General features: G+C 42.5%; 7 protein-coding genes and 9 pseudogenes across 16 annotated transcripts; all 16 read right to left on the bottom strand.

Annotated features, from left to right (window-relative positions):
* Positions 1-5,371: 5,371 nt before the first annotated feature.
* On the bottom strand, positions 5,372-14,934 carry LOC311140513 (sialic acid-binding Ig-like lectin 5; annotated as a pseudogene). Its single transcript, XR_014615501.1, has 9 exons — positions 14,899-14,934; positions 14,203-14,354; positions 13,629-14,021; positions 7,452-7,772; positions 7,097-7,360; positions 6,712-6,993; positions 6,408-6,534; positions 6,105-6,186; positions 5,372-5,951 (listed from the first exon to the last, which is right to left on the bottom strand). The product of XR_014615501.1 is annotated as a sialic acid-binding Ig-like lectin 5 (transcript).
* Positions 14,935-30,500: 15,566 nt separating this feature from the next.
* On the bottom strand, positions 30,501-34,533 carry LOC311140512 (sialic acid-binding Ig-like lectin 5). Its single transcript, XM_084175601.1, has 8 exons — positions 34,374-34,533; positions 33,813-34,196; positions 33,237-33,554; positions 32,731-32,988; positions 32,316-32,609; positions 32,007-32,133; positions 31,710-31,791; positions 30,501-31,556 (listed from the first exon to the last, which is right to left on the bottom strand). Exons 1-8 carry the CDS (start codon positions 34,432-34,434, stop codon positions 31,176-31,178), a joined length of 1,905 nt encoding a protein of 634 aa, XP_084031727.1. The 5' UTR covers positions 34,435-34,533; the 3' UTR covers positions 30,501-31,175.
* Positions 34,534-50,767: 16,234 nt separating this feature from the next.
* On the bottom strand, positions 50,768-211,642 carry LOC311140517 (myelin-associated glycoprotein-like; annotated as a pseudogene). Its single transcript has 11 exons — positions 211,597-211,642; positions 210,816-211,009; positions 182,024-182,199; positions 181,469-181,760; positions 180,782-181,018; positions 180,259-180,519; positions 179,793-180,096; positions 179,393-179,492; positions 178,617-178,719; positions 178,198-178,251; positions 50,768-50,935 (listed from the first exon to the last, which is right to left on the bottom strand). The product of its transcript is annotated as a myelin-associated glycoprotein-like (transcript).
* On the bottom strand, positions 51,561-87,180 carry LOC311139257 (myelin-associated glycoprotein-like; annotated as a pseudogene). Its single transcript has 7 exons — positions 87,135-87,180; positions 61,727-62,081; positions 55,446-55,735; positions 54,758-54,994; positions 54,399-54,456; positions 53,621-53,723; positions 51,561-51,707 (listed from the first exon to the last, which is right to left on the bottom strand). The product of its transcript is annotated as a myelin-associated glycoprotein-like (transcript).
* On the bottom strand, positions 90,748-94,230 carry LOC311140522 (sialic acid-binding Ig-like lectin 5; the record flags this gene model as incomplete). Its single annotated transcript, XM_084175605.1, has 8 exons — positions 94,130-94,230; positions 93,566-93,952; positions 92,987-93,307; positions 92,488-92,745; positions 92,072-92,368; positions 91,630-91,756; positions 91,333-91,414; positions 90,748-91,179 (listed from the first exon to the last, which is right to left on the bottom strand). The coding sequence occupies exons 1-8, from the start codon at positions 94,188-94,190 to the stop codon at positions 90,748-90,750; spliced, it is 1,965 nt and encodes a 654-aa protein (XP_084031731.1). The 5' UTR covers positions 94,191-94,230.
* On the bottom strand, positions 102,866-108,447 carry LOC311139256 (myelin-associated glycoprotein-like; annotated as a pseudogene). The gene is made up of 10 exons: positions 108,395-108,447; positions 107,502-107,849; positions 106,934-107,195; positions 106,246-106,482; positions 105,727-105,988; positions 105,268-105,564; positions 104,868-104,967; positions 104,090-104,192; positions 103,674-103,727; positions 102,866-102,955 (listed from the first exon to the last, which is right to left on the bottom strand). The product of its transcript is annotated as a myelin-associated glycoprotein-like (transcript).
* LOC311139255 (sialic acid-binding Ig-like lectin 12) lies at positions 114,769-116,356 on the bottom strand (the record flags this gene model as incomplete). The annotated part of the gene is made up of 4 exons (XM_084174148.1): positions 114,769-114,908; positions 115,153-115,473; positions 115,732-116,088; positions 116,296-116,356. 4 exons carry the CDS (start codon positions 116,354-116,356, stop codon positions 114,769-114,771), a joined length of 879 nt encoding a protein of 292 aa, XP_084030274.1.
* Positions 120,422-160,981, bottom strand: LOC311139252 (myelin-associated glycoprotein-like; annotated as a pseudogene). Its single transcript has 12 exons — positions 160,936-160,981; positions 160,155-160,348; positions 129,256-129,431; positions 128,647-128,938; positions 127,961-128,197; positions 127,438-127,698; positions 126,979-127,275; positions 126,579-126,678; positions 125,801-125,903; positions 125,394-125,447; positions 124,626-124,675; positions 120,422-120,512 (listed from the first exon to the last, which is right to left on the bottom strand). The product of its transcript is annotated as a myelin-associated glycoprotein-like (transcript).
* On the bottom strand, positions 138,876-140,740 carry LOC311139253 (uncharacterized protein; the record flags this gene model as incomplete). Its single annotated transcript, XM_084174146.1, has 5 exons — positions 138,876-139,271; positions 139,425-139,506; positions 139,724-139,850; positions 140,028-140,324; positions 140,455-140,740. The coding sequence occupies 5 exons, from the start codon at positions 140,738-140,740 to the stop codon at positions 138,876-138,878; spliced, it is 1,188 nt and encodes a 395-aa protein (XP_084030272.1).
* Positions 165,435-169,358, bottom strand: LOC311140515 (sialic acid-binding Ig-like lectin 5; annotated as a pseudogene). Its single transcript has 9 exons — positions 169,322-169,358; positions 168,819-168,978; positions 168,255-168,611; positions 167,676-167,996; positions 167,171-167,428; positions 166,755-167,051; positions 166,312-166,438; positions 166,015-166,096; positions 165,435-165,861 (listed from the first exon to the last, which is right to left on the bottom strand). The product of its transcript is annotated as a sialic acid-binding Ig-like lectin 5 (transcript).
* LOC311140520 (sialic acid-binding Ig-like lectin 14) lies at positions 186,595-189,225 on the bottom strand (the record flags this gene model as incomplete). The annotated part of the gene is made up of 7 exons (XM_084175604.1): positions 186,595-186,706; positions 186,919-187,027; positions 187,186-187,476; positions 187,607-187,870; positions 187,980-188,300; positions 188,606-188,965; positions 189,165-189,225. The coding sequence occupies 7 exons, from the start codon at positions 189,223-189,225 to the stop codon at positions 186,595-186,597; spliced, it is 1,518 nt and encodes a 505-aa protein (XP_084031730.1).
* LOC311139251 (myelin-associated glycoprotein-like) lies at positions 205,824-210,482 on the bottom strand (annotated as a pseudogene). Its single transcript has 9 exons — positions 210,467-210,482; positions 210,273-210,330; positions 210,057-210,178; positions 209,387-209,500; positions 207,981-208,241; positions 207,521-207,823; positions 207,121-207,220; positions 206,354-206,446; positions 205,824-205,970 (listed from the first exon to the last, which is right to left on the bottom strand). The product of its transcript is annotated as a myelin-associated glycoprotein-like (transcript).
* Positions 211,643-215,241: 3,599 nt separating the features above from the next.
* On the bottom strand, positions 215,242-232,580 carry LOC311139996 (annotated as a pseudogene). The gene is made up of 9 exons: positions 232,548-232,580; positions 219,006-219,042; positions 218,442-218,828; positions 217,863-218,183; positions 217,383-217,615; positions 216,973-217,107; positions 216,531-216,657; positions 216,234-216,315; positions 215,242-216,080 (listed from the first exon to the last, which is right to left on the bottom strand). The product of its transcript is annotated as an uncharacterized misc_RNA (transcript).
* A 1,816-nt stretch (positions 232,581-234,396) lies between these two features.
* LOC311139995 (myelin-associated glycoprotein-like) lies at positions 234,397-271,374 on the bottom strand (annotated as a pseudogene). Its single transcript has 9 exons — positions 271,329-271,374; positions 270,384-270,741; positions 241,667-241,958; positions 241,041-241,276; positions 240,704-240,877; positions 240,320-240,419; positions 239,542-239,644; positions 235,276-235,329; positions 234,397-234,557 (listed from the first exon to the last, which is right to left on the bottom strand). The product of its transcript is annotated as a myelin-associated glycoprotein-like (transcript).
* On the bottom strand, positions 249,187-252,370 carry LOC311139250 (sialic acid-binding Ig-like lectin 5; the record flags this gene model as incomplete). Its single annotated transcript, XM_084174145.1, has 8 exons — positions 249,187-249,582; positions 249,736-249,817; positions 250,035-250,161; positions 250,340-250,636; positions 250,769-251,032; positions 251,142-251,462; positions 251,768-252,127; positions 252,310-252,370. The coding sequence occupies 8 exons, from the start codon at positions 252,368-252,370 to the stop codon at positions 249,187-249,189; spliced, it is 1,908 nt and encodes a 635-aa protein (XP_084030271.1).
* Positions 271,375-276,260: 4,886 nt separating the features above from the next.
* LOC311140514 (sialic acid-binding Ig-like lectin 5) lies at positions 276,261-280,523 on the bottom strand (the record flags this gene model as incomplete). Its single annotated transcript, XM_084175602.1, has 8 exons — positions 276,261-277,508; positions 277,662-277,743; positions 277,959-278,085; positions 278,401-278,697; positions 278,817-279,074; positions 279,322-279,642; positions 279,901-280,257; positions 280,463-280,523. 8 exons carry the CDS (start codon positions 280,521-280,523, stop codon positions 277,092-277,094), a joined length of 1,920 nt encoding a protein of 639 aa, XP_084031728.1. The 3' UTR covers positions 276,261-277,091.
* Positions 280,524-288,358: the final 7,835 nt, after the last annotated feature.

Genomic DNA, 288,358 nt, shown 5'->3' with positions numbered 1-288,358 from the left:
CAGTTAAACAAAGTCTCTGTATCATCATAAAACATTCAATCTGGAATATGAGAAAACACCACATGGCTGTATAATAGAAGCCATAGTACTGTATGCTATCCCCCATTTGTTTCTAGCCAAAATTGCTGTGTCACTCTCCACCCATAATAGCCTTGACGTTGGAGTAAAGCAATGTATCCTCATCATCCTCAAAAGGCAAGGCTGCGGGGGTGGGTGGCAAGTCCCAGAGCCTGAAGTCAGGGTGCTTGGGATTGGGATAGATGGCCATCTCCTCTGGAGGAGTGGGGCAGGGGGACAGGGCAGCTCCTTCATCCTCAGGCCCCAGGCCACGGAGGGCGTTGATGAATGCAGACTTCTCAGGACACCGCTCTCCTGCCACGGCCAGGTTGATCCGGCTGATCAGGAGGTCCTCCACAGCATCCTTGACATCTGACAGCTTGTTGTTCTCAATGGACTCTTTGAGAGTCTCCAGGAGGTTCAGGCTGTGAGATACAACATCTGTTGCCATGGCTGTGAGAGAGGTGAGGTTGGTCATTAGCATAGAACAACACAAAGGAACACACACACATCTTAATAGTGGAGGATTACATTTCTTGGGCACGTAATTGATCAATTCAATTGATAATTGATTATCTGTTATGTCCACGCAGTTTAATACTGAGGTATTTATTAGTCTCTGAATAGAAGGCAAGAACAAACGCTAACACACAGTGCAGCCCTTGAGGAACTGGAAACACAATCCCTTACTGCTTAGTCAATTGGGGATAAGTGGGAACACAATAAAACCGTTTTTTAACACAATGCATCAGATTTTAGGTATTTAACAGAATAATAATGTACATAATTGGTCAAATTACAGTATTGGATAAGTGGTAAGTGTTGTGTAAACAAACACACAATCTTAGATCCAAATAACTGTCTGGTCTACAGTACTAATGTATGCTACTGTCTATGCCTTACCTTAGACCTAGATGGAAAGCCCTAAGGGCAGACGTTAAAAGGGAAATACATCCTTATCCAATGATTAATAGCAGATACTGTATATCCTCAATACAAGTGAAGTGTGCTGACTGTGTCTGCTAGATCTATTTACAGGCTCTGTACTGTGAGTGGATCATTCTAATCCTGTAATCCCACCCTTAATCCAGTGTGAGCACATACACACGACAGAGTCCATGATGCTCACACTGACAAGTGGCAGGTGATGTGGACATGTTTTTATTCATTTTCATTTTCTTCTAATCCAAACCTGAGGAATAACACAGGTGTTTGTACGTGGGTTTGTTCGGTAGCTCTTTAAGAATTCCTTGATTGCAACAGGTTAGTTTCTCTTCCTCAACACATAATTTCACAGTTTTGGTATTAAAACGAAAAAGTAGGGTGTAACTGATAATGCTTTCATTTACTCTATCGATACTTAGTCTGATGTGAGTTTCCAACCAGGGCCTCATGCCTGGATATCTGTGAAAGTAGCAGTTCTATGATACACAATAACTTCCTACAATACCAAAGAAACAACCACCACAACACAACCAGATTTCCAGTAACTCACACACACACCTCTTTGTGTTTTGTGTTTAGAGGAAACCATGCGAGAAACCTCTGCCCACATCTGAGAGTTTCAGGGTTAATTTTAAACATCTGCCTTCCAATCAGAGCCTGTTGGTCTGTCTTCACATACACTAGCAGATGGTTGAGATCACCTTAAATCAGTTTCCTTTGAGTATTGTGATAAAAGCTCAAACTGAGAATGGGTTTAGAAGTGGGTTTGTAAACATTGTGGCTTTGCAGTTATCGTGTCAAATGGAGTGTCTCCATCTAGTGGTTGTTTATAGGATATGATCTTGAACGGATACATCTTAATTAAATCAACATAGAATAAATGGTGAATGAATTGGATTAGTTCTATAGAAAACATCTACTGTTCTCTACAGTCATACCATCTGTATAGCCACTGTCCAATACAATTTGTGGAGATAATAAATAGACATCCAACTTGTGACACCATGTATTACAGAGGAGGCTGGTGGGAGGAGCTATAGGAGGACTGGCTCGTTGTAATGGCTGGATTGGAATTAATGGAACAGAGTCATACATGTGGTTTCCATATGTTTGATACCATTCCATCTATTCCATTCCAGCCATTACAATGAGCCTGTCCTCCTATAGCTTCTCCCACCAGCCTCCTCTGCTGTATTAATAAGTAGACGGGGGACTCCATAGTGTTAGCTTTAGGAAGGTCTTTACCAAGATAAAACCGTATATTGATACAGAGCATTTGGGGTACTGTAGAACATCATGCTACAAGATAGTTAAAACATTTATAAAAAAAAAAAACATAATTTACAAATTCTTTGAACAAATTTCAGATAACAAACAACTAAAATACACACAATCATCAAAAGTAAGGTAGTGCCTCAATATATAAGGTTAGGGTTAAATCAAAATGCAAAAACATGAATGGACAGAGGAGAAAAATTAGAAATGGTTTGACCTCTACTTCTCCAAACCACATCTTAGTCAGTCCTTCCCCATGGTGACACAAATACGGAATCATTTTACATAAACTTCCATTGCAAATACTTGTTATCTATGTGCAACTAGCAACAAATTGTAATAAACATTTACAACCACCAGGTAGATACCGGCTGATACAGGGCTGAAAAAGAAAGAATTACCAAAACTATTAACTACAGTAGTTTCAGTTAAACAAAGTCTCTGTATCATCATAAAACATTCAATCTGGAATATGAGAAAACACCACATGGCTGTATAATAGAAGCCATAGTACTGTATGCTATCCCCCATTTGTTTCTAGCCAAAATTGCTGTGTCACTCTCCACCCATAATAGCCTTGACGTTGGAGTAAAGCAATGTATCCTCATCATCCTCAAAAGGCAAGGCTGCGGGGGTGGGTGGCAAGTCCCAGAGCCTGAAGTCAGGGTGCTTGGGATTGGGATAGATGGCCATCTCCTCTGGAGGAGTGGGGCAGGGGGACAGGGCAGCTCCTTCATCCTCAGGCCCCAGGCCACGGAGGGCGTTGATGAATGCAGACTTCTCAGGACACCGCTCTCCTGCCACGGCCAGGTTGATCCGGCTGATCAGGAGGTCCTCCACAGCATCCTTGACATCTGACAGCTTGTTGTTCTCAATGGACTCTTTGAGAGTCTCCAGGAGGTTCAGGCTGTGAGATACAACATCTGTTGCCATGGCTGTGAGAGAGGTGAGGTTGGTCATTAGCATAGAACAACACAAAGGAACACACACACATCTTAATAGTGGAGGATTACATTTCTTGGGCACGTAATTGATCAATTCAATTGATAATTGATTATCTGTTATGTCCACGCAGTTTAATACTGAGGTATTTATTAGTCTCTGAATAGAAGGCAAGAACAAACGCTAACACACAGTGCAGCCCGTGAGGACCTTACTGCTTAATCAATTGGGGATAAGTGGGAACACAATAAAACCGTTTTTTAACACAATGCATCAGATTTTAGGTATTTAACAGAATAATAATGCACATAATTGGTCAAATTACAGTATTGGATAAGTGGTAAGTGTTGTGTAAACAAACACACAATCTTAGATCCAAATAACTGTCTGGTCTACAGTACTAATGTATGCTACTGTCTATGCCTTACCTTAGACCTAGATGGAAAGCCCTAAGGGCAGACGTTAAAAGGGAAATACATCCTTATCCAATGATTAATAGCAGATACTGTATATCCTCAATACAAGTGAAGTGTGCTGACTGTGTCTGCTAGATCTATTTACAGGCTCTGTACTGTGAGTGGATCATTCTAATCCTGTAATCCCACCCTTAATCCAGTGTGAGCACATACACACGACAGAGTCCATGATGCTCACACTGACAAGTGGCAGGTGATGTGGACATGTTTTTATTCATCTTCATTTTCTTCTAATCCAAACCTGAGGAATAACACAGGTGTTTGTACGTGGGTTTGTTCGGTAGCTCTTTAAGAATTCCTTGATTGCAACAGGTTAGTTTCTCTTCCTCAACACATAATTTCACAGTTTTGGTATTAAAACGAAAAAGTAGGGTGTAACTGATAATGCTTTCATTTACTCTATCGATACTTAGTCTGATGTGAGTTTCCAACCAGGGCCTCATGCCTGGATATCTGTGAAAGTAGCAGTTCTATGATACACAATAACATCCTACAATACCAAAGAAACAACCACCACAACACAACCAGATTTCCAGTAACTCACACACACACCTCTTTGTGTTTTGTGTTTAGAGGAAACCATGCGAGAAACCTCTGCCCACATCTGAGAGTTTCAGGGTTAATTTTAAACATCTGCCTTCCAATCAGAGCCTGTTGGTCTGTCTTCACATACACTAGCAGATGGTTGAGATCACCTTAAATCAGTTTCCTTTGAGTATTGTGATAAAAGCTCAAACTGAGAATGGGTTTAGAAGTGGGTTTGTAAACATTGTGGCTTTGCAGTTATCTTGTCAAATGGAGTGTCTCCATCTAGTGGTTGTTTATAGGATATGATCTTGAACGGATACATCTTAATTAAATCAACATAGAATAAATGGTGAATGAACTGGATTAGTTCTATAGAAAACATCTACTGTTCTCTATAGTCATACCATCTGTATAGCCACTGTCCAATACAATTTGTGGAGATAATAAATAGACATCCAACTTGTGACACCATGTATTACAGAGGAGGCTGGTTGGAGGAGCTATAGGAAGACTGGCTCGTTGTAATGGCTGGATTGGAATTAATGGAACAGAGTCATACATGTGGTTTCCATATGTTTGATACCATTCCATCTATTCCATTCCAGCCATTACAATGAGCCTGTCCTCCTATAGCTTCTCCCACCAGCCTCCTCTGCTGTATTAATAAGTAGACGGGACTCCATAGTGTTACCTTTAGGAAGGTCTTTACCAAGATAAAACCGTATATTGATACAGAGCATTTGGGGTACTGTAGAACATCATGCTACAAGATAGTTAAAACATATATTTAAAAAAACAAACATAATTTATAAATTCTTTGAACAAATTTCAGATAACAAACAACTAAAATACACACAATCATCAAAAGTAAGGTAGTGCCTCAATATATAGGGTTAGGGTTAAATCAAAATGCAAAAACATGAAAGGACAGAGGAGAAAAATGAGAAATGGTTTGACCTCTACTTCTCCAAACCACATCTTAGTCAGTCCTTCCCCATGGTGACACAAATACGGAATCATTTTACATAAACTTCCATTGCAAATACTTGTTATCTATGTGCAACTAGCAACAAATTGTAATAAACATTTACAACCACCAGGTAGATACCGGCTGACACAGGGCTGAAAAAGAAAGAATTACCAAAACTATTAACTACAGTAGTTTCAGTTAAACAAAGTCTCTGTATCATCATAAAACATTCAATCTGGAATATGATAAAACACCACATGGCTGTATAATAGAAGCCATAGTACTGTATGCTATGCCCCATTTTTTCTAGCCAAAATTGCTGTGTCACTCTCCACCCATAATAGCCTTGACGTTGGAGTAAAGCAATGTATCCTCATCTGTCTCTCCTACTGGCTTACCGTCCTCTTGCTACTCATCCTTCCCATCATCTCCTCCCCTTCCTCCCCTTCTATCTCCTCCTCCTCCTGCTCCATCACTCCACTCCCCTCTCCACCATCTTCTTGCCCCTCATTCTTCTTCTCTTGTTTGATTTCGGCGTACTCTGACTCTGTGGTGGTGTTCTTCTTCTCTGCCTCCTCAGGAGTCTTCTTCTTCAGCAGGGAGTAGTTGATACTGGCGTAATCCACTTCATCTGGTTCTTCCCTTGTGGCAGATTTTCCCGCCTCTCCACTGGTCTGGGGCCCTCCATTTTCAGCTCCCTCCCTCAGCTCCACCTGCAGAGGGGTCTGCTCGCCCCCCACAGCCTGTCCTGTATCCGTCTATGGAGTACATTACAGAAAGCACAGTGTTATGAGTCTTTTGTTAGCTTGGTGGTCCCAGATCTGTTTATGCTGTCTTATCAACTCCTATTGGCATGTCAATGCTAACTGAATGTTGGTAAAGCTGAATAAAGAAAGAAACTGGTACTGCACCTGTTGGTCTTCACATGCCACCATCTCCAGGTTCATGAAAGGGCTTTTGGAGTCTGAGTCCTTTGGGATCCTCTCTTTGCGTCTAAGGAAAATATTACAAATGAAATGTCTCAATAACTGTATTTTGGAGGGGTTAGCAAGCACTTCCATTACAATATGGTGTAAGGTATTTGGTACTTTTGAAAATAAATCTGAAGTTATTGATAATAAATATAAATACATCAGTAAGACAATCTACAATTGATTTTTAAAACAACATATTCAGTTAACACTAACTGTACTTCAGTAATAGAATGCATGTACCTTTTACATTTCCCTGTCAAACACAGGAAGATACAACAGATGGTGGCTGAGAAGGCTGCACCAATCACAAATGCAGTAATCAGTTTTAGGTCCGACAGCATAGCCAGGATGTCTTTAAATACTCCCTCTATAAAGAGAACAACACATGTATGCTTTTAGAAGTGGCTCACAGTACTTTGTATCCTCTGAAGAAAACAAACATATTTTCTCAATCAAAGCATGTAAATCCTCTATGTTGCATTCATATTGGGTGGGACTGGGAAGCTGTGGCTCTCTAACAAAGTATCTTAATTTATATCTTTACCTCCTTGCTTTTCTTGTTTTTCTTTTTGGGTGACTTGCAGCTTCTCTCTCACTCTGCCCACTTAATTTCTGCTGACACACTCCACAGTGGTGTTGGTGTGGTTTCTGACAGGCAGGCTGATGGTGCTGTTCACTAAGAACATCAACACTGATGTAGTAAAACTGTACTCATTGGTGTCAAGCCATCTTATGAGGGGTAAGGGAACTCCCTGAGTGACACACACACAGGTCATGACCTCTGCCTGGACCACACACCCAGAGCCAGCAAGAATCACAGGACGGTCTGGTGAAAGACAGAGAGGGAAGATAAATCATAGGCAATTTAAAGGTAACAACATATCACAAGCCATTTTCAATCATGTCTGTACAGTGCTGTTTGTACTCACACATCACAGTGACAACAGTGGAAGCTGTCAGAGTCCTGTTGTGGTGTTGAGCTGTACACACATACTCCCCAGCATGCTCTCTTGTCATGTTAGAGATGGTGAGAGTGGCCAGTCCAGAGCTATTCTGTTCCAAAGCGGTTGTCCCATTCTTACTCCAGGTGATGTTAGATGATGATGGTGGGTAGCTGTCAACACTGCAGGTCAGATTCAGGGTATCACCCTCTCTCACTGTGTTACAACCAGAGATCTTGGGTTCCTTCACATCTAGAAAACAAAGAACAGTGCATACAGATTATGTTCATGAAATAGAACTGTTGAAGCACAGCGTGAAGGTCAGATAACGAACAGTACTTACATGTCACATTCAATTTCAGTGTCTTCTTAGTGGTGACGCTGCCATTGAATGTCACCAGACATGTGACCTTGGTGCCGTGATGCTTAGTTGAGGGGGTAAAGGTCAAATCTGAGAAGTGGGATGTTGTGATGCTGGTCAGGTCCTCTTTCTCCTGTATGGTGCTGTTGTCTCGGAGCTCAGTGATGTTGTCCCCTGTCCCTCTCCATGTCCATGTGATGTTAGGAGGAGTTCCAGAGCAGGTCCCCGGGGCTGTGCAGGTCAGAGTGGCTGGTTCTCCCTCTGTCAGAGGAGGAGTCAACACTGAGGGCTTCTGGGTCAGAACTGGACACAGGAAATACAAAACACAGAAGTGAGTGTCTGTGTACCATACATCAGAGAAACATAATCAGACGCAGTGTGACAGCATCATGTCTATGCTACCCCTGTAAAAAGTGTCTCACTGCTACAAATAATGCCAAAAAAGGTCCACCATTGTTTAGAAAAAAGCAGACTTTGGAAAGGGAGAATTGGGAAGGGGGATCTTGGCATTTGTGAATTGGACGTACAGTGCATTTGGAAAGTATTCAGACCCCTTGACTTTTTCCACATTTTGTTACGTTACAGCCTTATTCTAAAGTGGATTAAATTGTTTTTTTTCCCCCTCTCCTCAACAATCTACACACAATGACTAAGCAAAAACAGGTTTTTGGAAATTTTTGCAAAAATAAATGAATAATAATAACGAATATCACATTTTCGTACAGTACCAGTCAAAAGTTTGGACACACCTACTCATTCAAGGGTTTTTCTTTATTTTTACTATTTTTTACATTTTAGAATAATAGTGAAGACATCACAACTATTAAATAACACATATGGAATCACGTAGTAACCAAAAAAGTGTTAAACAAATCAAAATATATTTCATATTTGAGATTCTTCAAAAAACCACCCTTTGCCTTGATGACAGCTTTGCACACTCTTGGCATTCTCTCAACCAACTTCATGAAGTAGTCACCTGGAATGCATTTCAATTAACAGGTGTACCTTGTTAAAAGTTAATTTGTGGAATTTATTTTCTTCTTAATGCGTTTGAGCCAATCAGTTGTGTTGTGACAAGGTAGGGGGGGGGGTATACCTATTTGGTAAAAGACCACGTTCATATTATGGCAAGAACAGCTCAAATAAGCAAAGTGAAACAACAGTCCATCATTACTTTAAGACATGAAGGTCAGTCAATACGGAACATTTCAAGAACTTCGAAAGTTTCTTCAAGTGCAGTCGCAAAAACATAAAGCGCAATGATGAAACTGGCGCTCATGAGGACCGCCACAGGATTGAAAGACCCAGAGTTACCTCTGCTGCAGAGGATAAGTTCATTAGAGATACCAGCCTCAGAAATTGCAGCCCTAATAAATGCTTCACAGAGTTCAAGTCACAGACACATCTCAAAATCAACTGTTCAGAGGGGACTGCGTGAATCAGGACTTCATGGTCGAACTGCTGCAAAGAAACCACTACTAAAGGACACCAATAATAAGAGACCTGCTTTCACGAGCAATGGACATTAGACCGGTGGAAATTTGTCCTTTGGTCTGGAGTCCAAATTGCAGGTGTTTGGTTCCAACCGCCGTGTCTTTGTGAGACGCAGTGTGGGTGAACAGATGATCTCCGCATGTGTAGTTCCCACCTTAAAGCATGGAGGAGGAGGTGTTATTGTGTGGGGGTGCTTTGCTGGTGACACTGTCTGTGATTAATTTAGAATTCAAGGCACACTTAACTCGCATGACTACCACAGCATTCTGCAGCGATATGCCATACCATCTGGTTTGGGCTTAGTGGGTCTATCATTTGTTTTTCAACAGGTCAATTACCCAACACACCTCCAGGCTGTGTAAGGGTTATTTGACCAAGAAGGAGAGTGATGGAGTGCTGCACAGCTATTTTCAGGTCTCTCCAGAGATGCTAGATCGGGTTCAAGTCCGGACTCTGGCTGGGCCACTCAAGGACATTTAGAGACTTGTCAAATCAAATCAAATTGTATTTGTCACATGCGCCGAATACAACAGGTGTAGACCTTACAGTGAAATGCGTACTTACAAGCCCTTAACCAACAATGTAGTTTTAAGAAAAATAAGTGTTAAGTAAAAATAGATAAAAAAATAATTAAAGAGCAGCAGTAAAATAACAGTAGCCAGGCTATATACAGGGGGTACTGGTACAGAGTAAATGTGCGGGGGCACAGATTAGTCGATGTAATTGAGGTAATATGTACATGTAGGTAGAGTTAAAGTGACTATGCATAGATAATAAACAGAGAGTAGCTGCAGCGTAAAAGAGGGGGTGGGTTGGAACAATGCAGAACAGCTGATATTCTCATGTATGCTTCAATTTAGCTCATCTGGTAGGCTTGTGTCACTGGGCAGCTCTCCCTCGCCCTCCATTTGGAAAATCTGACCATAACTCTATCCTCCTGATTCCTGCTTATAAGCAAAAACTAAAGCAGGAAGCACCAGTGACTTGGTTAATAAAAAAGTTGTCAGATGACGCAGATGCTAAGCTACAGGACTGTTTTGCTAGCACAGACTGGAATGTGTTCCGGGATTCTTCAGATAGCATTGAGGAGTACACCACATCAGTCACAGGCTTCATCAATAAGTGCATCGATGACGTCGTCCCCACAGTGAACGTACGTACATACCCCAACCAGAAGCCATGGATTAGAGGCAACATCCGCACTGAGCTAAAGGGTAGAGCTGCCGCTTTCAAGGAGCGGGACTCTAACCCAGACGCTTATAAGAAATCCCGCTATGCCCTCCGACAAACCATCAAACAGACAAAGAGTCAATACAGGACTAAGATTGAATCGGACTACACCGGCTCTGACGCTCGTTGGATGTGGCAGGGCTTGAAAACTATTACAGACTACAAAGGGTAGCACAGCCGCGAGCTGCCCAGTGACACAAGCCTACCAGATGAGCTAAATCACTTCTATGCTCGCTTCGAGGCAAGCAACACTGAGGCATGCATGAGAGCATTAGCTGTTCCGGATGACTATGTGATCACGCTCTCCGTAGCCAATGTGAGTAAGACTTTTAAGCAGGTCAACATTCACAAGGCCGCAGAGCCAGACAGATTACCAGGACGTGTACTCTGAGCATGAGCTGACCAACTGGCAAGTGTCTTCACTGACATTTTCAACATGTCCCTGACTGAGTCTGTAATACTAACATCTTTCAAGCAGACCACCATAGTCCCTGTGCCCAAGGACACTAAGATAACCTGCCTAAATGACTACCGACCCATAGCACTCATGTCTGTAGCCATGAAGTGCTTTGAAAGACTGGTCATGGCTCACATCAACACCATTATCCCAGAAACCCTAGACCCACTCCAATTTGCATACCGCCCCAACAGATCCACAGATGATGCAATCTCTATTGCACTCCACACTGCCCTTTCCCACCTGGACGAGAGGAACACCTACGTGAGAATGCTATTCATTGACTACAGCTCAGCGTTCAACACCATAGTGCCCTCAAAGCTCATTACTAAGCTAAGGATCCTGGGACTAAACACCTCCCTCAGCAACTGGATCCTGGACTTCCTGACGGGCCACCCCCAGGTGGTAAGGGTAGGTAACAACACATCTGCCACGCTGATCCTCAACATGGGGCAGCGACAGGGCTGTAGTGGAACAGGTTGTGGTCCTCTGTAGCTCAGCTGGTAGAGCATGGCGCTTGTAACGCCAAGGTAGTGGGTTCGATCCCCGGGACCACCCATACACAAAAATGTATGCATGCATGACTGTAAGTCGCTTTGGATAAAAGCGTCTGCTAAATGGCATATTATTATTGTTTATTATTAGGTTGAGAGCTTCAAGTTCCTTGGTGTCCACATCACCAACAATCTATCATGGTCCAAACACACCAAGACAGTCATGAAGAGGACACGACAAAGCCTATTCCCCCTCAGGAGACTGAAAAGATTTGGCATGGGTCCTCAGATCCTCAAAAAGTTCTACAGCTGCACCATCGAGAGCATCCTGACTGGTTGCATCACTGCCTGGTATGGAAACTGCTCGGCCTCTGACCGCAAGGCACTACAGAGGGTAGTGCATACGGCCCAGTACATCACTGGGGCCAAGCTTCCTGCCATCTAGGACCTCTATACCAGGCGGTGTCAGAGGGAGGCCCTAAAAAAAAGACTCCAGCCACCCTAGTCATAGACTGTTCTCTCTGCTACCGCGCGGCAAGCGGTACCGGAGCGCCAAGTCTAGGTCCAAAAGGCTTCTCAACAGCTTCTACCCCCAAGCCATAAGACTCCTGAACAGCTAATCATGGCTACCCAGACTATTTGCACTCCCCCCCCACCCCATCCCCCTCCTTTACGCTGCTGCTACTCTGTTGATTATTTATGCATAGTCACTTTAACTCTACCCACATATACATATTACCTAAATTACCTCGACTAGCCGGTGCCCCCGCACATTGATTCTGTACTGGTACCCCCTGTATATAGCCTCCCTACTGTTATTTTACTTTATTGCTCCCTATTTGCTTTAAAAAAAAAATTACTTAACACTTTTTTATTTTAATTTTTTCTTTGAGAAAAACTTCATTGTTGGTTAAGGGCTTGTTAGTAAGCATTTCACTGTAATGTCTACACCTGTTGTATTCGGCACATGTGGCAAATAACATTTGATTTGATTTTATTAATCCTGGAACATGCTTCAAAAGATATTAAAATTAGGGGAGTTAGTGTCCTTGCCTGTTTTAAAGAATCTGATCGACAACACTGTTTGTGATAGCTGCAGTTGTTTCTAATCTTCAATTGTATCTGTAACTTGTGACACTTTGTCTTTTGTGTGTATTTTGTATTTTACTGTAATATTTGATGTACACGCTGCTATTTCCCTGTTTTGCCTTCTTGCCAGGTCGCCCTCGCAAAATAGGTTTTTAACCTCAATGGGTCTTACCTGGTTAAATAAAGGTTAAATAAAAAATAAAGTATATATACACAGATCGCCATCCCTTGTCTTACCGGAGGAAGCTGTTCTATCTTGCCAATACAGCGTATATCCCGCCAGCTGTATGTTATCCATGTCGTCATTCAGACATGACTCGGTGAAACATAAGATATTACCGTTTTTTAATGTCCCGTTGGTAGGATATCCGTGATCGTTGTTCGTCTATTTTGTTATCCAACGATTGTAAATTGGCTGATAGGATTGATGTTAGAAGCAGATTACCCACTCACCATCAGATCCTTACAAGGCACCCCGACCTACGTCCCCGATATCTCCGTCTCTTTCTCATGCGAATGACGGGGATCTGGGCCTTGTCGGGTGTCTGAAGAAAATCCTTCGCGTCCGACTCGTTAAATATTTTTTTATGTCCAGTACGAGGTGAGTAATCGCTGTCTTGATATCCAGAAGCTCTTTTCGGTCATAAGAGACGGTGGCAGAAACATTATGTACAAAATAAGTTACAAATAATGTGAAAAAACACACAAAATAGCAAAATTGGTTAGGCGCCTGTAAAACGGCAGCCATCTCCTCCGACCCCACTCCTGTGTTGTCTTGGCTGTGTACTTAGGGTTGTTGTGTTCTTGGGGACCTTCAATGCTGCAGAAATTTTTTGGTACCCTTCCCCAGATCTGTGCCTCAACACAATCCTGTCTCGGAGCTCTACGGACAATCCTTCAACCTCATGGCTTGATTTCTCTCTGACTTGCACTGCCAACTTTAGGACCTTATATAGACAGGTGTGTGCCTTTCCAAATCATGTCCAATCAATTGAATTTACCACAGGTGGACTCCAATAAAGTTGTGGAAATATCTCAAGCATGATCAATGGAAACAGGATGCACCTGAGCTCAATTTCGAGTCTCATAGCAAATGGTCTGAATACTTATGTAAATAAGGTATTTCTGTTTTTTATTCTTAATACATTTGCAAGCATTTCTAAAAAACAGTTTTCGCTTTGTCATTATGGGGTATTGTGTGGATTGATGAGGATTTTTTATTTATTGAATCCTTTTTAGAATAAGAATGTGATGTAACAAAATGTGGAAAAAGTTAATGGGTCTGAACACTTTCCGAATGCACTGTATGTAGCTGTATGTTACAGTCAGTGTCCATATTTAACTACAGTAATTGTCATGTCAATGTAACTGACAGTAATAGTCATGCTGTACCTGTCACTGTGATTTTCATTTTCCGTGGGTATGTAAATGGTCCTTCTAACATTCTGAATTGATACATTCCAGTGTCCTTTTCTCTTATGTCGTTGATGATCACACTACAGTTCCCCTTTGTCAGGTCTGTCTCCAGAAGAGACACTCTCTGTTTATAACCCTCCTGAGCCTTAGAGGGATCTTTGGAGTGGAAAATTAGCTTTCTATGCTGAACACATTTGCCATTTGAAGGGCATTTGTACCATATTGCTGTGGTAGGCTTGACGTTAGCAGGGTGAGTGAAAGTACATGAAATAACAGCACATAGGCCAGTCTGTGCTGTTATTTTCTCTGGGCTAAAGGTGATGCTGTATGTGTTTGCAGCTGCTGGAGCTGCTGCTGGATGGGCCTTATCTAAGAGGGAAATGAATACAGTCATGAGTAATTCAGAAAGCACTTGGATACTACTTCACTTGTCCGTAACATTTAGGATGATACAGAATCAGTTTAGATTAAAATGGGTTACCACTACGACTACCACATCTATACAACTACAAATGATTTCAATATACTTTAATTATAAAAGGGACCCTACTTTGACATGTTGCTCTCTCTGTGAGAGAGAATAGTAGAGCTGTGCAGATAAGGACCCACATCCTGCCTCCACTGCCTCGATGAATCAACCACAACACCAGGGTCTGTCCTCTTTCACCTCTCTCTCTGGTCACCTTGTCTGTGTCCACAGGTCTGGAGCACAGAGAGAGTATATAATAACATAATAAATAGTGTTAAACAAGCAGTGAACATTTGAAATTCACTCTCACCTTTGATGCGCATGAAACAAGTTTTCTGGACATTTTGATAAAGAGGGAGGGGGGGGGGGGGGCTTTAGCACGGACCTATACAGGAAGCCGACGGACAGGAATTCCCTGTTACGCGGAGACAGCTTCCACCCTACACCCCTAAAAAATAGCCTCCCCATCAGCAAATAGAGTCGCATACGCAGGATATATAGTACACAGAGTGACTATAACAAACAAGCCGACTGTCTGGATGAGCGTTTCAGACAGCGGGATTACCCAGAGGAATGGCTGCATGACGCAAGGGATTGTTATAAAAATATGACTCAGGATGACAGCCTCACGCCCAAACCACCCCGCCCTCCTGACCAACACATCCAATGCTTCCCTCAGTACTCCCCACTTGGTAAACAGTTCGACCATATCATAAAAAAACACTGGCACATCTTGAGCACTGATCCACAACTGGAAAAGACGTTTAAAGAACTTACGCGGGTAGTCTTCAGACGCGCCCCCAACATCAGTCAAATGGTGGTAAGGTCTGATCTTCCACCACGTAGCACCTACCTAAACAATGTGCCGGACGGTAATTACAGATGTGGTCGATGTACCAAGTGTAACTTTACGAACAAATGCACAATGTTCAATTACTCTATCACGGGCAAGGGGATCATTACATGTTCCACAAAAAATGTGATATACCTGATTGAAATGTATTTGTGGCCTATGCTATGTAGGAAAAACGAAACGAGCTCTGAAAACAAGAATAGCAGAACACAGGAGTTATATCAGGAACCTTGACCAGAGAAACCCTGTGGCTGCGCATTTCATGGAGGCTCCTCACAATATTAGCTCTGAGATACATTGGTATCGAACATGTTAAGACTCATAAGAGGGGGGAGGGATACTGATAATATATTATTGAGAAGAGAATTGTATTGGATTCACCGTTTGTGCACCATGTCTCCTAAAGGTCTGAACCAAGAGTTTGTCACTTTGATTTGTCTTGCCTTCCAGGTCTCATATTTGGTCATTTTGTACATATATATTAGATTCTGTAACTACTACATGTGCCCATCTCATTGACATCAAATTATTAGAGCTTGTTTTTGAAATAGGTCACTGGAATTATACCTAAGGCCACCTCACCTCCTGCGTGTAATGGTCAGACGGGCGGGTATTCGAACGGTTTCCAACAATCAATTTTTTCTGTTGCCTAGGTTTTAACTTGAACCCATTTGAATGTTGTGGGAAATTATTCTCTTATATTTTAGATGTGCTGTTAGCTTAGAAAGAATACATTAATGATTAAACATAATAGGTTTGTGCTGTACTGATATAGACTGTTTAATATGACAAGCTGTGATTAATGTGGGGAACTGTTAGGGGGTAGGATGAGATAAGACTTGTGTCTCACATACACACACACTGCCTCTTTGTTAAACCGCTCAAGGACAGACTATGTCTGAGGTTGCTGACTCGAGACAAGTTGTGGAGATAACAACTAATGCCTGGCAACAGTGAAGCACCAAGGGGCTGGGACCAGCCTGTGCGCCAACGATAGGCTGAGTAAGTCTAAAACCACGCTCAGTCTCTACTCTGATAGGCCTGCTTGGAGCAGGAACTATCTCTGTCAGAGTATTTAAAGAAGAACTTATAACAATGGCTCAGTTCTCTGACTGCCCTGCGTGGTGTTTCAGTGGACCCGTATATACGAACATCATATTTACCATTGAAGTGTTTTGCATTAATTAAAATACTGGTCTATTTTAGAAGACGTGTATTGACCTCTTTTTGTTCCTATACCAGATTTGAATTGACGCAACTTAACAATGTATATAATCCTTTATGACCATATGCACCTCTGTGATTAATTATGATTGATTGTGCACAAAAGTGAATTGAATTGTTTCCACGCCCACAATGAGTCATGTGCGTATTGGTCATATGAGATGAAATGTGTATATTTTGGGAAGTGAGCAGTCAGTTTGTTTGACCTGACAAAGATCCGTTTCCGCTCGAAACGTTGTCAATAAAGTAGGCATTCATAACATCTGACATGAACGTTTCATGACACGTTTATGATTGTTACAACCTTCTTAGCACATTTTTTCAACTAATTTAATACATCAGAGAAGATGTCAAACTTCTAGTAATGCTTTATTTTACCCTAATTGTCTGGAATGTATTTAGAAACCACATGGTAGCAGAGTAATTAGATACCATTTTACCTAAGTTGTCATGGAGAGTCATTGTAACAAACAAACTACCAATTGTTTCTACCAAGGAGTTACTAGTTTTGTTAAACAATTTCAAGTAATGTCCAGAGTTGCACATTTTCTCCAAGTCCTTTAACAGTTGTTGTTTTTTGCCATGCAGAGAATAAGACTGAATCAGCACATTACCTCTCTCTATGTATGCTCTCCCTGTTGATTGTGAGTCCTGTGTGAGACTGATGGGTGTGAACTGTCACTTCATGTCCCCAGTCTGTTACTCCTCCCTCTAACCTGGTGCTGCGATCCAGGAAGTCCCTCTGTACAGTATACCGTCCAGCCATACTATACTGTACATAGACCATAATCAACCAAACCATCAAACCAACCCATCAAACCAACCCATCAAACTCCATCAATCCATACCCATCAACCAACACTGGAATCCCCATAGCTTTTATATTCAGATAGTTTATTTCTAATTTGTACCTTATTCAAAACCAGTAATAGTGTCATGTTGTGTAGTTGTAATGTTCATGTAGTCATAAATCAACATAATTGACCACTATACAGAGATCTAACTGCAATTTCTCTAAAACAATATTACTGTAAAATCCATTATGCCTTCTTGGTCTTCAGCTCAGTTTCCCATGATGTGTTTTACTTTAACCAGATCTGATAGTTAGCCTTACAGCTTCCACTCTACACCCCTAAAAAAGAGCCTCCCCATCATCCAATACAGTCGCATACGCAGGATATATAGTACACAGAGTGGGATGTAGGGTGGAAGCTGACTCTCAATATTGATATAGGTGGGGTTTGACTTCTCCTAAATACTTACATTTGAACTGTACTCCCTAAAATACAGTATGTGTTGCTGTTATTAGAAAAAAGTATGTTCAGATCAGAACAGGCCTCATGCCTCAACATGGACATTATCGTGATATATTTTCTGGTGACTAATCCTTTAAACGTCTTTCAACCAGTGGCAGCCACTGATTTGCTGAATACTCAAGGCTATCCATCTACAGAAAAGCCATCTTTCTTTGATTCCAAGCTAAAATAAATGAAGAAAACAACAGGAAATGTGGCAAGTTTGAAATCTGTATTCTTAGCACATCTCCTAAACAGTAAGGTAGAAATACCCCCCCAATTACAGTTCTCCATTACTTTATTAACAGTTATCCTCATGCCACTTCTACATCACACAAATATATGTTTAACCATTTACAGTGCCTTGCAAAAGTATTCATCCCCCTTGGTGTTTTTCCTATTTTGTTGCATTACAACCTGTAATTTAAATTGATTTTTATTTGGATTTCATGTAATGGACATACACAAAATAGTCAAAATTGGTGAAGTGAAATGAAAAAAATAACTTGTTTCAAAAAATTATAAAAAATTAATAACGGAAAAGTGGTGTGTGCATATGTATTCACCCCCTTTGCTATGAAGCCCCTAAATAAGATCTGGTGCAACCAATTACCTTCAGAAGTCACATAATTAGTTAAATAAAGTCCACCTGTGTGCAATCTAAGTGTCACATGATCTGTCACATGATCTCAGTGTATATACACCTGTTCTGAAAGAACCCAGAGTCTGCAACACCACTAAGCAATGTGCACCACCAAGCAAGCAGCACCATGAAGACCAAGGAGTTCTCCAAACAGGTCAGGGACAAAGTTGTGGAGAAGTACAGATCAGGGTTGGGTTATAAAAAAAATATCAGAAACTTTGAACATCCCACGGAGCACCATTAAATCCATTATTAAAAAATAGAAAGAATATGGCACCACAACAAACCTGCCAAGAGAGGGCCGCCCACCAAAACTCACGGACCAGGCAAGGAGGGCATTAATCAGAGAGGCAACAAAGAGACCAAAAATAACCCTGAAGCGCTGCAAAGCTCCACAGCGGAGTTTGGAGTATCTGTCCATAGGACCACTTTAAGCCGTACACTCCACAGAGCTGGGCTTTACGGAAGAGTGGCCAGAAAAAAGCCATTGCTTAAAGAAAAAAATAAGCAAACACGTTTGGTGTTCGCCAAAAGGCATGTGGGACACTCCCCAAACATATGGAAGAAGGTACTCTGGTCAGTTGAGACTAAAATTGAGCTTTTTGGCCATCAAGGAAAACGCTATGTCTGGCGCAAACCCAACACCTCTCATCACCCCGAGAACACCATCCATGTTTTTTTGTCTTATTTCTTGTTTTTTTCACACAAAAAAAATATTTTGCATCTTCAAAGTGGTAGGCATGTTGTTTAAATCAAATGATACAAACCCCCCAAAAATCCATTTTAATTCCAGGTTGTAAGGCAACAAAATAGGAAAAATACCAATGGGGGTGAATACTTTCGCAAGCCACTGTAACCTGCCAATAATTGCAACTGCAGTATCAGAATCAGGCCAGGATTCAATCCGAGCTACAATGCTGCTTTGAATGGTTTTGGTAAATGCTTTATTTTACAGCTCTGTGTCAGATGGTACTGTATGTGCCTGGTGGTTGTACATTTTCAATACAAATATTTGCTAGTTGTACAAAGAAGCAAGTTTTGGTAATGTTTTTGTAATGTTTTTAAGGAAGTGTAATTTTACTTTTGGAATGTTTCTGTTTTGTCACCATGGGGTAGAGATGTCAAACCATTTCCTGTTTTTCTCCTCTGTTCCTTTAATTTTGCATTTCTACTGGGGGGGGGGGGGGGGGGGGGGGGTGGCATTGCAGGGGGGAAGCAAAACTTGCAAAACTTTCAAGTGGGCAAAACCATTCATCTTGAGATGACGGGGGAGGGGGTGTAGTCAACATTACTAATAATTGAAAATAACAAAATTCCCAATGGATCATGATACTTTCTGGTTTTAAAAAAAAGTAGGGGTGCATTTGCAGCTGCTGCGTTTGCTACGTTGCTCAGGGCAGCCACTGTTTTGGTTCAGTGCATTTAAAGGCTTTGCATGGTCAATCTGGCATCTATTGCGATATGGCCTCTGCAGAAGTCAGGGCATTTACTGTATACTTCTTGTAGAGCTGTTGTGAAGGAAGTTGTCAAGGAAGTGAGTTTGTGTTTATACTGGACCTCCCGTCCACCAATCATGTCAATGCAGAGGTATATGGAGACCTCCGGCATTGTTACACAATTGTGGCGGTGCATGGCGATGAGGTATGGAGCTCACTTTGGCCTCTGCATGCCTCCGGAGACTCCGCAATTGCTTCACACCATCCATATGGCGCCATATTTCCAGATCAAGCTAAAATAGGCTTTTAAAGGCGCTTCATGGTCAATCTGTTGTCTGCATAGGCTGTGCAGCATTTACAGTGATACAGCCTCTGCAGAAGTCAGGGCATTCATCCTTATTGCTCTTCTTTGAGCAGTGCAGAGCTGTTGTCAAGGAAGTGAGTTTGTGTTTATAAAGGACCTCCCATCCCCAACTACCATCAATCAATCATGTCAATGCGGAGCTATATGGCACCCTCTGCATTGTTTGGGAGGCACACAGCAATGCGGTATGGAGCTCGATTTGGCCTCTGCATGCCCCCGGGTTCCACAATTGCGTCACACCCTCCATATGAAGCCTCCGACCACATTTTCAGATCAAGCATAAGTTGGCTTTTAGAAAGCACTAGTTGCTCCACTGGTGTTTAAAATGGAAAGGCACGTGCAAAGAAAATTGCTTGTCTATTTTGTTGTACAACTATCTGGTGGAATGTGCTTTGAAAATAAAAAAAATGTTTGTCTTGAAGGCAAAGTTAATTTGCTTTGACTCTCATGTTCATAGGCCTACATGTGCATTTGCGGGGCACAACACAACATTAACCAAGCCAATAACACAGTTCTTCTCCCTTAATTCCCTTTTCGCTCTGTGTCACTCACTCAAATGCGTTCTGACCGCTCCCTCTACACACGCGTCCTGAGTGCTTGCACAAGCTCACATTAGGCCTACAGAAATAAATGCCTATAAAACGTATCTAAGCTAAATTCCTTGCAAAACGACGACAGTTTTATCACAAATTCTAAATGGACTGGTTGATTGAAGTAGGGAAATATGTGTTCCAACAATGGGTTGCAGTTTTGGAATAATTGTGTCTTGTCTATTTTCCGTTTAGGCTACTTTGCAAACTGCTAGATTAGAGTTGGTTAGGATATAACCCCCCTAAACATAGACATGTTCCACACTGATAACATGCAAAAACATTAGTTTAATAAAGACAAAGAGCATATTTTCATCAGAATCATTAAGCCTACGTACCAAACAGATGTTGTGGCCGTAATTCATCACCATACAGTGATCGATGTGGAATTGTCCATTTAGAAAATTCCAAAGAACAGGCAGAATGCTCTAAATCAATCATCTATTTATTGAAAAGAAGATAGATTTTGGTTTGTAACGCTGAAAAGATAGTCTTTCAACTCGCTATATTGAGCCCTGTTTCAAATGATCACTCTTTGAGAAGAACTGTTCCAGACTGGAGATGAGCATCACTTCCCACTGCCAACCTTTTTCATTTTCAGAAAATATTTGGTTATATTTTATTCTGTTATAGTACATCATGTTTTTTTACTATAAAATAGGTGTGTCTTGACTGTGATAAGGGCTTGGGAAATAAGAGTGCCTTGTCTGCTAAATCAACAGAACAAGGCTATATACCATTGCACAGCCATAGGCTTCTAAACTCAGCAAAAAAAGAAACGTCCCTTTTTCAGGACCCTGTCTTTCAAAGATAATTAGTACAAATCCAAATAACTTCACAGATCTTCATTGCAAAGGGTTTAAACACTGTTTCCCATGCTTGTTCAATGAACCATAAACAATTAATGAACATGCACCTGTGGAACGGTCGTTAAGACACTAACAGCTTAGAGATGGTAGGCAATTAAGGTCACAGTTATGAAAACTTAGGACACTAAAGAGGCCTTTCTACTGACTCTGAAAAACACCAAAAGAAAGATGCCCATCTGCGTGAACGTGCCTTAGGCATGCTGCAAGGAGGCATGAGGACTGCAGATGTGGCCAGGGCGATAAATTGCAATGTCCGTACTGTGAGATGCCTAAGACAGCGCTACAGGGAGACAGGATGGACAGCTGATCATCCTTGCAGTGGCAGACCACGTGTAACAACACCTGCACAGGATCGGTACATCCGAACATCACACCTGTGGGACAGGTACAGGATGGCAACAACAACTGCCCGAGTTACACCAGGAACGCACAATCCCTCCATCAGTGCTCAGACTGTCCGCAATAGGGTGAGAGAGGCTGGACTGAGGGCTTGTAGGCCTGTTGTAAGGCAGGTCCTCACCAGACATCACCGGCAACAACGTCGCCTATGTGCACAAACCCACCGTCGCTGGACCAGACAGGACTGGCAAAAAGTGCTCTTCACTGACGAGTCGCGGTTTTGTCTCACCAGGGGTGATGGTCGGATTCGCGTTTATCGTCAAAGGAATGAGCATTACACCGAGACCTGTACTCTGGAGCGGGATCGATTTGGAGGTGGAGGGTCCGTCATGGTCTGGGGCGGTGTGTTACAGCATCATCGGACTGAGCTGGTTGTCATTGCAGGCAATCTCAACGCTGTGCATTACAGGGAAGACATCATCCTCCCTCATGTGGTACCCTTCCTGCAGGCTCATCCTGACATGACCCTCCAGCATGACAATGCCACCAGCCATACTGCTCGTTCTGTGCGTGATTTCCTGCAAGACAGGAATGTCAGTGTTCTGCCATGGCCAGCAAAGAGCCCGGATCTCAATCCCATTGAGCACGTCTGGGACCTGTTGGATCGGAGGGTGACGGCTAGGGCCATTCCCCCCTAGAAATGTCAGGGAACTTGCAGGTGCCTTGGTGGAAGAGTGGGGTAACATCTCACAGCAAGAACTGGCAAATCTGGTGTAGTCCATGAGGAGGAGATGCACTGCAGTACTTAATGCAGCTGGTGGCCACACCAGATTCTGACCGTTACTTTAGATTTTGACCCCCTCTTTATTCAGGGACACATTATTCAATTTCTGTTAGTCACATGTCTGTTATACTTGTTCAGTTTACATCTCAGTTGTTGAATCTTGTTATGTTCATACAAATATTTACACATGTTAAGTTTGCTGAAAATAAACACAGTTGACAGTGAGAGGACATTTCTTTTAATGCTGAGTTTACAAGCAAGTGCCACTGCTGACGTTACTTACATTTTGAAGATTGTGCTCCAGGATATAATATAACCAGTTGATATTACGGTTTCAATAAATCAATCTTAAATGGCACTTTTTTTTGTGACTTAAAACACACTGAGTATACAAAACATTAAAGGACACCTTCCTAATATTGAGATGCACCCCCCCTTTTGCCCTCAGAACAGCCTCAATTCGTCGGGGCATGGACTGCACAAGGTGTCGAAAGCGTTCCACAGGGATGCTGGCCCATGTTGACTCCAATGCTTCCCACAGTTGTGTCAAGTTGGCTGGATGTCCTTTGGGTGGTGGACCATTCTTGATACACAAGGGAAACTGTTGAGCGTGAAAAACCCAGCCGCGTTGCAGCTCTTGACACAAACCGGTGCACCTTGCACATAGTACAATACCTCGTTCAAAGGCACTTAAATCTTTTGTCTTGCCCATTTACCCTCTGAATGGCACACATACACCATTTATTGTCTCAAGGCTTAAAAATCCTTCTTTAACCTGTCTCCTCCCCTTCAGCTACACTGATTGAAGTGGATTTAACAAGTGACATCAATAAGGGATCATAGCTTTCACCTGGATTCACCTGGTCAGCCTATGTCATGAAAAAAGCAGGTGTTCTTAATGTTTTGTGCACTCAGTGTATATGGAGCAATATAGCAATTAGGATGTGTTATATGTAATGGTTATGATAAATTAGGCATTGTTGCGCAATGTTGGCGTTTAGATAAATGTGCACATTTTTCTCTGCCCTTGTGTTAAAAAAAATATACTTTCTTCATTCAAGTACTCTAGTTCAATATAATGAATAAGAACCTAAGAAAAATTGTTGTGCTCTGTTCATAAATATTGATTCCCCCTGTGAAGAAACAGCATAAAATTGCAGGAAATTGTTTTTAAAATGCTTTAATTCTATTAATTTATTTGACACCTCCACTTTCAGACAAAGTGTTGGGGGTATGGGGTAGGGGTAGGATGTGTCATTGAAATCATTATACTTCTGAACATAGAATACTCATATAGTGCAGAATAATGCTGCAATATGCAATAAATACATCTAATTATGCTTTTAAAAGTTGTGTGTGCTATGAGAATATTTTGCTATTTATGTATGAATCTGTACTGTTTTGTTATTGACACACTACCTCACTTTGGAAGGTTTTGTGTATTTTCATTTGTATGTTCTCTAAAATCTGTTCAAATAATGTGTAAATGGTGTATTTATTAAATTATTTTCAACCTACCGTCTCCAGATTTGTTTTTCCAACAGTATTTATCCCGATGATATTAATGTTAAGCACAATTTACACAAAAATAAAAAACAAACAAAAAAACAACTTTTATACAACTATTTCAGTTAATTTACCATTTATTCTATGTTGACATTGGAACATGCATCGCCCTCAAATTCAAATCTGGACCTCAAAGCCAGTTCCTCTACTTTGGGACACCAGTGGGTGCAATAAATCAGGCAAAACAGAAAACCAACAGTAGTCCGAACCTCGTAGGGTAAGAGTTGAATACCCCTGATGTATATGGTTTCCTCTGAACACAAATCCAACAGAGGGTGTGTGATTTGGGTTACAGTAGCAGAAAATGGAGACAATCCAACTGCCTTTCACACAGAAAATCTGATTGTGTGATGGTGGATATTTCTTTGGTACTGTAGGAATCTGCTGAGTATCATCAAATCAAATCAAATCAAATTGTATTTGTCACATGCGCCAAATACAACAGGACCTTACCGTGAAATGCTTAGTTACAAGCCCTTAACCAACAATGCAGTTCAAGAAAGACTTAAGAAAATATTTAGCAAATAAACACAATAAAATAACAATAACGAGGCTATATACTACTGCTACGTTCATGGATATCCAGGCATGAGGCCCTGGTTGAAAACTCACATCAGACTAAGTATTGTTAGAGTAAATTAAGGCATTATCATAGAAGTGAAACAGACATTCTAATACAGAGTTATACCCTACTTCTTTGTTTTAGTACTGTGAAAATAAAATGTATTTCCTTTGTTGAGTGTCACAGGTTGAAGAAGAGAAACTAACCTGTCACAATCAAGGAATTCTCAAAGACCTACTGGACAAACTCACTATAAATACATATATTATTCCTTAGGTTTGGACTAGAAGAAAATTAAGATGAAAACTTGTCCCTTTGCCATTGTTTCCACTCAAACAAACTGTCAGTATGAACATCATGTACTCTGTCATGTGTGTGAGTATGTGCTCATACTGGATTAAGGGTGAGACTACAGGATTAGAATGTTCCACTCACAGTATAGAGCCTGTAAATAGAGCTAGTAGACAGTCAGCACACTTCGCTTGTATTGAGGATATATCCAGTGGCGATTTTAGCATGTTGATTTTTTTTAATGCATGCCACTACACAACACAACACTAAACAATACATGAATTACACTCTAACGGTGCCCACAAACTGTTAGGGCCTACATACAGCTGTCCAAACAGCAGAGTCCCAACAGCAGTCCCAACACCTTCCCACTGCTACACTTGGCTATCAGCGGAGCCTTGTCTGGCAGCGAAACAGTTCATTCAGCCTCATTTACATAGCTGATATGGCTGACTTGCTTAAACAAATGTGGTTTCTACTGACAATTGAGATTTACAAACTATGGCATATGGGGATGATGAGCGGACAAGAGGCAATCCGTAATTTTGATTAAGACATTCATGATCGAGTTAGGACGGATGTAGTCAATATAACTATTTGTTCAGCACTTTTGAAATGTACAGTGACAGAACATGGGCCATTCTAATAGTATTCTCACTGTACAACAAGTCAGAACCGTAAGATAAATAAAGGGGGCATACAGTGGGGGAAAAAAGTATTTAGTCAGCCACCAATTGTGCAAGTTCTCCCATTTAAAAAGATGAGAGAGGCCTGTAATTTTCATCATAGGTACACGTCAACTATGACAGACAAAATGAGAAAACAAATCCAGAAAATCACATTGTAGGATTCTTAATGAATTTATTTGCAAATTATGGTGGAAAATAAGTATTTGGTCAATAACAAAAGTTTCTCAATACTTTGTTATATACCCTTTGTTGGCAATGACACAGGTCAAACGTTTTCTGTAAGTCTTCACAAGGTTTTCACACACTGTTGCTGGTATTTTGGCCCATTCCTCCATGCAGATCTCCTCTAGAGCAGTGATGTTTTAGGGCTGTCGCTGGACAACACAGACTTTCAACTCCCTCCAAAGATTTTCTATGGGGTTGAGATCTGGAGACTGGCTAGGCCACTCCAGGACCTTGAAATGCTTCTTACGAAGCCACTCCTTCGTTGCCCGGGCGGTGTGTTTGGGATCATTGTCATGCTGAAAGACCCAGCCACGTTTCATCTTCAATGCCCTTGCTGATGGAAGGAGGTTTTCACTCAAAATCTCACGATACATGGCCCCATTCATTCTTTCATTTACACTGATCAGTCGTCCTGGTCCCTTTGCAGAAAAACAGCCCCAAAGCATGATGTTTCCACCCCCATGCTTCACAGTAGGTATGGTGTTCTTTGGATGCAACTCAGCATTCTTTGTCCTCCAAACACGACGAGTTGAGTTTTTACCAAAAAGTTATATTTTGGTTTCATCTGACCATATGACATTCTCCCAATCCTCTTCTGGATCATCCAAATGCACTCTAGCAAACTTCAGACGGGCCTGGACATGTACTGGCTTAAGCAGGGGGACACGTCTGGCACTGCAGGATTTGAGTCCCTGGTGGCGTAGTGTGTTACTGATGGTAGGCTTTGTTACTTTGGTCCCAGCTCTCTGCAGGTCATTCACTAGGTCCCCCCATGTGGTTCTGGGATTTTTGCTCACCGTTCTTGTGATCATTTTGACCCCACGGGGTGAGATCTTGCGTGGAGCCCCAGATCGAGGGAGATTAGCAGTGGTCTTGTATGTCTTCCATTTCCTAATAATTGCTCCCACAGTTGATTTCTTCAAACCAAGCCGCTTACCTTGTCTCCCGAGTGGCGCAGTGGTCTAAGGCACTGCATCACAGTGCTAGCTGTGCCACTAGAGATCCTGGTTCGAATGCAGGCTCTGTCGTAGCCGGCCGTGACCGGGAGACCCATGGGGTGGCGCACAATTGGCCCAGGGTAGGGGAGGGAATGGCCGGCAGGGATGTAGCTCAGTTGGTAGAGCATGGCGTTTGCAACGCCAGGGTTGTGGGTTTGATTCCCACGGGGGGCCAGTATAAAAAAAAATATAAAAATAATGTATGCACTCACTAACTGTAAGTCGCTCTGGATAAGAGCGTCTGCTAAAATGTAAATGTACCAATTGCAGATTCAGTCTTCCCAGCCTGTTGCAGGTCTACAATTTTGTTTCTGGTGTCCTTTGACAGGTCTTTGGTCTTGGTCTCCGTAATGGAGTTTGGAATGTGACTGTTTGAGGTTGTGGACAGGTGTCTTTTATACTGATAACAAGTTCAAACAGGTGCCATTAATACAGGTAACGAGTGGAGGACAGAGGAGCCTCTTAAAGAAGAAGTTACAGGTCTGTGAGAGCCAGAAATCTTGCTTGTTTGTAGGTGACCAAATACTTATTTTCCACCGTAATTTGCAAATAAATTCATTAAAAATCCTACAATGTGATTTTCTGGAGAAAGAAATGTATCAATTTGTCTGTCATAGTTGACGTGTACCTATGATGAAAATTACAGGCCTCTCTCATCTTTTTAAGTGGGAGAACTTGCACAATTGGTGGCTGACTAAATACTTTTTTTCCCCACTGTATAAGCAGACAATGAAAGCTCTTACAATATTCAATGATTACATTTATCTAAAACAGGCTATAGGCTACATGTGCACTTTCAAGTCAGAACAGTAGGCAAAATTAAGAGGGGTAAAGGGACTAAATTATTAGGGTGAAGCACATGGGCCACTAACAGCTTACTACACAACATACACTTAGTATTACTTTCTTAGCTACAGTATATCTCCCTGGTATATTACATAATTTATGCAGCAGCATACAATACATTTTTGGACTCAGCTTGTTGTGCTGTGCACACTTGAACAGGAAGGTGGCGCAGCGGTCCTTTGTGGGCAAATTCTGTCATCAAAGTCTGGCATTCTCTGGATTTGTGGTGCTTTCATGACAACTGGGAACTTGGAAAAAAAACAATGTTGAATCATGATGATGTCAGTGATCTTCAGGTTGGAGCTCTAGAAAGAAGCCCGAGTTCCCGACTTACAATTCCGAGTTGGATGACCGTTCAAAACGTATTTTCCCAGTCAGAGTGACAGAACACTGAGCCAATCACGGCGCAACTAGAGAACATAACCAACCCCTATGCTCCATATTTTCCACTGGCTGCCCCATCACCATAGAAAGCATTGAGCTAGGCTGAAACACCTGCATTTTGGAGCTGCCTTACTCAAGAAAGCAAAAAAGAGACCAAGTTTGTATGCAGCTTTATTAACTCAATGATTATTTTAGTTTTTTTACAAACCGATATGTGACACGTATTAATGCCAAAATAACATGCAAAACAGACAACCCAAAACCTTTTAAACGTTTTTAAGCTAAAAAGGTGGGGCTAAAAACAGGTGGGGTTCTGCTCTGAATGACGCGTTGCCACTGGATATATCTGCTATTGATAATTGGGAATAGGGATTGCTTTCCCTATTAAGGTCTGCCCTTAGGGCTTTTCATCTAGGTGTAAGTTAAGGCAGGTAGACTAGCGGTTAAGAGCGTTGGGCCAATAACCAAAAGGTTGCTATTTTGAAACCTGAGCCGGCAAGGTGGAAAAATCTGCCGTTAACCCCCAACAACTGAACGCTGATGGCATAGACGTTGATTAAGACACCCCCCTGCACATTTCTGATTCAGAAGGGTTGGGTTAAATGCGGAAGACACATTTTGGTTGAATGCATTCAGTTGTGCAACTGACTAGGTAAAACAGTTAGTTGGATCTAAGCTTGTGTGTTTGTTTACACAATACTTTAATTTGACCAATTATGTAGTATACATTGTTATTCTGTTTAATTTTATGAATTTTGTTTTATCCCCAAATGATTAAGCAGAAAGGTCCACGTTTACCGGGCCACATGGGCTGTGAATGTCAGATTTTGCCCTTGACTTCTAATCAGAGACTGATAAATACCTCGGTATTAAGCCGTGTGGAACTAACAGCCAGTCAATGACATTAACTGATATGCCAATTTAATTGATCAATTACGTGCCAAAGAAATGTGATCCTCCACTATTAAGGTGTGTGTCTGTTCCTATGTGCTGTCGTATGCTAATGTCCATCCTCCCCTTTCTCACAGCCAAGGCTGCCTTCCTTAACGCCCTCCGTGGTGTGGGCCCTGAGGATGAAGGGGCCGCCCTCCCCCTCTCCCCCACCCCTCCAGAGGATCTGGCCATCTACCCCACCCCAAACACCCAGACTTCTGCCTGTGTGACCTGCCACCCGTCCCCACAGCCTTGCCCTTTGACCCCGCAGCCTTGCTGGCCTTCGAGATGGACACGGAGAAAAGCCTGGAAGAGAGGAGGGAGGCCAGCCTGGAGGCGCGGAAGGCCAAGGGGGTGGCCCTGCCTACGGTTTTCCGTAGGGTGTGGGCGGTCGCCTCGCTCTTTGACGGGATGTCAGCCATCCATGTGCCCCTGGTGGCCTTGTATGGTGGACACCAGCGTGGGTGTGAGGATTCTCACCAAGACCAGGGCCCTGCTCATTATTCTCTCCGCCCTATGGCAAAATTAGTAAAATTGCATTAAATCAGTTATAAAATTGCAAAATCTTCTCTGAACCCCATGGCAAAATGTGTAAATTTGCAGCAAACTTGCTTTAAAACTGCAACATTTCTCTAAGTCCCAAAGCAAATTGTGTAGAATTGCAGGAAATTAACTAAAAAATTAATAAAATAATTATCTGCAGTTTATGGGGGCCCTAAAATGTTGTGCTCGCAAGGTGGGGGAAACAACATTTAGCTTAGAGCCCTCAAAAGGCTAGGACCGGCTCTGGCTACATGTGTGAGTATGGATGTGGGTAGGCAGACCCGCGAGCCACTGCTGCCTCCCATGATGAGTTCAGATTTTTTGTGGCCCCCACCCCCATCAAAGTTGCCCATCCCTGATTTATACCATCAGTAGCCTATAATTACTGTTGAATGAAATTTGTGGAGATGGTAGGTTGGAAATAGCTAAAAAAAAGACACCATTCATACATGCTTTGAACAGATTTCAGAGAACAAACCAATGAAAATACACAAAACCATTAAAAGTGAGGTAGTGCTTCAATATAAAACAATGTTGAAATAATGCACACTTATAAATAGAAAAATATTCTCATAGATGGGTTAGCTGACAATGTCATGAAAACGATACACACGCTTCAATGGGGCAGAAGGCTGTGTGTTATCGTGAATCTGGATGGCCAGATAGCTACAGTAACAACAATGACACAAAGCTGCCATGTGGGGAATCGTAGGTGGCTCGTTTCAGCTAGTTTTATCTTGTTCTTGATACCATGTCTTATTTTGACTGATGTCGTGTCTATGCTAATATGTCAAATAATCATTAGCTAGCTAACCAACAACTGTAATAATGTATTTGAGAGACAACAAATGCTCATTGTGCAAATGTATTTTTATTTTCAATAAACATTGGAGACAAAATATAGTTTACATTTGGTCAACAATGTAAGCCAACCTGTCTGTTTTGCCCCATAGCTGTGCACACATCTGTTTTGTTGCTAGACAACCAACCCGTCTATAGCACACAACTTTTAAAAGCGTAATGCATTTTTTTTCTTGATTCATTTCATTTGAGCTCTCTGGCTAGCCCAAAATGAGAATTCTGTATAACATTTTGACACCATTTTCTGCAGTAAATCAGTATTCTATGTACAGAAATATATTGGTTACAACCACACATACTACCTAATATTCCAACCCCACTTGTCAATTCGAAATGCAAAAATGAAAGGAAAGAGGAGAAAAACAAGAAATGGTTTGACCTCTCTACTTCTCCAAACCACATCTTTGTCAGTCCTTCCTCATGGTGACAAAACAGAATAATTACTAAACTAAAATTGTACAACCACCAGGCACGTACAGTACCATCTGACACAGGGCTGTAAAATAAAGCATTTACCAAAACTTTTAACTACAGTAGTTTCAGTTATTAAACAAAGTCTCTGTATTATCAGAAAACATTCAAACTGGATTCAGCACATGAGGAAACAACACCAAAACTATTAACTACCATAGTTTCAGTTGAACAAAAGTCCCAGTATCATCTTAAAACTTTCAATCTGGATTCAGAAAATTATATAAGAACCCATGGCTGTATAACACTGTATGCTATCCCCCACTTTTTTTTGCGAAAATTGCTGTGTCACTCACCACCCATAATATGTTTGACATTGGAGTAAAGCGCTGTATCCTCATCTGTCTCTGCTGCTGGCTTACCATTCTCTTTCTCCTCCTCCATCACACCCCTCCCCTCTCCTTCATCTTCTTCCCCATCTTTCTTCTTCTCTCGTTTGATTTCGGCATACTCTGACTCTGTGGTGGTGGTCTTCTTCTCTGCCTCCTCAGGAGTCTTCTTCTTCAGCAGGGAGTAGTCAATACTGGCGTAGTCCACTTCTTTGGGTTCTTCCCTTGTGGCAGATTTTCCCGTGGCTCCACTGGTCAGGGGCCCTCCATTTTCAGCTCCCTCCCTCAGCACCCCCTGCAGAGGTGTCTGTTCGCCCCCCACAGCTTGTCCTGCATCTGTCTATGGAGTATATTACAGAAAGCACTGTGTTAGAAGTATTTTGTTAGCTTGGTGGTCCCAGATCTGTTTATGCTGTCTTATCAACTCCTATTGGCATGTCAATGCTAACTGAATGTTGGTAAAGCTGAATAAAGAAAGAAACTGGTACTGCACCTGTTGGTCTTCACATGCCACCATCTCCAGGTTCATGAAAGGGCTTTTGGAGTCTGAGTCCTTTGGGATCCTCTCTTTTTGTCTAAGGAAAATATAATAAATGAAATTTCTCAATAACTGTACTTTGGAGGGGTTAGTAAGCACGTCCATTACAATATGGTATAAGGCATTGGCACTTTTGACAATATATCTGATTCTCTTGGTAGTAAATATGAATTTCTAAAGACAATCTGCAATTGATTTTAAAAACAACACTCAGTTAACACTAAATGTACTTCAGTAATATAATGCATGTACCTTTTACATTTCCCTGTCAAACACATGAAGATACAACAGATGGTGGCTGAGAGGGCTGCACCAATCACAAACGCAATAATCAGTTTTTGGTCCGACAGAATAGCTATAATACTGTCCCGTTCCTTCTCTAAAAAGACAACAACAACTCTGCATTAGAATTGGGTCACATTACTTCATATCCTCTGGAAGAAAAAATTGTAATTTTCAGACTCTAATTCTACATGTATAGAACATCTTCAATATTGCATACATTGGGTGGGATTGGGAAGCTGTGGCTCTCTAACCAAGTAACTTGATTTATATATTTACCTCTTTGATTTTCTTGGCTCTTATTTTGGATGACCTGCAACTTCGCTCTCACTACACCCACCACATTTCCGCTGACACACTCCACAGTGGTGTTGTTGTGGTTTCTAACAGGCAGGCAGATGGTGCTGTTCACTGAGGACCCGAAAGATGATGTAGTGAGGCTGTACTTCTCTGTGTTGAGCACCAACAGTGGCCACTCTATGAGGGGTAAGGGAACCCCCTGACTGACACACACACAGGTCATGACCTCTGCCTGATCCACACACCCAGAGCCAGGAAGAATCACAGGATGGTCTGGAAAAAGACAGTGAAGAGAGAGGTATCAGTGATAGATTGATGTTAAAAACATGCCAGAGTAATTCCAGATCTTAAAATATAAAATTAGTTTGTATATTTCAATCAAGTTTGTACTTACACATCACAGTGACAACAGTGGAAGCTGTCATAGTCCTGTTGAGGTGTTGCGCTGTACACACATACTCCCCAGCATGTTCTCTTGTCACATTGGAGATGGTGAGAGTGGCATTTTCAGTGTAATTCTGAAGTGGGGCACTTGTCCTGTTCTTACTCCAAGTGATGTCAGATGGTGGGTAACTGTCAACACTGCAGGTCAGACCCAGGGTACCATCCTCCTTCACTGTTTTATTTCCAGTTATTTGGGGGTCTTTCACATCTTTGAGTGCATAGAGTTTCTAATTTTACACATGTATTGTTACACATACACTAAATTCAAACTATATCAGTTGAGGGACTAATTACAATGGATCATGATTAAAAAGCAAGGGAAAAGGTCAAAGCCATGACATAACTGCGTATAGCCTGAATATTGTATAATTTGCTTATTATCAAGGTTATTCCTAGGTTTAAAAGATTTTCTGGAATAAGGTGTTTAATGTAAAATGTAGGTGACATGTTACTCACATGTTACATTCAAAGTTACTGTCTCTTCAATTTGAAGTTTTTTCTGAGTTACTTGACAGGTAACCATCATGTTGTGGTGCTCAGCTGAGGGTGTAAAGGTCAAAGTTGAGAAGTGTGATGTTGTGACGCTGGTCAGGTCCTCTCTCTTCTGTATGGTGGTATTGTCTCTGAGCTCAGTGATGTTGTCTCCTGTCCCTCTACATGTCCATGTGATGTTAGGAGGAGTTCCAGAGCAGATCCCCGGGGCGGTGCAGGTCAGTGTAGCTGGTTCTCCCTCTGTCAGAGGAGGAGTCAACACTGAGGGCTTCTGGGTCAGAGCTGGAGACAGGAAATACAAACACAGAAGTGAGTTTTACATATGTGTACTAAACAGCAGTGACACATAATCAGCCTTAGGAGAGCAGCATTGATGTGCTAAGTCTGAATAGGAGTCTTCCCAGTAATGACATCTTGTCCTCTTATGAGAGGACTTTATAATAAGGGAGACTTGAGAGGGAACTTGGCAAGTGTGTACTGTATACAATGAACTACAGTAATAGTCTGTCACTGTAACTGATAATAATAGTCATGAAATACCTCTCACTGTGATTTTCACTTTCTTGGAGTATGTATATGCACTTAGCAGTCTGAACTGATACTCTCCGGCATCATTCTTTCTGATGTTGTTGATGATTACACTACAGTTCTTCTTTGTCAGATCAGTCTCCAGTAGAGACACTCTCTTTCTGTAACCCTCCTGAGCTTTAGAGGGAGTTTCAGAGTGGATAATTATGTTTTCATCCTGATCACATTTGCCATTTTCAGGGCATTTAAACCATATTGCTGCAGTAGGAATGAAGTTCTCTGCATGACTGAAGGTACATGAAATAACAGCACATAGTCCCTTCTCTGCTGTTATCTCTGCTGGACTGAAGGTGATGGTCCAGGGTGATGCTATTGGTGGTGGTGGTGGTGGCTGTTCTGATGGAGGGAAATTAATACAGTTATGAGTAATGCAGAAAGCACTTGGATACTACTTCACTTGTTCGTAACATTTTTATGATATAGTATCTATTGAGATTTTTGCCATACCACTACCACTACCACATCTACTAATGATTATTATAGTAACAATAGTAGTGATAAAAGGGACCTTACTGTTGCATGTGGTTCTCTCTGTCAGAGAGAGAAGTAGAGCTGCCCAGATGAGGACCCACATCCTGCCTCTACTGCCTCGATTAATCAACCACAGCACTAGGGTCTCTCTCCTCTTTCTCCACTTTCTGTATGGTCACTATCTCTGTCTGTGTCTACTGATCTGGAGCACAAGACAAGTGTGAAATAGAATAGGAAATGGTGTTGTGATAATAACAACATGTAGCAATACACATCTGATAATGATGCTTCATTACAACTTTATGAGTGCTACAATGTAATTCATAACAACCTTCTTAGCACTTTTATTCAAATATTTTGCTGTAATGCCTAGAGAGTATGTCAAAGAAACATTTATGGTCACATTTCATATGAATGCCTTCTTCATAATGCATTACAAGCACATGCATAACTCCTTATGAGTGACTCCTTATAATACACTATAATGCACAACATAGGCGCTAATAACTGCTCATAAATATTTTATGCCTAGGCTATATGAAGCCTTATGAAGCAATGTGTTGTAATGCCCTAAATGCATAATATAACATTACCATTACATTACATAGTCATAATCAAGTTTTAAAAGTCATTCAGTGTAACAAGACAAAAATATATAATGGTTCAATAGCTTGTCTTTCGATCCATGCAGAAAATTAGACTGAATCAGCACATTACCTCTCTCCTCCTGTTGATCAGGAGCCCTGTGTGAACTGTCACTTCATGCCCCCAGTCTATTACTTCTCCCTCTAACTTGGTGCTGCAATCCAGGAAGTCCCTCTATACTGTATAACACCCAGCCACACTGAATATAGACCATAATCAACCAACCTATCAAACCACATTGGTTAACATTTACATTTTAGTCATTTAGCAGACGCTCTTATCCAGAGCGACTTACAATAGTGAGTCAATTCATTTTTGTACTTTTTGCTGTACTTGTCCCCCGTGGGAATCATACCCACAACCCTGGCGTTGCAAGCACCATGCTCTACCAACTGTGCCACACACTGCAATCCCAACACACACTGCAATCCCCATGCATTTTATATTTAGATGCAGTTTTATTTCACTATAAGAACGATTTCTAAAAGACAATGTGTACATATTTCAAGATTGACTGTTTGTAACATGTACATATGAATAATATGGCAAATGCCTTGCATTGGATAGAGGTAAACTGGCAATATTCTCACTGTTTTTGAAGCCCTCTGTGGTCTGATAAATGAAGTCATTTCCCTAATATGTAAGATCTGCTGCAAAAAGGGAACTGCCTGTGGGAGTTAAAAACACATTTGCTGCCATATTCTAAAGTAACTCACAAGCGTGCTGAATGCGCTTATTGTGAGCGACAGGTAGCCTACAGGTTACTGGTTTGAATACCCGAGCAGTCTATACACATCTCAACATCAACTGTTTAGAGGGGACTGTGTGAATCAGGCCTTCATGGTCGAATTGCTGCAAAGAAACCACTACTAAAGGACACCAATAAGATGAAGAGACCTGCTTGGGCCAAGAAACACGAGCAATGGACATTAGGCCGGTGGAAATTTGTCCTTTGGTCTGGAGTCCAAATTTGAGATTTTTGGTTCCAACCGACGTGTCTTTGAGACGCGGTGTGGGTGAACGGATGATCTCTGCATGTGTAGTTCCCACCGTAAAGCATGGAGGAGGAGGTGTTATGGTGTGGGGGTGCTTTACTGGCGACACTGTCAGTGATTTATTTAGAATTCAAGGCACACTAAACCAGCATGGGTACCACAGCAGTCTGCAGCAATATGCCATCCCATCTGGTTTGGGCTTAGTGGGACTATCATTTGTTTTTCAACAGGACAATGACCCAACCCACCTCCAGGCTGTGTAAAGGCTATTTGACCAAGAAGGAGAGTGATGGAGTGCTGCATCAGATGACCTGGCCTCCACAATCACCCAACCTCAACCAATTTTAGATGGTTTGGGATGAGTCGGACCACAGATTGACTTGGGACTTGCTTCCATATAGCCACAAGACCCTTAGTGAGGTCGGGCACTGATGTTGGGCGATTAGGCCTGGCTTCCAGCCGGCGTTCCAATTCATCCCAAAGGTGTTTGATGGGGATCAGGTCAGGGCTCTGTGCAGGCCAGTCAAGTTCTTCCACACCGATCTCGACAAACCATTTCTGTACGGACCTCGCTTTGTGCACGGGGGCATTGTCATGCTGAAACAGGAGAGGGTCTTCCCCAAACTGTTGCCACAAAGTTAGAAGCACAGAATCGTCTAGAATGTAATTGTATGCTGTAGCATTAAGATCTCCCGTCAATGGAACTATTGGGCCTAGCCCGAACCATGAAAATAGCCCCAGACCACTATTCCTCCTCCACCAAACTTTACAGTTGGCACTATGCATTGGGGCAGGTAGCGTTCTCCTGGCACCTGCCAAACCCAGATTTTTACGTCGGACTGCCAGATGGTGAAGCGTGATTCATCACTCCAAAGAACGTGTTTCCACTGCTCCAGAGTCCAATGGCGGCGAGCTTTACACCATTCCAGCCAACATTCTGCTGCCAATGTTTGTCTATGGAGATTGCATGGTTGTGTGCTCAATTCTATACACCTGCCAGCAACAGGTGTGGCTAAAATAGCTGAAACCACTAGTTTGAAAGGGTTTCCACATACTTTTGAATCAATAGTGCACTTTGTGATGATTTGATAACTTATTCAAAATCAGCAACAATTAGATTTTTTTTCTTCCACAATCATTCACTTACAGTGCATTCGGAAAGTATTCAGACCACTTGACTTTTTCCACATTTTTTTTACGTTACAGCCTTATTCTACAATTGATCAAATAGTTTTTTCCCCTCATCAATCTACACACAATACCCCATAATGACAAAGCAAAAACAGGTTTTTAGAAATGTTTGCAAATGTATTACAAATAAAAAACTGAAATATTACATTTGCATAAGTATTCAGACCCTATAAACAGTACTTTGTTTAAGAACCTTTGGCAGCGATTACAGCCTCAAGTCTTCTTCGGTATGACGCTACAAACTTGACACAACTGTATTTGGGGAGTTTCTCAAATTCTTCTCTGCAGATCCTCTCTAGCTCTGTCAGGTTGGATGGGGAGCATCGCTGCACAGCTATTTTCAGGTTTCTCCAGAGATGTTCGATCGGGTTCAAGTCCGGGCTCTGGATTGCCCCTCAAGGACATTCAGAGACTTGTCCCGAAGCCACTCCTGCATTGTCTTGGCTGTGTACTTAGGGTCGTTGTCCTGTTGGAAGATGAACCTTTACCCCAGTCTGAGGTCCTGAGCACGCTGGAGCAGGTTTTCATCAAGGATCTCTCTGTACTTTGCTCCGTTCATCTTTCCCTTGATCCTGACTAGTCTCCCAGTCCCTGCCGCTGAAAAACATCCCCACAGCATGATGCTGCCACCACCATGTTTCACCAAAGGCATGGTGCCAGGTTTCCTCTAGACGTGACGCTTGGCATTCAGGCCAAAGACTTCAATCTTGGTTTCATCAGACCAGAGAATCTTGTTTCTCATGGTCTGAGAGTCTTTAGGTGTCTTTTGGCAAACTCCAAGCAGGCTGTCATGTGCCTTTTACTGAGGAGTGGCTTCCGTCTGGCCACTCTACCATGAAGGCCTGATTGGTGGAGTGCTGCAGCGGGAATGATCGATGCTTGACTGCCTGTTATGACGAGTTTCTCTGGTATCGAGTACTTCAGGATGTAAGAGAATATGGAACACCTTGTCATTCGAATGACTTCCATAGAAAATCTCTCAGTTTATATAATGCTCTCCGAGCTACTTCTATCCCACAGTTGCCAACCATTATTGAGTGTCACTCATCTACTACAATAGGATCCCCATACATGGTATCGTGTGGCACCCTAGCCAGGCCATTCCATCACGTACCCCTCCTAGATTAGCACCAGTGGCCGCAACCTATCTTGGCACACCGACCCTCTGTCACTCACCCGTGACATCAATAACACATTTACATTTACATTTAAGTCATTTAGCAGACGCTCTTATCAAGAGCGACGTGCATTCAACTTAGGATAGCCAGTGGGACAATAACCCTTTTTCCCCCTATTTTTTTCTAATGGGTGGGGGGGGAGATTAGAATGATTACTGTTATACTATTCCAGGTATTCCTTAAAGAGGTAGGGTTTCAAGTGTCTCCGGAAGGTGGTCAATGACTCCGCTGTCCTGGCATCGTGGGGGAGCTTGTTCCACCATTGGGGTGCCAGAGCAGCAAATAGCTTTGACTGGGCTGAGCGGGAACTGTGCTTCAGTAGAGGTAGGGGGGCTAGCAGGCCAGAGGTGGATGAATGTAGTGCCCTTGTTTGGGTGTAGGGTCTGATCAGAGCCTGAAGGTAAGGACATGGCGTGTCATTGTCCTCTGTTACTCACATACAGTGAGGGAAAAAAGTATTTGATCCCCTGATGCTTTTGTACGTTTGCCCACTGACAAAGACATGATCAGTCTATACTTTTAATGGTAGGTTTATTTGAACAGTGAGAGACAGAATAACAACAAACAAAACCAGAAAAATGTTTATAAATTGATTTGCATTTTAATGAGAGAAACAAGTATTTGACCCCTCTGCAAAACATGAATTAGTACTTGGTGCCAATACCCTTGTTGGCAATCACAGAGGTCAGACGTTTCTGGTAGTTGGCCACCAGGTTTGCACTCTCAGGAGGGATTTTGTCCCACTCCTCTTTGCAGATCTTCTCCAAGTCATTAAGGTTTCGAGGCTGATGTTTGGCAACTCGAACCTTCAGCTCCCTCCACAGATTTTCTATGGGATTAAGATCTGGAGACTGGCTAGGCCACTCCAGGACCTTAATGTGCTTCTTCTTGAGCCACTCCTTTGTTGCCTTGACCATGTGTTTTGGGTCATTGTCATGCTGGAATACCCATCCACGACCCATTTTCAATGCACTGGCTGAGGGAAGGAGGTTCTCACCCAAGATTTGACGGTACATGGCCCTGTCCATCATCCCTTTGATGCAGTGAAGTTGTCCTGTCCCCTTAGCAGAAAGACACCCCCAAAGCATAATATTTCCACCTCCATGTTTGACGGTGGGGATGGTGTTCTTGGGGTCATAGGCAGCATTCCTCCTCCTCCAAACACGGCGAGTTGAGTTGATGCAAAAGAGCTCGATTTTGGTCTCATCTGACCACAACACTTTCACCCAGTTCACCTCTGAATCATTCAGATGTTCATTGGCAAATTTCAGACGGGCCTGTATATGTGCTTTCTTGAGCAGGGGGACCTTGCGGGCGCTGCAGGATTTCAGTCCTTCATGGCGTAGTGTGTTACCAATTGTTTTCTTGTTGACTATGGTCCCAGCTGCCTTGAGATCATTGACAAGATCCTCCCGTGTAGTTCTGGGCTGATTCCTCACTGTTCTCATGATCATTGCAACTCCACGAGGTGAGATCTTGCATGGAGCCCCAGGCCGAGGGAGATTGACAGTTATTTTGTGTTTCTTCCATTTGCGAATAATCGCACCAACTGTTGTCACCTTCTCACCAAGCTGCTTGGCGATGGTCTTGTAGCCCATTCCAGCCTTGTGTAGGTCTACAATCTTGTCCCTGACATCCTTGGAGAGCTATTTGGTCTTGGTCATGGTAGAACGTTTGGAATCTGATTGATTGATTGCTTCTGTGGACAGGTGTCTTTTATACAGGTAACAAGCTAAGATTAGGAGCATTCCCTTTAAGAGTGTGCTCCTAATCTCAGCTCGTTGCCTGTATAAAAGACACCTGGGAGCCAGATATCTTTCTGATTGAGAGGGGGTCAAATACTTATTTCCCTGATTAAAATGAAAATCAATTCATAACATTTTTGACATGCGTTTGTTTGGATTTTTTTGTTGTTATTCTGTCTCTCACTGTTCGAATAAACCTACCATTAAAATTATAAACTGATCATTTCTTTGTCAGTGGGCAAACGTACAAAATCAGCAGGGGATCAAATACTTTTCTCCCTCACTGTACATCTTATGAGTTTACAGACATTAACAAATCCTGTATCAAAAGTCGTTATATCACTGCCATTTGACAAATACAAATATTCTCACTCTTATCCATAATAATCTCATCATGTAGACTAGCCTACCAGCACAGCCTACCCGCACTGTATCTGCGAGCTTTTAGCTAAAGTGCATGTGCTAAGATCAGAGTAGGCACATTTGCTATTTAACGCAACAGTTTTTGTGACAAAACTATTAGTAGAATTATTAGGTACATGACAACTTAAGTGAAAAAGTACATTTTGTGTGCACTACGCCATCAAGCACTGATTAAATCTGCAACAAGTTAGTTTGGTGGAAACCTGCACATTTCATTCCGCATGAAAATCTGTCGCAAATTGGATGTCTGTCACGGTTTTCTAAGCCAGAACCCAGAAGCAGACCAGGACAAGGTGAGTTGAACGAAGGTGAGTATTTATTAACAGATTCAAAAAAGATGCAGAATTATCCAGGAGACAGAGTGGGCGGCGGAGATGAGTTGGTGGAGGTGATGTGGCAGATCCAATGATGGCTCGGCAGCCGCCGACAACCAGGCAGGGGTTGGGTGAAGGTTCCGGGAGAATGACTGTAGATAGAAACAAACGGAGGTAAGTACACGGCAAGCCAACAAGGTGCAAAACAACAAAACTAACGCTAGTAACTCAGAGGCTGATATGCTGACAAACATACTGTTCATGGCTAACGATCCGGCAGGGAATGGATGTCAGGTCAGGGCTTATGAAGGGGTGATGATCAGGACCAGGTGTGCCGAAGCTGATGAGAAGCAGGTGCGGGTAATCGAGAAATCACCCGCCTAGCAACGTCGCCCGGCAACCGGACAGGGTGCGTTCAGGAACCTTCAGGAAACAGGAGATTCAGAGCAGAAAAAACGGCAACACAGGCAGGAACAGATTCAGGACGCAGGGTTCATGACAGTACCCCCCCTCCGATGAACGCCACCGGGCGGACTACCTGGAGCGCCAGGATGGAGGCGGTAGAAGTCTCGAAGGAGGTCAGCATCAAGGATCTGACGCCGAGGAATCCAACTCCTCTCCTCAGGACCATACCCTTCCCAGTCCACGAGATACTGGAAACCCCGGCCCCGCCGTCTGGAATCCATGATGCGGCGCACCGTGTAGACCGGACCTCTTCCGATCATCCGAGGAGGAGAAGGAGGGGGCGGAGGGGGCAACAGAGGGCTGAGGAGAACAGGCTTGAGGCAGGAGACATGGAAGGTGGGATGGACTCTGAGCGTACTCGGCAACTTGAGTCGAACCACTACAGGATTAATCACTCTCTCCACCACAAACGGACCAATGAACCTCGGCGACAGTTTCCTTGACTCAGTCCGCAGAGGAAGGTCCCGTGTATCCAACCAGACCCTATCTCCGATGGCATAAGCGGGGGCTGGACTACGGCGACGATTCGCCTGGAGCGGATACCGGTTAGAAACGCTAAGGAGGGCCTTTCTGGCCCGATGCCAGGTCCGGTGGCAACGACGAATGTGGGCCTGGACAGAGGGAACAGAGAGAGATCCTTCTCCTGAGAAGGAAACAAGGGGGGTTGGTAGCCGTATAGGCACTGGAAGGGAGACATCCCAGTGGCAGAAGTAGGGAGAGTATTGTGGGCATACTCAACCCAAGGCAACTGAGAGACCCAAGAGGTGGGGTTGGAGGAAACAAGGCAGCGCAGCGTGGATTCCATCTTCTGGTTGGCTCTCTCCGCATGTCCATTAGATTGGGGGTGAAATCCAGATGTGAGACTGACTGTAGCTCCAATGGCCAAACAGAAGGATTTCCAGACAGCAGAGGTGAACTGAGGGCCACGGTCGGAAACTATGTCACTGGGCAATCCGTGGACCCTGAAAACCTCCCTAACCAGGATCTTGGACGTCTCAGAGGCAGAGGGAAGCTTGGAGATTGGGCACAAAGTGGGCGAACTTGCTGAATCTGTCCACAATAGTCAGAATGACCGTGTTCCCCTCAGAAGAGGGCAACCCAGTGACAAAGTCCAGGGCCAGATGTGACCATGGTCGCCGGGGGATAGGTAGGGGGTGAAGAAGTCCAGAGCTGGGCCGATTGGCACTCTTGTTCTGCGCACAAACTGGACAGGCAGCAACAAACCTCCGAGTATCCTCTCCCATGGCAGGCCACCAAAATCGTCTGCGTAGAAGCGCCATCGTCCGAGCAACGCCAGGGTGACAAGCCATCTTGCTGGCGTGGGACCATTGGAGGACAGACGAATGGACCGACTCGGGCACAAACAACCGACCGGGTGGACCGTTACCGGGGCCGGGCTGCGTCCGAAGGGCCGCCATAACCTCCTCCTCAATCCTCCACATAACGGCTCCCACGACAAGGTTCCGGGGAAGAATCGTCTCAGTCTTGGCCCCACTCTCCTCCGTCTTGGAGAACATCCGGGACAAGGTGTCCGCCTTGCCGTTCTTAGACCCCGGACGGAACGTCAAGGAAAAATTAAAGCGTCCAAAAAACAACGACCACCTGGCCTGACGGGAGTTGAGACGTTTAGCCGATTGCACGTAAGCAAGATTATTGTGGTCAGTCCAGACAACAAATGGTTGCTCCGCCCCCTCCAACCAGTAGCGCCACTCCTCCAAGGCAAGTTTCACCGCGAGAAGCTCCCGGTTACCCACATCGTAGTTCCTCTCCGTAGACGAAAGACGACGAGAGTAGTAGGCGCAGGGATGGAGTTTACCGTCAGTGGAGCATCGCTGGGACAAGATGGCGCCAACCCCCACATCAGACGCATCCACTTCAACGACAAACTGACGGGCAGTGTCAGGTTGAGAGAGAATCGGAGCGTTTGTGAATCGCCTCTTCAAGTCCAGAAATGCTCGGTCCGCCTCAGGATTCCAACTGAAGGTTCTGGTACTAGAAGTCAGGGCAGTTAAAGGAGCGGCCACACGGCTGTAATCACGGATAAATCTCCGATAGAAATTCGCAAACCCCAGAAACCTCTGGAGCTGCAATCTCGTACCGGGCTGGGCCCAATCCAGAACCGCCCTAACCTTCTCTTGGTCCATCCTAATCTCTCCCCTGGAGATGATGTACCCGAGGAAGGATGTAGTGTGGGCGTGAAATTCACACTTCTTGGCCTTCACAAACAGGCGATTCTCCAGCAATCGCTGCAGAACCTGCTTGACATGCTGGACGTGGCTGGAAGGCTCCTTAGAGAAGATAAGAATGTCATCCAGGTAAACGAACACAAAAAGACCGATCATATCTCTCAGGACGTCATTCACCATACTCTGGAACACTGCTGGAGCATTGGTCAGTCCAAACGGCATCACCTGATACTCGAAATGACCCATCGGTGTATTGAAACCAGTCAACCACTCGTCCCCCTCTCTGATCCGGACCAGATGATACGCATTGCATAGGTCCAGCTTGGTGAACACAGTAGCACCCTGTAAGGAGTCGAAAGCAGAGCTCATCAAGGGCAGGGGATACTTGTTCTTGACCGTGATATCATTCAACCCCTGATAATCAATACAAGGTCGAAGAGAGCCATCCTTCTTACTCACAAAGAAGAATCCTGCCCCCAGGGGTGATGACGAGGGACGAATGAGACCAGCAGCTAGGGACTCCTTTATGTAGGTCTCCAAAGCTTCACGTTCAGGTCGGGAGATGCTGTATAACCGTCCCTTGGGATAGGCAGCTCCAGGGAACAGGTTTATGGCACAATCATATGGTCGGTGGGGAGGGAGTGACAGAGCCCTCTGCTTACTGAACACTTCCCCCAACTCGTGATATGTTTCGGGAACCAGAGACAAATCTGGGGGGTTAGCCTCAATGACCTGACTGGGAACAGAATGGGAACAGGCAGTCTTGAGGCAGTTAGCATGACAATCAATGCTCCAACTAGTTACCTTGCCAGTCACCCAATCGAACAAGGGATTGTGTTCCCTCAGCCAGGGGTATCCAAGGACCAGAGGAACATGGGGAGAAGGCAGAATGAAGAATGAGAACCTCAGAATGAATCCCTGACAACAGCATCCTAACCGGTTCAGTCCTCATCGTGATACGTGCCAGACTACTGCCGTTCAGAGTGGTAGCTTCAATGGCTTCCGGTAATCGCTCCTTGGAAAGCCCCAGCACGTCGGCATCAATAAAGCTGCCATCGGCACCTGAATCGACGAAAGCGTTAATCGCTAAACTCTGATTCCTGTTCATGAGGGTAGCCGGGAAACGGGGTCTGACAGGGGTATTGAGAGGTTGAAACTGGCTCGCTAAAAGTCCTCCCAAACTTAGCGAGCCGGGCAGTTTGACGGCCGCTGGGAACCAGTGGAGATGTAATGTCCCGAACTACCACAGTAGAGGCAGCGGTTGGTCTCACGTCTATGTTGGCGCTCCTCCTTGGTTAACCCGTGCCGCCCCACTTGCATGGGTTCAGAATCTGGAGGCAGGACCTCTCCACTAATCCCGTGTGATGGACAATGATCGACGCGTTCTGGTCCACCTCCTGACCCGACTGGGAACCGAGAAGCTGATTGATTGGACGGGCCCCATTGCTTCTCCCTCCTTCTCTCTCGAACTCTGTTATCCACCCGAATAGACAAAGCTACCAAACTGTCCAGGTCACTAGGCTCCGGATAGGAGATCAGCTAATCCTTGAGTTGCTCCAACAACCCCTGATAAAAGGCTGCTTGCAGTGACTCTTCATTCCACCCACTCTCCACAGCCAATGTCCTGAATTCGATTACGAAGTCGGCAACGCTGCGAGCTCCTTGGCGAAGAGAAAACAGGCGCTTAGCTGCGTCCTTACCTCGGACTGGATGGTCAAACAGCTTCCTCATCTCTGCCGTGAACTCCTGGTATGACGCCATGCAGGTGTCCTGTCGTTTCCATACGGCTGAAGCCCACTCCAGGGCTCTACCACGCAGCAATTCAATAACAAAGGCTATCCTAGCCTTGTCTGTGGCGTACGAGTGGGGCTGTAGATCGAACACTAATCCACACTGCATAAGAAAGGAACGGCATCTTCCCAAATCCCCTTCATACTTATCAGGCGTTGGAACCTTGGGCTCACGGAAGGGCACAGCTCCAGAAGCGGCAGGCGAAAGGGGTGAAACCGGTGGTGGATTCTCCACCGGCAAACTGAGCTGAGCCTGGATCTTCGTCAGACTGGTCGAAAAGTTCAGAACCGACAACACTATCTCCTGTAGCGCCGTGCTGTGTTGTTCCAACATCCTTTCCTGATGGGTGATGGCATGGCGAACAGAGTCCAGGTCCGCTGGGTTCATTTCTGGCCGGATCGTTCTGTCACGGTTTTCTAAGCCAGAACCCAGAAGCAGACCAGGACAAGGTGAGTTGAACGAAGGTGAGTATTTATTAACAGATTCAAAAAAGATGCAGAATAATCCAGGAGACGGAGTGGGCGGCGGAGATGAGTTGGTGGAGGTGAAGTGGCAGATCCAATGATGGCTCGGCAGCCGCCGACAACCAGGCAGGGGTTGGGTGAAGGTTCCGGGAGAATGACTGTAGACAGAAAAAAACGGAGGTCAGTACACGGCAAGCCAACAAGGTGCAAAACAACAAAACTAACGCTAGTAACTCAGAGGCTGATATGCTGACAAACATACTGTTCATGGCTAACGATCCGGCAGGGAATGGATGTCAGGTCAGGGCTTATGAAGGGGTGATGATCAGGACCAGGTGTGCCGAAGCTGATGAGAAGCAGGTGCGGGTAATCAAGAAATCACCCGCCTAGCAACGTCGCCCGGCAACCAGACAGGGTGCGTTCAGGAACCTTCAGGAAACAGGAGATTCAGAGCAGAAAAAACGGCAACACAGGCAGGAACAGACTCAGGACGCAGGGTTCATGACAATGGAAGCTAGTGGGGTAAAGAGTAGAACTAAAGTAGAATAGTGTTGGATAAATTAAACAAAGTGTTTTCGTACCAATTAATTTGTATCACTTCCCATAGATATCCTTGGGTCAGAGAAGAGGGATGTTGCAGTCTTTCCCTGGATAATCGTTGGTCTGTCCCTCAGCCTTAACGTGGCCCTCCTTATATATCTGACCAGTCCTTGTAAATTGTAAGACAACAATGACAACCCCACAGTTGAACACATGGGGACATTTGGCATAAGGTCAGGAGGCATAAAATTCTTAGCATTGTTATATTTAGCTTTTTTTTATGAATACGTTATGCAAGGTAGGACTGTCTGAGAGAGGTAAATTATAATCAAGGAAAACTTTTTAGCTCCGTTTGGCTAACTGATGGTTGAAACCAGAGAACGTAGCCTAGTGGTTAGAGAGGTGAGCCAGCAACCGGATGGTTGCCAGTTCGAATTCCAGGTCCGATGGGAAATGTCTGGTGGGAAGTGAGCTGGCAACCGGAGGGTTACTGGTATCAAATCCTTGATGCCATTGCCTGCCATTGTGCCCTTGAGCAACCCCCCACAGCAACAGCTCCCCTGGCACCCAGTGGCAGGTTAGTTTCTTTTGTCATTAATTTTGTTCTGGAAGCAGCTCTGCAGAGTGGTCACTAACCCTAACCTTAAGCACACAACTAATCCTAATGCCTAACCCCAACCTTAAAATTAAGACCAAAAATCTTTGCAGCTGACCCATCTAGAGGAATTCGCTCTGTTCTGCTTCCAGGGCAAGATTCATGACAATGAACGTCAACCTGCCGCACAGTTTGGCAGCCCCCCCACACCTCTCCTGAATGTTTATGCATGTGTATGTATGTGTGTCTTTCGGAGGGGTTGGGTTAAAAGCGGAAGTCAAATTTCAGTTGGACCAGTTGGACCTGCAATTGACCAATAAAATAATCTTAATCTTAAAAAACGGGTTGCAACTTACTGTACAGTAGATGCTTCCTTTATGTTACTATTTTCAGAACTGCACAAATTGGCTCTAAAATTATCTCAGATAACAATGATTTTTTGACTTAAATAGCAAAAAGGGTGAAAAGAAGAGCTAAAGAAGAAGATAGTACCTACATCTCATTAATAAAGTAATACTAATACATGGAGATATAGAAAGTATTCAGGGTGTGTAATGATGTCATGTCATAGTATTGTGTGGACAGAGGTAGAGTTACTAGGTAATTAGTTTGGGGCCATGAAGTCTACATTCCATTGTGTCAAAGTAGATTACTGATGTTTAGGGTAGTGTGATTGATGGACAGGATGTAGTGACCTGGGGGCAAAGGGTAATAATAACAGAGACAGGGAGGCCTATGATGGTTACCAGATGTATGTGAAAGGAATGAGAACCAAAAGGGTATATAAGGTAGAGTTTCTTCTTTGTTAGTTAGTTCAACTGACGAAGGGCAAAGCCATGTCCATTTGTTAGATGAACCCACGAGCTCGTGATTCAATAAATACTTGGTATGAAATCTCCACAGAATGTCTAAGTATATCCTTGCATCCTTGATTCTTTGATACCCGAGAAACTCATCATAACAGGGTGTATTTTCCTTACTGTTTTGGGTATGAGAGTACAGATACAAACTATATAGATAAACTGAGCTGGTCACATTCTCTGTTGTTTACTTCATTTATTTTTTGTTTGGAACCTGTAGTGTCTGAACATTCTAGAACTTTGCTCTGCTTTGCTGAAACATCTGGAAAGTGTTACTCTAGGGGCCCCCCTAAAACAGAGGAGAGTCTCTTATGTGAAGGTCAGGAATTGGTCTATCAAAAAACCACCCATCTTATGGAACATAGGATATATACCAGGTTTTGAACAAAGGGACAGGGAATAATCATATTAGAAATTGGGTTAGTTGTTCTCCGGATTTCTGCAGAAGTCTGTAAATTGATGCTGTAACCTTTGATATAATAAACCTTTATAATCAAGTACAGTGTCAGCGGATTCCTTGTCCACGCAGCATGTCAGCATGGTTGTCTCGACACCACAAACCAAAGAAAGATGGCTTTGCTTGAGGCGGGATAGACTTGTAAAATAAAAGAGAGTGATCAAACATCATCATAGAGCTCTTATTGTCATTAAGTAATAACAGTGCTAATTTGCAGAAAGATTGCAGAATTCTGATCGGAATTATTGTTTCAAAGATATCAAAAAAATCACAATAATAATAATAATGAATACCACAAAGTAAAGAAAGTACAAATCTGCTTTACAACCCACTATGTGACAAACAAATTAGATAAGACATGAACAACGCTTCTCCATTTTGTTTCCAGGTTTAGAAATAAATAAACCCCCCATGAGGCGTTCAAGAGAACCGATGACAGTAAGTGTTACTAACCGGATGTCCATATTGGCAAATCTCAATGTTGGGTAACACATCTTGAACGTTCTGGCATTGGGTCTAGTGACTTACCCATGTCAGAACAACTACATAAAATATGTTATTAACAGTCATAACAGCTTACATAAGCTTGACAGCTGACTTGACACTGTCATGGCACAAATCTTTGCTTAAGTCAGCTAATTGGCTTAGCATACAGATAGCCAACTAATTTACATAAATATCCTTTTGTGTCATGACAGTGTAAAGGGTCATTATTTTGACATCAGTTTTCATGACCGAAAATGACATGTGTTATGTCATGACAGCGTTATGTCACCCTTATGACAGAGAAGTAAATTAAAGTGTTACCGAACCTGTATAAAACTTGCCTGTGTAAACCATTGTTGTAATACTGAGCATGTACATACCGTAGTGTATTTACACATATGGCTGACAGCATAATAGTCATGCAGGATGTTTATTTACATAATGTATACTGGTATCCTTTTACCCATCCATATACAGCTTATTAATATTGTATTAACAGTCATTGTTATCTAGTTATGCCATTAGTGAGCTTGTAGATTACATTACATGAGTTGATCAAGTATGTTTGAATAGCACAACCAACTGGTATATCAGCTTTACTTTTGTGCCACTCAAACACCTCATCTGATACAACCCTACAGGATTAGGCATCGATTTCACAATTCACAACCATTGAAGAATACATTTTGTGAGAAGCGGTCTCAGGTAAAGTGATCCTTTGAAACAGCCACAGTGATCAGTGTTCACTGATCTTTCAGCACTGTTTACATACACACACACACACACACACTTTGTCTCAATGAGATACATTTTGGCCTGATGTGTGAGTGCTACAGTGGAGTGATGTATGCCAGATTGATCAAAAAATTGGTTCCCATTTAAGGATAAGTTAACACTTAGCCTTGGCAAAACAGAGAAGTCGTCCAAAAAATACTAGTAATTAAATCATGGGCAACGGCATAAATAGAACATCTGTGTTACCCCGGCACATTTCCCCAAGAGCAAACCACAACCAAATCGGTGCTTGTAATGCATAAGAACAAAAGAAATCAGGCCACCTCTTGCACAAACAGAACCTTGTGTTCAAGGCTTGACAAACCTCTAAGAGTATCCATCTTCTCTCTCCATACAAAATCAAATAAAGTATTAATTTCTCATCATCATCAAAAGCTACTGAGTTACAGCACACATCACTATTGAACTATATGTGGGAACAGAATATGTAAGATGAAGATTACTGGCTTCAACTGGATATGTACCAGGTCTGATGGTTGATGAACACTGGTCAGTTTTGACAACCACTGGATCAGGAAGAGAGAGGATATTCCTAATTTCCTCCAGATCCAGGGTCAGAAATAGAGATAAGAAAGGAAAAAGCAGAAAAAACACCCCTTTCCCTGACACTTCGACTGGCAGCGGACACAGTGGAGAAGGACTATAATGGACAGATTTAGAACAGGAGCAGGAACAAGCTAGCCTGGTATCCAAACTGATTGCACTGCGTTTCACAGGAAAACAGTTGTAAGCGCAGCGTTCAATCTGGTTTAACCAGGCTAGCTATGAGTATGATATAGGGTGACATACAGAAGGGGAGCCCCAGAAAATGTGTTACTGTGTCCCAAGCTTGATAGCAATGCCAAACAATTAATGGTGTAGAGCTGGAAATAGCAACATTGAATGTAGATGATACAGTACAGTACAGTAGCTAACACATTCCACCTGTTGTGAGTGAATTGTGTGGCTATGAACAATAGAGTAAGAGCTGGGAGACCGACAGCTGCTGATAATACAAAGAGCTTTTTACATTGTCCACTGGGCCGTGTTCCGACCCTGCAAGTAGCTACCAGCAGTCCTGGGTGGCGAGATGTGACTGGGGCTCCCCATGGAGGCCGGGGCGTTGACTAACGGGGACGTCAATTCAGATGAGTCAGGGATGGGGGGATACGATGGGGGATCTTGGTGTGATGGTGAAGTGTGGTGATGGTATCCACATGGGAGGGGGGAAGACGTTTGAAGAGGGGGCGAATGACGTGAGGAGGGGGGTGACAACATGGCTGCCACTGTGTCCCGCGGTGACGAGGGGTCAGGGAAGGATCGCAAATCATTTGGCTTTGATCTCGGTGTAGTCGCTGCCGTCACCCCCCCCCCCCCCCCCTATGGCCCCCCCATCCCTGGAGCGCCCCCCCAGAAACTCCAGGGCGGCGTAGTTCAGCTGTTGCCTCTCCAGGGCTGCCATAGAGCCCACAGGTTGATCATCTCCGTCTTCTCCCTGTTGAAGGTACGGAAAGAGAGAAGGCCCATTCAGAATCACAGATTATACCAGCACAGTGCCACCAATGCCATTGACACCTCAGAACATAGACCGTATAAAGTGATAACATGACAGGCATTGAGAGAGGAGAAAGGAGGGTTAGTTGTTATTGGTGAGCAGAGGTGTAAGACAAGGAGATTGAGTAGGTTTAGCATATCCTGTTGGTATCGAGGCAGCCATACAACAGCAGTCATGGAAATCAAAGGCAATACAGCACATGGAAGCGGATCTCAGACAGCAGACGACTGTGAGCCAGATCTGGTTGTTTGGTGACACATACAGTATGGCTCAGTTCTGGCACCACAATGCGTCATATGGCCCAGATCTGGTCCGAATGTAGGAGATGCGGACTGGGAGAGGGTTGGCACTTTGCTGATGGGCCATCTCTGGCTTGAGTTGTGTGGCCGTAACAACTTTTCCTAGTTACTGGGCTACTTTAGGTCTGAATGTGGGCCACATCCACCTTGACAGGCAAGATCTGGGCATTTCATGCTATAGTTCCACTTCAGGACCGTAACACTAAGTGGTTAACTGGGCCATATGGTAAGTCGTAATACTGTAGATAAGGGCCGAATTTGGGCCATCATATAATTTTGCTGTCTGGGATGTGTGAGGGATGCTGTCTACCACTGAGACCTGGAGTTGGGATTGGGGTGGGGTTGTTTAGGTACCTTACCGTACTCTCCTCTAGAATGGAGGTAAACTTTGAGCCCAGAAGCTCTGTCTTAAGCTGTGCAAGAGTTAGGGAAGAGAAAAAGAGACAGAAGAACGCAGAGAAGCGATGAAGCAGAAAACAGTGGTTTGGAAAGGCTATGGTCGCAGCTACTCCAGAGGTACTGTGATAGATAGCTATAGTGGTACTGGGACTCTCAGGCTAGGTCAGTAGTTGGCTGGGGAAGTTTACATTTTCTCTTTAACATAAGAGGTCATATACAGTCGTGGTCAAAAGTTTTGAGTATTGGTCTTCACAAAGTTCGCTGCTTCAGTGTTATGAGATATTTTTGTCAGATGTTACTATGGTATACTGAAGTATAATTACAAGCATTCCATAAGTGTCAAAGGCTTTTATTGACAATTACATTACGTTTATGCAAAGAGTCAATATTTGCAGTGTTCTTTTTTAAGACAACTGCAATCCGGCCTGGCACGCTGTCAATTAACTTCTGGGCCACATCCTGACTGATGGCAGCCCATTCTTGCATAATCAATGCTTGGAGTTGGTCAGAATTTGTGTGTTTTTGTTTGTCCACCCGCCTCTTGAGGATCGACCACAAGTTCCCAATGGGATTAAGGTCTGTGGAGTTTCCTGGCCATGGACCCAAAATGTTGATGTTTTGTTCCCCAAGCCACTTAGTTATCACTTTTGCCTTATGGCAAGGTGCTCCATCATGCTGGAAAAGGCATTGGTCGTCACCAAACTGTTCTTGGATGGTTGGGAGAAGTTGCTCTCTGAGAATGTGTTGGTACCATTCTTTATTCATAGCTGTGTTCTTAGGCAAAATTGTGAGTGAGCCCACTCCCTTGGCTGAGAAGCAACCCCACACATGAATGGTCTCAGGATGCTTTACTGTTGGCATGACACAGGACTGATGGTAGCGCTCACCTTGTCTTCTCCGGATGCCCTAAACAATCGGAAAGGGGATTCATCAGAGAAAATGACTTTACCCCAGTCCTCAGCAGTCCAATCCCTGTACCTTTTGCAGAATATCAGTCTGTCCCTGATGTTTTTCCTGGAGAGAAGTGGCTTCTTTGCTGCCCTTCTTGACACCAGGCCATCCTCCAAAAGTCTTCACCTCACTGTGCGTGCAGATGCACTCACACCTGCCTGCTGCCATTCCTGAGCAAGCTCTGCACTGGTGGTGCCCCGATCCCGCAGCAGAATCAACTTTAGGAGACGGTCCTGGCGCTTGCTGTACTTTCTTGGGCGCCCTGACGCCTTCTTCACAACAATTGAACCTCTCTCCTTGAAGTTCTTGATTATCCGATAAATGGTTGATTTAGGTGCAATCTTACTAGTAGCAATATCCTTGCCTGTGAAGCCCTTTTTGTGCAAAGCAATGATGACGGCACGTGTTTCCTTGCAGGTAACCATGGTTAACAGAGGAAGAACAATGATTTCAAGTACCACCCTCCTTTTAAAGCTTCCAGCCTGTTATTCTAACTCAATCAGCATGACAGAGTGATCTCCAGCCTTGTCCTCGTCAACACTCTCACCTTTGTTAACGAGAGAATCACTGACAATATGGCAGCTGATACTTTTGTGGCAGGGCTGAAATGCAGTGGAAATGTTTTTTGGGATTAAGTTCATTTTCATGGCAAAGAGGGACTATGCAATTAATTGCAATTCATCTGATCACTCTTCATGACATTCTGGAGTATATGCAAATTGCCATCATCAAAACTGAGGCAGCAGATTTTGTGAAAATTAGTATTTGTGTCATTCTCAAAACTGTTGACCACGACTGTAGGTTTTTGATAATTAATGAGTATCTCCACGGAATGTAGATCAAAAAAGGGACATGAATTGAACGGGTATAGTATAGTATCAGCACTAGCAACGGGTCAGCTATCATTCTCCCGTCTAAGACAGATCTGAGAATAGTCATTCTCATCCTCATAGTCATCATCATCAACATGTCTCACCACTTTCTTCCTCAAACATTGTTTGTCCTTCTTGACTGTGCTGTAGTACATCACTGGTTTCTCCAGTTTAGAGAACAGGTCCTGCCCAGGGTTGCCATTCTCTCTGGGGGATGGAGTCACAAGATCAGACTCGGTCTCATGGCCACTAACTAACTAACTCAGGGCGACACTCCAAGCCTGAGCATCCATTTTAAAACAAGGGCCTGTTTCCCAACGTAGTTAATAGTCTCCAGGCATATGGTTCATGGTTATGGTCGACGTTCATGGTTGTGGTTATTGTTTCATGGGTTTAGTTGCGGTTGAGCTGACACCGTCTCTTGGAGCGACTATCTGTAAAAGCTTTTGTCAGAATGTGATGTATTGCTATAATGCTGAAGCACCTTAGTTAAGTAGGCTACCATGGCTGTATTTTTAGCTAAGCAAGTCAAGGGTCCAAAGCAGTATCAAAGCAGGGAAAAGAGCCTGCAAACTATAGGCTACGGTTAGTCTGGCTTGCTAACACCACTCCACCAGGCAGCCATTTTGGATCTCCATCTCAGAGGATTTCAGAAAGGGGACTAGTGATGGCAAATTAAATGAACTCGCTCTTGCAATAGCATAACTTATGAAGATGATTCTCAGGTCCGTCCATCGATCAATCATTCACTCACGAATACACAGGGGTGTTTTAGAATGGATGGCTAGGCTGAAGTGTTTCCTTATCGTCAATTCAAACAGGAAATGACTACCTGTAACTCGCATCGACCCCTGTCACAGTTAGTGAAGGGTGGATACTCACTTCTTGTTGTTATGGCCCACATATCTCACTGCTGCGATGATGAAGGCGATGACAGCCACTCATGTTGCTGATGCTGCAGTGCACATTGACGGCATTGACGGCATGCAGCAAGGACATAGAAGGGATGAAATGTAGAGCGATATGAGGAGAATGAAAGGAGTTGAACAAAGGAGCAAGTTAAAGAGGATAGAACGTACTGTGTATAAACAAGAGCAAGAAGCTATGGGCCTGGTTTATCACATAACTAAAAAGTCATTATATATGTCGCGCGTCACTACTTATAAGAAATATGTCACAGCAAGTCACATAAACTAAAATGTCAGCTTGGTTGACATATAACTACAATGGTTAAATGTAACTATTTTTCATGACGCCGTTGCCGTTATGCCCCTCGCAGGTGTAGATGCCATCCTGAGCGGGGGTTAAGTCTTCCAGGGAGAGCGAGGCATTGGAGGCCGTGTCCCACAGCAGCTCCTGATCCCCAAACAGCCAGGAGATCCTGGGAGGAGGGTTACTGTCCACCTCACAGTGCAGGGTCACGGAGCTGCCCTCCATCACCTCCACGGACACGTTCACCCACACCGAGCGAGGGGCATCTGGGGTGAGAGGAAGGGGAAGGTGGGGTTAGACTTGTAAAAGTGACAAGTGTATAACCTGGTTAAACCAGACCCAATGCTGCACTCATCATTTTCTCAAAGAAAAACAAAGGTGACACGTAGAAAAACAGGTTTGGATGACAGGCTAACATACCCTATGCATGTCATAATCATGCAATATATTGCTAAATCAAGCTGCTATCCTTCTACTGTAGATGGAGAATAATGGATGACTGTAGATATTGACAATGGTTCTAAAATGTGTGCGTCATAAATATATGTAACACTGCTACTATTACATTTGGTGTAGTAGTCAGGATTAGTTATTCTATATTTATATAATCCCCCACATTACATAATGTGTCCCCTGTTGTGTCCAAATGACACGCTTCTCACAGAATTTTAGGATTCAACCTACAGGTTCGGTGACAACGTTCAGTTGGTCACTTACACTTGACGTCCAGAGAGATGAGTCTCTCGTAGACCAGGGTGGTGTTGGGGTAGTAGACCCTGCAGCCCAGCAGCTGGCCGTTGTGCCTGGGCCTGGGGGTGAAGGTGAGCGGGCTGGACAGTACGGCTGTGTTGCTCTCTTCCACGTAGTCTGAGGTATACTCGGGTTCAGGCAGGTAGTCTGTGTACATCCATTGGATCTCTGGGCTATTCTCTGGACAGTTGTGTATTATAGCACGTCCAGATTCTCGTCAGCGACTATCTCCTCAGGGATGTCAATGTTGGGCTGGTCTGGGGGACAGAGAGGACATAAGTGAACAATTTAAAATTCACCAATTCACAATATTTACCTATTCTCATTAAAACTATAATAATTATAATCACAGCTAGGTCATTCCTAGCCTGGTGCCAGATCTATTTGTGCTTGCCAACTCCTATTGTCATAGTCAGGCCATGTAATGCCAAACAGTGTCCACAGATAGTTGGCAAGACATCACAACAGATATGGTACCAGGCAATGGCAATCCAGCCCACAAATGTGACACCTACAGTGATTTGACGAGATTTGACGTGACTTCCGTCTCGCTTCCGCATTGTCTCCGTACTGCTGTGCTGTTTGTTGCTACTTGGCTACCTGCCAAACTATTCACGTTTTACTTTTAATAAACGTTTAATCAATCTTTGTGTTCAACAAATTTACCAACTTTTTAGTTTTGTCCTCACTCATCTTTTTTCGTTAAACTTTTTCACCCCGGACGTTTATCCCGAGACAGAAGAGTCATTTTCCTGTGCGTTTTAGCTGCCAACTTTACGTTATTTTCCTTTTTTCCATCGCAACTTTTTTCCCTTATTCAACTTTTTCACTCCGGACGCTTTATCTGGACATGGTTCATCAACATCTTCAACAGCCGAAGCTAAGTAGTAACATTAACATGATGTCTTCTAATTGCAGTCGCTGTACTCATAATATACAGGAGAACGATCGCCTTACGGCGAAAATAGCTGTGCTACAAGCCCAGCTTCAGACGCAATCGTTAGGCAAGGGTAATCTCAGTGTAGGAAAGGAAGAAACAGCGTCTGTGCCACCAGTAAGTACAGACAGTAACGTTAGTATAAATCCCCCCGCACAGTCCCCGCAGCCGGACAACTTTCTCATGGCTTCTGGAGGGAAATACTGTTGGAATGCTCAACCGGTGTCGCTCATTCAGCCGACAGAAACCTTCAACCGGTTTTCCCCATTATGTAGCGAGTCGGAGTCTGAGTCTGAGTCTTCTCTAGTCTCTACTCCTCCCGTTACGGGGTCTGAGACGCCGAAGGCTCCCACCATTAGCTCTGACAAATTGAAAACCCTAGTCATTGGCGACTCCATTACCCGCAGTATTAGACTTAAAACGAATCACCCAGCGATCATACACTGTTTACCAGGGGGCAGGGCTACCGACGTTAAGGCTAATCTAAAGATGGTGCTGGCTAAAGCTAAAACTGGCGAGTGTAGAGAGTATAGAGATATTGTTATCCACGTCGGCACCAACGATGTTAGGATGAAACAGTCAGAGGTCACCAAGTGCAACATAGCTTCAGCGTGTAAATCAGCTAGAAAGATGTGTCGGCATCGAGTAATTGTCTCTGGCCCCCTCCCAGTTAGGGGAAGTGACGAGCTCTACAGCAGAGTCTCAGCACTTAATCGCTGGTTGAAAACTGTTTTCTGCCCCTCCCAAAAGATAACATTTGTGGATAATTGGCCCTCTTTCTGGGACTCACCCACAAACAGGACCAAGCCTGACCTGCTGAGGAGTGACGGACTCCATCCTAGCTGGAGGGGTGCTCTCCTCTTATCTACCAACATAGATAGGGCTCTAACTCCTCTAGCCCCACAGTGAAATAGGGTGCAGGCCAGGCAGCAGGCTGTTAGCCAACCTGCCAGCTTAGTGGAGTCTGCCAATAGCACAGTCAGTGTAGTCAGCTCAGCCATACCCATTGAGACTGTGTCTGTGCCTCGACCTAGGTTGGGCAAAACTAAACATGGCGGTGTTCACCCTAGCAATCTTATTAGGATAAAGACCTCCTCCATTCCTGCCATTATTGAAAGAGATCGTGATACCTCACATCTCAAAATAGGGTTACTTAATGTTAGATCCCTCACTTCAAAGGCAGTCATAGTCAATGAACTAATCACTGATCATAATCTTGATGTGATTGGCCTGACTGAAACATGGCTTAAGCCTGATGAATTTGCTGTGTTAAATGAGGCCTCACCTCCTGGTTACACTAGTGACCATATTCCCCGTGCATCCCGCAAAGGCGGAGGTGTTGCTAACATTTACGATAGCAAATTTCAATTTACAAAAAAAATAATGGCGTTTTCATCTTTTGAGCTTCTAGTCATGAAATCTATGCAGCCTACTCAATCACTTTTTATAGCTACTGTTTACAGGCCTCCTGGGCCATATACAGCGTTCCTCTCTGAGTTTCCTGAATTCCTATCAGACCTTGTAGTCATAGCAGATCATATTCTAATTTTTGGTGATTTTAATATTCACATGGAGAAGTCCACAGACCCACTCCAAAAGTCTTTCGGAGCCATTATCGACTCAGTGGGTTTTGTCCAACATGTCTCTGGACCTACTCACTGCCACAGTCATACTCTGGACCTAGTTTTGTCCCATGGAATAAATGTTGTAGATCTTAATGTTTTTCCACAAAATCCTGGACTATCGGACCACCATTTTATTACATTTGCAATCGCAACAAATAATCTGCTCAGACCCCAACCAAGGAGCATCAAAAGTCGTGCTATAAATTCTCAAACAACACAAAAATTCATTGATGCCCTTCCAGACTCCTTCTGCCTACCCAAGGACGTCAGAGGACAAAAATCAGTTAACCACTTAACTGAGGAACTCAATTTAACCTTGCGCAATACCCTAGATGCAGTTGCACCCCTAAAAACGAAAAACATTTGTCATAAGAAACTAGCTCCCTGGTATACAGAAAATACCCGAGCTTTGAAGCAAGCTTCCAGGAAATTGGAACGGAAATGGCGCCACACCAAACTGGAAGTCTTCCGACTAGCTTGGAAAGACAGTACCGTGCAGTACCGAAGAGCCCTCACTGCTGCTCGATCATCCTACTTTTCCAACTTAATTGAGGAAAATAAGAACAATCCAAAATTTCTTTTTGATACTGTTGCAAAGCTAACTAAAAAGCAGCATTCCCCAAGAGAGGATGGCTTTCACTTCAGCAGTGATAAATTCATGAACTTCTTTGAGGAAAAGATCATGACCATTAGAAAGCAAATTACGGACTCCTCTTTGAATCTGCGTATTCCTCCAGGGCTTAGCTGTCCTGGATCTGCACAGCTCTGCGAGGGCCTGGGATCGGGAGAGACACTTAAGTGTTTTAGTACTATATCTCTTGACACAATGATGAAAATAATCATGGCCTCTAAACCTTCAAGCTGCATACTGGATCCTATTCCTACTAAACTGCTGAAGGAGCTGCTTCCTGTGCTTGGCCCTCCTATGTTGAACATAATAAACAGCTCTCTATCCACCGGATGTGTACCAAACTCACTAAAAGTGGCAGTGATAAAGCCTCTCTTGAAAAAGCCAAACCTTGACCCGGAAAATATAAAAAACTATCGGCCTATATCGAATCTTCCATTCCTCTCAAAAATTTTAGAAAAAGCTGTTGCGCAGCAACTCACTGCCTTTCTGAAGACAAACAATGTATACGAAATGCTTCAGTCTGGTTTTAGACCCCATCATAGCACTGAGACTGCACTTGTGAAGGTGGTAAATGACCTTTTAATGGCGTCAGACCGAGGCTCTGCATCTGTCCTCGTGCTACTAGACCTTAGTGCTGCCTTTGACACCATCGATCACCACATTCTTTTGGAGAGACTGGAAACCCAAATTGGTCTACACGGACAAGTTCTGGCCTGGTTTAGATCCTACCTGTCGGAAAGATATCAGTTTGTCTCTGTGAATGGTCTGTCCTCCGACAAATCAACTGTACATTTCGGTGTTCCTCAAGGTTCCGTTTTAGGACCACTATTGTTTTCACTATATATTTTACCTCTTGGGGATGTTATTCGAAAACATAATGTTAACTTTCACTGCTATGCGGATGACACACAGCTGTACATTTCAATGAAACATGGTGAAGCCCCAAAATTGCCCTCGCTAGAAGCCTGTGTTTCAGACATAAGGAAGTGGATGGCTGAAAACTTTTTACTTTTAAACTCGGACAAAACAGAGATGCTTGTTCTAGGTCCCAAGAAACAAAGAGATCTTCTGTTAAATCTGACAATTCATCTAGATGGTTGTAAAGTCGTCTCAAATAAAACTGTGAAGGACCTCGGTGTTACTCTTGACCCTGATCTCTCTTTTGACGAACATATCAAGACTGTTTCAAGGACAGCTTTTTTCCATCTACGTAACATTGCAAAAATCAGAAATTTTCTGTCCAAAAATGATGCAGAAAAATTAATCCATGCATTTGTTACTTCTAGGTTAGACTACTGCAATGCTCTATTTTCCGGCTACCCGGATAAAGCACTAAATAAACTTCAGTTAGTGCTAAATACGGCTGCTAGAATCCTGACTAGAACCAAGAAATTTGATCATATTACTCCAGTGCTAGCTTCCCTACACTGGCTTCCTGTTAAGGCAAGGGCTGATTTCAAGGTTTTACTGTTAACCTATAAAGCGTTACATGGGCTTGCTCCTACCTATCTTTCCGAGTTGGTCCTGCCGTACATACCAATACGTATGCTACGGTCACAAGACGCAGGCCTCCTAATTGTCCCTAGAATTTCTAAGCAAACAGCGGGAGGCAGGGCTTTCTCCTATAGATCTCCATTTTTATGGAACAGTCTGCCTACCCATGTGAGAGACGCAGACTCGGTCTCAACCTTTAAGTCTTTACTGAAGACTTATCTCTTCAGTAGGTCATATGATTGAGTGTAGTCTGGCCCAGGAGTGTGAAGGTGAACGGAAAGGCTGGAGCAACGAACAGCCCTTGCTGTCTCTGCCGGGCCGGTTCCCCTCTCCACTGGGGTTCTCTGCCTCTAACCCTGTTGCAGGGGCTGAGTCACTGGCTTGCTGGTGCTCTTTCATGCCGTCCCTGGGAGGGGTGCGTCACTTGAGTGGGTTGAGTTACTGACGTGATCTTCCTGTCTGGGTTGGCGCCCCCCCCTTGGTTTGTGCTGTGGTGGAGACCTCTGTGGGCTATACTCGGCCTTGTCTCAGGATTGTAAGTTGGTGGTTGGGGATATCCCTCTAGTGGTGCGGGGGCTGTGCTTTGGCGGAGTGGGTGGGGTTATATCCTTCCTGTTTGGCCCTGTCCGGGGGTTTCTTCGGATGGGGCCACAGTGTCTCCAGACCGCTCCTGTCTCAGCCTCCAGTATTTATGCTGCAGTAGTTTATGTGTCGGGGGGCTGGGGTTAGTTGGTTATACCTGGAGTACTTCTCCTGTCTTATCCAGTGTCCTGTGTGAATTTAAGTATGCTCTCTCTAATTCTCTCGTTCTCTCTTTCTCTCTGAGAACCTGAGCCCTAGGACCATACGTCAGGACTACCGGGCATGATGACACCTTGCTGTCCCCAGTCCGCCTGGCCTTGCTGCTATTCCAGTTTCAACTGTTCTGCCTGCGGCTACGAAACCCCTACCTGTCCCAGACCTGCTGTTTTCAACTCTTTAATGATCGGCTATGAAAAGCCAACTGAGAGACCTGAGCCCTAGGACCATACGTCGGGACTACCGGCCGTGGTGACTCCTTGCTGTCCCCAGTCCGCCTGGCCTTGCTGCTATTCCAGTTTCAACTGTTCTGCCTGCGGTTATGGAACCCCTACCTGTCCCAGACCTGCTGTTTTCAACTCTTAATGATCGGCTATGAAAAGCCAACTGAGATTTATTCCTGATTATTATTTGACCATGCTTGTCACTTATGAACATTTTTGAACATCTTGGCATGGTTCTGTTATAATCTCCACCCGGCACAGCCAGAAGAGGACTGGCCACCCCTCATAGCCTGGTTCCTCTCTAGGTTTCTTCCTAGGCTTTCGCCTTTCTAGGGAGTTTTTCCTAGCCACTGTGCTTCTACACCTGCATTACTAGCTGTTTGGGGTTTTAGGCTGGGTTTCTGTACAGCACTTCGAGATATTAGCTGATGTAAGAAGGGCTATATAAAATAAAATTGATTGATGATTGATTGACCTACGATTGAAAAAAATCATAGTAAAAAAAAAAAAAGCCTCTCAGGTTCTCTCAGAAGGCTTACCCAGCACCTTGAGCTCAGAGAAGTCTGGGTAGGTGTAGATGTTGGCACCTGTCCAGGTCAGCACGGAAGTAGTACCTCCCAGAGTGCTCTGTACCTATATTACTGATGAGCAGGGTGCAGTTCCTCTGGTGCAGGTCCCCAATGAGCTTGGTACGCCCTTTGTAACTTTCATGCACAATGTCTTGAAGACCACCACTGGGAAGAGCACCACAGGTGGGTATGGCTGGCCAAAGTACCAGATGCTGTGGATGCCACAGTATTGCCAGATACATGAATCTGAAGGGGATGACCACGCAGGACTTGGTCATGGCCGAGACGTCCCTTGGTACCCATACATTCCACTTTCTACTGACATCTGAGAGAGGGAATGAGGGAGAGGGAGGGGAGATTGGAAATGGGAATATTGAGCGCTAAACTGTATATCAATGAACAATCAATCTACACTACATATACAGTTTCAAATGGAATCACTGAGAAAAGATGAACAGAGAGAGACAAAGCGAGAGAGAGAACATAGGATGATATCATGAGGTTCTCCCTGGGTGAGCTGGTAAGAGCAGAGACCCTATGTGGAGGAAGCATATGTCTCACTCTTACCACTGGCACCACTGTTTAAGTGAGAGGGACAAGGTTGAGCCAAGATGGACGCCAGCCAGCCATCCAACAGCACTGGAACAGTAGGCTGATTCCCTGCTGCCATGTGTGTCAGTTGGACCCTGTGTCTACAGTGTACTCTGTTGCTTTAGTGTTGTTTGCTGTAAGTTTGACACACTCTAAAAGTCAACTGTGTCAATGCAGGAAAACCACCAAATCAGTTTTACATTGCAATTGCATATCTAGATTACTGCATTTCTAGTATTACATCTGTAGTCTTCAAGGGAATTTCCACAGTCTGAATTATTGTGATATAATTGAGAAGATATTCACACTGACAAGAGGGAATGAGAAACATAGGAGTTGTACCTTTGATGATCAGCAACATCGGCCAAAGCAGCACCAAACACCACATGGTGTCTATTTAACCCTGAACCAGAGACCTCTGCAACAGATATCAGACATCAATTACACATCAACTACTTCACACTTTACCATTCTGTTCTGGACCAATGGAGCCCCATGCTATGTGATATATATTGAATATGCCATTTTAGTGACATATGTACAATATCACCTGTTGTGACATATAACTAATGTCAGTAGTGGTGACATTGTAAGAATATTCAAAGATAAATATACACAACGCAGAGTACTAGTGGTCAAGAGGACTAATGGTCAAGAGGACTAGTGGTCAATAGAGGACTAGAGGTCAAGAGGGAATTAACGATCAATGGAAATAGTCGTTTTTCAGTTCAACATCTGTTTAGAATCTTTGTAGTGGTTCCAACCAGGGATTCATAGCTACATGGGCAAGTTTTCATTGGTCCAAATGGTCTATACTTTGAGCCTGCAACAGGATACTTGGGGGTTTGGCCAGTAGCCAAATTCTATTGCAAGGAATTCTAATTGGTCAGCCACATACTAGGCTTGAGGCTATAAATTACATCCTGTCTATTTGTTCTGTGGAGAAACATTGAGAACAGGGAAGAATGAATATCTACCATCTACTTCCCAGCATAACTACTATTCTCTTTGAATAAATATATTTTTCTCCCCCTGATTTGCTTTGGGGTCTGTGTTATTGAAAAATAACATCAACCGCTAACAACATATAACCGCAATGGTTTTAAACATATTCTAATGAACCTATGTTGCTTTTATTTCAGGCAACAATGACATATGTCAAGAAGATTGTGTGTAAAAAGATGTTAGAAATTACTGAGTATCACCTTGAATTGCAAAATGAGGGAAAAGTAGCCAAGACAGAAAATGTCTGATTCTTCAGCTTGGCGGTCGTAATAGTAGTAATGTTCACTAGAGGGAGCCCAATCAATCCCAGACAGCTCGACAGCCCTCTGCCTCAACTTGTCTGTTAAAAAATATAATTGTAGTGAAAAATGATGTCTTTACCTTTATCACATTTGCCATTTGTATGGCATTTGAACCATATTGACGTGATCAGGGTGAGTGAAAGTACATGAAATAACAGCACATAGGCCAGTCTGTGCTGTTATTTTCTCTGGGCTAAAGGTGATGCTCTATGTGTTTGCAGCTGCAGGAGCTGCTGCTGGAGGGGCCTTAGCTCAGCTGGTAGAGCACGGCGCTTGTAACGCCAAGGTAGTGGGTTCGATCCCCGGGACCACCCATACACAAGAAAATGTATGCACGCATGACTGTAAGTCGCTTTGGATACCAGCGTCTGCTAAATGGCATATTACTTATTAAATTAATAGAGTCATGAGTAATGCAGGAAGCATTTGGATATTACTTCACTCGTCCGTAGCATTTTTGATGATACAGTATCTGTTTAGATGAAAATGGGTTTTAATTGCCATACCTCTATGAATACCACATCTTTACAACTACTAATGATTTCAATATTAACAATACTTTAATGATGAAAGGGACCCTACTTTGACATGTTGCTCTCTCTGTCAGAGAGAAGAGTAGAGCTGTGCAGATGAGGACCCACGTCCTGCCTCCACTGCCTCGATGAATCAACCACAACACCAGGGTCTGTCTCCTTTCACCTCTTTCTCTGGTCACCTTGTCTGTGTTCACAGGTCTGGAGCACAGAGAGAGTATCGAATAATATGATAAATAGTGTTATAATAATAACTACACATCCCATTACCAGCTGTGTAAGGGGAATACATAGGCATTCATAACATCTGACATGACCGTTTCATGACACGTTTATGATTGTTACAACCTTCTTAGCACATTTTTTCAACTGTAATTTAATACATGGAGAGAAGATGTCAAAGTCCTAGTAATGCTTTATTTTACGCTAGTTGTCTGGAATTTATTTAGAAACTACATGGTAACAGACTAATTACATACTTTTTTACCTAAGTCCTCATAGAGATTCATTGTAAAAAAAACAAAAAAGTACCAATTGTTTCTACCAATGACAAAGGAGTTACTAGCTTTGTTAAATAATTGCAAGTGATGTCCAGAGAGTTGCCAATTTTTCCCAAGTACTTTAACAGTTTTTTGAGCCATGCAGAGAATAAGACTGAATCAGCACATCACACCCATCAGAGACACATACAGGGTTCACAGTCAACAGGGGGAGAGAGCACACTGAGAGAGAGGTAAACTGTCACTTCCTGTCCCCAGTCTGTAACTCCTCCCTCTAACCTGGTGCTGATGAATTTACATTTTACATTTTACATTTTAGTCATTTAGCAGACGCTTTTATACAGAGCGACTTACAGTTAGTGAGTGCATACATTTTTCATACTGGCCCCCCGTGGGAATGTCAGTGTCATTTTGTGTAGTTAGTTGTAATGGAAGTGCATGTAGTCATAGATCAACATAATTTACCACTACTGTACATACAGAGAACAATCTTTAATTTATCTAAAAACAATATTACTGTAAAAGCCATTATGCCTTCTTGGTCTTCAGCTCAGTTTCCCATGACGTTTTTTACTTTAACAAGATAGCCATACTGAGTTTGACCACAGCTTTTACAACACTGTGGACCGCAGTTAAGTTCCTCTTCATACATAAGACTGTGTTTAAGTGCCCCCACCCTTACTATATTTGTATAGGTGGGTTTTTACTTCTAAATACTTACATTTGAACTATAATCCCTAAAATATGTGTTGCTGCTGTTAGAAAATGTTCCGATCAGAACAGGCCTCATGCCTCCACATGGACATTATAGTTGTATATTTTCTTTACAATATTCATTACTATTATTAAGGTCTCTGGATACGTCTTCTCTTTGGATGTTCTAAATGTCTGATGGCCTGGTGACTAATCCTTTCAAAATACAACTTTCTTAGATTCCAAGCAACAATAAATGAAGAATACAACAATGTGTATTGTGTAATGTAAATGTGGCAAGTTTGTAATCTGTATTCTCAACACATCTCCAAAATTGTAAGGAAGAAATAGCAACATATATATATATATATATATATATATATATATATATATATATATATATATATATATATATATATATATATATTATTTTATACAGTTTCTCCATTACTTAATTAACAGTTAATCTTAAGCTACCTCTCCATTGTTTACAGTAACTACATCACACATCTTTTTTTCACCACAATATGGAATGGAAATATATACATTGAAGTCAGAGAATGCCCCAGTGGCAGAGTGCAAATTGGCAGGTGAAGGAATCTACAGGAATCTACAGCAATGTACAGAGTGCAATGAGCAAATGTACAGTTTCAGGACGGTAGTGCGGAGTGCATAGAATCATAATATCTCCATATTTTATTCACATAGTTTATCTAAAGTAAAAATAGAAAAACGTATGGACTTTTTCATTCACTTATCATACAGTACTTGTGCGCTTTTCCATGAAATTCAAAATAATTTTTATGATTAAAAATTATGCCTCTTAACTTTTTCATTTAATGCATACAAATCTGAAACTTTACTAAGAAGAAAAGTGTGAATTATTTCACATGAAAATGATCTCAGCATAAGCTTAGGAGTGGGGGGGGGGAGAACAGGTACGCAATCATCTTGGACGCCTGGCAATGACCTCATACTCTTCCTGAGTCATGTCTTTTTTATCCAATGAGATGTAGGTGCTCTCCTCTTCTTTTGGCTTCCCATTCATACCTTGCATCCTTTGAGAACCACAAGAAAATAACAAGTGGAAGGGTTAAGTTAATTCTAGCACTCAGAAAAAGTAAATCTAGGCCTATAGCAAGCATCTTATCAGACAGTGTCTGGGCTTACAACAGATACTTTGAGAAATAAAGTTTCCTTTTCATGTAAAAATACTTCTATATTCTACATAATTTTGTCTCTATTGTGCAATAAGTGAAAAGGATCCTACCGTATGTAAGCATTTGAAGACAGGTAGATGAGGATGGCAACAGTCACACTGAGCGACACACCAGCTATGGTCCAGGGGAGAACTGCATTCCCACATCCTTCAGAAAGATCTACAATTGATGAAGAGAGAAACAGTGTCATTAGAGCAATCTTAGACCTCATGTAATAACCACACCACAACCTTGACACAATAGAATTGCAATCTGTGCCAAGTTAATACTGTCTACGGGAAAAAATATCTGCATGTTTTTTCTTTAAATTATAGCACCTCTCTGTTTCCTTCCTTCTTGCGTTTCCTGCAACTTCCCTCTCACTACACCCACAGATTTTTTTTGGGTTCATTATGTGGTTTTCCAACTGAAATCCAAAACATTGCACATATTGGGTACAATTGGGAAAATGGGGCTCTCTAACAAAGTTACTTAACTTATATCTTTACCTCCTTGCTTTTCTTGGTTCTCTTTTTGCGTTTCCTGCAACTTCCCTCTCACTACACCCACAGTATTTCTGCTGACACACTCCACAGTGGTGTTGTGGGTGTGGTTTCTAACAGGCAGGCTGATGGTGCTATTCACTGAGGACCCGAACCCTGATGTAGTGAGGCTGTACTTCTCTGTGTTGAGCTCCAGCAGTGACCACTCTATGAGTGGTAAGGGAACCCCCAGACTGACACACACACAGGTCATGACCTCTGCTTGGACCACACACCCAGAGCCATTGAGCATCACAGGACGGTCTGGAAAAAGACAGCGAAGAGAGAGAGATCAGTGATAGATTGATGTTAACATCATGCGAGATAAGAATGATTGCGTCTCATATCAACTTAAATGTTTCAATCAGGTTTGTACAGTGCTGTTTGTACTCACACATCACAGTTACAACAGCGGAAGCTGTCAGAGTCCTGTTGGGGTGTTGAGCTGTACACACATACTCCCCAGCATGCTCTCTTGTCACGTTAGAGATGGTGAGAGTGGCCAGTCCAGAGTTATTCTGATCCAAAGCGGTTGTCCTATTCTTACTCCAGGTGATGTTAGATGATGATGGTGGGTAGCTGTCAACACTGCAGGTCAGATTCAGGGTATCACCCTCTCTCACTGTGTTACAACCAGAGATCTTGGGTTCCTTCACATCTAGAAAACAAAGTGCATACACAGTTAATCATGTTCATTAAATATAACTGTTGAAGCACAGCACTTGAACCATATTGCAGTGGTAGGCTTGACGTTATCAGGGTGAGTGAAAGTACATGAAATAACAGCACATAGTCCCTTCTCTGCTGTTATCTCTGCTGGACTGAAGGTGATGGCTGTGGCTGTTCTGATAAAGGGAAATTAATACAGTCATGTGTAATGCAGAAAGCACTTTGTTACTAATATTTTTGATGATACAGAATCAGTTGAGATTAAAATGTGTTACCACATCTATACAACTAGGCCTACTAATGATTTCAATATTAACAATACTTTTACGTTGACATGTTGCTCTCTCTGTCAGAGAGAAGAGTAGAGCTGCCCACATGAGGACCCACATCCTGCCTCCACTGCCTCGATGAATCAACCACAACACCAGGGTCTGTCCTCTTTCACCTCTCTCTCTGGTCACCTTGTCTGTGTCCACAGGATTGAGCACAGAAAGAGTATAGAATAGCATGATAAATAGTGTTATGAGAATAACTACACATCCCATTCCCAGCTGTGTAAGGAGAATACATAGGCATTCAGAAAATCTGACTTTAAGATTTCATGACACGTTTATGATTGTTTCAACCTTCTTAGCACATTTTTTCAACTTTAATTGAATGCACAGAGAGAAGATGTCAAAGTCCTAGTAATGCTTTACTTAAGTGATAATGCCCTCGAAGCCGGTGTTTGGAGGATATATTGGCATGGGTGTTGTTCGTCGAGGGTCGCCAAACCGTGCCAAAATATCCTCCAAACACTGGCTTCGAGGGCATTATCACTTTTATACAACGGGTTAACAACATATTAAAATAATGATTTACATATTTTCATTAACAACGTAATTTTGATTAATTTATAAATCGTTTTTCATCCTTCCACAAGATATAGTCCGACACTAATCTAGGGTTGCTACCCAAGCCGGCTGATGCTGATTCATGATTTCGACTGGCTGAGAAAAGTTGCCTTCCTTTCTGTCTCATCCTGACTCCCGACTCCCAACTCCCGAAACGTTGATTACTATGGGACAGCTGGAGATCAAATTTGGATATTGAAACAATGTTGCAAATGTTGGAGAGACAGACAGTAAGGTTTATACAAATCTCCGCTGTTGAAAACGAAATGTTAGTCTAAAAGAAATGTGATATAATGTCTAGATGCTTTTTGAAGTGGAGATCAAGTCTATAAATTACCTGGCTGGGCTGATGAGACAGTGGATTGCGCAGTCAGATGGAACAGAGTAAATAGGCATTTCAACGTCATAGATTTAGCCTGTCCAATTACATAAATATTAGACATGGATATTCATTGTAACAAAGTACCATTATTTTCTACCGAGGACCAAGGAGTTACTCGTTTTGTTAAATAATTTCAAGTAATGTCCAGAGAGTTTTCTTTCTTCTCCCATTTACTTTAAAAGTTGTTTTAGCCATGCAGAGAATAAGACTTAATCAGCACATTACCTCTCTCTCTCTCTCTCTCTCTCTCTCTCTCTCTCTCTCTCTCAGTGTGCTCTCTCCTTCTGTTGATCAGGAGTCCTGTGTGAGTCTCTGGTGGGTGTGAAGTGTCACTTAATGTCCCCAGTCTGTTACTCCTCCCTCTAACCCGGTGCTGCAATCCAGGAAGTCCCTCTGTACAGTATACCGTCCAGCCAATGTTCCTTCACATTTTTTGGGGCGCAGAGAAAATTTAAAGTCTTGTGAGCGGAAATTTGAATGTTGTGAGAATTTTGTGCAACTTCCGGTGCACGTTTACAGTGAACACTGAGGCTGTACTCTTACCAGTGCCGATTTTGGAATGTAAATCTTTGTGAGGCAAACTCAAAACATGTGGGGGTTGCATGCCAGCAAAGCCACTACACAACACAACACTAAACAATACATTAATTGCACTATAACAGTGACAAACGGTGCCCACAAACTGTTAGGGCCTACATAAAGCTGTCCCAACAGCAGAGTCCCAACAGCAGTCCCAACGCCTTAATACTGGTACACCTGGCTATCAGCGGAGCCTTGTCTGGCAGCTAAATAGTTCATTCAGCCTCATTTACTGCCTTTTAAAAAAACATAGCTGATATGGCTGACTTGCTTAAACAAATGTGGTTTCTACTGACAATTGAGATATACAAACTATGGCATAAGGGGACGACGAACGGATAAGAGGCAATCTGTAATTTTGATTAATGAGTGAGCTAGGACAGACGTAGTCAATATAACTATTTGTTCAGCACTTTTGAAATCTACAGCAACAGAATTCAAAACAGTATTCTCCCTGTACACCAAGTCAGAACTGTAGGATAAATAAATGGGGAATAAAAGCAGACAATGAAAGCTCTTACAGTATCCAATGATGACATTTCTCTAAAACAGGCTATTGGCATACAAACATGGTCTCTTTTTTGCTTTCTTGAGTAAGGCAGCTAAAAAATGCAGGCGTTTCAGCCTTGCTCAGTGCTTTCTGTGGTGGTGGGGCAGCCAGCGGAAAATGCGGAGCGTAGGGGTTGGTAATGTTCTCTAGTTGCGCCGTGATTGGCTCAGTGTTCTGTCACTCATGGGGACACTACGTCACTGCAAAATCTATGGGGACAGCTCGAACATTCAAGCCCCTTGGGTAGTGCCATAGAGTTACATTAGATGTGCCCATCCAAAAAGGCTCAAGGTCATTGGCCACAGATAAAATGAAGTCAAATCACATTATATCTACTGTAGCTTTAATTGGACTGATCATGTCAACATCATACTTTCAAACTCTTAGCTAGCAAGCTAGCAGTCATCATCATGAATCAAGTCGACAATCTACTGGCAAATCCTTTTCAATCCTTTTTATATGAAGAGTAATAATGAAGAGAAATTATAGATATAATGTATCGGTGCTCATTGGCCATTGGACATAAACATTACACAACAAGTTGGAAATCGCAAATTCAACAATGAGTGGTTTGGAAGGAATCAGTGGCTAATTGCAAGCATTGCAAAGCAATTACTAGCCTGTTATTCAGTGGAGTGGGTGTGTGGTCCAAGTCTGGCTTAAAGGGTCTCTTTTCCAAGCTTAAAATTACAAACATTCAACATTGGGTATGCTGTCAATCCAGCATGACTTCTGCCACGTTTGAAACAACTGGAAACTCGGAACTGGGAAATCTCAGACTGGGAAAATACACTTTGAAAGGTCATCCAACTCGGAATTCCAAGGCGGTAACTCGGGCCTCTTTCTAGAGCTCCGACCTGAAGACCACTGACGTCATGATTCAACCTCGTTTTTTTCAGAGTTCCCAGTTGTATTGAAAGCACCATAAATCCAGAGAATGCCAGACTTTGATTTTTTTAACCAGGCAAGTCAGTTAAGAACAAATTCTTATTTACAATGACGGCCTACACCGGCCAAACCCGGACAACGCTGGGCCAATTGTGCGCCACCCTATGGGACTCCCAATCACGGCCTGTTGTGATACAGCCTGGAATCGAACCAGGGGGTCTGTGGTGACGCCTCAAGCACTGCGATGCAGTGCCATAGACCGCTGCGCCACTCGGGAGCCCACATGATGACAACGTTTGATGAAAGAATTAGCCCACGAAGGACACCGCGCCACCTTCCTGTTCAAGTGAGCACAGCACATCAAGGTGAGTCCAAAAATGTATTGTATGCTGCTGCATAAATTATGTAATATGCCAGGGAGATATGTATACTGCACAAAGGGGAACTGTCAGTGGGTGTTTAAAAACATTTGCTGTCATATTCTGACAAACGGACAAACATGCTAAATGCAACCAGGGCCGTAACAAGTTTGAGTTTTAGTGAGGTCCGTAGGGGGACATTTTTGGAAAGTTGAAGCGTTTTACTACATTTCTATACAATATATTTTTTTATGCTTTTTGGAGAACAGCAAAAACAAGCAAAAATGACCACAGCCATTATCACCTTGGCAGCTGTAGGTCATTCACCTCAGTCGATCTACAAACACATAGCTTATTAGCTATTCAATTGTAATGTTATACCCCTGAAAGGGGGGAAATATGAGAAATGATTCACACTGACACCTAACATCAGCGACTGTTCAGTCAGTTGTAATGATGAATTGCATAAAATCATCAACTCTTTTCAAAGATACACTACATTACCAAAAGTATGTGGACACCTGCTCATCGAACATCTCATTCCAAAATCATGGACATTAATATGGAGTTGGTCCACCCTTTGCTGCTATAACAGCCTCCACTCTTCTGGGAAGGCTTTCCACTAGATGCTGTGGGGAATCGCTTCCAATAAGCCACAAGAGCATTAGTGAGGTCAGGCACTGATGTTGGGCGATTAGGCCTGGCTCGCAGTCAGTGTTCCAATTCATGTTCTGTGCAGGCCAGTCAAGTTTTTCCACACCGATCTCAACAAACCATTTCTGTATGGACCTCGTTTTGTGCATGGGGGCATTGTCATGCAGAAACAGGAAAGGGCCTTCCCCAAACTGTTGCCACAAAGTTGGAAGTACAGAATCGTCTAGAATGTCATTGTATGCTGTAGTGTTAAGATTTCCCTTCACTGGAACTAAGGGGTCTAGCCTGAAGTATGAAATACAGCCACAGACCATTATTCCTCCTCCACCAAACTTTACAATTGGCACTATGCATTCGAGCAGGTAGCGATCTCCTGGCATCTGCCAAACCCAGATTCGTCCGCTGGACTGCCAGATGGTGATGCGTGATTCATCATACCAGAGAACGCGTTTCCACTGCTCCAGACTCCATTGGCGGCGAGCTTTGCACCATTCCAGCCGACGCTTAGCATTGTGCATGGTGATCTTAGGCTTGTATGCGGCTGCTCGGCAATGGAAACCCATTTCATGAAGCTCGCGACGAACAGTTATTGTGCTGACGTTGCTTCCAGAGGCAATTTGGAACTCAGTAGTGAGTGTTGCAACCGAGGACAGACGATTTTTACGCGCTACGCGCTTCAGCACTTGGCAGGTGGCATCCTATGATGGTGCCATGTTAAAAGTCACTGAGCTCTTCAGTAAGGCCATTCTACTGCCAGTGTTTGTCTATGGAGATTGCATGGCTGTGTGCTCGATGTTATACACCTGTCAGCAACGGGTGTGGTTGAAATAGCTACTAATTTGAATTGATGTCCACATACTTTTGTATATATAGCGTATCACTTTTCTCAAATTATAGTGTTCACATTTGTATTCCTAGGCATTACTAATCAAGCTCCGCACAAGCAGACATCAATGGCGCACACAGATGATCATATTATTACATTCACATGATGTATTAGAATATTACTTATGATTCTGTATTAATACCAGTGATGTAGTGGTAAAAAAAAGGCGGATAATGGGTGAACTATAAACTCCAGTGGGCAATCAAGATAAGACGAACAACCACTGATATAAACGAAAACGTATTACATTTTTAGAACTGCATTGTTTGCCTTTGGTTGTCTCTGGTTGCTTCCTCTCTCTCTCTCTGTCTCCTCTGCTTCCTCCTGCATGCATTTCAGCCTGCCTCAACCTCACCACTGAGCGCCACATCACTGTCTGTCTCAATAGCCTACTCTCTGTAAAGCAAAGTTATTGTGAAAACTTAGCCTATTTTTTGCTCCTGCTGAGGTAGGCTCTGTTTGACGTTAGATTCTTACTTCATCCATCTAGCCGGCTAAGCAATACTAGCCAGAGAGCCATTCAACATTATTGCAATAGAAGTCCCTGCCGGCAGCTTGCCACCTGACTGACTGTAGGCCTATAAGCGACTATTTACCAGTTCTCCGAGAGTTGGTTTTTGTTTGTTTGGGGATGTCTGTAGACACGGCAGGAGATGCGGGATGGTTTTAAAATGGCCTTTTGTCCGGCATCTCCCAAACACACTGTCAGTAGCTTCTCTAGTTGCATGCTTGAGCTGGGGTAGCTCGTTTCACATCTCAGGCCCTCGGCCTGTGCTGCGAGAGGGCAGAGTTAGCCATTTGAGAGAGTGGTGAATGTGCTCCTAAAAAGGCAAACCTGGGAGGCAAATCCGAGGAACACAAGCAAACACAAAGAACAAACCACTGCTCATGATTCCACTCATTCGCAAAGAGGCAGGCGCAATTAGAACTCAGTCAGATATAGAATATTATACAACGGGTGGTTCTAATCCTGGATGCTGATTGGTTAAAACCGCATTCCAGCCGGTGTCTATTCCACAAGTTACCACCGGCTAAATCTATAATGTTAAAATGCCTATTTACTCTGTTCCATCTGACTGTGCAATCCACTGTCATCAGCCCAGCCAGGCAATTTATAAACTTGATCTCCACTATAAAAAGCATCTAGACACTATCTCACATTTCTTTTAGACCAACATTTAGTTTTCAACAGCGGAGATTGGTATATACCTTTAGGCTGGGTTTCTGTATAGCACTTTGTGACATCTGTTGATGTAAAAAGGGCTATAGAAGTAAATGTGATTGATTGACTGACAGACTCGCAGGCAGCGTTGCTCAGCCAGTCGAAATCATGAATCACCTGGCGTCATTTTTATGGATATATACAAAGAAATGTAAATTGATAAAAGGTCAAACGAAACGAACTGCAGCTAGTTTGCAGTCTTCCCAGCTTTAGTTTGAAGTGATTGTGTTAGCTGTGTTGTTGGCTAGCTAATCTGAAGAACAGTCTCCTGACGAGAGAGCGCATTTTCAATGCCAGGCAAAATCGCGCCTCATTAGCTCATTGATATTGATGTATCCAAATAAATGTCACTAGAAAACAGCTTAAACAAATGCAAATTAAGCTATTGTTGTTATTCTGTCTGCACTGTTTGACGTGACTAAGTTAGCCGTAGTTGGCTAGCTAGCAAGCAAAGGATAAGAACGTTGCCAGCCATTATGGCAATGGAACATTTTGAACAAATGACTGGGTCACGTCCATAGAAACAGAACAAAAAGTCTGAATCCTGGGTCACGTCTCTGGCAACCGAACCGATAGAACGAATGACCAGCCGGCTTGGGCACTAACCCTAGATTTGTGTCGGGACTATATCTTGTGGAAGGATTAAATAGCATGAATAAATTCATCAAAATTACATTATTAATGGAAATATGTCAATCATTATTTGAATATTTTGGAAACCCGTTGTATAAAAGTGATAATGCCCTCAAAGACGGTGTTTAGAGGATAAATTGGCATGTGCCAATATATCCTCCAAACACCGGCTTCTCTGGCATTATCACTTAATTATACCATAGCATTGTTGAATACAGCAATATTTCTTATTGGCTAGATGGGCATTCTAGAATGGACATTAAAACCATATTTCGAGACAGTTGGAAAATATATTGGGACACCTTGCAATCATGACGCAATATGCGCCTACACATGCAGACAGTACTTGCTACAAAGTTACAGAAAGCTAACGGAACAAGCACACAATCAGAAATTGGTTACATTGTAAACGCTGGTCCAACGAGGAAAAACAATATTTTTTTTTTTGCAGATACATTTTTTTGAACATCTGATGATCTAAAGTGGTGAGTGATGAACATACATTTCCCAGGTCCCTATGTTGCAGTCATGAGGGAAATGGCGCTATGCTGTCAAATCCTCCCACATGTCCAAACCTAGGTGTCCTTATACAGTGCATTCGGAAAGTATTCAGAGCCCTTGACATGTTCCACATTTTGTTAGGTTACAGCCTTATTCTAAAATTGATGAAATCGTTTTTCTTCTTCATCAATCTACACACAATACCCCATAATGACAAGCAAAAACAGGTTTTTAGAAAATGTTGCTAATTGATAAAAAAAAAAAAAAACATCAATATCTTATTTACATAAGTATTCAGACCCTTTACTCAGTACTTTGTTGAATAACCTTTGGCAGCGATTACAGCCTCAAGTCTTCATGGGTATGATGCTACAAGCTTGGCACACCTGTATTTGAGGAGTTTCTCCCATTCTTCTCTGCAGATCCTATTATCAATGTCAGAGCTTACTGGACTGTATTGAGTGTATTTAATGATTAATTAGTACCTTATTCAAAACCAGTAACATATTTTCCTTCAATCCACAATCTTTCACTCACTATTCAGACATATCAGACCCACTTTTGAAGAGTGATGATTACTCTTTCACTATTACATTACTCTGATTTGATAAAGAGAAGTCATGACAATAACGCTACTGATCACAGCCTGAAGAGGAAGAAATTGGTTGCAACAATGCCTGATAAAGTATCAGTAGTGTGTAGTAATTGTGTCAAATGAATTTCAGTGTCATGTTGTGTAGTTGTAAAGTAAATGTGCATGTAGTCATAGATCAACATAATTGACAACTACTGTACATACTAAGATCTAACTGCAATTCCTCTAAAAACAATATTACTGTAAAAGCCATCATGCCTTCTTGGTCTTCAGCGCAGTTTCCATGACGTGTGTTAGTTATTTTACCCAGATCTGTTAGTTAGACTTGCAGAGTTTGACAACAGCTCACAGCACTGTGGGCCTCAGTTAACTTCCTCTTCACACTTCGAAAATGTGTTAAAGTACCCCCACCATAAGGCCTTTATATATTTGTTTGTTGAGATCTTTATTTTAGGCAGCTTTCTACAGCAGGAAAATAATCCTGCAGCAACAGAAAATGTGAATTAAGATTTTTCGTAAGGGAAAATCAAGTGTGAAATTTGAAAGTGGAAATTACAAACTTCAGAAGCTTTTTTAAACCTCAAATACACTACAAGTTTTACATTCCCGGGAAAATTCTACTGCAACAGGGTGATGATCAAATTAATATCCTACATCTGTACTTACATTTAAACTCTACCCCATGTTCCCTTTAATATATGTGTTGCTGCTGAAAAGTGGTGTTAGTTTCAGGTCTCAAAAGTAGGCCCTGTGCTGCAGCAAGGACAGTATAGTGAGCTATTTTTACAATACCCGTTATTATAAGGGTCTCTGGATATGCCTTCCTTTTGGCTGAATTTCTGGTGGCCTAAGCCACAACCTCGTGGCTACTCCTGCAAATGCCTTCCAAAGTCCCTCAACAGTATGCACCAAACTACAGCTACTCACACAGTTGGTACCTAAACGAAAAGCCTTGTAGAGTTATTCTAGCCATTTTAAGTCATAGTCAAACTGAATGGAATTGAACTGAAATTGAGGGTAAACCTAAGTGGGTAAACAACATACTCAACTGATATATATATATATATATATATATATATATATATATATATATATATATATACAATGCATTTGGCACAACCATTGTAATGGCACAAATATAAACCCAGTGCTGTGAAAAAGTGTTTGCCCCCTTTCTAAATTTTCTCTATCTTTGCATATCTTTTATACTGACTGTTATCAGATCTTCAACCAAAACCTAATATTAGATGAAAAGGGAACCTGAGTGAACAAATAACACAACAATTACATACTTAATTCATTTGTTTCATAAACAAAGTTATGCAACACCCAATGACCCTGTGTGAAAAAGTAATTGCCCCCTTACACTAAATAACTGGTTGTGCCACCTTTAGCTGCAATGACTCCAGCCAAACGCTTCATGTAGTTGTTGATCAGTCTCTCACGTCGCTGTGGAGGAATTTTGGCCCACTCTTCCATGCAGAACTGCTTTAACTCATCAACATTTGTGGGTTTTCAAGCTTGTTTCAAGTCCTGCCACAACATCTCAATTGGGATTATGTCTGGACTTTGACTAGGCCATTCCAAAACTTCAAATTTGTTGCTTTTTAGCCATTTTCATGTAGACTAGATTGTGTGTTTTGGATCATTGTCTTGCACAATGACCCAGCTGCGTTTCAGCTTCAGCTCACAGACAGATGGCCTGACATTCTCCTGTAGAATTCTCTGACACAGAGCAGAATTCATGGTTCCTTCTATTAAGGCAAGTCGTCCAGGTCCTGAGGCAACAAAGCATCCCCAAACCATCACACTACCACCACCGTGCTTGACCATTGGTATAAGGTTCTTACTGTGGAATGCAGTATTTGGTTTTCACCAGGCTTAATGGGACCCTTGTCGACAAAATCAAGTGTACATGAAAATGTTTAAATAGCAACACATTTGTCATTTTGGAATGGCCTAGTCAAAGTCCAGACCTAATCCCAATTGAGATGTTGTGGCAGGACTGGAAACGAGCAGTTCATGCTTGAAACCCCACAAATGTTGCTGAGTTAAAGCAGTTCTGCACGCAAGAGTGTGCCTACATTCCTCCACAGCGATGTAAGAGACTGAAAAATAACTACAGGAAGCATTTGGTTGCAGTCATTGCAGCTAAAGGTGGCACAACCAGTTATTGAGTGTAAGAGGGCAATTACTTTTTCACACAGGGGAATTGGGTGTTGCAGAACTTTGTTAATTAAATAAATACAATAAGTATCACTTTTTTTTGGTTATTTGTAAACTCAGGTTCCCTTTATCTAATATTAGGTTTTTGGTTGAAGATCTGATAACATTCAGTGATAAAAATATGCAAAAATCAGAAAGGGGGCACTGTACATAAGCATTGTGGAAGCCTGCACATTGGATGGTTAATAAACTCTTTATTGTATCACAAAAAAACAGCTGTATCACAACCATGGTGTCAAATGTGTTGGACCATATATCTTGAGCCATATTTTTGTGAACTATTAATGAATATCAACCAGCAGCATCAAATATTGAAGTTGTGTATGTTCTACCAATTACTTTTGGTTTGCTTTTTGTTGTTATTGTAATGCATTGAGATGCATTAAAAACTGAGGCGTTATCCCGGGATAAAATAACTGACCAATGTGAACCATATGCACAATTATTTTAATCTGAAATATGAACTGCTTTCATGCATTAGTGCAAAGACTGAAAAAACAATTATACCAAGGGCCTGAATGTCAATGCAATATTTTATGTTACTTTATGCTGACTTTAGAAACATCTACAACTGTGCCTAATTGTGCTGACAGTAACACAGTGTTGTACTGTGCTACAGTTTACATTGTCTCACCACAAAAGTAGGCTGTGAAATGGGGCAACTAAAGACAGATACTGACTCTTAACTCTGGCCTCTACAGATGTTTTTACATTTCCTGCAGCCAGTAATGACAGACAATATTTTGATATATCTGTAAATGTGCTCACAATTATCAGAGAAGAAGATCGCCACCGAACAGAGAGACCTGAGTGAGACAGGCAGAGGGCTGGTACACAGTAGAGAGAGGTAAGTTGATTTATAACAATATAATCAAGAGTCATTTAGCAGCATATTATGAAGTGATTAATCGTTTGTGCATTTGGTTAGCTGTTTACGGAAACAAATTGTATATTCTCTATTACAGCATAGATTTGTGTCTCATAAATATTGATTCCTTAAGTCCTGTTATAACAGAAGATAATGGTTGAGATCTGCACCGTGGCTATCTGCTGGTTCATAACAGCAACCTGTAGTCAGTGCATATGTATAGTCTAATGCTGTATGACTTGACAGAAGAGTCAAGTAACATGTTTTGGATTAAGATTATTGTCTTTGTAAGCTTTGGCTGGTCAAATGTAAATGTGTTACTATAAAAAAAAGATACATAGAGCCTCGAGAGAAAGGTACAGAGTTCTCCATCTCAGTGACCCAGGACGTTACAGTAGAGGCTGGACAGTGTAAATTCACGTACCCAGGCAACATTACTGATTACGTACGCAGAGTCTGGTTCATAGGAGATCCACTTACACCTGTATTTGAAACAGATGCAGAGCTGTGCAGTGTTGATTGGCAGTTCCAGAGAGGTCCTAAAAGGTCTTGCAGCTTTTTACTCGAAGACCTGCAAGAAGGAGAAAGCGAGTATAGATTCAAGATAACATTGGGAGATGATCAAATGTATGTTTTTCCTGAGAGGGTGCGAGTCTCAGTGTCTGGTATGTAAGTAACTATGTCACCAAATATACTACTTTCACTGTCTTAAATCACGCAGCAGATTATAATGAGTATTACAGTATTTTTAAACAGGTCTTTGCTTGAGGAAAATGTCACCTTATGTGTCCAAGTCAGAATCAATGTAGCCTACACACTCTGAATTCTAATAATGTTGAATTGCAGCATATTTTGTCGCTGTTGCAGAACTACCAAACGATATTAATCATGTTCTTCACATCAAAGTATAATCTGCATGAAAATTTTTGAAAAATGAATTGTCAAAGTGTTCTAAATTCACCTATTCTACTTAGCTCTAACTCAGAAGAAGCCTACTGTGGAGACACCCTCTCTCACAGAGGGAGAGTGGGCCACACTGACCTGCAAAGTATATGCACTCAAACTAAATGACCTGTAAAGATAAGAAGAAGATTTTGTTGGCATAGACTGGAGAGGGACAGAGAACCTAGGCATGTATTCGAGGATAATCCATCAACAGCAGAGAATGGGCTTCTACAGGAAGGTCAACATTACAGTGGAGAAAAAGTGACTTTAACTGTAAAATTTTAGAACATTCACCTTTCAGAGCATTCCCTCATTATCAAAATATAGTACAGTGCTCATTCTTCAAGAGTCTCTGTTACGTAAAAAAGCCATATCTCATGATGTTGAATGTAAAAAGTACTTATTTGTATTCCTTAGACCGTCCAAAGTTCCTGAATGGCTCTGTGTGTGTGGTCCAAGTAGAGGTCCTGAGCTGTGTATGTGTCAGTCAGGGGGTTCCCTTACCAGTGATTGCTTGGCCAATGTTAGGGGTCTATATTAGCTACAGTGTCTCCAGGAGTGCCCAAACCGTGAACAGCACCATCACCATGTCTGCCTCAGAATACAAGAACAGCAGTGTGGAGTGTGTCAGCAGAAATGTAGTTGGCCAGATAGAGATGGAGGTCCCCATACTACACCAAGCTGAAGGGAGCCTGACACGTAAGTACTTCAATGTACTGTGACGTGCTGTGTACGTATAGGACTAGTGTTACATTTTACAATTTGAGTGAAGAAGAATCACCAATTAATTTCTGCTCAAATTCAGCTCAAATCACACAGACATAGAGGATGATATTTTCATAGTACAAAAGTTGTGTCAAGTGCAAAATTCACCATTAATCTCATTACAATCTGGCAGTGTGATTTAATTGTAAACTTTTCTTCAACAATGTGTGTTCTAAAGAGGCGACTGCTTATTATATGTTGTTTATTCTCAGTTTATGTAGAGTTGAATAAACTGTAGTTTCATAATCACCTCTTTATAAAGCACACTGTTTCATGGTTCGGGCTAGGCCCCTTAGTTCCTGTGAAGGGAAACCTTAACGCTACAGCATACATTGACATTCTAGACGATTCTGTGCTTCCAACTTTGTGGCAACAGTTTGGGGAAGGCCCATTCCTGTTTCAGCATGACAATGCCCCTGTGCACAAAGTTCCATACCGAAATGATTTGTTGAGATCGCTGTGGAATAACTTGACTGGCCTGCACAGAGCCCTGACCTCAACCCCATCGAACACCTTTGGGATGAATTGGAATGCCGACTGCCAACCAGGCCTAATCGCCCAACATCAGTGCCTGACCTCACTAATGCTCTTGTGGCTGATTGGAAGCGATCCCTGCAGCAATGTTCCAACATCTAGTGGAAAGCCTTCCCAGAAGTGGAGGCTGTTTTGGAGGCTGTTATAGCAAAGGGGGGACCAACTCCATATTAATGCCAATGATTTTGGAATGAGACGTTCGACGAGCAGGTGTCCACTTACTTTTGGTCATGTAGTGTATGTCAGTTACCACATTTGCATCCACAATTTTTATGCTAGTAAAGTCATACCGTATAAAAAAAATTATGACATCTATGATGGAAACAGGAAGTTTCGATACAATTTTATAAATGCAGGCAGATCATTTGTTCGTTCGATATGGTGAGATATTTTTGTGTCTGTAACATTCATTATGCGAGAAATGGCAGTGGAAACGCCTTCATGCGCAAATATTTAAATAATATCGAAGTTTAAACATGGGAGTCAAGCAATGATATGGTGTGTGGTCCTCCACTACAATTCTGGAAACCATACAGTTTATTAGGCAACAAATTAAATAAATTATGAACCTCACAGGGTGGTGAAAGTGTACGGTTATCTTGATGCTACTTTCCAATAAATATCGAGGGTCTTATTCTGGTGACATGATCGATGCTTGGCTGCCGTTTGACAAATACAAATATTCTCGCTCTTATCCATAATAATCTCATCATGTAGACTAGCCTACCAGCACAGCCTACCACACGGTATCTGGGTGCTGTTAGCTAAAGTGCATGTGCTAAGATCAGAGTAGGCACATTTGTTATTTAACGCAACAGTTTGTGACAAAACTATTAGTAGAATTATTAGGTACATGACAACTTAAGTGAAAAAGTACATTTTGTGTGCACTATGTCATCAAGCACCGATTATATCTGCAACAAGTCGGTCTGTATCACGTTTCAGGAGAAGACACAGATGCAGACAGCAGCGAAGTAACAAAAGTTTATTACAAAAACAGGGGGCAGGGAAAAGACAGTTAAAGGGCAGGCAGAGGTCAGTAATCCAGATCAGTGTCCAAAAGGTACATAATGGCAGGCAGGCAGGGTCAGGGTCAGGGCAGGCAGAATGGTAAAAAACTAGAAAACTAGAAAACAGGAACTTGAGCAAGACAGGCGCAAGGGGAAACCGCTGGTAGGCTTGACGAAACAAAAGGAACTGGCAACAGACAAACAAAGAACACAGGTATAAATACACTGGGGATAATGGGGAAGATGGGCGACACCTGCAGGGGGGTGGAGACAATCACAAAGAAACAGATCAGGGTATGACAGTTTGGTGGAAACGTGCACATTTCATTCCGCATGAAAATCTGTCGCCAATTGGATAGAAACTTGTCTAGTGGGGTAAAGAGTAGAACTAAAGTAGAATAGTGTTGGATAAGTTAAACAAAGTGTTTTCGTACCAATTAATTTGTATCACTTCCCATAGATATCCCTGGGTCAGAGAAAAGGGATGTTGCAGTCTTTTTCTGGATAATCGTTGGTCTGTCCCTCAGCCTTAATGGGGCCCTCCTTGTCTATCTGACCAGTCCTTGTAAATGGTAAGACAACATTACAACCCCACAGTTTCACACAAGGGGACATTTGGCATAAGGTTAGGAGACATAAAATTATTATTGTTATATTTAGCTTTTTATTTTATCAATACGTTATGCAAGGCAGGACTGTCTGAGAGAGGTAAATTATAATCAAGGAAAACTTTTTAGCTCTGTTTGGCAAACTAAAAGTTGAAACCAAAGAACGTAGCCTAGCGGTTAGAGAGACGAGCCAGCAACCGCAGGGTTGCCAGTTCGAATTCCAGGTCCGATGGGAAAAGTCTGGTGGGAAGTGAGCTGGTAACCGGAGGGTTGCTGGTATCAAATCCTTGATGCAATTGTCTGCCGTTTTGCCCTTGAGCAACCCCCCACGGCACCCAGTGGCAGGTTAGTTTCTTTCGTCATTAATTTTGTTCTGGAAGCAGCTCTGCAGAGTGGTCACTAGCTGACATAAACCGAATTAACCCCAACCTTAACCACATAGCTAATCCTATTGCCTAACCCCAACCTTAAAATTAAGACCAAAAATCTTTGCAGCTGACCCATCTAGCGGAATTCGCTCCGTTCTGCTTCCAGGGCAAGATTCATGACAATAAACATCAACCTGCCGCACAGTGTGGCAGCCCTCCCACACCTCTCCCGAATGTTTATGTATGTGTGTCTTTCGGAGGGGTTGGGTTAAAAGCGGAAGTCAAATTTCAGTTGGACCTTGTGTGCAATTGACCAATAAAGTGATCTTAATGTTAAAAAACGGGTTACAACTTACTGTACAGTAGATGCTTCCTTTTTGTTACTATTTTCAGAACTGCACAAATAGGCTCTAAAATCATCTCAGATAACAATGTTTTTGTGACTTAAATAGCAAAAAGGGTGAAAAGAAGAGAGCTAAAGAAGAAGATAGTAACTACATCTAATTGGACAAGGCAGACGTGTCTCCCGAATATGACATCATCTCTCCGAATCCCCAATGATCCTCTGCTTGTGATAAACTTCTATTTTATTTTAGCCTTTCGTTCAGAGGCTTGATTTTGCTATTTTATTTCAATGTAAATTATTTTCTATTACTTTAAGTTTTTTTTTGTGTGTGTGAGCGCTGAAAGCATTTTTATGTGAATGAATTCAAACTTTTTCCGGAGGAATTTCTCAGGATTTTATGCAAAAAAAAAAGCTACATTATAACCGAACAATGTTGTATTTTATGTAAAAGCACTTAAGGAAGCTACAAGTTTTTGATATCTTCCTCATGTTCAACTATTTTAATCAAAATGTTATATAGATAATCAAGGCACCACAGTTGCAAATATTGTTAAGTGAAATGGTTTTTAAAAAAGCTTTGTGGGATGTATCTACTGCAAACAATGAGGGGTGGTGTGGGAGGAATAATTGTCACATACTGTATCAATAAAGTAATACTAATAAATGGAGATATAGAACGTATTCAGGGTGTATTTTCCTTAATGTTTTGGGTATAAGAGTACAGATAACAAACTATATAGATAAACTGAGCTGGTCACATTCTCTGTTGTTTACATTATTTTTCATTTGTTTGGAACCAAAGAAAGATGGCTTTGCTTGAGGCGGGATAGACTTGTAAAATAAAAGAGAGTGATCAAACATCATCATAGAGCTCTTATTGTCATTAAGTAATAACAGTGCTAATTTGCAGAAAGATTGCAGAATTCTGATCGGAATTATTATGTCAAAGATCACAAAACTAATAAGGAATACCACCAAATAAAGAAAGTACAAATCTGCTTTACAACACAGTATGTGACAAACAAATTAGATAAGACATGAACAACGCTTCTCCATTTTGTTTCCAGGTTTAGAAATAAATAAACCCCCCATGAGGCGTTCAAGAGAACCGATGACAGTAAGAGTTACTAACCGGATATCCATATTGGCATGTCTCAATGTTGGGTAACACATCTTGAATGCTCTGCCATTAGGTCTAGTGACTTAACCATGTCAGAACAATTACATAAACTGGGCCAAATGGTAAATCGTAATATTGTAGATTAGGGCCGAATTTGGGCGATCATATAATTTTGCTGTCTGGGATGAGTGAGGGATGCTGTCTACCACTGAGACCTGGAGTTGGGATTGGGTGGGGTTGTTTAGGAACCTATCCGTGCTCTCCTCTAGAATGGAGGTAAACTTTGAGCCCAGAAGCTCTGTCTTAAGCTGTGCAAGAGTTAGGGAAGAGAAAAAGAGACAGAAGAACGCAGAGAAGCGATGAAGCAGAAAACAGTGGTTTGGAAAGGCTATGGTCGCAGCTACTCCAGTGGTACTGTGATAGATAGCTACAGTCGTACTGGGACTCTCAGGCTAGGTCAGTAGTTGGCTGGGGAAGTTTACGTTTTCTCTTTAACATAAGATGTCATATAGGTTTTGATAATTTATGAGTATTACACGGATTGAACCTTACTGTACATCAAAAAAGGGACATTAATTGAACGGGTATAGTATAGTATCAGCATCAACAACGGGTCAGATATCATTCTCGTGTCTGGGACAGATCTGAGATCATTATCATCATTATAGTCATCATCATCAACATGTCTCACCACTTTCTTCCTCAAACATTGTTTGTCCTTCTTGACTGTGCTGTAGTACAACACTGGGTTCTCCAGTTTAGACACTAGGTCATGCCCAGGGTTGCCATTCTCTCTGGGGGGTGGAGTCACAAGATCAGACTCGGTCTCATGCCACTAACTAACTAACTCAGGGCGACACTCCACGCCTGGGCATCCATTTTAAAACAAGGGCCTGTTTCCCAACATAGTTAACAATCTACAGCCCTATAGTTCATGGTTTTGGTTGACGTTCATGGTTGTGGTTATCGTTTCATGATTTTAGTTGCGGTTGAGCTGACACCGTCTCTTGGAGCGACTATCTGTAAAAGCTTTTGTCAGAATGTGATGTATTGCTATAATGCTGAAGCACCTTAGTTAAGTAGGCTACCGTGGCTGTATTTTTAGCTAAGCAAGTCAAGGGTCCAAAGCAGTATCAAAGCAGGGAATAGAGCCTGCAAACTATAGGCTACGGTTAGTCCGGCTTGCTAACCCCACTCCAATTCACAATATTTACCTATTCTCATTACAGCTATACTAATTATAATCACAGCTAGGTCAATCCTATCCTGGTGCCAGATCTATTTGTGCTTGCCAACTCCTATTGCCATTGTCAGGCCATGTCATGCCAAACAGTGTCCACAGTAGTTGGCAAGACAGCCCAACATATATGGTACCAGGCTAGGGAAATCCAGACCATAAATGTAACACCTACGATTGTAAACATAGTTTTTAAAAAATTGCCTCTCAGTGTCTCTCAGCAGGCTTACCCAGCACCTTGAGGTTAGAGAAGTCTGGGTAGGTGTAGATGTTGGCACCGCCCAGGTCGGCACGGAAGTAGTACCTCCCTGAGTGCTCTGTACCTATATTACTGATGAGCAGGGTGCAGTTCCTCTGGTGCAGGTCCCCAATGAGCTTGGTAACTTTTATGCACGATGTCTGTGCGCGTCTTGAACACCACAGGTGGGAAGAGCTGAGGGTAGGGCTGGCCAAAGTACCAGATGCCGTGGATGCCGCGGTACGGCTGTATACCGGACGGGTACATGAATGTGCAGGTGATGACCACGCAGGAGTTGGTCATGGCCGAGATGTACCTGGGTACCCACATGTTCCAATGGCCACTGACATCTGAGAGAGGGAAGGAGTGAGATGGAGGGAAGAGTGGAAATGGGAATATTAAGCGTGAAACTGTAGACCAATGAACAATCAATCTACAATACATATAAAGTTTCAAATTGAATCACTGAGAAAAGATGAACAGAGAGACAAAGAGAGAGAGAGAACAGAGGATGAAATCATGAGGTTCTCCCTGGGTGAGATGGTAAGAGCAGAGACCCTATGTGGAGGAAGCATATGTCTCACTCTCACCACTGGCACGCTGTTTGAGTGAGAGGGACAAGGTTGAGTCAAGATGGACGCCAGCCATCCAACAGCACTGGAACAGTAGGCTGATTCCCTGCTGCCATGTGTGCCAGTTGGACCCTGTGTCTACTCTGTACCCTTTTGTTTGCTGTAAGTTTGACACACTCTAAAATTAAACTGGGTCAATACAGTAAAACCACCAAATCAGTTTTACATTGCAATTGTATATCTAGATTACTGCATGTCTAGTATATCTGTAGTCTTCAAGGGAATTTCCACAGTCTGAGTTATTGTGGTGTAATTGATTAGTTATTCACACTGACAAGCGGGAATGAGAAACATAAGAGTTTTACCTCTAATGATTAGCAACAGCGGCAGAAGCAGCTCCAAACACCACATGGTGTCTATTTAACCCTGAACCAGAGACCTCTGCAACAGACATCTGACATCAATTACACATCAACTACTTCAAACTTTACCATTCTGTTCTGGACCAATGGAGCCCCATGCTATGTGATATATATTGAATATATATGGTGACATATAACTGCAATGGTTAAATTACACTATTATTTTTTACAAATGTTCACTAGAGGGCGCCCAACCAAACCCAGACAGCTCGACAGCCCTATGCCTTTACCCTTATCACATTTGCCATTTGTAGGGAATTTGAACCATATTGCTGTTCTAAGCTTTAGTTATCAGGGTGAGTGAAAGTACATGAAATAACAGCACATAGGCCAGTCTGTGCTGTTATTTTTTCTGGACTGAATGTGATGCTCTATGTGTTTGCAGCTGCTGGAGCTGCTGCCGGAGGTGCCTGTCCTGATGGAGAGAAATTAATACAGTCATGAGTAATTCAGAAAGCACTTCACTTGTCCGTAACATTTTTGATAATACAGAATCAGTTGAGATTACAATGTGTTACGACATCTATACAACTACTAATGATTTCAATATTAAAAATACTTTAATGATAAAAGGGACCCTACTTTGACATGTTACTCTCTGTCAGAGAGAATAGTCGAGCTGCCCCGATGAGGACCCACATCCTGCCTCCACTGCCTCGATGAATCAACCACAACACCAGGGTCTGTCCTCTTTCTGGGTCAAGTTTCTCCAGACAGGAGGGCCTCACTAGGACAACTTTAGGCTTGGCCACCCCCTGGGCCTTCAGCACCTCCAGGTTGGCCTTACGCCTCTCTTCCAGGCTCTTCTCCGTGTCCTTCTCGAAGGCTAGCAGGGGAAAGAATGCTGTTAATCTGGCTGATCAGGAGTTCTCCCACAGCATCGTTGACATCCGACAGCTTGTTGTTCTCAATGGACTCTTTGAGTGTCTCCAGGAGGTTCAGGCTGTGAGATACAACATCTGCTGCCATGGCTCTAGGAGAGGGGAGGTTGGTTATTAGCATAGGGCATACAGCAAACACCACAAAGCTGCTTAAATCCTGGATGATTTCATTAAATGTTCCTAGGCACTTAATTGATTTAATTCAACGCATCATTGATTGGCAATTCAATTAATGTCCAAACACCAGAATACAGACATATTTATCTGTCTCTGAAAGAAAATAAATAACAAACACTGACATGCACTCAGTCGTGTCATTGCACTGCAGCCCTTGAGGCCCGGGAAACATTATCCCTAATGGCTTCATTTGGGGATAAGTAGTAACATCTCAGCCTGCTAATAAAACATTGTATCAAAATGTACGAGGTTCATTGTATGAATATAAATATGTTTAATTGGCAAAACTAAAAGTATTCTAAGTGTTAGGTAAACAAACACACAATCTTAGCTCCAACTAACTGTCTGGTCTACAGTACTAATGTATGCTACTACCTATGCCTTACCTTTGACCTGGATGAAAAAACCTAAAAGCATTTTTTCATTTAGGAGAAGAAACAAATATTCTGATTAACATTTATACCAGGGATGGGCAATTGGTGGCGGCCCTCCTTTTGTAGGCACACATATCAATTTCCAAAGACCAAAAAATATATTATAATAATATTTTTTGGGGGAGGGGAACTCAGTCGGGGTCTCAACTTGCTGTTGAGAGTTAGAATAGTAGAATAGCAGTTTTTCTCTTGTTATGCCAGTCACTGACAGTCACTCAATTAGCCCATGTCAGCAAAACAATTTTGCGATTGGTAAATTAGTCTACCGGCCAGCTATCTAAACTTGTAGTAATCATGGTCGAATTACCGACCGAGGGGTCCCCATTGATTTTGTAAGTCACTCTTACTCAGATATCATCTTAAAAACTGCAAACATTTTTCTCCACCTTATGGCAAAATGTGTAGAATTACAGGAAACTAGCTATAAAACTGCACATGTCTCACTCCGCCCCATGGCAAAATGTGTAGATTTGCAGCAAAATTGCTTTAAAACTGCAACATTTTCTCTACGCCACATGGCAAAATGTGTAGAATTGCAGGAAATTAACTCTAAAACCTAAAAAAAATTATTTCCGCTGTCAAGAGGGGAGCCCTAAAATGTTGTGCTCACAAGGTGGGGGAAACAAAGGATAGGGCCGGCTCTGACTACATGTGTGCGTATGGATGTGGGTATCCAGACCCGTGAGCCACTGCGGCAACCTGTGATGAGTTCATATTTTTTGTGGACTCCACCCCCATCAAGGTTGCCCATCCCTGATTTATACAATTGGTAGCCTATAATTACTGTTAAACGAAATTTGTGGAGATGGTAGGTTGGAAATAGCAAAAATAAATCACAAGTTCTACCTTCTTTTAACAGATTTTGGAGAACAAACAACTGAAAATACATAAAACCATTAAGTGAGGTAGTGCCTCAATATAAAACAATACTGCAACAATGCACACATATAAATAGAAAAATATTCTCATAGATGGGTTAGCTGACAATGTCATAAAAACAATACGCACGCATCAATGGAGCAGAAGGCCGTTTGTTGTGGTGATTTTGGATGGCCAGATATCTAGCAACAATGACACGAAGCTGCCATGTGGGGAATCGTAGTTGGCTCGTTTCAGCAAGTTGTATGTTGTTCTTGATACTATGTATTTTATTGTGGTGTTTTTTGCTAATATGGCAAAAAATTGCTAGCTAGCTAACCAACAACTGTAATAATGTATTTGAGAGACAACAAGTACTCATTGTGCAAATGTATTTTCAAAAACATTGGAGATGAAATATAGTTTACATGTGGTCAACAATCTAAGCCAACCCGTCTGTTTTACCCCAAAGTTGCGCACGCGTCTATTTGGTTGCTAAACAACCAACCTGTCTATAGCACACAACTTTTAAAAGCATAATGTACTTTTTTTCTTGATTCATTTCATTTGAGCTCTCTGGCTAGCCCAAAATGAGAATTACTTATCACATTTTGCAAAACAATATATCAGTATATCAGTATTCTATGTACACAAAAGTACTGGTTACAACCACACATACTACCTAATATTCCCACCCACTTGTCAATTCGAAATGCAAAAATGAAAGGAAAGAGGAGAAAAACAAGAAATGGTTTGATCTCTCTACTTTTCCAAACCACATCTTTGTCAGTCCTTACTCATGATGACAAAACCGAATCGTTACAAAAGTAGAATTACACTTTACAAAAACATTACCAAAATGTGCTTCTACAGTATGTACAATTAGAAATTATTCTTAATGAAATTGTACAACCACCAGGCACGTACAGTACCATCTGATACAGGGCTGTAAAATAAAGCATTTCTAAAACTACTAACTACAGTAGTTTCAGTTATTAAACAATGTCTCTGTATTAACATAAAACATTCAAACTGGATTCAGCACATGAGGAAACAACACTAAAACTATTAACCACCGTAGTTTCAGTTGAACAAAAGTCCCAGTATCAACATGAAACATTCAATCTGGATTCAGAAAATGATATAAGGACCCATGGCATATAATAATGTATGCTATCCCCCACTTTTTCTCGCAAAATTGCTGTGTCACTCACCACCCATAATAGCCTTGACGTTGGAGTAAAGCACTGTATCCTCATCTGTCTCTGCTGCTGGCTTACCGTTCTCTTTCTCCTCATTCTTCCCCAACATCTCCTTCCCCTCCTCCTCTTCCTCCTCCTCCTCCTCCTCCTCCTCCTCCTCCTCCTCTCCTCCATCTTCTTCTCCCCCTTTCTTCTTCTCTCGTTTGATTTCGGCGTACTCTGACTTTATGGTGGTGGTCTTCTTCTCTGCCTCCTCAGGAGTCTTTTTCTTCAGTTGGGAGTAGTTGATAGTTGCGTAGTCCACATCTTTTGGTTCTTCCCCTTTGGCAGAGTTTTCTGCGGCTCCACTGGTCAGGGGCCCTCCGTTTTCAGCTCCCTCCCTCAGCTCCAACTGCAGAGGGGTCTGTTCGCCCCCCACAGTCTGTCCTGCATCTGTCTATAGAGTACATTATAGAAAGCACTGTGTTACAAGTATTTTGTTAGCTTGGTGGTCCCAGATCTGTTCATGCTGTCTTATCAACTCGTATTGGCATGTCAATGCTAACTGAATGTTGGTAAAGCTGAATAAAGAAAGAAACTGGTACTGCACCTGTTGGTCTTCACATGCCACCATCTCCAGGTTCATGAAAGGGCTTTTGGAGTCTGAGTCCTTTGGGATCCTCTCTTTTTGTCTAAGAAAAATATTACAAATGAAATATCTCAGTAACTATATTTTGGAGGGGTTAGCAAGCACGTCCATTACAATATGTTGCAAGGCATTGGCACTTTTGACAATATATCTGATTCTCTTGATAGTAAATATGAATCTCTAAAGACAATCTGCAATTGATTTTAAAAACAACACTCAGTTAACACTAACTGTACTTCAGTAACAGAATGCATGTACCTTTTACATTTCCCTGTCAAACACAGGAAGATACAACAGATGGTGGCTGAGAAGGCTGCACCAATCACAAATGCAGTAATCAGTTTTAGGTCCGACAGCATAGCCAAGATGTCTTTAGATACTTCCTCTATAAACAGAACAACACATGTATGCTTTTAGAAGTGGCTCCAAATACTTTGTATCCTCTTATTTTCTTTTTAAATTAAATAATAACATAATGTTAATGTTATAATAATTATATAATGCTATAATGCCTTCCCGTTCCTTCTCTAAAAAGAGAACAATAACTCTGTATGGGAAGTGGCTCACATTACTTAATATCCTCTGGAAGAAAAAATATAAATTTTCCGACTCTACATGTACAGAACGTTCCTCAATATTGCAATGAGTGGGATTGGGAAGCTGTTGCTCTCTAACCAAGTAACTTGACTTATATATTTACCCCTTTGCTTTTCTTGGCTCTTATTTTGGGTGACCTGCAACTTCTCTCTCACTACACCCACCACATTTCTGCTGACACACTCCACAGTGTTGTTGTTGGTGTGGTTTATAACAGGCAGGCTGATGGTGCTGTTCACTGAGGACCTGAAAGATGATGTAGTGGGGCTGTACTTCTCTGTGTTGAGCTCCAGCAGTGGCCACTCTATGAGGGGTAAGGGAACCCCCTGACTGACACACAAACAGGTCATGACCTCTGCCTGATCCACACACCCAGAGCCAGGAAGAATCACAGGATGGTCTGGAAAAGACAGTGAAGAGAGATATATCAGTGATAGATTGATGCTAAAAACAATTCCAGATCTTAAAATATGAAATGAGTTTGTATATTTCAATCAAGTTTGTACTGTTTGTACTTACACATCACAGTGACAACAGTGGAAGCTGTCATAGTCCTGTTGAGGTGTTGCGCTGTACACACATACTCCCCAGCATGTTCTCTTGTCACATTGGAGATGGTGAGAGTGGCATTTTCAGTGTAATTCTGAAGTGGGGCACTTGTCCTGTTCTTACTCCAAGTGATGTCAGATGGTGGGTAACTGTCAACACTGCAGGTCAGATCCAGGGTACCATCCTCCTTCACTGTTTTATTTCCAGTTATTTGGGGGTCTTTCACATCTTTAGTGCAGAGAGTTTCTAATTTTGTATTGTTACACATACACTAAATTCAAACTACATTGGTTGAGGGACTAATTACAATGGATCATGATTAAAAAGCAAGGGAAAAGGTCAAAGCCATGACATAACTGCGTATAGCCTGCATATTGTATAATCTGCTTGTTATCAAGGTTATTCCTAGGTTTCAAAGATTTTCTGGAATAAGGTGTTTAATGGAAAATGTAGGTGACATGGTACTCACATGTCACATTCAAAGTTACTGTCTCTTCAATTTGACGTCTTTTCTGAAAGGTTACTTGACACGTAACCTTCATGTTGTGGTGCTCAGCTGAGGGGGTAAAGGTCAAAGTTGAGAAGTGGGATGTTGTGACGCTGGTCAGGTCCTCTCTCTTCTGTATGGTGGTATTGTCTCTGAGCTCAGTGATGTTGTCTCCTGTCCCTCTCCATGTCCATGTGATGTTAGGAGGAGTTCCAGAGCAGAACCCCGGGGCAGTGCAGGTCAGAGTAGCTGGTTCTCCCTCTGTCAGAGGAGGAGTCAACACTGAGGGCTTCTGGGTCAGAGCTGGAGACAGGAAATACAAACACAGAAGTGAGTTTTACATATGTGTACTAAACAGCAGTGACACATAATCAGCCTTAGGAGAGCAGCATTGATGTGCTAAGTCTGAATAGGAGTCTTCCCAGTAATGACATCTTGTCCTCTTATGAGAGGACTTTATAATAAGGGAGACTTGAGAGGGAACTTGGCAAGTGTGTACTGTGTACAATGACCTACAGTAATAGTCTGTCACTGTAACTGATAATAATAGTCATGAAATACCTCTCACTGTGATGTTCACTTTCTTGGAGTATGTATATGCACTTAGCAGTCTGAACTGATACTCTCCAGAGTCATTCTTTCTGATGTTGTTGATGATTACACTACAGTTCTTCTTTGTCAGATCAGTCTCCAGTAGAGACACTCTCTGTTTATAACCCTCCTGAGCTTTAGAGGGAGTTTCAGAGTGGATAATTATGTTTTTATCCTGATCACATTTGCCATTTTTAGAGCATTTAGACCATATTGCTGCAGTACGATTGAAGTTCTCTGCATGACTGAAGGTACATGAAATAACAGCACATAGTCCCTTCTCTGCTGTTATCTCTGCTGGACTGAAGGTGATGGTCCAGGGTGATGCTGTTGTTGGTGGTGGTGTTTGTGGCTGTTCTGATGGAGGGAAATTAATACAGCCATGAGTAATGCAGAAAGCACTTGGATACTACTTCACTTGTTCGTAACATTTGTATGATATAGTATCTATTGAGATATTTGCCATACCACTACTACTACCACATCTACTAATGATTATTACATTACCAATAGTAGTGATAAAAGGGACCTTACTGTTGCATGTGGTTCTCTCTGTCAGAGAGAGAAGTAGAGCTGCCCAGATGAGGACCCACATCCTGCCTCTACTGCCTTGATGAATCAACCACAGCACTGGGGTCTCTCTCCTCTTTCTCCTCTTTCTGTATGGTCAATATCTCTGTCTGTGTCTACTGGTCTGGAGCACAAGATAAGTGTGAACTAAAATATTAAATGGTGTTGTGATAATAACAACACATAGCAATACACATCTGATATTAATGTTTCATTACAACTTTATGAGTGCTACAGTGTAATTCATAACAAACATCTTAGCACATTTATTAAACTAAGATGTATTTTGCTATTATTCCTAGAGAGTATGTCAAAGAAAAAGTTATGGTAACAGTTTATATGAATGCCCTCTTCATAACACAATACAAGCGCATGTATAAATAACTCCTTATGAGTGACTCCATTTAATGTATTATAATGCCCGACATAGGCGTTAATATCTGCTCATAAATATCTTTAACCACATTCATAAATAATTATGCCTAGGCTATATAAAGCCTTATGAAGCAATGGGTTGCAATGCCCTAAATGATTAATAGAACATTACCATTACATTACGTAGTCATAATCAAGTTTTAAGTCATTCAATGTAACGAGACAAAAATATATAATGGTTAAATAGCTTGTCTTTCGATCCATGCAGAAAATTTGACTTAATCAGCACATTACCTCTCTCTCAGTGTGCTTTCTCCTCCTCTTGATCAGGAGCCCTGTGTGAGACTCTAATGGGTGTGAACTGTCACTTCATGTCCCCAGTCTCTTCCTCCTCTCTCTTTCCTGGTGCTACAATCCAGGAAGTCCCTCTGTACTGTTTACCGTCCAGCCATACTGTACTGTATATAGACCATAATCAACCAACCCAGTAAACCACCATGGTTAACATTTACATTTTAGTCATTTAGGAGATGCTCTTATCCAGAGTGACTTCCAGTAGTGAGTCAATAAATGTTTTCTGTACTGGTCCCCCGTGGGAATCAAACCCACAACCCTGGCATTGCAAGCACCATGCTCTACCAACTGAGACACACACTGCAATCCCAACATACACTGCATTCCCAACACAGACTGCAATCCCAACACACACTGCAATCCCAACACACGCTGCATTCCCATTACACACTGCATTCCCAACACACACTGCAATCCCAACAAATACTGCAATCCCAACACACACTGCATTCCCAACACACACTGCAATCCCAGCACACACTGCAATCCCAACACACACCGCAATCCCCATGCCTTTTATATTTAGATGCAGTTTTATTATAAGAAAGATTTCTATAAGATGTCTATAAGAAAATGCGTACATATTTCAAGATTGGCTGTTTGTAACATGTACATGTGTATAATATGGAGAATGCCTAGCATTGGATAGAGGTAAACTGGCAATATTCTCAATTGTTTAGAAGCCCTCTGTGGTCTTAGAAATTAAGTCATTTCCCCAATATGTAAGATCTGCTGCAAAAGGTGTACTGCCCATGTGAGTTAAAAACACATTTGCTGCCATAGTCTACAGTAAGTCACAAGTGTGCTAAATGCACTTATTATGAGTGGCTGGTAGCCTAGAGGTAAAAAGCATTGGGCCAGTAACCGGAAAGTCGCTGGTTTGAATCCCTGAGCAGCCAAAGTGGAAAAATGTGCGAGGGATGGTTAAATGCGGGAGACAAATTTTGGTTGAATGCATTCAGTTATGCAACTGACTATGTATTCCATTTATTATCAACGTTAGAAGCTATTGGGTTGTATTCAATATTGACCAAAAGTATGTGGACACCTGCTTCTCGAACATCTCATTTCAAAATCATGGTCATTAATATGGAGTTTGTCCCCCCTTTGCTGCTATAACAGCCTCCACTCTTCTGGGAAGGCTTTCCACTAGATGTTGGAACTTTGCTTCGGAGACTTGCTTCCATTCAGCTACAAGTCCATTAGTGAGGTCAGGCACTGATGTTGGGCGATTAGGCCTGACTCGCAGTCGGCATTCCAATTCATCCCAAAGGTGTTCGATAGGGTTGAGGTCAGGGCTCTGTACTGGCCAGTCAAGTTCTTCCACAGCGATCTCGACAAACCATTTCTGTACGGACTTCGCTTTATGCACGAGGGCATTGTCATGCTGAAGAAGGAAACGGCCTTCCCCAAACTGTTGCCACAAAGTTGGAAGCACAGAATCGTCTAGAATGCCATTGTGTGCTGTAGGGTTAAGATTCCCATTCACTGGAACTAAGGGGCCTAGCCCGAAACATGAAAAACACCCCCAGACCATTATTCATCCTCCACCAAACTTTACAGTTGGCATTATGCATTGGGGCAGGTAGCGTTCTCCTGGCATCCGCCAAACCCAGATTTGTCCATCGGACTGCCAGATGGTGAAGCGTGATTCTTCACTCCAGAGAACGCGTTTCCACTGCTTCAGAGTCCAATGGCGGCAAGCTTTACACCACTCCAGCCGACACTTGGCATTGCGCGTGGTGATCTTAGGCTTGTGTGCGGCTGCTCGGCCATTGAAACCCATTTAATGAAGCTCCCGACGAACAGTTCTTGTGCTGGCGTTGCTTCCAGAGGCAGTTTGGAACTCGGTAGTTAGTGTTGCAACCAAGGACAGACAATTTTTTTCCGTCCACAATCTTTCACTTATTCAGACATATCAGACCCACTTTTGAAGAGTGATGATTCCTCTTTCACTGTTACATTATTTTGACTTGATAACAAGAAGCAATGATAATAATGCAACTGGTCACAGCCTGAAGTGGAAGAAATTGGTTGCAACAATGCCTGATAAAGTATCAGTAATGTGTAAACTGTCAGATGAATTTCAGTGTCATTTTGTGCAGTTAGTTGTAATGGAAGTGCATGTAGTCATAGATAAACATAATTTACCACTACTGTACATACAGAGAACTATCTGTAATTTATCTAAAAACAATATTACTGTAAAAGCCATTATGCCTTCTTAGTATTCAACTCAGTTTCCCATCACATTTGTATTGTATTTTAACCAGACCTGTTAGTGCATCTTCACAGAGTTTGACTAAAGCTCACAACACTCTGTGGGCTGTAGTTTAGTTCCTCTTCCCACTTTGAAACTGTGTTGAAGTGCTAAGGCCTTGCTATATTTGGTATGTCGGGTTTTACATCTCCTAAATACTTACATTTAAACTCTACACCATGTTCCTTGAAATATATGTGTTGCTGCTGTAGAAAAAGTGGTGTTAAGTACAAGTCTCCTGAACAGGCCTCATGCTGCAGCAGGGACAGTAGAGCAAACTATCTTTACAGTACCTGTTATCAGTATTTTTATAAGGGATTCTGGATATGGCTTCATTTCTGGTGGCATGAGGCTCAACCTGGTGGATACTCCTGCAAATTCCTTCCAAAGTCTCTCTTCAGCATGCCCCAAACTAGAGATACTCACACAGTTGGTACCTAAAAGCCTTGTAGAGTTATTCTAGCCATTGTAAGTCATAGCTCCATCGAACACCTTTGGGATGAATTGGACCGCCGACTGCGAACCAGGCCTAATCGCCCAACATCAGTGCCCGACCTCACAAAATGCTCTTGTGGCTGAATGACAGCAAGTGCCTGCAGCAATGTTCCAACATCTAGTGGAAAGCTTTCCCAGAAGTGGAGGCTGTTGTGGAGGCTTTTATAGCAGCAAAGGGGGGACCAACTCCATATTAATGCCCATGATTATGGAATGAGATGTTCGACGAGCAGGTGTCCACTTACTTTTGGTAATGCAGTGTATGTCAGTTACCACATTTCCATCCACAATTTTTATTTTAGTAAAGTGATGGAAACAGGAAGTTTCGATACCATTTTTTAAATGCAGACAGATCATTTGTTGGGGAAATGCCTTTATTGCAAATATTTAAAAAACCACCATCATATCGAAGTATAAACTTGGAGTCAAGCAATAATATGGTGTGTGGTCCTCCACTATAACTCGGGAAACCATGCAGTTCATTAGGCTTCAAACTAAATAAATTATTAACTTCACAGGGTGGTGAAAGTGCATGGTTATTTTGATGCTACTTTGAAATAAATATTGAGGGTCTGATTCTGGTGACATGATCGATGCTTGACAAATAAAAACATTCTCACTCTTATCCGAAATAATCTCATCATGTAGACTAGCCTACCAGCACAGCTTACCCGCATGGTATCTGCGAGGTGTTGGCTAGAGCGCACGTGCCAAGACCAGAGTAGGCATGTTTTGCTATTTAATGCAACAGTTTTTGTGACAAAACTATCGCTAGAGTTATTAGGTACATGACAACTTAAGTGAAAAAGTACATTTTGAGTGCACTACGCTCTCAAGCAATGATTATATCTGCAACAAGTCAGTTTGGTGGAAACCTGCACATTTCATTCCGCATGAAAATCTGTCGCCAATTGGATGGAAACCTAGCTAGTGGGGTAAAGAGTAGAGCTAAAGTAGAATAGTGTTGGATAAATTAAACAAAGTGTTTTCGTACCAATTAATTAGTATCACTTCCCATAGATATCCCTGGGTCAGAGAAGAGGGATGTTGCAGTCTTTCTCTGGATAATCGTTGGCCTGTCCCTCAGCCTTAATGTGGCCCTTCTTGTCTATCTGACCAGTCCTTGTAAATGGTAAGACAACATGACAACCCCACAGTTGAACACATCTGGACATTTGGCATAAGGTCAGGAGGCATAACATTCTTATCATTGTTATATTTAGCTTTTTTTTATCAATACGTTATGCAAGGTAGGACTGTCTGAGAGAGGTAAATCATAATCAAGAAAACTTTTTAGCTCTGTTTGGCAAACTTAAGGTTGAAACCAAAGACCGTAGCCTAGCGGTTAGAGAGGCGAGCCAGCAACCGGATGGTTGCCAGTTCGAATTCCAGGTCCGATGGGAAATGTCTGGTGGTAAGTGAGCTGGCAACCGGAGGGTTGCTGATATCAAATCCTTGATGCCATTGACTGCCATTGTGCCCTTGAGCAACCCCCACAACAACAGCTCCAGTGGCAGGTTAGTTTCTTTCGTCATTCATTTTGTTCTGGAAGCAGCTCTGCAGAGTGGTCACTAGCTGACATAGCCAAAAGACATAACATCTGATTGTAAACCGAATTAACCCTAACCTTGCCTAACCCCAACCTTAAAATTAAGACCAAAAATCTTTGCAGCTGACCCATCTAGCGGAATTCGCTCCGTTCTGCTTCCAGGGCAAGATTCATGACAATGAACGTCAACCTGCCGCACAGTTTGGCAGCCCCCCCACACCTCTCCCGAATGTTTATGCATGTGTATGTATGTGTGTCTTTCGGAGGGGTTGGGTTAAAAGCGGAAGTCAAATTTCAGTTGGACCTTGTGTGCAATTGACCAATAAAGTGATCTTAATGTTAAAAAACGGGTTGCAACATATTGTACAGTAGATGCTTCCTTTATGTTACTATTTTCAGAACTGCACAAATTGGCTCTAAAATCATCTCAGATAACAATGTTTTTGTGACTTAAATAGCAAAAAGGGTGAAAAGAAGAGAGCTACAGAAGAGGATAGTACCTACATCTCATTGGACAAGGCAGACATGTCTCCCGAATATGACATCATCTCCCCGAATCCCCAATGATCCTCTGCATGTGATAAACTTCTATTTTATTTTAGCCTTTCGTTCAGAGGCTTGATTTTGCTCTTTTATTTCAATGTAAATTATTTCCTATTACTATACGTTTTGTTTTAGTGTGAGCGATGAAAGCATTTTTATATGAATGAATGTAAACCTTTTTTGGGATGACTTTCTCAGGCTTTTATGCAACAACAAAAAAGCTACATTATAACCGAATGATGTTGTATTTTATGTAAAGGCACTTAAGGAAGCTACGAGTTTTTGTTATCTTCCTCATGTTCAACTATGTTAATCAAAATGTCATGTATATAATCAAGGTATCACATTTGCAAATTTTATCAAGTGAAATGGTTTTAAAAAAAGCTGTATCTACTGCAAACAATGAGGGGTGGTGTGGGAGGAATAACTATTACATACTGTATCAATAAATTAATACTAATACATGGAGATATTCAATGTATTCAGGGTGTATTTTCCTTACTGTTTTGGGTATGAGAGTACAGATAAAATATATAGATAACAAACTGAGCTGGTCAAATTCTCTGTTGTTTACTTTATTAATTTTTGTTTGGAACCAAAGAAAGATGGCTTTGCTTGAGGCGGATAGACTTGTAAAATAAAAGAGAGTGATCATACATCATCATAGAGCTCTTATTATCATTAAGTAATAACAGTGCTAATTTGCAGAAAGATTGCAGAATTCTGATTGGAATTATTGTGTCCAAGATCACAATACTAATATTGAATACCACAAAGTAAAGAAAGTACAAATCTGCTTTACAACACAGTATGTGACAAACAAATTAGATAAACATGAACAACGCTTCTCCATTTTGTTTCCAGGTTTAGAAATAAATAACCCCCCATGAGGCGTTCAAGAGAACTGATTACAGTAAGTGTTACTAACCGGATGTCCATATTGGCATATCTCAATGTTAGTTAACACATCTTGAACGCTCTGCCATTAGGTCTAGTGACTTAACCATGTCAGAACAATTACATAAAATATGTTATTAACAGTCATGACAGTTGACATAAGCTTGACAGCTGACTTGACACTGTCATGGCACAAATCTTTGCTTAAGTCAGCTTATTGGCTTAGCATACAGGAAGCCAACTAATTTACATAAATAACAATTTGTGTCATGACAGTGTAAAGTGTTGTCAGTATTTTGACATCAGTTTTCATGACCAAAAATGACATGTGTTATGTTATGACAGCGTTGTGTCACACTTATGACAGAGAAGTCAAGTGTTACCGAACCTGTATCCGACTTGCCTGTGTAAATCATTTTTGTAATACTGAGCATGTACATACCGTAGTGTATTTACACATATGGCTGACAGCATAATAGTCATGCGGGATATTTATTTACATAATGTATATGATATGACGACTTTTGATACAAGATTATTAATGTTTGTAAACTCCTGAGCTGCATGTGGGAGAGAGGACAAGGACACGCCATGTGTTATAGAGGTCACTGGTGAGTGACAGAAGGTCTGCGTGCCAAGATAGATTGGGGGCCACTTGTGATGATCTTAGAAGGAGTACGTGATGGAATGGCCTGGCTAGGGTGCCACACGATGCCATGTATGGGGATACTATTGTAGGAGATGAGTGACACTCAATGATGGTTGGCAGATGATGGACAGAAGTAGCTTGGAGAGCATTATATAAACTGAGAGATTTTCTATGGAATTCATTCGGATGACAAGGGGGCTACGCCCATACCGCCTGTCACATGAATCCAGTACTGTAACCATTAAATAATGACTGAAAAAACTCTCCATCTGAATGGTCGAATACTTTCTTGCATCCTGAACTTCTCGATACCAGAAACTCATCGTAACAGTATACTAGTATCCTTTTACGCATCCATATGCAGCTTATTAATATTGTATTAACAGTCATTGTTATCTAGTTATGCCATTAGTGAGCTTTGAGCTCTTTCAGCACTGTTTACATACACGCACACACACACATTGTCTCAACGAGATACCTTTTGGCCTGCTGTGCGAGTGCTACAGTGGAGTCATATACAGTATGGATTCTAACCCATTGGTTCCCATTTAAGGATAAGTTAACACTTACCCTTAGCAAAACAGAGAAATCGTCCAAAAATAATAGTAATTAAATAATCGGCAACGGCATAAAAAGAACATTCTGTGTTACCCCGGCACATTTCCCCAAGAGCAAACGACAACGTAATCAGTGCTTGTAATGCATAAGAACAAAAGAAATCAAGCCACCTCTTGCACGAACAGAACCTTGTGTTTAATGCTCAACAAACCTCTAAGAGTATCCATCTTCTCTCTATATATAAAATCAAATAAATTATTCATTTCTCATCATCATCAAAAGCTACTGAGTTACAGCACACATCACTATTGAACTATATGTGGGAACAGAATATGTGAGATGATGACTGGCTTCAACTGGATATGTACAAGGCGTAACGTTTGTTGGACACTGGTCAGTGTTGACAACCACTGAATCAGGAAGAGAGAGGAGATCCCTCGTTTCCTCCAGATCCAGGGTCAGAAATAGAGATAAGAAAAGAAAAAGCACAAAACACCCCCTTTCCCTGACACTTCGACTGGCAGCGGACACAGTGGACAAGGACTATAATGGACAGATCTAGAACAGGAGCAGGAACAAGCTAGCCTGGTATCCAAACTGATTGTGCTGCGTTTCACAGGAAAAAACTAGTATGCACAGCGTTCAATCTCGTTTAACGAGGCTAGCTAAGAGTATGATATAGGGTGACATACAGTACGGGAGCCCCAGAAAATGTGTTACTGTGTCCCATGCTTGATAGCAATGCCAACAATTAATGGTGTAGAGATGGAAATAGCAACATTGAATGTAGATGATACAGTACAGTACAGTAGCTAACACATTGTACCTGTTGTGAGTGAATTACGAGGCTATAAACAGTAGAGTAAGAGCTGGAAGACCGACAGCTGCTGATAATACCAAGAGCTTTTTACATTGTCCACTGGGCCGTGTTCCGACCCTGCAAGTAGCTACCAGCTGTCCTAGGTGGCGAGATGTGATTGGGGCTCCCCCTGGAGGCCGGGGCGTTGACTAACGGGGACGTCAATTCAGATGAGTCAGGGGGAGACGATGGGGAATCTTGGTGTGATGGTCTGCCATAGAGCACACAAGTTGATAATGCCCGTCTTCTCCCTGTTGAAGGTACGGAAAGAGAGAAGGCCCATTCAGAATCAGAGGTTATACCAGCACAGTGCCACCAATGCCTGTGACACCTCAGAACATAGACCGTATAAAGTGATAACATGACAGACATTGAGAGAGGAGAAAGGAGGGTTAGTTGTTATTGGTGAGCAGAGGTGTAAGACAAGGAGATTGAGGCAGTTTAACATATCCTGTTAGTATCGAGGCAGCCATGCAACAGCAGTTGTGGAAATCAAAGGCAATACAACACATAGAAGCGGATCTCAGACAGCAGATGACTGTGGGCCAGATCTGGTTGTTTGGTGACACATAGAGTATCGCTCAGTTCTGGCTCCACAATGCATTGTATGGCCCAGATCTGGTCCGAATGTGGGAGATTCGAACTGGGGGAGGGTTGGTACTTTGCTAATGGCCCATCTCTGTCTTGAGTTATGTGGCACTAACAACTTCCCATAGTTACTGGGCAACTTTAGGTCTGAATGTGGACCACATCAACCTTGCCAGACAAGGTCTGGACATTTCATGTTAAGGATCCAGTTCAGGACCGTAACACCAAGTGGTTAACTGGGCCAAATGGTAAGTCTTAATATTGTAGATTAGGGCAGAATTTGGGCCATCATATCATTTTGCTATCTGGGATGAGTGAGGGATGCTGTCTACCACTGAGAACTGGAGTTGGGATTGGGGTGGGGTTGTTTAGGAACCTTACCATACTCTCCTCTAGAATGGAGGTAAACTTTGAGCCCAGAAGCTCTGTCTTAAGCTGTGCAAGAGTTAGGGAAGAGAAACAGAGACAGAAGAACGCAGAGAAGCGATGAAGTAGAAAACAGTGGTTTGGAAAGGCTATGGTCGCAGCTACTCCAGTGGTACTGTGATAGATAGCTATAGTGGTACTGGGACTCTCAGGCTAGGTCAGTAGTTGGCTGGGGAAGTTTACATTTTCTCTTTAACATAAGAGGACATATAGGTTTTTGATCATTTATCAAAAAACTGACATGAATTGAACGGGTATAGTATAGTATCAGCATCAGCAACGGGTCAGCTATCATTCTCCCATCTAAGACAGATCTGAGAATGGTAATTATCATCATTATCAACATTATCATCATTATCAACATGTCTCACCACTTTCTTCCTCAAACATTGTTTGTCCTTCTTGACTGTGCTAAAGTACAACGCTGGGTTCTCCAGTTTAGACACCAGGACCTGCCCAGTGTTGCCATTCGCTCTGGGGGGTGGAGTCACAAGATCAGACTCGGTCTCATGGCCACTAACTAACTAACTCAGGACGACACTCCATGCCTGGGCATCCATTTTAAAACAAGGGCCTGTTTCTCAACGTAGTTAATAATCTCCAGGCCTGTGGTTCACGGTTGTGGGTGACATTCATGGTTGTGGTTATTGTTTCATGGGTTTAGTTGCGGTTGAGCTGACACCGTCTCTTGGAGCAACATTCTGTAAAAGCTTTTGTCAGAATGTGATGTATTGCTATAATGCTGAAGCACCTTAGTTATGTAGGCTACCGTGGCTGTATTGTTAGTATAGCATGTCAAGGATACAAAGCAGTATCAAAGCAGGGAAAAGAGCCTGCAAACTATAGGCTACGGTTAGTCTGGCTTGCTAACCCCACTCCAACAGGCAGCCATTTTGGATCTCCGTCTCAGAGGATTTCAGAAAGGGGACTAATGACGGCAAATTACTTGAACTCGCTCTGGCGTTAGCATAACTTATGACCATGATTCTCACATCCGTCCATCGATTAATCATTCACTCATGAATACACAGAGGTGTATTAGAATGGATGGCTAGGCTGAAGTCTTTCCTTATCGTCAATTCAAACAGGAAATTACTACCTGTAACTCGCATCGACCCCTGTCACAGTTAGTGAAGGGTGGATACTCACTTCTTGTTGTTATGACCCACATATCTCACTGCTGCGATGATCAAGGCAATAACAGCCACTCCACCGATGGTGCCAATGAACACTGCCATCAGGTACTTCTCTAACATCGGACAAAAACATTATATTAAAGATAGTGAAGAAACAGAAAATACTGTTTCGCTAGGTCATGGTACTAAAATATAACTTATTTACATTCAAGATAATGCCATTACCATATCAAGCCAATGGGGTATCCAGTTTGTGGTCTTACTTATACAGTCAATCTAGATATCATATAAAGGTACTACACATCTCATTTCAGTTCAGTCTCTCATGTATGCTCGGCTATACAATGTTTAGCATTTTAATGGTATGCTATTTGTTTCTTTGTTTAACCATAAACCTGAACTTGTGTACTTACTCTCCTGATGCAACTCCAGATGAAAGCTCTCCGACCCGTACATGTTGCTGCAGTACACATTGACGGCACCGTTGCCCAGACGCTCACCCTTCACCCGTAGCTTGATCATGCCCATGGACGTGTGGCCGTCCGTGTGCGTGTAGTAGATGTAGTGGCCTTCCGTGTCGTTGATGGTGATGTTCTGGTCGGGGAGGTAGAACTCGATGGTGGGCTCAGCGTTGCCTGTAGCCATGTAAACACACTGGACTCCCTCCCTCACCACTGTGCACTTGGAGTCTTCCAGAAAGACAGGGGCGTCTGAAGAGAGGGTGGAAGGAGGGGTATGACTGATATGTAGAGTGGGATAGGATGGTGTAGTGTGGTGTAGCGCAGTGTGGTACAATACGATATGATATGATACCATCCCATATGATATGATACGATATGATACAACATTACATGATTTGAAGACCCACTCACAATCCACAGTGATGTTGGGGTGAGCTGCAGTCTCGTCCATGTTCGTTCTCTGCCAGGCAGCGGTACTGTCCGTCTCCCTGAGGGGTAAGCTCCAGAAGCTCCAGCACAGACACCTCCTCAGCCGTGATGGTGCCCACCAGCTCCCCGTCCTTCAGCCAGGTGAGGGTGGGCACGGGATTGCCTTGGGTGCTACATTGCAGGGAGATGGAGGAACCTTCCAAAATGGTCAGGGAGACGTTTATCACTGGCTCACTGGGAGGGTCTGCAGGGAGGACATAGAAGGGATGAAATGTAGAGCGATATGAGGAGAATGAAAGGAGTTGAACAAAGGAGCAAGTTAAAGAGGATAGAACGTACTGTGTATAAACAAGAGCAAGAAGCTATGGGCCTGGTTTATCACATAACTAAAAAGTCATTATATATGTCGCTCGTCACTACTTATAAGAAATATGTCACCGCAAGTCACAGAAATTAAAATGTCAGCTTGGTTGACATATAACTACAATGGTTAAATGTAACTATTTTTCATGACGCCGTTGCCGTTATGCCCCACGCAGGTGTAGATGCCATCCTGAGCGGGGATTAAGTCTTCCAGGGAGAGCGAAGCATTGGAGGCCGTGTCCCACAGCAGCTCCTGGTCCCCAAACAGCCAGGAGATCCTGGGAGGAGGGTTACTGTCCACCTCACATTGCAGCGTCACGGAGCTGCCCTCCATCACCTCCGTGGATACGTTCACCCTCACCGAGCGAGGGGCATCTGGGGTGAGAGGAAGGGGAAGGTGGGGTTAGACTTGTAAAAGTGACAAGTGTATAACCTGGTTAAACCAGACCCAATGCTGCACTCATCATTTTCTCAAAGAAAAACAAAGGTGAAACGTAGAAAAACAGGTTTGGATGACAGGCTAACATACCCTATGCATGTCATAATCATGCAATATATTGCTAAATCAAGCTGCTATCCTTCTACTGTAGATGGAGAATAATGGATGACTGTAGATATTGACAATGGTTCTAAAATGTGTGCATCATAAATATATGTAACACTGCTACTATTACATTTGGTGTAGTAGTCAGGATTAGTTATTCTATATTTATATTATCCCCCACATTACATAATGTGTCCCATGTTGTGTCCAAATTACACACTTCTCACAGAATTTTAGGATTCAACCTACAGGTTCGTTGAAAACGGTCAGTTGGTCATTTACACTTGACGTCCAGAAAGATGAGTCTCTCGTAGACCAGGGTGGTGTTGGGGTAGTAGACCCCCTGGGGGTGAAGGTGAGCGGGCTGGTCAGTTTCGGTTGTGTTGCTCTCTTCCACGAAGTCTGAGGTATCCTCGGGTTCAGGCAGGTAGTCTGTGTACATCCATTGGATCTCTGGGCTATTCTCTGGACAGTTGTGTGTATTATAGCACGTCCAGATTCTCGTCAGCGACTATCTCCTCAGGGATGTCAATGTTGGGCTGGTCTGGGGGACAGAGAGGACATAAGTGAACGAGTTAAAATTCACCAATTCACAATATTTACCTATTCTCATTAAAACTATAATAATTATAATCACAGCTAGGTCAATCCTAGCCTGGTCCCAGATCTATTTGTGCTTGCCAACTCCTATTGTCATTGTCAGGCCATGTAATGCCAATCAGTGTCCACAGCAGTTGGCAAGACATCACAACAGATATGGTACCAGGCTATGGCTATCCAGCCCATAAATGTGACACCTACGATTGTAAACTATCGGAAACATTTTTTATTTTTTTTTAAACAGGCTTACCCAGCACCTTGAGCTCAGAGAAGTCTGGGTAGGTGTAGATGTTGGCACCTGTCCAGGTCAGCACGGAAGTAGTACCTCCCTGAGTGCTCTGTACCTATATTACTGATGAGCAGGGTGCAGTTCCTCTGGTGCAGGTCCCCTATGAGCTTGGTACGCCCTTTGTAACTTTCATGCACAATGTCTTGAACACCACAGGTGGGAAGAGCACCACAGGTGGGTATGGCTGGCCAAAGTACCAGATGCCGTGGATGCCACAGTATTGCCGGACACATGAATCTGAAGGGGATGACCACGCAGGACTTGGTCATGGCCGAGATGTCCCTTGGTACCCATACATTTCACTGGCCACTGACATGTGAGAGAGGGAATGAGGGAGAGGGAGGGGAGATTGGAAATGGGGATATTGAGAGCTAAACTGTATATCAATGAACAATCAATCTACACTACATATACAGTTTCAAATGGAATCACTGAGAAAAGATGAACAGAGAGAGACAAAGCGAGAGAGAGAACATAGGATGATATCATGAGGTTCTCCCTGGGTGAGCTGGTAAGAGCAGAGACCCTATGTGGAGGAAGCATATGTCTCACTCTCACCACTGGCACCACTGTTTAAGTGAGAGGGACAAGGTTGAGCCATGTGTGCCAGTTGGACCCTGTGTCTACTCTGTACCCTTTTGCTTTAGTATTGTTTGCTGTAAGTTTGACACACTCTAAAATCAATTGGGTCAATGCAGTAAAACCACCAAATCAGTTTTACAATGCAATTGCATATCTAGATTACTGCATTTCTAGTATTACATCTGTAGTCTTCAAGGGAATTTCCACAGTCTGAGTTATTGTGATATAATTGAGTAGATATTCACACTGACAAGAGGGAATGAGAAACATACGTTTTACCTTTGATGATTAGCAACAGCGGCAGAAGCAGCTCCAAACACCACATGGTGTCTATTTAACCCAGAACCAGAGACCTCTGCAACAGACATCAGACATCAATTACACATCAACTACTTCACACTTTACCATTCTGTTCTGGACCAATGGAGCCCCATGCTATGTGATATATATTGAATATGCCATTATAGTGACATAAGTAAAATATCACCTGTTGTGACATATAACTAATGTCAGTAGTGGTGACATTGTAAGAATATTCAAAGCTAAATATACACAACGCAGAGTACAAGTGGTCAAGAGGACTAGTGGTCGATAATATAATATGCCATTTAGCAGACGCTTTAATCCAAAGCGATTTACAGTCATGCGTGCATACATCTTTTTTTTGTTTGTGTATGGGTGGTCCCGGGGACTGAACCCACTACCTTGGCGTTACAAGCGGCATGCTCTACCAGCTGAGCTACAGAGGACCCCTGGTCAAGAGGACTAGTGGTCAATAGAGGACTAGAGGTCAAGAGGGAATTAACGATCAATGGAAATAGTCGTTTTTCAGTTCAACATCTGTTTAGAATCTTTGTAGGGGTTCCAACCAGGGATTCATAGCTACATGGGCAAGTTTTCATTGGTCCAAATGGTCTATACTTTGAGCCTGCAACAGGATACTTGGGGGTTTGTTCAGTAGCCAAATTCTATTGCAAGGAATTCTAATTGGTCAGCCACATACTAGGCTTCAGGCTATAAATTACATCCTGTCTATTTGTTCTGTGGAGAAACATTGAGAACAGGGAAGAATGAACATCTACCATCTACTTCCCAGCATAACTACTATTCTCTTTGAATAAATATATTTTTCTCCCCCTGATTTGCTTTGGGGTCTGTGTTATTGAAAAATAACATAAACCGCTAACAACATATAACCGCAATGGTTAAATGTCACTATTATTATTTTTTACATATTCTAATGAGCCTACAGTGAGGGAAAAAAGTATTTGATCCCCTGCTGATTTTGTACGTTTGCCCACTGACAAAGAAATGATCAGTCTATAATTTTAATGGTAGGTTTATTTGAACATTGAGAGACAGAATAACAACAAAATAATCCAGAAAAACGCATGTCAAAAATGTTATAAATTGATTTTTGCATTTTAATGAGGGAAATAAGTATTTGACCCCCTCTCAATCAGAAAGATTTCTGGCTCCCAAGTGTCTTTTATACAGGTAACGAGCTGAGTTAGGAGCACACTTTTAAAGGGAGTGCTCCTAATCTCAGTTTGTTACCTGTATAAAAGACACCTGTCCACAGAAGCAATCAATCAATCAGATTCCAAATTCTCCACCATGGACAAGACCAAAGAGCTCTCCAAGGATGTCAGGGACAAGATTGTAGAGCTACACAAGGCTGGAATGGGCTACAAGACCATCGCCAAGCAGCTTGGTGAGAAGGTGACAACAGTTGGTGCGATTATTCACAAATGGAAGAAATACAAAAGAACTGTCAATCTCCCTCTGCCTGGGGCTCCATGCAAGATCTCACCTCGTGGAGTTGCAATGATCATGAGAACGGTGAGGAATCAGCCCAGAACTACACGGGAGGATCTTGTCAATGACCTCATGGCAGCTGGGACCATAGTCACCAAGAAAACAATTGGTAACACACTACGCCGTGAAGGACTGAAATCCTGCAGTGCCCGTAAGTTCCCCCTGCTCAAGAAAGCACATATACAGGGCCGTCTGAAGATTGCCAATGAACATCTGAATGAATCAGAGTATAACTGGGTGAAAATATTGTGGTCAGTTGAGACCAAAATCGAGCTCTTTGGCATCAACTCAACTCGCCGTGTTTGGAAGAGGGGGAATGCTGCCTATGACCCCAAGAACACCATCCCCACCATCAAACATGGAGGTGGAAACATTATGCTTTAGGGGTGTTTTTCTGCTAAGGTGACAGGACAACTTCACCGCTTCAAAGGGACGATGGATGGGGCCATGTACCGTCAAATCTTGGGTGAGAACCTCCTTCCCTCAGCCAGGGCATTGAAAATGGGTTGTGGATGGGTATTCCAGCATGACAATGACCCAAAACACATGGCCAAGGCAACAAAGGAGTGGCTCAAGAAGAAGCACATTAAGGTCCTGGAGTGGCCTAGCCAGCCAGACCTTAATCCTATTGAAAATCTGTGGAGGGAGCTGAAGGTTCGAGTTGCCAAACGTCAGCCTCGAAACCTTAATGACTTGGAGAAGATCTGCAAAGAGGAGTGGAACAAAAACCCTCCTGAGATGTATGCAAACCTGGTGGCCAACTACAAGAAACGTCTGACCTCTGTGATTGCCAACAAGGGTTTTGCCACGAAGTACTAAGTCATGTTTTGCAGAGGGGTCAAATACTTCTTTCCCTCATTAAAATGCAAATCAATTTATAACATTTTTGACATGCGTTTCTCTGGATTTTTTTGTTGTTATTCTGTCTCTCACTGTTCAAATAAACCTACCATTAAAATTATAGACTGATGTCTTTGTCAGTGGGCAAACGTACAAAATCAGCAGGGGATCAAATACTTTTTTCCCTCACTGTATGTTGCTTTTATTTTAGGCAACAATGACATATGTCAAGAAGATTGTGTGTAAAAGGATATTAGAAATGACTGAGTATCACCTTGAATTGCAAAATGAGGGAAAAGTAGCCAAGACAGAAAACTTCAGCTTGGTGGTCGTAGTAGTAGTAATGTTCATTAAAGGGAGCCCAAGCAATCCCAGACAGCTCGACAGCCCTCTGCCTCAACTTGTCTGAAAAAAAAAAAATAATAAGATGTCTTTACCTTCATCACATTTGCCATTTGTATGGCATTTGAACCATATTGCTGTTCTAAGCTTGACGTGATCAGGGTGAGTGAAAGTACATGAAATAACAGCACATAGGCCAGTCTGTGCTGTTATTTTCTCTGGGCTAAAGGTGATGCTCTATGTGTTTGCAGCTGCTGGAGCTGCTGCTGGAGGGGCCTTATGTTATAGAGGGAAATTAATAGAGTCATGAGTAATACAGGAAGCACTTGGATATTACTTCACTCGTCCGTAGCATTTTTGATGATACAGTATCAGTTTAGATGAAAATGGGGTTTAATTGCCATACCACTACGAATACCACATCTTTACAACTACTAATGATTTCAATATTAACAATACTTTAATGATGAAAGGGACCCTACATTGACATGCTGCTCTCTCTCTGTGAGAGAGAAGAGTAGAGCTGTGCAGATGAGGACCCACGTCCTGCCTCCACTGCCTCGATGAATCAACCACAACACCAGGGTCTGTCCTCTTTCACCTCTCTCTCTGGTCCCCTTGTCTGGGTCCACAGGTCTGGAGCACAGAGAGAGTATCGAATAATATGATAAATAGTGTTATAATAGTAACTACACATCCCATTGCCAGCTGTGTAAGGGGAATACATAAGCATTCATAACATCTGACATGAACGTTTTTATGATTGTTACAACCTTCTTAGCACATTTTTTCAACTGTAATTTAATACATGGAGAGAAGATGTCAAAGTCCTAGTAAAGCTTTATTTTACGCTAGTTGATTTAGAAACCACATGGTAACAGACTAATTACATACTTTTTACCTAAGTCCTCATGGAGATTCATTGTAACAAACAAAGTACCAATTGTTTCTACCAAGGACCAAGGAGTTGCTAGTTTTGTTAAATAATTTCAAGTGACGTCCAGAGAGTTGCCCATTTTTCCCAAGTACTTTAACAGTTTTTTGAGCCATGTAGAGAATAAGACTGAATCAGCACATCACTCCCATCAGAGACACATACAGGGTTCACAGTCAATAGGGGGAGAGAGCACACTGAGAGAGAGGTAAACTGTCACTTCCTGTCCCCAGTCTGTAACTCCTCCCTCTAACCTGGTGCTGATGAATTTACATTTTACATTTTACATTTTAGTCATTTAGCAGACACTTTTATCCAGAGCGACTTACAGTTAGTGAGTGCATAAATTATTCATACTGGCCCCCCGTGGGAATGTCAGTGTCATTTTGTGTAGTTACTTGTAATGGAAGTGCATGTAGTCATAGATCAACATTATATAATTTACCACTACTGTACATACAGAGAACTAACTGTAATTTATCTAAAAACAATATTACTGTAAAAGCCATTATGCCTTCTTGGTCTTCAGCTCAGTTTCCCATGACGTGTTTTACTTTAACCAGATCTGATAGTTAGCCATACTGAGTTTGACCACAGCTTTTACAACACTGTGGACCGCAGTTAAGTTCCTCTTCATACATAAGACTGTGTTTAAGTGCCCCCAACCTTACTATATTTGTATAGGTTGGTTTTTACTTCTAAATACTTACATTTGAACTATAATCCCTAAAATATGTGTTGCTGCTATTAGAAAAATAGTATGTTCTGATCAGAACAGGCCTCATGCCTCAACATGGACATTATAGTTGTATATTTTCTTTACAATATTCATGACTATTATTAAGGTCTCTGGATATGTCTTCTCTTTGGATGTTCTAAATGTATTATGGCCTGGTGACTAAACCTTTGAGAGTCTTCCAACCAGTGGCTGATTGGCTGAATACCCAAGTTTATCCAGTCTGAAGAAAATACTACTTAGATTCCAAGAAAAAATAAATGAAGAATACAACAGTAAATGAGGCAAGCTTGTAATCTGTGTTCTCAACACATCTCCAAAATTGTAAGGAAGAAATAGCAACATATATATATTATTTTATACAGTTTCTCCATTACTTAATTAACAGTTAATCTCAAGCCACCTCTCCATTGTTTACAGTAACGACATCACACATCTTTTTTTTCACCACAGTATGGAATTTAAATATATACATTGAAGTCAGAGAATGCCCAGTGGCAGAGTGCAAATTGGCAGGTGAAGGAATCTACAGGAATCTACAGCAATGTACAGAGTGCAATGAGCAAATGTACAGTTTCAGGATGGTTGCGCAGCGTGCATTAAATCATAATATCTCCATATTTTAATCACATAGTTTATCTAAAGTAAAAATAGAAAAAAGTATGTGATTTTTCATTTTCTTATAATACTTCTGTGCTTTTCCATGAAATCCAAAATATTTTTTATAATTAAAAATAGTGCCTCTTAACTTTTTCCTTTTATGCATACAAATCTGAAACTTTACTAAGAAGAAAAGTATGAATTATTTCACATTAAATGATGATCTCAGCATAAGCTTAGAAATGGGGGGAAGTACAGGTGCTTAATCATCTTGGACGCCTGGCAATGACCTCATACTCTTCCTGAGACATGTCTTTTTTATCCAATGAGATGTAGGTGCTCTCCTCTTCTTTTGGCTTCCCATTCATACCTTGCATCCTTTGAGAACCACAAGAAAAAAGCAAGTGGTAGGGTGAAGTTACTTCTAACACTCAGAGAAAGTACATTTAGGCCTATACTAAGCATCTTATCAGACAGTGTCTGGGCTTACAACAGATACTTTGAGAAATAAAGTTTCCTTTTAATGTAAAAATACTTATATTTTCTACATCTATGAACTAGATGTGAAATACATGTCACGGATTCTGCCGAGGCTGCCCCTCCTCCTTGCTCGGGCAGGTTTCGTCGTTCGTCATCACCGGAGGACTAGCTGCTGCCGATCTATGTTATATGTTTCTATGTTCTACCTGTTGTGTCAGATTGTTTCACACCTGTTGCCCATCTTGTAATTACTCCGCCCCTATTTAACCCTGTGGCTCCCATTGTGTTCTGTGCGTGTTTGTTGTTTGTTCGCTGATGTCGTTGGTGAGCGGGTTTATTCCTCCCTGCGTGGAGGCTTCTTGTTTCTTTACGTGTGTTAGTAAAGATACGTTTTTTCATTGAGTTCTGTGTCCTGCGCCTGACTCCAGTCAACCGCATACACTGACATCGTGACAATACATTAGCAGAATATAAGTAATATAATTATCCTCATTTTGTTTCTATTGTGCAATAAGTGAAAAGGATCCTACCGTATGTAAGCATTTGTAGACAGGTAGATGAGGATGGCAACAGTCACACTGAGAGACACACCAGCTATGGTCCAGGGGAGAACTGCATTCCCACATCCTTCAGAAAGATCTACAATTGATGAAGAGAGAAACAGTGTCATTAGAGCAATCTTAGACCTCATGCAATAACCACACCACAACCTTGACACAACACAATTGCAATCTATGCCAAGTTAATACTGTCTACAGGAAAAAATATCTGCATGTTTTTTCTTTAAATTATAGCACCTCTCTGTTTCCTTCCTTTTTGGGTGACCTGCAACTTCTCTCTCACTACACCCACAGTATTTCTGCTGACACACTCCACAGTGGTGTTGTTGGTGTGGTTTATAACGGGCAGGTAATTCTGAAGTGGGGCACATGTCCCGTGATGTCAGATGGTGGGTAACTGTCAGCACTGCAGGTCAGACCCAGGGTACCATCCTCCTTCACTGTTTTATTTCCAGTTATTTGGGGGTCTTTCACATCTTTGAGTGCATAGAGTTTCTAATTTTATGTATTGTTACACATACACTAAATTCAAACTATATTGGTTGAGGGACTAATTACAATGGATCATGATTAAAGAGCAAGGGAAAAGGTCAAAGCCATGACATAACTGCGTATAGCCTGCATATTGTATCATTTGCTTATTATCAAGGTTATTCCTAGGTTTCAAAGATTCTCTGGAATAAGGTGTTTAATGTAAAATGTAGGTGACATGTTACTCACATGTCACATTCAAAGTTACTGTCTCTTCAATTTGATGTTTTTTCTGAAAGGTTACTTGACACATAACCATCATGTTCTGGTGCTCAGCTGAGGGGGTAAAGGTCAAAGTTGAGAAGTGGGATGTTGTGACGCTGGTCAAGTCCTCTCTCTTCTGTATGATGATATTGTCTCTGAGCTCAATGATGTTGTCTCCTGTCCCTCTCCATGTCCATGTGATGTTAGGAGGAGTTCCAGAGCAGATCCCCGGGGCGGTGCAGGTCAGAGTGGCTGGTTCTCCCTCTCTCAGAGGAGGAGTCAACACTGAGGGCTTCTGAGTCAGATCTGGAGACACGAAATACAAACACAGAAGTGAGTTTTACATATGTGTACTAAACAGCAGTGACACATAATCAGCCTTAGGAGAGCAGCATTGATGTGCTAAGTCTGAATAGGAGTCTTCCCACTAATGACATCTTGTCCTCTTATGAGAGGACTTTATAATAAGGGAGACTTGAGAGGGAACTTGGCAAGTGTGTAGTGTGTACAATGAACTACAGTAATAGTCTGTCACTGTAACTGATAATAATAGTCATGAAATACCTCTCACTGTGATTTTCACTTTCTTGGAGTATGTATATGCACTTAGCAGTCTGAACTGATACTCTCCAGAGTCATTCTTTCTGATGTTGTTGATGATCATACTACAGTTATTCTTTGTCAGATCAGTCTCCAGTAGACACCCTCTCTGTTTATAACCCTCCTGAGCTTTAGAGGGAGTTTCAGAGTGGATAATTACGTTTTCATCCTGATCACATTTGCCATTTTCAGGGCATTTAAACCATATTGCTGCAGTAGGATTGAAGTTCTCTGCATGACTGAAGGTACCTGAAATAACAGCACTTAGTCCCTTCTCTGCTGTTATCTCTGCTGGACTGAAGGTGATGGTCCAGGGTGATGCTGTTGTTGGTGGTGGTGTTTGTGGCTGTTCTGATGGAGGGAAATTAATACAGCCATGAGTAATGCAGAAAGCACTTGGATACTACTTCACTTGTTCGTAACATTTGTATGATATAGTATCTATTGAGATATTTGCCATACCACTACTACTACCACATCTACTAATGATTATTACATTACCAATAGTAGTGATAAAAGGGACCTTACTGTTACATGTGGTTCTCTCTGTCAGAGAGAGAAGTAGAGCTGCCCAGATGAGGATCCACATCCTGGCTCTACTGCCTCAATGAATCAACCACAGCACTGGGGTCTCTCTCCTCTTTCTCCTCTTTCTGTATGGTCACTATCTCTGTCTGTGTCTACTGGTCTGGAGCACAAGACAAGTGTGAACTAAAATATTAAATGGTGTTGTGATAATAACAACTCCTTATGAGTGACTCCATATAATGTATTATAATGCCCGACATAGGCGTTAATATCTGCTCATAAATATCTTTAACCACATTCATAAATAATTATGCCTAGGCTATATAAAGCCTTACGAAGCAATGGGTTGCAATGCCCTAAATGATTAATAGAACATTACCATTACATTACGTAGTCATAATCAAGTTTTAACAGTCATTCAATGTAAAGAGACAAAAATATATAATGGTTAAATAGCTTGTCTTTCGATCCATGCAGAAAATTAGACTTAATCAGCACATTACCTCTCTGTGTGCTTTCAGCTCCTGTTGATCAGGAGCCCTGTGTGAGACTCTAATGGGTGTGAACTTTCACTTCATGTCCCCAGTCTCTTCCTCCTCTCTCTTTCCTGGTGCTACAATCCAGGAAGTCCCTCTGTACTGTTTACCGTCCAGCCATACTGTACTGTATATAGACCATAATCAACCAACCCAGTAAACCACCATGGTTAACATTTACATTTTAGTCATTTAGGAGATGCTCTTATCCAGAGCGACTTCAAGTAGTGAGTCAATAAATGTTTTCTGTACTGGTCCCCCGTGGGAATCAAACCCACAACCCTGGCATTGCAAGCACCATGCTCTACCAACTGAGACACACACTGCATTCCCAACACACACTGCAATCGCATGCCTTTTATATTTAGATGCAGTTTTATTATAAGAAAGATTTCTATAAGATGTCTATAAGAATGCGTACATATTTCAAGATTGGCTGTTTGTAACATGTACATGTGAATAATATGGCAAATGCCTTGCATTGGATAGAGGTAAACTGGCAATATTCTCAATTTTTTAGAAGCCCTCTGTGGTCTTAGAAATTAAGTCATTTCCCCAATATGTAAGATCTGCTGCAAAAAGTGTACTGCCCATGGGAGTTAAAAACACACTTGCTGCCATATTCTACAGTAAGTCACAAGTGTGCTAAATGCACTTATTATGAGTGGCTGGTAGCCAAGAGGTAAAAAGCATTGGGCCAGTAACCGGAAAGTCGCTGGTTTGAATCCCTGAGCAGCCAAAGTGGAAAAATGTGCGAGGGATGGTTAAATGCGGGAGACAAATTTTGGTTGAATGCATTCAGTTATGCAACTGACTATGTATTCCGTTTATTATCAACGTTAGAAGCTATTGGGTTGTATTCAATATTGACCAAAAGTATGTGGACACCTGCTTCTCGAACATCTCATTTCAAAATCATGGTCATTAATATGGAGTTTGTCCCCCCTTTGCTGCTATAACAGCCTCCACTCTTCTGGGAAGGCTTTCCACTAGATGTTGGAACTTTGCTTCGGAGACTTGCTTCCATTCAGCTACAAGTCCATTAGTGAGGTCAGGCACTGATGTTGGGCGATTAGGCCTGACTCGCAGTCGGCGTTCCAATTCATCCCAAAGGTGTTCGATAGGGTTGAGGTCAGGGCTCTGTACTGGCCAGTCAAGTTCTTCCACAGCGATCTCGACAAACCATTTCTGTACGGACTTCGCTTTATGCACGAGGGCATTGTCATGCTGAAGAAGGAAACGGCCTTCCCCAAACTGTTGCCACAAAGTTGGAAGCACAGAATCGTCTAGAATGGCAGTGTGTGCTGTAGGGTTAAGATTCCCATTCCCTGGAAGTAAGGGGCCTAGCCCGAAACATGAAAAACACCCCCAGACCATTATTCATCCTCCACCAAACTTTACAGTTGGCATTATGCATTGGGGCAGGTAGCGTTCTCCTGGCAACCGCCAAACCCAGATTTGTCCATCGGACTGCCAGATGGTGAAGCGTGATTCTTCACTCCAGAGAACGCGTTTCCACTGCTCCAGAGTCCAATGGCGGCAAGCTTTACACCACTCCAGCCGACACTTGGCATTGCGCGTGGTGATCTTAGGCTTGTGTGCGGCTGCTCGGCCATTGAAACCCATTTAATGAAGCTCCCGACGAACAGTTCTTGTGCTGGCGTTGCTTCCAGAGGCAGTTTGGAACTCGGTAGTTAGTGTTGCAACCAAGGACAGACAAATTTTTTCCGTCCACAATCTTTCACTTATTCAGACATATCAGACCCACTTTTGAAGAGTGAAGATTCCTCTTTCACTGTTACATTATTTTGACTTGATAACAAGAAGCAATGATAATAATGCAACTGGTCACAGCCTGAAGTGGAAGAAATTGGTTGCAACAATGCCTGATAAAGTATCAGTAATGTGTAAACTGTCAGATGAATTTCAGTGTCATTTTGTGCAGTTAGTTGTAATGGAAGTGCATGTAGTCATAGATAAACATAATTTACCACTACTGTACATACAGAGAACTATCTGTAATTTATCTAAAAACAATATTACTGTAAAAGCCATTATGCCTTCTTAGTATTCAACTCAGTTTCCCATTACATTTGTATTGTATTTTAACCAGACCTGTTAGTGCATCTTCACAGAGTTTGACTAAAGCTCACAACACTCTGTGGGCTGTAGTTTAGTTCCTCTTCCCACTTTGAAACTGTGTTGAAGTGCTAAGGCCTTGCTATATTTGGTATGTCGGGTTTTACATCTCCTAAATACTTACATTTAAACTCTACACCATGTTCCTTGAAATATATGTGTTGCTGCTGTAGAAAAAGTGGTGTTAAGTACAAGTCTCCTGAACAGGCCTCATGCTGCAGCAGGGACAGTAGAGCAAACTATCTTTACAGTACCTGTTATCAGTATTTTTATAAGGGATTCTGGATATGGCTTCATTTCTGGTGGCATGAGGCTCAACCTGGTGGATACTCCTGCAAATTCCTTCCAAAGTCTCTCTTCAGCATGCCCCAAACTAGAGATACTCACACAGTTGGTACCTAAAAGCCTTGTAGAGTTATTCTAGCCATTGTAAGTCATAGCTCCATCGAACACCTTTGGGATGAATTGGACCGCCGACTGCGAACCAGGCCTAATCGCCCAACATCAGTGCCCGACCTCACAAAATGCTCTTGTGGCTGAATGACAGCAAGTGCCTGCAGCAATGTTCCAACATCTAGTGGAAAGCTTTCCCAGAAGTGGAGGCTGTTGTGGAGGCTTTTATAGCAGCAAAGGGGGGACCAACTCCATATTAATGCCCATGATTATGGAATGAGATGTTCGACGAGCAGGTGTCCACTTACTTTTGGTAATGCAGTGTATGTCAGTTACCACATTTCCATCCACAATTTTTATTTTAGTAAAGTGATGGAAACAGGAAGTTTCGATACCATTTTTTAAATGCAGACAGATCATTTGTTGGGGAAATGCCTTTATTGCAAATATTTAAAAAACCACCATCATATCGAAGTATAAACTTGGAGTTAAGCAATGATATGGTGTGTGGTCCTCCACTATAACTCGGGAAACCATGCAGTTTATTAGGCTTCAAACTAAATAAATTATTAACTTCACAGGGTGGTGAAAGTGCATGGTTATTTTGATGCTACTTTGAAATAAATATTGAGTGTCTGATTCTGGTGACATGATCGATGCTTGACAAATAAAAACATTCTCACTCTTATCCATAATAATCTCATCATGTAGACTAGCCTACCAGCACAGCTTACCCGCACGGTATCTACGAGGTGTTGGCTAGAGCGCACGTGCCAAGACCAGAGTAGGCATGTTTTGCTATTTAATGCAACAGTTTTTGTGACAAAGCTATCGCTAGAGTTATTAGGTACATGACAACTTAAGTGAAAAAGTACATTTTGTGTGCACTACGCCATCAAAACCTGCACATTTCATTCCGCATGAAAATCTGTCGCCAATTGGATGGAAACTTAGCTAGTGGGGTAAAGAGTAGAACTAAAGTAGAATAGTGTTGGATAAATTAAACAAAGTGTTTTCGTACCAATTAATTAGTATCACTTCCCATAGATATCCCTGGGTCAGAGAAGAGGGATGATGCAGTCTTTCTCTGGATAATCGTTGGCCTGTCCCTCAGCCTTAATGTGGCCCTCCTTGTCTATCTGACCAGTCCTTGTAAATGGTAAGACAACATGACAACCCCACAGTTGAACACATCTGGACATTTGGCATAAGGTCAGGAGGCATAACATTCTTAACATTGTTATATTTAGCTTTTTTTTATCAATACGTTATGCAAGGTAGGACTGTCTGAGAGAGGTAAATCATAATCAAGAAAACTTTTTAGCTCTGTTTGGCAAACTTAAGGTTGAAACCAAAGACCGTAACCTAGCGGTTAGAGAGGCGAGCCAGCAACCGGATGGTTGCCAGTTCGAATTCCAGGTCCGATGGGAAATGTCTGGTGGGAAGTATAATAATAATATGCCATTTAGCAGACGCTTTTATCCAAAGCGACTTACAGTCATGCGTGCATACATTTTTTGTGTATGGGTGGTCCCGGGGATCGAACCCACTACCTTGGCGTTACAAGCGCCGTGCTCTACCAGTTGAGCTACAGGGTTGCTGATATCAAATCCTTGATGCCATTGACTGCCATTGTGCCCTTGAGCAACCCCCCACAACAACAGCTCCAGTGGCAGGTTAGTTTCTTTCGTCATTCATTTTGTTCTGGAAGCAGCTCTGCAGAGTGGTCCCTAGCTGACATAGCCAAAATACATAACATCTGATTTTAAACCGAATTAACCCTAACCTTGCCTAACCCCAACCTTAAAATTAAGACCAAAAATCTTTGCAGCTGACCAATCTAGCGGAATTCGCTCCGTTCTGCTTCCAGGGCAAGATTCATGACAATGAACGTCAACCTGCCGCACAGTTTGGCAGCCCCCCCACACCTCTCCCGAATGTTTATGCATGTGTATGTATGTGTGTCTTTCGGAGGGGTTGGGTTAAAAGCGGAAGTCAAATTTCAGTTTGACCTTGTGTTCAATTGACCAATAAAGTGATCTTAATCTTAAACGGGTTACAATTTACTGTACAGTAGATGCTTCCTTTATGTTACTATTTTCAGAACTGCACAAATTGGCTCTAAAATCATCTCAGATAACAATGTTTTTGTGACTTAAATAGCAAAAAGGGTGAAAAGAAGAGAGCTACAGAAGAGGATAGTACCTACATCTCATTGGACAAGGCAGACGTGTCTCCCGAATATGACATAATCTCCCCGAATCCCCAATGATCCTCTGCATGTGATAAACTTCTATTTTATTTTAGCCTTTCGTTCAGAGGCTTGATTTTGCTATTTTATTTCAATGTAAATTATTTTCTATTACTATACGTTTTGTTTTAGTGTGAGCGCTGAAAGCATTTTTATATGAATTAATGTAAACCTTTTTTGGGATGAATTTCTTAGGCTTTATGCAACAACAAAAAAGCTACATTATAACCGAATAATGTTGTATTTTATGTAAAGGCACTTAAGGAAGCCACGAGTTTTTGTTATCTTCCTCATGTTCTACTATGTTAATCAAAATGTCATGTATATAATCAAGGTATCACATTTGCAAATTTTATCAAGTGAAATGGTTTAAAAAAAGCTTTGTGTGATGTATCTACTGCAAACAATGAGGGGTGGTGTGGGAGGAATAACTATTACATACTGTATCAATAAAGTAATACTAATACATGGAGATATTCAATGTATTCAGGGTGTATTTTCCTTACTGTTTTGGGTATGAGAGTACAGATAAAATATATAGATAACAAACTGAGCTGGTCAAATTCTCTGTTGTTTACTTTATTAATTTTTGTTTGGAACCAAAGAAAGATGGCTTTGCTTGAGGCTGGATAGACTTGTAAAATATAAGAGAGTGATCAAACATCATCATAGAGCTCTTATTATCATTAAGTGATAACAGTGCTAATTTGCAGAAAGATTGCAGAATTCTGATCGGAATTATTGTGTCAAAGATCACAATACTAATAATGAATACCACAAAGTAAAGAAAGTACAAATCTGCTTTACAACACAGTATGTGACAAACAAATTAGATAAACATGAACAACGCTTCTCCATTTTGTTTCCAGGTTTAGAAATAAATAACCCCCCATGAGGTGTTACTAACCGGATGTCCATATTGGCATATCTCAATGTTAGTTAACACATCTTGAACGCTCTGCCATTAGGTCTAGTGACTTAACCATGTCAGAACAATTACATAAAATATGTTATTAACAGTCATGACAGTTGACATAAGCTTGACAGCTGACTTGACACTGTCATGGCACAAATCTTTGCTTAAGTCAGCTTATTGGCTTAGCATACAGGAAGCCAACTAATTTACATAAATAACCGTTTGTGTCATGACAGTGTAAAGTGTTGTCAGTATTTTGACATCAGTTTTCATGACCAAAAATGACATGTGTTATGTTATGACAGCGTTGTGTCACCCTTATGACAGAGAAGTCAAGTGTTACCGAACCTGTATAAAACTTGCCTGTGTAAACCATTTTTGTAATACTGAGCATGTACATACCGTAGTGTATTTACACATATGGCTGACAGCATAATAGTCATGCAGGATATTTATTTACATAATGTATATGATATGACAACTTTTGATACAAGATTATTAATGTTTGTAAACTCCTGAGCTGCATGTGGGAGAGAGGACAAGGACACACCATGTGTTATAGAGGTCACTGGTGAGTGACAGAAGGTCTGCGTGCCAAGATAGATTGGGGGCCACTTGTGATAATCTTAGAAGGAGTACGTGATGGAATGGCCTAGCTAGGGTGCCACACGATACCATGTATGGGGATACTATTGTAGGAGATGAGTGACACTCAATGATGGTTGGCAGATGATGGACAGAAGAACTGAGAGATTTTCTAATGGAATTCATTCGGATGACAAGGGGGCTACGCCCGTACCGCCTGTCACATGAATCCAGTACTGTAACCATTAAATAATGACTGAAAAAACTCTCCATCTGAATGGTCGAATACTTTCTTGCATCCTGAACTTCTCGATACCAGAAACTCATCGTAACAGTATACTAGTATCCTTTTACGCATCCATATGCAGCTTATTAATATTGTATTAACAGTCATTGTTATCTAGTTATGCCATTAGTGAGCTTTGAGCTCTTTCAGCACTGTTTACATACACATTTTGGCCTGCTGTGCGAGTGCTACAGAGGAGTCATGTATGCCAGATTGATCCAAAAATGGATTCTAACCCATTGGTTCCCATTTAAGGATAAGTTAACACTTACCCTTAGCAAAACAGAGAAATCGTCCAAAAATACTAGTAATGAAATAATTGGCAACGGCATTAATAGAACATTCTGTGTTACCCCGGCACATTTCCCCAAGAGCAAACGACAACGTAATCAGTGCTTGTAATGCATAAGAACAAAAGAAATCAGGCCACCTCTTGCACGAACAGAACCTTGTGTTTAATGCTCAACAAACCTCTAAGAGTATCCATCTTCTCTCTATATATAAAATCAAATAAATTATTCATTTCTCATCATCATCAAAAGCTACTAAGTCACAGCACACATCACTATTGAACTATATGTGGGAACAGAATATGTAAGATGATGACTGGCTTCAACTGGATATGTACAAGGCGTAACGTTTGTTGGACACTGGTCAGTGTTGACAACCACTGAATCAGGAAGAGAGAGGAGATCCCTCGTTTCCTCCAGATCCAGGGTCAGAAATAGAGATAAGAAAAGAAAAAGCACAAAACACCCCCTTTCCCTGACACTTCGACTGGCAGCGGACACAGTGGACAAGGACTATAATGGACAGATCTAGAACAAGAGCAGGAACAAGCTAGCCTGGTATCCAAACTGATTGTGCTGCGTTTCACAGGAAAAAACTAGTATGCACAGCGTTCAATCTGGTTTAACGAGGCTAGCTATGAGTATGATATAGGGTGACATACAGTACGGGAGCCCCAGAAAATGTGTTACTGTGTCCCAAGCTTGATAGCAATGCCAACAATTAATGGTGTAGAGATGGAAATAGCAACATTGAATGTAGATGATACAGTACAGTAAAGTAGCTAACACATTGTACCTGTTGTGAGTGAATTACGAGGCTATAAACAGTAGAGTAAGAGCTGGAAGACCGACAGCTGCTGATAATACAAAGAGCTTTTTACATTGTCCACTGGGACGTGTTCCGACCCTGCAAGTAGCTACAATCAGATCTTGCCTCTCAAGGTCTGCCATAGAGCACACAAGTTGATAATGCCCGTCTTCTCCCTGTTGAAGGTACGGAAAGAGAGAAGGCCCATTCAGAATCAGAGGTTATACCAGCACAGTGCCACCAATGCCATTGACATCTCAGAACATAGATCGTATAAAGGGATAACATGACAGACATTGAGAGAGGAGATAGGAGGGTTAGTTGTTATTGGTGAGCAGAGGTGTAAGACAAGGAGATTGAGGTGGTTTAACATATCCTGTTAGTATTGAGGCAGCCATGCAACAGCAGTCATAGAAATCAAAGGCAATACAGCACATGGAAGCGGATCTCAGACAGCAGACTACTGTGGGCCAGATCTGGTTGTTTGGTGACACATACAGTATGGCTCAGTTCTGGCACCACAATGCGTCGTATGGCCCAGATCTGGTCCGAATGTAGGAGATTCGAACTGGGGGAGGGTTGGTACTTTGCTTATGGCCCATCTCTGTCTTGAGTTATGTGGCACTAACAACTTCCCATAGTTACTGGGCAACTTTAGGTCTGAATGTGGACCACATCAACCTTGCCAGACAAGGTCTGGACATTTCATGTTAAGGATCCAGTTCAGGACCGTAACACCAAGTGGTTAACTGGGCCAAATGGTAAGTCTTAATATTGTAGATTAGGGCAGAATTTGGGCCATCATATAATTTTGCTATCTGGGATGAGTGAAGGATGCTGTCTACCACTGAGAACTGGAGTTGGGATTGGGGTGGGGTTGTTTAGGAACCTTACCGTACTCTCCTCTAGAATGGAGGTAAACTTTGAGCCCAGAAGCTCTGTCTTAAGCTGTGCAAGAGTTAGGGAAGAGAAACAGAGACAGAAGAACGCAGAGAAGCGATGAAGTAGAAAACAGTGGTTTGGAAAGGCTATGGTCGCAGCTACTCCAGTGGTACTGTGATAGATAGCTATAGTGGTACTGGGACTCTCAGGCTAGGTCAGTAGTTGGCTGAGGAAGTTTACATTTTCTCTTTAACAGAAGAGGACATATAGGTTTTTGATCATTTATCAAAAAACTGACATGAATTGAACGGGTATAGTATAGTATCAGCATCAGCAACGGGTCAGCTATCATTCTCCCGTCTAAGACAGATCTGAGAATGGTCATTATCATCATTATCATCATCATCAACATGTCTCACCACTTTCTTCCTCAAACATTGTTTGTCCTTCTTGACTGTGCTGTAGTACAACACTGGGTTCTCCAGTTTAGACACCAGGACCTGCCCAGTGTTGCCATTCGCTCTGGGGGGTGGAGTCACAAGATCAGACTCGGTCTCATGGCCACTAACTAACTAACTCAGGACGACACTCCAAGCCTGGGAATCCATTTTAAAACAAGGGCCTGTTTCTCAACGTAGTTAATAATCTCCAGGCCTGTGGTTCACGGTTGTGGGTGACATTCATGGTTGTGGTTATTGTTTCATGGGTTTAGTTGCGGTTGAGCTGACACCGTCTCTTGGAGCAACATTCTGTAAAAGCTTTTGTCAGAATGTGATGTATTGCTATAATGCTGAAGCACCTTAGTTAAGTAGGCTACCGTGGCTGTATTGTTAGTATAGCATGTCAAGGATACAAAGCAGTATCAAAGCAGGGAAAAGAGCCTGAAAACTATAGGCTACGGTTAGTCTGGCTTGCTAACACCACTCCACCAGGCAGCCATTTTGGATCTCCGTCTCAGAGGATTTCAGAAAGGGGACTAATGACGGCAAATTAATTGAACTCGCTCTGGCATTAGCATAACTTATGACCATGATTCTCACATCCGTCCATCGATCAATCATTCACTCATGAATACACAGAGGTGTTTTAGAATGGATGGCTAGGCTGAAGTCTTTCCTTATCGTCAATTCAAACAGGAAATGACTACCTGTAACTCGCATCGACCCGTGTCACAGTTAGTGAAGGGTGGATACTCACTTCTTGTTGTTATGGCCCACATATCTCACTGCTGCGATGATCAAGGCGATGACAGCCACTCCACCAATGGTGCCAATGAACACTGCCATCAGGTACTTCTCTAACATCGGACAAAATCATTATATTGAAGATAGTGAAGAAACAGAAAATACTGTTTCGCTAGGTCATGGTACTAAAATATAACTTATTTACATTCAAGATAATGCCATTACCATATCAAGCCAATGGGCTATCCAGTTTGTGGTCTTACTTATACAGTCAATCTAGATATCATATAAAGGTACTACCCTTCTCATTTCAGTTCAGTCTCTCATGTATGCTCGGCTATACAATGTTTAGCATTTTAATGGTATGCTATTTGTTTCTTTGTTTAACCATAAACCTGAACTTGTGTACTTACTCTCCTGATGCAACTCCAGATGAAAGCTCTCCGACCCGTACATGTTGCTGCAGTGCACATTGACGGCGCTGTTGCCCAGGCGCTCACCCTTCTCCCGTAGCTTGATCATGCCCGTGGACGTGTGGCCGTCCGTGTGCGTGTGGTAGATGTAGTGGCCTTCCGTGTCGTTGATGGTGATGTTCTTGTCGGGGAGGTAGAACTCGATGGTGGGCTCAGCGTTGCCTGTAGCCATGTAAACACACTGGACTCCCTCCCTCACCACTGTGCACTTGGACTCTTCCAGAAAGACAGGGGCGTCTGAAGAGAGGGTGGAGGTAGGGGTATGACTGATATGTAGAGTGGGATAGGATGGTGTAGTGTGGTGTAGCGTAGTGTGGTACAATACGATATGATATGATACCATCCCATATGATATGATACGATATGATACAACATTACATGATTTGAAGACCCACTCACAATCCACAGTGATGTTGGGGTGAGCTGCTGTCTCGTCCATGTTCGTTCTCTGCCAGGCAGCGGTACTGTCCGTCTCCCTGAGGGGTAAGCTCCAGAAGCTCCAGCACAGACACCTCCTCAGCCGTGATGGTGCCCACCAGCTCCCGTCCTTCAGCCATGTGAGGGTGGGCGCGGGATTGCCTTGGGTGCTACATTGCAGGGAGATGGAGGAACCTTCCAAAATGGTCAGGGAGCCGTTTATCACTGGCTCACTGGGAGGGTCTGCAGGGAGGACATAGAAGGGATGAAAGATAGAGCGATATGAGGAGAATGAAAGGAGTTGAACAATGGAGTACGTTAAAGAGGATAAAACGTACTGTGTATAAACAAGAGCAAGAAGCTATGGGCCTGGTTTATCACATTACTAATACGTCATTATACAGTATATATAGCGTGTCACTACTTATAAGAAATATGTCACCGCAAGTCACATAAACTAAAATGTCAGCTTGGTTGACATATAACTACAATGGTTAAATGAAACTATTTTTCATGACGCTGTTGCCGTTATGCCCCACGCAGGTGTAGATGCCATCCTGAGCAGGGGTTAAGTCTTCCAGGGAGAGCGAGGCATTGGAGGCCGTGTCCCACAGCAGCTCCTGGTCCCCAAACAGCCAGGAGATCCTGGGAGGAGGGTTACTGTCCACCTCACATTGCAGCGTCACAGAGCTGCCCTCCATCACCTCCGTGGATACGTTCACCCACACCGAGCGAGGGGCATCTGGGGTGAGAGGAAGGGGAAGGTGGGGTTAGACTTGTAAAAGTGACAAGTGTATAACCTGGTTAAACCAGACCCAATGCTGCACTCATCATTTCTCAAAGAAAAACAAAGGTGAAACGTAGAAAAACAGGTTTGGATGCCAGGCTAACATACCCTATGCATGTCATAATCATGCAATTTATTGCTAAATCAAGCTGCTATCCTTCTACTATAGATGGAGAATAATGGATGACTGTAGATATGACAATGTTTCTAAAATGTGTGCGTCATAAATATATGTAACACTGCTACTATTATATTTGGTGTAGTAGTCAGGATTAGTTATTCTATATTTATATAATCCCCCACATTACATAATGTGTCCCCTGTTGTGTCCAAATGACACGCTTCTCACAGAATTTTAGGATTCAACCTACAGGTTCGGTGACAACGGTCAGTTGGTCACTTACACTTGACGTCCAGAGAGATGAGTCTCTCGTAGACCAGGGTGGTGTTGGGGTAGTAGACCCTGCAGCCCAGCAGCTGGCCGTTGTGCATGGGCCTGGGGGTGAAGGTGAGCGTGCTGGACAGTACGGTTGTGTTGCTCTCTTCCACGTAGTCTGAGGTATACTCGGGTTCAGGCAGGTAGTCTGTGTACATCCATTGGATCTCTGGGCTATTCTCTGGTCAGTTGTGTGTATTATAGCACGTCCAGATTCTCGTCAGTGACTATCTCCTCAGGGATGTCAATGTTGGGCTGGTCTGGGGGACAGAGAGGACATAAGTGAACGATTTAAAATTCACCAATTCACAATATTTACCTATTCTCATTAAAACTATAATAATTATAATCACAGCTAGGTCATTCCTAGCCTGGTGCCAGATCTATTTGTGCTTGCCAACTCCTATTGTCATAGTCAGGCCATGTAATGCCAAACAGTGTCCACAGATAGTTAGCAAGACATCACAACAGATATGGTACCAGGCTATGGCAATCCAGCCCACAAATGTGACACCTACGGTTGAAAAAAATCATAGTTAAAAAAAAATTGCCTCTCAGGTTCTCTCAGCAGGCTTACCCAGCACCTTGAGCTCAGAGAAGTCTGGGTAGGTGTAGATGTTGGCACCTGTCCAGGTCAGCACGGAAGTAGTACCTCCCTGAGTGCTCTGTACCTATATTACTGATGAGCGGGGTGCAGTTCCTCTGGTGCAGGTCCCCAATGAGCTTGGTACGCCCTTTGTAACTTTCATGCACAATGTCTTGAAGACCACAGCTGGGAAGAGCACCAGATGTGGGTATGGCTGGCCAAAGTACCAGATGCCGTGGATGCCACAGTATTGCCAGATACATGAATCTGAAGGGGATGACCACGCAGGACTTGGTCATGGCCGAGACGTCCCTTGGTACCCATACATTCCACTGGCTACTGACATCTGAGAGAGGGAATGAGGGAGAGGGAGGGGAGATTGGAAATGGGAATATTGAGAGCGAAACTGTATATCAATGAACAATCAATCTACACTACATATACAGTTTCAAATGGAATCACTGAGAAAAGATGAACAGAGAGAGACAAAGAGAGAGAGAGAACATATAATGATATCATGAGGTTCTCCCTGGGTGAGCTGGTAAGAGCAGAGACCCTATGTGGAGGAAGCATATGTCTCACTCTTACCACTGGCACCACTGTTTAAGTGAGAGGGACAAGGTTGAGCCAAGATGGACGCCAGCTATCCAACAGCACTGGAACAGTAGGCTGATTCCCTGCTGCCATGTGTGTCAGTTGGACCCTGTGTCTACTCTGTACTCTGTTGCTTTAGTGTTGTTTGCTGTAAGTTTGACACACTCTAAAAGTCAACTGGGTCAATGCAGTAAAACCACCAAATCAGTTTTACATTGCAATTGCATATCTAGATAGGAGTTGTACCTTTGATGATCAGCAACATCGGCCAAAGCAGCACCAAACACCACATGGTGTCTATTTAACCCTGAACCAGAGACCTCTGCAACAGATATCAGACATCAATTACAAATCTACTTCACACTTTACCATTCTGTTCTGGACCAATGGAGCCCCATGCTATGTGATATATATTGAATATGCCATTATAGTGACATATGTACAATATCACCTGTTGTGACATATAACTAATGTCAGTAGTGGTGACATTGTAAGAATATTCAAAGATAAATATACACAACGCAGAGTACTAGTGGTCAAGAGGACTAATGGTCAAGAGGACTAGTGGTCAATAGAGGACTAGAGGTCAAGAGGGAATTAACGATCAATGGAAATAGTCGTTTTTCAGTTCAACATCTGTTTAGAATCTTTGTAGTGGTTCCAACCAGGGATTCATAGCTACATGGGCAAGTTTTCTTTGGTCCAAATGGTCTATACTTTGAGCCTGCAACAGGATACTTGGGGGTTTGGCCAGTAGCCAAATTCTATTGCAAGGAATTCTAATTGGTCAGCCACATACTAGGCTTGAGGCTATAAATTACATCCTGTCTCTTTGTTCTGTGGAGAAACATTGAGAACAGGGAAGAATGAACATCTACCATCTACTTCCCAGCATAACTACTATTCTCTTTGAATAAATATATTTTTCTCCCCCTGATTTGCTTTGGGGTCTGTGTTATTGAAAAATAACATCAACCACTACAACATATAACCGCAATGGTTTTAAACATATTCTAATGAACCTATGTTGCTTTTATTTCAGGCAACAATGACATATGTCAAGAAGATTGTGTGTAAAAAGATGTTAGAAATTACTGAGTATCGCCTTGAATTGCAAAATGAGGGAAAAGTAGCCAAGACAGAAAATGTCTGATTCTTCAGCTTGGCGGTCGTAATAGTAGTAATGTTCACTAGAGGGAGCCCAATCAATCCCAGACAGCTCGACAGCCCTCTGCCTCAACTTGTCTCAAAATAAAAAAAGAATTGTAGTGAAAAATGATGTCTTTACCTTTATCACATTTGCCATTTGTATGGCATTTGAACCATATTGACGTGATCAGGGTGAGTGAAAGTACATGAAATAACAGCACATAGGCCAGTCTGTGCTGTTATTTTCTCTGGGCTAAAGGTGATGCTCTATGTGTTTGCAGCTGCTGGAGCTGCTGCTGGAGGGGCCTTAGCTCAGCTGGTAGAGCACGGCGCTTGTAACGCCAAGGTAGTGGGTTCGATCCCTGGGACCACCCATACACAAAAAAATGTATGCATGCATGACTGTAAGTCGCTTTGGATAACAGCGTCTGCTAAATGGCATATTACTTATTATTATTAAATTAATAGAGTCATGAGTAATGCAGGAAGCATTTGGATATTACTTCACTCGTCCGTAGCATTTTTGATGATACAGTATCTGTTTAGATGAAAATGGGTTTTAATTGCCATACCACTACGAATACCACATCTTTACAACTACTAATGATTTCAATATTAACAATACTTTAATGATGAAAGGGACCCTACTTTGACATGTTACTCTCTGTCAGAGAGAATAGTCGAGCTGTGCAGATGAGGACCCACGTCCTGCCTCCACTGCCTCGATGAATCAACCACAACACCAGGGTCTGTCTCCTTTCACCTCTTTCTCTGGTCACATTGTCTGTGTCCACAGGTCAGGAGCACAGAGAGAGTATCGAATAACATGATAAATAGTGTTATAATAATAACTACACATCCCATTACCAGCTGTGTAAGGGGAATACATAGGCATTCATAACATCTGACATAACCGTTTCATGACACGTTTATGATTGTTACAACCTTCTAAGCACATTTTTTCAACTGTAATTTAATACATGGAGAGAAGATGTCAAAGTCCTAGTAATGCTTTATTTTACGCTAGTTGTCTGGAATTTATTTAGAAACCACATGGTAACAGACTAATTACATACTTTTTTACCTAAGTCCTCATAGAGATTCATTGTAAAAAACAAAAAAGTACCAATTGTTTCTACCAATGACAAAGGAGTTACTAGCTTTGTTAAATAATTGCAAGTGATGTCCAGAGAGTTGCCAATTTTTCCCAAGTACTTTAACAGTTTTTTGAGCCATGCAGAGAATAAGACTGAATCAGCACATCACACCCATCAGAGACACATACAGGGTTCACAGTCAACAGGGGGAGAGAGCACACTGAGAGAGAGGTAAACTGTCACTTCCTGTCCCCAGTCTGTAACTCCTCCCTCTAACCTGGTGCTGATGAATTTACATTTTACATTTTACATTTTAGTCATTTGGCAGACGCTTTTATACAGAGCGACAAACCTGATTAAATCCTGGATGATTTAATTAAATGTTCCTAGGCACATGATTTATTTAGTTCAATTCATCATTGATTGGCAAGTCAATGAATGTCCAAACACCAGAATACAGACCTATTTATCTGTCTCTGATTAGAAAGAAATAACAAACACTGACATGCACTGCAGCCCTTCAGGCCTGGGAAACACTGTCCCTAACTGCTTCATTTGGGGATAAGTAGTAACATCTCAGCCTGCTAATAAAACATTGTATCAAAATGTAGGAGGTTCAATGTATGAATGTATGAATATAAATATGCTTAATTGGCAAAACTAAAAGTATTCTAAGTGTTAGGTAAACAAACACACAATCTTAGCTCCAACTAACTGTCTGGTCTACAGTACTAATGTATGCTACTACCTATGCCTTACCTTTGACCTGGATTGTCACACCCTGGCTCGGGGACTCTATATGTTGAGCCAGGGTGTGTGCATTCTATGTGTTCGTTTTCTATGTTGGGTATTCTAGTTGTTCTGTTTCTATGTTTGCCTGTATGACTCCCAATCAGAGGCAACGAGTGTCAGCTGTCGGCTGGTTGTCTCTGATTGGGAGCCATATTTAATCTGTATGTTTTCCTTTGGGTGTTGTGGGTTTTTGTTCCGTTTCGGTATGTTTAACCGTTGGACTTCACGAGTTGTGTTTTGTTTTGTTCGTTACTTTAATTAAAATAAAGTCATGTTTGTATCACACGCTGCGCCTTGGTCCGCTTCCTGTAACAACGATCGTGACAGAAAAACCCACCGTAAAAGGACCAAGCAGCGTGTCCAGGAGCAGGCAGACTGGACATGGGAGGAAGCGCCAGGAAAGGAGATAGAGAGGCTGGCGATGGCCCAGGTGGGCAAAGTGTGGTCCTGGGAGGACATGCTCGGGGGCAAGGGACCTTGGGGTAGGATCAAGGCCCTGGCGAGAGAGGAGCAGCGGCGTCAGCAGTGCCATCGTCGGACGGACGAGAGGCACCCCCAATAATTTTTTAGGGGGGGGCACACGGCATGGGCGACTGGGCAGCAGGAGGCTGCCACAGGGCGTATTGGGCGATTTGGAGAGGAGGCCACCGGGTTTGGGGGGCCAGAAGGCAGGTTCGCGGAGCCTGGATGGAGAGCGGAACCAACTTCCCGTGCTCAGGCATGGCAGCATGGGACGGGGCAGGTTCCGCGGTATGCGGAGCGGCGTACTGTGCCACGAGTGGTCCGGCATAGTCCTGTACGTTCTGTGCGAGCACCCCGCACGTGTCGTGCGAAGGTGGGTATGCAGCCAGGACGGAGTGTGCCGGCTCAACGCTCGTGGTCTCCAATGCCTCTCCGCGGTCCCGGATTTCCTGCTCCAGTGTCACGTGCTGTTATGCCAGTACGGGTACACAGCCCTGTACGTCCTGTGCGGATGCCACACACAGTGCGTGTGAGGGTAGGCATTCAGCCAGGACGGGTGGTGGCCGCTCTTCACTCCAGGTCTCCTATCCGTCTCCACAGCCCAGCCCGGCCTGTCCCTGCTCCACGCACCAAACCTACGGTGTGCGTCGCCAGCCCTGCCCGGCCTGTTCCTGCTCCTCGCACTAAGCCTACGGTGTGCGTCGCCAGCCCAGCCCGGCCTGTTCCTGCTCCACGCACCAAGCCTACGGGGTGCGTCGCCAGCCCAGCCCGGCCTATTCCTGCTCCACGCACCAAACCTACGGTGTGCGTCGCCAGCCCGGCCCGGTCTGTTCCTGCCACTCGCACCAAGCCAGGGGTGCGAGTCGCCAGCCTGGTCCAGCCTGTTCCTGCCACTCGCACCAAGCCAGGGGTGCGAGTCGTCAGCCTGGTTCAGCCCGTTCCTGCTACTCGCACCAAGCCCGGGGTGCGAGTCGTCAGCCTGGTCCAGCCCATTCCTGCTACTCGCACCAAGCCAGGGGTGCGAGTCGTCAGCCTGGTTCAGCCCGTTCCTGCTACTCGCACCAAGTCCGGGGTGCGAGTCGTCAGCCTGGTCCAGCCCGTTCCTGCTACTCGCACCAAGCCAGGGGTGCGAGTCGCCAGCCTGGTCCAGCCTGTTCCTGCCACTCGCACCAAGCCAGGGGTGCGAGTCATCAGCCTGGTTCAGCCCGTTCCTGCTACTCGCACCAAGCCCGGGGTGCGAGTCGTCAGCCTGGTCCAGCCCGTTCCTGCTACTCGCACCAAGCCAGGGGTGCGAGTCGTCAGCCTGGTTCAGCCCGTTCCTGCTACTCGCACCAAGTCCGGGGTGCGAGTCGTCAGCCTGGTTCAGCCCGTTCCTGCTACTCGCACCAAGCCCGGGGTGCGAGTCGTCAGCCTGGTCCAGCCCGTTCCTGCTACTCGCACCAAGCCAGGGGTGCGAGTCGTCAGCCTGGTTCAGCCCGTTCCTGCTACTCGCACCAAGTCCGGGGTGCGAGTCGTCAGCCTGGTCCAGCCCGTTCCTGCTACTCGCACCAAGCCAGGGGTGCGAGTCGTCAGCCTGGTTCAGCCCGTTCCTGCTACTCGCACCAAGCCAGGGGTGCGAGTCGTCAGCCTGGTTCAGCCCGTTCCTGCTACTCGCACCAAGCCCGGGGTGCGAGTCGTCAGCCTGGTAAGACCGGTCAGCTGCTCCACAACGGAGCGTAAGCAATCCGCTCCGTCAATGACCAGTCCAGATCCAGCCAGCGGGGTCAGACCGGACCAGGGGCGCTACGGGGGTATTATGGAGGGGTGGTGGTCAAGGCCGGAGCCGGAGCCGCCTCCGAGGAGGAATGCCCACCCAGCCCTCCCCTGTTTGGGGTGTTTAGACGCGGTCGCAGTCCGCGCCTTTAGGGGGGGGGTACTGTCACACCCTGGCTCGGGGACTCTATATGTTGAGCCAGGGTGTGTGCATTCTATGTGTTCGTTTTCTATGTTGGGTATTCTAGTTGTTCTGTTTCTATGTTTGCCTGTATGACTCCCAATCAGAGGCAACGAGTGTCAGCTGTCGGCTGGTTGTCTCTGATTGGGAGCCATATTTAATCTGTATGTTTTCCTTTGGGTGTTGTGGGTTTTTGTTCCGTTTCGGTATGTTTAACCGTTGGACTTCACGAGTCGTTTTTTGTTTTGTTCGTTACTTTAATTAAAATAAAGTCATGTTTGTATCACACGCTGCGCCTTGGTCCGCTTCCTGTAACGACGATCGTGACATGGATGAAAAAACCTAAGGGCAGACCTTAGTAGGGAAATACATCCCAATGATTAATAGCAGATACTGTATATCCTCAATACAAGTGAAGTGTGCTGACTGTGTCTGCTAGATCTATTTACAGGCTCTGTACTGTGAGTGGATCATTCTAATCCTGTAATCCCATCCTTAATCCAGTATGAGTTTGAGAACATACACACAACAGAGTCCATGATGCTCACACTGACAAGTGGCAGGTGATGTAATCTGTAAATTAACCGTTTGTCTTTTCTTTTAGTGCACACAAAACCGTACAAATGTGTGGAATAGGCGGCAGTGTAATAACCATTGATCTCAGCGCCACCCATTGAAATGTAATGACGACAACGATGGTATCAATTCAAACAAGTTAAAACATGAACAGAGCTTTCATTGTCTGTGAGTCAATAGTACAACCATTGAGCATTAGGTAAAAACACATTATTTAAAAAAATTAAGTCTATAAAGACAAATTCCCTCTCTGGACATAAATATTTGATTCTTGAGCAAGAAGGATAAATACGTGTAGGCAACGTTATTTCCTCTGAAACAATCTTCAAAGTGTGTAATTCCTTTCCCAGTTTGTTTGAATGGAAACAGTGACAAAGGTACATGTTTTACATCTTCATGTTCTTCTAGTCCAAACCTGAGGAATAATATATGTGTTTATAGTGAGTTTGTCCGGTAGCTCTTTAAGAATACCTTGATTGTGACAGGATAGTTTCTCTTCTTCAACCTGTTACACTCAACAAAGGAAAAACACTGCATTCTCGCAGTTTGGTATTGAAAAAAAGAAGTAGGGTGTATTTATGTATTAGCATTTCTGTTTCACTTCCAAGATAAAGCTTTCATTTACTCTATCGAAACATTACAAAATAAAATAATAATAATTGTGATTAACATTTATACCAGGGATGGTTAGATGGCGGCGGTCACCCTTTTGTAGGCCCGCGGATCAATTTCCAAAGAGAAAAATATAATAATAGAAAAACAATGGGGGGGGGGACTCAATCAGGTTTTAACTTACTGTTGAGAGTTAGAATAGTAGAATACACAAGGTGCAATTTCGAAATTTGATGTGCATCAGCAGTTGTTCTCTTGTTATGTCAGTCACTTAAGGTCACACAATTAGACCGTGTCAGCAAAAATGTTTTAGATTGGTAAATTAGTCTACCGGCTAGCTATCTAAACTTCTAGTAATCATGATGAGTTCAGATTTTAGTTTGGCCTATAAAAACATACACAATTTCTACATGCTTTGGACAGATTTCAGAAAACAAACAAATGGAAATACACAAAACCATTAAAAGTGAGGTAGTGTCTGAATATAAACAATACTGCAATAATGCACACTTATTAATAGAAAAATAGCTGACAATGCCACGAAAACGATATGCACGCTTCAATGAGTCAGAAGGCTGTGTGTTGTCGTGATTCTGGATGGCCAGATAGCTAGCAACAATGACACAAAGCTGCCATGTGGTGAATTGTAGGTGGCTGGTTTCAGCTAGTTTTATCTTGTTCTTGATACCATGTCATGTTTTGAGGTATTTTGACTGATGTCACATCTATGCTAATATGCAAAAATTAGCTAGCTAGCTAACCAACAACTGTAACAATGTATTTGAGAGACAAGAAGTTCTCATTGTGCAAATGTATTTATATTTTTAATAAACATTAGAGACTAAATATAGTTTACATGTTGTCAACAATCTAAGCCTACCCGTCTGTTTTGCCCCATAGTTGTGCACACGTCTATTTTGTTGCTAGACAACAAACCTGTCTATAGCACACAACTTTTAAAAGCATAATGTACTTTTTTTCTTGATTCATTTCATTTGACCTCTCTGGCTAGCCCAAAATGACAATTCTTTATTACATTTTGCCAACATTTTCTGCAGTATATCAGCATTCTATGTACAGAAATATAATGGTTACAAACACACATACTATACTGAACAAAAGTATAAAAGCAACATGCAACAATTTCAACGGTTTTACTGAGTTACAGTTCACATAAGGAAATCAGTCAACTGAAATAAATTCATTAGGCCCTAATCTATGGATTTCACATGACTGGGCAGCGGCGCAGCAATGGGTTGGCCTGGGAGGGCATAGGCCCACCAACTTGGGAGCCAGGCCCATCCACTGGGGAGCCAGGCCCAGCCAATCAGAATGAGTTTTTCCCCATAAAAGGGCTTTATTACAGTTTCATCAGCTGTCCGAGTGGCTGGTCTCAGATGATCCCGTAGGTGAAGAAGCCAGATGTGGAGGTCCTGGGCTGGCGTGGTTACACGTGGTCTGCGGTTGTGAAGCCATTTGGACGTACTGCCAAATGATCTAAAACGACATTGGAGGCATATGGAAGGGAAATGAACATTCAATTCTCTGGCAACAGCTCTGGTGGACATTCCTACTGTCAGCATGTCAATTGCACGCTCCCGCAAAACTTGAGACATCTGTCGCATTGTGTTGTGTGACAAAACTGCACATTCAGCCTTTTATTGTCCCCAGCACAAGTTGCGCCTGTGTAAGGATTATGCTGTTTAATCAGCTTCTTGATATGCCACACCTGTCAGGTGGATGGATTATCTTGGCAAAGGAGAAATGCTTACTAACAGGGACGTAAACAAATTTGTGCACAACATTTTAGATAAATAAGCTTTTTGTGCGTATGGAACATTTCTAGGATCTTTTATTTCAACTATTGAAACATGGGACCAACACTTTACATGTTGCATTTATATTTTTGTTCAGTATACCTAATATCCCCCACCCCCTTGTCAAATCGAAATGCAAAAATTAAAGGAAAGAGGAGAAAAACAAGAAAAAGTTTGACCACTCTACTTTTCCAAACCACATCTTTGTCAGTCCTTCTCTATGTTGACAAAACACAATCATTACAAAAGAAAAATTACACTTCCTTGAAAAACATCACAAAAACATTACTAGAAAATATTATTATTTAAAATGTACAAGCACCAGGCACGTACAGTACCATCTGACACAGGGCTGTAAAATAAAGCATTTTCCAAAACTACTAACGACAGTAGTTTCAGTTATTAAACAATGTCTCTGTATTAACATAAAACATTCCAACTGGATTCAGCACATGAGGAAACAACACCAAAACTACTAACTACAGTAGTTTCAGTTATTAAACAAAGTCTCTGTATTATCATAAATCATTCAAACTGGAATATGAGAGAACACCACATGGCTGTATAATAGAAGCCATACTACTGTATGCTATTCCAACCACCCATAATAGCCTTGACGTTGGAGTAAAGCGCTGTATCCTCATCTGTCTCTGCTGCTGGCTTACTGTTCTCTTTCTCCTCCTCCTCCATCACACCACTCCCCTCTCCTTCATCTTCTTCCCCATCTTTCTTCTTCTCTCGTTTGATTTTGGCGTACTCTGACTCTGTGGTGGTGGTCTTCTTCTCTGCCTCCTCAGGAGTCTTCTTCTTCAGTAGGGAGTAGTCAATACTGGCATAGTCCACTTCTTTGGGTTCTTCCCCTGTGGCAGATTTTCCCGCGGCTCCACTGGTATGGGGCCCTCCATTTTCAGCTCCCTCCCTCAGCTCCACCTGCAGAGGGGTCTGCTCGCCCCCCACAGCCTGTCCTGTATCAGTCTATGGAGTACATTACAGAAAGCACAGTGTTATGAGTATTTTGTTAGCTTGGTGGTCCCAGATCTGTTTATGCTGTCTTATCAACTCCTATTGGCATGTCAATGCTAACTGAATGTTGGTAAAGCTGAATAAAGAAAGAAACTGGTACTGCACCTGTTGGTCTTCACATGCCACCATCTCCAGGTTCATGAAAGGGCTTTTGGAGTCTGAGTCCTTTGGGATCCTCTCTTTTTGTCTAAGGATAATATTACAAATGAAATATCTCAATAACTGTATTTTGGAGTGGTAAGCAAGCACTTCCATTACAATGTGGTGAAAGGCATTGGCACTTTGGACAGTATATCTGATGCTCGTGATAGCAAATATGAATTTCCAAAGACAATCTGTAATTGATTTTTAAAACAACATGCTCAGTGAATACTAGCTGTACTACAGTAACATAATACATGTACCTTTGAAATTTCCCTTTCAAACATAGGACGATGCAAGCAATGATAGCTGAAAATGATGCACCAATCACAAATGCAGTAATCCGTTTTGGGTTTGACAGCATTGCCAGTATACCTTCCAATACTTCATCTTAAAAAGAAAACAACAACTACATATTAGAAGTGGCTCACATAAGTTCATATCCTCTGTAAGATTTTTTTTGGGTTCATTATGTGGTTTTCCAACTGAAATCCAAAACATTGCACATATTGGGTACAATTGGGAAAATGGGGCTCTCTAACAAAGTTACTTAACTTATATCTTTACCTCCTTGCTTTTCTTGGTTCTCTTTTTGCGTTTCCTGCAACTTCCCTCTCACTACACCCACAGTATTTCTGCTGACACACTCCACAGTGGTGTTGTGGGTGTGGTTTCTAACAGGCAGGCTGATGGTGCTATTCACTGAGGACCCGAACCCTGATGTAGTGAGGCTGTACTTCTCTGTGTTGAGCTCCAGCAGTGACCACTCTATGAGTGGTAAGGGAACCCCCAGACTGACACACACACAGGTCATGACCTCTGCTTGGACCACACACCCAGAGCCATTGAGCATCACAGGACGGTCTGGAAAAAGACAGCGAAGAGAGAGAGATCAGTGATAGATTGATGTTAACATCATGCGAGATAAGAATGATTGCGTCTCATATCAACTTAAATGTTTCAATCAGGTTTGTACAGTGCTGTTTGTACTCACACATCACAGTTACAACAGCGGAAGCTGTCAGAGTCCTGTTGGGGTGTTGAGCTGTACACACATACTCCCCAGCATGCTCTCTTGTCACGTTAGAGATGGTGAGAGTGGCCAGTCCAGAGTTATTCTGATCCAAAGCGGTTGTCCCATTCTTACTCCAGGTGATGTTAGATGATGATGGTGGGTAGCTGTCAACACTGCAGGTCAGATTCAGGGTATCACCCTCTCTCACTGTGTTACAACCAGAGATCTTGGGTTCCTTCACATCTAGAAAACAAAGTGCATACATCAAAGTGATATCCCTCTAGTGGTGCGGGGGCTGTGCTTTGGCAGAGTGGGTGGGGTTATATCCTTCCTGTTTGGCCCTGTCCGGGGGTTTCTTCGGATGGGGCCACAGTGTCTCCGGACCGCTCCTGTCTCAGCCTCCAGTATTTATGCTGCAGTAGTTTATGTGTCGGGGGGCTGGGGTTAGTTGGTTATACCTGGAGTACTTCTCCTGTCTTATCCAGTGTCCTGTGTGAATTTAAGTATGCTCTCTCTAATTCTCTCGTTCTCTCTTTCTCTCTGAGAACCTGAGCCCTAGGACCATACGTCAGGACTACCGGGCATGATGACACCTTGCTGTCCCCAGTCCGCCTGGCCTTGCTGCTATTCCAGTTTCAACTGTTCTGCCTGCGGTTACGAAACCCCTACCTGTCCCAGACCTGCTGTTTTCAACTCTTAATGATCGGCTATGAAAAGCCAACTGAGAGACCTGAGCCCTAGGACCATACGTCGGGACTACCGGCCGTGGTGACTCCTTGCTGTCCCCAGTCCGCCTGGCCTTGCTGCTATTCCAGTTTCAACTGTTCTGCCTGCGGTTATGGAACCCCTACCTGTCCCAGACCTGCTGTTTTCAACTCTTAATGATCGGCTATGAAAAGCCAACTGAGATTTATTCCTGATTATTATTTGACCATGCTTGTCACTTATGAACATTTTTGAACATCTTGGCATGGTTCTGTTATAATCTTCACCCGGCACAGCCAGAAGAGGACTGGCCACCCCTCATAGCCTGGTTCCTCTCTAGGTTTCTTCCTAGGTTTTCGCCTTTCTAGGGAGTTTTTCCTAGCCACCGTGCTTCTACACCTGCATTACTAGCTGTTTGGGGTTTTAGGCTGGGTTTCTGTACAGCACTTCGAGATATTAGCTGATGTAAGAAGGGCTATATAAAATAAAATTGATTGATACACAGTTAATCATGTTCATTAAATATAACTGTTGAAGCACAGCACTTGAACCATATTGCAGTGGTAGGCTTGACGTTATCAGGGTGAGTGAAAGTACATGAAATAACAGCACATAGTCCCTTCTCTGCTGTTATCTCTGCTGGACTGAAGGTGATGGTCCAGGGTGATGCTGTTGTGTGTGGTGGTGGCTGTGGCTGTTCTGATAGAGGGAAATTAATACAGTCATGTGTAATGCAGAAAGCACTTTGTTACTAATATTTTTGATGATACAGAATCAGTTGAGATTAAAATGTGTTACCACATCTATACAACTAGGCCTACTAATGATTTCAATATTAACAATACTTTTACGTTGACATGTTGCTCTCTCTGTCAGAGAGAAGAGTAGAGCTGCCCACATGAGGACCCACATCCTGCCTCCACTGCCTCGATGAATCAACCACAACACCAGGGTCTGTCCTCTTTCACCTCTCTCTCTGGTCACCTTGTCTGTGTCCACAGGATTGAGCACAGAAAGAGTATAGAATAGCATGATAAATAGTGTTATGAGAATAACTACACATCCCATTCCCAGCTGTGTAAGGAGAATACATAGGCATTCAGAAAATCTGACTTGAAGATTTCATGACACGTTTATGATTGTTTCAACCTTCTTAGCACATTTTTTCAACTTTAATTGAATGCACAGAAAGAAGATGTCAAAGTCCTAGTAATGCTTTACTTAAGTGATAATGCCCTCGAAGCCGGTGTTTGGAGGATATATTGGCATGGGTGTTGTTCGTCGAGGGTCGCCAAACCGTGCCAAAATATCCTCCAAACACTGGCTTCGAGGGCATTATCACTTTTATACAACGGGTTAACAACATATTAAAATAATGATTTACATATTTTCATTAACAACGTAATTTTGATTAATTTATACATCGTTTTTCATCCTTCCACAAGATATAGTCCGACACTAATCTAGGGTTGCTACCCAAGCCGGCTGATGCTGATTCATGATTTCGACTGGCTGAGAAAAGTTGCCTTCCTTTCTGTCTCATCCTGACTCCCGACTCCCAACTCCCGAAACGTTGATTACTATGGGACAGCTGGAGATCGAATTTGGATATTGAAACAATGTTGCAAATGTTGGAGAGACAGACAGTAAGGTTTATACAAATCTCCGCTGTTGAAAACGAAATGTTAGTCTAAAAGAAATGTGATATAATGTCTAGATGCTTTTTGAAGTGGAGATCAAGTCTATAAATTACCTGGCTGGGCTGATGAGACAGTGGATTGCGCAGTCAGATGGAACAGAGTAAATAGGCATTTCAACGTCATAGATTTAGCCTGTCCAATTACATAAATATTAGACATGGATATTCATTGTAACAAAGTACCATTATTTTCTACCGAGGACCAAGGAGTTACTCGTTTTGTTAAATAATTTCAAGTAATGTCCAGAGAGTTTTCTTTCTTCTCCCATTTACTTTAAAAGTTGTTTTAGCCATGCAGAGAATAAGACTTAATCAGCACATTACCTCTCTCTCTCTCTCTCTCTCTCTCTCTCTCTCTCTCTCTCTCTCTCTCTCTCTCTCTCTCTCTCAGTGTGCTCTCTCCTTCTGTTGATCAGGAGTCCTGTGTGAGTCTCTGGTGGGTGTGAAGTGTCACTTAATGTCCCCAGTCTGTTACTCCTCCCTCTAACCCGGTGCTGCAATCCAGGAAGTCCCTCTGTACAGTATACCGTCCAGCCAATGTTCCTTCACATTTTTTGGGGCGCAGAGAAAATTTAAAGTCTTGTGAGCGGAAATTTGAATGTTGTGAGAATTTTGTGCAACTTCCGGTGCACGTTTACAGTGAACACTGAGGCTGTACTCTTACCAGTGCCGATTTTGGAATGTAAATCTTTGTGAGGCAAACTCAAAACATGTGGGGGTTGCATGCCAGCAAAGCCACTACACAACACAACACTAAACAATACATTAATTGCACTATAACAGTGACAAACGGTGCCCACAAACTGTTAGGGCCTACATAAAGCTGTCCCAACAGCAGAGTCCCAACAGCAGTCCCAACGCCTTAATACTGGTACACCTGGCTATCAGCGGAGCCTTGTCTGGCAGCTAAATAGTTCATTCAGCCTCATTTACTGCCTTTTAAAAAAACATAGCTGATATGGCTGACTTGCTTAAACAAATGTGGTTTCTACTGACAATTGAGATATACAAACTATGGCATAAGGGGACGACGAACGGATAAGAGGCAATCTGTAATTTTGATTAATGAGTGAGCTAGGACAGACGTAGTCAATATAACTATTTGTTCAGCACTTTTGAAATCTACAGCAACAGAATTCAAAACAGTATTCTCCCTGTACACCAAGTCAGAACTGTAGGATAAATAAATGGGGAATAAAAGCAGACAATGAAAGCTCTTACAGTATCCAATGATGACATTTCTCTAAAACAGGCTATTGGCATACAAACATGGTCTCTTTTTTGCTTTCTTGAGTAAGGCAGCTAAAAAATGCAGGCGTTTCAGCCTTGCTCAGTGCTTTCTGTGGTGGTGGGGCAGCCAGCGGAAAATGCGGAGCGTAGGGGTTGGTAATGTTCTCTAGTTGCGCCGTGATTGGCTCAGTGTTCTGTCACTCATGGGGACACTACGTCACTGCAAAATCTATGGGGACAGCTCGAACATTCAAGCCCCTTGGGTAGTGCCATAGAGTTACATTAGATGTGCCCATCCAAAAAGGCTCAAGGTCATTGGCCACAGATAAAATGAAGTCAAATCACATTATATCTACTGTAGCTTTAATTGGACTGATCATGTCAACATCATACTTTCAAACTCTTAGCTAGCAAGCTAGCAGTCATCATCATGAATCAAGTCGACAATCTACTGGCAAATCCTTTTCAATCCTTTTTATATGAAGAGTAATAATGAAGAGAAATTATAGATATAATGTATCGGTGCTCATTGGCCATTGGACATAAACATTACACAACAAGTTGGAAATCGCAAATTCAACAATGAGTGGTTTGGAAGGAATCAGTGGCTAATTGCAAGCATTGCAAAGCAATTACTAGCCTGTTATTCAGTGGAGTGGGTGTGTGGTCCAAGTCTGGCTTAAAGGGTCTCTTTTCCAAGCTTAAAATTAAAAACATTCAACATTGGGTATGCTGTCAATCCAGCATGACTTCTGCCACGTTTGAAACAACTGGAAACTCGGAACTGGGAAATCTCAGACTGGGAAAATACACTTTGAAAGGTCATCCAACTCGGAATTCCAAGGCGGTAACTCGGGCCTCTTTCTAGAGCTCCGACCTGAAGACCACTGACGTCATGATTCAACCTCGTTTTTTTCAGAGTTCCCAGTTGTATTGAAAGCACCATAAATCCAGAGAATGCCAGACTTTGATTTTTTTAACCAGGCAAGTCAGTTAAGAACAAATTCTTATTTACAATGACGACCTACACCGGCCAAACCCGGACAACGCTGGGCCAATTGTGCGCCGCCCTATGGGACTCCCAATCACGGCCTGTTGTGATACAGCCTGGAATCGAACCAGGGGGTCTGTGGTGACGCCTCAAGCACTGCGATGCAGTGCCATAGACCGCTGCGCCACTCGGGAGCCCACATGATGACAACGTTTGATTAAAGAATTAGCCCACGAAGGACACCGCGCCACCTTCCTGTTCAAGTGAGCACAGCACATCAAGGTGAGTCCAAAAATGTATTGTATGCTGCTGCATAAATTATGTAATATGCCAGGGAGATATGTATACTGCACAAAGGGGAACTGTCAGTGGGTGTTTAAAAACATTTGCTGTCATATTCTGACAAACGGACAAACATGCTAAATGCAACCAGGGCCGTAACAAGTTTGAGTTTTAGTGAGGTCCGTAGGGGGACATTTTTGGAAAGTTGAAGCGTTTTACTACATTTCTATACAATATATTTTTTTATGCTTTTTGGAGAACAGCAAAAACAAGCAAAAATGACCACAGCCATTATCACCTTGGCAGCTGTAGGTCATTCACCTCAGTCGATCTACAAACACATAGCTTATTAGCTATTCAATTGTAATGTTATACCCCTGAAAGGGGGGAAATATGAGAAATGATTCACACTGACACCTAACATCAGCGACTGTTCAGTCAGTTGTAATGATGAATTGCATAAAATCATCAACTCTTTTCAAAGATACACTACATTACCAAAAGTATGTGGACACCTGCTCATCGAACATCTCATTCCAAAATCATGGACATTAATATGGAGTTGGTCCACCCTTTGCTGCTATAACAGCCTCCGCTCTTCTGGGAAGGCTTTCCACTAGATGCTGTGGGGAATCGCTTCCAATAAGCCACAAGAGCATTAGTGAGGTCAGGCACTGATGTTGGGCGATTAGGCCTGGCTCGCAGTCAGTGTTCCAATTCATGTTCTGTGCAGGCCAGTCAAGTTTTTCCACACCGATCTCAACAAACCATTTCTGTATGGACCTCGTTTTGTGCATGGGGGCATTGTCATGCAGAAACAGGAAAGGGCCTTCCCCAAACTGTTGCCACAAAGTTGGAAGTACAGAATCGTCTAGAATGTCATTGTATGCTGTAGTGTTAAGATTTCCCTTCACTGGAACTAAGGGGTCTAGCCTGAAGTATGAAATACAGCCACAGACCATTATTCCTCCTCCACCAAACTTTACAATTGGCACTATGCATTCGAGCAGGTAGCGATCTCCTGGCATCTGCCAAACCCAGATTCGTCCGCTGGACTGCCAGATGGTGATGCGTGATTCATCATACCAGAGAACGCGTTTCCACTGCTCCAGACTCCATTGGCGGCGAGCTTTGCACCATTCCAGCCGACGCTTAGCATTGTGCATGGTGATCTTAGGCTTGTATGCGGCTGCTCGGCAATGGAAACCCATTTCATGAAGCTCGCGACGAACAGTTATTGTGCTGACGTTGCTTCCAGAGGCAATTTGGAACTCAGTAGTGAGTGTTGCAACCGAGGACAGACGATTTTTACGCGCTACGCGCTTCAGCACTTGGCAGGTGGCATCCTATGATGGTGCCATGTTAAAAGTCACTGAGCTCTTCAGTAAGGCCATTCTACTGCCAGTGTTTGTCTATGGAGATTGCATGGCTGTGTGCTCGATGTTATACACCTGTCAGCAACGGGTGTGGTTGAAATAGCTACTAATTTGAATTGATGTCCACATACTTTTGTATATATAGCGTATCACTTTTCTCAAATTATAGTGTTCACATTTGTATTCCTAGGCATTACTAATCAAGCTCCGCACAAGCAGACATCAATGGCGCACACAGATGATCATATTATTACATTCACATGATGTATTAGAATATTACTTATGATTCTGTATTAATACCAGTGATGTAGTGGTAAAAAAAAGGCGGATAATGGGTGAACTATAAACTCCAGTGGGCAATCAAGATAAGACGAACAACCACTGATATAAACGAAAACGTATTACATTTTTAGAACTGCATTGTTTGCCTTTGGTTGTCTCTGGTTGCTTCCTCTCTCTCTCTCTGTCTCCTCTGCTTCCTCCTGCATGCATTTCAGCCTGCCTCAACCTCACCACTGAGCGCCACATCACTGTCTGTCTCAATAGCCTACTCTCTGTAAAGCAAAGTTATTGTGAAAACTTAGCCTATTTTTTGCTCCTGCTGAGGTAGGCTCTGTTTGACGTTAGATTCTTACTTCATCCATCTAGCCGGCTAAGCAATACTAGCCAGAGAGCCATTCAACATTATTGCAATAGAAGTCCCTGCCGGCAGCTTGCCACCTGACTGACTGTAGGCCTATAAGCGACTATTTACCAGTTCTCCGAGAGTTGGTTTTTGTTTGTTTGGGGATGTCTGTAGACACGGCAGGAGATGCGGGATGGTTTTAAAATGGCCTTTTGTCCGGCATCTCCCAAACACACTGTCAGTAGCTTCTCTAGTTGCATACTTGAGCTGGGGTAGCTCGTTTCACATCTCAGGCCCTCGGCCTGTGCTGCGAGAGGGCAGAGTTAGCCATTTGAGAGAGTGGTGAATGTGCTCCTAAAAAGGCAAACCTGGGAGGCAAATCCGAGGAACACAAGCAAACACAAAGAACAAACCACTGCTCATGATTCCACTCATTCGCAAAGAGGCAGGCGCAATTAGAACTCAGTCAGATATAGAATATTATACAACGGGTGGTTCTAATCCTGGATGCTGATTGGTTAAAACCGCATTCCAGCCGGTGTCTATTCCACAAGTTACCACCGGCTAAATCTATAATGTTAAAATGCCTATTTACTCTGTTCCATCTGACTGTGCAATCCACTGTCATCAGCCCAGCCAGGCAATTTATAAACTTGATCTCCACTATAAAAAGCATCTAGACACTATCTCACATTTCTTTTAGACCAACATTTAGTTTTCAACAGCGGAGATTGGTATATACCTTTAGGCTGGGTTTCTGTATAGCACTTTGTGACATCTGTTGATGTAAAAAGGGCTATAGAAGTAAATGTGATTGATTGACTGACAGACTCGCAGGCAGCGTTGCTCAGCCAGTCGAAATCATGAATCACCTGGCGTCATTTTTATGGATATATACAAAGAAATGTAAATTGATAAAAGGTCAAACGAAACGAACTGCAGCTAGTTTGCAGTCTTCCCAGCTTTAGTTTGAAGTGATTGTGTTAGCTGTGTTGTTGGCTAGCTAATCTGAAGAACAGTCTCCTGACGAGAGAGCGCATTTTCAATGCCAGGCAAAATCGCGCCTCATTAGCTCATTGATATTGATGTATCCAAATAAATGTCACTAGAAAACAGCTTAAACAAATGCAAATTAAGCTATTGTTGTTATTCTGTCTGCACTGTTTGACGTGACTAAGTTAGCCGTAGTTGGCTAGCTAGCAAGCAAAGGATAAGAACGTTGCCAGCCATTATGGCAATGGAACATTTTGAACAAATGACTGGGTCACGTCCATAGAAACAGAACAAAAAGTCTGAATCCTGGGTCACGTCTCTGGCAACCGAACCGATAGAACGAATGACCAGCCGGCTTGGGCACTAACCCTAGATTTGTGTCGGGACTATATCTTGTGGAAGGATTAAATAGCATGAATAAATTCATCAAAATTACATTATTAATGGAAATATGTCAATCATTATTTGAATATTTTGGAAACCCGTTGTATAAAAGTGATAATGCCCTCAAAGACGGTGTTTAGAGGATAAATTGGCATGTGCCAATATATCCTCCAAACACCGGCTTCTCTGGCATTATCACTTAATTATACCATAGCATTGTTGAATACAGCAATATTTCTTATTGGCTAGATGGGCATTCTAGAATGGACATTAAAACCATGTTTCGAGACAGTTGGAAAATATATTGGGACACCTTGCAATCATGACGCAATATGCGCCTACACATGCAGACAGTACTTGCTACAAAGTTACAGAAAGCTAACGGAACAAGCACACAATCAGAAATTGGTTACATTGTAAACGCTGGTCCAACGAGGAAAAACGATAGTTTTTTTTTTGCAGATACATTTTTTTGAACATCTGATGATCTAAAGTGGTGAGTGATGAACATACATTTCCCAGGTCCCTATGTTGCAGTCATGAGGGAAATGGCGCTATGCTGTCAAATCCTCCCACATGTCCAAACCTAGGTGTCCTTATACAGTGCATTCGGAAAGTATTCAGAGCCCTTGACATGTTCCACATTTTGTTAGGTTACAGCCTTATTCTAAAATTGATGAAATCGTTTTTCTTCTTCATCAATCTACACACAATACCCCATAATGACAAGCAAAAACAGGTTTTTAGAAAATGTTGCTAATTGATAAAAAATAAAAAAAAACATCAATATCTTATTTACATAAGTATTCAGACCCTTTACTCAGTACTTTGTTGAATAACCTTTGGCAGCGATTACAGCCTCAAGTCTTCATGGGTATGATGCTACAAGCTTGGCACACCTGTATTTGAGGAGTTTCTCCCATTCTTCTCTGCAGATCCTATTATCAATGTCAGAGCTTACTGGACTGTATTGAGTGTATTTAATGATTAATTAGTACCTTATTCAAAACCAGTAACATATTTTCCTTCAATCCACAATCTTTCACTCACTATTCAGACATATCAGACCCACTTTTGAAGAGTGATGATTACTCTTTCACTATTACATTACTCTGATTTGATAAAGAGAAGTCATGACAATAACGCTACTGATCACAGCCTGAAGAGGAAGAAATTGGTTGCAACAATGCCTGATAAAGTATCAGTAGTGTGTAGTAATTGTGTCAAATGAATTTCAGTGTCATGTTGTGTAGTTGTAAAGTAAATGTGCATGTAGTCATAGATCAACATAATTGACAACTACTGTACATACTAAGATCTAACTGCAATTCCTCTAAAAACAATATTACTGTAAAAGCCATCATGCCTTCTTGGCAGTTTCCATGACGTGTGTTAGTTATTTTACCCAGATCTGTTAGTTAGACTTGCAGAGTTTGACAACAGCTCACAGCACTGTGGGCCTCAGTTAACTTCCTCTTCACACTTCGAAAATGTGTTAAAGTACCCCCACCATAAGGCCTTTATATATTTGTTTGTTGAGATCTTAATTTTAGGCAGCTTTCTACAGCAGGAAAATAATCCTGCAGCAACAGGAAATGTGAATTAAGATTTTTCGTAAGGGAAAATCAAGTGTGAAATTTGAAAGTGGAAATTACAAACTTCAGAAGCTTTTTTAAACCTCAAATACACTACAAGTTTATATTCCCGGGAAAATTCTACTGCAACAGGGTGATGATCAAATTAATATCCTACATCTGTACTTACATTTAAACTCTACCCCATGTTCCCTTTAATATATGTGTTGCTGCTGAAAAGTGGTGTTAGTTTCAGGTCTCAAAAGTAGGCCCTGTGCTGCAGCAAGGACAGTATAGTGAGCTATTTTTACAATACCCGTTATTATAAGGGTCTCTGGATATGCCTTCCTTTTGGCTGAATTTCTGGTGGCCTAAGCCACAACCTCGTGGCTACTCCTGCAAATGCCTTCCAAAGTCCCTCAACAGTATGCACCAAACTACAGCTACTCACACAGTTGGTACCTAAACGAAAAGCCTTGTAGAGTTATTCTAGCCATTTTAAGTCATAGTCAAACTGAATGGAATTGAACTGAAATTGAGGGTAAACCTAAGTGGGTAAACAACATACTCAACTGATATATATATATATATATATATATATATATATATATATATATATATATATATATATATATATATATATACAATGCATTTGGCACAACCATTGTAATGGCACAAATATAAACCCAGTGCTGTGAAAAAGTGTTTGCCCCCTTTCTAAATTTTCTCTATCTTTGCATATCTTTTATACTGACTGTTATCAGATCTTCAACCAAAACCTAATATTAGATGAAAAGGGAACCTGAGTGAACAAATAACACAACAATTACATACTTAATTAATTTGTTTCATAAACAAAGTTATGCAACACCCAATGACCCTGTGTGAAAAAGTAATTGCCCCCTTACACTAAATAACTGGTTGTGCCACCTTTAGCTGCAATGACTCCAGCCAAACGCTTCATGTAGTTGTTGATCAGTCTCTCACGTCGCTGTGGAGGAATTTTGGCCCACTCTTCCATGCAGAACTGCTTTAACTCATCAACATTTGTGGGTTTTCAAGCTTGTTTCAAGTCCTGCCACAACATCTCAATTGGGATTATGTCTGGACTTTGACTAGGCCATTCCAAAACTTCAAATTTGTTGCTTTTTAGCCATTTTCATGTAGACTAGATTGTGTGTTTTGGATCATTGTCTTGCACAATGACCCAGCTGCGTTTCAGCTTCAGCTCACAGACAGATGGCCTGACATTCTCCTGTAGAATTCTCTGACACAGAGCAGAATTCATGGTTCCTTCTATTAAGGCAAGTCGTCCAGGTCCTGAGGCAACAAAGCATCCCCAAACCATCACACTACCACCACCGTGCTTGACCATTGGTATAAGGTTCTTACTGTGGAATGCAGTATTTGGTTTTCACCAGGCTTAATGGGACCCTTGTCGACAAAATCAAGTGTACATGAAAATGTTTAAAAAGCAACACATTTGTCATTTTGGAATGGCCTAGTCAAAGTCCAGACCTAATCCCAATTGAGATGTTTTGGCAGGACTGGAAACGAGCAGTTCATGCTTGAAACCCCACAAATGTTGCTGAGTTAAAGCAGTTCTGCACGCAAGAGTGTGCCTACATTCCTCCACAGCGATGTAAGAGACTGAAAAATAACTACAGGAAGCATTTGGTTGCAGTCATTGCAGCTAAAGGTGGCACAACCAGTTATTGAGTGTAAGAGGGCAATTACTTTTTCACACAGGGGAATTGGGTGTTGCAGAACTTTGTTAATTAAATAAATACAATAAGTATCACTTTTTTTTGGTTATTTGTAAACTCAGGTTCCCTTTATCTAATATTAGGTTTTTGGTTGAAGATCTGATAACATTCAGTGATAAAAATATGCAAAAATCAGAAAGGGGGCACTGTACATAAGCATTGTGGAAGCCTGCACATTGGATGGTTAATAAACTCTTTATTGTATCACAAAAAAACAGCTGTATCACAACCATGGTGTCAAATGTGTTGGACCATATATCTTGAGCCATATTTTTGTGAACTATTAATGAATATCAACCAGCAGCATCAAATATTGAAGTTGTGTATGTTCTACCAATTACTTTTGGTTTGCTTTTTGTTGTTATTGTAATACATTGAGATGCATTAAAAACTGAGGCGTTATCCCGGGATAAAATAACTGACCAATGTGAACCATATGCACAATTATTTTTATCTGAAATATGAACTGCTTTCATGCATTAGTGCAAAGACTGAAAAAACAATTATACCAAGGGCCTGAATGTCAATGCAATATTTTATGTTACTTTATGCTGACTTTAGAAACATCTACAACTGTGCCTAATTGTGCTGACAGTAACACAGTGTTGTACTGTGCTACAGTTTACATTGTCTCACCACAAAAGTAGGCTGTGAAATGGGGCAACTAAAGACAGATACTGACTCTTAACTCTGGCCTCTACAGATGTTTTTACATTTCCTGCAGCCAGTAATGACAGACAATATTTTGATATATCTGTAAATGTGCTCACAAGTATCAGAGAAGAAGATCGCCACCGAACAGAGAGACCTGAGTGAGACAGGCAGAGGGCTGGTACACAGTAGAGAGAGGTAAGTTGATTTATAACAATATAATCAAGAGTCATTTAGCAGCATATTATGAAGTGATTAATCGTTTGTGCATTTGGTTAGCTGTTTACGGAAACAAATTGTATATTCTCTATTACAGCATAGATTTGTGTCTCATAAATATTGATTCCTTAAGTCCTGTTATAACAGAAGATAATGGTTGAGATCTGCACCGTGGCTATCTGCTGGTTCATAACAGCAACCTGTAGTCAGTGCATATGTATAGTTTAATGCTATATGACTTGACAGAAGAGTCAAGTAACATGTTTTGGATTAAGATTATTGTCTTTGTAAGCTTTGGCTGGTCAAATGTAAATGTGTTACTATAAAAAAAGATATATAGAGCCTCGAGAGAAAGGTACAGAGTTCTCGTGCAGTGTTGATTGGCAGTTCCAGAGAGGTCCTAAAAGGTCTTGCAGCTTTTTACTCGAAGACCTGCAAGAAGGAGAAAGCGAGTATAGATTCAAGATAACATTGGGAGATGATCAAATGTATGTTTTTCCTGAGAGGGTGCGAGTCTCAGTGTCTGGTATGTAAGTAACTATGTCACCAAATATACTACTTTCACTGTCTTAAATCACGCAGCAGATTATAATGAGTATTACAGTATTTTTAAACAGGTCTTTGCTTGAGGAAAATGTCACCTTATGTGTCCAAGTCAGAATCAATGTAGCCTACACACTCTGAATTCTAATAATGTTGAATTGCAGCATATTTTGTCGCTGTTGCAGAACTACCAAACGATATTAATCATGTTCTTCACATCAAAGTATAATCTGCATGAAAATTTTTGAAAAATGAATTGTCAAAGTGTTCTAAATTCACCTATTCTACTTAGCTCTAACTCAGAAGAAGCCTACTGTGGAGACACCCTCTCTCACAGAGGGAGAGTGGGCCACACTGACCTGCAAAGTATATGCACTCAAACTAAATGACCTGTAAAGATAAGAAGAAGATTTTGTTGGCATAGACTGGAGAGGGACAGAGAACCTAGGCATGTATTCGAGGATAATCCATCAACAGCAGAGAATGGGCTTCTACAGGAAGGTCAACATTACAGTGGAGAAAAAGTGACTTTAACTGTAAAATTTTAGAACATTCACCTTTCAGAGCATTCCCTCATTATCAAAATATAGTACAGTGCTCATTCTTCAAGAGTCTCTGTTACGTAAAAAAGCCATATCTCATGATGTTGAATGTAAAAAGTACTTATTTGTATTCCTTAGACCGTCCAAAGTTCCTGAATGGCTCTGTGTGTGTGGTCCAAGTAGAGGTCCTGAGCTGTGTATGTGTCAGTCAGGGGGTTCCCTTACCAGTGATTGCTTGGCCAATGTTAGGGGTCTATATTAGCTACAGTGTCTCCAGGAGTGCCCAAACCGTGAACAGCACCATCACCATGTCTGCCTCAGAATACAAGAACAGCAGTGTGGAGTGTGTCAGCAGAAATGTAGTTGGCCAGATAGAGATGGAGGTCCCCATACTACACCAAGCTGAAGGGAGCCTGACACGTAAGTACTTCAATGTACTGTGACGTGCTGTGTACGTATAGGACTAGTGTTACATTTTACAATTTGAGTGAAGAAGAATCACCAATTAATTTCTGCTCAAATTCAGCTCAAATCACACAGACATAGAGGATGATATTTTCATAGTACAAAAGTTGTGTCAAGTGCAAAATTCACCATTAATCTCATTACAATCTGGCAGTGTGATTTAATTGTAAACTTTTCTTCAACAATGTGTGTTCTAAAGAGGCGACTGCTTATTATATGTTGTTTATTCTCAGTTTATGTAGAGTTGAATAAACTGTAGTTTCATAATCACCTCTTTATAAAGCACACTGTTTCATGGTTCGGGCTAGGCCCCTTAGTTCCTGTGAAGGGAAACCTTAACGCTACAGCATACATTGACATTCTAGACGATTCTGTGCTTCCAACTTTGTGGCAACAGTTTGGGGAAGGCCCATTCCTGTTTCAGCATGACAATGCCCCTGTGCACAAAGTTCCATACCGAAATGATTTGTTGAGATCGCTGTGGAATAACTTGACTGGCCTGCACAGAGCCCTGACCTCAACCCCATCGAACACCTTTGGGATGAATTGGAATGCCGACTGCCAACCAGGCCTAATCGCCCAACATCAGTGCCTGACCTCACTAATGCTCTTGTGGCTGATTGGAAGCGATCCCTGCAGCAATGTTCCAACATCTAGTGGAAAGCCTTCCCAGAAGTGGAGGCTGTTTTGGAGGCTGTTATAGCAAAGGGGGGACCAACTCCATATTAATGCCAATGATTTTGGAATGAGACGTTCGACGAGCAGGTGTCCACTTACTTTTGGTCATGTAGTGTATGTCAGTTACCACATTTGCATCCACAATTTTTATGCTAGTAAAGTCATACCGTATAAAAAAAATTATGACATCTATGATGGAAACAGGAAGTTTCGATACAATTTTATAAATGCAGGCAGATCATTTGTTCGTTCGATATGGTGAGATATTTTTGTGTCTGTAACATTCATTATGCGAGAAATGGCAGTGGAAACGCCTTCATGCGCAAATATTTAAATAATATCGAAGTTTAAACATGGGAGTCAAGCAATGATATGGTGTGTGGTCCTCCACTACAATTCTGGAAACCATACAGTTTATTAGGCTACAAATTAAATAAATTATGAACCTCACAGGGTGGTGAAAGTGTACGGTTATCTTGATGCTACTTTCCAATAAATATCGAGGGTCTTATTCTGGTGACATGATCAATGCTTGGCTGCCGTTTGACAAATAAAAATACTCTCGCTCTTATCCATAATAATCTCATCATGTAGACTAGCCTACCAGCACAGCCTACCACACGGTATCTGGGTGCTGTTAGCTAAAGTGCATGTGCTAAGATCAGAGTAGGCACATTTGCTATTTAAAGCAACAGTTTGTGACAAAACTATTAGTAGAATTATTAGGTACATGACAACTTAAGTGAAAAAGTACATTTTGTGTGCACTATGTCATCAAGCACCGATTATATCTGCAACAAGTCGGTCTGTATCACGTTTCAGGAGAAGACACAGATGCAGACAGCAGCGAAGTAACAAAAGTTTATTACAAAAACAGGGGGCAGGGAAAAGACAGTTAAAGGGCAGGCAGAGGTCAGTAATCCAGATCAGTGTCCAAAAGGTACACAATGGCAGGCAGGCAGGGTCAGGGTCAGGGCAGGCAGAATGGTAAAAAACTAGAAAACTAGAAAACAGGAACTTGAGCAAGACAGGCGCAAGGGGAAACCGCTGGTAGGCTTGACGAAACAAAAGGAACTGGCAACAGACAAACAAAGAACACAGGTATAAATACACTGGGGATAATGGGGAAGATGGGCGACACCTGCAGGGGGGTGGAGACAATCACAAAGAAACAGATCAGGGTATGACAGTTTGGTGGAAACGTGCACATTTCATTCCGCATGAAAATCTGTCGCCAATTGGATGGAAACTTATCTAGTGGGGTAAAGAGTAGAACTAAAGTAGAATAGTGTTGGATAAGTTAAACAAAGTGTTTTCGTACCAATTAATTTGTATCACTTCCCATAGATATCCCTGGGTAAGAAAGAAAAGGGATGTTGCAGTCTTTTTCTGGATAATCGTTGGTCTGTCCCTCAGCCTTAACATGGCCCTCCTTGTCTATCTGACCAGTCCTTGTAAATGGTAAGACAACATTACAACCCCACAGTTTCACACAAGGGGACATTTGGCATAAGGTCAGGAGACATAAAATTCTTATTGTTATATTTAGCTTTTTATTTTATCAATACGTTATGCAAGGCAGGACTGTCTGAGAGAGGTAAATTATAATCAAGGAAAACGTTTTAGCTCTGTTTTGGCAAACTAAAAGTTGAAACCAAAGAACGTAGCCTAGCGGTTAGAGAGACGAGCCAGCAACCGCATGGTTGCCAGTTCGAATTCCAGGTCCGATGGGAAAAGTCTGGTGGGAAGTGAGCTGGTAACCGGAGGGTTGCTGGTATCAAATCCTTGATGCAATTGTCTGCCGTTGTGCCCTTGAGCAACCCCCCACGGCACCCAGTGGCAGGTTAGTTTCTTTCGTCATTAATTTTGTTCTGGAAGCAGCTCTGCAGAGTGGTCACTAGCTGACATAAACCGAATTCACCCTAACCTTAACCACATAGCTAATCCTATTGCCTAACCCCAACCTTAAAATTAAGACCAAAAATCTTTGCAGCTGACCAATCTAGCGGAATTCGCTCCGTTCTGCTTCCAGGGCAAGATTCATGACAATAAACATCAACCTGCCGCACAGTGTGGCAGCCCTCCCACACCTCTCCCGAATGTTTATGTATGTGTGTCTTTCGGAGGGGTTGGGTTAAAAGCGGAAGTCAAATTTCAGTTGGACCTTGTGTGCAATTGACCAATAAAGTGATCTTAATGTTAAAAAACGGGTTACAACTTACTGTACAGTAGATGCTTCCTTTATGTTACTATTTTCAGAACTGCACAAATTGGCTCTAAAATCATCTCAGATAACAATGTTTTTGTGACTTAAATAGCAAAAAGGGTGAAAAGAAGAGAGCTAAAGAAGAAGATAGTACCTACATCTAATTGGACAAGGCAGACGTGTCTCCCGAATATGACATCATCTCTCCGAATCCCCAATGATCCTCTGCTTGTGATAAACTTCTATTTTATTTTAGCCTTTCGTTCAGAGGCTTGATTTTGCTATTTTATTTCAATGTAAATTATATTCTATTACTTTAAGTTTTTTTTTGTGTGTGTGAGCGCTGAAAGCATTTTTATGTGATTGAATTCAAACTTTTTCCGGAGGAATTTCTCAGGATTTTATGCAAAAAAAAAAGCTACATTATAACCGAACAATGTTGTATTTTATGTAAAAGCACTTAAGGAAGCTACAAGTTTTTGATATCTTCCTCATGTTCAACTATTTTAATCAAAATGTTATATAGATAATCAAGGCACCACAGTTGCAAATATTGTTAAGTGAAATGGTTTTTAAAAAAGCTTTGTGGGATGTAGCTACTGCAAACAATGAGGGGTGGTGTGGGAGGAATAATTGTCACATACTGTATCAATAAAGTAATACTAATAAATGGAGATATAGAATGTATTCAGGGTGTATTTTCCTTAATGTTTTGGGTATAAGAGTACAGATAACAAACTATATAGATAAACTGAGCTGGTCACATTCTCTGTTGTTTACATTATTTTTCATTTGTTTGGAACCAAAGAAAGATGGCTTTGCTTGAGGCGGGATAGACTTGTAAAATAAAAGAGAGTGATCAAACATCATCATAGAGCTCTTATTGTCATTAAGTAATAACAGTGCTAATTTGCAGAAAGATTGCAGAATTCTGATCGGAATTATTATGTCAAAGATCACAAAACTAATAAGGAATACCACCAAATAAAGAAAGTACAAATCTGCTTTACAACACAGTATGTGACAAACAAATTAGATAAGACATGAACAACGCTTCTCCATTTCGTTTCCAGGTTTAGAAATAAATAAACCCCCCATGAGGCGTTCAAGAGAACCGATGACAGTAAGAGTTACTAACCGGATATCCATATTGGCATGTCTCAATGTTGGGTAACACATCTTGAATGCTCTGCCATTAGGTCTAGTGACTTAACCATGTCAGAACAATTACATAAACTGGGCCAAATGGTAAATCGTAATATTGTAGATTAGGGCCGAATTTGGGCGATCATATAATTTTGCTGTCTGGGATGAGTGAGGGATGCTGTCTACCACTGAGACCTGGAGTTGGGATTGGGTGGGGTTGTTTAGGAACCTATCCGTGCTCTCCTCTAGAATGGAGGTAAACTTTGAGCCCAGAAGCTCTGTCTTAAGCTGTGCAAGAGTTAGGGAAGAGAAAAAGAGACAGAAGAACGCAGAGAAGCGATGAAGCAGAAAACAGTGGTTTGGAAAGGCTATGGTCGCAGCTACTCCAGTGGTACTGTGATAGATAGCTATAGTGGTACTGGGACTCTCAGGCTAGGTCAGTAGTTGGCTGGGGAAGTTTACGTTTTCTCTTTAACATAAGATGTCATATAGGTTTTGATAATTTATGAGTATTACACGGATTGAACCTTACTGTACATCAAAAAAGGGACATTAATTGAAAGGGTATAGTATAGTATCAGCATCAACAACGGGTCAGATATCATTCTCGTGTCTGGGACAGATCTGAGATCATTATCATCATTATAGTCATCATCATCAACATGTCTCACCACTTTCTTCCTCAAACATTGTTTGTCCTTCTTGACTGTGCTGTAGTACAACACTGGGTTCTCCAGTTTAGACACTAGGTCATGCCCAGGGTTGCCATTCTCTCTGGGGGGTGGAGTCACAAGATCAGACTCGGTCTCATGCCACTAACTAACTAACTAAGGGCGACACTCCACGCCTGGGCATCCATTTTAAATCAAGGGCCTGTTTCCCAACATAGTTAACAATCTACAGCCCTATAGTTCATGGTTTTGGTTGACGTTCATGGTTGTGGTTATCGTTTCATGATTTTAGTTGCGGTTGAGCTGACACCGTCTCTTGGAGCGACTATCTGTAAAACCATTTATCGGAGTGTGATGTATTGCTATAATGCTGAAGCACCTTAGTTAAGTAGGCTACCATGGCTGTATTTTTAGCTAAGCAAGTCAAGGGTCCAAAGCAGTATCAAAGCAGGGAAAAGAGCCTGCAAACTATAGGCTACGGTTAGTCTGGCTTGCTAACCCCACACCTATTCTCATTACAGCTATACTAATTATAATCACAGCTAGGTCAATCCTAGCCTGGTGCCAGATCTATTTGTGCTTGCCAACTCCTATTGCCATTGTCAGGCCATGTCATGCCAAACAGTGTCCACAGTAGTTGGCAAGACAGCCCAACATATATGGTACCAGGCTAGGGAAATCCAGACCATAAATGTAACACCTACGATTGTAAACAATTGTAAACATAGTTTTAAAAAAATTGCGTCTCAGTGTCTCTCAGCAGGCTTACCCAGCACCTTGAGGTTAGAGAAGTCTGGGTAGGTGTAGATGTTGGCACCGCCCAGGTCGGCACGGAAGTAGTACCTCCCTGAGTGCTCTGTACCTATATTACTGATGAGCAGGGTGCAGTTCCTCTGGTGCAGGTCCCCAATGAGCTTGGTAACTTTTATGCACGATGTCTGTGCGCGTCTTGAACACCACAGGTGGGAAGAGCTGAGGGTAGGGCTGGCCAAAGTACCAGATGCCGTGGATGCCGCGGTACGGCTGTATACCGGACGGGTACATGAATGTGAAGGTGATGACCACGCAGGAGTTGGTCATGGCCGAGATGTACCTGGGTACCCACATGTTCCAATGGCCACTGACATCTGAGAGAGGGAAGGAGTGAGATGGAGGGAAGAGTGGAAATGGGAATATTAAGCGTGAAACTGTAGACCAATGAACAATCAATCTACAATACATATAAAGTTTCAAATTGAATCACTGAGAAAAGATGAACAGAGAGACAAAGAGAGAGAGAGAACAGAGGATGAAATCATGAGGTTCTCCCTGGGTGAGATGGTAAGAGCAGAGACCCTATGTGGAGGAAGCATATGTCTCACTCTCACCACTGGCACGCTGTTTGAGTGAGAGGGACAAGGTTGAGTCAAGATGGACGCCAGCCATCCAACAGCACTGGAACAGTAGGCTGATTCCCTGCTGCCATGTGTGCCAGTTGGACCCTGTGTCTACTCTGTACCCTTTTGTTTGCTGTAAGTTTGACACACTCTAAAATTAAACTGGGTCAATACAGTAAAACCACCAAATCAGTTTTACATTGCAATTGTATATCTAGATTACTGCATGTCTAGTATATCTGTAGTCTTCAAGGGAATTTCCACAGTCTGAGTTATTGTGGTGTAATTGATTAGTTATTCACACTGACAAGCGGGAATGAGAAACATAAGAGTTTTACCTCTAATGATTAGCAACAGCGGCAGAAGCAGCTCCAAACACCACATGGTGTCTATTTAACCCTGAACCAGAGACCTCTGCAACAGACATCTGACATCAATTACACATCAACTACTTCAAACTTTACCATTCTGTTCTGGACCAATGGAGCCCCATGCTATGTGATATATATTGAATATATATGGTGACATATAACTGCAATGGTTAAATTACACTATTATTTTTTACAAATGTTCACTAGAGGGCGCCCAACCAAACCCAGACAGCTCGACAGCCCTATGCCTTTACCCTTATCACATTTGCCATTTGTAGGGAATTTGAACCATATTGCTGTTCTAAGCTTTAGTTATCAGGGTGAGTGAAAGTACATGAAATAACAGCACATAGGCCAGTCAGGCCATTTTCTCTGGACTGAAGGTGATGCTGTATGTGTTTGCAGCTGCTGGAGCTGCTGCTGGAGGTGACTGTCCTGATGGAGAGAAATTAATACAGTCATGAGTAATTCAGAAAGCACTTCACATGTCCGTAACATTTTTGATAATACAGAATCAGTTGAGATTACAATGTGTTACCACATCTATACAACTACTAATGATTTCAATATTAAAAATACTTTAATGATAAAAGGGACCCTACTTTGACATGTTACTCTCTGTCAGAGAGAATAGTCGAGCTGCCCCGATGAGGACCCACATCCTGCCTCTACTGCCTCGATGAATCAACCACAACACCAGGGTCTGTCCTCTTTCACCTCTCTCTCTGGTCCCCTTGGCTGTGTCCACAGGTCTGGAGCACAGAGAGAGTATAGAATAGCATGATAAATAGTGTTATGATAATATATACACATACAATTGCCAGCTGTGTAAGGGGAATACATAGGCATTCATAACATCCGACATGAACGTTTTTATGATTGTTACAACCTTCTTAGCACATTTTTTCAACTGTAATTTAATGCATGGAGAGAAGATGTCAAAGTTCTAGTAATATTTTATTTTACCCTAATTGTCTGGAATTTATTTAGAAACCACATGGTAGCAGAGTAATTATATACAATTTTACCTAAGTTGTCATGGAGATTCATTTTAACAAACAAGAAACTACCAATTGTTTCTACCAAGAGGCAGGGCCAGGAGGAGGGCATGGGCCCGGATCTCTGGGAGGTCCCTCTCCATCTCCTCCAGGAGGCCTGGGAAGTCAAGTTTCTCCAGACAGGAGGGCCTCACTAGGACAACTTTAGGCTTGGCCACCCCCTGGGCCTTCAGCACCTCCAGGTTGGCCTTACGCCTCTCTTCCAGGCTCTTCTCCGTGTCCTTCTCGAAGGCTAGCAGGGGAAAGAATGCTGTTAATCTGGCTGATCAGGAGTTCTCCCACAGCATCGTTGACATCCGACAGCTTGTTGTTCTCAATGGACTCTTTGAGTGTCTCCAGGAGGTTCAGGCTGTGATATACAACATCTGCTGCCATGGCTCTAGGAGAGGGGAGGTTGGTTATTAGCATAGGGCATACAGCAAACACCACAAAGCTGCTTAAATCCTGGATGATTTCATTAAATGTTCCTAGGCACTTAATTGATTTAATTCAACGCATCATTGATTGGCAATTCAATTAATGTCCAAACACCAGAATACAGACATATTTATCTGTCTCTGAAAGAAAAGAAATAACAAACACTGACATGCACTCAGTCGTGTCATTGCACTGCAGCCCTTGAGGCCCGGGAAACATTATCCCTAACGGCTTCATTTGGGGATAAGTAGTAACATCTCAGCCTGCTAATAAAACATTGTATCAAAATGTACGAGGTTCATTGTATGAATATAAATATGTTTAATTGGCAAAACTAAAAGTATTCTAAGTCTTAGGTAAACAAACACACAATCTTAGCTCCAACTAACTGTCTGGTCTACAGTACTAATGTCTGCTACTACCTATGCCTTACCTTTGACCTGGATGAAAAAACCTAAAAGCATTTTTTCATTTAGGAGAAGAAACAAATATTCTGATTAACATTTATACCAGGGATGGGCAATTGGTGGCGGCCCTCCTTTTGTAGGCACACATATCAATTTCCAAAGACCAAAAAATATATAATAATAATATTTTTTGGGGGAGGGGAACTCAGTCGGGGTCTCAACTTGCTGTTGAGAGTTAGAATAGTAGAATAGCAGTTTTTCTCTTGTTATGCCAGTCACTGACAGTCACTCAATTAGCCCATGTCAGCAAATTTTTTTTGCAATTGGTAAGTTAGTCTACCGGCCAGCAATCTAAACTTGTAGTAATCATGGTCGAATTACCGACCGAGGGGTCCCCATTGATTTTGTAAGTCACTCTTACTCAGATATCATCTTAAAAACTGCAAACATTTTTCTCCACCTTATGGCAAAATGTGTAGAATTACAGGAAACTAGCTATAAAACTGCACATTTCTCACTCCGCCCCATGGCAAAATGTGTAGATTTGCAGCAAAATTGCTTTAAAACTGCAACTATTTCTCTACGCCACATGGCAAAATGTGTAGAATTGCAGGAAATTAACTCTAAAATCTAAAAAATTTTATTTCCGCTGTCAAGAGGGGAGCCCTAAAATGTTGTGCTCACAAGGTGGGGGAAACAAAGGATAGGGCCGGCTCTGACTACATGTGTGCGTATGGATGTGGGTATCCAGACCCGTGAGCCACTGCGGCACCCTGTGATGAGTTCATATTTTTTGTGGACTCCACCCCCATCAAGGTTGCCCATCCCTGATTTATACAATTGGTAGCCTATAATTACTGTTAAACGAAATTTGTGGAGATGGTAGGTTGGAAATAGCAAAAAGAAATCACAAGTTCTACCTTATTTTAACAGATTTTGGAGAACAAACAACTGAAAATACATAAAATCATTAAGTGAGGTAGTGCCTCAATATAAAACAATACTGCAACAATGCACACATATAAATAGAAAAATATTCTCATAGATGGGTTAGCTGACAATGTCATAAAAACAATACTCACGCTTCAATGGAGCAGAAGGCCGTTTGTTGTGGTGATTTTGGATGGCCAGATATCTAGCAACAATGACACGAAGCTGCCATGTGGGGAATCGTAGTTGGCTCGTTTCAGCAAGTTTTATGTTGTTCTTGATACTATGTATTTTATTATGGTGTTTTTTGCTAATATGGCAAAAAATTGCTAGCTAGCTAACCAACAACTGTAATAATGTATTTGAGAGACAACAAGTACTCATTGTGCAAATGTATTTCTATTTTCAAAAAACATTGGAGATGAAATATAGTTTACATGTGGTCAACAATCTAAGCCAACCCGTCTGTTTTACCCCAAAGTTGCGCACGCGTCTATTTGGTTGCTAAACAACCAACCTGTCTATAGCACACAACTTTTAAAAGCATAATGTACTTTTTTTCTTGATTCATTTCATTTGAGCTCTCTGGCTAGCCCAAAATGAGAATTACTTATCACATTTTGCAAAACAGTATATCAGTATATCAGTATTCTATGTACACAAAAGTACTGGTTACAACCACACATACTACCTAATATTCCCACCCACTTGTCAATTCGAAATGCAAAAATGAAAGGAAAGAGGAGAAAAACAAGAAATGGTTTGACCTCTCTACTTTTCCAAACCACATCTTTGTCAGTCCTTACTCATGATGACAAAACCGAATCGTTACAAAAGTAGAATTACACTTTACAAAAACATTACCAAAATGTGCTTCTACAGTATGTACAACTAGAAATTATTCTTAATGATATTGTACAACCACCAGGCACGTACAGTACCATCTGATACAGAGCTGTAAAATAAAGCATTTCTAAAACTACTAACTACATGTCAGAACGGCTGATGTGGATGTGGTGTAGGAGTCAAACGCAGGACACAGAAGCTTCGTCCAACAGACTTTACTAAACGAAAAAATAATAACACTGGGCCTCAACTAATCAGGAGGCGAACGATTACGCAGCAGTGCGTAAAACACCTAAATACTAAAGCGCACAAAATACAGTGCGACTGTCCTGAACATACAAAATGCAAAAACAAGCAGCACCAAAAGACAGGCAGAACAATTACACACAACACACAACTAACAAAACGAGAAACTTATAGGAGACATAATTAACACTAAAAGGAAACAGGTGTACAAAGAAGACAAAACCAAACAAACATCGATAACATACAACGGTGGCAGCTAGTACTCCGGGGACGACGACCGCCGAAGCCTGCCCGAGCAAGGAGGAGGAGCAGCCTCGGCCGAAACCGTGACACTACAGAAGTTTCAGTTATTAAACAATGTCTCTGTATTAACATAAAACATTCCAACTGGATTCAGCACATGAGGAAACAACACCAAAACTATTAACCACCGTAGTTTCAGTTGAACAAAAGTCCCAGTATCAACATGAAACATTCAATCTGGATTCAGAAAATGATATAAGGACCCATGGATGTATAATACTGTATGCTATCCCCCACTTTTTCTCGCAAAATTGCTGTGTCACTCACCACCACCCATAATAGCCTTGATGTTGGAGTAAAGCGCTGTATCCTCATCTGTCTCTGCTGCTGGCTTACCATTCTCTTTCTCCTCATTCTTCCCCATCATCTCCTTCCCCTCCTCCTCTTCCTCCTCCTCCTCCTCCTCCTCCTCCTCCTCCTCCATCTTCTTCTCCCCCTTTCTTCTTCTCTCGTTTGATTTCGGCGTACTCTGACTCTATGGTGGTGGTCTTCTTCTCTGCCTCCTCAGGAGTCTTTTTCTTCAGCAGGGAGTAGTTGATAGTTGCGTAGTCCACATCTTTTGGTTCTTCCCCTTTGGCAGAGTTTTCTGCGGCTCCACTGGTCAGCGGCCCTCCGTTTTCAGCTCCCTCCCTCAGCTCCAACTGCAGAGGGGTCTGTTCGCCCCCCACAGCCTGTCCTGCATCTGTCTATAGAGTACATTATAGAAAGCATTGTGTTACAAGTATTTTGTTAGCTTGGTGGTCCCAGATCTGTTCATGCTGTCTTATCAACTCGTATTGGCATGTCAATGCTAACTGAATGTTGGTAAAGCTGAATAAAGAAAGAAACTGGTACTGCACCTGTTGGTCTTCACATGCCATCATCTCCAGGTTCATGAAAGGGCTTTTGGAGTCTGAGTCCTTTGGGATCCTCTCTTTTTGTCTAAGAAAAATATTACAAATGAAATATCTCAGTAACTATATTTTGGAGGGGTTAGCAAGCACGTCCATTACAATATGTTGCAAGGCATTGGCACTTTTGACAATATATCTGATTCTCTTGATAGTAAATATGAATTTCTAAAGACAATCTGCAATTGATTTTAAAAACAACACTCAGTTAACACTAACTGTACTTCAGTAACAGAATGCATGTACCTTTTACATTTCCCTGTCAAACACAGGAATATACAACAGATGGTGGCTGAGAAGGCTGCACCAATCACAAATGCAGTAATCAGTTTTAGGTCCGACAGCATAGCCAAGATGTCTTTAGATACTTCCTCTATAAACAGAACAACACATGTATGCTTTTAGAAGTGGCTCCAAATACTTTGTATCCTCTTATTTTCTTTTTAAATTAAATAATAACATAATGGTAATGTTATAATAATTATATAATGCTATAATGCCTTCCCGTTCCTTCTCTAAAAAGAGAACAATAACTCTGTATGGGAAGTGGCTCACATTACTTAATATCCTCTGGAAGAAAAAATATAAATGTACAGTACAGTACATGTACAGAACGTTCCTCAATATTGCAATGAGTGGGATTGGGAAGCTGTTGCTCTCTAACCAAGTAACTTGACTTATATATTTACCCCTTTGCTTTTCTTGGCTCTTATTTTGGGTGACATGCAACTTCTCTCTCACTACACCCACCACATTTCTGCTGACACACTCCACAGTGTTGTTGTTGCTGTGGTTTATAACAGGCAGGCTGATGGTGCTGTTCACTGAGGACCCGAACACTGATGTAGTGAGGCTGTACTTCTCTGTGTTGAGCTCCAGCAGTGGCCACTCTATGAGGGGTAAGGGAACCCCCTGACTGACACACACACAGGTCATGACCTCTGCCTGATCCACACACCCAGAGCCAGGAAGAATCACAGGATGGTCTGGAAAAGACAGTGAAGAGAGAGATATCAGTGATAGATCGAAGCTAAAAACAATTCCAGATCTTAAAATATGAAATGAGTTTGTATATTTCAATCAAGTTTGTACTGTTTGTACTTACACATCACAGTGACAACAGTGGAAGCTGTCATAGTCCTGTTGAGGTGTTGCGCTGTACACACATACTCCCCAGCATGCTCTCTTGTCACATTGGAGATGGTGAGAGTGGCCTTTTCAGTGTAATTCTGAAGTGGGGCACTTGTCCTGCTCTTACTCCAAGTGATGTCAGATGGTGGGTAACTGTCAACACTGCAGGTCAGACCCAGGGTACCATCCTCCTTCACTGTTTTATTTCCAGTTATTTGGGGGTCTTTCACATCTTTAGTGCATAGAGTTTCTAATTTTACACATGTATTGTTACACATACACTAAATTCAAACTATATTGGTTGAGGGACTAATTACAATGGATCATGATTAAAAAGCAAGGGAAAAGGTCAAAGCCATGACATAACTGCGTATAGCCTGCATATTGTATCATCTGCTTGTTATCAAGGTTATTCCTAGGTTTCAAAGATTTTCTGGAATAAGGTGTTTAATGTAAAATGTAGGTGACATGGTACTCACATGTCACATTCAAAGTTACTGTCTCTTCAATTTGACGTCTTTTCTGAAAGGTTACTTGACACGTAACCTTCATGTTGTGGTGCTCAGCTGAGGGGGTAAAGGTCAAAGTTGAGAAGTGGGATGTTGTGACGCTGGTCAGGTCCTCTCTCTTCTGTATGGTGGTATTGTCTCTGAGCTCAGTGATGTTGTCTCCTGTCCCTCTCCATGTCCATGTGATGTTAGGAGGAGTTCCAGAGCAGATCCCCGGGGCAGTGCAGGTCAGAGTAGCTAGTTCTCCCTCTGTCAGAGGAGGAGTCAACACTGAGGGCTTCTGGGTCAGAGCTGGAGACAGGAAATACAAACACAGAAGTGAGTTTTACATATGTGTACTAAACAGCAGTGACACATAATCAGCCTTAGGAGAGCAGCATTGATGTGCTAAGTCCGAATACGAGTCGTCCCAGTAATGACATCTTGTCCTCTTATGAGAGGACTTTATAATAAGGGAGACTTGAGAGGGAACTTGGCAAGTGTGTACTGTGTACAATGAACTACAGTAATAGTCTGTCACTGTAACTGATAATAATAGTCATGAAATACCTCTCACTGTGATTTTCACTTTCTTGGAGTATGTATATGCACTTAGCAGTCCGAACTGATACTCTCCAGCATCATTCTTTCTGATGTTGTTGATGATTACACTACAGTTCTTCTTTGTCAGATCAGTCTCCAGTAGAGACACTCTCGGTTTATAACCCTCCTGAGCTTTAGAGGGAGTTTCAGAGTGGATAATTACGTTTTCATCCTGATCACATTTGCCATTTTCAGGGCATTTAAACCATATTGCTGCAGTAGGGTTGAAGTTCTCTGCATGACTGAAGGTACATGAAATAACAGCACATAGTCCCTTCTCTGCTGTTATCTCTGCTGGACTGAAGGTGATGGTCCAGGGTGATGCTGTTGTTGGTGGTGGTGTTTGTGGCTGTTCTGATGGAGGGAAATTAATACAGCCATGAGTAATGCAGAAAGCACTTGGATACTACTTAACTTGTTCGTAACATTTGTATGATATAGTATCTATTGAGATATTTGCCATACCACTACTACTACCACATCTACTAATAATTATTACATTACCAATAGTAGTGATAAAAGGGACCTTACTGTTGCATGTGGTTCTCTCTGTCAGAGAGAGAAGTAGAGCTGCCCAGATGAGGACCCACATCCTGCCTCTACTGCCTCGATGAATCAACCACAGCACTGGGGTCTCTCTCCTCTTTCTCCTCTTTCTGTATGGTCACTATCTATGTCTGTGTCTACTGGTCTGGAGCACAAGATAAGTGTGAACTAAAATATTAAATGGTGTTGTGATAATAACAACTCCTTATGAGTGACTCCATATAATGTATTATAATGCCCGACATAGGCGTTAATATCTGCTCATAAATATCTTTAACCACATTCATAAATAATTATGCCTAGGCTATATAAAGCCTTATGAAGCAATGGGTTGCAATGCCCTAAATGATTAATAGAACATTACCATTACATTACGTAGTCATAATCAAGTTTTAACAGTCATTCAATGTAACGAGACAAAAATATATAATGGTTAAATAGCTTGTCTTTCGATCCATGCAGAAAATTAGACTTAATCAGCACATTACCTCTCTCTCAGTGTGCTCTCTCCTCCTCTTGATCAGGAGCCCTGTGTGAGACTCTAATGGGTGTGAACTTTCACTTCATGTCCCCAGTCTCTTCCTCCTCTCTCTTTCCTGGTGCTACAATCCAGGAAGTCCCTCTGTACTGTTTACCGTCCAGCCATACTGTACTGTATATAGACCATAATCAACCAACCCAGTAAACCACCTTGGTTAACATTTACATTTTAGTCATTTAGGAGATGCTCTTATCCAGAGCGACTTCCAGTAGTGAGTCAATAAATGTTTTCTGTACTGGTCCCCCATGGGAATCAAACCCACAACCCTGGCATTGCAAGCACCATGCTCTACCAACTGAGACACACACTGCAATCCCAACATACACTGCATTCCCAACACAGACTGCAATCCCAACACACACTGCAATCCCAACACATACTGCAATCCCAACACACACTACAATCCCAACACACGCTGCATTCCCATTACACACTGCATTCCCAACACACACTGCAATCCCAACACATACTGCAATCCCAACACACACTGCATTCCCAACACACACTGCAATCCCAACACACACTGCAATCCCAACACACACCGCAATCCCCATGCCTTTTATATTTAGATGCAGTTTTATTATAAGAAAGATTTCTATAAGATGTCTATAAGAAAATGCGTACATATTTCAAGATTGGCTGTTTGTAACATGTACATGTGTATAATATGGAGAATGCCTAGCATTGGATAGAGGTAAACTGGCAATATTCTAAATTTTTTAGAAGCCCTCTGTGGTCTTAGAAATTAAGTCATTTCCCCAATATGTAAGATCTGCTGCAAAAAGTGTACTGCCCATGTGAGTTAAAAACACATTTGCTGCCATAGTCTACAGTAAGTCACAAGTGTGCTAAATGCACTTATTATGAGTGGCTGGTAGCCTAGAGGTAAAAAGCATTGGGCCAGTAACCGGAAAGTCGCTGGTTTGAATCCCTGAGCAGCCAAAGTGGAAAAATGTGCGAGGGATGGTTAAATGCGGGAGACAAATTTTGGTTGAATGCATTCAGTTATGCAACTGACTATGTATTCCGTTTATTATCAACGTTAGAAGCTATTGGGTTGTATTCAATATTGACCAAAAGTATGTGTACACCTGCTTCTCGAACATCTCATTTCAAAATCATGGTCATTAATATGGAGTTTGTCCCCCCTTTGCTGCTATAACAGCCTCCACTCTTCTGGGAAGGCTTTCCACTAGATGTTGGAACTTTGCTTCTGAGACTTGCTTCCATTCAGCTACAAGTCCATTAGTGAGGTCAGGCACTGATATTGGGCGATTAGGCCTGACTCGCAGTCGGCGTTCCAATTCATCCCAAAGGTGTTCGATAGGGTTGAGGTCAGGGCTCTGTACTGGCCAGTCAAGTTCTTCCACAGCGATCTCGACAAACCATTTCTGTACGGACTTCGCTTTATGCACGAGGGCATTGTCATGCTGAAGAAGGAAACGGCCTTCCCCAAACTGTTGCCACAAAGTTGGAAGCACAGAATCGTCTAGAATGCCATTGTATGCTGTAGGGTTAAGATTCCCATTCACTGGAACTAAGGGGCCTAGCCCGAAACATGAAAAACACCCCCAGACCATTATTCATCCTCCACCAAACTTTACAGTTGGCATTATGCATTGGGGCAGGTAGCGTTCTCCTGGCATCCGCCAAACCCAGATTTGTCCATCGGACTGCCAGATGGTGAAGAGTGATTCTTCACTCCAGAGAACGCGTTTCCACTGCTCCAGAGTCCAATGGCGGCAAGCTTTACACCACTCCAGCCGACACTTGGCATTGCGCGTGGTGATCTTAGGCTTGCATGCGGCTGGTCGGCCATTGAAACCCATTTAATGAAGCTCCCGACGAACAGTTCTTGTGCTGGCGTTGCTTCCAGAGGCAGTTTGGAACTCGGTAGTTAGTGTTGCAACCAAGGACAGACGATTTTTTTCCGTCCACAATCTTTCACTTATTCAGACATATCAGACCCACTTTTGAAGAGTGATGATTCCTCTTTCACTGTTACATTATTTTGACTTGATAACAAGAAGCAATGATAACAATGCAACTGGTCACAGCCTGAAGTAGAAGAAATTGGTTGCAACAATGCCTGATAAAGTATCAGTAATGTGTAAACTGTCAGATGAATTTCAGTGTCATTTTGTGCAGTTAGTTGTAATGGAAGTGCATGTAGTCATAGATAAACATAATTTACCACTACTGTACATACAGAGAACTATCTGTAATTTATCTAAAAACAATATTACTGTAAAAGCCGTTATGCCTTCTTAGTATTCAACTCAGTTTCCCATTACATTTGGATTGTATTTTAACCAGACCTGTTAGTGCGTCTTCACAGAGTTTGACTAAAGCTCACAACACTCTGTGGGCTGTAGTTTAGTTCCTCTTCCCACTTTGAGACTGTGTTAAAGTGCTAAGGCCTTGCTATATTTGTTAGGTGGGGTTTTACTTCTCCTAAATATTTATATTTAAACTCTACACCATGTTCCTTGAAATATATGTGTTGCTGCTGTAGAAAAAGTGGTGTTAAGTACAAGTCTCCTGAACAGGCCTCATGCTGCAGCAGGGACAGTAGAGCAAACTATCTTTACAGTACCTGTTATCAGTATTTTTATAAGGGATTCTGGATATGGCTTCATTTCTGGTGGCATGAGGCTCAACCTGGTGGATACTCCTGCAAATTCCTTCCAAAGTCTCTCTTCAGCATGCCCCAAACTAGAGATACTCACACAGTTGGTACCTAAAAGCCTTGTAGAGTTATTCTAGCCATTGTAAGTCATAGCTCCATCGAACACCTTTGGGATGAATTGGACCGCCGACTGCGAACCAGGCCTAATCGCCCAACATCAGTGCCCGACCTCACAAAATGCTCTTGTGGCTGAATGACAGCAAGTGCCTGCAGCAATGTTCCAACATCTAGTGGAAAGCTTTCCCAGAAGTGGAGGCTGTTGTGGAGGCTGTTATAACAGCAAAGGGGGGACCAACTCCATATTAATGCCCATGATTATGGAATGAGATGTTCGACGAGCAGGTGTCCACTTACTTTTGGTAATGCAGTGTATGTCAGTTACCACATTTCCATGCACAATTTTTATTTTAGTAAAGTGATGGAAACAGGAAGTTTCGATACCATTTTTTAAATGCAGACAGATCATTTGTTGGGGAAATGCCTTTATTGCAAATATTTAAAAAACCACCATCATATCGAAGTATAAACTTGGAGTCAAGCAATAATATGGTGTGTGGTCCTCCACTATAACTCGGGAAACCATGCAGTTCATTAGGCTTCAAACTAAATAAATTATTAACTTCACAGGGTGGTGAAAGTGCATGGTTATTTTGATGCTACTTTGAAATAAATATTGAGGGTCTGATTCTGGTGACATGATCGATGCTTGACAAATAAAAACATTCTCACTCTTATCCGAAATAATCTCATCATGTAGACTAGCCTACCAGCACAGCTTACCCGCACGGTATCTGCGAGGTGTTGGCTAGAGCGCACGTGCCAAGACCAGAGTAGGCATGTTTTGCTATTTAATGCAACAGTTTTTGTGACAAAACTATCGCTAGAGTTATTAGGTACATGACAACTTAAGTGAAAAAGTACATTTTGTGTGCACTACGCTCTCAAGCAATGATTATATCTGCAACAAGTCAGTTTGGTGGAAACCTGCACATTTCATTCCGCATGAAAATCTGTCGCCAATTGGATGGAAACCTAGCTAGTGGGGTAAAGAGTAGAGCTAAAGTAGAATAGTGTTGGATAAATTAAACAAAGTGTTTTCGTACCAATTAATTAGTATCACTTCCCATAGATATCCCTGGGTCAGAGAAGAGGGATGTTGCAGTCTTTCTCTGGATAATCGTTGGCCTGTCCCTCAGCCTTAATGTGGCCCTTCTTGTCTATCTGACCAGTCCTTGTAAATGGTAAGACAACATGACAACCCCACAGTTGAACACATCTGGACATTTGGCATAAGGTCAGGAGGCATAACATTCTTATCATTGTTATATTTAGCTTTTTTTTATCAATACGTTATGCAAGGTAGGACTGTCTGAGAGAGGTAAATCATAATCAAGAAAACTTTTTAGCTCTGTTTGGCAAACTTAAGGTTGAAACCAAAGACCGTAGCCTAGCGGTTAGAGAGGCGAGCCAGCAACCGGATGGTTGCCAGTTCGAATTCCAGGTCCGATGGGAAATGTCTGGTGGTAAGTGAGCTGGCAACCGGAGGGTTGCTGATATCAAATCCTTGATGCCATTGACTGCCATTGTGCCCTTGAGCAACCCCCCACAACAACAGCTCCAGTGGCAGGTTAGTTTCTTTCGTCATTCATTTTGTTCTGGAAGCAGCTCTGCAGAGTGGTCACTAGCTGACATAACCAAAAGACATAACATCTGATTGTAAACCGAATTAACCCTAACCTTGCCTAACCCCAACCTTAAAATTAAGACCAAAAATCTTTGCAGCTGACCCATCTAGCGGAATTCGCTCCGTTCTGCTTCCAGGGCAAGATTCATGACAATGAACGTCAACCTGCCGCACAGTTTGGCAGCCCCCCCACACCTCTCCCGAATGTTTATGCATGTGTATGTATGTGTGTCTTTCGGAGGGGTTGGGTTAAAAGCGGAAGTCAAATTTCAGTTGGACCTTGTGTGCAATTGACCAATAAAGTGATCTTAATGTTAAAAAACGGGTTGCAACATATTGTACAGTAGATGCTTCCTTTATGTTACTATTTTCAGAACTGCACAAATTGGCTCTAAAATCATCTCAGATAACAATGTTTTTGTGACTTAAATAGCAAAAAGGGTGAAAAGAAGAGAGCTACAGAAGAGGATAGTACCTACATCTCATTGGACAAGGCAGACATGTCTCCCGAATATGACATCATCTCCCCGAATCCCCAATGATCCTCTGCATGTGATAAACTTCTATTTTATTTTAGCCTTTCGTTCAGAGGCTTGATTTTGCTCTTTTATTTCAATGTAAATTATTTCCTATTACTATACGTTTTGTTTTAGTGTGAGCGATGAAAGCATTTTTATATGAATGAATGTAAACCTTTTTTGGGATGAATTTCTCAGGCTTTTATGCAACAACAAAAAAGCTACATTATAACCGAATGATGTTGTATTTTATGTAAAGGCACTTAAGGAAGCTACGAGTTTTTGTTATCTTCCTCATGTTCAACTATGTTAATCAAAATGTCATGTATATAATCAAGGTATCACATTTGCAAATTTTATCAAGTGAAATGGTTTAAAAATAAGCTGTATCTACTGCAAACAATGAGGGGTGGTGTGGGAGGAATAACTATTACATACTGTATCAATAAATTAATACTAATACATGGAGATATTCAATGTATTCAGGGTGTATTTTCCTTACTGTTTTGGGTATGAGAGTACAGATAAAATATATAGATAACAAACTGAGCTGGTCAAATTCTCTGTTGTTTACTTTATTAATTTTTGTTTGGAACCAAAGAAAGATGGCTTTGCTTGAGGCGGATAGACTTGTAAAATAAAAGAGAGTGATCATACATCATCATAGAGCTCTTATTATCATTAAGTAATAACAGTGCTAATTTGCAGAAAGATTGCAGAATTCTGATTGGAATTATTGTGTCAAAGATCACAATACTAATATTGAATACCACAAAGTAAAGAAAGTACAAATCTGCTTTACAACACAGTATGTGACAAACAAATTAGATAAACATGAACAACGCTTCTCCATTTTGTTTCCAGGTTTAGAAATAAATAACCCCCCATGAGGCGTTCAAGAGAACTGATTACAGTAAGTGTTACTAACCGGATGTCCATATTGGCATATCTCAATGTTAGTTAACACATCTTGAACGCTCTGCCATTAGGTCTAGTGACTTAACCATGTCAGAACAATTACATAAAATATGTTATTAACAGTCATGACAGTTGACATAAGCTTGACAGCTGACTTGACACTGTCATGGCACAAATCTTTGCTTAAGTCAGCTTATTGGCTTAGCATACAGGAAGCCAACTAATTTACATAAATAACAATTTGTGTCATGACAGTGTAAAGTGTTGTCAGTATTTTGACATCAGTTTTCATGACCAAAAATGACATGTGTTATGTTATGACAGCGTTGTGTCACACTTATGACAGAGAAGTCAAGTGTTACCGAACCTGTATCCGACTTGCCTGTGTAAATCATTTTTGTAATACTGAGCATGTACATACCGTAGTGTATTTACACATATGGCTGACAGCATAATAGTCATGCGGGATATTTATTTACATAATGTATATGATATGACGACTTTTGATACAAGATTATTAATGTTTGTAAACTCCTGAGCTGCATGTGGGAGAGAGGACAAGGACACGCCATGTGTTATAGAGGTCACTGGTGAGTGACAGAAGGTCTGCGTGCCAAGATAGATTGGGGGCCACTTGTGATGATCTTAGAAGGAGTACGTGATGGAATGGCCTGGCTAGGGTGCCACACGATGCCATGTATGGGGATACTATTGTAGGAGATGAGTGACACTCAATGATGGTTGGCAGATGATGGACAGAAGTAGCTCGGAGAGCATTATATAAACTGAGAGATTTTCTATGGAATTCATTCGGATGACAAGGGGGCTACGCCCATACCGCCTGTCACATGAATCCAGTACTGTAACCATTAAATAATGACTGAAAAAACTCTCCATCTGAATGGTCGAATACTTTCTTGCATCCTGAACTTCTCGATACCAGAAACTCATCGTAACAGTATACTAGTATCCTTTTACGCATCCATATGCAGCTTATTAATATTGTATTAACAGTCATTGTTATCTAGTTATGCCATTAGTGAGCTTTGAGCTCTTTCAGCACTGTTTACATACACGCACACACACACATTGTCTCAACGAGATACCTTTTGGCCTGCTGTGCGAGTGCTACAGTGGAGTCATATACAGTATGGATTCTAACCCATTGGTTCCCATTTAAGGATAAGTTAACACTTACCCTTAGCAAAACAGAGAAATCGTCCAAAAATACTAGTAATTAAATAATCGGCAACGGCATAAAAAGAACATTCTGTGTTACCCCGGCACATTTCCCCAAGAGCAAACGACAACGTAATCAGTGCTTGTAATGCATAAGAACAAAAGAAATCAAGCCACCTCTTGCACGAACAGAACCTTGTGTTTAATGCTCAACAAACCTCTAAGAGTATCCATCTTCTCTCTATATATAAAATCAAATAAATTATTCATTTCTCATCATCATCAAAAGCTACTGAGTTACAGCACACATCACTATTGAACTATATGTGGGAACAGAATATGTGAGATGATGACTGGCTTCAACTGGATATGTACAAGGCGTAACGTTTGTTGGACACTGGTCAGTGTTGACAACCACTGAATCAGGAAGAGAGAGGAGATCCCTCGTTTCCTCCAGATCCAGGGTCAGAAATAGAGATAAGAAAAGAAAAAGCACAAAACACCCCCTTTCCCTGACACTTCGACTGGCAGCGGACACAGTGGACAAGGACTATAATGGACAGATCTAGAACAGGAGCAGGAACAAGCTAGCCTGGTATCCAAACTGATTGTGCTGCGTTTCACAGGAAAAAACTAGTATGCACAGCGTTCAATCTCGTTTAACGAGGCTAGCTAAGAGTATGATATAGGGTGACATACAGTACGGGAGCCCCAGAAAATGTGTTACTGTGTCCCATGCTTGATAGCAATGCCAACAATTAATGGTGTAGAGATGGAAATAGCAACATTGAATGTAGATGATACAGTACAGTACAGTAGCTAACACATTGTACCTGTTGTGAGTGAATTACGAGGCTATAAACAGTAGAGTAAGAGCTGGAAGACCGACAGCTGCTGATAATACAAAGAGCTTTTTACATTGTCCACTGGGCCGTGTTCCGACCCTGCAAGTAGCTACCAGCTGTCCTGGGTGGCGAGATGTGATTGGGGCTCCCCCTGGAGGCCGGGGCGTTGACTAACGGGGACGTCAATTCAGATGAGTCAGGGGGAGACGATGGGGAATCTTGGTGTGATGGTCTGCCATAGAGCCCACAGGTTGATAATCCCCGTCTTCTCCCTGTTGAAGGTACAGAGAGAGAGAAGTCCCATTCAGAATCAGAGGTTATACCAGCACAGTCCCACCAATGCCTGTGACATCTCAGAACATAGATCGTATAAAGGTATAGCATAACAGACATTGAGAGAGGAGAAAGGAGGGTTAGTTGTTATTGGTGAGCAGAGGTGTAAGACAAGGAGATTGAGGCGGTTTAACATATCCTGTTAGTATTGAGGCAGCCATGCAACAGCAGTTGTGGAAATCAGAGGCAATACAGCACATGGAAGCGGATCTCAGACAGCAGACGACTGTGGGCCAGATCTGGTTGTTTGGTGACACATACAGTATGGCTCAGTTCTGGCACCACAATGCGTCATATGGCCCACATCTGGTCCGAATGTAGGAGATTCGAACTGGGGGAGGGTTGGTACTTTGCTTATGGGCCATCTCTGGCTTGAGTTATGTGGCACTAACAACTTCCCATAGTTACTGGGCAACTTTAGGTCTGAATGTGGGCCACATCAACCTTGCCAGACAAGGTCTGGATATTTCATGTTAAGGATCCAGTTCAGGACAGTAACACCAAGTGGTTAACTGGGCCAAATGGTAAATCGTAATATTGTAGATTAGGGCCGAATTTGGGCCATCATATAATTTTGCTGTCTGGGATGAGTGAGGGATGCTGTCTACCACTGAGACCTGGAGTTGGGATTGGGGTGGGGTTGTTTAGGAACCTTACCGTGCTCTCCTCTAGAATGGAGTTAAACTTTGAGCCCAGAAGCTCTGTCTTAAGCTGTGCAAGAGTTAGGGAAGAGAAAAAGAGACAGAAGAACGCAGAGAAGCGATGAAGCAGAAAACAGTGGTTTGGAAAGGCTATGGTCGCAGCTACTCCAGTGGTACTGTGATAGATAGCTATAGTGGTACTGGGACTCTCAGGCTAGGTCAGTAGTTGGCTGGGGAAGTTTACATTTTCTCTTTAACATAAGATGTCATATTTATGAGTATCTCCACAGAATGTATATCAAAAAAGGGACATTAATTGAACGGGTATAGTATAGTATCAGCATCAGCAACGGGTCAGCTATCATTCTCCCGTCTAAGACAGATCTGAGAATGGTCATTATCATTATTATAGTCATCATCATCAACATGTCTCACCACTTTCTTCCTCAAACATTGTTTGTCCTTCTTGACTGTGCTGTAGTACAATGCTGGGTTCTCCAGTTTAGAGACCAGGTCCTGCCCAGTGTTGCCATTCTCTCTGGGGGGTGGAGTCACAAGATCAGACTCGGTCTCATGGCCACTAACTAACTAACTCTGGGTGACACTCCAAGCCTGGGCATTCATTTTAAAACAAGGGCCTGTTTCTCTACGTGATTAATAATCTCCAGGCCTGTGGTTCACGGTTGTGGTCGACATTCATGGTTGTGGTTATTGTTTCATGGGTTTAGTTGCGGTTGAGCTGACACCGTCTCTTGTAACGACATTCTGTAAAAGCTTTTGTCAGAATGTGATGTATTGCTATAATGCTGAAGCACCTTAGTTAAGTAGGCTACCGTGGCTGTATTTTTAGTATAGTAGGTAAAGGATACAAAGCAGTATCAAAGCAGGGAATAGAGCCTGCAAACTATAGGCTACGGTTAGTCTGGCTTGCTAACCCCACTCCACCAGGCAGCCATTTTGGATCTCCATCTCAGAGGATTTCAGAAAGGGGACTAGTGACGGCAAATTCATTGAACTCGCTCTGGCATTAGCATAACGTATGACCATGATTCTCACATCCGTCCATCGATCAATCATGCACTCATGAATACACAGAGGTGTTTTAGAATGGATGGCTAGGCTGAAGTCTTTCCTTATCGTCAATTCAAACAGGAAATGACTACCTGTAACTCGCATCGACCGCTGTCAGTTATTGAAGGGTGGATACTCACTTCTTGTTGTTATGGCTCACATATCTCACTGCTGCGATGATCAAGGCGATGACAGCCACTCCACCAATGGTGCCAACGATCACTGCCATCAGGTACTTCTCTAACATCGGACAAAAATATCATATTGAAGATAGTGTAGAAACTGAAAATACTATTTCGCTAGGTCATGGTACTAAAATGTAACTTGTTTACATTCAAGATAATGCCATTGCCATATCAAGCCAATGGAGTAGCCAGTTTGTGGTCTTACTTATACAGTCAATCTAGATATCATATAAAGGTACTACACTTCTCTTTTCAGTTCAGTCTCTCATGTATGCTCTGCTATACAATGTTTTGCATTTTAATGGTATGCTATTTGTTTCTGTGTTTAATCATAAACCTGAACTTGTGTACTTACTCTCCTTATGCAACTCCAGATGAAAGCTCTTCCGACCCGTACATGTTGCTGTTGCTGCAATGCACATTGACAGCGCTGTTGCCCAGGCACTCACCCTTCACCCGTAGCTTGATCATGCCCGTGGACGTGTGGCTGTCCGTGTGCGTGTAGTAGTTGTAGCGGCCGTCCGTGTCGTTGATGGTGATGTTCTTGTCGGGGAGGTAGAACTCAATGGTGAGCTCAGCGTTGCCTGTAGCCATGTAAACACACTGGACTCCCTGCCTCACCACTGTGCACTTGGACTCTTCCAGAAAGACAGGGGCGTCTGAAGAGAGGGTGGAGGTAGGGGTATGACTGATATGTAGAGTGGGATAGGATGGTGTAGTGTGGTGTAGCGTAGTGTGGTACAATACGATATGATATGATACCATCCCATATGATATGATACGATATGATACAACATTACATGATTTGAAGACCCACTCACATTCCACAGTTATGTTGAAGGAGCTACTGGCTCGTCCGTGTTCGTTCTCTGCCAGGCAGCGGTACTGTCCGTCTCCCTGAGGGGTAAGCTCCAGAAGCTCCAGCACAGACACCTCCTCAGCCGTGATGGTGCCCACCAGCTCCCCGTCCTTCAGCCAGGTGAGGGTGGGCGCGGGATTGCCTTGGGTGCTACATTGCAGGGAGATGGAGGAACCTTACAAAATGTTCAAGGAGCCGTTTACCACTGGCTCACTGGGAGGGTCTGCAGGGAGGACATAGAAGGGATGAAATGTAGAGCGATATGAGGAGAATGAAAGGAGTTGAACAATGGAGTACGTTAAAGAGGATAAATCGTACTGTGTATAAAGAAGAGCAAGAAGCTATGGGCCTGGTTTATCACATAACTAATACGTCATTATACAGTATATATAGCGTGTCACTACTTATAAGAAATATGTCACCGCAAGTCACATAAACTAAAATGTCAGCTTGGTTGACATATAACTACAATGGTTAAATGAAACTATTTTTCATGACGCTGTTGCCGTTATGCCCCACGCAGGTGTAGATGCCACCCTGAGCGGGGGTTAAGTCTTCCAGGGAGAGCGAGGCATTGGAGGACGTGTCCCACAGCAGCTCCTGGTCCCCAAACAGCCAGGAGATCCTGGGAGGAGGGTTACTGTCCACCTCACATTGCAGCGTCACGGAGCTGCCCTCCATCACCTCCGTGGATACGTTCACCCTCACCGAGCGAGGGGCATCTGGGGTGAGAGGAAGGGGAAGGTGGGGTTAAACTTGTAAAAGTGACAAGTGTATAACCTGGTTAAACCAGACCCAATGCTGCACTCATCATTTCTCAAAGAAAAACAAAGGTGAAACGTAGAAAAACAGGTTTGGATGCCAGGCTAACATACCCTATGCATGTCATAATCATGCAATGTATTGCTAAATCAAGCTGCTATCCTTCTACTTTAGATGGAGAATAATGGATGACTGTAGATATTGACAATGGTTCTACAATGAGTGCGTCAGAAATATATGTAACACTGCTACTATTACATTTGGTGTAGTAGTCAGGATTAGTTATTCTATATTTATATAATCCCCCACATTACATAATGTGTCCCTTGTTGTGTCCAAATGACACTCTTCTCACAGAATTTTAGGATTCAACCTACAGGTTCGGTGACAACGGTCAGTTGGTCACTTACACTTGACGTCCAGAGAGATGAGTCTCTCGTAGACCAGGGTGGTGTTGGGGTAGTAGACCCTGCAGCCCAGCAGCTGGCCGTTGTGCATGGGCCTGGGGGTGAAGGTGAGCGTGCTGGACAGTACGGCTGTATTGCTTTCTTCCACGTAGTCTGAGGTATACTCGGGTTCAGGCAGGTATTCTGTTTACATCCATTGGCTCTCTGGGCTATTCTCTGGACAGTTGTGTGTATTATAGCACGTCCAGATTCTCGTCAGCGACTATCTCCTCAGGGATGTCAATGTTGGGCTGGTCTGGGGGACAGAGAGGACATAAGTGAACGATTAAAAATTCACCAATTCACAATATTTACCTATTCTCATTAAAACTATAATAATTATAATCACAGCTAGGTCATTCCTAGCCTGGTGCCAGATCTATTTGTGCTTGCCAACTCCTATTGTCATAGTCAGGCCATGTAATGCCAAACAGTGTCCACAGATAGTTGGCAAGACATCACAACAGATATGGTACCAGGCTATGGCAATCCTGTTGCAAGGATTGCCAACAGGCTTACCCAGCACCTTGAGCTCAGAGAAGTCTGGGTAGGTGTAGATGTTGGCACCTGTCCAGGTCAGCACGGAAGTAGTACCTCCCTGAGTGCTCTGTACCTATATTACTGATGAGCGGGGTGCAGTTCCTCTGGTGCAGGTCCCCAATGAGCTTGGTACGCCCTTTGTAACTTTCATGCACAATGTCTTGAAGACCACAGCTGGGAAGAGCACCACAGGTGGGTATGGCTGGCCAAAGTACCAGATGCCGTGGATGCCACAGTATTGCCAGATACATGAATCTGAAGGGGATGACCACGCAGGACTTGGTCATGGCCGAGACGTCCCTTGGTACCCATACATTTCACTGGCCACTGACATCTGAGAGAGGGAATGAGGGAGAGGGAGGGGAGATTGGAAATGGGAATATTGAGAGCGAAACTGTATATCAATGAACAATCAATCTACACTACATGTACAGTTTCAAATGGAATCACTGAGAAAAGATGAACATAGAGAGACAAAGCGAGAGAGAGAACATAGGATGATATCATGAGGTTCTCCCTGGGTGAGCTGGTAAGAGCAGAGACCCTATGTGGAGGAAGCATATGTCTCACTCTTACCACTGGCACCACTGTTTAAGTGAGAGGGACAAGGTGGAGCCAAGATGGACGCCAGCCAGCCATCCAACAGCACTGGAACAGTAGGCTGATTCCCTGCTGCCATGTGTGTCAGTTGGACCCTGTGTCTACTCTGTACTCTGTTGCTTTAGTGTTGTTTGCTATACGTTTGACACACTCTAAAAGTCAACTGGGTCAATGCAGTAAAACCACCAAATCAGTTTTACATTGCAATTGCATATCTAGATTACTGCATTTCTAGTATTACATCTGTAGTCTTCAAGGGAATTTCCACAGTCTGAGTTATTGTGATATAATTGAGAAGATATTCACACTGACAAGAGGGAATGAGAAACATAGGAGTTGTACCTTTGATGATCAGCAACATCGGCCAAAGCAGCACCAAACACCACATGGTGTCTATTTAACCCTGAACCAGAGACCTCTGCAACAGACATCAGACATCAATTACACATCAACTACTTCACACTTTACCATTCTGTTCTGGACAAATGGAGCCCCATGCTATGTGATATATATTGAATATGCCATTATAGTGACATATGTAAAATATCACCTGTTGTGACATATAACTAATGTCAGTAGTGGTGACATTGTAAGGATATTCAAAGATAAATATACACAACGCAGAGTACAAGTGGTCAAGAGGACTAGTGGTCAAGAGGACTAGTGGTCAATAGAGGACTAGAGGTCAAGAGGGAATTAACGATCAATGGAAATAGTCGTTTTTCAGTTCAACATCTGTTTAGAATCTTTGTAGTGGTTCCAACCAGGGATTCATAGCTACATGGGCAAGTTTTCACTGGTCCAAATGCTCTATACTTTGAGCCTGCAACAGGATACTTGGGGGTTTGGCCAGTAGCCAAATTTTATTGCAAGGAATTCTAATTGGTCAGCCACATACTAGGCTTGAGGCTATAAATTACATCCTGTCTCTTTCTTCTGTGGAGAAACATTGAGAACAGGGAAGAATGAACATCTACCATCTACTTCCCAGCATAACTACTATTCTCTTTGAATAAATATATTTTTCTCCCCCTGATTTGCTTTGGGGTCTGTGTTATTGAAAAATAACATCAACCGCTAACAACATATAACCGCAATGGTTTTAAACATATTCTAATGAACCTATGTTGCTTTTATTTCAGGCAACAATGACATATGTCAAGAGGATTGTGTGTAAAAGGATGTTAGAAATTACTGAGTATCACCTTGAATTGCAAAATGAGGGAAAAGTAGCCAAGACAGAAAATGTCAGATTCTTCAGCTTGGTGGTCGTAATAGTAGTAATGTTCACTAGAGGGAGCCCAAGCAATCTCAGTCAGCTCGACAGCCCTCTGCCTCAACTTGTCTGAAAAGAAAAAAAGAATTGTAGTGAAAAATGATGTCTTTACCTTTATCACATTTGCCATTTGTATGGCATTTGAACCATATTGAAGTGATCAGGGTGAGTGAAAGTACATGAAATAACAGCACATAGGCCAGTCTGTGCTGTTATTTTCTCTGGGCTAAAGGTGATGCTGTATGTGTTTGCAGCTGCTGGAGCTGCTGCTGGAGGGGCCTTAGCTCAGCTGGTAGAGCACGGCGCTTGTAACGCCAAGGTAGTGGGTTCGATCCCCGGGACCACCCATACACAAAAAAATGTATGCACGCATGACTGTAAGTCGCTTTGGATAACAGCGTCTGCTAAATGGCATATTACTTATTATTATTAAATTAATAGAGTCATGAGTAATGCAGGAAGCATTTGGATATTACTTCACTCGTCCGTAGCATTTTTGATGATACAGTATCTGTTTAGATGAAAATGGGTTTTAATTGCCATACCTCTACGAATACCACATCTTTACAACTACTAATGATTTCAATATTAACAATACTTTAATGATGAAAGGGACCCTACTTTGACATGTTGCTCTCTCTGTCAGAGAGAAGAGTAGAGCTGTGCAGATGAGGACCCACGTCCTGCCTCCACTGCCTCGATGAATCAACCACAACACCAGGGTCTGTCTCCTTTCACCTCTTTCTCTGGTCACCTTGTCTGTGTTCACAGGTCTGGAGCACAGAGAGAGTATCGAATAATATGATAAATAGTGTTATAATAATAACTACACATCCCATTACCAGCTGTGTAAGGGGAATACATAGGCATTCATAACATCTGACATGAACGTTTCATGACACGTTTATGATTGTTACAACCTTCTTAGCACATTTATTCAACTGTAATTTAATAAATGGAGAGAAGATGTCAAAGTCCTAGTAATGCTTTATTTTACGCTAGTTGTCTGGAATTTATTTAGAAACTACATGGTAACAGACTAATTACATACCTTTTTACCTAAGTCCTCATAGAGATTCATTGTAAAAAACAAAAAAGTACCAATTGTTTCTACCAATGACAAAGGAGTTACTAGCTTTGTTAAATAATTGCAAGTGATGTCCAGAGAGTTGCCAATTTTTCCCAAGTACTTTAACAGTTTTTTGAGCCATGCAGAGAATAAGACTGAATCAGCACATCCCACCCATCAGAGACACATACAGGGTTCACAGTCAACAGGGGGAGAGAGCACACTGAGAGAGAGGTAAACTGTCACTTCCTGTCCCCAGTCTGTTACTCCTCCCTCTAACCTGGTGCTGATGAATTTACATTTTACATTTTACATTTTAGTCATTTAGCAGACACTTTTATCCAGAGCGACTTACAGTTAGTGAGTGCATACATTTTTCATACTGCCCCCCCCCCGTGGGAATGTCAGTGTCATTTTGTGTAGTTAGTTGTAATGGAAGTGCATGTAGTCATAGATCAACATAATTTACCACTACTGTACACACAGAGAACTATCTGTAATTTATCTAAAAACAACATTACTGTAAAAGCCATTATGCCTTCAGCTCAGTTTCCCATGACGTTTTTTACTTTAACAAGATCTGATAGCCATACGGAGTTTGACTACAGCTTTTACAACACTGTGGACCGCAGTTAAGTTCCTCTTCATACATAAGACTGTGTTTAAGTGCCCCCACCCTTAATATATTTGTATAGGTGGGTTTTTACTTCTAAATACTTACATTTGAACTATAATCCCTAAAATATGTGTTGCTGCTGTTAGAAAATGTTCCGATCAGAACAGGCCTCATGCCTCCACATGGACATTATAGTTGTATATTTTCTTTACAATATTCATTACTATTATTAAGGTCTCTGGATACGTCTTCTCTTTGGATGTTCTAAATGTCTGATGGCCTGGTGATTAATCCTTTCAAAATACAACTTTCTTAGATTCCAAGCAACAATAAATGAAGAATACAACAGTAAATGTGGCAAGTTTGTAATCTGTATTCTCAACACATCTCCAAAATTGTAAGGAAGAAATAGCAACATATATATATATATATATATATATATATATATATATATATATATATATATATATATTATTTTATACAGTTTCTCCATTACTTAATTAACAGTTAATGTTAAGCTACCTCTCCATTGTTTACAGTAACTACATCACACATCTTTTTTTCACCACAATATGGAATGGAAATATATACATTGAAGTCAGAGAATGCCCCAGTGGCAGAGTGCAAATTGGCAGGTGAAGGAATCTACAGGAATCTACAGCAATGTACAGAGTGCAATGAGCAAATGTACAGTTTCAGGACGGTAGTGCGGAGTGCATAGAATCATAATATCTCCATATTTTATTCACATAGTTTATCTAAAGTAAAAATAGAAAAACGTATGGACTTTTTCATTCACTTATCATACAGTACTTGTGCGCTTTTCCATGAAATTCAAAATAATTTTTATGATAAAAAATTATGCCTCTTAACTTTTTCATTTAATGCATACAAATCTGAAACTTTACTAAGAAGAAAAGTGTGAATTATTTCACGTGAAAATTATCTCAGCATAAGCTTAGGAGTGGGGGGGAAGAACAGGTGCTCAATCATCTTGGACGCCTGGCAATGACCTCATACTCTTCCTGAGACATGTCTTTTTTATCCAATGAGATGTAGGTGCTCTCCTCTTCTTTTGGCTTCCCATTCATACCTTGCATCCTTTGAGAACCACAAGAAAAAAACAAGTGGAAGGGTTAAGTTACTTCTAGCACTCAGAAAAAGTAAATCTAGGCCTATAGCAAGCATCTTATCAGACAGTGTCTGGGCTTACAACAGATACTTTGAGAAATAAAATTTCCTTTTCATGTAAAAATACTTCTATATTCTACATAATTTTGTCTCTATTGTGCAATAAGTGAAAAGGATCCTACCGTATGTAAGCATTTGAAGACAGGTAGATGAGGATGGCAACAGTCACACTGAGAGACACACCAGCTATGGTCCAGGGGAGAACTGCATTCCCACATCCTTCAGAAAGATCTACAATTGATGAAGAGAGAAACAGTGTCATTAGAGCAATCTTAGACCTCATGTAATAACCACACCACAACCTTGACACAATACAATTGCAATCTGTGCCAAGTTAATACTGTCTACGGGAAAAAATATCTGCATGTTTTTTCTTTAAATTATAGCACCTCTCTGTTTCCTTCCTTCTTGCGTTTCCTGCAACTTCCCTCTCACTACACCCACAGTATTTCTGCTGACACACTCCACACTGGTGTTGTTGGTGTGGTTTCTAACAGGCAGGCTGATGGTGCTGTTCACTGAGGACCCGAACACTGATGTAGTGAGGCTGTACTTCTCTGTGTTGAGCTCCAGCAGTGGCCACTCTATGAGGGGTAAGGGAACCCCCAGACTGACACACACACAGGTCATGACCTCTGCTTGGACCACACACCCAGAGCCATTGAGCATCACAGGACGGTCTGGAAAAAGACAGCGAAGAGAGAGAGATCAGTGATAGATTGATGTTAACATCATGCGAGATAAGAATGATTGCGTCTCATATCAACTTAAATGTTTCAATCAGGTTTGTACAGTGCTGTTTGTACTCACACATCACAGTTACAACAGCGGAAGCTGTCAGAGTCCTGTTGGGGTGTTGAGCTGTACACACATACTCCCCAGCATGTTCTCTTGTCATGTTAGAGATGGTGAGAGTGGCCAGTCCAGAGTTATTCTGATCCAAAGCTGTTTTCCCCTTCTTACTCCAGGTGATGTTAGATGATGATGGTGGGTAGCTGTCAACACTGCAGGTCAGATTCAGGGTATCACCCTCTCTCACTGTGTTACAACCAGAGATCTTAGGTTCCTTCACATCTACAAAACAAAGTGCATACACAGTTAATCATGTTCATGAAATATAACTGTTGAAGCACAACGGAAGCATGTGTTGTGAAATGAAGGTCAGATAATGTACAGTACTTACGTGTCACATTCAATTTCAGTGTCTTCTTAGTGGTGACAATGCCATTGAAGGTCACCAGACATGTGACATTGGTGCTGTGATCCTTAGCTGAGGGGGTAAATGTCAAATTTGAGAAATGGGTTGTTGTGACGCTGGCCAGATCCTCTCTCTCCTGTATGGCGGTGTTTTCTTGGAGCTCAGTTATGTTGTCTCCTGTTCCTCTCCATGCCCATGTAATGTGAGGAGGGGTTCCAGAGCACATCCCCGGGGCAGTGCAGGTCAGAGTAGCTGGTTCTCCCTCTGTCAGAGTAGGAGTCAACACTGAGGGCTTCTGGGTCAGAGCTGAACATAGGAAATACAAACTCAGAAGTGAGTTTTTCATCTATGTACCTGACCATCTGAGAAATATAATCAGACGCAGTGTGACAGCATCATGCCTATGCTACCCCTGTAAAAACTGCTCCAAATAAAGCCAAAAACATTCCACCATTGTTTAGAAAAAATAAGACTTTGGAAAGGGAGACTTGGGGAGGGGAATCTTGGCATTTATGAATTGGAGATATGTACCTGTATGTTACAGTCAGCGTTCATATTTAAGTACAGTAATTGTCATGTCAATATAACTTACAGTAATAGTCATGCTGTACCTGTCACAGTGATTTTCATTTTCTGTGGGTATGTAAATCGTCTTCCTATCATTCTGAATTGATACGCTCCAGTGTCATTCTCTCTGATGTCGTTGATGATCACACTACAGTTCTTCTTTGTCAGGTCTGTCTCCAGAAGAGACACTCTCTGTTTATAACCCTCCTGAGCCTTAGAGGGATCTTTGGAGTGGAAAATTATATTTGTATCCTTATCACATTTGCCATTTGTAGAGCACTTGAACCATATTGCAGTGGTAGGCTTGGCATTATCAGGGTGAGTGAAAGTACATGAAATAACAGCACATAGTCCCTTCTCTGCTGTTATCTCTGCTGGACTGAAGGTGATGGTCCAGGGTGATGCTGTTGTGTGTGGTGGTGGCTGTGGCTGTTCTGATAGAGGGAAATTAATACAGTCATGTGTAATGCAGAAAGCACTTTGTTACTAATATTTTTGATGATACAGAATCAGTTGAGATTAAAATGTGTTACCACATCTATACAACTAGGCCTACTAATGATTTCAATATTAACAATACTTTAATGACCAAAGGGACCCTACGTTGACATGTTGCTCTCTCTGTCAGAGAGAAGAGTAGAGCTGCCCACATGAGGACCCACATCCTGCCTCCACTGCCTCGATGAATCAACCACAACACCAGGGTCTGTCCTCTTTCACCTCTCTCTCTGGTCACCTTGTCTGTGTCCACAGGATTGAGCACAGAAAGAGTATAGAATAGCATGATAAATAGTGTTATGAGAATAACTACACATCCCATTCCCAGCTGTGTAAGGAGAATACATAGGCATTCAGAAAATCTGACTTGAAGATTTCATGACACGTTTATGATTGTTTCAACCTTCTTAGCACATTTTTTCAACTTTAATTGAATGCACAGAGAGAAGATGTCAAAGTCCTAGTAATGCTTTACTTAAGTGATAATGCCCTCGAAGCCGGTGTTTGGAGGATATATTGGCATGGGTGTTGTTCGTCGAGGGTCGCCAAACCGTGCCAAAATATCCTCCAAACACTGGCTTCGAGGACATTTTCACTTTTACACAACGGGTTAACAACATATTAAAATAATGATTTACATATTTTCATTAACAACGTAATTTTGATTAATTTATAAATCGTTTTTCATCCTTCCACAAGATATAGTCCGACGCTAATCTAGGGTTGCTACCCAAGCCGGCTGATGCTGATTCATGATTTCGACTGGCTGAGAAAAGTTTCCTTCCTTTCTGTCTCATCCTGACTCCCGACTCCCAACTCCCGAAACGTTGATTACTATGGGACAGCTGGAGATCGAATTTGGATATTGAAACAATGTTGCAAATGTTGGAGAGACAGACAGTAAGGTTTATACAAATCTCCGCTGTTGAAAACGAAATGTTAGTCTAAAAGAAATGTGATATAATGTCTAGATGCTTTTTGAAGTGGAGATCAAGTCTATAAATTGCCTGGCTGGGCTGATGAGACAGTGGATTGCGCAGTCAGATGGAACAGAGTAAATAGGCATTTCAACGTCATAGATTTAGCCTGTGCAATTACATAAATATTAGACATGGATATTCATTGTAACAAAGTACCATTATTTTCTACCGAGGACCAAGGAGTTACTCGTTTTGTTAAATAATTTCAAGTAATGTCCAGAGAGTTTTCTTTCTTCTCCCATTTACTTTAAAAGTTGTTTTAGCCATGCAGAGAATAAGACTGAATCAGCACATTACCTCTCTCTCTCTCTCTCTCTCTCTCTCTCTCTCTCTCTCTCTCTCTCTCTCTCTCTCTCTCTCAGTGTGCTCTCTCCTTCTGTTGATCAGGAGCCCTGTGTGAGTCTCTGGTGGGTGTGAGGTGTCACTTCATGTCCCCAGTCTGTTACTCCTCCCTCTAACCCGGTGCTGCAATCCAGGAAGTCCCTCTGTATTGTATACCGCCCAGCCAATGTTCCTTCAAATTTTTTGGGGCGCAGAGAAAATGTAAAGTCTTGTGAGCGGAAATTTGAATGTTGTGAGAATTTTGTGCAACTTCCGGTGCACGTTTACAGTGAACACTGAGGCTGTACTCTTACCAGTGCCGATTTTGGAATGTAAATCTTTGTGAGGCAAACTCAAAACATGTGGGGGTTGCATGCCAGCAAAGCCACTACACAACACAACACTAAACAATACATCAATTGCACTATAACAGTGACAAACGGTGCCCACAAACTGTTAGGGCCTACATAAAGCTGTCCCAACAGCAGAGTCCCAACAGCAGTCCCAACGCCTTAATACTGGTACACCTGGCTATCAGCGGAGCCTTGTCTGGCAGCTAAATAGTTCATTCAGCCTCATTTACTGCCTTTTAAAAAAACATAGCTGATATGGCTGACTTGCTTAAACAAATGTGGTTTCTACTGACAATTGAGATATACAAACTATGGCATAAGGGGACGACGAACGGATAAGAGGCAATCTGTAATTTTGATTAATGAGTGAGCTAGGACAGACGTAGTCAATATAACTATTTGTTCAGCACTTTTGAAATCTACAGCAACAGAATTCAAAACAGTATTCTCCCTGTACACCAAGTCAGAACTGTAGGATAAATAAATGGGGAATAAAAGCAGACAATGAAAGCTCTTACAGTATCCAATGATGACATTTCTCTAAAACAGGCTATTGGCATACAAACATGGTCTCTTTTTTGCTTTCTTGAGTAAGGCAGCTAAAAAATGCAGGCGTTTCAGCCTTGCTCAGTGCTTTCTGTGGTGTTGGGGCAGCCAGCGGAAAATGCGGAGCGTAGGGGTTGGTAATGTTCTCTAGTTGCGCCGTGATTGGCTCAGTGTTCTGTCACTCATGGGGACACTACGTCACTGCAAAATCTATGGTGACAGCTCGAACATTCAAGCCCCTTGGGTAGTGCCATAGAGTTACATTAGATGTGCCCATCCAAAAAGGCTCAAGGTCATTGGCCACAGATAAAATGAAGTCAAATCACATTATATCTACTGTAGCTTTAATTGGACTGATCATGTCAACATCATACTTTCAAAATCGTAGCTAGCAAGCTAGCAGTCATCATCATGAATCAAGTCGACAATCTACTGGCAAATCCTTTTCAATCCTTTTTATATGAAGAGTAATAATGAAGAGAAATTATAGATATAACGTATCGGTGCTCAATGGCCATTGGACATAAACATTACACAACAAGTTGGAAATCGCAAATTCAACAATGAGTGGTTTGGAAGGAATCAGTGGCTAATTGCAAGCATTGCAAAGCAATTACTAGCCTGTTATTCAGTGGAGTGGGTGTCTGGTCCAAGTCTGGCTTAAATGGTCTCTTTTCCAAGCTTAAAATTAAAAACATTCAACATTGGGTATGCTGTCAATCCAGCATGACTTCTGCCACGTTTGAAACAACTGGAAACTCGGAACTGGGAAATCTCAGACTGGGAAAATACGCTTTGAAAGGTCATCCAACTCGGAATTCCAAGGCGGTAACTCGGGCCTCTTTCTAGAGCTCCGACCTGAAGACCACTGACGTCATGATTCAACCTCGTTTTTTTCAGAGTTCCCAGTTGTATTGAAAGCACCATAAATCCAGAGAATGCCAGACTTTGATTTTTTTAACCAGGCAAGTCAGTTAAGAACAAATTCTTATTTACAATGACGGCCTACACCGGCCAAACCCGGACAACGCTGGGCCAATTGTGCTCCGCCCTATGGGACTCCCAATCACGGCCTATGTGATACAGCCTGGAATCGAACCAGGGAGTCTGTAGTGACGCCTCAAGCACTGCGATGCAGTGCCATAGACCGCTGCGCCACTCGGGAGCCCACGATGACAACGTTTGATGAAAGAATTAGCCCACGAAGGACACCGCGCCACCTTCCTGTTCAAGTGAGCACAGCACATCAAGGTGAGTCCAAAAATGTATTGTATGCTGCTGCATAAATTATGTAATATGCCAGGGAGATATGTATACTGCACAAAGGGGAACTGTCAGTGGGTGTTTAAAAACATTTGCTGTCATATTCTGAAGTTGACAAACGGACAAACATGCTAAATGCAACCAGGGCCATAACAAGTTTGAGTTTTAGTGAGGTCCGTAGGGGGAATTTTTTTGAAAGTTGAAGCGTTTTACTACATTTCTATACAATATATTTTTTTATGCTTTTTGGAGAACAGCAAAAACAAGCAAAAATGACCACAGCCATTATCACATTGGCAGCTGTAGGTCATTCACCTCAGTCGATCTACAAACACATAGCTTATTAGCTATTCAATTGTAATGTTATACCCCTGAAAGGGGGGAAATATGAGAAATGATTCACACTGACACCTAACATCAGCGACTGTTCAGTCAGTTGTAATGATGAATTGCATAAAATCATCAACTCTTTTCAAAGATACACTACATTACCAAAAGTATGTGGACACCTGCTCATCGAACATCTCATTCCAAAATCATGGACATTAATATGGAGTTGGTCCACCCTTTGCTGCTATAACAGCCTCCACTCTTCTGGGAAGGCTTTCCACTAGATGCTGTGGGGAATCGCTTCCAATAAGCCACAAGAGCATTAGTGAGGTCAGGCACTGATGTTGGGCGATTAGGCCTGGCTCGCAGTCAGTGTTCCAATTCATGTTCTGTGCAGGCCAGTCAAGTTTTTCCACACCGATCTCAACAAACCATTTCTGTATGGACCTCGTTTTGTGCATGGGGGCATTGTCATGCAGAAACAGGAAAGGGCCTTCCCCAAACTGTTGCCACAAAGTTGGAAGTACAGAATCGTCTAGAATGTCATTGTATGCTGTAGTGTTAAGATTTCCCTTCACTGGAACTAAAGGGTCTAGCCTGAAGTATGAAATACAGCCACAGACCATTATTCCTCCTCCACCAAACTTTACAATTGGCACTATGCATTCGAGCAGGTAGCGATCTCCTGGCATCTGCCAAACCCAGATTCGTCCGCTGGACTGCCAGATGGTGATGCGTGATTCATCATACCAGAGAACGCGTTTCCACTGCTCCAGACTCCATTGGCGGCGAGCTTTGCACCATTCCAGCCGACGCTTAGTATTGTGCAGGGTGATCTTAGGCTTTTATGCGGCTGCTCGGCAATGGAAACCCATTTCATGAAGCTCGCGACGAACAGTTATTGTGCTGACGTTGCTTCCAGAGGCAATTTGGAACTCAGTAGTGAGTGTTGCAACCGAGGACAGACGATTTTTACGCACTACGCGCTTCAGCACTTGGCAGGTGGCATCCTATGATGGTGCCATGTTAAAAGTCACTGAGCTCTTCAGTAAGGCCATTCTACTGCCAGTGTTTGTCTATGGAGATTGCATGGCTGTGTGCTCGATGTTATACACCTGTCAGCAACGGGTGTGGTTGAAATAGCTACTAATTTGAATTGATGTCCACATACTTTTGTATATATAGCGTATCACTTTTCTCAAATTATAGTGTTCACATTTGTATTCCTAGGCATTACTAATCAAGCTCCTCACAAGCAGACATCAATGGCGCACACAGATGATCATATTATTACATTCACATGATGTATTAGAATATTACTTATGATTCTGTATTAATACCAGTGATGTAGTGGTAAAAAAAAGGCGGATAATGGGTAAACTATAAACTCCAGTGGGCAATCAAGATAAGACGAACAACCACTGATATAAACGAAAACGTATTACATTTTTAGAACTGCATTGTTTGCCTTTGGTTGTCTCTGGTTGCTTCCTCTCTCTCTCTCTGTCTCCTCTGCTTCCTCCTGCATGCATTTCAGCCTGCCTCAACCTCACCACTGAGCGCCACATCACTGTCTGTCTCAATAGCCTACTCTCTGTAAAGCAAAGTTATTGTGAAAACTTAGCCTATTTTTTGCTCCTGCTGAGGTAGGCTCTGTTTAACGTTAGATTCTTACTTCATCCATCTAGCCGGCTAAGCAATACTAGCCAGAGAGCCATTCAACATTATTGCAATAGAAGTCCCTGCCGGCAGCTTGCCACCTGACTGACTGTAGGCCTATAAGCGACTATTTACCAGTTCTCCGAGAGTTGGTTTTTGTTTGTTTGGGGATGTCTGTAGACACGGCAGGAGATGCGGGATGGTTTTAAAATTGCCTTTTTTCCGGCATCTCCCAAACACACTGTCAGTAGCTTCTCTAGTTGCATACTTGAGCTGGGGTAGCTCGTTTCACATCTCAGGCCCTCGGCCTGTGCTGCGAGAGGGCAGAGTTAGCCATTTGAGAGAGTGGTGAATGTGCTCCTAAAAAGGCAAACCTGGGAGGCAAATCCGGGGAACACAAGCAAACACAAAGAACAAACCACTGCTCATGATTCCACTCATTCGCAAAGAGGCAGGCGCAATTAGAACTCAGTCAGTTATAGAATATTATACAACGGGTGGTTCTAATCCTGGATGCTGATTGGTTAAAACCGCATTCCAGCCGGTGTCTCTTCCACAAGTTACCACCGGCTAAATCTATAATGTTAAAATGACTATTTACCCTGTTCCATCTGACTGTGCAATCCATTGTCATCAGCCCAGCCAGGCAATTTATAAACTTGATCTCCACTATAAAAAGCATCTAGACACTATCTCACATTTCTTTTAGACCAACATTTAGTTTTCAACAGCGGAGATTGGTATATACCTTTAGGCTGGGTTTCTGTATAGCACTTTGTGACATCTGTTGATGTAAAAAGGGCTATAGAAGTAAATGTGATTGATTGACTGACAGACTCGCAGGCAGCGTTGCTCAGCCAGTCGAAATCATGAATCACCTGGCGTCATTTTTATGGATATATACAAAGAAATGTAAATTGATAAAAGGTCAAACGAAACGAACTGCAGCTAGTTTGCAGTCTTCCCAGCTTTAGTTTGAAGTGATTGTGTTAGCTGTGTTGTTGGCTAGCTAATCTGAAGAACAGTCTCCTGACGAGAGAGCGCATTTTCAATGCCAGGCAAAATCGCGCCTCATTAGCTCATTGATATTGATGTATCCAAATAAATGTCACTAGAAAACAGCTTAAACAAATGCAAATTAAGCTATTGTTGTTATTCTGTCTGCACTGTTTGACGTGACTAAGTTAGCCGTAGTTGGCTAGCTAGCAAGCAAAGGATAAGAACGTTGCCAGCCATTATGGCAATGGAACATTTTGAACAAATGACTGGGTCACGTCCATAGAAACAGAACAAAAAGTCTGAATCCTGGGTCACGTCTCTGGCAACCGAACCGATAGAACGAATGACCAGCCGGCTTGGGCACTAACCCTAGATTTGTGTCGGGACTATATCTTGTGGAAGGATTAAATAGTATGAATACATTCATCAAAATTACATTATTAATGGAAATATGTCAATCATTATTTGAATATTTTGGAAACCCGTTGTATAAAAGTGATAATGCCCTCAAAGACGGTGTTTAGAGGATAAAATGGCATGTGCCAATATATCCTCCAAACACCGGCTTCTCTGGCATTATCACTTAATTATACCATAGCATTGTTGAATACAGCAATATTTCTTATTGGTTAAATGGGCATTCTAGAATGGACATTAAAACCATATTTCGAGACAGTTGGAAAATATATTGGGACACCTTGCAATCATGACGCAATATGCGCCTACACATGCAGACAGTACTTGCTACAAAGTTACAGAAAGCTAACGGAACAAGCACACAATCAGAAATTGGTTACATTGTAAACGCTGGTCCAACGAGGAAAAACGATAGTTTTTTTTTTGCAGATACATTTTTTTGAACATCTGATGATCTAAAGTGGTGAGTGATGAACATACATTTCCCCGGTCCCTATGTTGCAGTCATGAGGGAAATGGCGCTATGCTGTCAAATCCTCCCACATGTCCAAACCTAGGTGTCCTTATACAGTGCATTCGGAAAGTATTCAGAGCCCTTGACATGTTCCACATTTTGTTAGGTTACAGCCTTATTCTAAAATTGATGAAATCGTTTTTCTTCTTCATCAATCTACACACAATACCCCATAATGACAAGCAAAAACAGGTTTTTAGAAAATGTTGCTAATTGATAAAAAATAAAAAACGTCAATATCTTATTTACATAAGTATTCAGACCCTTTACTCAGTACTTTGTTGAAGAACCTTTGGCAGCGATTACAGCCTCAAGTCTTCATGGGTATGATGCTACAAGCTTGGCACACCTGTATTTGAGGAGTTTCTCCCATTCTTCTCTGCAGATCCTATTATCAATGTCAGAGCTTACTGGACTGTATTGAGTGTATTTAATGATTAATTAGTACCTTATTCAAAACCAGTAACATATTTTCCTTCAATCCACAATCTTTCACTCACTATTCAGACATATCAGACCCACTTTTGAAGAGTGATGATTACTCTTTCACTATTACATTACTCTGATTTGATAAAGAGAAGTCATGACAATAATGCTACTGATCACAGCCTGAAGAGGAAGAAATTGGTTGCAACAATGCCTGATAAAGTATCAGTAGTGTGTAGTAATTGTGTCAAATGAATTTCAGTGTCATGTTGTGTAGTTGTAAAGTAAATGTGCATGTAGTCATAGATCAACATAATTGACAACTACTGTACATACTAAGATCTAACTGCAATTCCTCTAAAAACAATATTACTGTAAAAGCCATCATGCCTTCTTGGTCTTCAGCGCAGTTTCCATGACGTGTGTTAGTTATTTTACCCAGATCTGTTTGTTAGACTTGCAGAGTTTGACAACAGCTCACAGCACTCTGTGGGCCTCAGTTAACTTCCTCTTCACACTCTGAAAATGTGTTAAAGTACCCCCACCATAAGACCTTTATATATTTGTTTGTTGAGATCTTAATTTTAGGCAGCTTTCTACAGCAGGAAAATAATCCTGCAGCAACAGGAAATGTGAATTAAGATTTTTCGTAAGGGAAAATCAAGTGTGAAATTTGAAAGTGGAAATTACAAACTTCAGAAGCTTTTTTAAACCTCAAATACACTACAAGTTTTACATTCCCGGGAAAATTCTACTGCAACAGGGTGATGATCAAATTAATATCCTACATCTGTACTTACATTTAAACTCTACCCCATGTTCCCTTTAATATATGTGTTGCTGCTGAAAAGTGGTGTTAGTTTCAGGTCTCAAAAGTAGGCCCTGTGCTGCAGTAAGGACAGTATAGTGAGCTATTTTTACAATACCCGTTATTATAAGGGTCTCTGGATATGCCTTCCTTTTGGCTGAATTTCTGGTGGCCTAAGCCACAACCTCGTGGCTACTCCTGCAAATGCCTTCCAAAGTCCCTCAACAGTATGCACCAAACTACAGCTACTCACACAGTTGGTACCTAAATGAAAAGCCTTGTAGAGTTATTCTAGCCATTTTAAGTCATAGTCAAACTGAATGGAATTGAACTGAAATTGAGGGTAAACCTAAGTGGGTAAACAACATACTCAACTGATATATATATATATATATATATATATATATATATATATACAATGCATTTGGCACAACCATTGTAATGGCACAAATATAAACCCAGTGCTGTGAAAAGTGTTTGCCCCCTTTCTAAATTTTCTCTATCTTTGCATATCTTTTATACTGACTGTTATCAGATCTTCAACCAAAACCTAATATTAGATGAAAAGGGAACCTGAGTGAACAAATAACACAACAATTACATACTTAATTCATTTGTTTCATAAACAAAGTTATGCAACACCCAATGCCCCTGTGTGAAAAAGTAATTGCCCCCTTACACTAAATAACTGGTTGTGCCACCTTTAGCTGCAATGACTCCAGCCAAACGCTTCATGTAGTTGTTGATCAGTCTCTCACGTCGCTGTGGAGGAATTTTGGTCCACTCCTCCATGCAGAACTGCTTTAACTCATCAACATTTGTGGGTTTTCAAGCATGAACTGCACGTTTCAAGTCCTGCCACAACATCTCAATTGGGATTTTGTCTGGACTTTGACTAGGCCATTCCAAAACTTCAAATTTGTTGCTTTTTAGCCATTTTCATGTAGACTAGATTGTGTGTTTTGGATCATTGTCTTGCACAATGACCCAGCTGCGTTTCAGCTTCAGCTCACAGACAGATGGCCTGACATTCTCCTGTAGAATTCTCTGACACAGAGCAGAATTCATGGTTCCTTCTATTAAGGCAAGTCGTCCAGGTCCTGAGGCAACAAAGCATCCCCAAACCATCACACTACCACCACCGTGCTTGACCATTGGTATAAGGTTCTTACTGTGGAATGCAGTATTTGGTTTTCACCAGGCATAATGGGACCCTTGTCGACAAAATCAAGTGTACATGAAAATGTTTAAAAAGCAACACATTTGTCATTTTGGAATGGCCTAGTCAAAGTCCAGACCTAATCCCAATTGAGATGTTGTGGCAGGACTGGAAACGAGCAGTTCATGCTTGAAACCCCACAAATGTCGCTGAGTTAAAGCAGTTCTGCACACAAGAGTGTGCCAACATTCCTCCACAGCGATGTAAGAGACTGAAAAAGAACTACAGGAAGCATTTGGTTGCAGTCATTGCAGCTAAAGGTAGCACAACCAGTTATTGAGTGTAAGAGGGCAATTACTTTTTCACACAGGGGAATTGGGTGTTGCAGAACTTTGTTAATTAAATAAATACAATAAGTATCACTTTTTTTTGGTTATTTGTAAACTCAGGTTCCCTTTATCTAATATTAGGTTTTGGTTGAAGATCTGATAACATTCAGTGATAAAAATATGCAAAAATCAGAAAGGGGGCAGTGTACATAAGCATTGTGGAAGCCTGCACATTGGATGGTTAATAAACTCTTTATTGTATCACAAAAAAACAGCTGTATCACAACCATGGTGTCAAATGTGTTGGACCATATATCTTGAGCCATATTTTTGTGAACTATTAATGAATATCAACCAGCAGCATCAAATATTGAAGTTGTGTATGTTCTACCAATTACTTTTGGTTTGCTTTTTGTTGTTATTGTAATACGTTGAGATGCATTAAAAACTGAGGCGTTATCCCGGGATAAAATAACTGACCAATGTGAACCATATGCACAATTATTTTAATCTGAAATATGAACTGCTTTCATGCATTAGTGCAAAGACTGAAAAAAACAATTATACCAAGGGCCTGAATGTCAATGCAATATTTTATGTTACTTTATGCTGACTTTAAAAATATCTACAACTGTGCCTAATTGTGCTGACAGTAACACAGTGTTGTACTGTGCTACAGTTTACATTGTCTCACCACAAAAGTAGGCTGTGAAATGGGGCAACTAAAGACAGATACTGACTCTTAACTCTGGCCTCTACAGATGTTTTTACATTTCCTGCAGCCAGTAATGACAGACAATATTTTGATATATCTGTAAATGTGCTCACAAGTATCAGAGAAGAAGATCGCCACCGAACAGAGAGACCTGAGTGAGACAGGCAGAGGGCTGGTACACAGTAGAGAGAGGTAAGTTGATTTATAACAATATAATCAAGAGTCATTTAGCAGCATATTATGAAGTGATTAATCGTTTGTGCATTTGGTTAGCTGTTTACGGAAACAAATTGTATATTCTCTATTACAGCATAGATTTGTGTCTCATAAATATTGATTCCTTAAGTCCTGTTATAACAGAAGATAATGGTTGAGATCTGCACCGTGGCTATCTGCTGGTTCATAACAGCAACCTGTAGTCAGTGCATATGTATAGTATAATGCTGTATGACTTGACAGAAGAGTCAAGTAACATGTTTTGGATTAAGATTATTGTCTTTGTAAGCTTTGGCTGGTCAAATGTAAATGTGTTACTATAAAAAAAGATATATAGAGCCTCGTGAGAAAGGTACAGAGTTCTCCATCTCAGTGACCCAGGACGTTACAGTAGAGGCTGGACAGTGTAAATTCACGTACCCAGGCAACATTACTGATTACGTACGCAGAGTCTTGTTCATAGGAGATCCACTTACACCTGTATTTGAAACAGATGCAGAGCTGTGCAGTGTTGATTGGCAGTTCCAGAGAGGTCCTAAAAGGTCTTGCAGCTTTTTACTCGAAGACCTGCAAGAAGGAGAAAGCGAGTATAGATTCAAGATAACATTGGGAGATGATCAAATGTATGTTTTTCCTGAGAGGGTGCGAGTCTCAGTGTCTGGTATGTAAGTAACTATGTCACCAAATATACTACTTTCACTGTCTTAAATCACGCAGCAGATTATAATGAGTATTACAGTATTTTTATACAGGTCTTTGCTTGAGGAAAATGTCACCTTATGTGTCCAAGTCAGAATCAATGTAGCCTACACACTCTGAATTCTAATAATGTTGAATTGCAGCATATTTTGTCGCTGTTGCAGAACTACCAAACGATATTAATCATGTTCTTCACATCAAAGTATAATCTGCATGAAAATGTTTGAAAAATGAATTGTCAAAGTGTTCAAAATTCACCTATTCTGCTTAGCTCTAAATCAGAAGAAGCCTACTGTGGAGACACCCTCTCTCACAGAGGGAGAGTGGGCCACACTGACCTGCAAAGTATATGCACTCAAACTAAATGACCTGCAAAGATAAGAAGAAGATTTTGTTGGCATAGACTGGAGAGGGACAGAGAACCTAGGCATGTATTCGAGGATAATCCATCAACAGCAGAGAATGGGCTTCTACAGGAAGGTCAACATTACAGTGGAGAAAAAGTGACTTTAACTGTAAAATTTAAGAACATTCACCTTTCAGAGCATTCCCTCATTATCAAAATATAGTACAGTGCTCATTCTTCAAGAGTCTCTGTTACGTAAAAAAGCCATATCTCATGATGTTGAATGTAAAAAGTACTTATTTGTATTCCTTAGACCGTCCAAAGTTCCTGAATGGCTCTGTGTGTGTGGTCCAAGTAGAGGTCCTGAGCTGTGTATGTGTCAGTCAGGGGGTTCCCTTACCAGTGATTGCTTGGCCAATGTTAGGGGTCTATATTAGCTACAGTGTCTCCAGGAGTGCCCAAACCGTGAACAGCACCTTCACCATGTCTGCCTCAGAATACAAGAACAGCAGTGTGGAGTGTGTCAGCAGAAATGTAGTTGGCCAGATAGAGATGGAGGTCCCCATACTACACCAAGCTGAAGGGAGCCTGACACATAAGCACTTCAATATACTGTGACGTGCTGTGTACGTATAGGACTAGTGTTACATTTTACAATTTGAGTGAAGAAGAATCACCAATTAATTTCTGCTCAAATTCAGCTCAAATCACACAGACATAGAGGATGATATTTTCATAGTACAAAAGTTGTGTCAAGTGCAAAATTCACCATTAATCTCATTACAATCTGGCAGTGTGATTTAATTGTAAACTTTTCTTCAACAATGTGTGTTCTAAAGAGGCGACTGCTTATTATATGTTGTTTATTCTCAGTTTATGTAGAGTTGAATAAACTGTAGTTTCATAATCACCTCTTTATAAAGCACACTGTTTCATGGTTCGGGCTAGGCCCTTTAGTTCCTGTGAAGGGAAACCTTAACGGTACAGCATACAATGACATTCTAGACGGTTCTGTGCTTCCAACTTTGTGGCAACAGTTTGGGGAAGGCCCATTCCTGTTTCAGCATGACAATGCCCCCATGCACAAAGTTCCATATCGAAATGATTTGTTGAGATCGCTGTGGAATAACTTGACTGGCCTGCACAGAGCCCTGACCTCAACCCCATCGAACACCTTTGGGATGAATTGGAATGCTGACTGCCAACCAGGCCTAATCGCCCAACATCAGTGCCTGACCTCACTAATGCTCTTGTGGCTGATTGGAAGCAATCCCTGCAGCAATGTTCCAACATCTAGTGGAAAGCCTTCCCAGAAGTGGAGGCTGTTGTGGAGGCTGTTATAGCAAAGGGGGGACCAACTCCATATTAATGCCAATGATTTTGGAATGAGACGTTCGACGAGCAGGTGTCCACTTACTTTTGGTCATGTAGTGTATGACAGTTACCACATTTGCATCCACAATTTTTATGCTAGTAAAGTTATACCGTATAAAAAAAATTATGACATCTATGATGGAAACAGGACGTTTCGATACAATTTTATAAATGCAGGCAGATCATTTGTTCGTTTGATATGGTGAGATATTTTTGTGTCTGTAACATTCATTATGCGAGAAATGGCAGTGGAAACGCCTTCATGCGCAAATATTGAAATAATATCGAAGTTTAAACATGGGAGTCAAGCAATGATATGGTGTGTGGTCCTCCACTACAATTCTGGAAACCATACAGTTTATTAGGCTACAAATTAAATAAATTATGAACCTCACAGGGTGGTGAAAGTGTAAGGTTATCTTGATGCTACTTTCCAATAAATATCGAGGGTCTTATTCTGGTGACATGATCGATGCTTGGCTGCCGTTTGACAAATAAAAATACTCTTGCTCTTATCCATAATAATCTCATCATGTAGACTAGCCTACCAGCACAGCCTACCACACGGTATCTGGGTGCTGTTAGCTAAAGTGCATGTGCTAAGATCAGAGTAGGCACATTTGCTATTTAACGCAACAGTTTGTGACAAAACTATTAGTAGAATTATTAGGTACATGACAACTTAAGTGAAAAAGTACATTTTGTGTGCACTATGTCATCAAGCACCGATTATATCTGCAACAAGTCGGTCTGTATCACGTTTCAGGAGAAGACACAGATGCAGACAGCAGCGAAGTAACAAAAGTTTATTACAAAAACAGGGGGCAGGGAAAAGACAGTTAAAGGGCAGGCAGAGGTCAGTAATCCAGATCAGTGTCCAAAAGGTACATAATGGCAGACAGGCTCAGGGACAGGGCAGGCAGAATGGTAAAAAACTAGAAAACTAGAAAGCAGGAACTTGAGCAAGACAGGCGCAAGGGGAAACCGCTGGTAGGCTTGACGAAACAAAAGGAACTGGCAACAGACAAACAAAGAACACAGGTATAAATACACTGGGGATAATGGGGAAGAAGGGCGACACCTGGAGGGGGGTGGAGACAATCACAAAGAAACAGATCAGGGTATGACAGTTTGGTGGAAACGTGCACATTTCATTCCGCATGAAAATCTGTCGCCAATTGGATGGAAACTTAGCTAGTGGGGTAAAGAGTAGAACTAAAGTAGAATAGTGTTGGATAAGTTAAACAAAGTGTTTTCGTACCAATTAATTTATATCACTTCCCATAGATATCCCTGGGTCAGAGAAGAGGGATGTTGCAGTCTTTCTCTGGATAATCGTTGGCCTGTCCCTCAGCCTTAATGTGGCCCTCCTTGTCTATCTGATCAGTCCTTGTAAATGGTAAGACAACATGACAACCCCACAGTTTCACACAAGGGGACATTTGGTTAGCTTTTTTTTTTATCAATACGTTATGCAAGGCAGGACAGTCTGAGAGAGGTAAATTATAATCAAGGAAAACTTTTTAGCTCTGTTTGGCAAACTGAAAGTTGAAACCAAAGACTGTAGCCTAGCGGTTAGAGAGGCGAGCCAGCAACCGCAGGGTTGCCAGTTCGAATTCCAGGTCCGATGGGAAAAGTCTGGTGGGAAGTGAGCTGGTAACCGGAGGGTTGCTGGTATCAAATCCTTGATGCCATTGCCTGCCGTTGTGCCCTTGAGCAACTCCCCACAACAACAGCTCCCCGGGCACCCAGTGGCAGGTTAGTTTCTTTCGTCATTAATTTTGTTCTGGAAGCAGCTCTGCAGAGTGGTCACTAGCTGACATAAACCGAATTAACCCTAACCTTAACCACATAGCTAATCCTATTGCCTAACCCCAACCTTAAAATTAAGACCAAAACTCTTTGCAGCTGACCCATCTAGCGGAATTCGCTCCGTTCTGCTTCCAGGGCAAGATTCATGACAATAAACATCAACCTGCCGCACAGTGTGGCAGCCCCCCCACACCTCTCCCGAATGTTTATGTATGTGTGTCTTTCGGAGGGGTTGGGTTAAAAGCGGAAGTCAAATTTCAGTTGGACCTTGTGTGCAATTGACCAATAAAGTGATCTTAATGTTAAAAAACGGGTTACAACTTACTGTACAGTAGATGCTTCCTTTTTGTTACTATTTTCAGAACTGCACAAATTGGCTCTAAAATCATCTCAGATAACAATGTTTTTGTGACTTAAATAGCAAAAAGGGTGAAAAGAAGAGAGCTAAAGAAGAAGATAGTACCTACATCTAATTGGACAAGGCAGACGTGTCTCCCGAATATGACATCATCTCTCCGAATCCCCAATGATCCTCTGCTTGTGATAAACTTCTATTTTATTTTAGCCTTTCGTTCAGAGGCTTGATTTTGCTATTTTATTTCAATGTAAATTATTTTCTATTACTATACGTTTTTTTTGTGTGTGTGAGCGCTGAAAGCATTTTTATTTGAATGAATTCAAACTTTTTCCGGAGGAATTTCTCAGGATTTTATGGAAAAAAAAAAGCTACATTATAACCGAACAATGTTGTATTTTATGTAAAAGCACTTAAGGAAGCTACAAGTTTTTGATATCTTCCTCATGTTCAACTATTTTAATCAAAATGTTATATAGATAATCAAGGCACCACAGTTGCAAATATTGTTAAGTGAAATGGTTTAAAAAAAAGCTTTGTGGGATGTATCTACTGCAAACAATGAGGGGTGGTGTGGGAGGAATAACTGTCACATACTGTATCAATAAAGTAATACTAATAAATGGAGATATAGAATGTATTCAGGGTGTATTTTCCTTAATGTTTTGGGTATGAGAGTACAGATAACAAACTATATAGATAAACTGAGCTGGTCACATTGTCTGTTGTTTACATTATTTTTCTTTTGTTTGGAACCAAAGAAAGATGGCTTTGCTTGAGGCGGGATAGACTTGTAAAATAAAAGAGAGTGATCAAACATCATCATAGAGCTCTTATTGTCATTAAGTAATAACAGTGCTAATTTGCAGAAAGATTGCAGAAAACAAATTAGATAAGACATGAACAACGCTTCTCCATTTTGTTTCCAGGTTTAGAAATAAATAACCCCCCATGAGGCGTTCAAGAGAACCGATGACAGTAAGTGTTACTAACCGGATATCCATATTGGCATGTCTCAATGTTGGGTAACACATCTTGAATGCTCTGCCATTAGGTCTAGTGACTTAACCATGTCAGAACAATTACATAAACTGGGCCAAATGGTAAATCGTAATATTGTAGATTAGGGCCGAATTTGGGCGATCATATAATTTTGCTGTCTGGGATGAGTGAGAGATGCTGTCTACCACTGAGACCTGGAGTTGGGATTGGGGTGGGGTTGTTTAGGAACCTATCCGTGCTCTCCTCTAGAATGGAGGTAAACTTTGAGCACAGAAGCTCTGTCTTAAGCTGTGCAAGAGTTAGGGAAGAGAAAAAGAGACAGAAGAACGCAGAGAAGCGATGAAGCAGAAAACAGTGGTTTGGAAAGGCTATGGTCGCAGCTACTCCAGTGGTACTGTGATAGATAGCTATAGTGGTACTGGGACTCTCAGGCTAGGTCAGTAGTTGGCTGGGGAAGTTTACATTTTCTCTTTAACATAAGATGTCATATAGGTTTTGATAATTTATGAGTATTACACGGATTGAACCTTACTGTACATCAAAAAAGGGACATTAATTGAACGGGTATAGTATAGTATCAGCATCAACAACGGGTCAGATATCATTCTCGTGTCTGGGACAGATCTGAGATCATTATCATCATTATAGTCATCATCATCAACATGTCTCACCACTTTCTTCCTCAAACATTGTTTGTCCTTCTTGACTGTGCTGTAGTACAACGCTGGGTTCTCCAGTTTAGACACTAGGTCATGCCATTCTCTCTGGGGGGTGGAGTCACAAGATCAGACTCGGTCTCATGCCACTAACTAACTAACTCAGGGCGACACTCCACGCCTGGGCATCCATTTTAAAACAAGGGCCTGTTTCCCAACATAGTTAACAATCTACAGCCGTATAGTTCATGGTTTTGGTTGACGTTCATGGTTGTGGTTATCGTTTCATGGGTTTAGTTGTGGTTGAGCTGACACCGTCTCTTGGAGCGACTATCTGTAAAAGCTTTTGTCAGAATGTGATGTATTGCTATAATGCTGAAGCACCTTAGTTAAGTAGGCTACCGTAGCTGTATTTTTAGCTAAGCAAGTCAAGGGTCCAAAGCAGTATCAAAGCAGGGAATAGAGCCTGCAAACTATAGGCTACGGTTAGTCCGGCTTGCTAACCCCACTCCACCAGGCAGCCATTTTGGATCTCCATCTAAGAGGATTTCAGAAAGGGGACTAGTGATAGAAAATTAATTGAACTCGCTCTGGCGTTAGCAGAACTTATGACCATGATTCTCACATCCGTCCATGGATCAATCATTCACTCATGAATACACAGAGGTGTTTTAGAATGGATAGCTAGGCTGAAGTGTTTCCTTATCGTCAATTCAAACAGGAAATGACTACCTGTAACTCACATCGACCACTGTCACAGTTAGTGAAGGGTGGATACTCACTTCTTGTTGTTATGGCCCACATATCTCACTGCTGCGATGATGAAGGCGATGACAGCCACTCCACCGATTGTGCCAACAATCACTGCCATCATGTACTTCTCTAACATCGGACAAGAACATCATATTGAAGATAGTGAAGAAACAGAAAATACTGTTTCGCCAGGTCATGGTACTAAAATATAACTTATTTCCATTCAAGATAATGCCATTACCATATCAAGCCAATGGGGTGTCCAGTTTGTGGTCTTACTTATACAGTCAATCTAGATATCAAAGAAAGGTACTACACTTCTAATTTCAGTTCAATCTCTCATGTATGCTCGGCTATACAATGTTTTGCATTTTAATGGTATGCTATTTGTTTCTGTGTTTAACCATAAACCTGAACTTGTGTACTTACTCTCCTGCTGCAACTCCAGATGAAAGCTCTCCGACCCGTACATGTTGCTGTTGCTGCAGTGCACATTGACGGCGCTGTTGCCCAGGCGCTCACCCTTCTCCCGTAGCTTGATCATGCCCGTGGACGTGTGGCCGTCCGTGTGCGTGTAGTAGTTGTAGCGGCCGTCCGTGTCGTTGATGGTGATGTTCTTGTCGGGGAGGTAGAACTCGATGGTGGGCTCAGGGTTGCCTGTAGCCATGCAAACACACTGGACACCCTCACTTACTACCGTGCACTTGGACTCTTCCAGAAGGACAAGGGCATCTGAAGAGAGGGTGGAGGTAGAGGTGTGACTGATATGTAGAGTGAGATGGGATGGTGTAGTGTTGTGTAGCGTAGTGTGGTACAATACAATATGATACTATACCATATGATATGATACGATATGATACAACATTACATGATTTGATGACCCACTCACATTCCACAGTGATGTTGAGGGAGCTGCTGGCTCGTCCGTGTTCGTTCTCTGCCAGGCAGCGGTACTGTCCGTCTCCCTGAGGGGTAAGCTCCAGAAGCTCCAGCACAGACACCTCCTCAGCCGTGATGGTGCCCACCAGCTCCCCGTCCTTCAGCCAGGTGAGGGTGGGCGCGGGATTGCCTTGGGTGCTACATTGCAGGGAGATGGAGGAACCTTCCAAAATGTTCAAGGAGCCGTTTACCACTGGCTCACTGGGAGGGTCTGCAGGGAGGACAGAGAAGGGATGAAAGGTAGAGTGATGTGAGGAGAAAGAAAGGAGTTGAACAATGGAGTACGTTAAAGAGGATAAATCGTACTGTGTATAAACAAGAGAAAGAAGTTATGGGCCAGGTTTATCACATAACTAATACGTCAATATACTGACATATAATAAATATGTGTCTCGTTTCAGGAAACTAGGCATTTGTCACGCGTCACTACTTCACAGGAGAGGCATTTGAGCGTAAAACATTTTATTTTAACACAATCTGTTTTTTGGCAGAATTGCCTTCTGGAACATGTGAACTTTCATGTGCCATAAAAACAAACGTGTAGGCCTTCTGTAAATATGAATACAATTGATAAAAAAACTAGCCTAGTTGGTTTAGCCACGGAAAAAGACAGGAACCTTCCCACTAGCCATGATTGGCTGAGATAATGGATGGGCTGGGCATGCGGAGAGATGAGTTCGGATTGGTCTGCCATGTAGCATGCTTCTGTGTATAATGAGCTGCTCAGTATGTTTAGGTAATCCTTTCTAACGCAGATTTGTTTAAAAGACAGCTCTCCACTTTCTGGAGGACAGAGTTTTGAAATCATTGGAATGCCCAGTGGAAGCAGAGTATGATCGCTAAGGAGATGGAGAAAATTCTGGCATTTGATTGCAAATGCGGAGGGATTCGAAAAGAGAACACAGAAGTCCGTTGCATAAAACACCTGTCTCCAGATTACAGCTTCAAAACTAAGGGCAACCATGGCATCCATGACAGAGAGGGAGAAGCTTTCATCCATGTACTGTATATGGGTAAGAGAGTATATCTAGCTACATTTTCAGATATTATACATTTTTAATTTTGACAGAAAGTCATTTTCATTGCAAGTTAAAGCGTACTGTTAGCTAGCTAGCTAACATTAGCTGTCTGGCTGGCTGGCTCGCTAGCTAACGTTACGTGTATGATCTGTGTAGTAATATTATTAATAGTAGTTATAGCCTACTTTTAAGTAGCTAGCTAACATTTAACCTTGTTGGTCAGCATTTAGCTACCTGTAGATTCATGCAGGGCACTAACATTGTGAGTTGGGATTATGGTTAATTGTCTAAACAAATGGTTACACTGTGCAAGTAACCATTTCACTGTACCATTTACACTGTTTGTATCCTGTGCATCTGACAAATAAACTGTCCACCTCGCAGTGCAGCGTCACCGAGCTGCCCTCCATCACCTCCGTAGACACGTTCACCCACACCGAGCGAGGGGCATCTGGGGTGAGAGGAAGGGGAAGGTGGGGTTAGACTTGTAAAAGTGACAAGTGTATAACCTGGTTAAACCAGACCCAACACTGCACTCATCATTGTTTCAAAGAAAAACAAAGGTGAAATGTCGAAAAACTGGTTTGAATGCCAGGCTAACATACAATATTAGTACCATGTCATAATCATGCAATATATTGCTAAATCAAGCTGCTATCCTTCTACTGTAGATGGAGAATAATGGATGACTGTAGATATTGACAATGGTTCTACAATGTGTGCGTCAGAAATATATATTGTAAAGTGGTTGTCCCACTGGCTATCACAAGGTGAATGCACCAATTTGTAAGTCGCTCTGGATAAGTAAGAGCGAAATGTAAATGTAAATGTAAATATGTGTAACACTGCTACGATTACATTTGGCGTAGTCAGCAGAATGAGTTATTCTATACTATAATCCCCCACATTACATAATGTGTCCCCTGTTGTGTCCAAATGACACACTTCTCACAGAATTTGAGGATTCAAAGTACAGGTTCGGTGACAACGGTCAGTTGGTCACTTACACTTGACGTCCAGAGAGATTAGTCTCTCGTAGACCAGGGTGGTGTTGGGGTAGTAGACCAGCAGCTGGCCGTTGTGCATGGGCCTGGGGGTGAGCGTGCTGTAATGCTCTCTTCCAAGTAGTCTGAGGAATACTCGGGTTCAGGCAGGTAGTCTGTGTACATCCATTGGAACTCTGGGCTATTCTCTGGACGGTTGTCTGGAGCATACTGTAGCACGTCAACTCCAGATTCTCGTCTGCGACTATCTCCTCAGGGATGTCAATGCTGGGCTGGTCTGGGGGACAGAGAGGACATTGTGAATGAGTTAAAATTCACCAATTCACAATATTTACCTATTCTCATTAAAGCTATACTAATTATAATCACAGCTAGGTCAATCCTAGCCTGGTGCCAGATCTATTTGTGCTTGCCAACTCCTATTGCCATTGTCAGGCCATGTCATGCCAAACAGTGTCCACAGTAGTTGGCAAGACAGCCCAACAGATATGGTATCAGGCTAGGGAAATCCAGACCATAAATGTAACACCTACAATTGTAAACAATTGTAAACATAGTTTTTAAAAAATTGCCTCTCAGTGTCTCTCAGCAGGCTTACCCAGCACCTTGAGGTTAGAGAAGTCTGGGTAGGTGTAGATGTTGGCACCGCCCAGGTCGGCACGGAAGTAGTACCTCCCTGAGTGCTCTGTACCTATATTACTGATGAGCAGGGTGCAGTTCCTCTGGTGCAGGTCCTCAATGAGCTTGGTAACTTTTATGCACGATGTCTGTGCGCGTCTTGAACACCACAGGTGGGAAGAGCTGAGGGTAGGGCTGGCCAAAGTACCAGATGCCGTGGATGCCGCGGTACGGCTGTATACCGGACGGGTACATGAATGTGCAGGTGATGACCACGCAGGAGTTGGTCATGGCCGAGATGTACCTGGGTACCCACATGTTCCAATGGCCACTGACATCTGAGAGAGGGAAGGAGTGAGATGGAGGGAAGAGTTGAAATGGGAATATTAAGCGTGAAACTGTAGACCAATGAACAATCAATCTACAATACATATAAAGTTTCAAATTGAATCACTGAGAAAAGATGAACAGAGAGACAAAGAGAGAGAGAGAACAGAGGATGAAATCATGAGGTTCTCCCTCGGTGAGATGGTAAGAGCAGAGACCCTATGTGGAGGAAGCATATGACTCACTCTCACCACTGGCACGCTGTTTGAGTGAGAGGGACAAGGTTGAGTCAAGATGGACGCCAGCCATCCAACAGCACTGGAACAGTAGGCTGATTCCCTGCTGCCATGTGTGCCAGTTGGACCCTGTGTCTACTCTGTACCCTTTTGTTTGCTGTAAGTTTAACACACTCAAAAATTAAACTGGGTCAATACAGTAAAACCACCAAATCAGTTTTACATTGCAATTGTATATCTAGATTACTGCATGTCTAGTATATCTGTAGTCTTCAAGGGAATTTCCACAGTCTGAGTTATTGTGGTGTAATTGATTAGTTATTCACACTGACAAGAGAGAATGAGAAACATAAGAGTTTTACCTCTAATGATTAGCAACAGCGGCAGAAGCAGCTCCAAACACCACATGGTGTCTATTTAACCCTGAACCAGAGACCCCTGCAACAGACATCTGACATCAATTACACATCAACTACTTCAAACTTTACCATTCTGTTCTGGACCAATGGACCCCATGCTATGTGATATATATTGAATATATATGGTGACATATAACTGCAATGGTTAAATCACACTATTATTTTTTACAAATGTTCACTAGAGGGCGCCCAACCAAATCCAGACAGCTCGACAGCCCTCTGCCTTTACCCTTATCACATTTGTAGGGAATTTGAACCATATTGCTGTTCTAAGCTATAGTTATCAGGGTGAGTGAAAGTACATGAAATAACAGCACATAGGCCAGTCTGTGCTGTTATTTTTTCTGGACTGAAGGTGATGCTCTATGTGTTTGCAGCTGCTGGAGCTGCTGCTGGAGGTGCCTGTCCTGATGGAGAGAAATTAATACAGTCATGAGTAATTCAGAAAGCACTTCACTTGTCCGTAACATCTTTGATAATACAGAATCAGTTGAGATTACAATTTGTTACCACATCTATACAACTACTAATGATTTCAATATTAAAAATACTTTAATGATAAAAGGGACCCTACTTTGACATGTTACTCTCTGTCAGAGAGAATAGTCGAGCTGCCCAGATGAGGACCCACATCCTGCCTCCACTGCCTCGATGAATCAACCACAACACCAGGGTCTGTCCTCTTTCACCTCTCTCTCTGGTCCCCTTGTCTGTGTCCACAGGTCTGGAGCACAGAGAGAGTATAGAATAGCATGATAAATAGTGTTATGATAATATCTACACATACAATTGCCAGCTGTGTAAGGGGAATACATAGGCATTCATAACATCCGACATGAACGTTTTTATGATTGTTACAACCTTCTTAGCACATTTTTTCAACTGTAATTTAATGCATGGAGAGAAGATGTCAAAGTTCTAGTAATGTTTTATTTTACCCTAATTGTCTGGAATTTATTTAGAAACCACATGGTAGCAGAGTAATTATATACAATTTTACCTAAGTTGTCATGGAGATTCATTTTAACAAACAAGAAACTACCAATTGTTTCTACCAAGAGGCAGGGCCAGGAGGAGGGCATGGGCCCGGATCTCTGGGAGGTCCATCTCCATCTCCTCCAGGAGGCCTGGGAAGTCAAGTTTCTCCAGACAGGAGGGCCTCACTAGGACAACTTTAGGCTTGGCCACCCCCTGGGCCTTCAGCACCTCCAGGTTGGCCTTACGCCTCTCTTCCAGGCTCTTCTCCGTGTCCTTCTCGAAGGCTAGCAGGGGAAAGAATGCTGTTAATCTGGCTGATCAGGAGTTCTCCCACAGCATCGTTGACATCCGACAGCTTGTTGTTCTCAATGGACTCTTTGAGTGTCTCCAGGAGGTTCAGGCTGTGAGATACAACATCTGCTGCCATGGCTGTAGGAGAGGGGAGGTTGGGTATTAGCATAGGGCATACAGCAAACACCACAAAGCTGCTTCAATCCTGGATGATTTCATTAAATGTTCCTAGGCACTTAATTGATTTAATTCAACGCATCATTGATTGGCAATTCAATTAATGTCCAAACACCAGAATACAGACATATTTATCTGTCTCTGAAAGAAAAGAAATAACAAACACTGACATGCACTCAGTCGTGTCATTGCACTGCAGCCCTTGAGGCCCGGGAAACATTATCCCTAACGGCTTCATTTGGGGATAAGTAGTAACATCTCAGCCTGCTAATAAAACATTGTATCAAAATGTACGAGGTTCATTGTATGAATATAAATATGTTTAATTGGCAAAACTAAAAGTATTCTAAGTCTTAGGTAAACAAACACACAATCTTAGCTCCAACTAACTGTCTGGTCTACAGTACTAATGTCTGCTACTACCTATGCCTTACCTTTGACCTGGATGAAAAAACCTAAAAGCATTTTTTCATTTAGGAGAAGAAACAAATATTCTGATTAACATTTATACCAGGGATGGGCAATTGGTGGCGGCCCTCCTTTTGTAGGCACACATATCAATTTCCAAAGACCAAAAAATATATGATAATAATATTTTTGGGGGGAGGGGAACTCAGTCGGGGTCTCAACTTGCTGTTGAGAGTTAGAATAGTAGAATGGCAGTTTTTCTCTTGTTATGCCAGTCACTGACAGTCACTCAATTAGCCCATGTCAGCAAAACAATTTTGCAATTGGTAAGTTAGTCTACCGGCCAGCAATCTAAACTTGTAGTAATCATGGTTGAATTACCGACCGAGGGGTCCCCATTGATTTTGTAAGTCACTCTTACTCAGATATCATCTTAAAAACTGCAAACATTTTTCTCCACCTTATGGCAAAATGTGTAGAATTACAGGAAACTAGCTATAAAACTGCACATTTCTCACTCCGCCCCATGGCAAAATGTGTAGATTTGCAGCAAAATTGCTTTAAAACTGCAACATTTTCTCTACGCCACATGGCAAAATGTGTAGAATTGCAGGAAATTAACTCTAAAATCTAAAAAAATGTATTTCCGCTGTCAAGAGGGGAGCCCTAAAATGTTGTGCTCACAAGGTGGGGGAAACAAAGGATAGGGCCGGCTCTGACTACATGTGTGCGTATGGATGTGGGTATCCAGACCCGTGAGCCACTGCGGCACCCTGTGATGAGTTCATATTTTTTGTGGACTCCACCCCCATCAAGGTTGCCCATCCCTGATTTATACAATTGGTAGCCTATAATTACTGTTAAACGAAATTTGTGGAGATGGTAGGTTGGAAATAGCAAAAAGAAATCACAAGTTCTACCTTCTTTTAACAGATTTTGGAGAACAAACAACTGAAAATACATAAAACCATTAAGTGAGGTAGTGCCTCAATATAAAACAATACTGCAACAATGCACACATATAAATAGAAAAATATTCTCATAGATGGGTTAGCTGACAATGTCATAAAAACAATACTCACGCATCAATGGAGCAGAAGGCCGTTTGTTGTGGTGATTTTGGATGGCCAGATATCTAGCAACAATGACACGAAGCTGCCATGTGGGGAATCGGAGTTGGCTCGTTTCAGCAAGTTGTATGTTGTTCTTGATACTATGTATTTTATTGTGGTGTTTTTTGCTAATATGGCAAAAAAATTGCTAGCTAGCTAACCAACAACTGTAATAATGTATTTGAGAGACAACAAGTACTCATTGTGCAAATGTATTTATATTTTCAAAAAACATTGGAGATGAAATATAGTTTACATGTGGTCAACAATCTAAGCCAACCCGTCTGTTTTACCCCAAAGTTGCGCATGCGTCTATTTGGTTGCTAAACAACCAACCTGTCTATAGCACACAACTTTTAAAAGCATAATGTACTTTTTTTCTTGATTCATTTCATTTGAGCTCTCTGGCTAGCCCAAAATGAGAATTACTTATCACATTTTGCAAAACAGTATATCAGTATATCAGTATTCTATGTACACAAAAGTACTGGTTACAACCACACATACTACCTAATATTCCCACCCACTTGTCAATTCGAAATGCAAAAATGAAAGGAAAGAGGAGAAAAACAAGAAAATGTTTGACCTCTCTACTTTTCCAAACCACATCTTTGTCAGTCCTTGCTCATGATGACAAAACCGAATCGTTACAAAAGTAGAATTACACTTTACAAAAACATTACCAAAATGTGCTTCTACAGTATGTACAATTAGAAATTATTCTTAATGAAATTGTACAACCACCAGGCACGTACAGTACCATCTGATACAGGGCTGTAAAATAAAGCATTTCTAAAACTACTAACTACAGTAGTTTCAGTTATTAAACAATGTCTCTGTATTAACATAAAACATTCAAACTGGATTCAGCACATGACGAAACAACACTAAAACTATTAACCACCGTAGTTTCAGTTGAACAAAAGTCCCAGTATCAACATGAAACATTCAATCTGGATTCAGAAAATGATATAAGGACCCATGGCTGTATAATACTGTATGCTATCCCCCACTTTTTCTCGCAAAATTGCTGTGTCACTCACCACCCATAATAGCCTTGACGTTGGAGTAAAGCGCTGTATCCTCATCTGTCTCTGCTGCTGGCTTACCGTTCTCTTTCTCCTCATTCTTCCCCAACATCTCCTTCCCCTCCTCCTCTTCCTCCTCCTCCTCCTCCTCCTCCTCCTCCTCTCCTCCATCTTCTTCTCCCCCTTTCTTCTTCTCTCGTTTGATTTCGGCGTACTCTGACTCTATGGTGGTGGTCTTCTTCTCTGCCTCCTCAGGAGTCTTTTTCTTCAGTTGGGAGTAGTTGATAGTTGCGTAGTCCACATCTTTTGGTTCTTCCCCTTTGGCAGAGTTTTCTGCGGCTCCACTGGTCAGGGGCCCTCCGTTTTCAGCTCCCTCCCTCAGCTCCAACTGCAGAGGGGTCTGTTCGCCCCCCACAGCCTGTCCTGCATCTGTCTATAGAGTACATTATAGAAAGCACTGTGTTACAAGTATTTTGTTAGCTTGGTGGTCCCAGATCTGTTCATGCTGTCTTATCAACTCGTATTGGCATGTCAATGCTAACTGAATGTTGGTAAAGCTGAATAAAGAAAGAAACTGGTACTGGACCTGTTGGTCTTCACATGCCACCATCTCCAGGTTCATGAAAGGGCTTTTGGAGTCTGAGTCCTTTGGGATCCTCTCTTTTTGTCTAAGAAAAATATTACAAATGAAATATCTCAGTAACTATATTTTGGAGGGGTTAGCAAGCACGTCCATTACAATATGTTGCAAGGCATTGGCACTTTTGACAATATATCTGATTCTCTTGATAGTAAATATGAATTTCTAAAGACAATCTGCAATTGATTTTAAAAACAACACTCAGTTAACACTAACTGTACTTCAGTAAAAGAATGCATATACCTTTTACATTTCCCTGTCAAACACAGGAAGATACAACAGATGGTGGCTGAGAAGGCTGCACCAATCACAAATGCAGTAATCAGTTTTAGGTCCGACAGCATAGCCAAGATGTCTTTAGATACTTCCTCTATAAACAGAACAACACATGTATGCTTTTAGAAGTGGCTCCAAATACTTTGTATCCTCTTATTTTCTATTTAAATTAAATAATAACATAATATTAATGTTATAATAATTATATAATGCTATAATGCCTTCCCGTTCCTTCTCTAAAAAGAGAACAATAACTCTGTATGGGAAGTGGCACACATTACTTAATATCCTCTGGAAGAAAAAATATAAATTTTCCGACTCTACATGTACAGAACGTTCCTCAATATTGCAATGAGTGGGATTGGGAAGCTGTTGCTCTCTAACCAAGTAACTTGACTTATATATTTACCCCTTTGCTTTTCTTGGCTCTTATTTTGGGTGACCTGCAACTTCTCTCTCACTACACCCACCACATTTCTGCTGACACACTCCACAGTGTTGTTGTTGGTGTGGTTTATAACAGGCAGGCTGATGGTGCTGTTCACTGAGGACCCGAAAGATGATGTAGTGGGGCTGTACTTCTCTGTGTTGAGCTCCAGCAGTGGCCACTCTATGAGGGGTAAGGGAACCCCCTGACTGACACAGGTCATGACCTCTGCCTGATCCACACACCCAGAGCCAGGAAGAATCACAGGATGGTCTGGAAAAGACAGTGAAGAGAGAGATATCAGTGATAGATTGATGCTAAAAACAATTCCAGATCTTAAAATATGAAATGAGTTTGTATATTTCAATCAAGTTTGTACTGTTTGTACTTACACATCACAGTGACAACAGTGGAAGCTGTCATAGTCCTGTTGAGGTGTTGCGCTGTACACACATACTCCCCAGCATGTTCTCTTGTCACATTGGAGATGGTGAGAGTGGGGCACTTGTCCTGTTCTTACTCCAAGTGATGTCAGATGGTGGGTAACTGTCAACACTGCAGGTCAGACCCAGGGTACCATCCTCCTTCACTGTTTTATTTCCAGTTATTTGGGGGTCTTTCACATCTTTAGTGCAGAGAGTTTCTAATTTTACACATGTATTGTTACAAATACACTAAATTCTAACTATATTGGTTGAGGGACTAATTACAATGGATCATGATTAAAAAGCAAGGGAAAAGGTCAAAGCCATGACATAACTGCGTATAGCCTGCATATTGTATAATCTGCTTGTTATCAAGGTTATTCCTAGGTTTCAAAGATTTTCTGGAATAAGGTGTTTAATGGAAAATGTAGGTGACATGGTACTCACATGTCACATTCAAAGTTACTGTCTCTTCAATTTGACGTCTTTTCTGAAAGGTTACTTGACACGTAACCTTCATGTTGTGGTGCTCAGCTGAGGGGGTAAAGGTCAAAGTTGAGAAGTGGGATGTTGTGACGCTGGTCAGGTCCTCTCTCTTCTGTATGGTGGTATTGTCTCTGAGCTCAGTGATGTTGTCTCCTGTCCCTCTCCATGTCCATGTGATGTTAGGAGGAGTTCCAGAGCAGATCCCCGGGGCAGTGCAGGTCAGAGTAGCTGGTTCTCCCTCTGTCAGAGGAGGAGTCAACACTGAGGGCTTCTGGGTCAGATCTGGAGACAGGAAATACAAACACAGAAGTGAGTTTTACATATGTGTACTAAACAGCAGTGACACATAATCAGCCTTAGGAGAGCAGCATTGATGTGCTAAGTCTGAATAGGAGTCTTCCCAGTAATGACATCTTGTCCTCTTATGAGAGGACTTTATAATAAGGGAGACTTGAGAGGGAACTTGGCAAGTGTGTACTGTATACAATGAACTACAGTAATAGTCTGTCACTCTAACTGATAATAATAGTCATGAAATACCTCTCACTGTGATTTTCACTTTCTTGGAGTATGTAAATGCACTTAGCAGTCTGAACTGATACTCTCCAGAGTCATTCTTTCTGATGTTGTTGATGATTACACTACAGTTCTTCTTTGTCAGATCAGCCTCCAGTAGAGACACTCTCTTTCTGTAACCCTCTTGAGCTTTAGAGGGAGTTTCAGAGTGGATAATTACGTTTTCATCCTGATCACATTTGCCATTTTCAGGGCATTTAAACCATATTGCTGCAGTAGGGTTGAAGTTCTCTGCATGACTGAAGGTACATGAAATAACAGCACAAAGTCCCTTCTCTGCTGTTATCTCTGCTGGACTGAAGGTGATGGTCCAGGGTGATGCTGTTGTTGGTGGTGGTGTTTGTGGCTGTTCTGATGGAGGGAAATTAATACAGTTATGAGTAATGCAGAAAGCACTTGGATACTACTTCACTTGTTCGTAACATTTTTATGATATAGTATCTATTGAGATATTTGCCATACCACTACCACTACCACATCTACTAATGATTATTATAGTAACAATAGTAGTGATAAAAGGGACCTTACTGTTGCATGTGGTTCTCTCTGTCAGAGAGGGAACTGCCTGTGGGAGTTAAAAACACATTTGCTGCCATATTCTAAAGTAACTCACAAGCGTGCTGAATGCGCTTATTGTGAGCGACAGGTAGCCTACAGGTTACTGGTTTGAATACCCGAGCAGTCTATACACATCTCAACATCAACTGTTTAGAGGGGACTGTGTGAATCAGGCCTTCATGGTCGAATTGCTGCAAAGAAACCACTACTAAAGGACACCAATAAGATGAAGAGACCTGCTTGGGCCAAGAAACACGAGCAGTGGACATTAGGCCGGTGGAAATTTGTCCTTTGGTCTGGAGTCCAAATTTGAGATTTTTGGTTCCAACCGACGTGTCTTTGAGACGCGGTGTGGGTGAACGGATGATCTCTGCATGTGTAGTTCCCACCGTAAAGCATGGAGGAGGAGGTGTTATGGTGTGGGGGTGCTTTACTGGCGACACTGTCAGTGATTTATTTAGAATTCAAGGCACACTAAACCAGCATGGGTACCACAGCAGTCTGCAGCAATATGCCATCCCATCTGGTTTGGGCTTAGTGGGACTATCATTTGTTTTTCAACAGGACAATGACCCAACCCACCTCCAGGCTGTGTAAGGGCTATTTGACCAAGAAGGAGAGTGATGGAGTGCTGCATCAGATGACCTGGCCTCCACAATCACCCAACCTCAACCCAATTGAGATGGTTTGGGATGAGTCGGACCACAGATTGACTTGGGACTTGCTTCCATATAGCCACAAGACCCTTAGTGAGGTCGGGCACTGATGTTGGGCGATTAGGCCTGGCTCGCAGCCGGCGTTCCAATTCATCCCAAAGGTGTTCGAAGGGGATCAGGTCAGGGCTCTGTGCAGGCCAGTCAAGTTCTTCCACACCGATCTCGACAAACCATTTCTGTACGGACCTCGCTTTGTGCACGGGGGCATTGTCATGCTGAAACAGGAGAGGGTCTTCCCCAAACTGTTGCCACAAAGTTAGAAGCACAGAATCGTCTAGAATGTAATTGTATGCTGTAGCATTAAGATCTCCCGTCAATGGAACTATTGGGCCTAGCCCGAACCATGAAAATAGCCCCAGACCATTATTCCTCCTCCACCAAACTTTACAGTTGGCACTATGCATTGGGGCAGGTAGCGTTCTCCTGGCACCTGCCAAACCCAGATTTTTACGTCGGACTGCCAGATGGTGAAGCGTGATTCATCACTCCAAAGAACGTGTTTCCACTGCTCCAGAGTCCAATGGCGGCGAGCTTTACACCATTCCAGCCGACATTCTGCTGCCAATGTTTGTCTATGGAGATTGCATGGCTGTGTGCTCAATTCTATACACCTGCCAGCAACAGGTGTGGCTAAAATAGCTGAATCCACTAGTTTGAAAGGGTTTCCACATACTTTTGAATCAATAGTGCACTTTGTGATGATTTGATAACTTATTCAAAATCAGCAACAATTAGATTTTTTTTCTTCCACAATCATTCACTTACAGTGCATTCGGAAAGTATTCAGACCACTTGACTTTTTCCACATTTTTTTTACATTACAGCCTTATTCTACAATTGATCAAATAGTTTTTTCCCCTCATCAATCTACACACAATACCCCATAATGACAAAGCAAAAACAGGTTTTTAGAAATGTTAGCAAATGTATTACAAATAAAAAACTGAAATATTACATTTGCATAAGTATTCAGACCCTATAAACAGTACTTTGTTTAAGAACCTTTGGCAGCGATTACAGCCTCAAGTCTTCTTCGGTATGACGCTACAAACTTGACACAACTGTATTTGGGGAGTTTCTCCCATTCTTCTCTGCAGATCCTCTCTAGCTCTGTCAGGTTGGATGGGGAGCATCGCTGCACAGCTATTTTCAGGTTTCTCCAGAGATGTTCAATCGGGTTCAAGTCCGGGCTCTGGATTGCCCCTCAAGGACATTCAGAGACTTGTCCCGAAGCCACTCCTGCACTGTCTTGGCTGTGTACTTAGGGTCGTTGTCCTGTTGGAAGATGAACCTTTACCCCAGTCTGAGGTCCTGAGCACGCTGGAGCAGGTTTTCATCAAGGATCTCTCTGTACTTTGCTCCGTTCATCTTTCCCTTGATCCTGACTAGTCTCCCAGTCCCTGCCGCTGAAAAACATCCCCACAGCATGATGCTGCCACCACCATGTTTCACCAAAGGCATGGTGCCAGGTTTCCTCTAGACGTGACGCTTGGCATTCAGGCCAAAGACTTCAATCTTGGTTTCATCAGACCAGAGAATCTTGTTTCTCATGGTCTGAGAGTCATTAGGTGCCTTTTGGAAAACTCCAAGCGGGCTGTCATGTGCCTTTTACTGATGAGTGGCTTCCGTCTGGCCACTCTACCATAAAGGCCTGATTGGTGGAGTGCTGCAGCGATGGTTGTCCTTCTGGAGGTTCTCCCATCTTCACAGAGGAACCATCGGGTTCTTGGTCACCTCCCTGACCAAGGCCCTTCTCCCCCGATTGCTCAGTTTGGCTGGGCGGCCAGCTCTAGGAAGAGTCTTGGTGCTTCAAACTTCTTCCATTTAAGAATGATGGAGGCCACTGTGTTCTTGGGGACCTTCAATGCTGCAGACATTTTTTGGTACCCTTCCCCAGAAGGTCTGTGCCTCGACACAATCCTAGATAGTTTGTGTGTATGTATTGATATGTAGGCTACGTGTGCCTTTAAAAAAAAAATATGTAGTTCTGTTCTTGAGCTGTTCATGTCTATTAATGTTCTGTATTATGTCATGTTTCATGTTTTGTGTGGACCCAAGGAAGAGTAGCTGCTGTTTTTTTATTTTTATTTTTTCTATTGTTTTTATATATATATATATATATATATATATATATATATATATATATATATATATATATATATATATATATATTATTATTATTTATTTTTTTATTTTTTTGGGGGGGGGATGGATCAGCTTAATATTGCAGATATATTGTATCTTCTATCAATGTAATTGTCTGCATCACTTCCAATCCCCCATGTTTTATATATATATACTCCCCTTTCTTACTTTTCAACCCCGCCATCCTTTCCCTACTTGGAGTAAATTAGTGAACAACAATGCCCAGGCCTCTACTTCCGGTCTATACTTACTATCTACACCTTATGGACAGAGTTATTTTTACAATAATTCTATTATATATATATATATATTTTTTTTTTTTTTTTTTTTTTTTTGCTCCTGAACTTCTTCTACTCTCAACCTCTCCGATCATTTTCATGATGTCCATCAGGTTTGCTTCTATATGCCATATCTTTCTAACTGTGCTCTTTACCAAAAGCTCCCAACATACAACCTATATACTTATTATGGACACAGTATGCTTACATTATTAGCTATCTTTGTTATTATTTGTTGTTATTTGTTATTAGTCCCATCCTTCAACTCTATTCAATACCTCCCATCTATGTCTTAACACCATCCATATAGGATTTCTATTTGCCATATATATTTCAACCGTACTGTGATGTTTTACAGAAGTTCTGAACCTTTCTATTCTCATTGCTTCTACAGATTGTGAATTAAAAATAAACATTTTTGCTAAAAGTATTGTTATATTATTGATTGATTGACTATTGGTCTCCAATCAAGTAGAAACATCTCAAGGATGATCAATGGAAACAGGATGCACCTGAGCTCAATTTCGAGTGTCATAGCAAAGGGTCTGAATACTTATGTAAATAAGGTTTTTCCATTTTTAATTTGTAATACATTTGCAAAAAACATGTTTTCACTTTGTCATTATGTTGTATTGTGTGTAGCTTGATGAGGCAAAAAATATGTTTTATCAATTTTAGAATAAGGCTGTAAAGTAACAAAATGTGGAAAAAGTCAAGGGGTCTGAATACTTTCCAAATGCCCTGTATACAGACATATCAGACCCACTTTTGAAGAGTAATGATTCCTTTTTCACTGTTACATTATTGTGACTTGATATCAAGTAGTAATTATAATAATGCAACAGCCGGAAGTGGAAGAAATTGGTTGCAACAATGCCTGATAAAGAATCAGTAATGTGTAAACTGTCACATGAATTTCAGTGTCAACTTGTGTAGTTGTAATGGAAACGCATGTAGTCATAGATCAATATCATATTTTACCATTACTGCAATTCCTCTAAAAACAATATTACTGTAAAAGCCATTATGCCGTATTTGTCTTCAACTCAGTTTCCCATTACATTTGTATTGTATTTTAACCAGACCTGTTAGTGCATCTTCACAGAGTTTGACTAAAGCTCGCAACACTCTGTGGGCCCTAGTTTAGTTCCTCTTCCCACTTTGAGACTGTGTTAAAGTGCTAAGGCCTTGCTATATTTGTTAGGTCGGGTTTTATTTCTCTTAAATATTTACATTTAAACTCTACACCATGTTCCTTGAAATATATGTGTTGCTGCTGTAGAAAAAGTGGTGTTAAGTACAGGTCTCCTAAGCAGGCCTTATTCTGCAGAAGGGACAGTAGAACAAACTGTTTTTTACAATACATGTTATCGTGACTTTTATAAGGGATTCTTCATTTGGCTTCATTTTGGTTGAATTTCTGGTGGCATGAGCCTCAACCTGGTGGCTAATCCTACAAATGCCTTCCAAAGTTGCTCTTCAGCATGCACCGAACTAGAGATACTCAAACAGTTGGTACCTAAAAGCCTTGTGGAGTTATTCTAGCCATTGTAAGTCAAAGTCAAACTGAATGGAATTGAACTGAAAGTTAGGGTAAACCTAAGTGGGTAAACAACTAAGTAAAACATTCTCAACTGATGCGTTTTGCACAACCGTTGTGATAAAACAGGGTTTTTCTGCACGAATATAATTACGTAAGCATTGTGGAAGCCTGTACATTGGTTGTTTAAACTCTTTATTGTATCGCATAAATGTCAGCTATCACAGCCATGGCGTCAAATGTGTTGTACATCAGTTGTACAAACTAAGTGTGTACGGGGCCAAAGATATCTATTGATTCAGATATTAGTGAACTATTAGTAGAGATCAACCAGCAGCATAAAATATTGAAGTTGTGTATGCTCTACCAATGACTTCTGGTTTGCTTTTTGTTGTTTTTGAAATACGTTGAGATGCATTAAAAACTTAAGTGTTATCCTGGGATAAAATAACTGACCAATGTGAACCATATGCACAATTATTTGAATCTGAAATATGAACTGCCCTCATGCATTAGTGTAAAGACTGAAAAAACAGTCATTTATCAGCATATTATGAAGTGATTAATCGATTGTGCATTTGGTTAGCTGTTTAAGGAAACATATTGTATATTCTCTATTACAGCATAGATTTGTGTCTAATAAATATTGATTCCTTATGTCCTGTGATAACAGAAGATGCTGGTTGAGATCTGCACTGTGGCTATCTGCTGGGTCATAACAGCAAGCTGTAGTCAGTGCATAGGTACAGTATAATGCTGTATGACTTGACAAAAGAGTCAAGTAACATGTTTTGGAATAAGATTACTCTCTTTGTAAGCTTTGGCTGGTCAAATGTAAATGTATTTTAATTTTTATTTGACCTGCAAAGTATTTGCACTCAAACTAAATGACCTCTGCCCGCGAAGACTAGAAGAAGATTGTGTTGGCATAGACTGGAGAGGGACTGTGACACTCTGGCTCCAGGACTTTTGTATTTGAGCCAGGGTGTATTGTGTTTTGTTGGGTTTTGGGTGATTTTCTATGTTTGCATTTCTGTCACGTTTATTTCTAGGTTTGGTCATTGACTCCCAATCGGAGGTAACGAGTGTCAGCTGTCGGCTCGTTATCTCTGATTGGGAGCCATATTTATACTGTGTGTTTTCTCTTGGGTGTTGTGGGTTTTTGTTCCAGGTTCAGTCTTAGTCACTGTAGGACTTCACTATCGTCATTTGTTTGTTGTTTTCGTGGTTGCTTTTATTTAATAAAGTCATCATGTTCACTCCACGCGCTGCGTATTGGTCCGTTTCCTCAGACGATCGTGACAGAAAAACCCACCATAGAAGGACCAAGCAGCGTGTCCAGGAGCAAGACAGCTGGACATGGGAGGAAGCGCCTGGTAAGGAGATCGAGAGGCTGGCGATGGCCCAGGTGGGCAAATCGTGGTCCTGGGAGGACATGCTCGGGGGCAAGGGACCTTGGGGGAAGATCAAGGCCCTGGCGAGAGAGGAGCAACGGCGTCAGCAGGGCCATCATCGTTGGAAGGACGAGAGGCAACCCCAAAAAGTTTTTGGGGGGGGGCACATGGCTTGGACGACGGGGCTAACGGAGGCAGAGAAGGGGCGAATTCAAGAGGCCACCAGGTTACGGGGGCTACTGGTTAAAGGAGGGAAAGGAGATGTAGAGGCACGGCGTGAGAGACTGAGGTGTGTATCCAGTCCGGTCCGGCCCGTTCCAGTTCCCGGGGTAGAGCCAGTGGTGTGTGTCCCCAGTACGGTCCGGCCTGGTACGGCCCCTCGCACCAAAGGGACGGTGCGCGTCTCCAGCCCGGTCCGACCTGTTCCTGCCTCTCGCACAAGGCCTACGGTGTGCGTTGCCAGCCCAGCCCGGCCTGTTCCTGCTCCACGCACAGAACCTACGGTGTGCGTCGCCAGCCCAGCCCGGCCTGTTCCTGCCACTCGCACCAAACCTACGGTGCGCGTCGCCAGCCCGGTCCGGCCTGTTCCTGCCACCCGCACCAAGTCTACGGTGTGCGTCGCCAGCCCGGTCCGGCCTGTTCCTGCCACCCGCACCAAGTCTACGGTGTGCGTCGCCAGCCCAGCCCGGCCTGTTCCTGCCACCTGCACCAAGCCTACGGTGCGCGTCGCCAGCCCGACCCGGCCTGTTCCTGCCACTCGCACCAAACCTACGGTGCGCGTCGCCAGCCCGGTCCGGCCTGTTGCTGCTCCCCGCACTAGCCCTGAGATGCGTGTCCTCAGCCCGGGACCACCAGTTCCGGCACCACGCACTAGGCCTTATGTGCGTCCCCAGGGTCCAGCATGCCCTGTTGCTTCTCCCCGCACTAGCCCTGAGATGCGTGTCCTCAGCCCGGTACCTCCAGTTCCGGCACCACGCACCAGGCCTACGGTGCGCCTCAGACGGCCAGAGTCTGCCGTCTGCCCAACGGGGCCTGAACTGCCCGTCTGCCCAAAGGCGCTTAAGCCGCCCGTCTGCCATGAGCCGTCAGAGCCGTCCGCCAGACCGGAGCCGCTAGAGCCTTCCGCCAGACAGGATCAGCCAGAGCCTTCTGCCAGACAGGATCAGCCAGAGCCTTCTGCCAGACAGGATCAGCCAGAGCCTTCCGCCAGACAGGATCAGCCAGAGCCTTCCGCCAGACAGGATCAGCCAGAGCCTTCTGCCAGACAGGATCAGCCAGAGCCTTCCGCCAGACAGGATCAGCCAGAGCCTTCTGCCAGACAGGATCAGCCAGAGCCTTCTGCCAGACAGGATCAGCCAGAGCCTTCCGCCAGACAGGATCAGCCAGAGCCTTCCGCCAGCCATGAGCAGCCAGATCCGTCGGCCAGCCATGAGCAGCCAGATCCGTCGGCCAGCCATGAGCAGCCAGATCCGTCAGCCAGCCATGAGCAGCCAGATCCGTCAGCCAGCCATGAGCAGCCAGATCCTTCAGCCAGCCATGAGCCGTCCAGCCAGGATCCGCCAGAGCCGTCCAGCCAGGATCCGCCAGAGCCAGCCAGCCAGGATCCGCCATTGAGTCCAGTGCTGTCCCTTAGCCCGGTGCTGCCCCTTATCCTGGTGCTGCCCCTTAGTCCGGTACTGCCCCTTAGTCCGGTGCTGCCCCTTAGTCCGGTGCTGCCCTTTAGTCCGGTGCCGCCCCTTAATCCAGTGGGGTTTAGTTGGGGGGTGGTCATGTGGAGGAGGCTACGGAGGCGGGTAGTGACTAAGGTGGGGTGGGGACCACGACCAGGGCCAGAACCGCCACCGTGGACAGACGCCCACCCAGACCCTCCCCTAGACTGTATGCTGGTGCGCCCGGAGTTCGCACCTTTAGGGGGGGGTACTGTGACACTCTGGCTCCAGGACTTTTGTATTTGAGCCAGGGTGTATTGTGTTTTGTTGGGTTTTGGGTGATTTTCTATGTTTGCATTTCTGTCACGTTTATTTCTAGGTTTGGTCATTGACTCCCAATCGGAGGTAACGAGTGTCAGCTGTCGGCTCGTTATCTCTGATTGGGAGCCATATTTATACTGTGTGTTTTCTCTTGGGTGTTGTGGGTTTTTGTTCCAGGTTCAGTCTTAGTCACTGTAGGACTTCACTATCGTCATTTGTTTGTTGTTTTCGTGGTTGCTTTTATTTAATAAAGTCATCATGTTCACTCCACGCGCTGCGTATTGGTCCGTTTCCTCAGACGATCGTGACAGGGACAGAGAACCTAGGCATGTATTCAAGGATAATCCATCAGCAGCAGAGAATGGATTCAGTGAGGCTACATTGTCTTTCACTCCTAAATCCAAACATCACAACATCAACCTCACATGTGTGGGCTTCTACAGGATGGTCAACATTACATTGGCGAAAACAGTGATTTCAACTGTAAAATGTAAGAACATTCACTTTTCAGAGCATTCCCTCATTATCAAAATACAGTACAGTACTTATTATTCAAGAGTCTCAGGTAAAAAAAGCCATATCTCATGATGTTGAATGTAAAAAGTATTCATTTGTCTTGCCTAGACCTTCCCAAGTTCCTGAATGGCTCTGTGTGTGTGGTCCAAGTAGAGGTCCTGAGCTGTGTATGTGTCAGTCAGGGGGTTCCCTTACCAGTGATTGCTTGGCCAATGTTAGGGGTCTATATTAGCTACAGTGTCTCCAGGAGTGCCCAAACCGTGAACAGCACCATCACCATGTCTGCCTCAGAATACAAGAACAGCAGTGTGGAGTGTGTCAGCAGAAATGTAGTTGGCCAGACAGAGATGGAGGTCCCCATACTACACCAAGTTGAAGGGAGCCTGACACATAAGCACTTCAATGTAACATGCTGTGTACGTATAGGACTAGTGTTACATTTTACAATTTGAGTAAAGAAGAATCACCAATTAATTTCTGCTCAAATTCAGCTCAAATCACACAGACATAGAGGATGACATTTTCATTATGCAAAAGTTGTGTCAAGTGCAAAATTCACCACTAATCTCATTATAATCTGGCAGTGTGATTTAATTGTAAACTTTTCTTCAACAATGTGTGTTATAAAGTGACGACTAATTTGTATATGTTGTTTATACTCAGTTTATGCAGAGTTTAATAAACTATAGTTTCATAATCACCTCTTTATAAAGCACATTGTTTCATGGTCCGGGCTAGGCCCCTTAGTTCCAGTGAAGGGAAATCTTAACGCTTCAGCAAACAATGACATTCTAGATGATTCTGTGCTTCCAACTTTGTGGCAACAGTTTGGGGAAGGCCCTTTCCTGTTTCAGCATGAGAATGACCCCGTGCACAAAGCGAGTTCCATACAGAAATTATTTGTCGAGATTGGTGTGGAAGAACTTGACTGGCCTGCACAGAGCACTGACCTCAACCCCATCGAACACCTTTGGGATGAATTGGAACGCCGACTGCCTACCAGGCTTAATTGCCCAACATCAGTGCCTGACCTCACTAATGCTCTTGTGGATGAATGGAAGCAAGTCCCTGCAGCAATGTTCCAACATCTAGTGGAAAGCCTTCCCATAAGTGGAGGCTGTTGTGGAGGCTGTTATAGCAGCAATGGGGGGACCAACTCCATATTAATTCCAATGATATGGGAATAAGATGTTTGACGAGCAGGTGTCCACTTACTTTTGGTCATGTAGTGTATGTAAGTTACCACATTTCCATCCACAATTTTTATGCTAGTAAAATCATACCGTATAAAAAAAATATATAATGACATCTGTGATGGAAACAGGAAGTTTCCATACAATTTTATAAATGCAGACAGATCATTTGTTCGTTCGATATGGTGGGATATTTTTGTGTCGGTAAAATGAATTATGCGAGAAATGGCAGTGTAAATGCCTTCATGCGCAAATATTGAAATAACCACCATCATATCGAAGTTTAAACGTGGGAGTCAAGCAATGATATGTTGTGTGGTCCTCCACTACGATTCGGGAAACCATGCAGTTTATTAGGCTACGAATTAAAGAAATTATTAACTTCACAGGGTGGTGAAAGTGCACTGTTATCTTGATGCTACTTTCCAATAAATATCAAGGGTCTTATTCTGGTGACATGATCGATGCTTGACTGCCTGTTATGACGAGTTTCTCTGGTATCGAGTACTTCAGGATGTAAGAGAATATGGAACACTTAGATGGAGAGTTGATTCATTGTTATTTAATGGTTACAGTACTGGATTCAATGACAAGCGGTACAGGCGTAGCCCCCTTGTCATTCGAATGACTTCCATAGAAAATCTCTCAGTTTATATAATGCTCTCCGAGCTACTTCTATCCCACAGTTGCCAACCATTATTGAGTGTCACTCATCTACTACAATAGGATACCAATACATGGTATCGTGTGGCACCCTAGCCAGGCCATTCCATCACGTACCCCTCCTAGATTAGCACCAGTGGCCCCAACCTATCTTGGCACACCGACCCTCTGTCACTCACCCGTGACATCAATAACACATTTACATTTACATTTAAGTCATTTAGCAGACGCTCTTATCAAGAGCGACGTGCATTCAACTTAGGATAGTCAGTGGGACAATAACCCTTTTTTCCCCTTTTTTTTCTAATGGGGGGGGGGGGGGGATTAGAAGGATTACTGTTATACTATTCCAGGTATTCCTTAAAGAGGTAGGGTTTCAAGTGTCTCCGGAAGGTGGTCAATGACTCCGCTGTCCTGGCATCGTGGGGGAGCTTGTTCCACCATTGGGGTGCCAGAGCAGCGAATAGCTTTGACTGGGCTGAGCGGGAACTGTGCTTCCGTAGAGGTAGGGGGGCTAGCAGGCCAGAGGTGGATGAATGTAGTGCCCTCGTTTGGGTGTAGGGTCTGATCAGAGCCTGAAGGTAAGGACATGGCGTGTCCTTGTCCTCTGTTACTCACATACAGTGAGGGAAAAAAGTATTTGATCCCCTGCTGCTTTTCTACGTTTGCCCACTGACAAAGACAAAGATCAGTATATAATTTTAATGGTAGGTTTATTTGAACAGTGAGAGACAGAATAACAACAAAAAAATCCAGAAAAATGTTTATAAATTGATTTGCATTTTAATGAGAGAAACAAGTATTTGACCCCTCTGCAAAACATGACTTAGTACTTGGTGGCAATACCCTTGTTGGCAATCACAGAGGTCAGACGTTTCATGTAGTTGGCCACCAGGTTTGCACACATCTCAGGAGGGATTTTGTCCCACTCCTCTTTGCAGATCTTCTCCAAGTCATTAAGGTTTCGAGGCTGACGTTTGGCAACTCGAACCTTCAGCTCCCTCCACAGATTTTCTATGGGATTAAGGTCTGGAGACTGGCTAGGCCACTCCAGGACCTTAATGTGCTTCTTCTTGAGCCACTCCTTTGTTGCCTTGGCCGTGTGTTTTTGGTCATTGTCATGCTGGAATACCCATCCACGACCCATTTTCAATGCACTGGCTGAGGGAAGGAGGTTCTCACCCAAGATTTGACGGTACATGGCCCTGTCCATCATCCCTTTGATGCGGTGAAGTTGTCCTGTCCCCTTAGCAGAAAAACACCCCCAAAGCATAATGTTTCCACCTCCATGTTTGACGGTGGGGATGGTGTTCTAGGGGTCATAGGCAGCATTCCTCCTCCTCCAAACACGGCGAGTTGAGTTGATGCCAAAGAGCTCGATTTTGGTCTCATCTGACCACAACACTTTCACCCAGTTCTCCTCTGAATCATTCAGATGTTCATTGGCAAACTTCAGACGGGCCTGTATATGTGCTTTCTTGAGCAGGGGGACCTTGCGGGCGCTGCAGGATTTCAGTCCTTCATGGCGTAGTGTGTTACCAATTGTTTTCTTGTTGACTATGGTCCCAGCTGCCTTGAGATCATTGACAAGATCCTCCCGTGTAGTTCTGGGCTGATCCTCACCGTTCTCATGATCATTGCAACTCCACGAGGTGAGATCTTGCATGGAGCCCCAGGCCGAGGGAGATTGACAGTTATTTTGTGTTTCTTCCATTTGCGAATAATCGCACCAACTGTTGTCACCTTCTCACCAAGCTGCTTGGCGATGGTCTTGTAGCCCATTCCAGCCTTGTGTAGGTCTACAATCTTGTCCCTGACATCCTTGGAGAGCTCTTTGGTCTTGGCCATGGTGGAGAGTTTGGAATCTGATTGATTGATTGCTTCTGTGGACAGGTGTCTTTTATACAGGTAACAAGCTAAGATTAGGAGCATTCCCTTTAAGAGTGTGCTCCTAATCTCAACTCGTTACCTGTATAAATGACACCTGGAAGCCAGAAATCTTTCTGATTGAGAGGGGGTCAAATACAAATTTCCCTCATTAAAATGCAAATCAATTCATAACATTTTTGACATGCGTTTTACTGGATTTTTTTGTTGTTATTCTGTCTCTCACTGTTCGAATAAACCTACCATCAAAATTATAGACTGATCATTTCTTTGTCAGTGGGCAAACGTACAAAATCAGCAGGGTATCAAATACTTTTTTCCCTCACTGTACATCTTATGAGTTTACAGACATTAACAAATCCTGTATCAAAAGTCGTTATATCACTGCCATTTGACAAATAAATAATCATCATGTAGACTAGCCTACCAGCACAGCCTACCACACAGTATCTGGGTGCTGTTAGCTAAAGTGCATGTGCTAAGATCAGAGTAGGTACATTTGCTATTTAACGCAACAGTTTGTGACAAAACTATCACTAGAGTTATTAGGTACATGACAACTTAAGTGAAAAAGTACATTTTGTGTGCACTACGCCATCAAGCACTGATTATATCTGCAACAAGTCAGTTTGGTGGAAACCTGCACATTTCATTCCGCATGAAAATCTGTCGCAAATGAGATGGAAGCCTAGCTAGTGGGGTAAAGAGTAGAACGAAAGTAGAATAGTGTTGGATAAATTAAACAAAGTGTTTTCGTACCAATTAATGTGTATCACTTCCCATAGATATCCCTGGGTCAGAGAAGTGGGATGTTGCAGTCTTTCCCTGGATAATCGTTGGTCTGTCCCTCAGCCTTAACGTGGCCCTCCTTATCTATCTGACCAGTCCTTGTAAATTGTAAGACAACATGACAACCCCACAGTTGAACACATGGGGACATTTGGCATAAGGTCAGGAGGCATACAATTCTTAGCATTGTTATATTTAGCTTTTTTTTATCAATACGTTATGCAAGGTAGGACTGTCTGAGAGAGGTACATTATAATCAAGGAAAACTTTTTAGCTCTGTTTGGCTAACTGATGGTTGAAACCAGAGAATGTAGCCTAGTGGTTATAGAGGCGAGCCAGCATCCCGGAGGGTTGCCAGTTCGATTTTCCAGGTCCGATGGGAAATGTCTGGTGGGAAGTGAGCTGGCAACCGGAGGGTTACTGGTATCAAATCCTTGATGCCATTGCCTGCCATTGTGCCCTTGAGCAACCCCCCACAGCAACAGCTCCCCTGGCACCCAGTGGCAGGTTAGTTTCTTTTGTCATTAATTTTGTTCTGGAAGCAGCTCTGCAGAGTGGTCACTAACCCTAACCTTAAGCACACAAGTAATCCTAATGCCTAACCCCAACCTTAAAATTAAGACCAACAATCTTTGCAGCTGACCCATCTAGAGGAATTCGCTCCGTTCTGCTTCCAGGGCAAGATTCATGACAATGAACGTCAACCTACCGCACAGTTTGGCAGCCCCCCCACACCTCTCCCGAATGTTTATGCATGTGTATGTATGTGTGTCTTTCGGAGGGGTTGGGTTAAAAGCGGAAGTCAAATTTCGGTTGGACCTTGTGTGCAATTGACCAATAAAGTGATCTTAATCTTAAAAAACGGTTTGCAACTTACTGTACAGTAGATGCTTCCTTTATGTTACTATTTTCAGAACTGCACAAATTGGCTCTAAAATCATCTCAGATAACAATGATTTTTTGACTTAAATAGCAAAAAGGGTGAAAAGAAGAGCTAAAGAAGAAGATAGTACCTACATCTCATTAATAAAGTAATACTAATACATGGAGATATAGAAAGTATTCAGGGTGTGTAATGATGTCATGTCATAGTATTGTGTGGACAGAGGTAGAGTTACTAGGTAATTAGTTTGGTGCCATGAAGTCTACATTCCATTGTGTCAAAGTAGATTACTGATGTTTAGGATAGTGTGATTGATGGATAGGATGTAGTGACCTGGGGGCAAAGGGTAATAATAACAGAGACAGGGAGGCCTATGATGGTTACCAGATGTATGTGAAAGGAATGAGAACCAAAAGGGTATATAAGGGAGAGTTTCTTCTTTGTTAGTTAGTTCAACTGACGAAGGGCAAAGCCATGTCCATTTGTTAGATGAACCCACGAGCTCGTGATTCAATAAATACTTGGTATGAAATCTCCACAGAATGTCTAAGGTTGATGAACACTGGTCAGTTTTGACAACCACTGGATCAGGAAGAGAGAGGAGATCCCTAATTTCCTCCAGATCCAGGGTCAGAAATAGGGATAAGAAAGGAAAAAGCAGAAAAAAACACCCCTTTCCCTGACACTTCGACTGGCAGCGGACACAGTGGAGAAGGACTATAATGGACAGATTTAGAACAGGAGCAGGAACAAGCTAGCCTGGTATCCAAACTGATTCCACTGCGTTTCACAGGAAAACAGTGGTAAGCGCAGCGTTCAATCTGGTTTAACCAGGCTAGCTATGAGTATGATATAGGGTGACATACAGAAGGGGAGCCCCAGAAAATGTGTTACTGTGTCCCAAGCTTGATAGCAATGCCAAACAATTAATGGTGTAGGGCTGGAAATAGCAACATTGAATGTAGATGATACAGTCAGTACAGTACAGTAGCTAACACATTCCACCTGTTGTGAGTGAATTGTGTGGCTATGAACAATAGAGTAAGAGCTGGGAGACTGACAGCTGCTGATAATACAAAGAGCTTTTTACATTGTCAACTGGGCCGTGTTCCGACCCTGCAAGTAGCTACCAGCAGTCCTGGGTGGCGAGATGTGACTGGGGCTCCCCCTGGAGGCCGGGGCGTTGACTAACGGGGACGTCAATTCAGATGAGTCAGGGATGGGGGGATACGATGGGGGATCTTGGTGTGATGGTGAAGTGTGGTGATGGTATCCACAGGGGAGGGGGTAAGACGTTTGAAGAGGGGGCGAATGACGTGAGGAGGGGGGCGACAACATGGCTGCCACTGTGTCCCGCGGTGACGAGGGGTCAGGGAAGGATCGCGATTCATTTGGCTTTGATCTCGGTGTAGTCACTGCCGCCATCCCCCCTCCCTGAGCCCCCCCATCCCTGGAGCGCCCCCCCAGAAACTCCAGGGCGGCGTAGTTCAGCTGTTGCCTCCCCAGGGCTGCCATAGAGCCCACAGGTTGATAATCTCCGTCTTCTCCCTGTTGAAGGTACGGAAAGAGAGAAGGCCCATTCAGAATCAGAGGTTATACCAGCACAGTGCCACCAATGCCATTGACATCTCAGAACATAGACCGTATAAAGTGATAACATGACAGACATTGAGCGAGGAGAAAGGAGGGTTAGTTGTTATTGGTGAGCAGAGGTGTAAGACAAGGAGATTGAGTAGGTTTAGCATATCCTGTTGGTATCGAGGCAGCCATACAACAGCAGTCATGGAAATCAAAGGCAATACAGCACATGGAAGCGGATCTCAGACAGCAGACGACTGTGAGCCAGATCTGGTTGTTTGGTGACACATACAGTATGGCTCAGTTCTGGCACCACAATGCGTCATATGGCCCAGATCTGGTCCGAATGTAGGAGATGCGGACTGGGAGAGGGTTGGCACTTTGCTGATGGGCCATCTCTGGCTTGAGTTGTGTGGCCCTAACAACTTTCCCTAGTTACTGGGCTACTTTAGGTTTGAATGTGGGCCACATCCACCTTGACAGGCAAGATCTGGGCATTTCATGCTATAGTTCCACTTCAGGACCGTAACACTAAGTGGTTAACTGGGCCATATGGTAAGTCGTAATACTGTAGATAAGGGCCGAATTTGGGCCATCATATAATTTTGCTGTCTGGGATGTGTGAGGGATGCTGTCTACCACTGAGACCTGGAGTTGGGATTGGGGTGGGGTTGTTTAGGTACCTTACCGTACTCTCCTCTAGAATGGAGGTAAACTTTGAGCCCAGAAGCTCTGTCTTAAGCTGTGCAAGAGTTAGGGAAGAGAAAAAGAGACAGAAGAACGCAGAGAAGCGATGAAGCAGAAAACAGTGGTTTGGAAAGGCTATGGTCGCAGCTACTCCAGAGGTACTGTGATAGATAGCTATAGTGGTACTGGGACTCTCAGGCTAGGTCAGTAGTTGGCTGGGGAAGTTTACATTTTCTCTTTAACATAAGAGGTCATATACAGTCGTGGTCAAAAGTTTTGAGTATTGGTCTTCACAATGTTCGCTGCTTCAGTGTTATGAGATATTTTTGTCAGATGTTACTATGGTATACTGAAGTATAATTACAAGCATTCCATAAGTGTCAAAGGCTTTTATTGACAATTACATTACGTTTATGCAAAGAGTCAATATTTGCAGTGTTCTTTTTTAAGACCACTGCAATCCGGCCTGGCACGCTGTCAATTAACTTCTGGGCCACATCCTGACTGATGGCAGCCCATTCTTGCATAATCAATGCTTGGAGTTGGTCAGAATTTGTGTGTTTTTGTTTGTCCACCCGCCTCTTGAGGATCGACCACAAGTTCCCAATGGGATTAAGGTCTGTGGAGTTTCCTGGCCATGGACCCAAAATGTTGATGTTTTGTTCCCCAAGCCACTTAGTTATCACTTTTGCCTTATGGCAAGGTGCTCCATCATGCTGGAAAAGGCATTGGTCGTCACCAAACTGTTCTTGGATGGTTGGGAGAAGTTGCTCTCTGAGAATGTGTTGGTACCATTCTTTATTCATAGCTGTGTTCTTAGGGAAAATTGTGAGTGAGCCCACTCCCTTGGCTGAGAAGCAACCCCACACATGAATGGTCTCAGGATGCTTTACTGTTGGCATGACACAGGACTGATGGTAGCGCTCACCTTGTCTTCTCCGGATGCCCTAAACAATCGGAAAGGGGATTCATCAGAGAAAATGACTTTACCCCAGTCCTCAGCAGTCCAATCCCTGTACCTTTTGCAGGATATCAGTCTGTCCCTGATGTTTTTCCTGGAGAGAAGTGGCTTCTTTGCTGCCCTTCTTGACACCAGGCCATCCTCCAAAAGTCTTCACCTCACTGTGCGTGCAGATGCACTCACACCTGCCTGCTGCCATTCCTGAGCAAGCTCTGCACTGGTGGTGCCCCGATCCCGCAGCAGAATCAACTTTAGGAGACGGTCCTGGCGCTTGCTGTACTTTCTTGGGCGCCCTGACGCCTTCTTCACAACAATTGAACCTCTCTCCTTGAAGTTCTTGATTATCCGATAAATGGTTGATTTAGGTGCAATCTTACTAGTAGCAATATCCTTGCCTGTGAAGCCCTTTTTGTGCAAAGCAATGATGACGGCACGTGTTTCCTTGCAGGTAACCATGGTTAACAGAGGAAGAACAATGATTTCAAGCACCACCCTCCCTTTAAAGCTTCCAGCCTGTTATTCTAAATCAATCAGCATGACAGAGTGATCTCCAGCCTTGTCCTCGTCAACACTCTCACCTGTGTTAACGAGAGAATCACTGACATGATGGCAGCTGATACTTTTGTGGCAGGGCTGAAATGCAGTGGAAATGTTTTTTGGGATTAAGTTCATTTTCATGGCAAAGAGGGACTTTGCAATTAATTGCAATTCATCTGATCACTCTTCATGACATTCTGGAGTATATGCAAATTGCCATCATCAAAACTGAGGCAGCAGATTTTGTGAAAATTAGTATTTGTGTCATTCTCAAAACTGTTGACCACGACTGTGTCACGATCGGTAGACGGAGTAGACCAAGGCGCAGCGTTGAAAGCAAACATACTCTTTATTGTGATCTCACGAACAAAACAACAAACGATAACGTGACGTCTACGGTTTAACACAATCACACTGGAACAAACCAAACGGAACAAGATCCCACAACTATTGTAGGAAAACAGCCTCTAAAAATATGGCTCCCAATCAGAGACAACCAGCAACAGCTGACACTCGTTGCCTCTGATTGGGAACCACTCTGGCCAACACAGAAATACAACACATAGAATATACACACCCTGGCTCAACATAAAGAGTCCCCAGAGCCAGGGTGTGACAGTACCCCCCCCTAAAGGCGCGGACTGCGACCGCACCTAAACATAAACAAACCAGGGGAGGGCTGGGTGGGCATTCCTCCTCGGAGGCGGTTCCGGCTCCGGGCTCGCCCACCACCCTCCAATAATCCCCCCGTAGCGCCCCTGGTCCGGTCTGGCCCCGCTGGCTGGAGCTGGACTGGACATCGTAGGAGCGGATTGCTTAAGCTCCGGTGTGGAGCAGCTGACCGGTACCTGACCAGGCACCGGTGACCCAGGCACGGGTTGTGCCGGACTGACGACGCGCACCCCTGGCTTGGTGTGTGGAGCAGGAACGGGCCGGACCGGGCTGATGATGCGCACCCCTGGCTTGGTGCATGGAGCAGCAACGGGCCGGACCGGGCTGACGATGCGCACCCCTGGCTTGGTGCGTGGAGCAGGAACGGACCGGATCGGGCTGACAATGCGCACCCCTGGCTTGGTGCGTGGAGCAGGAACGGGCCGGACCGGGCTGATGACTCGCACCCCTGGCTTGGTGCGTGGAGCAGGAACGGACCGGATCGGGCTGACAATGCGCACCCCTGGCTTGGTGCGTGGAGCAGGAACGGGCCGGACCGGGCTGATGACTCGCACCCCTGGCTTGGTGCGTGGAGCAGGAACGGGCCGGACCGGGCTGACGATACGCAACCCTGGCTTGGTGCGTGGAGCAGGAACGGGCCGGACCGGGCTGGCGACGCACACCGTAGGCCTGGTGCGAGTGGCAGGAACAGGCCGGGCCGGGCTGGCGACGCACACCGTAGGCTTGGTGCGAAGGGCAGGAACAGGCCGGGCCGGGCTGGCGACGCGCACCGTAGGCTTGGTGCGAGGAGCAGGAACAGGCCGGGCCGGGCTGGCGACGCGCACCGTAGGCTTGGTGCGAGGAGCAGGAACAGGCCGGGCCGGGCTGGCGACGCGCACCGTAGGCTTGGTGCGAGGAGCAGGAACAGGCCGGGCCGGGCTGGCGACGCGCACCGTAGGCTTGGTGCGAGGAGCAGGAACAGGCCGGGCCGGGCTGGCGACGCGCACCGTAGGCTTGGTGCGAGGAGCAGGAACAGGCCGGGCCGGGCTGGCGACGCGCACCGTAGGCTTGGTGCGAGGAGCAGGAACAGGCCGGGCCGGGCTGACGATGCCCACCGTAGGCTTGGTGTGAGGGGCAGGAACAGGCCGGACCGTACTGGGAACACACACCACTGGCCTTAAACAGGGATCAGGAATGGGCCGGACCGGACCGGCAATACACCTCAGTACCTCTCGCCGTGCCTCTACAACTTCCTTCCCTCCTCTCACCAATGGCTCCCGTAACCCGGTGGCCTTCTCTCCTCGTCTCCCATTTCGCCCTGTGGCAGCCTCCTGCTGCCCAGTCGCCCATGCCGTGTGCCCCCCCCTAAAAAAATTCTGGGGTTGCCTCTCGTCCGTCCGACGACGACACTGTTGACGCCGTTGCTCCTCTCTCGCCAGGGCCTTAATCTTAGCCCATGGCCCCTTGCCCCCGAGCATGTCCTCCCAGGACCACGATTTGCCCACCTGGGCCATCGTCAACCTTTCCAGCTCCTTTCCCGGCGCTACCTCCCATGTCCAGGCCGCCTGCTCCTGGACACGCTGCTTGGTCCTGGTATGGTGGGATCTTCTGTCACGATCGTTAGACGGAGTAGACCAAGGCGCAGCGTTGAAAGCAAACATACTCTTTATTGTGATCTCACGAACAAAACAACAAACGATAACGTGACGTCTACGGTTTAACACAATCACACTGGAACAAACCAAACGGAACAAGATCCCACAACTATTGTGGGAAAACAGCCTCTATAAATATGGCTCCCAATCAGAGACAACCAGCAACAGCTGACACTCGTTGCCTCTGATTGGGAACCACTCTGGCCAACACAGAAATACAACACATAGAATATACACACCCTGGCTCAACATAAAGAGTCCCCAGAGCCAGGGTGTGACAGACTGTAGGTTTTTGATAATTAATGAGTATCTCCACGGAATGTAGATCAAAAAAGGGACATGAATTGAACGGGTATAGTATAGTATCAGCATTAGCAACGGGTCAGCTATCATTCTCCCGTCTAAGACAGATCTGAGAATAGTCATTCTCATCCTCATAGTCATCATCATCAACATGTCTCACCACTTTCTTCCTCAAACATTGTTTGTCCTTCTTGACTGTGCTGTAGTACATCACTGGGTTCTCCAGTTTAGAGAACAGGTCCTGCCCAGGGTTGCCATTCTCTCTGGGGGATGGAGTCACAAGATCAGACTCGGTCTCATGGCCACTAACTAACTAACTCAGGGCGACACTCCAAGCCTGAGCATCCATTTTAAAACAAGGGCCTGTTTCCCAACGTAGTTAATAGTCTCCAGGCATATGGTTCATGGTTATGGTCGACGTTCATGGTTGTGGTTATTGTTTCATGGGTTTAGTTGCGGTTGAGCTGACACCGTCTCTTGGAGCGACATTCTGTAAAAGCTTTTGTCAGAATGTGATGTATTGCTATAATGCTGAAGCACCTTAGTTAAGTAGGCTACCATGGCTGTATTTTTAGCTAAGCAAGTCAAGGGTACAAAGCAGTATCAAAGCAGGGAAAAGAGCCTTCAAACTATAGGCTACGGTTAGTCTGGCTTGCTAACACCACTCCACCAGGCAGCCATTTTGGATCTCCATCTCAGAGGATTTCAGAAAGGGGACTAGTGATGGCAAATTAAATGAACTCGCTCTTGCATTAGCATAACTTATGAAGATGATTCTCAGGTCCGTCCATCGATCAATCATTCACTCACGAATACACAGAGGTGTTTTAGAATGGATGGCTAGGCTGAAGTGTTTCCTTATCGTCAATTCAAACAGGAAATGACTACCTGTAACTCACATCGACCCCTGTCACAGTTAGTGAAGGGTGGATACTCACTTCTTGTTGTTATGGCCCACATATCTCACTGCTGCGATGATGAAGGCGATGACAGCCACTCCACCGATGGCGCCAACAATCACTGCCATCTTAAACTTCTCTAAAATTGGACAAGAACATCATATTGATGATAGTGTAGAAACAGAAGGTGGGTCATGGTACTATAACTTTTTTACATTCAAGATAATGCCATTACCATATCAAGCCAATGGGGTAGCCAGTTTGTGGTCTTACTTATAAAGTCAATCTAGAAATCATATAAAGGTACTACACTTCTCATTTCAGTTCAATCTCTCATGTATTTTCGGCTATACAATTAATTGCATTTTAATTGTTTGCAGTTTTTTTCTGTATTTAACCATAAACCTGAACTTGTGTACTCACTCTCCTGCTGCAACTCCAGAAGAACACTCTCCGACCCGTTAATGTTGCTGATGCTGCAGTGCACATTGACGGCATTGACGGCATGCAGGGAGGACATAGAAGGGATGAAAGGTAGTGATAGGAGGAGAATGAAAGGAGTTGAACAAAGGAGCAAGTTAAAGAGGATAGAACGTACTGTGTATAAACAAGAGCAAGAAGCTATGGGCCTGGTTTATCACATAACTAATACGTCATTATATATGTCGCGCGTCACTACTTATAAGAAATATGTCACAGCAAGTCACATAAACTAAAATGTCAGCTTGGTTGACATATAACTACAATGGTTAAATGTAACTATTTTTCATGACGCCGTTGCCGTTATGCCCCACGCAGGTGTAGATGCAATCCTGAGCGGGGTTAAGTCTTCCAGGGAGAGCGAGGCATTGGAGGACGTGTCCCACAGCAGCTCCTGGTCCCCAAACAGCCAGGAGATCCTGGGAGGAGGGTTACTGTCCACCTCACAGTGCAGGGTCACGGAGCTGCCCTCCATCACCTCCGTGGACACGTTCACCCACACCGAGCTAGGGGCATCTGGGGTGAGAGGAAGGGGAAGGTGGGGTTAGACTTGTAAAAGTGACAAGTGTATAACCTGGTTAAACCAGACCCAATGCTGCACTCATCATTTTCTCAAAGAAAAACAAAGGTGACACGTAGAAAAACAGGTTTGGATGCCAGGCTAACATACCCTATGCATGTCATAATCATGCAATGTATTGCTAAATCAAGCTGCTATACTTCTACTGTAGATGGAGAATAATGGATGACTGTAGATATTGACAATGGTTCTACAATGTGTGCGTCAGAAATATATGTAACACTGCTACTATTACATTTGGTGTAGTAGTCAGGATTAGTTATTCTATATTTATATAATCCCCCACATTACATAATGTGTCCCCTGTTGGTCAGTTGGTCACTTACACTTGACGTCCAGAGAGATGAGTCTCTCGTAGACCAGGGTGGTGTTGGGGTAGTAGACCCTGCAGCCCAGCAGCTGGCCGTTGTTCATGGGCCTGGGGGTGAAGGTGAGCGTGCTGGACAGTACGGCTGTATTGCTTTCTTCCACGTAGTCTGAGGTATACTCGGGTTCAGGCAGGTAGTCTGTGTACATCCATTGGCTCTCTGGTCTATTCTCTGGACAGTTGTGTGTATTATAGCACGTCCAGATTCTCGTCAGCGACTATCTCCTCAGGGATGTCAATGTTGGGCTGGTCTGGGGGACAGAGAGGACATAAGTGAACGATTTAAAATTCACCAATTCACAATATTTACCTATTCTCATTAAAACTATAATAATTATAATCACAGCTAGGTCATTCCTAGCCTGGTGCCAGATCTATTTGTGCTTGCCAACTCCTATTGTCATAGTCAGGCCATGTAATGCCAAACAGTGTCCACAGATAGTTGGCAAGACATCACAACAGATATGGTACCAGGCTATGGCAATCCAGCCCACAAATGTGACACCTACGATTGAAAAAAATCATAGTAAAAAAAAAAAAATAGCCTCTCAGGTTCTCTCAGCAGGCTTACCCAGCACCTTGAGCTCAGAGAAGTCTGGGTAGGTGTAGATGTTGGCACGTGTCCAGGTCGGCACGGAAGTAGTACCTCCCTGAGTGCTCTGTACCTATATTACTGATGAGCAGGGTGCAGTTCCTCTGGTGCAGGTCCCCAATGAGCTTGGTACGCCGTTTGTAACTTTCATGCACAATGTCTTGAAGACCACAGCTGGGAAGAGCACCACAGGTGGGTATGGCTGGCCAAAGTACCAGATGCCGTGGATGCCACAGTATTGCCAGATACATGAATCTGAAGGGGATGACCACGCAGGACTTGGTCATGGCCGAGATGTCCCTTGGTACCCATACATTTCACTGGCCACTGACATCTGAGAGAGGGAATGAGGGAGAGGGAGGGGAAATTGGAAATGGGAATATTGAGAGCGAAACTGTATATCAATGAACAATCAATCTACACTACATATACAGTTTCAAATGGAATCACTGAGAAAAGATGAACAGAGAGAGACAAAGCGAGAGAGATAACATAGGATGATATCATGAGGTTCTCCCTGGGTGAGCTGGTAAGAGCAGAGACCCTATGTGGAGGAAGCATATGTCTCACTCTTACCACTGGCACCACTGTTTAAGTGAGAGGGACAAGGTGGAGCCAAGATGGACGCCAGCCAGCCATCCAACAGCACTGGAACAGTAGGCTGATTCCCTGCTGTCATGTGTGTCAGTTGGACCCTGTGTCTACTCTGTACTCTGTTGCTTTAGTGTTGTTTGCTATAAGTTTGACACACTCTAAAAGTCAACTGGGTCAATGCAGTAAAACCACCAAATCAGTTTTACATTGCAATTGCATATCTAGATAGGAGTTGTACCGTTGATGATCAGCAACATCGGCCAAAGCAGCACCAAACACCACGTGGTGTCTATTTAACCCTGAACCAGAGACCTCTGCAACAGATATCAGACATCAATTACACATCAAATACTTCACACTTTACCATTCTGTTCTGGACCAATGGAGCCCCATGCTATGTGATATATATTGAATATGCCATTATAGTGACATATGTACAATATCACCTGTTGTGACATATAACTAATGTCAGTAGTGGTGACATTGTAAGAATATTCAAAGATAAATATACACAACGCAGAGTACTAGTGGTCAAGAGGACTAATGGTCAAGAGGACTAGTGGTCAATAGAGGACTAGAGGTCAAGAGGGAATTAACGATCAATGGAAATAGTCGTTTTTCAGTTCAACATCTGTTTAGAATCTTTGTAGTGGTTCCAACCAGGGATTCATAGCTACATGGGCAAGTTTTCATTGGTCCAAATGCTCTATACTTTGAGCCTGCAACAGGATACTTGGGGGTTTGGCCAGTAGCCAAATTCTATTGCAAGGAATTCTAATTGGTCAGCCACATACTAGGCTTGAGGCTATAAATTACATCCTGTCTCTTTGTTCTGTGGAGAAACATTGAGAACAGGGGAGAATGAACATCTACCATCTACTTCCCAGCATAACTACTATTCTCTTTGAATAAATATATTTTTCTCCCCCTGATTTGCTTTGGGGTCTGTGTTATTGAAAAATAACATCAACCGCTAACAACACATAACCGCAATGGTTAAATGTCACTTTTTAAAAAACGTATTCTAATGAACCTATGTTGCTTTTATTTCAGGCAACAATGATATATGTCAAGAAGATTGTGTGTAAAAAGATGTTAGAAATTACTGAGTATCACCTTGAATTGCAAAATGAGGGAAAAGTAGCCAAGACAGAAAATGTCTGATTCTTCAGCTTGGTGGTCGTAGTAGTAGTAATGTTCACTAGAGGGAGCCCAATCAATCCCAGACAGCTCGACAGCCCTCTGCCTCAACTTGTCAAAAATAAATAAATAATAAGATGTCTTTACCTTTATCACATTTGCCATTTGTATGGCATTTGAACCATATTGACGTGATCAGGGTGAGTGAAAGTACATGAAATAACAGCACATAGGCCAGTCTGTGCTGTTATTTTCTCTGGGCTAAAGGTGATGTTCTATGTGTTTGCAGCTGCTGGAGCTGCTGCTGGAGGGGCCTTAGCTCAGCTGGTAGAGCACAGCGCTTGTAACGCCAAGGTAGTGGGTTCGATCCCCGGGACCACCCATACACAAAAAAAATGTATGCACGCATGACTGTAAATCGCTTTGGATAACAGCGTCTGCTAAATGGCATATTACTTATTATTATTAAATTAATAGAGTCATGAGTAATGCAGGAAGCATTTGGATATTACTTCACTCGTCCGTAGCATTTTTGATGATACAGTATCTGTTTAGACGAAAATGGGTTTTAATTGCCATACCACTACGAATACCACATCTTTACAACTACTAATGATTTCAATATTAACAATACTTTAATGATGAAAGGGACCCTACTTTGACATGTTGCTCTCTCTGTCAGAGAGAAGAGTAGAGCTGTGCAGATGAGGACCCACGTCCTGCCTCCACTGCCTCAATGAATCAACCACAACACCAGGGTCTGTCTCCTTTCACCTCTTTCTCTGGTCACCTTGTCTGTGTCCACAGGTCTGGAGCACAGAGAGAGTATCGAATAACATGATAAATAGTGTTATAATAATAACTACACATCCCATTACCAGCTGTGTAAGGGGAATACATAGGCATTCATAACATCTGACATAACCGTTTCATGACACGTTTATGATTGTTACAACCTTCTAAGCACATTTATTCAACTGTAATTTAATACATGGAGAGAAGATGTCAAAGTCCTAGTAATGCTTTATTTTACGCTAGTTGTCTGGAATTTATTTAGAAACCACATGGTAACAGACTAATTACATACTTTTTTACCTAAGTCCTCATAGAGATTCATTGTAAAAAACAAAAAAAGTACCAATTGTTTCTACCAATGACAAAGGAGTTACTAGCTTTGTTAAATAATTGCAAGTGATGTCCAGAGAGTTGCCAATTTTTCCCAAGTACTTCAACAGTTTTTTGAGCCATGCAGAGAATAAGACTGAATCAGCACATCACACCCATCAGAGACACATACAGGGTTCACAGTCAACAGGGGGAGAGAGCACACTGAGAGAGAGGTAAACTGTCACTTCCTGTCCCCAGTCTGTTACTCCTCCCTCTAACCTGGTGCTGATGAATTTACATTTTACATTTTACATTTTAGTCATTTAGCAGACGCTTTTATACAGAGCGACAAACCTGATTAAATCCTGGATGATTTAATTAAATGTTCCTAGGCACATGATTTATTTAGTTCAATTCATCATTGATTGGCAAGTCAATGAATGTCCAAACACCAGAATACAGACCTATTTATCTGTCTCTGATTAGAAAGAAATAACAAACACTGACATGCACTGCAGCCCTTCAGGCCTGGGAAACACTGTCCCTAACTGCTTCATTTGGGGATAAGTAGTAACATCTCAGCCTGCTAATAAAACATTGTATCAAAATGTAGGAGGTTCAATGTATGAATGTATGAATATAAATATGCTTAATTGGCAAAACTAAAAGTATTCTAAGTGTTAGGTAAACAAACACACAATCTTAGCTCCAACTAACTGTCTGGTCTACAGTACTAATGTATGCTACTACCTATGCCTTACCTTTGACCTGGATGAAAAAACCTAAGGGCAGACCTTAGTAGGGAAATACATCCCAATGATTAATAGCAGATAATGTATATCCTCAATACAAGTGAAGTGTGCTGACTGTGTCTGCTAGATCTATTTACAGGCTCTGTACTGTGAGTGGAACATTCTAATCCTGTAATCCCATCCTTAATCCAGTATGAGTTTGAGAACATACACACAACAGAGTCCATGATGCTCACACTGACAAGTGGCAGGTGATGTAATCTGTAAATTAACCGTTTGTCTTTTCTTTTAGTGCACACAAAACCGTACAAATGTGTGGAATTTTTTGCGGCAGTGTAATAACCATTGATCTCAGCGCCACCCATTGAAATGTAATGACGACAACGATGGTATCAATTCAAACAAGTTAAAACATGAACAGAGCTTTCATTGTCTGTGAGTACATAGTACAACCATTGAGCATTAGGTAAACCCAAATTATTTAAAAAAATTAAGTCTATAAAGACAAATTCCCTCTCTGGACATAAATATTTGATTCCTGAGCAAGAAGGATAAATACGTGTAGGCAACGTTATTTCCTCTGAAACAATCTTCAAAGTGTGTAATTCCTTTCCCAGTTTGTTTGAATGGAAACAGTGACAAAGGGACATGTTTTACATCTTCATGTTCTTCTAGTCCAAACCTGAGGAATAATATATGTGTTTATAGTGAGTTTGTCCGGTAGCTCTTTAAGAATACCTTGATTCTGACAGGATAGTTTCTCTTCTTCAACCTGTTACACTCAACAAAGGAAAAACACTGCATTCTCGCTGTTTGGTATTGAAAGAAAGAAGTAGGGTGTATTTATGTATTAGCATTTCTGTTTCACTTCCAAGATAAAGCTTTCATTTACTCTATCGAAACATTACAAAATAAAATAATAATAATAGTAATTAACATTTATACCAGGGCTGGGCAGATGGCGCCGGTCACCCTTTTGTAGGCCTGCGGATCAATTTCCAAAGTGAAAAATATAATAATAGAAAAACAGTGGGGGGGGGGGGACTCAATCAGGTTTTAACTTACTGTTGAGAGTTAGAATAGTAGAATACACAAGGTGCAATTTCGAAATTTGGTTGTGTATCAGCAGTTTTTCTCATGTTATGTAAGTCACTTAAGGTCACACAATTAGCCCATGTCAGCAAAAATGTTTTAGATTGGTAAATTAGTCTACCGGCCAGCTATCTAAACTTCTAGTAATCATGATGAGTTCAGATTTTAGTTTGGCCTATAAAAACATACACAATTTCTACATGCTTTGGACAGATTTCAGAAAACAAACAAATGGAAATACACAAAACCATTAAAAGTGAGGTAGTGTCTGAATATAAACAATACTGCAATAATGCACACTTATTAATAGAAAAATATTCTAATAGACGGATTAGCTGACAATGCCACGAAAACGATATGCACGCTTCAATGAGTCAGAAGGCTGTGTGTTGTCGTGATTCTGGATGGCCAGATAGCTAGCAACAATGACACAAAGCTGCCATGTGGTGAATTGTAGGTGGCTGGTTTCAGCTAGTTTTATCTTGTTCTTGATACCATGTCATGTTTTGAGGTATTTTGACTGATGTCACATCTATGCTAATATGCAAAAATTAGCTAGCTAGCTAACCAACAACTGTAACAATGTATTTGAGAGACAAGAAGTTCTCATTGTGCAAATGTATTTATATTTTTAATAAACACTAGAGACTAAATATAGTTTACATGTTGTCAACAATCTAAGCCTACCCGTCTGTTTTGCCCCATAGTTGTGCACACGTCTATTTTGTTGCTAGACAACAAACCTGTCTATAGCGCACAACTTTTAAAAGCATAATGTACTTTTTTTCTTGATTCATTTCATTTGACCTCTCTGGCTAGCCCAAAATGACAATTATTTATTACATTTTGCCAACATTTTCTGCAGTATATCAGCATTCTATGTACAGAAATATAATGGTTACAAACACACATACTATACTGAACAAAAGTATAAAAGCAACATGCAACAATTTCAACGGTTTTACTGAGTTACAGTTCACATAAGGAAATCAGTCAACTGAAATAAATTCATTAGGCCCTAATCTATGGATTTCACATGACTGGGCAGCGGCGCAGCAATGGGTTGGCCTGGGAGGGCATAGGCCCACCAACTTGGGAGCCAGGCCCATCCACTGGGGAGCCAGGCCCAGCCAATCAGAATGAGTTTTTCCCCATAAAAGGGCTTTATTACAGTTTCATCAGCTGTCCGAGTGGCTGGTCTCAGATGATCCCGTAGGTGAAGAAGCCAGATGTGGAGGTCCTGGGCTGGCGTGGTTACACGTGGTCTGCGGTTGTGAAGCCATTTGGACGTACTGCCAAATGATCTAAAACGACATTGGAGGCATATGGTAGGGAAATGAACATTCAATTCTCTGGCAACAGCTCTGGTGGACATTCCTACTGTCAGCATGTCAATTGCACGCTCCCGCAAAACTTGAGACATCTGTGGCATTGTGTTGTGTGACAAAACTGCACATTCAGCCTTTTATTGTCCCCAGCACAAGTTGCGCCTGTGTAAGGATCATGCTGTTTAATCAGCTTCTTGATATGCCACACCTGTCAGGTGGATGGATTATCTTGGCAAAGGAGAAATGCTTACTAACAGGGACGTAAACCAATTTGTGCACAACATTTTAGATAAATAAGCTTTTTGTGCGTATGGAACATTTCTAGGATCTTTTATTTCAACTATTGAAACATGGGACCAACACTTTACATGTTGCATTTATATTTTTGTTCAGTATACCTAATATCCCCCACCCCCTTGTCAAATCGAAATGCAAAAATTAAAGGAAAGAGGAGAAAAACAAGAAAAAGTTTGACCTCTCTACTTTTCCAAACCACATCTTTGTCAGTCCTTCTCTATGTTGACAAAACACAATCATTACAAAATAAAAATTACACTTCCTTGAAAACATCACAAAAACATTACTAGAAAATATTATTATTTAAACTGTACAAGCACCAGGCACATACAGTACCATCTGACACAGGGCTGTAAAATAAAGCATTTCCCAAAACTACTAACGACAGTAGTTTCAGTTATTAAACAATGTCTCTGAATTAACATAAAACATTCCAACTGGATTCAGCACATGAGGAAACAACACCAAAACTACTAACTACAGTAGTTTCAGTTATTAAACAAAGTCTCTGTATTATCATAAATCATTCAAACTGGAATATGAGAGAACACCACATGGCTGTATAATAGAAGCCATACTACTGTATGCTATTCCAACCACCCATAATAGCCTTGACGTTGGAGTAAAGCGCTGTATCCTCATCTGTCTCTGCTGCTGGCTTACTGTTCTCTTTCTCCTCCTCCTCCATCACACCCCTCCCCTCTCCTTCATCTTCTTCCCCATCTTTCTTCTTCTCTCGTTTGATTTTGGCGTACTCTGACTCTGTGGTGGTGGTCTTCTTCTCTGCCTCCTCAGGAGTCTTCTTCTTCAGTAGGGAGTAGTCAATACTGGCATAGTCCACTTCTTTGGGTTCTTCCTCTGTGGCAGATTTTCCCGCGGCTCCACTGGTATGGGGCCCTCCATTTTCAGCTCCCTCCCTCAGCTCCACCTGCAGAGGGGTCTGTTCGCCCCCCACAGCCTGTCCTGTATCCGTCTATGGAGTACATTACAGAAAGCACAGTGTTATGAGTCTTTTGTTAGCTTGGTGGTCCCAGATCTGTTTATGCTGTCTTATCAACTCCTATTGGCATGTCAATGCTAACTGAATGTTGGTAAAGCTGAATAAAGAAAGAAACTGGTACTGCACCTGTTGGTCTTCACATGCCACCATCTCCAGGTTCATGAAAGGGCTTTTGGAGTCTGAGTCCTTTGGGATCCTCTCTTTTTGTCTAAGGATAAAATTACAAATGAAATATCTCAATGACTGTATTTTGGTGTGTTAAGCAAGCACTTCCATTACAATGTGGTGAAAGGCATTGGCACTTTGGACAGTATATCTGATGCTCGTGATAGCAAATATGAATTTCCAAAGACAATCTGTAATTGATTTTTAAAACAACATGCTCAGTGAATACTAGCTGTACTACAGTAACATAATACATGTACCTTTGAAATTTCCCTTTCAAACATAGGACGATGCAAGCAATGATAGCTGAAAATGATGCACCAATCACAAATGCAGTAATCCGTTTTGGGTTTGACAGCATTGCCAGTATATCTTCCAATACTTCATCTTAAAAAGAAAACAACAACTACATATTAGAAGTGGCTCACATAAGTTAATATCCTCTGTAAGATTTTTTTGGGGGTTCATTTTGTGGTTTTCCAACTGAAATCCAAAACATTGCACATATTGGGTACAATTGGGAAAATGGGGCTCTCTAACAAAGTTACTTAACTTATATCTTTACCTCCTTGCTTTTCTTGGTTCTCTTTTTGCGTTTCCTGCAACTTCCCTCTCACTACACCCACAGTATTTCTGCTGACACACTCCACAGTGGTGTTGTGGGTGTGGTTTCTAACAGGCAGGCTGATGGTGCTATTCACTGAGGACCCGAACACTGATGTAGTGAGGCTGTACTTCTCTGTGTTGAGCTCCAGCAGTGGCCACTCTATGAGGGGTAAGGGAACCCCCAGACTGACACACACACAGGTCATGACCTCTGCTTGGACCACACACCCAGAGCCATTGAGCATCACAGGACGGTCTGGAAAAAGACAGCGAAGAGAGAGAGAGATCAGTGATAGATTGATGTTAACATCATGCGAGATAAGAATGATTGCGTCTCATATCAACTTAAATGTTTCAATCAGGTTTGTACAGTGCTGTTTGTACTCACACTTCACAGTTACAACAGCGGAAGCTGTCAGAGTCCTGTTGGGGTGTTGAGCTGTACACACATACTCCCCAGCATGCTCTCTTGTCACGTTAGAGATGGTGAGAGTGGCCAGTCCAGAGTTATTCTGATCCAAAGCGGTTGTCCTATTCTTACTCCAGGTGATGTTAGATGATGATGGTGGGTAGCTGTCAACACTGCAGGTCAGATTCAGGGTATCACCCTCTCTCACTGTGTTACAACCAGAGATCTTGGGTTCCTTCACATCTAGAAAACAAAGTGCATACACAGTTAATCATGTTCATGAAATATAACTGTTGAAGCACAACGAAAGCATGTGTTGTGAAATGAAGGTCAGATAATGTACAGTACTTACGTGTCACATTCAATTTCAGTGTCTTCTTAGTGGTGACAATGTCATTGAAGGTCACCAGACATGTGACATTGGTGCTGTGATCCTTAGCTGAGGGGGTAAATGTCAAATTTGAAAAATGGGTTGTTGTGACGCTGGCCAGATCCTCTCTCTCCTGTATGGCGGTGTTTTCTTGGAGCTCAGTTATGTTGTCTCCTGTTCCTCTCCATGCCCATGTAATGTGAGGAGGGGTTCCAGAGCACATCCCCGGGGCAGTGCAGGTCAGAGTAGCTGGTTCTCCCTCTGTCAGAGTAGGAGTCAACACTGAGGGCTTCTGGGTCAGAGCTGAACATAGGAAATACAAACTCAGAAGTGAGTTTTTCATCTATGTACCTGACCATCTGAGAAATATAATCAGACGCAGTGTGACAGCATCATGCCTATGCTACCCCTGTAAAAACTGCTCCAAATAAAGCCAAAAACATTCCACCATTGTTTAGAAAAAATAAGACTTTGGAAAGGGAGACTTGGGGAGGGGTATCTTGGCATTTATGAATTGGAGATATGTACCTGTATGTTACAGTCAGCGTTCATATTTAAGTACAGTAATTGTCATGTCAATATAACTTACAGTAATAGTCATGCTGTACCTGTCACAGTGATTTTCATTTTCTGTGGGTATGTAAATGGTCTTCCTATCATTCTGAATTGATACGCTCCAGTGTCCTTTTCTCTTATGTCGTTGATGATCACACTACAGTTCTTCTTTGTCAGGTCTGTCTCCAGAAGAGACACTCTCTGTTTATAACCCTCCTGAGCCTTAGAGGGATCTTTAGAGTGAAAAATTATATTTTTATCCTGATCACATTTGCCATTTGTAGAGCACTTGAACCATATTGCAGTGGTAGGCTTGACGTTATCAGGGTGAGTGAAAGTACATGAAATAACAGCACATAGTCCCTTCTCTGCTGTTATCTCTGCTGGACTGAAGGTGATGGTCCAGGGTGATGCTGCTGTGTGTGGTGGTGGCTGTGGCTGTTCTGATAGAGGGAAATTAATACAGTCATGTGTAATGCAGAAAGCACTTTGTTACTAATATTTTTGATGATACAGAATCAGTTGAGATTAAAATGTGTTACCACATCTATACAACTAGGCCTACTAATGATTTCAATATTAACAATATTTTTACGTTGGCATGTTGATCTCTCTGTCAGAGAGAAGAGTAGAGCTGCCCACATGAGGACCCACATCCTGCCTCCACTGCCTCGATGAATCAACCACAACACCAGGGTCTGTCCTCTTTCACCTCTCTCTCTGGTCACCTTGTCTGTGTCCACAGGATTGAGCACAGAAAGAGTATAGAATAGCATGATAAATAGTGTTATGAGAATAACTACACATCCCATTCACAGCTGTGTAAGGAGAATACATAGGCATTCAGAAAATCTGACTTGAAGATTTCATGACACATTTATGATTGTTTCAACCTTCTTAGCACATTTTTTCAACTTTAATTGAATGCACAGAGAGAAGATGTCAAAGTCCTAGTAATGCTTTACTTAAGTGATAATGCCATCGAAGCCGGTGTTTGGAGGATATATTGGCATGGGTGTTGTTCGTCGAAGGTCGCAAAACCGTGCCAAAATATCCTCCAAACACTGGCTTCGAGGGCATTATCACTTTTATACAACGGGTTAACAACATATTAAAATAATGATTTACATATTTTCATTAACAACGTAATTTTGATTAATTTATAAATCGTTTTTCATCCTTCCACAAGATATAGTCCGACGCTAATCTAGGGTTGCTACCCAAGCCGGCTGATGCTGATTCATGATTTCGACTGGCTGAGAAAAGTTGCCTTCCTTTCTGTCTCATCCTGACTCCCGACTCCCAACTCCCGAAACGTTGATTACTATGGGACAGCTGGAGATCGAATTTGGATATTGAAACAATGTTGCAAATGTTGGAGAGACAGACAGTAAGGTTTATACAAATCTCCGCTGTTGAAAACGAAATGTTAGTCTAAAAGAAATGTGATATAATGTCTAGATGCTTTTTGAAGTGGAGATCAAGTCTATAAATTACCTGGCTGGGCTGATGAGACAGTGGATTGCGCAGTCAGATGGAACAGAGTAAATAGGCATTTCAACATCATAGATTTAGCCTGTCCAATTACATAAATATTAGACATGGATATTCATTGTAACAAAGTACCATTATTTGCCAGTAGATTGTCGAGGACCAAGGAGTTACTCGTTTTGTTAAATAATTTCAAGTAATGTCCAGAGAGTTTTCTTTCTTCTCCCATTTACTTTAAAAGTTGTTTTAGCCATGCAGAGAATAAGACTTAATCAGCACATTACCTCTCTCTCTCTCTCTCTCTCTCTCTCTCTCTCTCTCTCTCTCTCTCTCTCTCTCTCTCTCTCTCTCTCTCTCTCTCTCTCTCTCTCTCTCTCAGTGTGCTCTCTCCTTCTGTTGATCAGGAGTCCTGTGTGAGTCTCTGGTGGGTGTGAAGTGTCACTTAATGTCCCCAGTCTGTTACTCCTCCCTCTAACCCGGTGCTGCAATCCAGGAAGTCCCTCTGTACAGTATACCGTCCAGCCAATGTTCCTTCAAATTTTTTGGGGCGCAGAGAAAATTTAAAGTCTTGTGAGCGGAAATTTGAATGTTGTGAGAATTTTGTGCAACTTCCGGTGCACGTTTACAGTGAACACTGAGGCTGTACTCTTACCAGTGCCGATTTTGGAATGTAAATCTTTGTGAGGCAAACTCAAAACATGTGGGGGTTGCATGCCAGCAAAGCCACTACACAACACAACACTAAACAATACATTAATTGCACTATAACAGTGACAAACGGTGCCCACAAACTGTTAGGGCCTACATAAAGCTGTCCCAACAGCAGAGTCCCAACAGCAGTCCCAACGCCTTAATACTGGTACACCTGGCTATCAGCGGAGCCTTGTCTGGCAGCTAAATAGTTCATTCAGCCTCATTTACTGCCTTTTAAAAAAACATAGCTGATATGGCTGACTTGCTTAAACAAATGTGGTTTCTACTGACAATTGAGATATACAAACTATGGCATAAGGGGACGACGAACGGATAAGAGGCAATCTGTAATTTTGATTAATGAGTGAGCTAGGACAGACGTAGTCAATATAACTATTTGTTCAGCACTTTTGAAATCTACAGCAACAGAATTCAAAACAGTATTCTCCCTGTACACCAAGTCAGAACTGTAGGATAAATAAATGGGGAATAAAAGCAGACAATGAAAGCTCTTACAGTATCCAATGATGACATTTCTCTAAAACAGGCTATTGGCATACAAACATGGTCTCTTTTTTGCTTTCTTGAGTAAGGCAGCTAAAAAATGCAGGCGTTTCAGCCTTGCTCAGTGCTTTCTGTGGTGGTGGGGCAGCCAGCGGAAAATGCGGAACGTAGGGGTTGGTAATGTTCTCTAGTTGCGCCGTGATTGGCTCAGTGTTCTGTCACTCATGGGGACACTACGTCACTGCAAAATCTATGGGGACAGCTCGAACATTCAAGCCCCTTGGGTAGTGCCATAGAGTTACATTAGATGTGCCCATCCAAAAAGGCTCAAGGTCATTGGCCACAGATAAAATGAAGTCAAATCACATTATATCTACTGTAGCTTTAATTGGACTGATCATGTCAACATCATACTTTCAAAATCTTAGCTAGCAAGCTAGCAGTCATCATCATGAATCAAGTCGACAATCTACTGGCAAATCCTTTTCAATCCTTTTTATATGAAGAGTAATAATGAAGAGAAATTATAGATATAATGTATCGGTGCTCAATGGCCATTGGACATAAACATTACACAACAAGTTGGAAATCGCAAATTCAACAATGAGTGGTTTGGAAGGAATCAGTGGCTAATTGCAAGCATTGCAAAGCAATTACTAGCCTGTTATTCAGTGGAGTGGGTGTGTGGTCCAAGTCTGGCTTAAAGGGTCTCTTTTCCAAGCTTAAAATTAAAAACATTCAACATTGGGTATGCTGTCAATCCAGCATGACTTCTGCCACGTTTGAAACAACTGGAAACTCGGAACTGGGAAATCTCAGACTGGGAAAATACACTTTGAAAGGTCATCCAACTCGGAATTCCAAGGCGGTAACTCGGGCCTCTTTCTAGAGCTCCGACCTGAAGACCACTGACGTCATGATTCAACCTCGTTTTTTTCAGAGTTCCCAGTTGTATTGAAAGCACCATAAATCCAGAGAATGCCAGACTTTGATTTTTTTAACCAGGCAAGTCAGTTAAGAACAAATTCTTATTTACAATGACGGCCTACACCGGCCAAACCCGGACAACGCTGGGCCAATTGTGCGCCGCCCTATGGGACTCCCAATCACAGCCTGTTGTGATACAGCCTGGAATCGAACCAGGGGGTCTGTGGTGACGCCTCAAGCACTGCGATGCAGTGCCAGAGACCGCTGCGCCATTTGGGAGCCCACATGATGACAACGTTTGATGAAATAATTAGCCCACGAAGGACACCGCGCCACCTTCCTGTTCAAGTGAGCACAGCACATCAAGGTGAGTCCAAAAATGTATTGTATGCTGCTGCATAAATTATGTAATATGCCAGGGAGATATGTATACTGCACAAAGGGGAACTGTCAGTGGGTGTTTAAAAACATTTGCTGTCATATTCTGACAAACGGACAAACATGCTAAATGCAACCAGGGCCGTAACAAGTTTGAGTTTTAGTGAGGTCCGTAGGGGGACATTTTTGGAAAGTTGAAGCGTTTTACTACATTTCTATACAATATATTTTTTTATGCTTTTTGGAGAACAGCTAAAACAAGCAAAAATGACCACAGCCATTATCACCTTGGCAGCTGTAGGTCATTCACCTCAGTCGATCTACAAACACATAGCTTATTAGCTATTCAATTGTAATGTTATACCCCTGAAAGGGGGGAAATATGAGAAATGATTCACACTGACACCTAACATCAGCGACTGTTCAGTCAGTTGTAATGATGAATTGCATAAAATCATCAACTCTTTTCAAAGATACACTACATTACCAAAAGTATGTGGACACCTGCTCATCGAACATCTCATTCCAAAATCATGGACATTAATATGGAGTTGGTCCACCCTTTGCTGCTATAACAGCCTCCACTCTTCTGGGAAGGCTTTCCACTAGATGCTGTGGGGAATCGCTTCCAATAAGCCACAAGAGCATTAGTGAGGTCAGGCACTGATGTTGGGCGATTAGGCCTGGCTCGCAGTCAGTGTTCCAATTCATGTTCTGTGCAGGCCAGTCAAGTTTTTCCACACCGATCTCAACAAACCATTTCTGTATGGACCTCGTTTTGTGCATGGGGGCATTGTCATGCAGAAACAGGAAAGGGCCTTCCCCAAACTGTTGCCACAAAGTTGGAAGTACAGAATCGTCTAGAATGTCATTGTATGCTGTAGTGTTAAGATTTCCCTTCACTGGAACTAAGGGGTCTAGCCTGAAGTATGAAATACAGCCACAGACCATTATTCCTCCTCCACCAAACTTTACAATTGGCACTATGCATTCGAGCAGGTAGCGATCTCCTGGCATCTGCCAAACCCAGATTCGTCCGCTGGACTGCCAGATGGTGATGCGTGATTCATCATACCAGAGAACGCGTTTCCACTGCTCCAGACTCCATTGGCGGCGAGTTTTGCACCATTCCAGCCGACGCTTAGCATTGTGCATGGTGATCTTAGGCTTATATGCGGCTGCTCGGCAATGGAAACCCATTTCATGAAGCTCGCGACGAACAGTTATTGTGCTGACGTTGCTTCCAGAGGCAATTTGGAACTCAGTAGTGAGTGTTGCAACCGAGGACAGACGATTTTTACGCGCTACGCGCTTCAGCACTTGGCAGGTGGCATCCTATGATGGTGCCATGTTAAAAGTCACTGAGCTCTTCAGTAAGGCCATTCTACTGCCAGTGTTTGTCTATGGAGATTGCATGGCTGTGTGCTCGATGTTATACACCTGTCAGCAACGGGTGTGGTTGAAATAGCTACTAATTTGAATTGATGTCCACATACTTTTGTATATATAGCGTATCACTTTTCTCAAATTATAGTGTTCACATTTGTATTCCTAGGCATTACTAATCAAGCTCCGCACAAGCAGACATCAATGGCGCACACAGATGATCATATTATTACATTCACATGATGTATTAGAATATTACTTATGATTCTGTATTAATACCAGTGATGTAGTGGTAAAAAAAAGGCGGATAATGGGTGAACTATAAACTCCAGTGGGCAAACAAGATAAGACGAACAACCACTGATATAAACGAAAATGTATTACATTTTTAGAACTGCATTGTTTGCCTTTGGTTGTCTCTGGTTGCTTCCTCTCTCTCTCTCTGTCTCCTCTGCTTCCTCCTGCATGCATTTCAGCCTGCCTCAACCTCACCACTGAGCGCCACATCACTGTCTGTCTCAATAGCCTACTCTCTGTAAAGCAAAGTTATTGTGAAAACTTAGCCTATTTTTTGCTCCTGCTGAGGTAGGCTCTGTTTGACGTTAGATTCTTACTTCATCCATCTAGCCGGCTAAGCAATACTAGCCAGAGAGCCATTCAACATTATTGCAATAGAAGTCCCTGCCGGCAGCTTGCCACCTGACTGACTGTAGGCCTATAAGCGACTATTTACCAGTTCTCCGAGAGTTGGTTTTTGTTTGTTTGGGGATGTCTGTAGACACGGCAGGAGATGCGGGATGGTTTTAAAATTGCCTTTTGTCCGGCATCTCCCAAACACACTGTCAGTAGCTTCTCTAGTTGCATACTTGAGCTGGGGTAGCTCGTTTCACATCTCAGGCCCTCGGCCTGTGCTGCGAGAGGGCAGAGTTAGCCATTTGAGAGAGTGGTGAATGTGCTCCTAAAAAGGCAAACCTGGGAGGCAAATCCGAGGAACACAAGCAAACACAAAGAACAAACCACTGCTCATGATTCCACTCATTCGCAAAGAGGCAGGCGCAATTAGAACTCAGTCAGATATAGAATATTATACAACGGGTGGTTCTAATCCTGGATGCTGATTGGTTAAAACCGCATTCCAGCCGGTGTCTATTCCACAAGTTACCACCGGCTAAATCTATAATGTTAAAATGCCTATTTACTCTGTTCCATCTGACTGTGCAATCCACTGTCATCAGCCCAGCCAGGCAATTTATAAACTTGATCTCCACTATAAAAAGCATCTAGACACTATCTCACATTTCTTTTAGACCAACATTTAGTTTTCAACAGCGGAGATTGGTATATACCTTTAGGCTGGGTTTCTGTATAGCACTTTGTGACATCTGTTGATGTAAAAAGGGCTATAGAAGTAAATGTGATTGATTGACTGACAGACTCGCAGGCAGCGTTGCTCAGCCAGTCGAAATCATGAATCACCTGGCGTCATTTTTATGGATATATACAAAGAAATGTAAATTGATAAAAGGTCAAACGAAACGAACTGCAGCTAGTTTGCAGTCTTCCCAGCTTTAGTTTGAAGTGATTGTGTTAGCTGTGTTGTTGGCTAGCTAATCTGAAGAACAGTCTCCTGACGAGAGAGCGCATTTTCAATGCCAGGCAAAATCGCGCCTCATTAGCTCATTGATATTGATGTATCCAAATAAATGTCACTAGAAAACAGCTTAAACAAATGCAAATTAAGCTATTGTTGTTATTCTGTCTGCACTGTTTGACGTGACTAAGTTAGCCGTAGTTGGCTAGCTAGCAAGCAAAGGATAAGAACGTTGCCAGCCATTATGGCAATGGAACATTTTGAACAAATGACTGGGTCACGTCCATAGAAACAGAACAAAAAGTCTGAATCCTGGGTCACGTCTCTGGCAACCGAACCGATAGAACGAATGACCAGCCGGCTTGGGCACTAACCCTAGATTTGTGTCGGGACTATATATTGTGGAAGGATTAAATAGCATGAATAAATTCATCAAAATTACATTATTAATGGAAATATGTCAATCATTATTTGAATATTTTGGAAACCCGTTGTATAAAAGTGATAATGCCCTCAAAGACGGTGTTTAGAGGATAAATTGGCATGTGCCAATATATCCTCCAAACACCGGCTTCTCTGGCATTATCACTTAATTATACCATAGCATTGTTGAATACAGCAATATTTCTTATTGGCTAGATGGGCATTCTAGAATGGACATTAAAACCATATTTCGAGACAGTTGGAAAATATATTGGGACACCTTGCAATCATGACGCAATATGCACCTACACATGCAGACAGTACTTGCTACAAAGTTACAGAAAGCTAACGGAACAAGCACACAATCAGAAATTGGTTACATTGTAAACGCTGGTCCAACGAGGAAAAACGATAGTTTTTTTTTTGCAGATACATTTTTTTGAACATCTGATGATCTAAAGTGGTGAGTGATGAACATACATTTCCCAGGTCCCTATGTTGCAGTCATGAGGGAAATGGCGCTATGCTGTCAAATCCTCCCACATGTCCAAACCTAGGTGTCCTTATACAGTGCATTCGGAAAGTATTCAGAGCCCTTGACATGTTCCACATTTTGTTAGGTTACAGCCTTATTCTAAAATTGATGAAATCGTTTTTCTTCTTCATCAATCTACACACAATACCCCATAATGACAAGCAAAAACAGGTTTTTAGAAAATGTTGCTAATTGATAAAAAATTAAAATAAACGTCAATATCTTATTTACATAAGTATTCAGACCCTTTACTCAGTACTTTGTTGAAGAACCTTTGGCAGCGATTACAGCCTCAAGTCTTCATGGGTATGATGCTACAAGCTTGGCACACCTGTATTTGAGGAGTTTCTCCCATTCTTCTCTGCAGATCCTATTATCAATGTCAGAGCTTACTGGACTGTATTGAGTGTATTTAATGATTAATTAGTACCTTATTCAAAACCAGTAACATATTTTCCTTCAATCCACAATCTTTCACTCACTATTCAGACATATCAGACCCACTTTTGAAGAGTGATGATTACTCTTTCACTATTACATTACTCTGATTTGATAAAGAGAAGTCATGACAATAACGCTACTGATCACAGCCTAAAGAGGAAGAAATTGGTTGCAACAATGCCTGATAAAGTATCAGTAGTGTGTAGTAATTGTGTCAAATGAATTTCAGTGTCATGTTGTGTAGTTGTAAAGTAAATGTGCATGTAGTCATAGATCAACATAATTGACAATTACTGTACATACTAAGATCTAACTGCAATTCCTCTAAAAACAATATTACTGTAAAAGCCATCATGCCTTCTTGGTCTTCAGCGCAGTTTCCATGACGTGTGTTAGTTATTTTACCCAGATCTGTTAGTTAGACTTGCAGAGTTTGACAACAGCTCACAGCACTGTGGGCCTCAGTTAACTTCCTCTTCACACTTCGAAAATGTGTTAAAGTACCCCCACCATAAGGCCTTTATATATTTGTTTGTTGAGATCTTAATTTTAGGCAGCTTTCTACAGCAGGAAAATAATCCTGCAGCAACAGGAAATGTGAATTAAGATTTTTCGTAAGGGAAAATCAAGTGTGAAATTTGAAAGTGGAAATTAAAACTTCAGAAGCTTTTTTAAACCTCAAATACACTACAAGTTTTACATTCCCGGGAAAATTCTACTGCAACAGGGTGATGATCAAATTAATATCCTACATCTGTACTTACATTTAAACTCTACCCCATGTTCCCTTTAATATATGTGTTGCTGCTGAAAAGTGGTGTTAGTTTCAGGTCTCAAAAGTAGGCCCTGTGCTGCAGTAAGGACAGTATAGTGAGCTATTTTTACAATACCCGTTATTATAAGGGTCTCTGGATATGCCTTCCTTTTGGCTGAATTTCTGGTGGCCTAAGCCACAACCTCGTGGCTACTCCTGCAAATGCCTTCCAAAGTCCCTCAACAGTATGCACCAAACTACAGCTACTCACACAGTTGGTACCTAAACGAAAAGCCTTGTAGAGTTATTCTAGCCATTTTAAGTCATAGTCAAACTGAATGGAATTGAACTGAAATTGAGGGTAAACCTAAGTGGGTAAACAACATACTCAACTGATATATATATATATATATATATATATATATATATATACAATGCATTTGGCACAACCATTGTAATGGCACAAATATAAACCCAGTGCTGTGAAAAAGTGTTTGCCCCCTTTCTAAATTGTCTCTATCTTTGCATATCTTTTATACTGACTGTTATCAGATCTTCAACCAAAACCTAATATTAGATGAAAAGGGAACCTGAGTGAACAAATAACACAACAATTACATACTTAATTCATTTGTTTCATAAACAAAGTTATGCAACACCCAATGCCCCTGTGTGAAAAAGTAATTGCCCCCTTACACTAAATAACTGGTTGTGCCACCTTTAGCTGCAATGACTCCAGCCAAATGCTTCATGTAGTTGTTGATCAGTCTCTCACGTCGCTGTGGAGGAATTTTGGCCCACTCTTCCATGCAGAACTGCTTTAACTCATCAACATTTGTGGGTTTTCAAGCTCGTTTCAAGTCCTGCCACAACATCTCAATTGGGATTATGTCTGTACTTTGACTAGGCCATTCCAAAACTTCAAATTTGTTGCTTTTTAGCCATTTTCATGTAGACTAGATTGTGTGTTTTGGATCATTGTCTTGCACAATGACCCAGCTGCGTTTCAGCTTCAGCTCACAGACAGATGGCCTGACATTCTCCTGTAGAATTCTCTGACACAGAGCAGAATTCATGGTTCCTTCTATTAAGGCAAGTCGTCCAGGTCCTGAGGCAACAAAGCATCCCCAAACCATCACACTACCACCACCGTGCTTGACCATTGGTATAAGGTTCTTACTGTGGAATGCAGTATTTGGTTTTCACCAGGCTTAATGGGACCCTTGTCGACAAAATCAAGTGTACATGAAAATGTTTAAAAAGCAACACATTTGTCATTTTGGAATGGCCTAGTCAAAGTCCAGACCTAATCCCAATTGAGATGTTGTGGCAGGACTGGAAACGAGCAGTTCATGCTTGAAACCCCACAAATGTTGCTGAGTTAAAGCAGTTCTGCACGCAAGAGTGTGCCAACATTCCTCCACAGCGATGTAAGAGACTGAAAAAGAACTACAGGAAGCATTTGGTTGCAGTCATTGCAGCTAAAGGTGGCACAACCAGTTATTGAGTGTAAGAGGGCAATTACTTTTTCACACAGGGGAATTGGGTGTTGCAGAACTTTGTTAATTAAATAAATACAATAAGTATCACTTTTTTTTGGTTATTTGTAAACTCAGGTTCCCTTTATCTAATATTAGGTTTTTGGTTGAAGATCTGATAACATTCAGTGATAAAAATATGCAAAAATCAGAAAGGGGGCACTGTATATAAGCATTGTGGAAGCCTGCACATTGGATGGTTAATAAACTCTTTATTGTATCACAAAAAAACAGCTGTATCACAACCATGGTGTCAAATGTGTTGGACCATATATCTTGAGCCATATTTTTGTGAACTATTAATGAATATCAACCAGCAGCATCAAATATTGAAGTTGTGTATGTTCTACCAATTACTTTTGGTTTGCTTTTTGTTGTTATTGTAATACATTGAGATGCATTAAAAACTGAGGCGTTATCCCGGGATAAAATAACTGACCAATGTGAACCATATGCACAATTATTTTAATCTGAAATATGAACTGCTTTCATGCATTAGTGCAAAGACTGAAAAAACTATTATACCAAGGGCCTGAATGTCAATGCAATATTTTATGTTACTTTATGCTGACTTTAGAAACATCTACAACTGTGCCTAATTGTGCTGACAGTAACACAGTGTTGTACTGTGCTACAGTTTACATTGTCTCACCACAAAAGTAGGCTGTGAAATGGGGCAACTAAAGACAGATACTGACTCTTAACTCTGGCCTCTACAGATGTTTTTACATTTCCTGCAGCCAGTAATGACAGACAATATTTTGATATATCTGTAAATGTGCTCACAATTATCAGAGAAGAAGATCGCCACCGAACAGAGAGACCTGAGTGAGACAGGCAGAGGGCTGGTACACAGTAGAGAGAGGTAAGTTGATTCATAACAATATAATCAAGAGTCATTTAGCAGCATATTATGAAGTGATTAATCGTTTGTGCATTTGGTTAGCTGTTTACGGAAACAAATTGTATATTCTCTATTACAGCATAGATTTGTGTCTCATAAATATTGATTCCTTAAGTCCTGTTATAACAGAAGATAATGGTTGAGATCTGCACCGTGGCTATCTGCTGGTTCATAACAGCAACCTGTAGTCAGTGCATATGTATAGTCTAATGCTGTATGACTTGACAGAAGAGTCAAGTAACATGTTTTGGATTAAGATTATTGTCTTTGTAAGCTTTGGCTGGTCAAATGTAAATGTGTTACTATAAAAAAAAGATATATAGAGCCTCGAGAGAAAGGTACAGAGTTCTCCACCTCAGTGACCCAGGACGTTACAGTAGAGGCTGGACAGTGTAAATTCACGTACCCAGGCAACATTACTGATTACGTACGCAGAGTCTGGTTCATAGGAGATCCACTTACACCTGTATTTGAAACAGATGCAGAGCTGTGCAGTGTTGATTGGCAGTTCCAGAGAGGTCCTAAAAGGTCTTGCAGCTTTTTACTCGAAGACCTGCAAGAAGGAGAAAGCGAGTATAGATTCAAGATAACATTGGGAGATGATCAAATGTATGTTTTTCCTGAGAGGGTGCGAGTCTCAGTGTCTGGTATGTAAGTAACTATGTCACCAAATATACTACTTTCACTGTCTTAAATCACGCAGCAGATTATAATGAGTATTACAGTATTTTTAAACAGGTCTTTGCTTGAGGAAAATGTCCCCTTATGTGTCCAAGTCAGAATCAATGTAGCCTACACACTCTTAATTCTAATAATGTTGAATTGCAGCATATTTTGTCGCTGTTGCAGAACTACCAAACTATATTAATCATGTTCTTCACATCAAAGTATAATCTGCATGAAAATGTTTTAAAAATGAATTGTCAAAGTGTTCTAAATTCACCTATTCTACTTAGCTCTAACTCAGAAGAAGCCTACTGTGGAGACACCCTCTCTCACAGAGGGAGAGTGGGCCACACTGACCTGCAAAGTATATGCACTCAAACTAAATGACCTGTAAAGATAAGAAGAAGATTTTGTTGGCATAGACTGGAGAGGGACAGAGAACCTAGGCATGTATTCGAGGATAATCCATCAACAGCAGAGAATGGGCTTCTACAGGAAGGTCAACATTACAGTGGAGAAAAAGTGACTTTAACTGTAAAATTTTAGAACATTCACCTTTCAGAGCATTCCCTCATTATCAAAATATAGTACAGTGCTCATTCTTCAAGTCTCTGTTACGTAAAAAAGCCATATCTCATGATGTTGAATGTAAAAAGTACTTATTTGTATTCCTTAGACCGTCCAAAGTTCCTGAATGGCTCTGTGTGTGTGGTCCAAGTAGAGGTCCTGAGCTGTGTATGTGTCAGTCAGGGGGTTCCCTTACCAGTGATTGCTTGGCCAATGTTAGGGGTCTATTTTAGCTACAGTGTCTCCAGGAGTGCCCAAACCGTGAACAGCACCTTCACCATGTCTGCCTCAGAATACAAGAACAGCAGTGTGGAGTGTGTCAGCAGAAATGTAGTTGGCCAGATAGAGATGGAGGTCCCCATACTACACCAAGCTGAAGGGAGCCTGACACGTAAGTACTTCAATGTACTGTGACGTGCTGTGTACGTATAGGACTAGTGTTACATTTTACAATTTGAGTGAAGAAGAATCACCAATTAATTTCTGCTCAAATTCAGCTCAAACCACACAGACATAGAGGATGATATTTTCATAGTACAAAAGTTGTGTCAAGTGCAAAATTCACCATTAATCTCATTACAATCTGGCAGTGTGATTTAATTGTAAACTTTTCTTCAACAATGTGTGTTCTAAAGAGGCGACTGCTTATTATATGTTGTTTATTCTCAGTTTATGTAGAGTTGAATAAACTGTAGTTTCATAATCACCTCTTTATAAAGCACACTGTTTCATGGTTCGGGCTAGGCCCCTTAGTTCCTGTGAAGGGAAACCTTAACGCTACAGCATACATTGACATTCTAGACGATTCTGTGCTTCCAACTTTGTGGCAACAGTTTGGGGAAGGCCCATTCCTGTTTCAGCATGACAATGCCCCTGTGCACAAAGTTCCATACCGAAATGATTTGTTGAGATCGCTGTGGAATAACTTGACTGGCCTGCACAGAGCCCTGACCTCAACCCCATCGAACACCTTTGGGATGAATTGGAATGCCGACTGCCAACCAGGCCTAATCGCCCAACATCAGTGCCTGACCTCACTAATGCTCTTGTGGCTGATTGGAAGCGATCCCTGCAGCAATGTTCCAACATCTAGTGGAAAGCCTTCCCAGAAGTGGAGGCTGTTTTGGAGGCTGTTATAGCAAAGGGGGGACCAACTCCATATTAATGCCAATGATTTTGGAATGAGACGTTCGACGAGCAGGTGTCCACTTACTTTTGGTCATGTAGTGTATGTCAGTTACCACATTTGCATCCACAATTTTTATGCTAGTAAAGTCATACCGTATAAAAAAAAATATGACATCTATGATGGAAACAGGAAGTTTCGATACAATTTTATAAATGCAGGCAGATCATTTGTTCGTTCGATATGGTGAGATATTTTTGTGTCTGTAACATTCATTATGCGAGAAATGGCAGTGGAAACGCCTTCATGCGCAAATATTGAAATAATATCGAAGTTTAAACATGGGAGTCAAGCAATGATATGGTGTGTGGAGCTCCACTACAATTCTGGAAACCATGCAGTTTATTAGGCAACAAATTAAATAAATTATGAACCTCACAGGGTGGTGAAAGTGTACGGTTATCTTGATGCTACTTTCCAATAAATATCGAGGGTCTTATTCTGGTGACATGATCGATGCTTGGCTGCCGTTTGACAAATAAAAATACTCTTGCTCTTATCCATAATAATCTCATCATGTAGACTAGCCTACCAGCACAGCCTACCACACGGTATCTGGGTGCTGTTAGCTAAAGTGCATGTGCTAAGATCAGAGTAGGCACATTTGCTATTTAACGCAACAGTTTGTGACAAAACTATTAGTAGAATTATTAGGTACATGACAACTTAAGTGAAAAAGTACATTTTGTGTGCACTATGTCATCAAGCACCGATTATATCTGCAACAAGTCGGTCTGTATCACGTTTCAGGAGAAGACACAGATGCAGACAGCAGCGAAGTAACAAAAGTTTATTACAAAAACAGGGGGCAGGGAAAAGACAGTTAAAGGGCAGGCAGAGGTCAGTAATCCAGATCAGTGTCCAAAAGGTACATAATGGCAGGCAGGCAGGGTCAGGGTCAGGGCAGGCAGAATGGTAAAAAACTAGAAAACTAGAAAACAGGAACTTGAGCAAGACAGGCGCAAGGGGAAACCGCTGGTAGGCTTGACGAAACAAAAGGAACTGGCAACAGACAAACAAAGAACACAGGTATAAATACACTGGGGATAATGGGGAAGATGGGCGACACCTGCAGGGGGGTGGAGACAATCACAAAGAAACAGATCAGGGTATGACAGTTTGGTGGAAACGTGCACATTTCATTCCGCATGAAAATCTGTCGCCAATTGGATGGAAACTTGTCTAGTGGGGTAAAGAGTAGAACTAAAGTAGAATAGTGTTGGATAAGTTAAACAAAGTGTTTTCGTACCAATTAATTTGTATCACTTCCCATAGATATCCCTGGGTCAGAGAAAAGGGATGTTGCAGTCTTTTTCTGGATAATCGTTGGTCTGTCCCTCAGCCTTAATGTGGCCCTCCTTGTCTATCTGACCAGTCCTTGTAAATGGTAAGACAACATTACAACCCCACAGTTTCACACAAGGGGACATTTGGCATAAGGTTAGGAGACATAAAATTCTTATTGATATATCAGACAGGACTGTCTGAGAGAGGTAAATTATAATCAAGGAAAACTTTTTAGCTCTGTTTGGCAAACTAAAAGTTGAAACCAAAGAACGTAGCCTAGCGGTTAGAGAGACGAGCCAGCAACCGCAGGGTTGCCAGTTCGAATTCCAGGTCCGATGGGAAAAGTCTGGTGGGAAGTGAGCTGGTAACCGGAGGGTTGCTGGTATCAAATCCTTGATGCAATTGTCTGCCGTTGTGCCCTTGAGCAACCCCCCACGGCACCCAGTGGCAGGTTAGTTTCTTTCGTCATTAATTTTGTTCTGGAAGCAGCTCTGCAGAGTGGTCACTAGCTGACATAAACCGAATTAACCCTAACCTTAACCACATAGCTAATCCTATTGCCTAACCCCAACCTTAAAATTAAGACCAAAAATCTTTGCAGCTGACCCATCTAGCGGAATTCGCTCCGTTCTGCTTCCAGGGCAAGATTCATGACAATAAACATCAACCTGCCGCACAGTGTGGCAGCCCTCCCACACCTCTCCCAAATGTTTATGTATGTGTGTCTTTCGGAGGGGTTGGGTTAAAAGCGGAAGTCAAATTTCAGTTGGACCTTGTGTGCAATTGACCAATAAAGTGATCTTAATGTTAAAAAACGGGTTACAACTTACTGTACAGTAGATGCTTCCTTTTTGTTACTATTTTCAGAACTGCACAAATAGGCTCTAAAATCATCTCAGATAACAATGTTTTTGTGACTTAAATAGCAAAAAGGGTGAAAAGAAGAGAGCTAAAGAAGAAGATAATACCTACATCTAATTGGACAAGGCAGACGTGTCTCCCGAATATGACATCATCTCTCCGAATCCCCAATGATCCTCTGCTTGTGATAAACTTCTATTTTATTTTAGCCTTTCGTTCAGAGGCTTGATTTTGCTATTTTATTTCAATGTAAATTATTTTCTATTACTTTAAGTATTTTTTTGTGTGTGTGAGCGCTGAAAGCATTTTTATGTGAATGAATTCAAACTTTTTCCGGAGGAATTTCTCAGGATTTTATGCAAAAAAAAAAGATACATTATAACCGAACAATGTTGTATTTTATGTAAAAGCACCTAAGGAAGCTACAAGTTTTTGATATCTTCCTCATGTTCAACTATTTTAATCAAAATGTTATATAGATAATCAAGGCACCACAGTTGCAAATATTGTTAAGTGAAATGGTTTTTAAAAAAGCTTTGTGGGATGTATCTACTGCAAACAATGAGGGGTGGTGTGGGAGGAATAATTGTCACATACTGTATCAATAAAGTAATACTAATAAATGGAGATATAGAACGTATTCAGGGTGTATTTTCCTTAATGTGTTGGGTATAAGAGTACAGATAACAAACTATATAGATAAACTGAGCTGGTCACATTCTCTGTTGTTTACATTATTTTTCATTTGTTTGGAACCAAAGAAAGATGGCTTTGCTTGAGGCGGGATAGACTTGTAAAATAAAAGAGAGTGATCAAACATCATCATAGAGCTCTTATTGTCATTAAGTAATAACAGTGCTAATTTGCAGAAAGATTGCAGAATTCTGATCGGAATTATTATGTCAAAGATCACAAAACTAATAAGGAATACCACCAAATAAAGAAAGTACAAATCTGCTTTACAACACAGTATGTGACAAACAAATTAGATAAGACATGAACAACGCTTCTCCATTTTGTTTCCAGGTTTAGAAATAAATAAACCCCCCATGAGGCGTTCAAGAGAACCGATGACAGTAAGAGTTACTAACCGGATATCCATATTGGCATGTCTCAATGTTGGGTAACACATCTTGAATGCTCTGCCATTAGGTCTAGTGACTTAACCATGTCAGAACAATTACATAAACTGGGCCAAATGGTAAATCGTAATATTGTAGATTAGGGCCGAATTTGGGCGATCATATAATTTTGCTGTCTGGGATGAGTGAGGGATGCTGTCTACCACTGAGACCTGGAGTTGGGATTGGGTGGGGTTGTTTAGGAACCTATCCGTGCTCTCCTCTAGAATGGAGGTAAACTTTGAGCCCAGAAGCTCTGTCTTAAGCTGTGCAAGAGTTAGGGAAGAGAAAAAGAGACAGAAGAACGCAGAGAAGCGATGAAGCAGAAAACAGTGGTTTGGAAAGGCTATGGTCGCAGCTACTCCAGTGGTACTGTGATAGATAGCTATAGTGGTACTGGGACTCTCAGGCTAGGTCAGTAGTTGGCTGGGGAAGTTTACGTTTTCTCTTTAACATAAGATGTCATATAGGTTTTGATAATTTATGAGTATTACACGGATTGAACCTTACTGTACATCAAAAAAGGGACATTAATTGAACGGGTATAGTATAGTATCAGCATCAACAACGGGTCAGATATCATTCTCGTGTCTGGGACAGATCTGAGATCATTATCATCATTATAGTCATCATCATCAACATGTCTCACCACTTTCTTCCTCAAACATTGTTTGTCCTTCTTGACTGTGCTGTAGTACAACACTGGGTTCTCCAGTTTAGACACTAGGTCATGCCCAGGGTTGCCATTCTCTCTGGGGGGTGGAGTCACAAGATCAGACTCGGTCTCATGCCACTAACTAACTAACTCAGGGCGACACTCCACGCCTGGGCATCCATTTTAAAACAAGGGCCTGTTTCCCAACATAGTTAACAATCTACAGCCCTATAGTTCATGGTTGTGGTTATCATTTCATGATTTTAGTTGCGGTTGAGCTGACACCGTCTCTTGGAGCGACATTCTGTAAAAGCTTTTGTCGGAATGTGATGTATTGCTATAATGCTGAAGCACCTTAGTTAAGTAGGCTACCGTGGCTGTATTTTTAGCTAAGCAAGTCAAGGGTCCAAAGCAGTATCAAAGCAGGGAATAGAGCCTGCAAACTATAGGCTACGGTTAGTCCGGCTTGCTAACCCCACTCCAATTCACAATATTTACCTATTCTCATTACAGCTATACTAATTATAATCACAGCTAGGTCAATCCTAGCCTGGTGCCAGATCTATTTGTGCTTGCCAACTCCTATTGCCATTGTCAGGCCATGTCATGCTAAACAGTGTCCACAGTAGTTGGCAAGACAGCCCAACAGATATGGTACCAGGCTAGGGAAATCCAGACCATAAATGTAACACCTACGATTGTAAACAATTGTAAACATAGTTTTAAAAAAATTGCCTCTCAGTGTCTCTCAGCAGGCTTACCCAGCACCTTGAGGTTAGAGAAGTCTGGGTAGGTGTAGATGTTGGCACCGCCCAGGTCGGCACGGAAGTAGTACCTCTCTGAGTGCTCTGTACCTATATTACTGATGAGCAGGGTGCAGTTCCTCTGGTGCAGGTCCCCAATGAGCTTGGTAACTTTTATGCACGATGTCTGTGCGCGTCTTGAACACCACAGGTGGGAAGAGCTGAGGGTAGGGCTGGCCAAAGTACCAGATGCCGTGGATGCCGCGGTACGGCTGTATACCGGACGGGTACATGAATGTGCAGGTGATGACCACGCAGGAGTTGGTCATGGCCGAGATGTACCTGGGTACCCACATGTTCCAATGGCCACTGACATCTGAGAGAGGGAAGGAGTGAGATGGAGGGAAGAGTGGAAATGGGAATATTAAGCGTGAAACTGTAGACCAATGAACAATCAATCTACAATACATATAAAGTTTCAAATTGAATCACTGAGAAAAGATGAACAGAGAGACAAAGAGAGAGAGAGAACAGAGGATGAAATCATGAGGTTCTCCCTGGGTGAGATGGTAAGAGCAGAGACCCTATGTGGAGGAAGCATATGTCTCACTCTCACCACTGGCACGCTGTTTGAGTGAGAGGGACAAGGTTGAGTCAAGATGGACAACAGCCATCCAACAGCACTGGAACAGTAGGCTGATTCCCTGCTGCCATGTGTGCCAGTTGGACCGTGTGTCTACTCTGTACCCTTTTGTTTGCTGTAAGTTTGACACACTCTAAAATTAAACTGGGTCAATACAGTAAAACCACCAAATCAGTTTTACATTGCAATTGTATATCTAGATTACTGCATGTCTAGTATATCTGTAGTCTTCAAGGGAATTTCCACAGTCTGAGTTATTGTGGTGTAATTGATTAGTTATTCACACTGACAAGCGGGAATGAGAAACATAAGAGTTTTACCTCTAATGATTAGCAACAGCGGCAGAAGCAGCTCCAAACACCACATGGTGTCTATTTAACCCTGAACCAGAGACCTCTGCAACAGACATCTGACATCAATTACACATCAACTACTTCAAACTTTACCATTCTGTTCTGGACCAATGGAGCCCCATGCTATGTGATATATATTGAATATATATGGTGACATATAACTGCAATGGTTAAATTACACTATTATTTTTTACAAATGTTCACTAGAGGGCGCCCAATCAAACCCAGACAGCTCGACAGCCCTCTGCCTTTACCCTTATCACATTTGCCATTTGTAGGGAATTTGAACCATATTGCTGTTCTAAGCTTTAGTTATCAGGGTGAGTGAAAGTACATGAAATAACAGCACATAGGCCAGTCTGTGCTGTTATTTTCTCTGGACTGAAGGTGATGCTGTATGTGTTTGCAGCTGCTGGAGCTGCTGCTGGAGGTGCCTGTCCTGATGGAGAGAAATTAATACAGTCATGAGTAATTCAGAAAGCACTTCACTTGTCCGTAACATTTTTGATAATACAGAATCAGTTGAGATTACAATGTGTTACCACATCTATACAACTACTAATGATTTCAATATTAAAAATACTTTAATGATAAAAGGGACCCTACTTTGACATGTTACTCTCTGTCAGAGAGAATAGTCGAGCTGCCCCGATGAGGACCCACATCCTGCCTCCACTGCCTCGATGAATCAACCACAACACCAGGGTCCGTCCTCTTTCACCTCTCTCTCTGGTCCCCTTCTCTGTGTCCACAGGTCTGGAGCACAGAGAGAGTATAGAATAGCATGATAAATAGTGTTATGATAATATCTACACATACAATTGCCAGCTGTGTAAGGGGAATACATAGGCATTCATAACATCCGACATGAACGTTTTTATGATTGTTACAACCTTCTTAGCACATTTTTTCAACTGTAATTTAATGCATGGAGAGAAGATGTCAAAGTTCTAGTAATGTTTTATTTTACCCTAATTGTCTGGAATTTATTTAGAAACCACATGGTAGCAGAGTAATTATATACAATTTTACCTAAGTTGTCATGGAGATTCATTTTAACAAACAAGAAACTACCAATTGTTTCTACCAAGAGGCAGGGCCAGGAGGAGGGCATGGGCCCGGATCTCTGGGAGGTCCCTCTCCATCTCCTCCAGGAGGCCTGGGAAGTCAAGTTAAGATAAAATCCTGCGACTTGTGACTGCAGGCCGCCCAACAACCTGCCCGCTTGACCCCATCCCCTCCTCCCTTCTCCAGACCATCTCCGGTGACCTTCTCCCCTACCTCACCTCGCTGATCAACTCATCCTTGACCGCTGGCCATGTCCCTTCCGTCTTCAAGAGAGCGAGAGTTGCTCCCCTTCTCAAAAAACCAACACTCGACCCCACTGATGTCAACAACTACAGACCAGTATCCCTTCTTTCTTTTCTTTCCAAAACTATTGAGCGTGCCGTCTTTAGCCAACTCTCTTGCTATCTCTCTCAGAATGACCTTCTTGATCCAAACCAATCAGGTTTCAGGACTGGTCATTCAACTGAGACTGCTCTTCTCTGTGTCACGGAGACTCTCCGCACTGCTAAAGCTAACTCTCTCTCCTCTGCTCTTGTCCTTCTAGACCTGTCTGCTGCCTTTGATACTGTGAACCATCAGATCCTCCTCTCCACCCTCTCCGAGCTGGGCATCTCCGGCGCGGCTCACTCCTGGATTGCGTCCTACCTGACCGGTCGCTCCTACCAAGTGGCGTGGCGAGAAGCTGTCTCCGCACCACGTGCTCTCACCACTGGTGTCCCCCAGGGCTCAGTTCTAGGCCCTCTCCTTTTCTCCCTATACACCAAGTCACTTGGCTCTGTAATATCCTCACATGGCCTTTCCTATCATTGCTACGCTGACGATACACAACTAATTTTCTCCATTCCCCCTTCTGATAACCAGGTGGCGAATCGCATCTCTGCATGTCTGGCAGACATATCAGTATGGATGACGGATCACCACCTCAAGCTGAACCCTGGCAAGACGGAGCTGCTCTTCCTCCCGGGGAAGGACTGCCCGTTCCATGATCTCGCCATCACGGTTGACAACTCCGCTGTGTCCTCCTCCCAGAGTGCGAAGAGCCTAGGCATGACCCTGGACAACACCCTGTCGTTCTCCGCCAACATCAAGGCGGTGACCCGCTCCTGCAGGTTCATGCTCTACAACATTCGGAGAGTACGACCCTGCCTTACACAGGAAGCGGCACAGGTCCTAATCCAGGCACTTGTCATCTCCCGTCTGGACTACTGCAACTCGCTGTTGGCTGGCCTCCCTGCCTGTGCCATTAAACCCCTACAACTCATCCAGAATGCTGCAGCCCGTCTGGTGTTCAACCTTCCCAAGTTCTCTCACGTCACCCCCCTCCTCCGCACACTCCACTGGCTTCCAGTTGAAGCTCGCATCCGCTACAAGACCATGGTGCTTGCCTATGGAGCAGTGAGGGGAACGGCACCTCTGTACCTTCAGGCTCTGATCAGTCCCTACACCCAAACGAGGGCATTGCGTTCATCCACCTCTGGCCTGCTGGCTCCCCTTCCTCTGCGGAAGCATAGCTCCCGCTCAGCCCAGTCAAAACTGTTCGCTGCTCTGGCACCCCAATGGTGGAACAAGCTCCCTCACGACGCCAGGACAGCGGAGTCACTCACCACCTTCCGGAGACATTTGAAACCCCACCTCTTTAAGGAATACCTGGGATAGGATAAAGTGTTCCTTCTAACCCCCCCCCCCCCCCCCCCCCCCAAATTGTAAAGTGGTTATCCCACTGGCTATAGGGTGAACGCACCAATTTGCGAGTCGCTCTGGCTAAGAGCGTCTGCTAAATGACGTTAATGTGCCCTTGAGCAAGGCACTTAACCCTAATTGCTCCTGTAAGTCGCTCTGGATAAGAGCGTCTGCTAAATGACTAAAATGTAAATGTAAATGTAAGTTTCTCCAGACAGGAGGGCCTCACTAGGACAACTTTAGGCTTAGTCACCCCCTGGGCCTTCAGCACCTCCAGGCTGGCCTTACGCCTCTCTTCCAGGCTCTTCTCCGTGTCCTTCTCGAAGGCTAGCAGGGGAAAGAATGCTGTTAATCTGGCTGATCAGGAGTTCTCCCACAGCATCGTTGACATCCGACAGCTTGTTGTTCTCAATGGACTCTTTGAGTGTCTCCAGGAGGTTCAGGCTGTGAGACACAACATCTGCTGCCATGGCTGTAGGAGAGGGGAGGTTGGTTATTACGGGGGGCCAGAATAAAAAAAAATAATATATGTATTCACTAACTGTAAGTCGCTCTGGATAAGAGCGTCTGCTAAATGACTAAAATGTAAATGTAAACGTTATTAGCATAGGGCATACATACAGCAAACACCACAAAGCTGCTTCAATCCTGGATGATTTCATTAAATGTTCCTAGGCACTTAATTGATTTAATTCAACGCATCATTGATTGGCAATTCAATTAATGTCCAAACACCAGAATACAGACATATTTATCTGTCTCTGAAAGAAAAGAAATAACAAACACTGACATGCACTCAGTCGTGTCATTGCACTGCAGCCCTTGAGGCCCGGGAAACATTATCCCTAACGGCTTCATTTGGGGATAAGTAGTAACATCTCAGCCTGCTAATAAAACATTGTATCAAAATGTACGAGGTTCATTGTATGAATATAAATATGTTTAATTGGCAAAACTAAAAGTATTCTAAGTCTTAGGTAAACAAACACACAATCTTAGCTCCAACTAACTGTCTGGTCTACAGTACTAATGTATGCTACTACCTATGCCTTACCTTTGACCTGGATGAAAAAACCTAAAAGCATTTTTTCATTTAGGAGAAGAAACAAATATTTTGATTAACATTTATACCAGGGATGGGCAATTGGTGGCGGCCCTCCTTTTGTAGGCAGACATATCAATTTCCAAAGACCAAAAAATATATAAAAATACTATTTTTGGGGGGAGGGGAACTCAGTCGGGGTCTCAACTTGCTGTTGAGAGTTAGAATAGTAGAATAGCAGTTTTTCTCTTGTTATGCCAGTCACTGACAGTCACTCAATTAGCCCATGTCAGCAAAACAATTTTGCGATTGGTAAATTAGTCTACCGGCCAGCTATCTAAACTTGTAGTAATCATGGTCGAATTACCGACCGAGGGGTCCCCATTGATTTTGTAAGTCACTCTTACTCAGATATCATCTTAAAAACTGCAAACATTTTTCTCCACCTTATGGCAAAATGTGTAGAATTACAGGAAACTAGCTATAAAACTGCACATGTCTCACTCCGCCCCATGGCAAAATGTGTAGATTTGCAGCAAAATTGCTTTAAAACTGCAACATTTTCCCTACGCCACATGGCAAAATGTGTAGAATTGCAGGAAATTAACTCTAAAACCTAAAAAAAAATATTTCCGCTGTCAAGAGGGGAGCCCTAAAATGTTGTGCTCACAAGGTGGGGGAAACAAAGGATAGGGCCGGCTCTGACTACATGTGTGCGTATGGATGTGGGTATCCAGACCCGTGAGCCACTGCGGCACCCTGTGATGAGTTCATATTTTTTGTGGACTCCACCCCCATCAAGGTTGCCCATCCCTGATTTATACAATTGGTAGCCTATAATGGGTTAGCTGACAATGTCATAAAAACAATACTCACGCATCAATGGAGCAGAAGGCCGTTTGTTGTGGTGATTTTGGATGGCCAGATATCTAGCAACAATGACACGAAGCTGCCATGTGGGGAATCGTAGTTGGCTCGTTTCAGCAAGTTTTATGTTGTTCTTGATACTATGTATTTTATTGTGGTGGTTTTTGCTAATATGGCAAAAAATTGCTAGCTAGCTAACCAACAACTGTAATAATGTATTTGAGAGACAACAAGTACTCATTGTGCAAATGTATTTATATTTTCAAAAAACATTGGAGATGAAATATAGTTTACATGTGGTCAACAATCTAAGCCAACCCGTCTGTTTTACCCCAAAGTTGCGCACGCGTCTATTTGGTTGCTAAACAACCAACCTGTCTATAGCACACAACTTTTAAAAGCATAATGTACTTTTTTTCTTGATTCATTTCATTTGAGCTCTCTGGTTAGCCCAAAATGAGAATTACTTATCACATTTTGCAAAACAGTATATCAGTATATCAGTATTCTATGTACACAAAAGTACTGGTTACAACCACACATACTACCTAATATTCCCACCCACTTGTCAATTCGAAATGCAAAAATGAAAGGAAAGAGGAGAAAAACAAGAAATGGTTTGACCTCTCTACTTTTACAAACCACATCTTTGTCAGTCCTTACTCATGATGACAAAACCGAATCGTTACAAAAGTAGAATTACACTTTACAAAAACATTACCAAAATGTGCTTCTACAATATGTACAATTAGAAATTATTCTTAATGAAATTGTACAACCACCAGGCACGTACAGTACCATCTGATACAGAGCTGTAAAATAAAGCATTTCTAAAACTACTAACTACAGTAGTTTCAGTTATTAAACAATGTCTCTGTATTAACATAAAACATTCAAACTGGATTCAGCACATGAGGAAACAACACTAAAACTATTAACCACCGTAGTTTCAGTTGAACAAAAGTCCCAGTATCAACATGAAACATTCAATCTGGATTCAGAAAATGATATAAGGACCCATGGCTGTATAATACTGTATGCTATCCCCCACTTTTTCTCGCAAAATTGCTGTGTCACTCACCACCCATAATAGCCTTGACGTTGGAGTAAAGCGCTGTATCCTCATCTGTCTCTGCTGCTGGCTTACTGTTCTCTTTCTCCTCATTCTTCCCCAACATCTCCTTCCCCTCCTCCTCTTCCTCCTCCTCCTCCTCCTCCTCTCCTCCATCTTCTTCTCCCCCTTTCTTCTTCTCTCGTTTGATTTCGGCGTACTCTGACTCTATGGTGGTGGTCTTCTTCTCTGCCTCCTCAGGAGTCTTTTTCTTCAGTTGGGAGTAGTTGATAGTTGCGTAGTCCACATCTTTTGGTTCTTCCCCTTTGGCAGAGTTTTCTGCGGCTCCACTGGTCAGGGGCCCTCCGTTTTCAGCTCCCTCCCTCAGCTCCAACTGCAGAGGGGTCTGTTCGCCCCCCACAGCCTGTCCTGCATCTGTCTATAGAGTACATTATAGAAAGCACTGTGTTACAAGTATTTTGTTAGCTTGTTGGTCCCAGATCTGTTCATGCTGTCTTATCAACTCGTATTGGCATGTCAATGCTAACTGAATGTTGGTAAAGCTGAATAAAGAAAGAAACTGGTACTGCACCTGTTGGTCTTCACATGCCACCATCTCCAGGTTCATGAAAGGGCTTTTGTAGTCTGAGTCCTTTGGGATCCTCTCTTTTTGTCTAAGAAAAATATTACAAATGAAATATCTCAGTAACTATATTTTGGAGGGGTTAGCAAGCACGTCCATTACAATATGTTGCTAGGCTTTGGCACTTTTGACAATATATCTGATTCTCTTGATAGTAAATATGAATTTCTAAAGACAATCTGCAATTGATTTTAAAAACAACACTCAGTTAACACTAACTGTACTTCAGTAACAGAATGCATGTACCTTTTACATTTCCCTGTCAAACACAGGAAGATACAACAGATGGTGGCTGAGAAGGCTGCACCAATCACAAATGCAGTAATCAGTTTTAGGTCCGACAGCATAGCCAAGATGTCTTTAGATACTTCCTCTATAAACAGAACAACACATGTATGCTTTTAGAAGTGGCTCCAAATACTTTGTATCCTCTTATTTTCTTTTTAAATTAAATAATAACATCATGTTAATGTTATAATAATTATATAATGCTATAATGCCTTCCCGTTCCTTCTCTAAAAAGAGAACAATAACTCTGTATGGGAAGTGGCTCACATTACTTAATATCCTCTGGAAGAAAAAATATAAATTTTCCGACTCTACATGTACAGAACGTTCCTCAATATTGCAATGAGTGGGATTGGGAAGCTGTTGCTCTCTAACCAAGTAACTTGACTTATATATTTACCCCTTTGCTTTTCTTGGCTCTTATTTTGGGTGACCTGCAACTTCTCTCTCACTACACCCACCACATTTCTGCTGACACACTCCACAGTGTTGTTGTTGGTGTGGTTTATAACAGGCAGGCTGATGGTGCTGTTCACTGAGGACCCGAACACTGATGTAGTGAGGCTGTACTTCTCTGTGTTGAGCTCCAGCAGTGGCCACTCTATGAGGGGTAAGGGAACCCCCTGACTGACACACAAACAGGTCATGACCTCTGCCTGATCCACACACCCAGAGCCAGGAAGAATCACAGGATGGTCTGGAAAAGACAGTGAAGAGAGAGATATCAGTGATAGATTGATGCTAAAAACAATTCCAGATCTTAAAATATGAAATGAGTTTGTATATTTCAATCAAGTTTGTACTGTTTGTACTTACACCTCACAGTGACAACAGTGGAAGCTGTCATAGTCCTGTTGAGGTGTTGCGCTGTACACACATACTCCCCAGCATGTTCTCTTGTCACATTGGAGATGGTGAGAGTGGCCTTTTCAGTGTAATTCTGAAGTGGGGCACTTGTCCTGTTCTTACTCCAAGTGATGTCAGATGGTGGGTAACTGTCAACACTGCAGGTCAGACCCAGGGTACCATCCTCCTTCACTGTTTTATTTCCAGTTATTTGGGGGTCTTTCACATCTTTAGTGCATAGAGTTTCTATTTTTACACATGTATTGTTACACATACACTAAATTCTAACTATATTGGTTGAGGGACTAATTACAATGGATCATGATTAAAAAGCAAGGGAAAAGGTCAAAGCCATGACATAACTGCGTATAGCCTGCATATTGTATCATCTGCTTGTTATCAAGGTTATTCCTAGGTTTCAAAGATTTTCTGGAATAAGGTGTTTAATGTAAAATGTAGGTGACATGGTACTCACATGTCACATTCAAAGTTACTGTCTCTTCAATTTGATGTTTTTTCTGAAAGGTTACTTGACACGTAACCTTCATGTTGTGGTGCTCAGCTGAGGGGGTAAAGGTCAAAGTTGAGAAGTGGGATGTTGTGACGCTGGTCAGGTCCTCTCTCTTCTGTATGGTGGTATTGTCTCTGAGCTCAGTGATGTTGTCTCCTGTCCCTCTCCATGTCCATGTGATGTTAGGAGGAGTTCCAGAGCAGATCCCCGGGGCGGTGCAGGTCATAGTAGCTGGTTCTCCCTCTGTCAGAGGAGGAGTCAACACTGAGGGCTTCTGGGTCAGAGCTGGAGACAGGAAATACAAACACAGAAGTGAGTTTTACATATGTGTACTAAACAGCAGTGACACATAATCAGCCTTAGGAGAGCAGCATTGATGTGCTAAGTCTGAATAGGAGTCTTCCCAGTAATGACATCTTGTCCTCTTATGAGAGGACTTTATAATAAGGGAGACTTGAGAGGGAACTTGGCAAGTGTGTACTGTGTACAATGAACTACAGTAATAGTCTGTCACTGTAACTGATAATAATAGTCATGAAATACCTCTCACTGTGATTTTCACTTTCTTGGAGTATGTATATGCACTTAGCAGTCTGAACTGATACTCTCCAGAGTCATTCTTTCTGATGTTGTTGATGATTACACTACAGTTCTTCTTTGTCAGATCAGTCTCCAGTAGAGACACTCTCTGTTTATAATCCTCCTGAGCTTTAGAGGGAGTTTCAGAGTGGATAATTACGTTTTCATCCTGATCACATTTGCCATTTTCAGGGCATTTAAACCATATTGCTGCAGTAGAATTGAAGTTCTCTGCATGACTGAAGGTACATGAAATAACAGCACATAGTCCCTTCTCTGCTGTTATCTCTGCTGGACTGAAGGTGATGGTCCAGGGTGATGCTGTTGTTTGTGGTGGTGTTTGTGGCTGTTCTGATGGAGGGAAATTAATACAGCCATGAGTAATGCAGAAAGCACTTGGATACTACTTCACTTGTTCGTAACATTTGTGATATAGTATCTATTGAGATATTTGCCATACCACTACTACTACCACATCTACTAATGATTATTACATTACCAATAGTAGTGATAAAAGGGACCTTACTGTTGCATGTGGTTCTCTCTGTCAGAGAGAGAAGTAGAGCTTCCAAGATGAGGACCCACATCCTGGCTCTACTGCCTCGATGAATCAACCACAGCACTGGGGTCTCTCTCCTCTTTCTCCTCTTTCTGTATGGTCACTATCTCTGTCTGTGTCTACTGGTCTGGAGCACAAGATAAGTGTGAACTAAAATATTAAATGGTGTTGTGATAATAACAACTCCTTATGAGTGACTCCATATAATGTATTATAATGCCCGACATAGGCGTTAATATCTGCTCATAAATATCTTTAACCACATTCATAAATAATTATGCCTAGGCTATATAAAGCCTTATGAAGCAATGGGTTGCAATGCCCTAAATGATTAATAGAACATTACCATTACATTACGTAGTCATAATCAAGTTTTAACAGTCATTCAATGTAACGAGACAAAAATATACAATGGTTAAATAGCTTGTCTTTCGATCCATGCAGAAAAGTAGACTTAATCAGCACAGTACCTCTCTGTGTGCTTTCTCCTCCTCTTGACCAGGAGCCCTGTGTGAGACTCTAATGGGTGTGAACTGTCACTTCATGCCCCCTGTCTCTTCCTCCTCTCTCTTTCCTGGTGCTACAATCCAGGAAGTCCCTCTGTACTGTTTACCGTCCAGCCATACTGTACTGTATATAGACCATAATCAACCAACCCAGTAAACCACCATGGTTAACATTTACATTTTAGTCATTTAGGAGATGCTCTTATCCAGAGTGACTTCCAGTAGTGAGTCAATAAATGTTTTCTGTACTGGTCCCCCGTGGGAATCAAACCCACAACCCTGGCATTGCAAGCACCATGCTCTACCAACTGAGACACACACTGCAATCCCAACATACACTGCATTCCCAACACAGACTGCAATCCCAACACACACTGCAATCCCAACACACACTACAATCCCAACACACGCTGCATTCCCATTACACACTGCATTCCCAACACACACTGCAATCCCAACACATACTGCAATCCCAACACACACTGCATTCCCAACACACACTGCAATCCCAACACATACTGCAATCCCAACACACACTGCATTCCCAACACAGACTGCAATCCCAACACACACTGCAATCCCAACACATACTGCAATCCCAACACACACTACAATCCCAACACACGCTGCATTCCCATTACACACTGCATTCCCAACACACACTGCAATCCCAACACATACTGCAATCCCAACACACACTGCAATCCCAACACACACTGCAATCCCAACACACACCGCAATCCCCATGCCTTTTATATTTAGATGCAGTTTTATTATAAGAAAGATTTCTATAAGATGTCTATAAGAAAATGCATACATATTTCAAGATTGGCTGTTTGTAACATGTACATGTGTATAATATGGAGAATGCCTAGCATTGGATAGAGGTAAACTGGCAATATTCTCAATTTTTTAGAAGCCCTCTGTGGTCTTAGAAATTAAGTCATTTCCCCAATATGTAAGATCTGCTGCAAAAAGTGTACTGCCCATGTGAGTTAAAAACACATTTGCTGCCATAGTCTACAGTAAGTCACAAGTGTGCTAAATGCACTTATTATGAGTGGCTGGTAGCCAAGAGGTAAAAAGCATTGGGCCAGTAACCGGAAAGTCGCTGGTTTGAATCCCTGAGCAGCCAAAGTGGAAAAATGTGCGAGGGATGGTTAAATGCGGGAGACAAATTTTGGTTGAATGCATTCAGTTATGCAACTGACTATGTATTCCGTTTATTATCAACTTTAGAAGCTATTGGGTTGTATTCAATATTGACCAAAAGTATGTGGACACCTGCTTCTCGAACATCTCATTTCAAAATCATGGTCATTAATATGGAGTTTGTCCCCCCTTTGCTGCTATAACAGCCTCCACTCTTCTGGGAAGGCTTTCCACTAGATGTTGGAACTTTGCTTCGGATACTTGCTTCCATTCAGTTACAAGTCCATTAGTGAGGTCAGGCACTGATGTTGGGCGATTAGGCCTGACTCGCAGTCGGCGTTCCAATTCATCCCAAAGGTGTTCGATAGGGTTGAGGTCAGGGCTCTGTACTGGCCAGTCAAGTTCTTCCACAGCGATCTCGACAAACTATTTCTGTACGGACTTCGCTTTATGCACGAGGGCATTGTCATGCTGAAGACAGAAACGGCCTTCCCCAAACTGTTGCCACAAAGTTGGAAGCACAGAATCGTCTAGAATGCCATTGTATGCTGTAGGGTTAAGATTCCCATTCACTGGAACTAAGGGGCCTAGCCCGAAACATGAAAAACACCCCCAGACCATTATTCATCATCCACCAAACTTTACAGTTGGCATTATGCATTGGGGCAGGTAGCGTTCTCCTGGCATCCGCCAAACCCAGATTTGTCCATCGGACTGCCAGATGGTGAAGCGTGATTCTTCACTCCAGAGAACGCGTTTCCACTGCTCCAATGGCGGCAAGCTTTACACCACTCCAGCCGACACTTGGCATTGCGCGTGGTGATCTTAGGCTTGTGTGCGGCTGCTCGGCCATTTAAACCCATTTAATGAAGCTCCCGACGAACAGTTCTTGTGCTGGCGTTGCTTCCAGAGGCAGTTTGGAACTCGGTAGTTAGTGTTGCAACCAAGGACAGACACTTTTTTTCCGTCCATAATCTTTCACTTATTCAGACATATCAGACCCACTTTTGAAGAGTGATGATTCCTCTTTCACACCTCTTTTACATTATTTTGACTTGATAACAAGAAGCAATGATAATAATGCAACTGGTCACAGCCTGAAGTGGAAGAAATTGGTTGCAACAATGCCTGATAAAGTATCAGTAATGTGTAAACTGTCAGATGAATGTCAGTGTCATTTTGTGCAGTTAGTTGTAATGGAAGTGCATGTAGTCATAGATAAACATAATTTACCACTACTGTACATACAGAGAACTATCTGTAATTTATCTAAAAACAATATTACTGTAAAAGCCATTATGCCTTCTTAGTATTCAACTCAGTTTCCCATTACATTTGTATTGTATTTTAACCAGACCTGTTAGTGCATCTTCACAGAGTTTGACTAAAGCTCACAACACTCTGTGGGCTGTAGTTTAGTTCCTCTTCCCACTTTGAAACTGTGTTGAAGTGCTAAGGCCTTGCTATATTTGGTATGTCGGGTTTTACTTCTCCTAAATACTTACATTTAAACTCTACACCATGTTCCTTGAAATATATGTGTTGCTGCTGTAGAAAAAGTGGTGTTAAGTACAAGTCTCCTGAACAGGCCTCATGCTGCAGCAGGGGCAGTAGAGCAAACTATCTTTACAGTACCTGTTATCAGTATTTTTATAAGGGATTCTGGATATGGCTTCATTTCTGGTGGCATGAGGCTCAACCTGGTGGATACTCCTGCAAATTCCTTCCAAAGTCTCTCTTCAGCATGCCCCAAACTAGAGATACTCACACAGTTGGTACCTAAAAGCCTTGTAGAGTTATTCTAGCCATTGTAAGTCATAGCTCCATCGAACACCTTTGGGATGAATTGGACCGCCGACTGCGAACCAGGCCTAATCGCCCAACATCAGTGCCCGACCTCACAAAATGCTCTTGTGGCTGAATGACAGCAAGTGCCTGCAGCAATGCTCCAACATCTAGTGGAAAGCTTTCCCAGAAGTGGAGGCTGTTGTGGAGGCTGTTCTAGCAGCAAAGGGGGGACCAACTCCATATAAATGCCCATGATTATGGAATGAGATGTTCGACGAGCAGGTGTCCACTTACTTTTGGTAATGCAGTGTATGTCAGTTACCACATTTCCATCCACAATTTTTATTTTAGTAAAGTGATGGAAACAGAAAGTTTCTATACCATTTTTTAAATGCAGACAGATCATTTGTTGGGGAAATGCCTTTATTGCAAATATTTTAAAAACCACCATCATATCGAAGTATAAACTTGGAGTCAAGCAATAATATGGTGTGTGGTCCTCCACTATAACTCGGGAAACTATGCAGTTTATTAGGCTTAAAACTAAATAAATTATTAACTTCACAGGGTGGTGAAAGTGCATGGTTATTTTGATGCTACTTTGAAATAAATATTGAGGGTCTGATTCTGGTGACATGATCGATGCTTGACAAATAAAAACATTCTCACTCTTATCCATAATAATCTCATCATGTAGACTAGCCTACCAGCACAACTTACCCGCACGGTATCTGCGAGGTGTTGGCTAGAGCGCACGTGCCAAGACCAGAGTAGGCATGTTTTGCTATTTAATGCAACAGTTTTTGTGACAAAACTATCGCTATTAGGTACATGACAACTTAAGTGAAAAAGTACATTTTGTGTGCACTACGCCATCAAGCAATGATTATATCTGCAACAAGTCAGTTTGGTGGAAACCTGCACATTTCATTCCGCATGAAAATCTGTCGCCAATTGGATGGAAACCTAGCTAGTGGGGTAAAGAGTAGAGCTAAAGTAGAATAGTGTTGGATAAATTAAACAAAGTGTTTTCGTACCAATTAATTAGTATCACTTCCCATAGATATCCCTGGGTCAGAGAAGAGGGATGTTGCAGTCTTTCTCTGGATAATCGTTGGTCTGTCCCTCAGCCTTAATGTGGCCCTCCTTGTCTATCTGACCAGTCCTTGTAAATGGTAAGACAACATGACAACCCCACAGTTGAACACATCTGGACATTTGGCATAAGGTCAGGAGGCATAACATTCTTATCATTGTTATATTTAGCTTTTTTTTTATCAATACATTATGCAAGGTAGGACTGTCTGAGAGAGGTAAATCATAATCAAGAAAACTTTTTAGCTCTGTTTGGCAAACTTAAGGTTGAAACCAAAGACCGTAGCCTTGCGGTTAGAGAGGCGAGCCAGCAACCGGATGGTTGCCAGTTTGAATTCCAGGTCCGATGGGAAATGTCTGGTGAGAAGTGAGCTGGCAACCGGAGGGTTGCTGATATCAAATCCTTGATGCCATTGACTGCCATTGTGCCCTTGAGCAACCCCCCACAACAACAGCTCCAGTGGCAGGTTAGTTTCTTTCGTCATTCATTTTGTTCTGGAAGCAGCTCTGCAGAGTGGTCACTAGCTGACATAGCCAAAAGACATAACATCTGATTTTAACCGAATTAACCCTAACCTTGCCTAACCCCAACCTTAAAATTAAGACCAAAAATATTTGCAGCTGACCCATCTAGCGGAATTCGCTCCGTTCTGCTTCCAGGGCAAGATTCATGACAATGAACGTCAACCTGCCGCACAGTTTGGCAGCCCCCCCACACCTCTCCCGAATGTTTATGCATGTATGTGTGTCTTTCGGAGGGGTTGGGTTAAAAGCGGAAGTCAAATTTCAGTTGGACCTTGTGTGCAATTGACCAATAAAGTTATCTTAATCTTAAAAAACATGTTACAATTTACTGTACAGTAGATGCTTCCTTTATGTTACTATTTTCAGAACTGCACAAATTGGCTCTAAAATCATCTCAGATAACAATGTTTTTGTGACTTAAATAGCAAAAAGGGTGAAAAGAAGAGAGTTACTGTCACGGTTTTCTAAGCCAGAACCCAGAAGCAGACCAGGACAAGGTGAGTTGAACGAAGGTGAGTATTTATTCACCATACTCTGGAACACTGCTGGAGCATTGGTCAGTCCAAACGGCATCACCTGATACTCGAAGTGACCCATCGGTGTATTGAAACCCGTCAACCACTCGTCCCCCTCTCTGATCTGGACCAGATGATATGCATTGCGTAGGTCCAGCTTGGTGAACACAGTAGCACCCTGTAAGGAGTCGAAAGCAGAGCTCATCAAGGGCAGGGGATACTTGTTCTTGACCGTGATATCATTCAACCCCCGATAATCAATACACGGTCGAAGAGAGCCATCCTTCTTACCCACAAAGTAGAATCCTGCCCCCAGGGGTGATGACGAGGGACGAATGAGACCAGCCGCTAGGGACTCCTTGATGTAGGTCTCCAAAGCTTCACGTTCAGGTCGGGAGATGCTGTTTAACCGTCCCTTGGGCTAGGCAGCCCCAGGGAACAGGTTTATGGCACAATCATATGGTCAGTGGGGAGGGAGTGACAGAGCCCTCTGCTTACTGAACACTTCCCCCAACTCGTGATATGTTTCGGGAACCAGGGACAAATCTGGGGGGTTAGCCTCAATGACCTGACTGGGAACAGGCAGTCTTGAGGCAGTTAGCATGACAATCAATGCTCCAACTAGTTACCTTGCCAGTCACCCAATCGAACGTGGGATTATGTTCTTTCAGCCAGGGGTATCCAAGGACCAGAGGAACATGGGAAGAAGGCAGAATGAAGAATGAGATAACCTCAGAATGATTCCCTGACAACAGCATCTTAACCGGTTCAGTCCTCATCGTGATACGTGCCAGACTACTGCCGTTCAGAGTGGTAGCTTCAATGGCTTCCGGTAATCGCTCCTTGGAAAGCCCCAGCTGTTCCACCACGTCGGCATCAATAAAGCTTCCATCGGCACCTGAATCGACGAAAGCGTTAATATCGCTAAACTCTGATTCCTGTTCATGAGGGTAGCCGGGAAACGGGGTCTGACAGGGGTATTGAGAGGTTGAAACTGGCTCGCTAAAAGTCCTCCCAACTTTAGCGAGCCGAGCAGTTTGACGGCCGCTGGGAACAAGTGGAGATGTAATGTCCCGAACTACCACAGTAGAGGCAGCGGTTGGTCTTACGTCTATGTTGGCGCTCCTCCTTGGTTAACCCGTGCCGCCCCACTTGCATGGGTTCAGAATCTGGAGGCAGGACCTCTCCACTAATCCTGAGTGGTGGACAATGATCGACGCATTCTGGTCCACCTCCTGATCCGACTGGAAACTGAGAAGCTGATTGATTGGACGGGCCCCATTGCTTCTCCCTCCTTCTCTCTCGAACTCTGTTATCCACCCGAATAGACAAGGCTACCAAATAGTCCAGGTCACTAGGCTCCGGATAGGAGATCAACTCATCCTTGAGTTGCTCCCACAGCCCCTGGTAAAAGACCGCTTGCAGTGACTCCTCATTCCACCCACTCTCCACAGCCAATGTCCTGAATTCATTAACGATGTCGGCAACACTGCGAGTTCCTTGGCGAAGAGAAAACAGGTGCTTAGCTGCGTCCTTACCTCGGACTGGATGGTCAAACAGCTTCCTCATCTCTGCCGTGAACTCCTGGTATGAAGCCATGCAGGTGTCCTGTCGTTCCCATACGGCTGAAGCCCACTCCAGAGCTCTACCACGCAGCAATTCAATGACAAAGGCTATCCTAGCCTTGTCTGTGGCATAAGAGTAGATCGAACACTAATCCACACTGCATAAGAAAAGAACGGCATCCCAATTCCCCCTCATATTTATCAGGCGTCGGAACCTTGGGCTCACGGAAGGGCACAGCTCCAGAAGCAGCAGGCGAGATGGGTGAAACCGGTGGTGGATTCTCCACCGGCAAACTGAGCTGAGCCTGGATCTTCGTCAGACTGGTAGAAAAGTTCCGAACTGACAACGCTATCTCCTGTAGCGCCGTGCTATGTTGTCCCAACATCTTCTCCTGATGGGTAATGGCATGGCGAACAGAGTCCAGGTCCGCTGGGTTCATTTCTGGCCGGATCGTTCTGTCACGGTTTTCTAAGCCAGAACCCAGAAGCAGACCAGGACAAGGTGAGTTGAACGAAGGTGAGTATTTATTAACAGATTCAAAAAACGATGCAGAATAATCCAGGGGACAGAGCGGGCGGCGGAGATGAGTTGGTGGAGGTGCAGTGGCAGATCCAATAATGGCTCGGCAGCCGCCGACAACCAGGCAGGGGTTGGGTGAAGGTTCCGGGAGAATGACTGTAGATAGAAACAAACGGAGGTAAGTACACGGCAAGCCA

This window comes from Coregonus lavaretus (assembly GCF_964263955.1).
Source record: "Coregonus lavaretus genome assembly, chromosome: 13".
Taxonomy (NCBI): Eukaryota; Metazoa; Chordata; class Actinopteri; order Salmoniformes; family Salmonidae; genus Coregonus; species Coregonus lavaretus.
Note: the sequence above shows the minus strand (reverse complement) of the source record. Positions and strands in the feature narration are given on the sequence as shown.

Coding starts and splice junctions, on each gene's coding strand:
- LOC311140512 (XM_084175601.1), bottom strand. CDS start 34,434: ATGTGGGTCCTCATCTGGGCAGCTCTACTTCTCTCTCTGACAGAGAGA. Junction 34,197..34,373: donor AGAGAGAACCACATGCAACA/GTAAGGTCCCTT, acceptor TCCCTCCATCAG/AACAGCCACCACCACCACCA. Junction 32,989..33,236: donor AGTAACTTTGAATGTAACAT/GTGAGTAACATG, acceptor ATGCACTCAAAG/ATGTGAAAGACCCCCAAATA.